At 40.5% G+C, this 230,969-nt stretch overlaps 4 protein-coding genes across 6 annotated transcripts; 2 read left to right on the top strand and 2 right to left on the bottom strand.

Moving 5' to 3' along the window:
- Positions 1-7,623: 7,623 nt before the first annotated feature.
- LMOD2 (leiomodin 2) lies at positions 7,624-16,222 on the bottom strand. The gene is made up of 3 exons (XM_036425657.2): positions 15,832-16,222; positions 8,752-10,179; positions 7,624-7,973 (listed from the first exon to the last, which is right to left on the bottom strand). Exons 1-3 carry the CDS (start codon positions 16,102-16,104, stop codon positions 7,947-7,949), a joined length of 1,728 nt encoding a protein of 575 aa, XP_036281550.1. The 5' UTR covers positions 16,105-16,222; the 3' UTR covers positions 7,624-7,946.
- A 17,214-nt stretch (positions 16,223-33,436) lies between these two features.
- On the bottom strand, positions 33,437-69,708 carry ASB15 (ankyrin repeat and SOCS box containing 15). Its single transcript, XM_036425667.2, has 11 exons — positions 69,596-69,708; positions 62,608-62,675; positions 57,391-57,499; positions 55,773-55,825; positions 55,556-55,687; positions 53,622-53,780; positions 45,926-46,171; positions 43,368-43,539; positions 40,698-41,268; positions 39,078-39,231; positions 33,437-33,772 (listed from the first exon to the last, which is right to left on the bottom strand). Exons 3-11 carry the CDS (start codon positions 57,495-57,497, stop codon positions 33,600-33,602), a joined length of 1,767 nt encoding a protein of 588 aa, XP_036281560.1. The 5' UTR covers positions 57,498-57,499; positions 62,608-62,675; positions 69,596-69,708; the 3' UTR covers positions 33,437-33,599.
- A 10,774-nt stretch (positions 69,709-80,482) lies between these two features.
- On the top strand, positions 80,483-88,291 carry NDUFA5 (NADH:ubiquinone oxidoreductase subunit A5). Of its 3 annotated transcripts, none has more exons than XM_036425796.2 (5): positions 80,483-80,597; positions 80,850-80,894; positions 81,432-81,548; positions 83,749-83,814; positions 87,964-88,291. In XM_036425796.2, the coding sequence occupies exons 1-5, from the start codon at positions 80,577-80,579 to the stop codon at positions 88,063-88,065; spliced, it is 351 nt and encodes a 116-aa protein (XP_036281689.1). In that variant the 5' UTR covers positions 80,483-80,576; the 3' UTR covers positions 88,066-88,291. The 3 variants fall into 3 exon arrangements, with proteins under 3 accessions (XP_036281689.1, XP_045432406.1, XP_036281695.1); XM_045576450.1 differs by having other exon boundaries at positions 80,562-80,654; XM_036425802.2 differs by lacking the exon at positions 80,850-80,894 and having other exon boundaries at positions 80,562-80,597.
- An 8,721-nt stretch (positions 88,292-97,012) lies between these two features.
- On the top strand, positions 97,013-150,959 carry IQUB (IQ motif and ubiquitin domain containing). The gene is made up of 13 exons (XM_045576449.1): positions 97,013-97,224; positions 106,097-106,497; positions 108,685-108,819; positions 116,741-116,899; positions 116,987-117,159; positions 117,367-117,522; positions 121,241-121,451; positions 125,242-125,417; positions 131,419-131,589; positions 135,192-135,368; positions 139,984-140,232; positions 141,404-141,589; positions 150,635-150,959. The coding sequence occupies exons 2-13, from the start codon at positions 106,101-106,103 to the stop codon at positions 150,818-150,820; spliced, it is 2,376 nt and encodes a 791-aa protein (XP_045432405.1). The 5' UTR covers positions 97,013-97,224; positions 106,097-106,100; the 3' UTR covers positions 150,821-150,959.
- The last annotated feature ends 80,010 nt before the right edge of the window (positions 150,960-230,969 follow it).

Below are 230,969 nucleotides of genomic sequence, written 5' to 3'. Positions count from 1 at the left end.
GGTTAGAAGGAGCTAATACTAGAAGCCAGATCTGACTACTACTTCAGTTGCTCTTTATTATGTACCATAATACTGGTTTTTCTTTGTTTTTTCTACTTTTCCTGAGGTATGGATAAATTGCAGATTTACTCTTTCTGAAAGACTTGTGGCTATAAATTTCTCTCTCACATGTCATCTGGGTGCGATAGAAGCCTATCCCTGTGTTTCCCTGGGAAACCTGGCTTGCTTTGAGGAGCCAGCCTCTGACTGAAGCATGTGATCATATTTTGGCTCAGTGATGGCAGTCACCCTACATTGTCCAAGCATTTAGTCATCACCAGACACTCCTGTCAGTTAGTGCTCAGTTGAAAGGATTGAACTTTATATTCAACATCCAACTGATGTGTTAGTTTCTTATAAATGTAAATGGCCATTGCCTTTATTTAAACAAGTATTTTGTAAACCCTTACAATAAATTTGCCAAACAAAATTAGTTTGAGACTGTATTAATCTTTCTGTATAATTTCCAGCCAACAGCTGCACTGCCAATTTACTGACTGGAAGTTCTTCCAAGGAGCATGAGGACAAACAGAACACTTTAACTCGCCCCGCCCAGCCCCGCATGTGCTGCCAGTGCTTTCCCTCCAGCAGCTGCAGCTGCCTTGCTTTCCACTTTCCCTCCCTCTTCCTTCTATGCTGTCTTCAGTCTTCACTCCTCCCTCCCTCCTTGTATGCAAATTAGCCTCCATCTTTGTTGGGTTAATTTGCATACTTGCCCTGTTTGGCTTGTGGGTATAGTGGAGTGATGGTTAATTTGCATATTACTCTTAGGTAGGATTGCTTTTTCTGATGGAGTCAGTTCTCAATTCTTATTTTTCTTTATGCTTAGGTCTCTTTTTCTGTGTCACTTCTAGATTCCTATTTTCAATATCACTAATTCTTTCCTCCATCTGGTTGTCTCTATTTTCTATGCTCAGTAGTTTACTCTTAATCTCTTTAATTGTATGCTTCATTTCCAGGATTTCTGATTGGTTGTTTTTTAAAAATTCAATCTCTACTCATTTTGTTCATTGATTTGTTTTCTGAATGCATTGAATGGTCTGTCTGTATTTTGTCACATCTTGATAAGTACTTTCAGAACTGCAGTCTTGAAATCTCTATCATTTATGTCACATATTTCCATGTGTTCTAGCTTTCTGGAGATTTTTCATTTTCTTTCTGCTCATCCTCGTTACTGTGATTATTCATCGCATTTGCTGTTGTCCTTTGCCTAGGCATGTATATGTGTCTTATTAATGGCTTGCTACAACAGCTTTCTCTGAAGAGGTCTTTCTACTCTTTTCTAGTATATGGTGCTGAATCACAAGATTTTTTATGTCTATGAGCTCTCAGTCTTGACCACAGCTTCTGTAAGAGTACAGCCGTGCTGCTTTTGTTTTGCTCTCACCATAATGGTGACCCCTGACCTCTGTGGGGGTCCTGCCCCACCTGGGGATCAGTCACAGAGGGAAACAACAGTTCTACACACAGATAATATGCTCCTCCATCCAACTCCACGGGCAATGAATGGGAGGCAAGTTTTGGGAGTCGAACTGGTGGCAGGGCTTTGTGGTTCCATTTCTTTGAAACACTACCACCCAGCCTGACAGTGGAGAGCTGCATGGCAGAACCCTTGCTCTGTCAGGTGTCTGCTGGCTCAGTCACTGTTCACTCCATTTGCTCTGCGGAACTGCCCCCCACGGCTCTCTGATTCTCCTGTAGAAGGAAGCACCTGCTACCACTGCTTCCTCCCCTCTTCAGGCTGAGCCGTGAGGTCCCACCTTCAGGGCTGTGTCTGTGGGCCATTTTCATCTCACTGTTTATTCCTGGTGGCCCACCTTTAGATGTTTCAATTCCTGGGTCTCTCAGGCATGCCTCTGTATTGAGTAAGTAATTCTTTGTTGAATTATGGTTGGTTAACTTGTTGAAATTTCAGGGGGAGAGGCCAAGGGGATCTCAGCTACTGGTTAGAGGAAGGGGGAAGGAGGTCACAAAAGCGAGGAATCTAAGGCGACACTTAGCTCCTGGCTGGGCCTTTTGGGTGAATAGTGGTGACAGAAAATGGGCTAGGGAATATAGCAGGAGCAGCTTTGGGATGAAACATGCGTTTAGTCTATGAGCAGGTGCTTTCTTAGTCTCTGATCTGTTCTGACCTGTGTGCCCTACGCAGCGGTTACAGTTCAGGTCTGCATCACTTCCTTCTTAGATGGTGACAATGGCCTCGTAACTTCTTCCCGCCAGCAGCATGGGCCTCCCCAACTCCATCCTTTTTCAGTCACACGTGTCCTATACTTACCTTATGACCCTCCTCCTCCGGCAGGCCTTTGATGCTGCCCATGACTTTCACAACCGAGTGCACATTCCTTAGTTTTCACTACTTTGTTCAGGCCAGGCTCCTGGGATTTCCAATCCATCCCAGCCTTTCTATCCAGAAACAGAAAATTGAATGGACTTTCTGAGATGCATCTTAGCAATGCACGCCTTTGAGGTCCAGATCAGCACGTAATTTGGCTGAGGGTAAGTTGCTAAACATGACAATTGGGTTGAAACCTAATTTCCAGTTTTGGTGTACCACAGTAATGCCTCAACTCTTGTCATTTTGTTGTAGTGTAACCCCCATCTTACAAAGGACGCCTCAAAAAAGTCAACTATGGAGTAATTTATTAAAGGCCGGCAGCATACGAGGGGCTAAAGTTCCAAATCTCGCAGCTCTGAACAGCTTGCCACATCTGTCTTATATTGGCAGAATATCACAAAAGAATCGATTACATCTTTGGGTCTAAATGAGTAACTTGTTTCTGGATTTTACAGAAGTGAAACTGAGCAAGTTATCTAAAGTATCTACAAATCACTAAATCAACAGAAGCACATTATCTGCGACGGACCACCTGGACAATTTAGAATAATTGTGCCATCCAGATTCTGGGATCACTGAGTCAACAGGAATGCACTATCTGTAGCTACTAAGGCAATTTAGGATAATTAATCTGTCCTGGGTCCCAGAAGAATGTGCTTCGATGACCAGTGAGATCACAATCAATGGGATATTCTAATCTTCATCAATGGAGTGTTGGAATAGCATACATCGGTTCAGAAAATCAAAATAACTTTTAAATGAGTACAGAACCCAAAACAGCAAGGTTAAAATATTAAACAGCAATTTTTTACCCAAGTATGGTTGCTACCAGACTTCAATTTCTTCTAAGAGTTTTTGGGGAAAGTTAAAATTTAGAATGACTCAAATGATGAACAAACAAAAAAATCCAACATCATAGGACTAATCAAAATAACTTAAATATCAAACAATTATTGAAATTGCTTAAAAGAAAATATGGTGGATTACATAAGGATATGCACTGTACACTATCTTCCCCTTATTGTAGAAAATATATGTGAGTTTAAATATGCATTGGAAAGGACCTAAAAGGATATATGCTAATGAGTTATCAGTAGTTCTATGTGGGTGGGAGTTTAGAAATTCTTCCTTTTGCTTATCCGACCACTCTGCTTTTTCTTAGTGATCATGTACTATTGTAAATAGAAAAAGTCAAAATAATACTAGAAAAAAAGATAAATATCAATTCTTTACCAAATGTTTTCCCAGAAATACCTAAATTCTATGGTTTTTTAATACTATTTTCTATAACACCCTGGTTCCTCAAACTTAAATGTCCTTCCTCATTCCCCACCCCCCAACTCCCAACCCATCATTCGACTTTTTTTTAGCCTGGCATTTTCCCTGTTCTTTAAAAGTCCAAATCACCTTCCCTGCTAAGCTTTTCTTGACCTCTAATCTGCCTTTGGCCAAGGGTCTATGCAGGCGTCTTCAAACTTTTTAAAGTGGGGGCCAGATCACTGTCCCTCAGAGAGCTGGAGGGCCGGACTATATGAACTACTAATTCCTACTGTAACGCCTTGGCTGCGCTCACTGCCCAAAAAACCTGGCGGGCCGGATCAGACTCCTCTGCAGGCCGCATGTGGCCCGCGGGCCGTAGTTTGAAGACGCCTGGCACTGGTCACAAGTTTGACTGGCTCACAGTCAAATCCATACAATACCTTTTTTGTTTGTTTGTTTGTTTAATATATTTTATTGATTTTTTACAGAGAGGAAGAGAGAGGGATAGAGAGTTAGAAACATCGATGAGAGAGAATCATAAAGCTGTAGCAGTACCAGGCAGGTTCATTCATTCATGTATTGTGTATGGCTGCTTTTGCCTCACAGTAGCAGGTTGACTAGTTGCAACAGAGACCAAATGGCCTCCATGTCTAAATTATTTATTCTCTAGCTCTTTGCAGAAAAGGTTTGCTGAGATGAGTTCTAGATGATGAGGCGTCCTCAGTGCCCACATAGGACACTATAGACCTGCCTCTAGCTCAGGGCTTACCTTGCATCCCAGAATGGATGATGTGCTTCAGGTTCCCATTACTTTCAAGTGGAGGATACTTCCTAATTCAGGTTGGTTGGTCTCACCACTGAGCAGAGTACCTTGTCCCCAGGAGGCGCTTGATAAATATATGCGTGATGTATGAAGTCACGGTGTAAGCTCCCTCCACCCAAGTGTAAGTTGCATGAGGCCAGGTGTTGTATCGCCTTTGTTGGCTGTGTACAGTAGCCTCGGTATCCAAAAGCATACCTAGTAGGCACTCAGGAAATATGTGTGGGAGTTGTTAAGTGCATCAGTGTTGATACTATATTTTTTAGTTTTGTAATTCTTTTTAAAAAATACATTTTACTGCCTAAACCGGTTTGGCTCAGTGGTAGAGTGTCGGTCTGCAGACTGAAAGGTCCCAGGTTTGATTCTGGTCAAGGGCATGTACATTGGTTGCGGGCACATCCCCGGTAGGGGGTGTGCAAGAGGCAGCTGGTCAATGTTTCTCTCTCATCGACGTTTCTAGCTCTCTATCCCTCTCTCCTCCTCTCTGAAAAAATCAATAAAATATATTTTAAAAAAATACATTTTACTGACTTTAGAGAGGAAGGGAGAGGGAGAGAGAGATAAAAACATCCATGCTGAGAGAGAATCATCGATCGGCTGCCTCCTGCATGCCCCCATCCTTTCCCTCCCCCCAGTGGGAATCAAGCCTACAACCCAGGCATGTACCTTTGGCCGGAATTGAACCTGGGACCCTCCAGTGGATATGCTCTATCCATTGAGCCAAATCAGCGAGGGCTAGTGTTATAATTCTTAAGTCAAACAAAAACCAAAGAAAAAGACAATGTTAACTTTGTCAAAAAAAGAAGTAATTAAGAGATCTTTTTAAGAATGTATCGATTTATCCCCCCTTCAGCATTTCCATACAGGCATAGCAGCCGGTATTTCCTCCTCCTTTCACTCACTCTTCCACTCACTCCTTTCACTTACTTGTAGCCACTACAACTGGGCAGGTATTAAATCAAGATCCTGCTGACACCGAGTTATTAAATACCTGTGGCAGCAGGCTCCCAGAGCCAGCGAGACTCAGTACCTGGCCCCACTTCAAGTGGGGATGAGGTGTTCTTTAAGAGATTGATGTGCAGATATAAATCACGGCCTAAACACTGCCTCTGCTCTTGGACAGCCTCTCTCCCTGTGAGCTGAAAGCTCTTTATAGCGGATGAACGAATTTGTTTCCATATTCGCTCTATGCATTTGCAGGAGGGATGAGCTCAGACTCTCCGCCTTGTGCTGAGTAACACCTTGCATGCTTACAGGATTGTCTTGTGCAATCACATTCTAGAAGTGTGTTTCTGAATGACCAGTGTACTCACTTGGTGTCTGATCATATCACACATGTCATATTGTCTTTATGGGCTTTATAACATTTCATTTTTTGTTTTTAGGAGAGTGTGAGGGTCCAAATCTTGATTTCATTTTGTGGTGCCCCTTGTAAGTGCAGGCTGCTCTTTCCTCAGCCCCAGAAGTTCCAGCAAGGCCGCCTTTTGAGATGCAAAGGAAATAATGTGTCTCCTGATAGCTCCTGGTGAGGCCTGGCAGCTCCTCTCTCCCCTCACTCTGGGGGGTTGTCGCACACCCACTTCCTGGGGTCCATGCATGGTTTTATGAACAACCTAGTTCATGAGCAACCATCTGCTCCTCTGCCTCATCGTGAAGGAATTGGAAGTGGTTCCCCTTTAGAAGGGCTTCGTCTTCATGTACACAAAAGGGTCAGGGAAAAAGGAAGGTCTGCCTTGGTTTCCGGTTCTAAACTCTCTCTCTCTCTCTCTCTCTCTCCTCTCTTACACACACACACACACACACACATACACACACACACACACACACACACACACACACACACCTTTTAAAAACCTACCTGTTAGCTTTCATTTCTTTGACCAGCAATAGTGGGCATGATTGTGAATACCAATGAAAAGAGGTAAAAAAAAAAAAAAAAAAAAAAAAAAAAAAGTGAAGTCTCTACCAAGGAAAACTGAATGGGGAGCCTTAGGGAGGTTTGAACAGCGAGGTGTAGGGGAGTGTGGGCCGAGCCGTGTCAGACAGCCAGTTTCTCATGCAGCCTCCCCCTCTTCGAGCCTGGGCTCCCTCATCTGAAAGACGGGATAGCATCTGTCAGTGTTGCTGTGAAAAGCTCATGAGACAATTTAGATAGTTCAGAAAATGCCAGTCACTCCGCACACCATGTCCCGGCTCTGAGCTACCCCCTTGAGAAAAATGATCAGCTGTTCTTTCTGAGTAAGAGAATGGCAGAACAAGAGACATAGTCTAAAAGATGCAGACCCAAGCAAGAACTAGTGGAGAGTTTTCTAATGAAAATTTAAGGTAATTTTGATTGAAGGTAACCCAAAGCTTTATATGTAGAGCAAATGATCATTGGACAGATGACCCAAGATCATTGTTCTACTCTGAAGGATACAAAGGAAACATTACTCATCATAGTTATGACAAGGGACATTAGAAGAGATTTATAGCTTTCGTAGATTGGAGTGGAGAAGTCTTTCTTACTTGAGTTGAGATCTGTCTTGAGTGAGAGAGGATAGGGTGGTGACACTCTGTGATTACAGATACACGTGACCTTGTCCCTGGATGTTTGTCATGGGTGCTGAAAACCGTCACTTTTGTGTGGAGGGTATGAAAGGCTGAGGCCCACTGGACTAGGGCTCATCCAAGGAGCGTCTGAAATAGGAATCTTCAACATCAGCCACCAGAGAGTTCCACATTCCTGCAGCCTGTCTTCCCTGCATTGCCCTGCCACCTGCGTTCTGTTTACCAAGAAACTTTCTAACTTTCCATTTTCTTCTTCTAGAAAAAGGTGATTTTAATGATAAATGATTAAATTGACCGATAAGTCTTATGAGAATGTGGGGGTGTTCAGTAGACATCCTGGATCTCATATCAGTGCCTCCAGGATGATAATGTCCACTTTGGGGATCTTTTCCTGAGTTTTTATCTCACTACCAAGGTGACTTTAAAGAGAGTTTTTGATCCCGGACCTTTAGGAAGAACCCTGATCACGTTTTTCTTGGAGAAGACAAAGAAAAGCCAATGCTAAGGACCAAAACCCTTTTTGGGTGATAATGTAATATTTTTAATATTTAACAATGTTACATACACACCTGAAAATGTATCAACTCACAAAAAAATATTAGTTTGTTTTTTTTAAATAAAAAAATCTTCAATCCAAAATTTATTGGGATTACAAAAATAATGGCACATTTTGTTAACTCAACAGCTCAAAGCTACGAAGCGTCTTTAAACAAACTGCTTCCTGCCCATACAAATCTCATGACATTAAAAAAGAAGTTTATTTTCATATTTACAGTAGAAACCTGTGGACTGTTTCTTAAGATTCTCTTTGGACTTCATGGCTGAGGCTCCGTTTGAAAGTCAGAGGACATTCCCAATTGAAGAAGGTATTTCAGAAACATCTCCCAATGCGTTTCGCTTCGTGCCAATGCAAGATTCCGCATCCTCTTCTCAAGGTTGTTTTTATCGCAGAGCGTCTGGAACTTCCACCTACAAACACATGGGATTTTTTTTCAACAAAAACAACATGAATGAGGAAGGGGAAAAATATCTCTAAGGCATGTCTCCAGCAGGATTCTCTGAGAGGAACGCAGCGATGGACTGGTTTTTGCTACCTGGTATTAAAATTGTATATTACAAATTAGGCTTGAAACCACTTGCAACCCTGCGGAACATTTTGGACAAGTGGATCTTTTTTGCTTTTTTGGAATGCAGATTATACTCCCTGATTTAAAAAAAAAAAAAAAAAAAAATATATATATATATATATATATATATATATATATACATATATACATATATATATATAAAATTGATTTTTTACAGAGAGGAAGGGAGAAGGATAGAGAGCTAGAAACATCCATCAGCTGCCTCTTGCACACCCCCTACTGGGTATGTGCCTGCAACCCAGGTACATGCCCTTGACTGGAATCAAACCGCGGACCTTTCAGTCCGCAGGGCGACGCTCTATCCACTGAGCCAAACCGGTTTCAGCCCTAATTCTTTTTTTTTTTTTTTTAATTAAGGGAATCAGCATTTTTACACGTTGGGGCATCTTTACATGGGGCTGGCCCTTAAAAAAACCTCAAAGGACCAGGCACATCTCGCAGATGGAAACCCGCTCACCAGGGACCTGCTCTTGACGTTCCCAAACTTGCTAGGCTTGCTCTCGCTTATTAAAACAGCAATCAGTATTTTGGGAAGCGATTTAGGTGCCCTTGTGCCGTGGGGCCTGCGCCCCAGACTATCCTCTCGTCGGGGTACTCACCCGCCTCAGCTGCCGCAGGCTGCTCCCCCGGATGGCCTCCATGAGGCTGTCGTGGGCGGACCGCTGTGGGGTGGAAGGCCGGTAGCTGTCTTCTGCTCTCTTCTCCTGCACCGGCCTCAGGGAGTTCTTGATCTCCTTGAGCACGTTCTTGGGCTGCTTCTTCACCTTTTTCCCTTTCTTCTTTTTCTGTCCGTTTTGCAGAGCCAGCTGGGCGCTCTCCTGCTGCTTGATGACCTCGGCGATGTTCCTGGTGATGAGCTTCTTCTCGGGGAGCGGAGGCGGCGGGGGCGGGGGCGGGGGCGGCAGGCGGTGCGGGGCCTGGGGAGGGGGCGGAGGGGGCGGAGGCGGAGGCGGCGGGGCCGGGGGAGACGGGGGGCGGCTCCTCACGGCCTGGACTTTCTTGGGGAGCTTGGGGGATGACCAGGGAGACTGCCTGGGCGATGCATAAGGCGACGAGCCGGGCGTGCCTCTGTGCCAGGCGGCGGCGGCGGTCCTGAGCTGGGCCGGGCCCCCGTCCGCGCCCTCGTGCAGCAGCTTCTGCTCCTGCAGCTTCTGCTCCTGCAGGCGCCTCTGCCGCTGCCGGTCCATGTTGCGCGTCAGGAGGCTGGTCATGCTCATGCGCGGGCCCGGGAGCTCGAAGTGGTAGCCCAGGCGCAGCAGCGTGGTGTTGTCGCGGAGCAGCCGCACGATCTCCATCTCCACCTGGCTGCCCATGATGTGGCGCTGGTTGTGGAAGCGCAGCTCGGTGAGCACGGCGTTGTGCTGCAGCGCGCGCATCAGGGCCAGCACGCCCTTGCCCGTGACGAAGTTGGACTCGATGTTGACGCTGGTGAGGTGCTGGTTGACGCGGAGCATGTCGGCCAGGGCGGCGGCCGCGGCGTCGTCGGCGTGCGTGTTGGCCAGGCTGAGGCTGCGCACCGCCGTGTTGGCCTTCAGCGCCTCGGCCAGGCGCGCCAGCGTCTGCGGCGTGAGGTTCTCGATGTTGTTGAGGTTCACCTCGCGCGTGTCCGGGTCGTTGCTCTCTACCTTGGCCAGCACCTCCTCGATCACCGTGGGGTTGCCGCTGGCGTGGGGGGCCGAAGGGGGCTGCGAGGGCTCCGGGTGCCTCCCGCCGTGGCCGTTGGTCAGGTTGATGGTGTCCAGCTGAGTTTTGAATGTCTTGGGCCTGGCGTCGTCGGGATGGACGGCGTCGTGGTTCACAGTGCCGTTGATGGCTTTCTCGTCTTCCACGGCGCTGTCCTCCTCATGGCTGTCGTCCTCCTCCTCCTCTTCTTCCTCCTCCGCCTCTTCCTCGGCCTCCTCCTCTGCCTCCTCCTCCGCCTCCTCCTCGGGCTCCTCCTCCTCGGTGTACACCTCCTCGGACACCTCACTGTTACACTCAGTGAAAACCAGCTCTTCCTCACTGTCCTCCTTGTCTTCCTCTGCGACCTAAAGAGCATGACACCGTCAGTAAGTGGGTCATCACTGAGCACACTCTGAGAACTTACCAAAGCAACACGGCTTTGCAATGCCCTCCATTGCGCAGACCTTGTGGGGCTTGGGTTCAGCAGGCAACATTTCCCGTCTGCCTGTCTATGTGAAGGTGAACACCTTTAAGTTTAAAATGCTTACGTATAACCAAGATTTGCTGATCAGTAAGCCACTGTCATTTTAAACACATTTTAGAGAATAGGCCATATGTTGGGGGGAAAAACACTGTCATGATTTCCCCAACTGCTGCCCATGTCCCTCCCCTGTGCCCAAATAACTATTACATGTCTGCAACCATAGTCTACATATTTAAATCCAAGAGTCACTGTTCGTAGACAATGTGTACCAAGTGATTAGCACGTGATCACACCGCACCATGCACTGTCATTGGTTCCGTTGTCGTGTGGCCTGACTTTCTGCAGCAGTTTAACCCGTTGCAGGCCCATGTTCCACCTGTGCTGAGCCACCCCCAGCCGTGTGCTCTGGTTCACTCGTGGTGACTGGTGAACTCAGGCATTTACCAAACCTACTCAGTATACACTTAACGTGACAGTAATGCATATAGAAAACTTTTCTGTGAAAGTAAACTTCTCATACACACTTGATTGTCTATATAAGTAAAAACAGGTTAATTTGTCATTGTTTAAAGATATGTATTCGGAAAACCTACTTTACCAAATTAGTCCACAATATCAAGATTTTAGTGTTATGTTGTGCAAATAAAACAAGTACATTGTTATATGTCAATTATATCTCAATAAATAAAGAAAAAAGAAAAAGCAACACATGGCAAGTACCACAAGAACATATAAGAAGAAAATTTAATCTCCTTGGTGACGAAGGTTAACATGTAATTGCATACTTTTCAACAGCATTTTCTACAAACATTTCTTGTGCTTTCTGCAGAATAAGCATTCAGAACGCAATTTGTTGAATTAAAGTTTACTATCATGTTGCCACTTTGAGAAATACGTTGGCACTTCGGCACTTCGGCTTTGGAAAACCCGTGATGAATTTTGTATCCTCTTAACTACCTACTCTGAAGTACTTGACACCTAGCCTGTGTACAAGTTTTAGAAAATTCACCCCTCCCTCCTGGAATCAGCCCTCACCCCTTTGTCCACGCGTGTTTCTCCATCTCAAAGAAACACATGGCAACACCAAGACACAACGTGTTAATGGATTTCTTCTCTTAATGTTCCAGACTTTTCGTAAACTTGGTCTCCTGCAAGCAGAGGTGACGGGCGCCATGTGCTGTTGGCCCGGCCTGTCTCGGTGGAGACAGAGGCGTCCTGTGCTTCTCCAGCTTTTATCTTCCTCGGGGGCAGAGCCTGGCACAGGTGCCCAGAGACCCCACACCCGTGAGCTGCTGCCGGCCCTGCCCCTGCCCCTGCTCTGAGGCAGGAAACCCCGGGAGCAGGGCTGCTGTCAGGGCAGCAGGGCAGCTCTTGGCTCTGTGAATAAAAACACTGAGGTCACCCTTTTCAGCAAATTAACTTGAAATCTCACGCGAGGGCAGGGTGAAATGAGACGGGCCATGGAAACTAGACTCTACGTGTAACGAGGAACAGCAGAGAACAGTAGAAAATCTTGAAGCAAGCCATTGCCTCAGCCCATGGTCCTCAATTATTTACTACGTTTCAATTAATGAAAGACCTTCAGGCAAACACAATTTCACCTTGTCTTTCCTGTTTATAAGACTACTAAAAAGTCCAACTGCCTTCTTTCTTTTTCTTGCTACGTTTTCTGATTAAAAAAAAAGAAAAAAAAAAAGGAAAAAAAAAGAAATTGCTGACAGAGTTCAATTTTTCCATGTCCCTCCCCTCTCCCCAAAGCCTTGGTCCTTCCCTCTACACTGGCCACTTTTTTTTCTCATCCTGAGGGCTCCTGCTGCCTGAGGCCTGTGGAATGAGCCTTGGACAACATTGTGTTTGTCTCCAAGTTTGTTTGCCCAGTTGCTATCACAAAATAGCCTCCACTTATCCACTTGTTTGGAGTGGCAGGCACCAAGTGATGGCCTGGGGAAGGGGTCAGCCTCCGGGGATGGCTTGTCCCGTCTTAATTTACTCTCTCCTGCAAGATCAGGAGGGAGAGGTGTGTGTGTGTGTGTGTGTGTGTGTGTGTGTGTGTGTGTTTAGCTGCTTCCATATTTGCAGGAAAGGGGCCTTTCTCAAAATTCAAGGTACCGTGCCTTGAATGCCACCCTTACATTTTGATCCACTTGGTTTTTTAGAGAACTTTAGGCTTTATCTGTAAGAGATGTTGTCCCTTCAAAAAATGTACTGTCTTCCAGAAAGCCTTCTTTGACACCCCCTGAAATCACTTTAGTAACGCATTCCCAGGACATTGTACTTCCCCCTAAAAAGTGCCTATTTTAATGAGTTGTTTGTCATTTCCCCCCAAAGGCTGTTAGCAGGGTGAGGACAGCGATCACGTCTGTTTTGCTCACCTGACTCAGCATGTAGCAGGGGCTCAATCAATATTTGCTTGCTAAGTGGATGTGCATGACATGGGCTAATGGCCTGAGTCAGGACTATGCCTAGGAGAAAAGTACTGATAAGGCTGGATGGGGATAAGGTGACCAACTGGCATGGCTTTTTGGGGGTTGAAAACTATCAGAGGAAGCTGGGTTTTGGCTTCTAAAATCTAGCTAGTCCCAGGCATGCAGAGGTGGTTGGTCACCCCAGATGGGGCAGGAAAGGGGGGCTTAGGGGGCACCTAGAAGAATAGCAAAAGGGAGAAAGGTGTCAAGAGAGGAGAGGTAGGAGAATGCAAAAAGCAACCTGCCTACTTTCTAAATGAGTCCAGATCTCCTCTCCGCCACTGCTCTGGAGTTGCCCCTGCTCCTGTGAGGATGGGGTGGCAGGATGGGGATGCAGTGAGGCAGAGATGGGTACCGTTTCTCCCAATCCCCTTCCTGGCATTGTGACAGGAACAAGGAGGTTTTCAGTTCTGGTTCTGGGTCGACCTGAAAAGAGCCGGTTGACTCTAGACAAGTTGCCTCTGCAGGGGGGAGCGGGGGGTGGGTGTCTCAAAGCAACTCCAGCGGAGTTCAATGGTCTCCAACCACTGTGTGTCATAGGCACCCACAGGGCTTGTGAAAGCACGGACTGCTGGGCCCACCCCAGAGCCCCTTGGTCAGCAGGTCAGAGGGAACGTAGAATTAGCGGCTCTGAGAAGTTCTCAGATGATGCTGCAGGTCGGGGCATCCACATTTTTTTTTTTAAATATATTTTTGTTAATTTCAGAGAGGACAGGAGAGTAAGAGAGAGATAGGAGCATCAATGATGAGAGGGAATCATTGATTGGCTACCTCCTGCACACCCCCTGCTGTGGACCAAACCTGCAACCCGGGCATGTGCCCTTGACTGGAATCGAACCCGGGACCCTTGAGTCCGAAGGCTGACTGCTCTGTACACTGAGCCAAACGGGCCAGGGCTGGGCACCCACATTTTGAAAATCATGGTCTTTGTGTCAATAAAACTTGGTTTGAATGTCAGCTTGCTTTGAAAGTGTTGCTCTCAAATGCATTTCCTAACCTCTCTTAGTCTGAGTTCTCGTGTGGGGGAGGTGAGAACTCAATGAAATGATGAGAATGTACTCAAGCTAGGGGAGTTAGAGCCTTGGTCTCCAGGGCCCATGGAGCTATTTAGTGTTGCATAGTTTTGTGTGGACCTGGGGGTGGGGGGAGGAAGGGGAGAAGAGGCTGCCGTTCAACCGATTTTCATGAGCTTTGATAGAGCCAGTAGCTACAGAAACCCCCATCTCCTCCTCATGGTCTGTGCTGTGTGCTCCTCACTCATGCTGTGGCTCCTGACCCGCCTGCCCACCCCCACCCACTGCCTGCTTTGAGCTTCTCCCCGTGGCTGGAATGGATTTACACCCTCCATCAGCCATCTCCTGCCCATCTCCTCCCTGTGACTGCAGAGACAGCTGGCCGGCGAGGAAAGCGCAGTGAGAGAGAAGTTAGCCAGAAAGGAGTCAGAGTTCATCAACACGCAGCCTCTCTAATTGACTCGATAAGCCTCGGGCAGGGATCAGCCAAACCTTCGGCGGGATCCGGTGGGCTCCAGCTGCCACTGACAGCAGGCTTTGCCCTCTGTTTCCCACCAGTCTAAAGACGTGATGGCATTAGCATGCCTTTGCCGGGGTACTGCTGCAATGGCTGTCTGTCCTGCATCTTCTGGGTCACCTTTAGTCTTTTTATGAAGGAGTTGCTTTCATAATAGTCATAAACTTGTCCTATTTTATATACTTGCACATTCCCACATCAGGAGAAAAAAGAAAGAGCTCTAAATAGCATGGCTGAGGAGGAATTGACCTTAAGTCCTGGCCTGTCATGTGTGTCCTTCCTTATCACGTCCCCCTCCAGCCCTTCCGTGCAGGCGGCCAGCGTGGCCTTGGCAGACACCGGCCCGATCCCAGTGACCCTTCCTGCGATGATTGACACGGGCAGAGCTCACACCGTATCTTGCTACAAATGTGGCCACACACCCCAGCACCCAGATCATTTAACGGCGCCTGGATTAGTCCTGGGGAAGGCTTCCCATGGGCTCCAGGCCACTGGCGTTTCAGATGATCGGAGTGAAGTACAGAGCTTTTAAACCATCACTCCTGACCTGTCTTCTTCCAGACATTCAGAAACTGGCTGCATCAACGTTCTTCTTGCTGTAGCCATTTTCCCACAGTCTTCTGAGCTCCTTTTCATGATTCATTGGGCCAATTTAAAGCAACGTTTACAGGGCAGAGGACAAGAGCACTAGCAGAAGTCCATTTTCTGGCCCCAGCATCACGGCTGTAAAGTAGGAAGGGATCTGAGAGCCATCTGGCCTACCCAGGCATGCTTACCCTGGGCTGTCAGGTGGGCTTTGGGTGTGTGTCACCACTGGAGAAATCCTGTGTAAAATGGTGTGTGTGTGTGTGTGTGTGTGTGTGTGTGTGTGTGTACAAGCACACGTGTGTTTTCTTAAGGAGAAAGTCCACAACGGCCCCACATGTCAAAGGGGTTTTGGTTCACACGCAGACAATAATACCAGTGGACAGTCGGGAAAGAGGAGCCAGCCTAAGTGACTGTCTGCTAACAACTTAGACACAGAAGGGACTAGAAAGAAGGCCCCCTGACTCTCGGTTCCACATAATTTCCTGCCACCCCACACTTCTTGGTGTTGGAGAAAAAGAAACTTTCTACTGTAGCCACATCATAGTCAAAGCAATAAGAGTACCCATTTTTGTCTTTAAAAGAGAAAATAAATTTACTTAACTAACTTCAGACACAGATACTATGCCACATCCTCAACTTATAACTCAAATTACACTTACGTTTGGCAAACTATGTAAACCTATGCCTTACTTGCGAATTATTTTCTTCTTGAAGATTCCATCTTTAGCCAATTATTAGAACCCCAGCCAATCACTGTACATATTCCCATCCTTGGTGGAGGCGGGGGGCATAGAAGCCACAGGACTCTTCAGCCTGGGACAGTGTTTAGTAGCAGGCTATAAGGACAGAAACGTGAGGAGGACCGCAGAGGGAGAGACAGCAGGTGCCTAGGGCAGGGGCGGGGGCGGAAGGGGCCGGGGAGCAGCCGAGGAAAGATCCGGAAAGCCTACCTTCCCACACTCCCCCAGCCGCTCCTTCTCCAGCAGCTTCTGGGACTCCTTTTCCCAATAGGCCATGAGCGCCTCCCGGCTGAAGTTCCCCGTGGGCGTCTTCTCCGTCAGGCTCTTCTGCCGGAGCCCCACCGGGAGGCTGCGGTCAGGTTCAATGTCTTCCAGCTCCCTCTCCAGCTCCTTCAGCTCCTCGGCCGTCAGGGAAGCCAGGAGCTCGTCCTCGTCGATGGATTCATATTTGCTGAGTCCTCTCCTGTAGCCGAAGGTAGACATGGTCCTTGTTTGGTCAGACCCACCAGGAGCGAGAGGACCCAGGCACGCAGGGCGGCCAGGGGCGGGAGGCGGCCGGGGCAGGCTGGCCAGCAACTGGTGCCGGAGTGGCTGCGATAGCCTTTTAAGAGGGTGATGCAGGCCCTGACAATGTGGCGGGGGTGAAGGCATGGGCTGTTTTAAGCATCAGACGTCAGCCAGACATTTGAACACAAAGAATGTCACATCGGTGGTGGATGGAGGTCTCAGAACCAGTGGGGATTATGCACACGCCGGCCAGGGACAGATTTAGCTGCGCCTGATAGCTCCCGAGGACAGGCAGAGAGGCTTCTTCCGATAGGGAGAGACACGGCTTTTTACTCTGTGTGCGAACAACAGGAGAATGCAAGCTCAGGTTGAAGCGACTGGCTACCCCCACCCTGGCCATGAAAAGGGTCCTTTCCATCTGCGGGGAGAAGAAGATAGTTATTCAGCTTCTCCTAAAAACACAGGGATGGGAACAGACAGCTCTGCTCACAGATCACTCTAGATGTTTTATTTTATGGTATTCTGTAGTTTACAAAGCACTTTAATTCGGTTTTCCTGATCACAACAAGTCCTGAGAGACGGGGGACAGTGTCCTCCTTTACAGGTTGTGGCAGCCAAGCCTCTGAGAGACGAAGCGACGGATTGGAAGTCAGCCAGCCAGACTGATGGCTCCCCTCTCCTCAGCCCTGAGTGTCAGGAAACACCTAGGTTTGCAAATAAACTCTGAAAAGACAGACAATAATACTGGGGAGGGTTTGTCAAGAACTGACACTGTGCCAGCCAAGTGCTAAGGGTTGGATATAGTTCATGTCATTGAATTCTGCAGTTCTGTGAGGTAAATATTATTCCCACATTTTACTAATATGGACTCAGAGAAGTCAAGTAACTATCCCAGGGCCCACAGAGGTAGAATTTGCACTCATATTTGTGTCTGGGCTGAAAACGGAAGAGAAGTTAATTTGAATATAAGCTAATGCTCATATTCTTTGTAAATGTATAATTTTAGCATAGAGATAGATAAAAATCGGTTAAAATGTAAATGCATTGAAATATACATTTATCAACACATGTATAATATATAACAACTTGTTTATGTATTTAGCAGGTGGTGAATGTATAAACTATTTGGGTTGTTTCCAGGTTTGGGTTATTATAAATAATGCTGCTGTAAGAACATTTATATGCAAATGTTTATGTGGCCATGTGTTTTCATTTATCTTGGATAGATAGGAATTGCTGAGTTGTGTGGTAAATTTACATTCAACTTTTCCAGAAACTGACAGACTATTTCCCCAAATGGCTGCACCAGTTTACATTTTCATCAGCAATTGAAGAGAGTTCAAGTTTCCCCACATCCTAATTTGCTATTGCTTTTTCCCCCCCTGATTATAGTCATTTCAAGAGTATGAAATGGTATCTCATTATAGTTTTAACTTTCATTCCTATAATAATTAATGATGTTGAGAATAATTTCATGTGTCCATTGTCTCTCTTGTGGTTTTTTTTGTTTTGTTTTGATAAAATAATTATTCAGATTTTATGCTCATTTTAAAAATAGGTTGTGTCTTATTGGGACATATATTTTCCATATATTCTGGACTTTATCAGAGATATGATTTGCAGATCATTTCTCCCATTCTTTGGCTTGTCTGTTTGTGTCTTTTGAAGAGCAAATGTTTTTAATTTTGATGAAGTTTGATTTATCATATTTTTCTTGTATTGCTTGAGTTTTTGTTGTCATAAAAATCACTTCCTACCTCAAAATCAGAGAGAATTACTCCTGTTTGTTTTTTTCTAAAAGTTTTATAGTGTTAGGTTATTATATTTAGGTTTGTTACCCATTTTGACTTAATATTTGCATATGTGTAAGATAAGAGTCTAAATTCATCTTCTTTCATGCAAATACCCAATTGTCTTAGCACTTTAAAAAAACAAAAAGACTATTAAATTGCATTGGTGCCTTTGTGGAAAATTACTTGTCCACAAATGTAAGGGTTTCTTTCTGGACTTTCAAATCTGATTTATGAATCTGCGTATATTTTCTATGCCAATACCACATGTCTAGCTCTGTTATTCGTAGTGAACTAGCAAGTGTAAGTACTCCAACTGTTTTCTTTTGCAAAAATATTTTAACTATTATTATCTTAACTCATTGTGATATACTGCCTCCAAAAATAGCTACAACTCTTTTCAATGATTCTAATGAGAGAGATGATTATGAAATTAGAAATGATGAATTCATTGGATTTTTTTTTTATGGCCTGAGAATATGCTTTTGTGTAGCTCCAGTGGTAACACATCTTTTCTTGTGTGAAAATGATTTGGTTTTTGGAAAGGACAGCAAATCATTATAGCCAAGTGAGGGGAAGAAGATTAGTTATTCACCTGTATAATAACATTTTAGGTAAAATAATGAATTATGATTAAAGTTATAGTAAAACCTTTGAGGGTTTTTGTGTTTTTTTTTCAAAAACGTAAGAAGTAGCCGGGACCGGTTTGGCTCAGTGGATAGAGCGTTGGCCTGCGGACTGAAAGGTCCTGGGTTCGATTCCAGTCAAGGGCATGTACCTTGGTTGTGGGCGCATCCCCAGTAGGGGGTGTGCAAGAGGCAGCTGATGGATGATTCTCTCTCATCAATGTTTCTAACTCTCTATCCCTCTCTCTTCCTCTCTGTGGAAAATCAATAAAACATATTTTTAAAAAAATAATAAATAAAAACGTAAGAAGTAAATACATGAAAATGATAACACAAGTTTATTTCTTCAACAATTATGTATTGGCCCATATGATATGTGCAAACTTAAGGCTATGTAATTTATGTACAAGAAGTAGTGAATTGCATTTTACTTTCCTTTCTGTCTCTCTTGTTTTTAGTTTTTCGGCAACACTTTAATGTTTTTTTATATTTGACAATGTATTAAACACACATGACATGTTGGATTCTATTTTAGGTGCTGGAATTAATGGGGTGAAGAAAACCAAAACATCCCTTCCTTCACAGAGCTTGCATTCTAGTTGGGGGAGACAGACAGCATGCAAATGACCCAGGAACTACAGAACATGTCAGACAGAAGCTCCATGGACGGAAACGGAGCAGGGCAAGAGGGAAGAAAGGAGATTGTGGGAATAATATTCCAAGTAGGAAAGATCTTTGTAATTAGGTGACAGTTGAGCATAGACCTCGAGAAGTAAGGGCGTGTTGTGTGCAGATTATAATGCTACGCACTCAATGTGATTATAAAATAATTACTCAGATACTCTTGGAATCACAGATGATCAGAACTCAAAGGGACTTTCAAATACATGGATCCTCTCTTTATCACTTCTGTTCAGTGGTCACCTAGCCTTTGCTTAAACACTTTGGAAATTTTACATTACCAAAAATTTTACCAATATTCCATTGTTGGATAGCTCAGTCATTACAAAATTCTTTTTTGTTTGTTTGTTTGTTTTTTGTTTTTTGTTTCTTTTTTTTTTTTAAAAGACTGGAGATTTTTTTAAAAATATATTTTATTGATTTTATACAGAGAGGAAGGGAGAGAGATAGTTAGAAACATCGATGAGAGAGTCATCGATCAGCTGCCTCTTGCACACCCCCTACTGGGGATATGCCCGCAGCCAAGGTACATGCCCTTGACCGGAATCGAACCCGGGACCCTTCAGTCCCCAAGCCGATGCTCTATCCATTGAGCCAAACCGGTCCTGGCTATAAAATTCTTATTTCTATTGTGTTGTAAACTGATTTCTTGAAAAACCAGTCTAAAATTTTTAGTTTTCTCACTGGAACAATCCAGAATAAATAGTTTCATGTGAGCTTCTTCTCACAAATCTTGGGTGGCTCATGAATGACTGTGAAAATAATTCCAAAAGAGGAGATATTAAAGTGTTTGCTCTGTGGCAGCATCACAGGAAAAAAAAAAAAAAAAAGTAGTAGTGTCTCAGGGACACCACTACTTTAAGACAATATCCATTTAGATACCCTAATATATATGTTAAAATCACTCTGATTATGATAATAATTGCAACCCATTGGGATCTTAATTCTGGATCCCCCTTTAAATATTATCCACAAACTTTAAGTCCATTGAATATAATTCTACTGAGTGACAAAACACCACCACCTAGCCCTGGCTAGAGTTATGTATAATGAATAATTTAGATTTTCTCACAATCTTGTCTATATTAAGAGAGGGAAATAATCAAATCATATTTCTACCACCACCAGCATTTTCCATTTTGGAATTTTCATTTGAGCACATTATGATGTGTTTATTTAAGATATATTTTTATTGATTTCAGAGAGGAGGGGACAAGGAGAGAGATAGGAACATCAATGATGAGAGAGAATCATTGATTGGCTGCATCCTACATGCCCCCTACTGGGGATTTAGCCCTCAACCAGAGCATGTACCCTGACCAGGAATCAAACAGTGATCTCCTGGTTCATAGGTCAATGCCCAACTACTGAGCAATACTGGCCTGGCAAGTACATTGTGTTTTTGAGCACACTTGCTTTTAGAGTCAATGATACTATAAGCCTTTTCAAGATTAGCATCGTTTGTTAATAAAAAACAAAAACTTTTTTGTGAGGAGAATTATTTTTGTGGTTCCTGACTGGCAATCAGATACACACTGCTTCCCAGCATATCGTCCAGTTCCTTTTTGAGTGAAAACAGTTTCTTCTTTCGCCCTTTATTTTTTTGGTTTCTTTTTGAAAATGCTATTATTTGTTTATTAAGCACACGTTTGCCAAGTATCTGCTGTGTGGGCAGGTACTGTGCTAGGAGCTAGGGTTACACACAGAAAATAGAAATGGATCTGGCCCTTCTCTCAGGAGTTCATCCTCCAGGGAGAAAGGCAGACACTGAGGGCAGCAGAGTGCAGAGGGCTCCGCCAAGGTGCCAGCAGGAGGAGAGGGGTGGAGGGCAGATGTAGAAGCAACGTGCCCGCCTGGGAGTGGGAGTCGGCTCAGAGGTTGATAAAGAGCTTTCCACACAGACAGAGAGGCCTCTGAGCAAACCACAGGAGGATGGCAGTATTATTCGGGGTAGGGATGGGAATATGTGGAGATGGCCAGAATAGTACAGCTGTTTCTTGTGCTATATCACTCAGAGTGCTTTGGTAACCTGACCCCTTTCTCCCCCCATCATTTCTCCCTCTCTCCCTTGTTGTTATTGTTGTTGTTGTTGTTGTTGTTGTTGTTGTTGTTCTTCTTCTTCTTCTTCTTCTTGTTCTTCTTCTTCTTCTTCTTGTTCTTGTTCTTCTCCTTCTCCTTCTCCTTCTCCTTCTCCTTCTCCTTCTCCTTCTCCTTCTCCTCCGTCGCCGTCCTCCTAATCCAATCCCATCCCTCCTACTCCGCCTATACTTCCTCCTACCTCCTCCTCCTCCTTCCTACGCCTCTTCGTCTTCTTCTGTCTTCTTCTTCTTCTTATTCGTCTTCTTTTCTTCTCTTCTCTCGCTCTTCTCCTCTCTCTCTCTCTCTCTCTCTCTCTCTCTCTCTCTCTCTCTCTCTCTCTCTCCAACCCATATCATGCCTGCACATGGTAGAGGCATATAGATGTTCAACATTTTTTATTTGAAGGGCCATGTCAAGGAGTTTGGACTTTATTATCATCGACTGTTAAGTGGAAATCTCCAATATCCCATCGCCAGCATTCATAGTCATAGTTTGCCTTCTTTAATGTAGGCAACTGTTGATCCTGGCAAGTGTTGGGAGAATGCCTGAAATTCAACAAGAATAAAACTCATCAGCATCTCCAAAAATCAGCAGAGCCAGCCCTGCCAGTGGATCTGGTATTTCAATAAGTAGCATTGATAGGCAGTGATTGGAGACTTTCTAATGCCACGTGTGCTGGCTGCAGCCTAGCTCTCTGTATGCAGGAGACTCCCACTGCCTAAAGGTGAGTTGCTAGCGTGCTGCTTATATCCTTTTGGTTATTAATGTTAGAAGCATTGGGAGGCCCTACCAATTGTTTCTTTCTTTTCTTTAATAATCGTCACATTTCAAGAAGAGTTTGGTAATTTCTGGAATTGTTCATATTGCAAAATGTTTATATCAGCATTCCTATTTATAACACAGAACAGTTAGATGAATGTATTCTATGCATACATTTAATAAAAGTCTCACTTCCCCTGATCCTCTGCTTTATTCTGAATTATACCCCTGTCACTCGCAGATTCAATGCGTGTCATTTCAATAATTGAAAGGACCCCAGAAGTCCAAGATTTCCAATTGCATGTCATTTTACTGAGCTAAGGTTTGTATCCTTGATCTTAAGAATGTTTCATGAAAACACTTAGGAAATCTCCACCTGGCTGTCTCCCTGGCACCACAACTCAACCTGCTTCAAACCAGTAAAACCATTCCCTCTTTCTGCTCCCCCCAACCCCAACCTTGGCTGCTGTGTTTCTGAGAATAGTACCCCTCCTCCACCATCGTGTGGGAGCCTGTGTGGTACCTTTGGCACCTGCTCTCATCTACGTTGTCATGTTGTCATCGACACTCGTAGGCTCTTGAATCCGATTTCACATCTCAGCTGGAGCCTAAGCTGTGGTCCTTTTCTCCAATGACCGCAACACGGCCTCTGATGCAGTGTGGCCGGGCGCACTCCATCTCCCACAACACAGCCAGAGGACTCCCAGCAAACATGCCTCTCAGCGGGTGCTTCTCTGCCTACAACCCTTCACTGGCTCCCGTTTGCTTCAGGCAGAATCTTTAACCGGACTTCCCAGGATCTGGTTCTGCTCACCTCTCCAGACTCACTTTGGGTCACTTCCTTCAAGTTTCACACTAGGTTGCTGATCTCCACACTCGCTCCATCCCCAAGCCATTGCCCGTGCTCCCCGCTTTGCCTCCCACCCTCAGGTCTTCTGCAGCAGGCTCATGGGGACACTTTTCCTGATTCTACAGACCAGCTCCATTCTCCCAGCTCCCACAGAGCTCCATTCCCTGGCAGCATCCCACTGGGGGAAAGGGCCGTGTCTGCCACTCACTGTCCCCAGGGCCTGGGGTATTTATTAGATGGCCAGGAATTAGGTTTTTTAAAAAAAGTCCAAATCAGATCAATGGCAGTGTAGACAGGGGTAGATCCAGTTCTTATAGAGTCTGAAGTTTCTATGGTGTTGAGGGGCTCTCTAATAATAATAATAATAATAATAATAATAATAATAAGGTAATATGCAAATTGACCCTAAAGGCAGAACGACCAGAAAGACTGCTCAACCAGTCACTATGAGGCACACCGACCACCTCTTGGTCTCTTTCCCCAGCCAGCAAGTGCCAATCACCTAATGGCAAATGGGGAACCAGGGATGGGTGGTGGCTGGGGGCGGGGCCAGCTGCAGGCAGCCAGGGAAGATGGCCCTGATTTCAGGCCAGGTCTAAGGACTTTACCTGTGCATGAATTTCATGCACCTGGCCTCTAGTTTATAAATAAAAAGTTAAGAGAGAAGGTTAAGACATGATACAATCAGGACAAATGACAAAGTTTGAGCTCTTCTAAAATCTTAGGTAGGTTCCAGAAATGCTTATAGAGAAATGCTACTCATTATGACATTGAAGCCCCCCTTCCCCCACATACACGCCACTATTCCTGGGAGCCCCGACACTCACAGGGACCTGGCCACTATAGGCTCAGATCTCAGAATGCTGTTTTTGCTCATTTCATGAATGCCTTCCTTGTTTAAACTGTCCTCAACTTGCTGATGAAGAAACATGGAAAGCATGTGTTATAGTTTCATTTGCAAAGGAAATTCTCTTATGCTCACAAATAAAAAAATAAAAAATAAAAAACTAGAAATGGGACACACCAAGTCACAAAAAGCAAAACAAACCTGGGAATTCTCTTATTCTCACAAATGTCAAGGCTGTCCCTGATTTTCACCTTCCGTGTACCTCTGCTTTTTTTTTTTTTTTTTTTTTTTTTAAGGTTTATATAATCTCTCTCACTACACAGATGTGAGATTGCTTCCTGGACTAGACCTAACATGTTTCCCGCTTACACAGGAGGGCTGGGTTTTCAGCATTTCCTACCACCGTCTGTCCTAAGGCTGCTGAACCGAGGTGATGAATGACCCCTAAGAAAGTTAAGCTCCCGACTTCCCTCAGTCTGTCCCCTGGAGCAGCTCAGCTCGCTGCAGAGAGGCTCCCGGGGGAATGTCAGGCTAAGGTCAGGCTCTGGACGCACAGCAACCAAACAGGCCGCAGGGATCAGCTGAGAACTGGCAACACCCTTATCAAGTCTTCCCTCCCAGGCGTGGCAGCCAAGCCAATCTCCCAGCGATGCCAGCTTGTGGTGGAGTGAGCATGAGTCAAATTTAAAATTATTAGAGCTATTTATAACGATATCTTGCAATTGTATAATATTTACAGTTTACAAAATGCCTTTACATACAACGTGCCAAGCAGCCTAGCATAGTAACCTGGTCTCCATGTAATCATTGTGGAGCCCTGGCCGGGTGGCTCAGTTGGTTGGGTGTCGTCTTGTACACCGAAAGGTTCTGGGTTCAAGTCCCAGTCGGAACACCTACCCAGGTGGCAGGTTTCATCCCCAGGGCGAGTTCGGATTGATGTTTCTCACATTGGTGTTTCTCTCTCTCTCCATCCCTGTTTTTTTCTCTCTCCCTCTCTCCCTCTCTCCCTTCTTCTAAAACCAGTAAAAACATATCCCCGGGTGAGGATTATAAAACTACATACAACCAGCACTTACAGTTTGTGAGGCAGCACGTGGTGTAATCAACACTATTATTTCCATTTTTCAAAGGGCAAAGATGGGTTTTGAGGTTCTGAGAGGTTAAAAAAAATCTCTAAGTATTCCCGGCTAGTAAGTGGCAGAGTCGTGTCATAGGTCAAATCACATCTCATGCTGAGCATTGCTGCTTTGCCATTTCATTTCAAAACGTGCCACAGTGAAAGACACAGAAAAATCAGACATTGCTAACCCAGCATCCAATGCTTTCCCTTCTGTAGAGTAGATTCGAATATCCTTTGTTGAACTAATTCAAAAACATAAAAATAAGTCCCATGCAAGCAAAGAGAAAGATAAACTATGTTAAAACTGTAAAGACCAAAAAACAAAAACAAAACAGGGGGAGGAGGGGATTTCCAGAAAAAGCAACAACAACAGAAACGAAGAGAGAACAGCTGACTTTCATCCATCAGGCCTTTCATCCCGGGCTGCAGACCATCAATACGGAGTTCCACTCATGCCGAGGGCAGACTTGAGACATATCTTACGAACTTCTAATAAAGAAACTGTTACTTGGGATGTGTGGAAGGTCTCTTTGTTCATTTCTGCAATGAGCTTCCTGTAACCCTGTGTTGATAGCATGGCTTTGTAGCGGTTTGTTCAGTGTGCTATTAGATGGATGTTTTCCCTGGGAGGGCTTCTCCCTCCCCAACCCCCCCATCCCCCTGTTCAGGACAACCTCCCCTTTAGAAAACTCCTGGTCCTGCGGGGAAGTGCTCCCTTAAAGGGCAGCAAAGCTGAGCGCCTGCTGAGAGGAGGGGCTGGAAGGGTAACTTCAGTAGCAAAGTACAAGAATATGGGGACTCGGTGCATCCAATAGTGGGACAGTTAGTGCCTGAGAGCTGGTATCTTGTTACCGAGCCTTTTCATTGGCAGTTTTATCCTGAAAATCTAAGACACTGTCTTTTCACAGAGACGCCCAGTGCCTCACTGACCTTTCCGTCCATAGTTCCCCGGTGCCCTTGAGATCTGTGGCCTTGTGACCATTTGCCTTCTCTGGTTTCCCTGGGCTCTCGCTTCTGAATGCTGTGCCCCCACTCTCCTGGTGTCCTTTCTACTGCGCCCCAGGGAATCCGAGCTGGAAGTGTCCCTGAAGACCGTCCCACTGGGAGCACGATGCCTTGCCGATTCATACCCTGACGGGGATAGGAAACAGCCACTTCTAGCTCTCACTCTGAATGTTTTTGTGTGTTTATAAATAACAATAACACAAATAACAAGGTGGGAAAGTCCTGTCGCCCCCATATGAAAATGTTCGTCCAGCAGAGCAGATGGCATTGTCTGGGTTGAAAGCCAGGAAGACTGGGGGAAGCAGCAAGCATTGTGCTGCCCTTGAACATGTCTCATCATCTGCTTTTCACCTTCTTATCAGCAGAGCAAAACGACTAATCATGTGCTGCCAGCACAGGAACAAGCGCTTTCCTCTGAGCCAGATGATTTCACTGTTCAGTTGGGCCACCTCGGCCAGGGTGTAACCATGGCATCCCCTGTCCGGGAGAGACACATCCCTTCTATTCTCTCTCTTTTTTTCTTTTCAATATATATTTTATTGATTTTTTATAGAGAGGAAGAGAGAAGGATAGAGAGTTAGAAACATCGATGAGAGAGAATCATCCATCAGCTGCCTCCTGCACGCCCCCTACTGGGGATGTGCCCGCAACCAAGGTACATGCCCTTGACTGGAATCGAACCTGGGACCTTTCAGTCCGCAGGCCAATGCTCTATCCACTGAGCCAAACCAATTTCAGCCCTTCTATTCTCTTTCAAGTGACTTATTCAGATGCTACTTAACTCCCTAAAACTCGCCCACTTTAAATGTAACGTCCAATGATTTTTTTTTTTCAGTAAAATTTCCAAGGTGTGCAACCATCATTCCAACCCAATGTTACCACATTTGCAGTCAACCTTTGCTTCAATCCCCCAGCCCCAGGGGGCCACGAATCTAGAATCGTACACTACTCGGCGTGTGGCTTCTTTCCCTTCACCTAATGTTTTCGAGGCCCATCCATGTCGTAGTGTGTTACTGCGTGTGGTATAGTTATGTCATATTGTGTTTCTGTAATTGCCAGTTGATGGACATTGGGATTGTTCCCACCTTTTTGGCTTTTATGAACAAGGCCCTCCTGATCTGAACTAAAAGTGTTGGGATGGAAAGAGGCCAGGACTTATAGTCAGGAGACAAGGTTGAGTCCTAGCTTAGTTAACTGTACGAGTGGTTTCTTACCCACAGAGTGCAGGTAACTAACCTCTCCCCTGCCCTGCTCCCAAAGTAGTTGTAAGAATCCAATGAGAGGATGTGTGTGGAATGCCTGTGAACTAGCAAACACAGGACAAATGAAAGGCATTGTTATTGAGGTGGCTTTTCCAGAATGTATTCAAGTGAGCTAGATGTTTCTCAAGACTCTTCCCACAGTCATAGATCAAATAGTCAAGCTTTTGATTGATAGGAAATCTCTACTCATTTTCTCCTATAGGGTTGGGGTTCTCACCATCTTTACCTAGCTAAAGCTTGTTATTTAGAAAGGCTTTCATATGATTCTACCTCTCTTAAACTTATTTGCATTCTAAACCTTACTTTTGAGTGTCAAATAAAAGGCTTTGTTTGGAAGAGAGCGTCTTCAGAAGTCCTAGAATCACTGTGTAGGATGTCAGACGCAGTAAAGTTCAGGTTTAATCAGGGCATCCTCCAACCCACGGATTCAGTTTAGTCTCTTGGGTTCCTCAGGTGATTGTGAAGGGCGGGCCCCAGTGAGGGGTCTGGAGTCCGAGTTAAGACCGCGCCAAGGGGCTTCCAGTGAATCAAGCCTAAGCAAACGTTACTGTTGTCCAGTGAGAGGTGATTAAAGTTGTCACTTCATTGAAACCGCATTAAGCTAGATCTTCAGGAAATATTCAGACATTCATCCATACACATCGTTGACCACTGACTGTCTTGCCTAGCTCTTTGACTTGCACAAAGCATAAGCAATGGCTTCCTTGGACAGCCAGCGCAGACTTGGCCTCACATAGAAAGCAGCTGGTACTGGTATCTCACACCCACTCACTCCCAAGTAAGTATCACATTGAGTTCCTTCCACACCTTCTACCTTATCCAGCACTGTGGGCTGCTTCCAAGAAGTTTTCTCTTAAATCTCACTGGGAGATCTGGGATGCAAGAATTCCAAAGCAAGAGAAATGGCCATTCCCAGTTTACTGGAATCTGAAGCACAGAATGTTAGTAGCAGTCAAATGCCTCTGGTGGCATCACTGGCCAGCCCAACATTAGAGCTCAGGCACTCCCAGTGCCCAGATTCAAATTACGAGGCTGCCTCTTTCCAAAAACAGCAAATCCCCAGACATGTCTAGCACTCCCTGAAGTTACAAAACAGAGGCCACCAAGGTCAAATAAGTCTATTCCTTCCACACATCTTCTCCCTCGAGAAGCCTTTTGGTCCCTTTTCAACAACTGATGATCAAGGCTTTACTGAGTAAAAGCAAACGCGAGGGATTACATGCTAGGGACAATTCCCCGCTGTCTTTATTCTGTGCCTTTTCTCAATGTAAGGTATTGTAAGATGCCATGAACGTCTTTACCATTATTTTTCATATTTTCACATCTAAACATGACAACCTGCAGCCTTGTTCAATAAGGCCAAGGTCCTTAACTTTGGCAACTCTGCCACTATCACTGTCACCATGTAAGAATGACGAGAGTTCAAGTGTCACATGTACTTACTTTATGTTAGATAGTGTGTTTATACATTTATATCATGTCTTGTTCAACTTCAAGCAGCTAATAATTGGTGGAGCCCTAGCCAGTTTGAGTGTCGACCTGTGGACTGAAGGGTCCCGGATTAGATTTTGATTAAGGGCACATGCCAGGGTTGCAGACTCGTTCCCTGGTAGGGGGTGTGCAGAGGCAGCTGATCAATGATTCCCTCTCATCATTGATGTTCCTATCTCTCTCTCCCTCTCCCTTCCTCTCTGAAATCAATAAAAAAATATATTTAAAAAAAAAACAATAATTGGTGGAGCCTGGTTCAAACTCAAGTCTGTTTGGCTACAAAGTATATGTTCTTACCTACTCATTATACTGAACAGCTAATATGCCATACTATGATGCATGTATCTGTATATATTATATGTATATGTGAGAGGCCTGGTCCATGAATTCATGCACAGGTAGAGTCCCTAGGCCTGGCCACAATTGGGGGCTGATCAGAGTGTCATGCTCAGTCCCCATGGGGGCCAGCCAGCCAAAGGGGGATAGGGCTGTGGGAGGTTGGCCAGCTACAAAAGTTGGCCATGGGAGTGCATCGGCTACCAGGGGCAGCTCCTTCATTGAGTGTCTGCCCCTAGTGATCAGTGAGCATCATAGCGACTGGTCGACAAGTCGTTCAGGTCATTCTGGCCGTTCAGTCATAAGGGTGGCTTAGGGTTTTAGCTATATAAATATCATATATATATATATATATATATATATATATATATATATATAGTGTATACAAATACGGATATATACATGTAGTGTTTCATTTTCTTCCTTAAATTACTTGAAGTAGTTTAGAGTATTTATAAGTCCTAAATGATTTCTGATTTGGAAGGTGACAATATATATAAGAGTGATGTGTCTTGAAACCAAAATTTGGATAGGGATGTCTGGTGAAAGGCCAGGACAAAGCTTAAGTGTGGTTCTCTGTGATGTAAAACACTTCCATAACGAATTGATTTTTCAATAGTACGCATCAAAAGGGAGTGTTACCTATGAATATTTGCTGGGTACAATCATGTTCAGATTTTCTGCACTGTCATCCTATTGCCTGGAAACATGCACTGTGACTAACGAAACAAATGAACCATACTCTTCAGGAGTTGCTTGATTTCATTGGACTAATGGAATTATTTTAGGTTGGAAATGGAAATACTATTTAAAGATCACCTCCTGAAAAACTAAACAAAACACACTCGCTGGAGAGGTCAAACCTGCTTCTTCCTCCCCAGGATTTCGTTGGAATACAAAATAGAATCCTCAGTGACCAAACTGGCCATGACAGCATGGCAGCATGGAAGGATGTCCTCAGAACACAACCCCATCGATTTCACGGTGGCTACACAGGCCCCACCATAGCATGTTTGGCTTCTCCGAAGGCTCACAGGGATGAGCAGCTGTTGCCCTCTCCCACGTGGTGACATATTCCGGGAGAAACAGAGTTCTAATTAGACAGAAATTCATTCTGCTTACCACCCAGCCCACTCAAGAACAAAAAACACTGCTAGGAAAGTTCAAGATGTGATAAGAAAAAGATCAAATCCATCTGGGACACAGTGATTGCCTCAGTTTCATAGAATATGTTTTCCTCCTACTTTACAGACACACACAAAGAAACATTTTTAAAACCTGTGCAGTGAATTTATATATTTATGTTCAAGTATTTCTTGAATATATTTACATAAACTACATTAAAGAAAATGTCAAAGCTTTAGAATTTATTTCATATTTGGAGTGTCTTGAACACGTTTGTGCAAAAATACATTAAAGAAAATGTCAAAGCTTTCATTTATTTAATATCTGAAGTCATATAGCAAACTTGTACGCTTGTGATTATTTTTTATTTATTTAGTGCACTATTTACAGGTAACAATGCATTTTAGCCTCAAGTAGAAGAGTAACAGAGGAACTGTGAAATCCTACACATAAAACATTATAGTTCTAAATAAATACATTACAGTTTAAGTTATTTAAAAATATATTCTCTAGGGAATACAACTGTAGCTCTAATTGTGCAGGTAACTTTTATACTTATTTATATCCCAAAGATAACTAAAGCTAAAGACAATTTGAAAAATTCACAACCAGTGAGGCATTATAATTGAAAGAGTTCAGTAACTCTAAAGATAAAAATAAATCTAAGAAAAACATTGAAATTTAAGAAAAATAAATCTAAATAATTACATTATTAATATTATGTAACCAATCTGGAGAGTCAAAACTATCATTTACCACAAGGTCACTGGTTATTTTTGTCTGGATCTCATACAACACTCACTCATTCAATATATTCAACAAAAGATTTTTGAACCCTCTCTGTGCTCTAGGGAATGTGTGCAGCCCTAGGAAAACACTGGGAGACAAAGCAGACATAGACGCTGCCCTCACAGAGCTTATCTAGTGGAGCAGACAGAGGAGCACATAGGCACCTACAGTACAGCATGGCAATTGCTGTGCTGGAGCCTCCCACCCTAGAGGAGGCAACACGGATGCTGAGACCTCTAGGATCAGGGTGAAACACTCGAGTCCGTTGTAAAGCAAGATTTCATGAGCTAAAAGCAGATGTATTTCTGCCAGCAGATACAATTTCTTCAGCACAGGGAAAAACAAGCCTTAAAGAGCTTCCAAACAACACAGTCAAGCCTTATAAAGAAAAGAATGATTAAACCTAATAAAGAAGTTCCTCCAAATAGGGACCTGAGCTCTTGTGGTATCTGTGAAAACAGACTTGCAAACCAATCTTCAGTTCACTCAAAGTGGTGTGATGGTCTAACATCTGCTGGAGCCAGGTAGCTTTCCATCTGCCTGTCACTCCTGATCCATGTTGGTTGGTGTCAGACACCTCCTTTTTCTGCCATCATGCTAAGACACTTGTTGGGCCAGAATGAATTTTTTACCCATCAACAGGAAAATGAGGGCAGTGTGGTAAGTCTTTCCTAAGCTAAAGTCACTCAATTTTAATAATTGAGTTTAAGGCTGCCTTATTTTCTGGCATTAAAATGGCTGCTGTTTTATGAAATGACAGTGGTAGCAGATGATATACAAATCTATTTACATTTCCTTCTCCCGTTGCCTGAGCACCTCTATGTATATTTAGATAAATGGCCCCATTTTTAAAACGAGCAAAACAAAAACTACTGATGTGTAGATTTCACATAGGTCTGGGAATCACTGTTAGAAGAACACTTTTTTAAAAATGGTTTAAGCCCTGACTAATTTGGCTCAGTAGATGGAGTGTCGGCCTGCAGACTGAAGGGTCCCGGGTTCAATTTCAGTCAAGAGCATGTACCTTGGTTGCAGGCACAGCCCCATTAGGGGGTGTGCAGGAGGCAGCTGATAGATGTCTCTCTCTCATTGATGTTTCAAACTCTCTATCCCTCCCCCTTCCTCTCAGTAAAAAAAATCAATAACTTTTTTTTTAAAGTGGTTTAATATGGTTGAAGGGGAGGGGTGAAGGAGACATTGAGAAATAAGGCTAAGGAGGAAGGCAGGAAAGTAGATCATGGAGGAACTTTAAACTTTATCCTAAGAGCAATGGGAATGATTTTAAGCATTTGTAAAAGATCATTCTGGGATGTTGTGTGTAGAATGCATGTTAAATGGGACCCAAACAATGGACGAAAGAGCTGGAATTAGGGCCAAATCAGGGAGACTGAGAAGAAGATGATTTCAAGAGATAAACATACCAGGATCTGGTGATCTGTTACATTGGGTAAGGAAGATGGGATGGTCAAGGCTAATATCCAGGCTTTTGACCTGGGAAACAGAAGTGATCATTGCACTAACATTGAGCTAGACAATATAGGAAAAGGAGCCTTTTGGTGGAGGAAGGTAGTGACTTCGTTTGTGACATGTTGAACTTGAGGTGTCTTTGTGTTCATGTGCATCAGGGCAATTGTCTACACAGGTCTCAAGCACACGAGAGAAAGAGCTAAACTTCAGATGTGCATTTTGTAGTCAATACAGGCAGTAATCGAAACAGTGAACATGGATGAAATGTCCCAGAGACTGTAGCCTAAGAAGAGACGCAGGCTTAAGACATCCTACAAAAGGGCTGGCAGGACAGGAGCGACGCAGAAAGAAGCCAGAAACATATGGGTGGGGAGGAGTGCCAAAACACGGAGGCAGAGGCGCTGTGGAAGCCGTGGGAAGGCCTTTTCCAGGAGCGGCCGGCCAGGGCAGGTGCTGCAGGAACCAGCTGAAGGGACTGAAGAATGAGCATTGACAGAAGCAGCAGGAACTTGCTAAGGACCCTGGGAAAGGCAGTGGGGGGAGCAGAAGCCAGAGAGAGGGTGTGAGGCTGCAGGCAGGAAGGCACTTGTTCATACAGCGTGGCCACAAGAGAAAGGGGAGGGAGGGCAGCAAGAGGCTGAAGCTGTGGCTTGAAAAGTGAGTCCTTTGTTGGTTTATAAACATGGAAGGGACTTGCTGATGGACATCATAGGAGCCACTTGATAGGGAGAGTTTGAAGACTTGTTGCAAATGAAGAAAATCAATAGGGAATCAGACAAAATATTGACTTGCTTTAAAAAAAAATCACAATGTTTAATGGGAAACTTAGGTAATATTTTCAGCAACAAAGATCACAATGTAACCAAAACGATGGCTGTCAGAGGGAAGGGATGGGGGAATGGGTGAAATGGTGAAGGGGAATATAGCAATGATATTGTGTTGTTTGCACAGTGACAGATGATTACTAGAATTAATAGGATGATCACATTATAAGGTATAAAAATGTCAAATCACTATATTGTATATCTGAAACTAATACAACCGATATCATATTGTATATCAACTAGACTTAAATTAAAAAAAATATCACAATGTTAAGGTCTTTAAAGATGTAAAACGTGGTGTTCTCATAAGAACACAGGATCCTGTTATGAAACTGTCAGGGGACTTAAACACAATGATGGAGGTAAAATGATTCCAGGAGATATTTTTTTAAAATCACATTCTAAAATGTTACTTTTAAATCATGGCAGCTTTAGCTCTTGTCCATAGAGGTCATACTCCTTAAATAATAGGTATCTCTGAATGGTTGGCGGTAGAGGAAGCTTCTCCATGGAGGCGGGCTGGCAGATCCGCTGCAGTCCCATAATTCTTCGGATTTTTAACCGACACAAATGCTTTAATGAGCAAGGATTCTCTGAAACGAATGGGAAAAACAAGTAAAAAGTAAAACCCAGTATTAGTGGGTGGGTCTGGAAGATACAGACTGTTTTAGAATAACACCAAGAGGTATGCTCACGTTAACAGCTGTGGCTTTAAGGGGAAGTCACCTTGTAACTAGGCCTTCCAGAACATTCCTCTGGGATGTAGGCTCCAGGAAGGCCGGCCTGCAGTCTGTCCGTGTCAGGAAGACAGCCTCGCTCATAGCGGGTGTTCCACCAGCGGATGGATGTTAAATAAATGAATGGATTCCATTTAAGCGAACAAGTGCTCATACCTCCTCCTACTTATTCTTTAGAATTGGGTATTACAGAGATCCATTTCTTTACTTTCTCTCTCTTCTATCAATCTTTCTGATGAATAACTATCTAGGAAATATCTGATGCAAATAATTCCGTATGTCCATAATTCTTAGGTTTGTTTCAGCATCTGACACCTAACCATTTTATATTTAAATATCTACTGAGGTTAAATATCAGAGTTAGTCTTTATTTTATTTATTTAGACTCTTAACTTTATCTTGATGGCAACGACAGTACTGACACCTTATCCCGGCAATGGGAGCTGGTGAGAGGGCAGCATCGCACAGGACTCAGCCGCAGGTCCTGGGCTCAGTCAGGATTAGATGCTGGGGCTCTGCCACTTTGTATTGGTGTGACCTTGACTTCCATGAACTCAGTGTTCCCATCTGTGAAATGTGGATAAGAATGGGACCTACCACTTAGGGTTGTTTGAAGATAAAGCAAATTAATTCGTGTAAAGTATTAGGAAAGTACTTGGTATCTTGTAGCCATTTAATAATGTGAACTATCACTCAATTCAAAAATGAAAGACATCACATTTCTATTACACTTGAGATGGTAAACATGCAAATTATTTCTTTTCTTTTTTTTAAATGAAAGTAATGTTTTTCAAAAATTATTGAGGCAAAATAATTACCCAAGTAGGCAGAATAAACCCATCTTCCTTCCTTCCCTTTTTCCTTCCTTCCTTCCTATTTTCTTCCCTAACAATACTACACTGCCCTCTGTATACCTGGAGAAATGCTGACATCCAGTGGTTACCCATATTCACAACTGACTTACATTCTGGTTGCAATAATATATGACTGAAACAACCAACAACATTCTTCCTATTTATTTTGGGATTACCTTTCTAAAGTCATAAGAATCGGTCCTTCTTTTTCAGTATAAACACATGGAAAATTAATTACCAATTAGAAGTAAAATGTTCTATGACATGAAATACATTGGTGATGGAGAAAGTGCCTAAATTTTGAAATGAGACAGGCATGGGTTCAAATCCTTGCTTTGTTATTGTCTATGTCTACAATTTTGGAAAATGAATTTGTCTAAACTTTAGGGTTTTTGCCCTTATGATCTCCAAAATTTTTTAACCTTTTTATTGTAAAATAAAATACAGAAAGAGCAACTAAACAAATGTATAGCTTCTTAAATTATTATAAGTGACTAGAGGCCCAGTGCACAAAATTCTTGCACTGGCAGGGGGAGAGGGGCCCCTCAGTCTGGCCTGTGCCCTCTCACAGTCCAGGAGCCTTCAGGGGATGTCTGAATGCCAGCTTATTAGGCCTAAGGCATCAGTCGGACATTCTTAGCGCTGCTATGGATGAGGAAGAGGCTCCCGCCATTGTCACTGCACTCCCTAGCCATAAGCCCAACTTCTGGCTGAGTGGTGCTCTCCCTGTGAGAGCGGACTAATCACTAGGAGGTAGCTCCTGTATTATGTCTCTGCCCCCTGGTGTTCAGTGCACATCATAGTGACTGGTCTTTCTGCTGTTTGGTCTATTTGCATATTAGCCTTTTATTATATAGGATTATTAGGTCAACATCTTTATCTCCCAGGTTATAATAGAATAACTTCTCTAGGCACCCCACAATTCTTTCCAAAGTCCACCCCAAGCTTCATTTATTCCTCCTCTCTAAGAAACTACTATTCTGACCTGTACAGGAATCACGTCATCATCTCATTGTGTTTACCCTACACCAAGCATGTCAAACTCATAGACTAACAAGGCCAAATAAACAAGATTTAAGTTTATGTGGGCAGCAAAAAAACAAAAGCTTCAATTTTCATAAAAATGTAGGTTTCTTTCTTTCTTTTTCTTTTTTTTAATATATTTTATTGATTTTTCACAGAGTGGAAGAGAGACGGATAGAGAGTTAGAAACATGGATGAAAGAGAATCATCGATCAGCTGCCTCTTGCACATCCCCTACTGGGGATGTGCCTGCAACCAAAGTACATGCCCTTGCCCGGAATCGAACCCGGGACCTTTCAGTCCACAGGCCGACGCTCTATCCACTGAGCCAAACCGGTCCTGGCAAAATGTAGGTTTATTTCAATAGAGACATGCTGAATACAAAGGGCTGAAATAAATGAGTCATTGTTAACATAAAATAATAGAACATATTAATAGAAATTAATATTTTTTTCTTGAACACTAGCTTACCAGACACCGAATAACTGCAAATTAATAAGCGTAACACAAATAAACCTATTTTTCTTGTTCTCTGAAAGCAAAATATTTTCTGTTTTGCACACCAAACAAGCCAGTAGTAGACTAATGACATGGCAATTGGCCGCTAAAATATTTGCTGCTAGTTGTAGTGGAGAGAAATGGTGTGTCTGTGTGTAAGGCACATAAGGGAAATGAATGCAATGCGATTATAGTAATTAGTCATTAGCGAATGTTGTAGTTTGTTACTAATAATTATGTATAACAGGATATTATAAAAATTAAGTTATGAAATTTTTATTAAAACATTTCTTACATACCGTTATATTGGCTGGGCCACAAAAATATTCACTGTGGGCTGCATGTGGCCCGTGGGCCATGAGTTTGACATGTTTTCACTATAGTATTGACAATTGACAATATTTAAAAATTTTTGACATGTCTATATTTTTCTTATAATAAATTTATATGAGGTTTGACTGCGATACTTTTCTGTTGCTCATTTTTATGGGAATTTAGTTTTTCTGAATTTCTGGGAGGAAGCTAGGTTTAAGATAGCTCTTTAAGTTAACAGAGCTTCCTATTCTGTCACCTTCTTGCAAGGATCCTCACCACGGCCGGTGTCTTGCTCTCTGAGGTTTCCTCGCTTTGTTTGCACCCACTCACGTGGACCTCTCTTACCTCCGTCCTGCTTGAGTTTGTTGTTATCCCAATGTGGGCCCCGCTCAGAAAGGGAGGCCTGTCAGCCCAATTTCCTGAGTTCATAGGGTCCCGACCAATATGTTTTATAATTCCCTTGGCCTCAGCTTTTTATTCATAAAAATTAGCATGACAGCACACAACTTGTGAGGATTTCATAACATACTTTTACATGTGCATTTCATACTTCACATAGACTTACGTGTAATAAAAATAGTATAAAAACACTAATATTGTAGTTCATAAAATAGCTAAATTTGTTAAGTGCTTTAATGTTCTACATAGTATGCTAAGCACCTTACATGCATCATCTCTTTATTTAATTTTAAAAACATATTTTTATTGATTTCAAAGAAGAAGGGAGAGGGAGAGATAGAAACGAGAATGATGAGAGAGAATCATCGGTCAACTGCTTCCTGCACACCCCATACTGGGGATGGAGTCTGCAACCCGGGCATACCAGCTGGGCCATGTGTCATCTTCTTTAAGTTCCCACAACAACTTTATGAGGTAACTGCTATCCTAGCCTCATTTTGCAGTGGGAAAACCTTGGCATAAAAAAGGGTAACTTTCTCAAAAATCACCCGGCTAGTATGCTATCTTGATCTTTTTTCAGAAAATAAAGAAATTTCACTCTCTTTCAGTGAAACAGGAATGAAATTGTTGTTTGTTTCCATGAAAATATCAGCCCTGAATGGCATATACAACTCAGCAATACTACTCCTAGATAACGTCAGAATTTTATGCCAGCCTCGGTCTATCTAACCCCCAGAGGTCAATTTCTAGGCTCACAATATTGCATTACTCAGCAGATTCTCTAAGATTCCAATGTTAGTTCCCACAAAGTCTCTTCTATTGTAGAACTCATTCAAGGGGAAGTCATCTGAGAAAATCCAAGCTTACCTCCAAATCTGCATTTGAACTATAAGTCTTTCTAGCCAAAGTCTTCATCCTTCCCACAAAAAAAACTCAGGTGAATTTTCCAATCTATTATTTTTTTTTCTAGTTTCTATATGTATTTGAAGTAATTTTAAACACCATTTTATTGAAACATTTGTAATATAATTCAAATTTATAATTATAACTAAACTTTAACCTCGAGCACACAAAGTAGCTTGTCTATAATAAAATCATTTGATCGTAGGAATGTGTGAGATTGATTGAAACTAAATGTTTACATGAAAACTACTTTATCACTCATATTTCTTTTTATAGAACTTTATATCTAACAAATTTGATATGTAAATCAGCTCAACATTTAAGTTTTATCTTTTTGACTGAAAAATATAATCTACCTAAAATTTGCCTGGTCCTAAAGAATTAGTTGTGGAGGGTTTGTTAATCCGTTCATGGATGATTTGGGTTTATTAAGAGTGCCAGGTTATATGCATGTGACCCAAAGTTCTATGATTGCATCCATGCAATTGATGTCCAAGTAGGTTTGGGTGTTCATTTTTCCAAACTCATATTTTTTAAGAGAAAACCTCTCCAATCTATTATTTTTTTTCTAGTTTCTATATGTATTTGAAGTAATTTTAAACACCATTTTATTAAAACGTTTGTAATATAATTCAAATTTATAATTATAACTAAACTTTAACCTCGAGCACACAAAGTAGCTTGTCTATATTAAAATCATTTGATGGTAGGAATTTGTTAATAAAGACCAGAGAGAGGGAGCATATCAAAAAGGGCAATTCTAATACATACCATTCATTCATTTACTCAGTATTTATTGACTATTTAACACTTACTAGGAATTATGCTAAGCCTTGAGAATATAAAAATAAACAAAACAGATTCCTGCCCATATGGAGATTACAATCTTCATACTTCATGATATTCTAGAAGTTAACTTTAAAAAACGAATTCTATTTAGTATGTTAATATAGTTATAATATTACCTATTATGCAACCAAAGAGTTAGAAAGTATTAAGAAAAGCAAAACAACGTTAGCATCTTAAATCAGAGGAGATAGTAAGGGTGTCTTTCAAAAACAGTGAAAATAAAGCAGCGCTAAAAAAAAAAAAAGTATCAAAGATAACATTGAGAAATTTCCCCATAGACACTTTTCATTAAAAAATTTGTAGGCAAAACTTGTTTTTACCTAGTATTTGACGGATTTCTGGCCATTCTCTCTGTACTTCCAGTGCAGTCTTCAGTTTATCACACAGAGGGATATAATCCATGTAATCTATTAACACACGAATAACGCTGCCTACCAAGTGTTTCATCCAAGGAACTGTAATGAACTCACAGAACTGAGAGAATTGGTAAAATTTAATTTAGTAGTACTTTTACTATATCATATACATAAGCACTTAACTTGGTTATGAAAATTATTATCTCTGTCTTTTTTACAGGAAATAAAAAGTACCTCCTTGTAATGAACGAAAAAGAAAAAGAAACGGGTTGCTTGTTTCTGTGAAACAATGGGTCCTGGAGTTACATGCTCGGCTCTGATGTGAGGTAGCCGGCATAACATGAAAAAATCATGCTTCTCTCCAGGATTCTTTTTCCCCTGCTTTTAGCCCCAATATCCCACCGAATAAGCATAAGTTATTAACTGAAAACATTTTCACATTCTTCTACATTCAGTTTCCGATTCAAGAAAAATCAACACCTTCTTTGGTGCCTAGTTTTACTCCTATATCCCCATATTATTGCTAACAAAAGTACAAGCGTGAGAAAACTATCAAAGTTAGAGTTGATTTTTCTTTTCTTTTTTTTCTTTTTTTAAAAATCTACTTTATTGATTTTTTACAGAGAGGAAGGAAAAGGGATAGAGAGCTAGAAACATCGATGAGAGAGAAACATCAATCAGCTGCCTCCTGCACACCTCCTACTGGGGATGTGCCCGCAACCAACATACATGCCCTTGACCGGAATCGAACCTGGGACCCTTCAGTCTGCAGGCCGACGTTCTATCCACTGAGCCAAACCAGTTTCGGTGATTTTTCTTTTCTTGTTACATCTCCCAATGAGCCTACTTCTGGCTCATTGGGAGCTATAACAAGAAATGAGCCCAGTTGGCATGGCTCAGTGGTTGAGCATCAACCTATGAACCAGGAGGTCACAGTTCAATTTCCGGTCAGGGCACATGCCTGAGTTGCAAGCTTGATCCCGCAGTGTGAGATGTGCAGGAGGCGGCCGATCCATGATTCTCATCACTGAGGTTTCTATCTCTCTCTCTCCCTCTCCCTTGCTCTCTGAAGTCAATAAAAATCTATTTTTTTAAAAATGAAATGAGCCGAAACTGGTTTGGCTCAGTGGACAGAGCATCGGCCTTGGACTGAAGGGTTCGATTCCGGTCAAGGGCATGTACGTTGGTTGCGGGCACATCCCCCGTGGGGGGTGTGCAGGAGGCAGCTGATCAATGATTCTCTCTCATCAATGTTTCTAACTCTCTATCCCTCTCCCTTCCTCTCTGTAAAAAATCAATGAAAAATATTTTTAAAAAAATGAAATGAGCCGAAGCCGGTTTGGCTCAGTGGAAGAGCGTCGGCCTGGGGACTGAAGGGTCACGGGTTCGATTCCGGTCAAGGGCATGTACGTTGGTTGCAGGCACATCCCCATTGAGGGGTGTGCATGAGGCAGCTGGTCGATGTTTCTCTCTCATCGACGTTTCTAACTCTCTATCCCTCTCAATTCCTCTCTGTGTAAAATCAATGAAATATATTTTTAAAAAATGAAATGACAAGATGCAGAAGGAAAGGCTGTCACTCACCGGGTTGTCCTTTATCACACAGGACGTCCAGCCCGGCAGCACCTCCTCCTCTATCTCGGCCCACACGAAGGAGTTGCCGAAGATGTCGCCGTGCCGGCACTGGAAGCAGAGCTCGGCGCGGTAGCCGTGGTTGAGCAGCAGGCGCAGCATGGCCTCGTCGCCCAGGGCGTACTGGATGGCGCTGGGGAAGCGCGTGTCGTTCACCTGCATGAAGTAGCAGTTGACGTCGGCCCCGTGGGCCAGGAGCAGCCGCACGATTTCGTGGCTGTGGGCCCGCACCGCCACCAGCAGGCAGTTGAGGGGGTCCAGGTTGGGGTCTGCGCCCGCCTGCAGCAGCAGCTCCGTGCAGCGCACGTCGTTGTTGGAAACCGCGAAGTACAGCGCCGTCCTGCGCCCGTCGCCGTAGCTCTGGGAGATGTGGTCGGCCAGCCGGGCGTTGACGTCGAAGCCGTGCTCCAGGAGCAGCTCCAGGCACTGCACGTTCTGCCCGTCCGCTGCGGAGTGGATCGGAGTCAGCCCGCTCTTCCGGATTGCATGTCTGGATGTGACTGGGATGAGAAATTTCAGCGCGCTGGAAAGAAAAATAAATCAAATATCCCCCTGGCATGAAGACGATCGAGAAATGAATTAAGCCAGCTTCCTCATGAAGACACATGAGTGCGGTTTGTTTCAGTTTTCTTTACGTTTGCTGGATAACCTTATACAAAGATATATAATTGTCCATTGTCTTACTACTATTTGAGTTAGTGTAATGTAGTTTAGGTTTGTTTTTTTTAAAATATATTTTATTGATTTTTTACAGAGGAAGGGAGAGAGAGTTGGAAACATCGATGAGAGAGAAACATCGATTAGCTGCCTCTTATACACCCCCTCCTGGGGATGTGCCCGCAACCAAGGTTCATGCCCTTGACTGGAATCGAACCTGGGACCTTTCAGTCTGCAGACTGACACTCTATCCACTGAGCCAAACCCGTTAGGGCTGTAGTTTAGTTTTTATTTATTATAGCTTCCTGTTCTAAACGTTCCTGGGGATTACGATGGATCATATGTTTGGCCCTAGAATTGTGGCTCCTCCCATCTTCCAGTTCTTCTCTGAACAACATACAATTTACCAGCAACCAATGCTGTTTCATGAAAACTACAAGAGAAAAGGAAGCCCATCTGATGCCATAGAGAAATGCTTCCCCATCGTAACCATTAGAATCACGGAGTCACGGGGGAAAAAAACTGGAAGTGGCCCTGAACATCACTCAGAGCAACGCCTTCATTTAACAGGAGAGCAAAGTGCAGCCTGGAGAAGTAGAACATCTTGTCCAAAGGTCACACAGACGTGGAGCAAGGGTTAGATTGTAGGCCTCTTAGGATTCTCATTCATTACTCCTCTTTCACTGCTATCTGAGTCTTACCATTGGCCGTGGACATCCTGTCTACTTCAATATAACTCAAAATTGAATTATTAGAAGCTTCTTTCTTATTTCATCAACCTTCTAATAGTCCAACTGAGGTAATGAACACTGCTTATGTTTCTAAGAACTTGTGATAGCTACGAATTCCACACTTGACTGACCAACTAAACATGCACGAGAGCCATCAGCAAGGATAACCTGATCTCTTGTGCCTACCCCAGAGCTACCATGTGTGAATTTATGAACTCTGGGAACAAATCCAGGTAAACTTTAACAACGTGTCACTTAGCGTTAATTATGTCATTGGCCACTTAGCCGATGTGGCCACTGGAGATGATAAAGGCTAAGCATTTCAAAGTTTTGGAACTTATTAAGTATATTTCATTCCCTTAAACCAACCTCTCACTGCAGGTAGTTTAATATAATGATTCTAGACTTCTATTGTTATGCCAATTGTGGCACTTTTGTGATTTAAAAATCTATCCAGCCTTTTTTTTTTTTTTTGGAATAAAGAGCTCTATACTTATAATGAGACTTTTCTACTCAATAATATATTTGACATTATACTAGAATATCCATTCATGTTGCTAAATAACTAAAGTAATACTGATAGTATTTTCACAAGTTTTAATTTTTTTCAAAGGGCAAAATTTTTTAGAAACTATAGTCTTTTAAAAACACAGTTAAAAAACAGGAGGGCATATTTGGATGGCTTGTGAAGAATTCTCATGTGTAACTTCCCTTTAAAAGAGAAACTCTTCATTATAAAAGGAGTATACATTCAACGTGGAAATTTTATAAAGTGCAAAGATATATTATGATGTGTATTATGATGTGTCTTTGGAGATGGGTGAAAAGGTAAAGGGATTAAAAAGTACAAAGGGCAGTTGTAAAATAGTCATGGGATGTACAGTACAGCACAAAGAATACAGTCAATAACATTGTAATAATTATGTAATGTCAGGTAGTTACTAGACTTGGTGGGTGAGCCCCTCATAAGGTATACAGATGTCTGAACACTCCGATGTACATCTCAAACTCATAGACTGTTGTATATCAACTGTAACTGAAAAAAGTTTTAAATTGTTAAAACATTAAAATATAAAAAGGGCAACAGTCAACATATTTAGAAGAACAAAAAATTTTGAACATTTTGCCTATTTCTTTTTGGATTTGGGGGGTTATTACTTAGAGAGAATTGTGATTCTACATGCACTTTTTTATTTTTTAACTTGAAATGACCATCCTAAGATCGGTCACTCACAGGTAATGTCCCTCGTAGGCAGCTCGGTGTATGGGAAGATGCCCTGCTCTGTTGGGCACGTTGCCGCTTCCTCCGTATTCCAGAAGGAGAGAGATGCAGTCCGGGTTGCCGCCTCCTGCGGCCTCAAACATCACGGACTCCCCATCGTCCGCCAAGGCAAACACGTCGCCCCCTGGCGGCATGAACAATGCATAGCGGTCAGAAAGAGGGGCTCCTTCCAATGAGACAATTGTCTTCCTTGTTAGGACTTACAATCGAAAGCATAGAGTGAAGAACATCTACATTCTCAGTATTTTTAATAAATAATTACACAGCCTGTTTCTTTTTATTAGCAAACCTTTGCATCGCCGGAAGATCTGAGAAGTGAGTCAATCTCTGTATCAGACAAATGCTCCTGGGGAAAGACATCAGTTAACACTCTCTTTCAACTAATGTTTACCAGCTGTGCCGCATGTGAAAACACTGGGTGAGACTCAACAGAAGGTCCTCAGATAGCAACTATTTTAAGAAACTCCGAGGGGAAATGAAACAAACAAAAAATCATCAAAGAACACAGAGTGTGGCATTCACCTGGCATCGGGACTAGCAGGTTCCGTGTGGGGGGAAAGGTCTGTGTTTGAAGTGTGGCTCTGCAGCTGAGCGTGGTAGCTGGGGACAAGCTAGGTACCTGCATGAACCACATCTCCTCCTCTAAACTAGGTGCACAGCTTATGTCAACAGACTTACTTAACAATTAAATGAGGTGCACTTTGAGGTTCCCGAAAATGTTGGTCTTTTCCCCATAGGTGATCCTTGCGGACCCTGTGGTCCTAGCCTTTACTGACAGATGAGGGAAGTCAGAACCAGATGTTTAAGTAACCAAGCTAGGGGCAGACAATGAGTAGGTAGCAGAAAACAGTTTCAGAATTTGGTTTCTTAATTCTGTAAAAAAAAAAATAAATTAAAAATATATATATATTTCAGAGAGGAAGAGAGAGGGAGAAATATAACATGAATGATAACAGAGAATCATTGATCGGCTGCCTCCTGTAACCCCCACACAGGGGACTGAGTCCACAACCCGAGCATGTGTCCTGACCGGGAATCAAACCGTGACCTCCTGGTTCATAGGTCCACACTCAACCCCTGAGCCACGCTGGCCAGACTGGTTTCTTAATTCTTTTTTTTTTAAAACAATTTTTTTTATTTTTTTATATATATCTTTAAATATATTTTATTGATTTTTTTACAGAGAGGAAGGGAGAGAGAGAGACATAGAAACATCGATGAGAGAGGAACATCGACCAGCTGCCTCTTGCACACCCCCTACCGGGGATGTGCCCACAACCAATATACATGCCCTTGATGGGAATCGAACCTGGGACCTTTCAGTCCGCAGACCGTCGCTCTACCACTGAGCCAAACCAGTTTCGGCTGGTTTCTTAATTCTTAATAAAGCACTTGGAGGTTTCAAAGGAGGGGCAACGTCACAGTCTGTTGGGCAGAATTAGGGAAGGCTTCAGGGAAGAGGTGTCTCGAGAAGGTGATTTTGAGTTATGTTGGACAGAATTCCAGACAGAGGCAAACATCTGACTCTGACCCAGACAGTGGAATGGGAGGCATGCTGGGAAGCAGCCATCTAATGTGGCGGGAGTGCAGGATGCACGCTGGAAGTAGTGAGGGATACACCTGGTAAACAATTCGAGAGGATGCAGAGGGGCCTGTGTATGATGCAGCGGGCAGCGGGAGCCACGGAGGACTTCTTACTGATTTACACTGTTGCAGCTGTCCTTCTGGCAGAGGGACTGAGTTCTGTATTCACTAAATATTCTCTGACAGGGAGACTGGGAACCTGAAGAACAATCAAATGACTGCCTCGGTCCAGAGAAGATGTAAGGGGCCTGACCAGGATGCAAACCAGAGGGACTGCCAAGGAGAACAGATGAATGGGACCCAGCGGCATTCAGCACCCGAATGGATTTGGGAAAGGAGGTGATGGAAGAAGTAGAGATAAATCTACTTTGTCTCGGATGACAGAAATCTTTAAATCAGAAGTGTGAACGAAGAGGAATTCCATTTAGAAGGTGTGAGACTCGGTGAGCCATCTCTAAGAAAACGGGGCTGTTTTTATTGAGAGCACACTGAGCTGGGCGTGCAGACCTGCAGGTAAGTGTGCATACGGTTTAGTTGAGCACTCATCGGTTTGGTTCAGTGGATAGAGTGTTGGCCTGTGGACCGAAGGGTCTCAGGTTTGATTCCCATCAAGGGCACATGCCTGGGTTGCCTGCTTGATCCCCAGTAGGGGCATTCAAGAAGCAGCTGGTCAATGATTCTGATCCTTAATGTTTCTATCTCCCTTCCTTTCTGAAATCAATTTTTTAAAGTATTTTTTTTAAAATATATATATATTTTTAAAAAGATGTTTTAAAAAATTGAGTTGTGGCATAGGGGACCACTCGGGAGGCTGTCGAGAGCTGGGCACCAAGGCCGGATGCACAGTTCTTCCAGAAGAGGAAGAAAAGCCAGCGAGGGTGGAGGAAAGGAGACAAGCCAGGGACGGGCAGCTCCTGGCCACATACCTTTGTGGATGAGGTGCTCCAGCACCTCGCAGTGGCCGAACTCCGCAGCGACCCCTAGCGGCGTGACGCCGAAGCCGTCCCGCAGGTGCACGCTGCCTCCGTGCTGCAGCAGCAGGGCCACCAGGTCCTTGCGGCCCTGCTTGGCCGCCTCGTGCAGGGCCGACCAGCGCTTGACACAGGGCTGGTCCAGGCTGGCGTCGTGCTTGAGCAGAGCAGACACCATGTCATAGGAGCCCCTTCTGACAGCTTGAAGAGATTTTTAAAACAACAATCGACAGTAAGCATGTTAACGTGAATATTAGATGGTGTTACATGACCAATGTTACAATCAAAAGAGAATATTGCATTTTTCACCCCCATTTCATTTCTTATATCCAAATTTTCGATTGCATGCCCTAGCCGGTTTGGCTCAGTGGATAGAGTGTCAGAATGTGGACCAAAGGGTCCTGGTCCACTGAGATACATTCCCATCAAGGGCATGTATCTCAGTTGCAGGCTCCTCCCTGGCCTGTGCCCTGGTAGGGACAAGTGCAGGAGGCAACCAATCGATGTGTTTCTCTCACACCGATATTTCTCTCTGTCTCTCCGTCTCCCACTCTCTCTAAAATAATAATAATAATAATAATAATAATAATAATAATAATAAAATAATAAACCCCACATATTTCTATCGTGAAATGTAAGCAAGCATGATGACACTGATGTTTCTTTAAGACTCTGACCTGAGAAGGTTCAAGAGTTCCATGAAAAGCAGTGCATATTGCTAAGATAAGATGCGGTATATAATCTTTCTAAATTTTTATTTCTTCATTAACAAAATTAAAATAACATCTGCTGTTTGGTTGTATAAATTAAATAATGCATGTAACATTTTTAGCATATGATAGGAGCTCAGTAAATGATAACTATTATTATTAATAATATCATCTCATCACTTTTAGGATTCCAAAGCCATATATATAAATAGGGTTTATCAAATTTTCCTTCCTCTAGAAAGTTCCCCCAATGATAGCAATATGAAATGAACATCTCTTTGCCATGCTCTTAATGGGAGTTTAGCAATAGGAATGTTTAGAATCTAGGTAGGTTCTCAATAGATGACAGCCAATGAACTAGTTTCAGAGGTTTACTAAATCAGCTCTCCCCTCTTCTTTGCTTGTCTCTAGTAGCTAAAATTACACTGTTGACAAACGAAAGAAATGGAGGACAAAAAGCGTCTGGATATAGAGTTCAAATCTACGCTTATAAGGTTTTCCAAGAATTTCCTAGAAAAGATGGATAAGGCCTATGAGGATATGAAAAGAGATCAACTAGAATTAATAAGGAGTCAACAAGAAATGATAAGGGATCAACAAGAAATAAAGAATACATTGTCTGAAATAAAAAATATTTTACAGAGTCCTAAAAACAGAAGGGAAGATCGCAAGAATCAAGTCAAAGATTTGGAACATAAAGAGCCAGAAGACACTCCTCCACAGAAGCTAGAAGGCAAGAAAATCCAGAAAATTGAAGATAATGTAAGAAACCTCTGGGACAACTTCAAGCGAACCAACATCAGAATTATGGGGGTCCCAGAAGATGAGAGAGAGCAAGATATCAAAAACATACTGAAAGAAATAGTGACAGAAAACTTCCCCAACCTGGTGAAAGAATTAGACTTACAAGTCCAGGAAGCGCACAGAACTCCAAACAAAAGGAATCCAAAGAGGACCACACCGAGACACATCATTATTAAAATTCCAAGAGCAAAAGACAAAGAGAGAATATTAAAAGAAGCAAGAGCAAAGAAGGTAGTAACCTATAAAGGAGCACCTATACGATTGTCAGCTGACTTCTCAACAGAAACCATGCAGGCCAGAAGGGAATGGCAAGAAATATTCAAAGTGATGAATAGCAAGAACCTACAGCCAAAAATAATCTACCCAGCAAAGCTATCACTCAGAATCGAAGGCCAGATAAAGAGCTTCACTAATAAAAAAAAGCTAAAGGAGTTCATCACCGCCAAACCAGAATTATATGAATTGCTGAAGGGAGTTCTTTCAGAAGAGAAAGTAAACAAAGATAAAAATTATGAACAACAAATACGTAACTATCAACAAGTGAATCTAAAAACCAAGGAAATTAAAAAAATCTGATGAACAATATTAACTGTTGAATATAATAGAATCAGAGGTATGGAAGGGGAGTGAACTGACGATTCTTGGGGAAAAGGGGAGAGGGGGGCATGGGAAGAGACTGAACATAAACTGTGCACCTATGGATGAGGACAATGGGGAGAGGGGAAAGGGCAGAGGGTGGGGTGGGAACCTGGTGGAGGAGAGCAATGGTGGTGGTGGGGGGAAAGGAACATTTGTAATAATATGAACAATAAAAACTAAAAAAATAAATAAATAATAAAAAATAATTAAAAAAAATAAAGTTACACTGTTAAAAGTGGTTCCCCCTTTAGATTAATGATATATTTCTCCAGCTTAGATATAAATGTTTCTTTTTTAAAATATATCTTTATTGATTTCAGAGAGGAAGGGAGAGGGAGAGAGAGAGAGAAACACCAATGGCGAGAGAGCATCATTGATTGGTTCCCTCCTGCATGTCCTCTACTGGGGATCCAGCCAGCAACCCAGCCTTGTGCCCTTGACTGGGAATTGAACTGTGACCACCTGGTTCATAAATTGACACTCAATCACTGATCCACACTGGTGGGCTAGATATAAATATTCCTAAAAGATGTAATGCATTTTCTCTTATCAATAAATAAAATCTTATTAAGAAACAGCAGGATGAATGCTGCTCCCTGCATATGGAGATAAATACAGATTCATTCATTCATTCATTCATTCATTCATTCATTACCTGCTGTGATATGAAAGGCACTGTTAGGCACTGTGGACAACAGAAAAAGACAGATGTTTCTCACTTGTGGAGTTTACAGTTAGGGAAGAAAGCTATGCTGTCTGGTGTTTGGAGAAGAAGTCAGTCTGGGCCTTGGCTGGGAAAGGCAGGAGGAGATGTGGGCCCACATAGCACATCCTGGGCACCCAGGAGGCAGCATGCACAAAGGCTATAAGGCCACGCCAGGTGAGAGGGCCCCGGAAGGCCTAAACTCAGGCTGAAGACAAGCTTTGGAGGCAGGCAAGCATCACTGCAGTGAGATTCAGGTTTTGCCCTACTCACTGTCTAAATTAGAGTCTGTTGACAAATGCATTTCTCTGAAATCACCCACCTGCCACTGGCAGCTCTAATTACAGGGAATGACCTCATCCTAGCTGGTGTTTTTGCAGAGCAAACATTAATAAGTCAAACCAGCTAAGAGGCGTGTCCTCGTTTATCTTCTTGCTCCTATTGCATTTTTTCCCCTTTAGCCTGATTCAGAGAATGTATGGATTAAAGATATTATTCTTTCTTCACAAGAACAACAGCATATCTAGGCCGTATTCAACTTAAAATACTCTGAAAAATAAAACTTTGCTTGTAATTTACTCTTTCGGAAAGAATATGTTTTCTTTCCCATAAACATAATAATGCAAATTGTGGGGAGCCCTTCCCAAGTTTACCCACAAAGATATACCTAATCAATAAATGGTTAAATAATGAAAATTAACAAGACACTATATTTGTGTAAAATAACCAAGTACAAATAATTTATAAAGTAAAGCGCGCACACACACACACACACACACACCCATATATATATATATATATTTAGCTTCAATAATAATATTTAAGAAAACCAAGTTTCAGTTTAGGAGTTAGAGAATTTCCATTAGAGAATTTTGCATAGTTTATATGCAATTTGTACATTTATTGTCTGGCACTTTTCCTGATTATTTAAATTCCTGTCACTTTCTCTGTGGGTATATGTGTCTTGCTCACATAATTTACTTGTCAGCAGTGAATTATTTTCTGACTCATATGACATACAAAGAGAGCAGGTTTTTATGAGACATCTTGACAGGCAATGGAAGATCGAAAGAGGATGGAGTTAAGAGAACCTATGTTGATTTGTGAGAAAGGAAATGTCCACAGCAAAATTAACTGGCTTCTACTGGACCTTGGACCCCAGTGGCCAGGACAACCTCATGGCTATCCAACTAGAGAAAGGTGACACCACTTCGGAGACAAGGCAGAGAGGGAGTTTTGAGTGCAAAACCCTTCAGTGTCAGGTCATCACAAATCAGGTGTCTACCACTCAGCAATTAACTGTGTAACATGACTGCAATACATCAAAGTAAGGCCCAATGGCTGAGGGTCGGACCAAAAGTGACTTCGGCGGCCATTTAGGAATATCAGTAAATAAGTATGAGGATAATGGGATTGACATTGCACAGAAAAAAAAAAAAGAACAGCAGTTTTTGTTTTTCTTTTCTCTCCTTCGTGAGTTAATGGACTGTGAGTAGCAAATTTTAAAGCATCTCACTGATTCGAGAAGAACATTGAGAAAGTACCATGAATTATCCACTTCCCTATGAACCTAAAAAGACATTGTGGTTTCCACAATGAAGGTCCTGAGGAATTTAACCCAAGAAAAATTCTTATTCTCCAGGATGATGGGGACATAAATGAAACCTCTGGAGTATTTCCTTCATGAGACGCTGCCTTCTCTTTGAAATTACCATTTGGTTTTAAATGTATCTTATTTCTAACTGTTAAGTCTATTTTGACTGATAACTCAATGGTCAAGTTCCTTTCCCACACTTCAGACACTGACAGAGTAGAGAAACCAACAAATGAAACTTTGAAATGCAAAGAAATGCTTAATGCTCTGTTGTGGGCATTAAGCATTTAACAATTTACATGAAGCAAAAAGAAAAGAAATGAGTGACAATTATGACTTATTTGCTCTTTATGAAATAAGTGGGTTTGGAACAGCAAGTAGAGACTAATTCTATATTTGCAAAAGTGTGACAGAAGAAGAAAGAGGAGGAGGAGGAGAAAGAAGAAAAGGAGAAGGAGAAAGGAGGAAGAGTTGGAGGAATAAGAGGTGGAGGGGGGAAGGAGAAGAAATCAAAGATTATAGAAACAACAACAGCCGAGACTGGTTTGGCTCAATGGATAGAGCGTCAGCTTGGGGACTGAAGGGACCCGGGTTCAATTCCGGTCAAGGGCATGTACCTTGGTTGCGGGCATATCCCCAGTAGAGGGTGTGCAAGAGGCAGCTGATCGATGATTCTCTCTCATCGATGTTTCTAACTCACTAACTCTCTCCCTTCCTCTCTGTACAAAATAAATAAAATATATTAAAAAAAAAAAAAAAAGAAAAGAAACAACAACAAATACATGGATGTCAGTGCAGGTACTCCATCGCATATGCCTTTACAAAAACAACGCAGATCACATTAATCGTGGTGCAGCAACCGTAGCTGAGTATCCTATTAGTGCCTGTAGTGCCAGCTCAGGAAAAAAGCTCTGGTCTGTTTATGAGAAGCACCATGTTACGGTGATAAAAAGGCTGGTTAACACGCATACAGAGACAGCTATCGGTTCCTCTATTCTCGTGTTTACCCTTTTGTTGTAGCAACAGAAGCCCCAAGTTTTAGCTGGTCACAGTCTATCCAGGTAGACGCTACATAACCAGGCCTGCCTTGTCCCTGAGTGTGGCCACGTGACAAAACCTGAACTAATGGCATAAGAATGGAAACGCTTTATCGATGTCCAGGCCATCTTCTTAAAGGGGAAGATGCTTTCCCAAGGCTGCCTTTTCCCTCCTTCCTGCGCGCTGGGAAATGGCACCTGGAAGCTCCGGGTGCCCGTGGTGCAGCCACCCTGCCGCCCAGGACCACACACTCCGGAATGCTGTCTGAGAGAGACACGATCTTCTTTCTTCCTCAGTCAGTGCTGTTTGTTTGCTTCGGGTCTCTGTGTTTGTTTTTTATTACATAAGCTTTGCCTTTACCCTAACTATAACATTAGCTTGGCCAATCAGAACTAAATTTAGGAAGGCTGGAAGCTCTGACATGGGCCAAGAGTAAGCAAGAAGGAATCGGATCAGAGTGACCCCAGGCTCTCGTGGCCCCATTTATTTAACATTATGTCCATGGGCAGAACCCCTGCCCCGATTTCCCTCCACTATCTGTGGATGACCCTCTATGCCCCCCCAAATCACAACAAAGAGCAACTATATCTGTGACAGTTTCACAGATTCAGTACTTCCTCATTTCCCTAGTTTACTTCGAACATATGCCTTTATTATAGTATTTGTAACATTCATTTTCTACTTATATCGTATCTAGCTCTCCTACGAGACTCTCTGAGAAGAACAAGATCATTCCACTTCTCTTTATATCCATGTTGCCCAGCACACCACCTACACCACCTGGCTTAAGGTAACATCTCAATAGATGTTGTTTGCATTAATGTTGTTGAATTAATGTGGAATGTAAATATTTTATGAATGTTTATGACTTGTCTGAGTTTTCTGTTAATATTTAGGTTGTTTTTTAAAAATTCTAGTGATTTCCCTGTAAACAGGAGCGGTGGTAGTGTTATCTATCAATAGTTATGACCAGAGCTCATGATGCTTTATTCTCTTTCCCTGTGATTGCTGATAAATAATCTTAGGTCTCCTCCGGACACACACACACACACACACACACACACACACACACACACACAGACACACACACACACACATACACTTTCATAATGGCTTTCCTCTCCTGAGTATCTATCATGTGGCAGGGGTTTAATATATTTATATTTTCTCTAATTTTTATAACAAGTCTGTGGCAGGTGGTATATTTTCATTTTACACATGAGGAAACTGAGGCCCATAATTGCAATCTCAGAGCTAAGATCTAAGTCCATATAATAATACTCTACTGTGTATTTGAAAGTTGCTAAGAAAGTAGATCTTAAAAGCTCTCATCATTAGAAAAAAATTATAACTATGTGAACTGATGTAAGTTAACTAAACTTATTATAGTAATCATTTTGTAATATATAAAAATCATGTCATATATCTTAAACCAATACATTGTTTTATATTAATTGTATCTTAATAAAACTAGGAGAAAATAAAATCACAGATCTGATATCAAAGCCCAAATTCTTACTCTACAACCCCAGTCCCTAAGAGAAAGGTGATGTTATCCCTGGTCATTTGTAGTTAACATCACCTCTCTCTCTGCCTCTGCAAACAGACCCTCCAATTCCTTCTGGTCTACAAATAGCAGGATACACAAGGCTGAGAATATGCTGATAATGACACCTTCAGGTTTCCATTATTCCTTTCCTTTGTGTCGTGGTGGTTAAGTCCTTGTAGAGACCCAGGGCTGCATGTGAGAACTCCTCATCTGCTGGCTCCTCTTCATTCTAGTTTGGCTTCACTGCTGATGTGGACCTGGAGTCTCCTGTTGGGAGTCTCCTTCTGTCTCTTGCCTCTGACTATAGACCAAACATGCAACCGCCCTTACAGCTGGCCCCTTCCTAGACAATGTTCTTTTAGAACTGGTACTTCTTGTTTCATAAAACTAGCTTGGATCCTGGTTAGTTGGTGCTGAAGACTCTTTTACATTTGACCTCTTTGTGGGATAGAAAAACAAAATCTTAGGACAGGTAAGATGGGAGATAGGGAAGAACCCAGGGAAAGAAAGGAGACAAGGTCACATGATTTTAGCCAATACATAGTGGTTTCCAATAAATACATATTAATTATTATTTATTGCGAACAAAAAGTTATAGGGAAAAAGTAATTTACCAATGAGAAGAGGTGTCTCTCCTTTGTCGTTTTTGGTGTTTGGCCATACTCCTTTTTCTAGTAAAGTTCTTACATTTTCCACCAGATCAGCTTTGACTGCCAAAGTCAATGGTGTTTCTCCATCAGAGGTCTTGAACTCCCAGAGCGTCTTATAGGATGCTGAGATGTGAAAGCATTGCATAAAGTTAAAAGTCTTTGTTTAAAGGATATCACATAGGTCAGAATAATACAACATTATACATATTAGTCTGAACAAAGTCAATTGATGAAGCAGCAAAGACTAAAGGAGATGTGAGTAAAGTTTCTCAAACTATAGTATATATAAGTAGACGAGCATGGATGTGCTAATCAAACTGACAGCTAAAAAACTAACATGTATGTTTCAAGGTGCTCTTTTTTAAAAAAAAATGGGTTGTAAATCTTCATCCTGATAAATTATAAACCAACTTCCCAACCCGTAGCATTGTTATTTAAATTGCATCTGAAATTGGTTTTTGTAAAATGAAGCCTGTGAATGTGGGACTGAGAATATATTTGAATGAATGTATCCTGTGAGAATATGTTAGCTACACTCTGCTTAACATCATCTTCTATATCTGACCATATGTCTAGCTATCTATTTTCTTTACCTGGCTAGCTGGCTGGAGAGTTAATCATGAAACATCATTATCTTCTACAATAGGGGTGTCGAACTCAATCAGAGAAGGGGCCAAAATCTAAAATCCAGCCTAAATCGCAGGCCGAATGGTTTACTGAACAGTCATAAACTGTCATTGTGATGGAAACGCAGCGGAGTGCAGTGATGACAGCGCGGTGCGGGCTACATTGCAAGGCCTGGCGGGACAGATTTGGCCCGAGGGCCTTGTGTTTGACACATGTGTTCTACAACATACAACTAGGGAGCAACATTGAAGGTTGAAAGATGGGAGCACTCTCTAAGTGTTTTATGAGACATTGAGGTATGAAAAATACTATATTAGAATGTGGAAATTATTATTAATACTTGAATAAGGCCAAGTTACTGTAATATTTATTAATATTTATATTATGAAGAAATAATTCAAGTTAAAAATTAAAAACTGACTTCCAAAAGCAAAATATTTATATTCAGCCCTGGCCAGGTGGCTCAGTTGTTGAAGCATAATCTCATAGATCAAAAAGGTAGCAGGTTCAATTCCCTTTCAGGGCTCATACCTAAGTTGAGGGTTCAATCTCCAGTTGGGGCATATATGGGAGGTAACCAATTGATGTTTCACTCTTCTCTCTCTCTCTCTCTCTCTCTCTCTCTCTCTCTCTCTCTCTCTCTCTTTTTCTTTCTCTCTCTCTGTCTCTCTCTTTCTCCCTCTCTTCCTCCCCCCTCTTTTCCTCTAATGCTTCCTCTCTCTCTCCAAGTAATAAACAGTCTGGCCCTGTGTGGCTCAATGATTAAAAATCAACCTATGAACCAAGAGGTCATATGCCTGGGTTGTATGTTTGATCCCCAGTAGGGGGTGTGCATGAGACAGCCCATCAATGATTCCCTCTCATCACTGATGTTTCTATCTCTCCCTTTCCCTTCCTCTCTGAAATCAATAAAAATATTTTAAAAATAAAATAATAAAATCAATAAACATTATCCTTGGGCAAGGGTTAAAAAGATTTATATTCAAATCAATTAATTCATGATGTATACAAACTTCTATCACTTTTAGGTGATAACCACATTTTCCAGCCAACCTGTGTCACATTCTTAGAAGGATGCAAAGGTGAACCCAGAGACTCACAAAATGTGCTCATTTTTGTGCCCTACTGTTTAAAACATGGCTATTGCCTTTTCTCAGTTTCAAATAATATTTTATTCTGCTTCTTCTTTTTGCTTGTTACATTCATTGACATCACTCCCAACTCCTACATTCCTGCTTCAGTTTGGTCCAAGAGGCTTTGTGTTCACTTACCATCCAGGACAATTTCAAGTATCTGTTGAATGGGCTGAACAACAGCTTCATGCAGGGGAAACCATCCTTTTTCATCCGCTTCATCTAATGCATATTTATATTTCACATACTCCTGGAGCTCAAGAATGTGGCCTGCAGGAAACACAGGGGCTGGTAAATCTGTCCCAGCGAGATGGAATCTCCGACTCCTCCCTGTTTAGGCAATGCGCTCACTTACCGTGCTTTATGGCCTCCACAAGTTTTCTGTTTTGATCACTTAGTGGCACAAATCTCCCAGAGAAAGAAACAGAAGCCATCATTATAAAAGTGAAATACCCTGAGGGACCAACATTTTAATCTATATTGAGTTTTGAAGATAATTTTAATAATCAATAGTTCAAGGAAATGCACACAAATGATTTAATCCACTTAAAAATGCAATGACTCAGAGTCAGATATAGAGTATATTTATGATACACTACACGCAGGAACATTAGTGGAGATGACAAAATATAAGCTCATAACACCCTCTCGCAAATGAGGGCCGAGCATGAAGGAGTAAACAACCTGAGGTGGAGCCATAGGAACCGGGCTCGGGTTTTGTGATTTGTGACTCTGGAAAGGCCGTGAGCCTTTCTGAGTGCTGGTTCTTCACCTGTAAAGCGCTGGGAGTAAACAGAAATGTCCCTAACACTTCTTTCCATTGAAAAAATCCTATGCTCGATACATGTTTGATGCTTTAAATGTAAAATTGCTAATTAATGATGGCTCATTTGGGGGCTTATGATCCACCCCGAATATTAATCTTAATCAACTCATCCACAAATGAAAACAGGCTGAGCATGCACAGAGCGAACGTCCAGTTACCAGCCCAGGAGGTCATCACTTCAAGCCTCCTGGAAGTCTCTGGGGTGAATTTATTCAAAGGAAACAAAGCCTTTCATAACAAATTGATTTAACACTATCAGGCAGAAACCTGTGCTGCCATCCCAGGGCTGTGAATGTTTTCCTCAGAACTCTAAAGTTCTAAAACCTGTTGAAGATATGGAGAAAAACTAAAGAGGCCAGAAATTTAAATGTAATACGTCCATTTAAAAAAAAAAAAAAAGCTGAGGAACAATAATTTATAGCACCAAATCTATCCCAAAGCACTCGTAAGCTTCAGAATATTATAATAGAATGTAAAGGTAAACTGAAGTTCAGTTTAGTCAGAAGGATAATGTGTGTTGTTCAAGACAGAAATCTATATTTGCAGTTTTAGACCCTATAACCCCTGCTAACATAAAACACCAATTTTGTGTGTAATTTGTTAACTTCTGTCATTTGAAGAGTAGATAATGAAATAGGCTTTGGTTTGTATATTACTTCTCCAGGTATTATAGAAGCCCATTCATTGAATATATGGGCTAGATGGGCTAGCATTACTCTTCATATTTTAAAGATGCAAATTTAGAATACATTACTTATACTCGTAAAGGTTGCCTGAGTCTGTAGCAGAATGGGGTCTAGAATATACAGAACAGATCTCTGTATACCTATCTACATTACTTATATAAACTGTACTTGTAAATTTATTTAAGTTTATTGTCCTTTTCATGCCATTAATTTAGAAAATAGGCAATCATGCACAACTGAATTCAACTAGAATTTCCATCTTCTGCCTGAGTAGGGATTTGTGGAGGGTCAGCTGCTGAATCTATCACAGTGGCCCTTGTAAAGCTGCTCGATTCTCTGCCAGAAAAGAAGGGAGGCATTTTCCTGGAAAGAGTCAGGAAACAGGATTTTTTTTTTTTCATCTTACAACCAAATGATTGTCATAAAGGAATTTTGTTGAGGACAGTCAAGTCGATTGTTACCTTTCAGGATAAAATTCAGTCTTGCTGGCTTCAATGGATTCTTGAATACTGAGCTGAATATCATAACTTGTAAGATTGTCTTCATCAGGGTCATCATTACTATCCATGACTAAATATAATTTTGAGAAGAGCAATTTCTTATTATCAGCAAATGAACAGAACACTCATATAAAGTTAATTTGAAAGATGCAAAGTGAAAAACTAAAATGTGTTTACCTTTCTCCATTTAACAAATACAAATGCATTTGTTAACATTTTAATCCAAATTGTATATGAAGCCCCATCCTAATTTTTGAACCTTTAATTACCTGTCTTTTGGGTATCTGTGTTTTCTAATTTTGATTTTCTTTTCAGTAATGACTATAGTTGAGGTTATAAGAATTCATTTTTTCCACATTTCTGACTTATAAGAATGTTGGCCTATCCATTTCCTCAAGACACAGCACATTAGAAGTTTAAAACTCTAATCCAGAAGTAAGAAAATGGCAGGAATAGACAACAGTGAACTTTCCCATTCTTTACTCGTTGTTTTGTGTCTGCTGTCCTTGCTTAATTGTTGATTAATTCCTTTGCTCACACCAGCAGTGGTTTGAGTTGGCTGCTTTGAGTTGCAATTGTTTTTGTATTTGTGTTCAACTTCTAATGGACTCTATGCTTTTTGAGGTGAAGGGTTCTCTCTCACTCATGTCTGCTTCCCCTACTGTTCTAAAATATGCTGGGCACAGGAAAGATTCTCAATGACTATTTGTTGATTAAAGTAGAAAAAACAGAACATCACAAATGCAGTGCCCTCGTCTTACCTTCAGAAATTTTGAAGCATTGAGATAACTCCATTCCCAGACCAGAGGGCAGCCCTCTGTTGATTAGAAATCCCTTCACCTGCATAGTTATCCATTAGAAGCCACTGCTCTTGACTAGTCCCTCTCCTCTGAAGATAAATATAAAAATATAGCTTATTTATCATTGCCTTATTTCTTCCAAATATCAAATTAGAAGAGTGAGTGTCTCTCATTGCTATCGGATCTATTGTTTTATCTTAGAAATGTAGTAAGTGTAGAAATCCAAATAGTACTACAGCTAGGCTGATCGATCAATATGAAATTATTTTTGACTAGTGATACTTTTCAAGACAAAATGTATTTACATGTAATATGTGTTTTCAAGGTGAAAACAAAACAAAACAAAACAAAAACAACTCAAAATAGTATTCTGTGGGCAATTTCCAAACACAAGAATTGTTTATCTCTTCTCATGGCTCAAAGTTAGATAAGCTCAAACATTAAGAAAAGTTCTGTTCATGCTGACAGCTAAGGACCCTGCCTGACCTGTGCGCAGACTGCACACAAGTAAATTGCATCTTGATGATTTTATTGTTCGTTGTTCTGTATACAGTGGCTTTACTATCAGCTGGAAACAGAGAGGAGAGAATAGTGATAGTGTGCACTCCACTGAACATATTTTCTCACACCATGATATCTCAGTCTACTCAAAAGGCTAACATGTGCCCTAGGGATTCTATTCAACAAATAGATTCAAGTGATATTTTTATTTTATTTGTTATTATTTACTTAATCATTGTCTTTCTGTTCCCCCTAGAATGCAATCCAATAAGAGGAGATAATTAGTCTGTATTGCCAGTGCGTAGAGAAGCACCAGCTCATGACTTATGGTCTCTAAATCCATATTATTAATAAATGAATGAATGAATGAATGAATGAGTGAATGCATTAATAACTGAACACTAACATAATTTAAGCTCTGATTTATTCTTAGAATTAACTATTTTCCTCAGGCATGGAATCTTTCTTCCAACTAAACAAATTTGCCCACTCTGCACTTGGCTTCATTTTTTGCATTTTCGTGCTTTCATACCTTATTCCTATGCACTCACAAGCCACCCAGCTGTTCCAGGCCCGTGGCCTTCATTGCCTCAAGCCTGGCTGGAGACGTTCTTCGTATGGAAGCCCTTGTTGAAATTTTCTAATTCCTCTCCGGCCTTCTTTATCTGTGTGTATCTCCTCTTATATAATATTTTCCCAACATCTGGATTTGCACTCATTTTGTATTTGCTTTGCAAGTTCCTCACATATCTGTGTTTTGTATTCTCACTTGGACAATTAGTTTTATGAGTAAAAACAAACTTTCTTTTTCCTTCATGTCTTCTCTCTCTACTCCACTCCTAGTCAACCATAGCGAATGGCTATGCGCAGTGGTCACCGGAGAAAATGTGGTGACTCACGAGCAGTGGTAAGCACTGAGCCCTTCAGACAGCACAATGAGACGATAAAGTTCAGCCTGTGGCATTGCCTGTTGCCTTTCTCACTAACATCGCGGTGGTGATAGGGGATTGCATGGCTCTGGGATTAGTAATGAGATACAGGGCCTTTCACCTATTTAAATCACTGGCTTAACTCTAAACCTGTTGGAAATTTGGGCTTGCAGGACATGAGATACTACAGACTCCTTAGAGAACTGAGCTGATGTGTGGAAAGTTTTGTGTGTTTTTTTAAATGTCCTTTCAATTACCACCAGAAGGAAGCTATCTAAGACTTTCCACTGCTTTGTGTCCCTAATAACAGCAGGGTAGAAACGATGAGGAAACCACTACTACATAAAACAACCCCCACCAAACACGAGCTGTCTCCATCCTTTTCCTGAAAGCTTCGGAGGAAGGGACGGTCTGTGTGCAGGTGCCCTAATGTGTCAGAGAGACAAGGGCGCATCATTGGAATGGGTCTAGAGACATTAAGACACAATGATAACGGAATACTACAAGGAGGTAAAAAGGAAGGAGCTCGTTATATGCAACAGCATGAATGGACCTGGAGAGTTTTTATGCTGAGCAAAGTAAGCCAGTCAGGGCAAGATAACTATCACAGGACCTCACTCACATGCGGAATCTAAGGAACAAAATAAACTAATTAACAAAATAGATCCAGAGACATAGAAGCATGGAACAGATGGATGAATTTCAGAGGGAAGGTGAGGGTTGGGGTCGGTGGGGAGAGATTAAGCAGGGAATTTACATGCATGTATGCATAGTCCATGGACAGAGTCAATAGTGTGGTGAAGGCCTGGGAGGGTGGGTGCAGGGTGGAGGGTATCAATGGGGAAAAAAAACTAAAAGGGACATCTGTAATAGTTTCAACAATAAAGATAATTTTTTTTAAAAGACACAGGAAGAGAGTTATTTATCTGTACCTCAAAATTAAAATGACTGAACACAATCCGAAATGAAGGCTAAAACAATTTTTTAAATTAATATTTTAATTGATTTCAGACAAGAACAGAGAAGGAAAGAGAGCTAGAAACATCAAGATGAAAGAGAATCATTGATCACTGCCTCCTGCAGGCCCCATACTGGGGATAGAGCCCGCAATCTGGGCATGTGCCCTGACTGGAAATGGAACGGTGACCTCCTGGTTCCTAGGTCAATGCTCCACCACTGAGCCACGCCTGCCAGGCTGGAAACAATCTTTAAGTAAAATACCTGCCAGGTACCTGAGGAAAGGCCAAATACTCGTTTGGCATCCTTGAAGACCTATTTACAGGTGCCCCACTGCTCAGACTGCAACATTCATTGACCCTTTCTAAATGAATAGTTTGCCAATCCTGTTCTGAAGAAACCCACTATTTATTCTCCATAAGTAGCTGGTTTACAACATAATTGGGACAATCCGATTGGACAGTTAGCCATTTCGTTTAAAGCACTGGTCAGCCTTGCTTTCACGAAAGCAATGCAGTCTCTCCACACACGTGTTTTCTGAGGTCTCATGTATGCCAGGTAAAGAGCCATTAAATTAAGGATTCTCAGACGCTAAATGTGCTATTCAGATGTCAACAATTATTACTTTACAGGTGGGCTGAGTAAAATCCTAGATTTAGATGGTGGGAAAGAGAGTGGGTGGTCATGTAAGTTTTAGATGCTCTTGGATAATAATAAAAATGGTGATTTATAACGATCGCCACAAATCATTGAGTGATCATGTCGTTTCCAGCACCATGCCCTTAAAAAGAAAACACTCTGATCTTGCTCTTAACAGCCGGTCTCGATGACAATGACCTTCCAAAAATAAAAAATAGCTTCCAGGACACACAAACCTTTCTCTTTGGGTCCACGTGATAAGGCTTTGCGCTTAGGGCGGCCCGAGGTGTCCCAGATTTGCCTTCATTCTGTACCTCTGTTTTGGAGTCTACACGTTACAGTCTGAGAAACAGGATCAGCATGCCAGTTGGTGCCTGACCCAAGTGGTCAGGAGGTTGGATGATGTTGCAAGGTATGATGCAGGAGGCAACCTCTCTGCCCTGGACTCTAAACCACCTCTAATCTGTGATAATAGCAAACTGTTGATAAGTTTGTGAGGCCCCTCAGAGCTTCCCTGGAAACCTGGGAAGCTGACCAAGGTCCTCCTTTGCCCTCGAGCAGGGCAAATATGTCTTTGCTCCCTATAGATTGTTTATTTCCAAGGGCATCCCAATCTGTTTCGCCCATTCTCCCTCACACTCTGTCTTGGGCAAAACAAAAACGAAATCATTTCTGTGAATCCTAAACAGGACTGGCCTTAAGAGTTCCTGGAGTGGGCCTTGCCAGTTTGACTCAGTGGATAGAGTGTCAGTCTGCAGATGCACTGAAGGGTCCCAGGTTCAATTCCAGTCAAGGGCGCACGCCTGGGTTGGAGTTCGATCCCCAGGAGGGAGTGTGCAGGAAGCAGCCGATCAATGATCCTCTCTCATCAGTTATGTTTCTATCCATCTCTCCCTCTCTCCCTCTCCCTTCCTCTCTGAAATTAATAAAGAAAAAGAAAAATTTTAAAGAGTTCCTGGAGTGGACACCATTACTTCCAAGTTGCAGGGAAGAGCTTTGTGTCCATAATGTAACACTGCCCCCAACACCAACCACATCAGTGCTATTCTGTTACATCAGTCAGAGGTCCTCTCTGGGAGAGCTTATGGTCCCTTTTAAAATGCCAACAGCCCAGGGCAGAATTAGAATCCGTTGCAATAGTTAAATGGGAGGGGATGATGGCAGAGGGTCTAAGACTGAGGCCAGTGGGAGGTGATAAGAGAGGAGAAGAAAAGAGCAAAACAGTAACATTTGGCTCTGCTCACAGTTTTCTACAAAGGCCAGCCCCTGGCTGAACCCTGCCATTCTGCAGGGGGTGCAGGCCCTGCTGTGTGGAAGGGGAGACCCTGATACCCTGAGGAATTGTCCTTTACCTGAATCCTCTCTGGCCTGTGAGTGAGGAGTTCTGCTGGAGGTGCTGAGGGTTTCATCAGGATCTGTCCTGCGAGAGGAGCAGCAACAATTACAGGCATTTCCCTTTTTAGGTTTTGTTAGACAATAGAGCTATATACAAACAATGGGCATTCTCCTTGTCTGCATTTTGACCATCCATCTGTATAATGTTAAAGATATATTGAAGTCCATACAAATAAAATGTTGTAATAACTTTGGTTTTTACTTGGTGGCTACACACCTTGTTTTTTCAGCAAATTCTCTGTGGCCATCTTGTATCCACATGGGGGCAAGTCAAATAAAGGGCTTCTTTCGGCATCAGAGCTAACTAGTCCCCAAGAGATGCCAAAGAGAGGCGACACTGTCAGAACCAGGACCCACCCCACAGGCACAAACGACTTTTACTTACAAGCCATGGGGTACAGCAATTCCCTCTTCGTGGTATTTGCCTTTTCTTTTCTTTTTCTCCTCCAGGTGAAATTTTTCAGTTACAGTTTACATTCAATATTATTTTTTTGTTATTTTCAGGTGTGCAGCATAATGGTTAGACAATTCCATATGTTACAAAGTGCCCCCCACCTCCCCAGGCCCCTGATATTTCAATTACCTGCCTGGCCCCATACATAGAGATTGCAATAAATATTACTGATTGTATTCCCTATGCTGTACTTTACATTGCTGTGACTGATTTGTAACTCCCAATTTGTACTTCTTAATCTCTTCCCCTTTTTCACCCAGTCCCCCAACTCCCCTCCCCTCTGGCAGCCCATCAGCCTAAAGAACAAAATAAACCAGCAAGCAAAATTGAAACAGACTCATAGACGCAGAGAACAGACTGATGGTATTTGCCTTTTCTATCAGAGAGAAATCCTGTGGATAACAGAGAGAATTAGACCAGTTCAAACAGCATCTTGAACAGCACTACTTGCTCTGCTAAAACTCTCTCCCCCCCCCCTCTTTCTCTGTCTCTCTCTGTCTCTCTCTCCCTACCCCCCTGCCCTAGGAAACAAATGCTACTTTTATGTTGCCTCAAAGAGAGAGAACTGAACATTTTAGAAAAGGTATAAGAAGGCAAAATGGGTATATTGGTCTCCAGACACCAAGTAAGATCTGGCATGTGATAGGAATTCACGAAATATTTTCAGAATGAATGAAAAACTGGGTGATCAAATATATACCTACTAGAGGCCCAGTGCACAAAATTTGTGCATGGGGGGAGGGAGTGATAGTGTCCCTCAGCCCACCCTGCACCCTCTCCAATCTGGGATCCCTCTCACAATCCAGGACTGCTGGCTCCCAACTGCGTGCCTGCTTGCCTTCCTTATTGCTCCTAACCACTTCTGCCTGCAAGCCTGCTCACCCCCATGCTAGCCTGATTGATGTCTAACTGCTCCCCTGCCAGCCTATTGGCTCCCAACTTCCTTCCTCTGCCGGCCTGGTCACCCCTAACTGCTCTCCCCTGCAGGCTTGATCACCCCCAACTGCTCTCCTTTGCAGACTTGGTTCCTCCCAACAATCCTCCCCTGCTGGCCATCTTGTGGTGGCCATCTTGTATCCACATGGGGGCAGGATCTTTGACCACAGGGGGGCAGCCATCTTGTGTGTTGGAGTGATGGTCAATCTGCATATTACTCTTTTATTAGATAGGATAGAGGCCTGGTGCACGGGTGGGAGCCAGCTGGTTTGCCCTGAAGGAGTCCCTGATCATGGTGGGGGTTCCCTTAGGGTGTGGGGTGGCTTGGGTGAGGAGCCTATGGTGTTTGCAGGCCAGCCACGACCCCTAGTGACCCAAGTGAAGGCCCTGGTATCTGAAATTTATTTACCTTCTCCAACTGAAACTTTGTAGCCTGGAGCAGAGCCAAGCCTTCTGCTCACTCCATGGCTGGCAGCCATTACTGTTTAGATTTGTTTACCTTCTATAATTGAAACTTTGTAGCCTTGAGTGGAGGCTTAGGGTGCCTAGGGCAGGTGGAAAGCTTGGCTTCTTCCATTGCCTGGGAAACCCAAGCCTCCTTCCTATTCTCTGTGGCCACAGCCATCTTGGTTGGGGTTAATTTGCATGCTCGCTCTGATTGGCTGGTGGGCATGGCTTGTGGGTGTAGCAGAGGTGTGGTCAATTTGCATATTACTCTTTTATCAGATAAGATGTGAAAATCAGCAAAAGAATAGGTTAACCTTGTGTTTTCTTTCTCTGTCATACATATGTTTTTGCCAAGTTCACGTCTAATTTTGGGACTGCATTAACTGAGGCTTAATTTCTAAGTAAATACACTAGTGATACAAACTGTCATACTAGTTTAACTTCTATGCAGTTTCATATTACAAAATTAGACATTTTTAGTCTCCACTATTGATTTCCAAGTCATTTTCACCCATGACAGAGATTTAGGAAGATGCATGCTAGCTTTTGGAAATGACACATATGTAGAACAGAAAGGGGCTTTAGATTCAGAAGGATGTGATTTCTTAGGGAATGGAAATGTAGACTAGAAAAGAATAGACAAAAAATGAATAAATGTGCCCAATCACTTCTAGTATGATAATATGATTCTTAAAAAGCTCTATCCTTTGTCTTTCATTTTTAATCTAGGAATCTTATGAAATAATCAGAGTTATGAAAAAAGATTTGTATGTGAAAATGTTCATCTGAGCTACATTTACCAGTAAACTGACAACACATTAGAAACAATATAATCCCTAGCTGGTTTGGCTCAGTGGCTAGAGCCAACCTGTGGACTGAAGGGTCCTGAGTTGGATTCCAGTCGAGGGCACATGCCAAGGTTGTGGGTTTGATCCCCAGTAGGGGGCATGCAGGAGACAGTAGATCAATGATTCTCTCTCATCACTGATGTTTCTACTTTTCTCTCCCTCTCCCTTCCTCTCTAAAATAAATAAAAATATATTTTTTATAAAAGAAACAATAGCCAAAACCAGTTTGGCTCAGTGGATAGAGCATTGGCCTGCGGACTGAAAGATCCCTGGTTTGATTCCAGGCAAGGACATGTACCTTGGTTGTGGGCACATCCCCAGTGGGGGGTGTGCAGGAGGCAGCTGATCAATATTTCTCTCTCATCAATGTTTCTAGTTTTCATCTCTCTCCCTTCCTCTCTGTAAAAAATCAATAAAATATATTTTTTTAAAAAGAAAAGAAGCAATATAGGGGGCTATGGTAATATATGTACATAAATAATACCTCAATAAAAAATGAAAAAAAGAAACAATATAAAATGTCCAACAAGAGGGAATTTGTAGAAGACATTATTGTATACCAAAACAATGGAAAACTATATAGTTATTAAGATTCATATCCTTGAAGATTTATCAATGCCAGGGAGAAAACTTGGTGTGTGAGAATGATGCTCATTTAATCAGACATGACCAGCCACTTTGATTGACTTTATGGAACCAAAGCTTCCAGAGCCTTCCAGAAGCTGGCCTGGCATCTGGCTCACAGGCTGAGCCTTAGGGGTGGTGGACAGGTCACTTACAGCCACCCAGGAGCCTTGTGACATAGGGGAGAGTGGAAATTGATCAAATTTGTAGTCAGAGATGAAACCTGGTGGAGGGAGAGTCTTGGATTGAGGAAAAGCAGAAATCTGAAAGACGGATTCACCTGAGTCATCCAAGCCTTTTCATTATCTAAGTTATTGTGTCTGTCTGCATGGCCCCAAAAGTATTTCCCACCAACTAGTGTGTAGCAGCTCTGTAGCAAAGTGGGGCCAATACAAACAATAAAACAGCTATATTTGGTTTATAAAACAAGCGTTGTAGAGTAAAAAATGTTCTGACTGCATCCAATAGCTACAATAACAATATGAATTAAATATCTCTAGATCTTCATAAAAACTATTATATATGTATACATGTATATGTATTTGAAAAAATATATATATATATATACTCTTACTAAAAATATTTGTTCCTGGGCATGATATATTTTGTTTGACCTGCCAGAAGTTCCTGTCTGGAGCTCAAATCAAATCATTTTCTGCTTGAAACTCACTTTAAAAAAATGAGCTTTGCATTTCTTCATATTTATTTTGAATTCATGTTCAGTCTGTTGATTTCTGCTGGAGATGGGTGATTTTGGTAGTTGAACCTTCATTCAAATCCTGCCCTCCAAGGGTAGCTGCCTCATTAGCTGTGTCTGGCATGTTGCAAGTAATCAATAAACATTACATGTTAATAAACATGATAATATCCTGTGACTGCACTCCTCTGGAGTGGGAAAGTAGAATTTTAAAGCTTGTTTGGCAGTTCTAGCTCTATTCCTCACCTTTGAACACGTACTCTGACACATTCATCACTCCCCTCTCCTTCCTTTTCTCTTAAATCACTTCACTTTAGAGTTAAAGACCATTGGGTAGCTCCACTTGTAAACTCCACTTACAACAGACCCAACAAGTAATTTCCCAGACTCAGCTTGAACACCAAAGTGGCAAGAAGCTTACTGTACCTCACACTGTCCTTCATCTCTGGCAAGCTTTAACAATTAGGAAAAACACTGAAGTTGAACCCATCTCCTCAAATCCTTGTTCTATGGCCCAGGTATTTTTCAAAGCCATCCTGAGAAATTGTTGTTCCTCTGCCACATGAGAGCCTTTAAATATTTCCCATGCCGAAACTGGTTTGGCTCAGTGGTAGAGCGTCGGCTTGCAGACTGAAAGGTCCCAGGTTAGATTCTGGTCAAGGGCATGTGCCTTGGTTGTGGGCACATCCCCAGTGGGAGGTGTGCAAGGGGCAGCTGATTGATGATTCTCTCTCATCGATGTTTCTAACTCTCTATCTTTCTCCCTTCCTCTCTGTAAAAAAAAAAATCAATAAAATATATTTAAATAAATAAATAAATAAATAAAATATTTCCCACGAAGGCCGTCAGGTCTCCACTGAGCCTTCTCCTCCCAAGGCTGGACATGCGTCCTTCCTATGATGTGGGTTCACCTCCCTCTACAATCTTGGTCGCTTTCCTGTAAACACACTTCTTTAATATACATCACTTTCTAAAGAGGCTCTGGGCCATGAGCTTTGATGGCAGCTACAGTCAAATAAATGCAACATTAAGCAGGGGTGACCATCTCCTTTTCCCCAGACACCTCGAATCTGTTAATGCAGCCCAAGCTCAGATTAATTGGGGTACTATCATGCTACACACTTGATTCAAATTCTACAAGTCATATCCCCCCCCCCCCACACACACACACATTATAGCAGTGCAATTCTAGAATAGAATTTATTTAATTCTATTACATTTTCTTTCTTTCTTTTTTTAGATTTGACTTTTAATGCAATCTGCTAGGATTTAATGCATTTTCTATCCCTCTAAGTATTGTTCTACTTGCAAATCTATGTGCATGTTTTCTCTTTGTCTATTGCTCCATTAATGATGATAAGTGTTGAACAGAAATTGGCATAGGGCAGAGGCCTTCAGGTTGATCTATTGTTTGAGAAAATATTTTTATCCAGGTACAAATCCTCCCAAAGACATCAACATCTGGTATTAATGTTTCCTTTTCAATAACGAGACTGTCATTAAGAGATACTTCCAAATACCTTGTGGAAATACAGATGCACATTATCTACATTCCCCTTCTCTACTAAATAAAAATTACAAAGGAGAAGAGTTGACCCATCAGTTCTCAGTGATTATAACTTTTTTCCTAAAGATTTTCTGAACATCCTATCTGCTCACTCAAAAACAGGCATTCAATGTCTGCTATGCTCTAGTCACAGTGCTAGACACAAGGAATCATGCCTGTGAGTTTGCTACCCTTAAATAATGCATTCTAGCTTTTACCCACTTACAACATTAATCTCTCCCCTCCTCTCCCTTCCAAAGTTTTTGCAGAGAGTCAAGCTTACAGTAGGTGCTCAATAAATATTTGTTATTGAATTTGATAATTATTAGAATATCTATTGAGTGCTTACCTGTGACATGCATTATGCTGAACACATTAAATAGACTGTTATTTAATTTCTACAATACCCTTTCCCCTTATTTCACAGATGAGAAAACTAAGTGAGGCAGGGAGTGGTTAGGTAATTTACCACACAGTCACTTGATACTAGAGCGCCCAGATTTAACCACTTCAGCATATGACTCAGCTACTCTCATGGGATTAATGAAAAGAGGGTCTCATTTTGTAATCCTAATATTCATAAGCCTCAGAAAAAGTTTCTTAAAGGGTTTAAGCAAACAACCAGGAAACCTACCAGACAACTACAGTAGAAAATATAAATATAGTAGGTAAATTTCCATTGGAAGTATTCCCATAAAAACAGCAGAAGTCTGAAATTATATTTTATGACAATAATGTCCTTATCACAAAGCAGTGTTAGAACCTCTGTTCCATATCACTGCTATTGCATAGAACTAATTTTATTTTAGATGTAGATGCTTTCTTGGAAGTTATCTGTTCATTTAAGTGATGGCATCAGATAAATTCTAAGGACTTGCCAACCTCAAGATTGTATGATTTAATTTGTAGAAGCAATTTTTTAATTCTATTGAGTTCCTTTTCTTCTGATTTAAAAGAATTTAAATAATTTTTATATGAATAAAAAGCATCCATCTTTTACTATAGGTGATTAAAAAAAAAAAGGCCTAGATAGAAATTTATTTTAATTATTGACAATAATCATTCAACTTTTTTTTCAGAAACCAGGGTCAGCTAAGAGCCTTCCATAGTGTGTATAAACATATATATTTTTTATCTGTTTTTCTCATGATGCTATTGTTTATTGTGATTAACAACTATGTAATTGAGTTAATACTCTATAAACAAACAATACAACCCTGGCTTTATTCTGTAATTAAAAAGGCCCTAGACTCCAAACCCATGGTGATCAACTGGAAAGAAAGTGATGAGAAACTACCGTAACATGTATTTCTATCTGTTTCAAATATTCTTAATCCTAAACTACGTAATAAGCTATCTGGTGAGGTACAGATTAAATATTTCATAATCTCACCTTTTGGAATGATGGTCTTGTCATTCTTACCCAGGGCCTTGCCTTTCTAAACCAGAGGAAGTGCCTTGGAGCCAATGTGTTCCTCTGTGTATCTAAAATTAAGCACCCAGTTGGTGGTTAAATTAAGATCTGACCTTGTACAACCGAAACATAAGTGGTTCTTGGCACACATGAAGTCATTACCCATGACTTCTCTAGACTCTTCATCAAAAGAAACACAAACCCACAAAGGTGTAATAAGATTATCGGTGTCCTGATTGGTTCAAAGAGCTCTCCTGAAAACAAATGATCCCCTAACCCAGCTGCAATGTGGGTTCCTTTGGGAGGAGCCAAGCAGGACCCCGTGCACAGAATTAAACCATATTTTTAAGTCATTTGTTCTAGAGACACAACATCTATGAGGCTGCAGACCCAAATCCACGCTTCCTCAATTTTAACACACACTATTTCTCATTCTTTATATTTAAGACTTGTGAAATCTCACTAAGTACAATCTTATTGTCATACAAATTTACTGTCTTTCCTTTGGCTTGTATTTAATAGCTGTCAAAGTGATGTACCTATGGCGTATGACAGTCAGTGGCATCTAATCTGATCAGGAATCTTTAGGCCAGATTATACTATAGAACATGTATATTCTATCATATAAAGAGAGCAGCCGATCCAAAGCAAGCAGCAAATCAGCATTTAAATTGAGGAGAGTTGCCAAAACCGGTTTGGCTCAGTGGATAGAGCATTGGCCTGCAGACTAAAAGGTCCCAGGTTAGATTCCAGTCAAGGGCATGTACCTTGGTTGCGGGCACATCCCCAGAAGGGGGTGTGCTAGAGGCAGCTGATCGATGTTTCTCTCTCATCGATGTTTCTAACTCTCTATCCCTCTCTCTTCCTCTCTGTAAAAAAATCAATAAAATATATATTTTATAAATAAATAAATTGGGGAGAGTTGTTTGTTCTCTGTTTAAAAAAAACCAATAAATTCAGTGTCTTCATTGATTTTCTAATGAAAATAATCAGCCTTCGATGTGTTTTGACATGGTCATGCTTGGATTAACTCGGGCCACAGTCAGCATTCACAGGGCCACCTGGCTTCTGTCCCCACCACTCCACTTATACAATTCTTCTAAGGGTCTCAGCCACCTCCCAGTGTCTAGGTTGATCACCACTTCTTGTTTCTAACTTTGCAGGCCGTCTTTTAGGTTTGCTGCCCTTGGTCCCTTTCTTTACTCTCCAGGCTTAAAGGGGCACCGTATTCTTTTGTTTTCCTTCTTATCTCTCTGACCCATTGTTTTTACTTGGTGTTAATGAATAAACACAGGCATTATCATGAGCTTAGCAGTTTTATTTCAAAATTTGGGAAACCGTAATCAGAGGACCTAACTCTTCTTTGCGATAGAAGAAATTGTATTTGTTGGAGCAAACCTCAAGAAATATTTGGTATTTATGCTGCTACTGACTGTGTCTTGAAAAAGTCAAGGTTGAAGTTTATAATTATTTTATAATTACTAATCTAATTTGGGACTTTTCAATAAAGAACTCTTCTAAAAGCAACCAGCATTGTGAAGTTCTCTGTTTGTTTTACAATACATTAAAAAGCTTACAATATTAAAAATTCATATAAAGAATTAGAGTATAATGCAATTTTCGGGGAAATGTATACCCAGCATTTTAAAAGGTGGTTCAGCACATTTCAGGAACATTTCTGCTCTTATACCAATCAACTTGTGCCTGCTTTATCCATTTATAGAACAGTTACTATACAAATCCTTATATCATAAAATATTTAAAATAATGCTTGTCCTAGCTGGTTTGGCTCAGTGAATAAAGCATCAGCCTGTGGATTGAGGGGTACCGGTCTGGTCTGATTCTGATCAAGGGCACATGCCCAGGTTGCAGGCTCGATCCCCAGTAGGGGGTGTGCAGGAGGCAGCTGATTAATTATTTTCTTTCATATTGATGTGTCTATTCCTCTCTCCCTCTCCCTTCCTCTCTGAAATAAATTTTTTTTTAATTTATAAATAATGCTTAAAATAAGACAAAAAAGGAAAGGCTGGATGATAAATAACTGAAAATATGTTACTGATGACATAGCCCTATGAACAAGCTTTGTTTTACCACCTACTGTCTCTGTCATGCTAGATTTGTTATTTAAATTTTCTGTCTCAATTTATTCATCTGTAAATTGGAAGTGATAGCAACAATGATAATAATAACCATAATAATGAAAATAACAGTAATACAATGAACATGGTACCCACTATTTTTATGAAGTCTATTCCTCAAGTAGTTCATCACCTATTAAATACACAAGAAAGCATGCTTTGAGTAATTCAAAAGTTTCAAAGAATATCTGTTCATAATGCTAATAAGCACTTCCACACTTGCTTATTTTGGAAGCTGGCTTTTCCTGCTGGTTTTCTCAAAGTGCAAACAAAGTATATCAGGTTTTTTAACGTTGCCTCTAGTGTCTTTGGGACCCTTGGTGAGGGCGTGTCAGGGCGAGTGTGACCAAGCAGTGAAGGACTATTGAATAAGACCGTTATTCTGAGGAAGGTACAATAATGACAGTGACATCCAAATATATGTCGCTGCTATCTATATATAGCAAGAAATGCATGTCCTGTTTCAAGGTGATAATTATAGCAACTGACATGAGTCTTAGGTTGAAATGGTTGGGCCACAGTGTTAGAGGCACTGTCCCTGGAACCACCCATTTTTTAATTTTTTATTTTTTGAACAAGCCATTTGGGTAGCAGGGAGCAATGATGTGTCCGGTCTTCATGTTTGAAGGTACATGCTGCTGCTATACATCTCACTTGCCCACGGGTACTCTGTGTTCCTGAAAACATGTATGGGACATGCAGGCCTTTGTGAATTAAAAATACAGCTCCTGCTGTGGTTAGCTATAGAATCACATCCAACCCCACACAAAAAATTTTATCATATTCCTTTCTGATCCAGCCCATTTTTAAAATTATCATCATTATATTATTATTAATTATTATTATCATTTTAATCTTCACCTGAGTATATTTTTTCCATTGATTTTTAGAGTGTGTAGAAGGGAGGCAGAGAAGAAGGAGAGAGAGAAAAATTGGTGTGAGAGAGACACATCAATTGGTTGCCTCCCACACATGCCCAGTCTGGGTAGGGGTTAGAACCTGCAGCTTAGATAAGTGCCCTTGACCAGAATTGAACCTGGGACCCTTCAATCTGAAGACTAATGCTCTACCCACTGAGCCAAACCAGCTAGGGCCCTTTCTTTCTTCTATTCTTTCCATGCTGTGATCCATTCTCCCTACACCATCACTGCTAGCAGCTGTATCTCAGATGACTCCCCATGAGTCTCGTGCCAGGTTGGGGCCTCCCTTCCAGCGGTCCCCAAAGTAGGATTTAGGGAAGAGGGAGAAGTTCCCTTTCTGTCACCATTGAACACGTCTAGACCGTTTCTTTTTCAGAACGTCTAGCCTGTAAAGTGAATCTCAAAGAGGGGGAATTAGTACATAACTCAAATGCAAGATTATGTGAGTTCATTGTTCAGATAATTAAATCCCACACTTAAAAACTGCAGCCAGGGAAGTGCTCACACATTCATATACCCATCTATTCCTTCACTGATACCATGCTATTTTCATTATGACAGCTTCGTAGAATGATATGGTATTTGGGAAGGCAAGCCCTCCCTCATAACTTTTCTTTTAAAAATAGTTTTATTTCACACATTATCTCTTTCAGATATGGAATTGGGACTAAGACTAGACTCATTTAGGAAGAGCTGACATGTCTAAATATTTAATACCCCCACCCAGGAATATGGTATGTCTCAATTTATTAAAAACTTCTCTCGGAACTTATATACAGTATCATAATTTGTATTTGTCTTGTCTATCTATTTATTCCTCCGTATCTTGTAATTTTGATTTCTTTGGGAATAAAAATTTTTTTCCTTGGTATATTTCAATTGGTTATTTCTGGCACACTGAAAGCTAGCTCTCTTTGTATATTTCTTTTGTTTCAGTTGCCTTTTCAGACCTCTTATTTGTTCTACTAATTTTAGGTTGACTTTCTTGCATTCTTGACTTTCTGTACACAGTGCTGAGTGGCTGGAAATCTTACGAGGAACATTACACTAGCTCAGTGGTTGGCAAACTCATTAGTCAACAGAGCCAAATATCAATAGTACAATGACTGAAATTTCTTTTGAGAGCCAATTTTTTAAAAACTTAAACTATATAGGTAGGCACATTGTTATTAACTTAATTAGGGTTCTCCCTAAGCTGGTCTTTGCTAAAATCTCAAGTGGCCAAAGAGCTATAGGTGGTTCTCGAGCCGCAGTTTGCCGACCACTGCACTAGCTTGTTAGGGAGGAAACAGATTCTACTATGAAACATTTAGATCCAATCATTAGTATGCAAACACTAATGTTAGGTATAATTTCTAAGGAGTGTGATTCTCAGGCATGGCTCTCGTGGAAATCACCAGGGAGCTGCAGAAAATGCTGTGGCCTGAGCCCCTCCCCAGATGCTCTAATTCGTGGCCAGGAGGACATTGAAAGCTCTTCAGGTGATCCTAGCCTGTACTGCCAAGCTTAGGAACCACATCTGTGTATAGAGTGATCGAATATAAATGTTTCTGTCATACAAAAACCAATTTCTCTCATTGCCAATTGTTAGCTTTGCTCTTTGGTTATTCTAACTCCTGATTTGAATGAAAAACATATTTTAATGTATTCATTCTTACTTGTGTTAAAATCGTTCCTTCCCTTATTCAACAGCGTTATGTGCCAGATGAATGGTCTGGCTACTCAGGACGCAGAAATGAATACAACATATTCCCACTGAACCTGCAGGGGTTTTTCTCTGTTTGTGAGAGGGGAGGCCAGGATGGAGCCTAAGCATTCTGAACAATGGGCTTGCCATTAACTATGATGAAAAAGGTGTCAGGGGAGCAGCTTTGAGAGGAGGAATAGGAGCTCAGCCGGGATCATGCAAAGCTTGACACACCTATGAAAGTCCAAGAGGAGTTTTGTGAGTCCAGGTTTAGGGGACAAGTCTGACAGGGAGAAATAGGTTAGCGATAGTTAAAGCCATGAGGCCAGATAAGTTTATCAAACTAGCCTGTGGAGACAAAAATAAAGACATTCAAGGCATGCACCCTGGGATTGACCACAAGCAACCAAAGGGAAGAAAACAATTTGCAGTAGAAAGGAGGGATCAGTTGTATCAAATTCAGCTGCTAGCTCAAGTACCATGAGGACTAAGAACTAACCAGTGAATTTAGCAACACGTAGGTTTGTTTTCTATTCCAGAATCATCCCGTCAGGCTTCCTCTCAGTGCTTTGCCATCTTGCTCCCCATCTGCCCTGCTTTTCAGTATGAGGAAGAAGTACTGTGTTTAGGCAGTTGTTAGAAATGTTACTTTCTATTTCTAGGCCTTTTCTCTTTGAAGTCTCCCTTAACTCATTTTATTTCCCTTATTTTTTATGAATAACAGCCAATGATTTGTAAAAGTCAGTTATTTTCACATTTATACTAATAACTGTATTAGAATAAAAAGAATCTTCTACCTATATATATAAAAACCTAATATGTTAAGTGTCCAACCATTCCAACAGTTGCTATGACATGCACTGACCAGAAGGGGGCAGATGGTCCGACCAGTAGGTTAGTTTGCTGCGGAGGTCCAGCCAATTGGGACTGGGGAGATGGGCGAGACATGCCCTGGAGTCCTCCCATAGTCCTTCCCCAGCCCTGGTAGGGTCCCAGATTGTGAGAGGGCACAGGCCAGGTCGAGGGACCCCACTGGTGTATGAATCCATGCACGGGGCCTCTAGGATATATAAAAAGCCTAAGCAACCATCCAGCTGTTTGACTGCTCCTCCGTTCAACCAGTAGCATTGGGGAACCTGCAGTAAATGAGCAGGAGAGTCATGCGGAAGTCAGAATATTGAGGACATTGTACAGTGAGCTAAGGGATTCAGGGTTTTATTTCTTCCTTTAGGGCAGTGGAGGTGAGAAATCGCTTAACCCTGGGGTAATCTAGGGGTGGTGGTGTCTCTACCTCCAGAATCTCTAGAGGCCGTGCGTATAGTCTGAATATTTTGAATACATGCTCCCTTTGGGTATCCTAATGTAACCTCACCTCTCATACTCACACATCCTTCTTTTCATGAAGACATAATCTTCAAAGACGGTGGAATGAGTCTTGTCCTTCAAGTGCTCGTCATCTGAGAACCATTGCAGGAAGCAAGAGGAAGCCATGGGAGCATTTCAGGCAAAAGCATCATGACCCTATTTTAACAATTTCTCCTCTCTCTTCTCATTTGCAGATCTTTTACCACTAAAACCGAGATGTAGTTTTTGTTCCAAATTAATAGAAGGTGTTCTATCTATAAGTGGTGCAGAGCAGCAGCACAGTTTTTGCCCCAGCACTACCCAGAATGCATGGCTGGGGCAGTTAAACACACACACACACACACACACACACACACACACACTCTTTACACTGTGTTAATCATTTACTTAAACAATTCATTTATGTTGTTTTAAATGGTTTGCATAAGTCTTTTTAAACATTATCCTTGAGATCTCATGTTTTCTCCTCCAAGAGTGACAGAAAGGGAGAAATTTTGCAAACATATATGGTATATTCACAACTGGACTTCAATAGCAAAAAACATAACATTGTCATTTTATGAGGAAATTTATTTAACCTGTTGCAGAAACCAGAGCCTCAGCCCTTTGAAGACCCTAGCCCTCTATTAACCTGTGAAGCGCCCATTTGGCATACTCTTTGGCTACTCCTCCATCTAATCTACCCAATAGAAGCAGCTGGCCGCTGATGGGGTGCTGAGCAGATTTTTGTGGGTGACCTGCTTGCTGCTCTCCCATACTGCCGGCACTATTGGAATAAATACTCATATATGATTCAACCCTGTCTCTGCTTAATTGGCTCAAGTAGTGACAGGCAACATGGACCCACTGATTGTGCGGTTACAATGATTGTCCGGTATACAAGTTTAATTAAAAGACTTCTCAGAAAGGCATCCTTTGTGTAGCAAAGCTCACAAGTTCTTTAGAACCAGGTAAGTTTAAGAAAATAGAAATCATGAAAATACAGCCTTAACACTTCAGTTGGGCTGAATCCTCTTCCTTTGACATGCAGATGAGGAGTCTGGGAAATAACCTTTTAGAACTGCAGAGCTGAACTATCACGTCCTGCCTCCACTCTCAGACAGTCACAACGCCCAAAGTGGTCAAACTGTAAAATGATACTGTTAGTTGGTAATTTAATTACTGAGGATATTCTCTTTTTTTTTTTTTTAATTCAATGTGTTAGGAAGTTCCTGGAGCATTTCTTGGAGCAGCGTTTCAGTATACTGTGCAACCCCAGTGCTCTGAGCAGGAAGTAACACCTACCTCCTCGCCCACGAAGAACTGAGAAAGCCCCGGGGCTACAGGCACCACCTGGCTATTGCCTGAGTTATCAGTAAGTAGAAGCCATTTCTAAATGGAGGGAGATTCTACCCAAACAAGCTGAAGTCTGTGCCTACATGAAAGACAGCGCCACCTAGTGGGAGGAGAGTCACACAGGAATAGACGCCCAGTGGGTTGCTTTCCAATTCTCTATTTTGAACTGTGTTCTAAGTCTTAGGTGTGCATTGTGAATCCATCCTTCTCTCTTCATAACAAATTTAACCGTATGTCTCCGACTAACCCTCAACACTGTATTTTGGAGTGGTTTGTCACCTAATAATTACAATAATGGCCAATATTTATTGAGTTCTTGTTATAACCACACATTATGCTAAGCTCTTCTCTCCTTCCTCTTCCCCACGTCTGTGCACAGTTGTGCAGGTTGCACCCTGAATGAGGATGCTTGGGTGAAGGGGCCAGGGGACAGAAATTCAGCTTCATCTCAGCTCACTGCCAAAAGTGCCCTGGTGAAGGGTTGTATAACCTGGAGAGGGCTAACATTTCCTAAATTGCATAATGTTCTGTAATACAGTCCTGGTCATGTATATATGCCTTAATTCACATTTAATCCTCACTGCATTCCTGCAAAGTAGATGTGATGTTATCATGGCCTTTTTTTTTTTCCAGGAGGAAAGCTTCTTTATAAGGTTAAATAAATTGCCCAAGGTCACAAAGTTAGTAAGAAGCAGAGCTATAATTTTAACTCAGCCAGGCTTGACTAAATGTTAGAAGCCTCTCAGGTGTGTGTGTGTGTGTGTGTGTGTGTGTGTGTGTGTGTGTGTGTTTACATGTAGAGCCACTGCCCTCCCCATTTCCATGCCGAGGTGAGATATGCTTGCAATGTCTTCCCACTACAGAGAAGCCCCTTTTCAAATGGCCCAAAGTAGAAGCAAGCTCAGAGCTGCCCCTGTGCCTGGTAAGCTTCATTGTGATATCTGCTCTGCTCAGTGAGTCAAGCAACTCGACTAATAGCCAAATCAAAAACATATCAAGCACTGCATTAGAGAATTGGGGATTACCATGCACCTCATCACTTCAGCAGCTACTGTAACATGATTTAACATTGATTTAATATTACCAATCTAGTCATCAACATTATGTATTCTGTGTTATCGCAAAGTATATAATCAACCTTATGTTTTCTTAAGGTCTGTAAGCCAATCCTGTGCTTTCATCTCTGGCCAAGTTCTCATTGCATTTGAGCAGCCTACTTTGGGAGTAAGGAGAACACCGACACTGGCAGTGAAACCACAATGGCTGTTTGAATCAGGACAAAGGGAGCAAGCCTGAGTGGGAGCTGGGGTGACTCCTTTTTAGCCCTCTCCCTTTATTCCTATTTGCTTTTCTCAAGAGACACTGCATGTCTATACTCCCTCTGGGAATTTCCCTCCTCCAAAATTCCTACCATCTCCCTATAAGAATCATTGGCTTGACCAGAAATGTTAGATGGGTTTTTGAAGACAGGAGTCACCCATCTTTTTGAGTTGCTGGCACTTGAATAAATCACTTTCCTTCTCACCAGCACCTGTCTTATGAGTTTGGCTTTCATTGTGGCAGGCAGTCAAACTTGTGGTTCAGTTTTGCTACCTTAACTTGTTTGCTTTCTCAACAGGCAGTGCACATTCTTCCCTTTGTGTCTTGTTCAGTGGTCTCCTGTCTAAAACGCCTTCCTTGTCACTCCCATTTCTACCTGCCAAAGTCCTTCTGATCCTTTAACAAGCTGCTTAAACCTTCCTTCTCCATCTTTGTAATATTTTTTTAAAAGAGCCCTCTCTTTTTCTCCTCTATTTTCCAAATATATATTTTCTGTTTGCCTTGTATTGTAGTTATTCATGTACATTTCTTACATCAAATTTCTAATTGTCACCTCTGAGGACACAGGGTGCAACCCATGGGATTTTCATAATGCAAGCATTCAATAAAAGTGAATCAAATGGAAGACTTGGGGTCCTGAACAGAGAAACTTGCTGCTTCACCTTATGTTTAATGTTCTCACTTAAAGTAACTAACTAGCAATTTCATAATACACAGGAAAGCAGGCTAGGAGTCTGAAGGCAAGTTCCAGCTGCATTCTATAACATAATAGATTTGTTTTTAATAAAGGCCTACTGAATAATTTAATTAGTGTGATTTATCATAATGAGCTCCCACGAGCTGAATGATCAAATTACAGCTTTATAAATCCCTTGGTTTCAAGCAGGTTGCAAACTAGTTCTGAGTTAATTTTTGACTTTCCTTTTGGCTATAATTATCCATTAAGCCCACAGGCTAAAGTCAGGCAGAGATTAAATAGAAGGAAAAATTATAGAGTTTTAGTTTGCATGGAAGTGAATTGGTAATAAAAAAGAACTCAGAGAACAAATGTAACTAATATGACATCTGTCATAAGTATATAACAATATAGTAGAAATTTAACAATATTTATTTAAAATATAAATGTATGAACCTTATTCTTCAATCCTAAAACGATATATGTACTTGCTCAAATTATTGCAGTGGCTTCCAAAATTTCTTTTTTCAATTCTTTCCCTGCTCCAATCCATTCTCCCAATACCAATTGGAGTCATCTTTTAAAGTCAGAAATTTTAAAAGTGTGTATCAGATAGTATTTGCCGGTTCGATTCCTGGTCAGGGCTGAAAGTCATAAAGAAGGGATTTACTAAAAAGTTAATGAGAGAAAAGCACACTAGAGAATATATATCTTTATATTCTTTAACTCGAGTCACCCACAATTTTTGGTTATTTCCTCTTCTACCTGCTACCATTACACTTAGTACAAAACTCTTTTGGAACACTCACATTGCCTAGAATTGAGTGTCTTCATCATTATTTTGTGAATTCCAGGCTGTGAGACCCCGTCTTACAAATGATGTCCCAGGAACTAGCATGTGCTCAGTAAGTGTTTGCAGAGGTAAGTGGGGGAGGGATCTGGAATCGCTTCCCCTGGGGAAATGATAAAATGATGATGTGCTTCAAGGAGTGAAAGGGAGAAGAAGGGGTTGCAATGGGAAACGCAACTGCACACCGCATAGTGATGAGGCTCAAAGTGCTGAGAAAGCTGGGATACTTGCAGAAATTGACCTCTGCAGCTCAGCGGCCACTGGGACAGCTCCACCACCACCCTCATTGCTCGGACCCCACTGTGCAGGGACGGGAAGGAATTCGCCAAAGGCTAGCAGAGTGCAGGATCCTAGAATGCCTACTCTCGTTATTAGCTGCTTGGAGTATTTCCCTCAACCATTGGGCCATCGTCAGCGGTGGAAGGGACAAGAACCGTAGACAAGGCACCCTAGCACAAGCCCCTGTCCTGGTCTGCCCGGAGCAGACGCCGGTATACTCACTGCGCATGCGTCAATTTCCCCTTTTGGCGCAGGCGGGGCATTGGTGGGATCCTGAGGGGGCGGAGCCACGCCGTTTCCCAGGTGACGGAACGGCGGCGTCGGCGGTGGATTGAGCGGGTCTGAACGAGCTTCCCAGAGGGCTGCGCGCGCTCGGCGCTCGGCGCTGTCATGGCGAGCCTGCTGAAGAAGGTGAGGGGCCGAGGTCACTGGACCCGCGCGGCGGGGTGGTCCGCCCGGCAGCCCCCGGTTCGGCGGGTGGCGGGCCGGGGCGCGGCGGGGGCGCTCGCTGTGCTCTGCCCGCGGGGGCAGAAGGAAGCTCGGAGCTGGCGGCATCGGGAGGCCGTGGCTGGGGGAGGCCAGGGGATCGGCGGATTTGCTTTTTCTCGACGTGGTGGGCGCACGGAGGTTTAAAAACATGCATCGCGTTTTGTTTTTGAACAGACCACCGGCCTTGTGGGACTGGCTGTCTGCGAGACTCCGCACGAGGTGGGTGCCTCTGTTCTCTCTCTCTCCTGGGTTCCCAAGGACGACTGCCACCCTGCGACCTTGTTTCCCGGAAGGTTAATGAATGGGGGCAATCCAGCCCCGAATGACAACTCCTCCTGAGCTCTTTATGTATTTACTTAATTATTTTACATCGATGAGAGAGAAACATCGACCAGCTGCCTCCTGCACCCCCCCCGACTGGGGATGTGCTCGCAACCAAGGTACATGCCCTTGATAGGAATCGAACCTGGGACCTTTCAGTCCGCAGACTGATGCTCCATCCACTGGGCCAAACCGGTTTCGGCAATCCTTACTTTGTTGATCCGGTGCGACAACAATTTTCTTTAAATTGTAAAAGAGATAGACAGTGTATAGACATGAAGAAATTACAGCTAGAGTTAAATGTTTGTTGTTTTTTAAAAAAAAGAGTTGTGAGGTTTTTGTTTTTTGTTTTTAAGCTGTGAAACTTTTTAAAGTGTTCCATTTTAATTTTTGGTGGTATTGTAAAATAGAAATTTGTCTGATTTGTCTTTTCAGAGGTTAAAACTATTGTACACAAAGATTCTTGATGTTCTTGAGCAAATCCCTAAAAATGCAGCATATAGAAAATATACAGAAGAGATTACAAATGAAAGGTTGGACATGGTTAAAGCGGTAAGTAGCTGACTTAATTTTTTTAAATTTTTTTATTAAATTATTATCTGTGTACATATTTTAGCTGACTTAAATTTTCGTGCTTGGATTTATGTCTCCAATGCAACATTTAACAAAAATGCAGTTGTTTATTTTTTACATATTTTACTCACTTTCCTCTTATTTCTATTCTTTTTTCACCCTTTCATTCATCAAACACCTGTTTACTGAGAGCTGTCTATATGCAAGGCCCTATAAATGGTGGAGTAAAGTTATAAGATCAAGTCTTTTTCTAAGTTAACACTGTACCTATTTCTTTTACCTCTCCTTTCTATCCAGTCCTTTGTTGATCTTTTATTTTTAACCTATAGATACAGTTAGTCTTCTTCCTTTTTTTTTCTAGTTTCAGCGTAGAGAATGAAAATGAAACAAAAAAGGGGTGTTGTCAGAAGTAACTCTTAAAAAGTGCTTTGTTGCAAAAAGGAGAGGACCAAATTAGTCACTTAACTACAAAAGTTTTATTGAGCATTTTAAGGAGTGAATGTTTGTGTTCCTTAGAATTTATATGTTGAAGCCCTGTGAGGTTCCTGTAGCTGGGACCTCTATGAAAGTCATAAGATTAATGAGTTGATACAGCTGGTACTCTGATCCAGAAGAATTAGAGTCCTTAGAAGAAGACACCAGAGTGCCACCTGAGCACACAGTGAGAAGGTGGCTATCTGCAGGTTAGGAAGATAGCTTTCACAAGAAACCTACCCTGCCCGACTTTGATCTTGGACTTGCAGTCTCCAGAACTGTGAGAAAGTAGATTTCTGTTGCTTTTAAGCCTCCCAATCGGTGGTATTTTGTAGGGAGCCCGAGCAGACTAACATAAGCATGTAACAGCTTCCAAATTGAAGGCTTTAGTCTAGACAGTAGACCGCTATTGATACTTTTATATCAAACAATATTACACTATTATCATATTTCCACACTAGTACTTAATTCAAGAACTTTTGCAGTTATCCAGAATTGTGTTCATAGATTCCAGAAGTCATTGACATATATGCAATAAGTAGTCTAATGTAAAGAACTTTTATCATTTCCTTAGGTATACAACAAAACAATACAATTTGATTTGGAACTTTTAGCTTGGTAATTGTGGAATTGATTTAATTGTGTAGAGTAAGGTCTGTAAAGGGGAAATTAACATTGTTTTTGGGTCAAGGCAGGAGCAGGAGTCAGTGCTTCTGAAGTGTGAAGGCCACCTGAGCCAGGCAGGTTAGCACTGGGAAGTTCTCTGACTCACATCCATCAGTCCAGTACCCTGCAGTGTGGCACCTCTCCACTAGGTGGCACCACCACTCAAACCCCCCCTCCCAGCCTCCGCCTCAGGGGTGAGGGTCCTTGCTCCTCTGCCCGGGAGTCCTTCCATGACCCTTGATCTCTGGCTGGGCCCACCCGCGTCTTAGAGCCACTGCATTTCCAGAACCCCAAATCCTCTCTTGTTCCTCTAAGTTACTATCCTCCTAAAGATAACTATTCTTCTGACCTCTGACCTCACATACTCCTTTTGCTTTGGTTTTGAATGGAACCATCAGCGCATGTACTCATTTGTGTCTGGTTAATTTTGAGAGAATCATTGTTTATAATTATAGTTTGTTCATTCTCATGGCTGAATAGTATTCTATTATATTCAAACATTGTAGTTCATTCTATGATATGTGGTCATTTGGATTATTTGTAATATGAAATTGTGATTTGTGCTTCTTTGAATCTTCTTGAGCATGTCATTTGGTTACCATATTATGAATTTCTGTTTAGTTTACACTTTGGAGTGGAATTCTGGGTCATAGATTAGCTACTATTTTTTAATGCTAATGGTGTGAAAGGAAATATAGGAAATAATAAGAAAATAAAGTGGTATTTTACAATCTGTATTTTAGAAAAACTGAATTAGGCATCATTTTTTTGTTGTTGTTTTTATTCTTGATAAAACATCTCAGTACATGTTTAATAATATTAAGATAGAAAAATATTAAAATAGAAAGATGAAATTAGTTTCCACCAACTATTTGATAAAAATTAGTAAGGGTATGATGAGAGAAAAATTAATTACATTTGTTATAGCAAGTGCATTTTTTGTTATATGAGTTTTTAAAATATATGATATTGAAACATTCAGATATTGTGTTTACATATTTTTTTGTGTCCCCCCCCCCCCCCCCCCCTTAAATTATAGGAACCAGATGTGAAAAAATTAGAAGACAGGCTTCAGGGTGGCCAAATAGAAGAGGTGATTTCTCAGGTAAAGAAAAAGTTGAATATTTAGATGTTTGGCTTCAAAAGTTCAGAGATATAATGTATTGAGGCACAAAACTGACATTCCAGAAAGAAAAGAAAACTAAATTTCTTTTATCAACTCATCATCTTTAATCAACTTTTTATATATATATATATATATATATATATATATATATATATATCAGTTAAATATCATTGATTATAACTTTAATTTATGAGGCTTCTATTGGAAATTTGTAGTTTTATATTCTTTAAATATAATGGGCATGTTCTTATTAGCCTTACCTTAGCTCAGCTTAGTTACACAATATTACTGTTTCTGGAATAATTTTATCTTTTTAGATACAAATACTTTAAATTTTTAATGGATTGGTCAGAATACTACAATTTATAATTAAATTGGGGGAAGTGATGCCCCCCTTTTTTTAGTTGTGCATTTCCCCACTAATTAATAGCAAGATTAAATGTTAAAAATTATCTATACTAATAAAAGGGTAATATGCTAATTAGACCAGGAGACCTTCCAGACAAAGCCATGGTGGTGGGGCCAAGGCAGAGGTGGTTAGGGAAGATCAGGCCAGGAGGGGAGGGCAGTTGGAGGCGAGCAGCCCGGCAGGGGGGCAGTTGGAGGCGATCAGGCCAGCAAAGGGGGACATTTGGGGGTGAGAATGCCAGGGGGAGGCAGTTGGGGGCGAGCAGGCTGGCAGGCAGAGTGGTTGGGGTGGCCAGGCAGGCAGGCAGGTGAGTGGTTAGGCGTCAGTGATCCCCATGGGATCAGGCCTAAACCAGCAGTCGGACATCTCCCGAGGGTTCCTAGATTGGAGAGGATACAGGCCAGGTTGAGGGACAACCTCCACCCCTGCACGAATTTCGTGCACTGGGCCACTAGTGTTCTTATAATTCATGTTCTATAAATTATTGGTACTTAAGGAATTTTTTAATTGCTTTTTTAGAGAGAGACACACACACTGATTTGTTGTTACACTTATTTATTCATTCATTGGTGATTCTTGTATGTGCCCTGATTAGGGATCGAACCCACAACCCTGGTTTATCCAGATGACACTTCAACCAACTGAGCTACCCAATTAGGCCAATTATAAATATTTTGATGTTGTTGTTGTTGTTGTTGTTGTTAATCCTCACCTGAGGATATTTTTTCCATTGATTTTTAGAGAGAGTGAAAAGGAGGGAAGAAATAGGTAAACATTGATGTGAGAGAGATACATCGATTGGTTGCCTCTCATATGAGCCCTGACCAGAACCAGGGAATGAGCCTGTAACTGAGGTATGTGCCCTTGACCAGAATCTGACCTAGGACTCTTCAGTCCATGGGCCCACACTCTATCCACTGAGCCAAACCAGCTAAGGCGATATATATTTTTTTAAATTAAATTATTATCTGTGTACATATAAGGCGATATTTTTAATCTATAATTTGTTTTTGGTGTTTTTCTTATATATTTCTTTGAGAGTTTTTTTTAAATAAAAGAGATACTAACCTTAATATTTTGCCATATTGCCTAAACATTTTTTTAGCCTCTTGTTTTGTCTTTTGACTTCAATTGGAATTATCTCCCATATGTAGAGGTTTTAAAAAGTTTTATTTGAAGAAATAATCCTCCCTCTGTATACTCCCATGTTTTTCTCTGATGTGAGTCTTATAAATATTCAATTCTGTTTCATTTATTTTTATTGTTTACATTTTTTTGTATTTTTCAAAAATGTAATCATTTTTTCTTAAATTTTCTTGCTGTTTATTAAAGGAAAAATAAAAGGAAATATTTGAAATGGTTATAGATTAGGGAAGTATTTTACCAATAGACATATTTAAAAGCATTGTTAAGCTCTGTTAAGAGAAGAATGGGGCATTCATACAGCTTTAATGAAGGTACTGTTTCAGTCATTAAGAGGCCTATTTTCTTGGCCTTTCTGTTCATTAGCATATATGGTACTAGATGTGGAGTATGGGATTGTCCTCTTCCTAGTCTTTTCTACCTGATTTATCTTTGATCATGACTTTTGTTGATAAATTAATTTATCAAGCAGTTGTAGTCTCATGATACATTAAGTATTTTTAAGTCAGTTCTACCCATTTTCATGGTCAATATAAGTTCCTATATAATAAAAGGGTAATATGCAAACTGACCATAACAGTGGAATGACCAGCCACTATGACGCTCACTGACCACTGGGGGGCTGATGCACAGTGCAGGAGCTGCCCCCTAGTGGTCAGTGCGCTCCCACAGGGGGATCTCTGCTCAGCCACAAGCCAGGCTAAGGGCTTCAAACGCAGCAAGGATGGCGGGAGCCTCCCGCCTCCTTGGCAGTGCTAAGGATGTCTGACTGACGGCTTGGGCCCACACCCCATGGACCTTAGCCATCAGTCAGACATCCCCCGATGGCTCCTGGGCTCCCTGGGGAACGAGCCTAAGCCAGCAGGTGGACATCCCCGAGGGGTCCCAGACTGCCAGAGGGCACAGGCCAGGCCGAGGGATCCCCTCCACCCCCCCGAGTGAATGAGTTTTTATGCACTAGGCCTCTAGTGTTTTATATAACCCAATATACCTAAAATTTATTGAAACGTAAGTGTAAAAAATTGAGATATTTTACATTCTTTTTTTATACTAAAATCTTCAACATTTTATGTATATTTTATACTGGCAGCACATCTGAATTTTAACTAAGCTACATTGCAGGTGCTCACTCAGTAGTCACATGTAGATAGTGGTTACCATATTGGACAGCCCATTCTAGAGCAACAGTAAGAGAGGGATGAGGAAAGGGTAGTGTGTTATAAGCTAGAGATGAGGGAAGGAGTGGGCTACAAGGGCCGTATGCAACTGGATCCAGCTCTCTGAAATAAGGCTGGCTTCACTGATGGTTAGGGCTGGACAGCCTCCCCACACTACAGTGCTTTGGGGGCATAGAGAAAGCATGAGTATTCCAGAGACCCAGATCAGGGAAACGGTCATTCTAAGGGATATTTTAAATCAGTATTTATACTGTTTTCTCATTTCGGCCTTGGTAAATACTTCTACCTCCAGATTTCCTTTAGTATACTGTTTAACTCATTGTTTTTGTATACATTTTAGACTATTGCTGTTAAACATAGATTTGCTGTTTTGAACCACTTTAGAATTACAGCTTCTGTTAGGATGAATCTAAGCACTCTGTTTTCAATTCCTTCCATGACATCCTGACAAGTGTCCAACAGTGTTGTTCTAAGTTGGCCAGAGTTGTCATAGGTTTCTCTGTTCTAGGAAAAATGTGAAATAATAAGATACATAAAATATATTTGTTAGATGTGTTATGAATTGTGTTTGAAAGGAAAAAGTGAATGTGACACTCTGATTAAGGAAAATTAGTTCAATCAGAAATATTTTTGGGTGCCTATTGTATTCTACATTCCACGAATCACTGTTTTACAATCTGGGCTCAAGTGATTATGGGTCAGACGGGTGGGTTGTGTCTAGTACTTAAAAAAATACTATAGAGCCTGGCCTGCATGGCTCAATGGTTGAGCCTTGACCTATGAACCAAGGGCACATGCTGGGTTACAGGCTCAGGGCCATGTATAAGGCAGCTGATCAATGATTCTTTCTTATCATTGATGTTTCTCTTTCTCTCTCTTTCCCATACTCTCTGTAGTCAATAAAAATATCTGTTAAAAAATACAATAGAATATAGTGTATCACAGCTAATAAAGGTAATATTTTTTTTTTGAGTTATATGTATGTATTATAGGTCCTTTAGTAAAATTTTGTTTGTTTCTTTTGTTTTTACTCTGGACCATGGTAAAATAAAATTTGAAAGCCATTGACATCAATGAAGAGACATGCTTTGCTTCTTAAAGAATTTGTAGTCTAATGGTGAAATAGACAAGATTAAAAAAAAAACCTCATCAATTAAACTTTTGAACAATCTAATAGCAAATTTTAATCAAATAGGAGAAATCAAAATCTATTCTTTCTTACTCTTGGCGGTTACATAACTGTGATACTTAAGGCAATTCATATTCAATATTTGGTAGAATAGCTTATTAGATACTACTATGACAATAGTAGCTCTAGTAGTTATATTTTAGTTATTAGCTATGATAAATGTCTATTAAACTATAATCAAATGATTTTTTTTTTAATGTCATTAACAGGCTGAAAATGAACTAAGTCTGGCGAGAAAAATGATCCAGTGGAAGCCATGGGAGCCTTTAGTGGAAGAACCTCCTGCCAACCAATGGAAATGGCCAATATAATCATCATCAAATAACTTGTGTGTTGAAGGGAAAATGATTTAATTAAATGTTCTGTTATATCAAAAATGTTTCCATATTATTGACATCTTAGAATAAAAAAAACTGATAATGCAGAACGTTTTTAGGAGACTTGTAAAAACTGATTATAGTATTAGGGACTTGTGAATCAGTTTTTGTTAATGCATTCCAATTGTCATATATAATAAAACCCTAATATGCAAATCAACCAAACGGTGGAACGACTGGTCACTATGACATGCATTGACCACCAGGGGGCAGATGCTCAATGCAGGAGCTGCTCCGTGGTGGTCAGTGTGCTCCCACAGGGGGAGCTCTGAGAGCTGCGAGTGCAGCAGTGGTGGTGGGAGCCTCACCTGCCTCCTCAGCAGGTCTAAGAATGTCCAACTGTGGCTTAGGCCCACTCTTTGTGGGGAGCAGGCCTAAGCTGGGCTGCCAGAGAGATGTCTGACTGCCAGCTTAGGGCCAATTCCCCAGGGAGCAGGCCTAAGCTGGCAGATATCCCTTGAGGGGTCCTGGTCTGTGAGAGGGTGCAGGCCAGGCTGAAGAAACCACCTCCTCGCCCCCTGTGCATGAAATTTCGGGCACCGGGCCTTTAGTTTGAAAGATAATATATTTTTAAATAGAGGTTCTAGGAAGAATTGAAAGTTAATTGGAAAAATTCTTTTATTTTTGAAACCAGAAAGGAAGTTATTGCTTAAACAAATGTGTAGGTCAATGAAGTGAAGTAGCAAGAAAAGTAAATCCATTAAGTTAGAATTCATTGTACAGTGGAGGAAATTAATTTGTATTTGAAAGATTTATTTATTAGGTCTAGTAATAATGTTGTTTTCTAATACTTTTAAAAATTGAATTTATTTAAACAATACAAGAAAATTTAATCAACAATATAGTTGCCGTTGTTTTCTACTACTTGTGCCCAATGCTCAGGAAGCATTGTAATCCCTCTGTTGTAAAATTCTTGTGATTTTGATGCAAAAAATTCGGTCAATGCATTTTTGAGGCATTCTTCATTATTAAATTTTTTTCCAAGAAGAAAGTTTTGCAAAGAACGAAACAAATGGTAATCGGAAGGGGCAATATCAGGAGAATATGCAGGTTGAGGGAGAACTTCCCATTCCAACTGGCGCAGTTTTTCAGCAGTGATTCTTGCAGTATGCAGTCGTGCGTTATCGTGGTGAAGAATTACGCCCTTCCGATTAATCAGCGCGGGTTCTTTTTCTCTTAAAGCTTGGGCTAACCTTTCCAATTGGGCACTATACACTGCACTTGTAATGGTTTGGTTAGATGGTGAAAGTTCATAATGAAGAATTCCTTTAAAATTCCACCAAACACACAACATCACTTTTTTCGCATGCAAGTCAGGTTTTGGCGTGGGCTGCGGAGCCTCATTTTTGTCCAACCATTGAGGCCGCCTTTTCAAATTAACATACAGCACCCATTTTTCATCTCCGGTAACAATTTGCTCTAAAAACGGCAAACGGTTTTGACGAGAGAGGAGGGAACTGCAAATTGTGACTCTTTGATTACGGTTGTTGTCGGTCAACTCATGAGGAACCCATTTTCCAAACTTTTGGACTTTGCCAAGTGCACGCAATTGATTGGAAATTGTTTTTTGTGAACAATTTAAAGTTGTCACAAGCTCTTGGGTAATTTGAGGATTTTGCACCAAAAGAGCTTGAAGAGCTTCTTGATCAAAATTGGACACATGGCCTCGACCACTCTTGTCATCTAACGAAAAATTTCCCTCGCGAAATTTCTCAAACCAACGCTGGCATTTTCTGGCGCTAACTGCATCTTGACCAAGAGCACTACAGATGTTTTTTGCAGCCTCACTTGCTTTTCTTCCTAATTGGAACTCGTAAAGCATGCAGTGCCGAATATGCTCTTCATCCGCCATCTTCTTAGCCCTAGTTTTGCAACAAAAACCAAACCAAACACAAACTTTTTCAAGCAAAACTTGTTAATTGCACTTCACACGTTCTGTAGATACCACGTGTTTTGAAGGTTATGTCAATACAAGTCAACGCCAAGCAAGATTTTAAACGAATGTTAAAAAACGACATTAATTATTACTAGACCCGATACAATGGTAATTGGAAAACTTTTTTTGGGGTCTCATTTAAGGGAGTTAGGTTTCTGGTCCTTAACCAAAGTGCATCAGAATAGAAAGAATTTCTGTAAAAGAAGAGATATTAAGAGAGGTCAGTGGGAAGAAAAAAAAAAAGAGAGAGAGAGACATATGTACTACTATTTGTAATACCTTAAACCAGTATTTCTCAAAGTGTGGTTTGCGTATCCCCAGGGGTATGGGAAGAGTTTGGTTGGGGTACGCGTTGCACCGGAGTTTGGTGGGAATATGCACTGTGCTTAGCTGCACCTAATTCTACGTTCTCATGAGTACGAGGGGTACTCAGCGTTACGAAAAGTTATAGAAAGGGTGGTACACATATGTCAAAAGTTTGGGAAACACTGCCTTAAACAAACAAATAAATAAATGAAAAGTTTCTGAACTTTATCTGGCATATGGATAGGCTTATTTTAAAAACATCTTAGTTGTATGGTTATAGTTTCCAAATGAAATCACTAAAGAGTTTTTACTAAGTTTCCAATATGAGTATAGTTGGTTGTCTAACAGAAGATAAAGTTGTTCAAGGAAAGAAGTGATTGGTATGTTTAAGGGTAAACAATAAAATTATTTACAGTTATCCTCCCCTTTTTAGCCCTATATCATTTCTAAAAATTTAGTTAAATTTGGTATTTCTTGCCTTCAAAGGTAGTACTTTGGGTGTCTGTGTGTATGTATATGTGCGTTTTGCTATCTCTCTGGCAAAGCAGAATATTTCAGAATGAGAAAAAAAATTATATTTTTATTTTCCCCGTTATATTCCCTTATAGAGCTGTATACTGAATGCTTAATAAAGATTAAGTGAAGTGGTTTGAGCTACTTTTCAGCAGCCAGACTAAAGGGAAAGCTTCTGTGGAGGAAGTGGGGAAAAGCATTAGGAAGAGGGTGAAGTCCAGGGCTTCTCATTCCTATGATTCTAGTGCCATTGTGAACTCTAAAAGGAGGCAACTTGTCAACCTCTCAGAATGTCCTATTTCCTTCTCTGTAAAAGAAGTAGAATTTGTGATTTATAATTTCCTTTTCAATTCTGAACATTTGCTTTAATATGTAATACATTGTATTTATTGATATCAAAATATGTGATTGATCCTAAGGCATGTTTGCATAGATGCTTTCAGGATAATTTTTAACCAACCATAAAAAGGTGTCCTGATGTGCCTTTGTCATATTTTCAGACCCAGTTCTCCCGTGATTCTTGGGTATCTTATATATTTCACCAACAAAGCTCCAGTAGCTATTGGTAAAAGGGGGCCTATTGATGTTTGAAATGTTCGTTGTAGTATAGTAGTAGTTGTAGTAATTATTATTAGAATTAGAGGCCCGGTGCACAGATTCATGCACCAGTGGGGTTCCTCAGCCTGGCCTGCACCCTCTTGCAGTCCAACATCCCTGGAGGGATGTAGTAGTGTGTGAAGAGACCCAAGCCCAAGCCAGCACTGGGCTGCTCCCTCTCATCCTGGCCCCTCCGTGTCTGCCACTGCTGCCACTTGGTAACGCTGCTGCAGCTGAGCTCGCCAGCCATAAGCCCAGCATCTGGCACCTGTTGGTGAGCTGAGTGGTGCTCCTACTGTGGGAGTGCACTGACCACCAGGGGGCAGCTCCTGCATAGAGAGTCTGCCCCCCTGGTGGTCAGTGTGCATCATAGCGACTGGTCGTTCTGGTCATTTGGTCGCTTAGGCTTTTATATCTTGTATAATAAAAGCCTAATACGCAAATTGACCAAATAGCAGAATGACTGGTCACTATGACACACACTAACGACCAGGGGGCAGATGCTCAACGCAGGAGCTGCCCCCAGCTCTCAGGTCCTAGGCCAGAAAAGTGGATGCCAGAAGGGCCTTCCAATCACCCCAACGGTTACTCCACAGATCGGCCCTGATCATCAGCCAGGCCTAGGGACCCTATCCATGACGAATTTTGTGCACCGGCCTCTAGTATATAGTTAACAGCTAATGTTTGTTAGTGTTTGCCAGGCACTAAAAGTACTTGACTGATTTCACTTATTAAATCTATGTGACAACTAAGAGTGAGACCCTGAAAATTATCTCCATTTTCCAGATAAGGAAACCAGAATCCAAGGTGAATAGTGCTCCCCTGCAATTGTGCAACATGGGGATCCTGAGAAATTGAGACAGAGAGATGGTGTAGTAACATACCCAGGGTTGCATAGCCAGTAACATATGGAGCTACATTTTGAACTCAAGACAGTCTTGCTCCAGGACTCATGCCCCTAAGCATTGTGTTACTCCTTATGAATGCTTGAGACGTCACCCTGCCTGTGCTAGATGGGCTGTGTCAAAAGAACCTAGATCCTGCTCTCTTCACTTTTTCTCTCCAAGTACATTTAAAGAATAAATACGAACCAAGTAGTAAAGTGGATTTTACTTAGTGCCAAAACCTGCGCTTGGATCCCAGGCTGATAATTGGCAGGTATCTAAAAGGCATTGTGTGTGGTCCAGCATTCTCTCACATTTCTTAATTGCCATCCCAACTGCCCATACAGCCTTATACTGCATCGCTTTTAGTCTTTCACATGTTTTCAGTTACTTCCTATAAACTTCCAGATTAAGCTTTCCTGACCAATTTGGAATATGTGTTATATTTAAAGATATTCAATGTTGCTTAGTGTCATCTAGATTATTGTAATTTTCAGAATGGCCCATTTCAATTTTCCATTAAGTTCCTCATGTTTTATTCAATTACCATAATCCAGGCAATCCAAAAGAGAGAAGCTAATCAACTTGAGCTTTGTAAACAAGAAAACAGCAGCAAAATCAATACCCTCTTTCTGTGGATAGAATGCTGAATATCCAAATTTATGGGCATGCTTCACTTTGGGGTGAAAATGGCTTAATCTGTATAACCGTATGATTTTTCATTGAATCTGTAATGATTTTGAGAGTGAAAGAAGTTGTTAGTTTTATAAGGATAATAGGTATAAGTCATGACTGCCCTGGGCAAACAGGATATGTGGCATCCACTTGGAGTAAGAATCAACTCAGGGTCGCCATCTATACCATGAGAAGTTGGTGTAGTTTGTCATCTGAATAGAAAAATTATGCCATTAATGGCAGCCATCATATGCCACCAGGCTTCACTCTTCATTATTCTCCTCCTCTCCTACCTTTCTTTCCACTTTGGAAATGGAAGGAGTTTATTTTGATTGTAATATTTCCTTTTTTTTTTTTTTTTTAGTTACATTTTTAATTGATTTTTAGAGAGAGAGGAATGGAGAGATAGAAACATTGATGAGAGACTCATCAGCTGCTTCTTGCACTCTGTTACTGTATATCGATCCCACAACCTGGACATGGGCTCTTGGTTCATGGGTCGTTCAACCACTGAGCCACACTGACCTAAAATGTAGTTAGAGAGGTGAAGCTGAGTTTTTGTTGTTATAATGCAAAGCAGGTTTATTTGCATGGATAACAATGAGGGTTAAAATACTAGATTAAAATGAAACAAAGCAGTCTGTCAAATGGAAATCAAGATTCTTAAGTAGCTGACATTGGGACTTATTACAATGGGAAGACTTGCTGTATTGCCTTTAGGATTTCACTGATATGCAGAATCTAATGAACAAAATAAAATAGAAACACATACAGAAAACAGACTAACAGCTGTCAAAGACTAGCAGCTGTGGAGTTATGCAAAGAAGTTGAGGGGATTAAACAAAACACCTCTTAAGCAATAGTATGGTGCATACCAGAGGGAGAGCATGGTGGGGACAGCTAGTAAGTAAAACGGGGATAAATGGTGATGGAAAGGGACTTGACTTTGGATGGTGAACACAAAAAAACAATATACAGATGATGTATTATATAACTGTACACCTGAAACCTAAATAATTTTATTAACCAATGTCCACTCCTCACCCCCACCCCCCACCAAAAAAAAGTTGTCTTTTCCCCTGATGTTCAGCAGGCTTTTCAAACAGGCCTCTCTGCGGACTAGTTCTAGTTCCTTCTGACAGCCACAGTGATATTCCAGAAGGCTAAACTCCAAAAACGTTGGAAAACTTTTTCACAACTCACTGGAAGCAGAATCTGACGAGTTGACATAGGCTACTAGTATTGTAGTCTTGACCCCACTTTAATGTGAATATGAATGTATCTTGCCACAGAAGTATCCATGTATTTGATTCTGCTTCTGTGATTCTATTTCTCCAGGCCCACTGAACGTGTCACAGTAAATTCCCATATTAGCTTTCAAAAATGGGGAAAGCCCTGAATTTCACGCACATCTGTTCCTCATGGGTACGGAAAAGGGACTACGGAATTACTACCTGTATTTCTAGTCTCTTCACTAGCTCACAGATGTAATCCAGATAGAGATTCCCAAAGCATAACTTTAGGTCCTTGGTTTTCTAAATTTTCCTAATGTGTTTTTTAATTCATTCATTTATATAAAAAACACATGTTAGCCTGAAGTAAAAGTGTGAAATCTTTTGAAATGTTTGATTTAATAAAGTCCCTAGGTGACATCTTTGTAAGAATAAAATACTGGGGCTGAGAGGAGGTAGTTAAACGGGGAGAAAATTTGGGAACATCTGCCATACTATCAACAAAATGAAATAATAAATAAAAGCCAAAGAGTAAAGCATTTATTGTATAATAAATGCTGAGATAAACAAAGGCGGGTGTTGCCTGAGAAACAAAGATAAGTAATTTTGGGCAATAAAACCCAAGAAAATATACAGGTTTATTGTGAACAGTAAATGTACAATGATATAAAATTACTTTTCCACTTTTAGAATGGAATCTTTCCCATTGGTTGTTTTCATCTTGCTTTTACATTTATTTTATACAACCAAATGTGTGTGTGTGTGTGTGTGTGTAAATCTGATGTGCTAATAACCTTTCCCATCGGCATAGAATGGAGTGCCTGGAAGCCTAGCAATTAAATTAGGCAAATTAGCAATTGTATAAGATCATCTCCACAGTAAACTGTAAATAAAATGTGAACATGTAGTGGGTATCCGGCCACATTTCACCCTGTGAAGTACTTGCTTGACACTCTCTGCCACCAGGTTTTCTCCCCCCACCCCCCTTCCCCACCTTTATGCCTAACCCTAGTTTTTTCATACATGGAGGACAGTGGATGACAAATTTGAAAGAGGAGATCTAGAAAGGTGAAGATATACTATGATTTTGGAGATGGGAGTGGTTTACCAATCACACCTGGTTTACCCATAAAAGATGGTCATCTGAATGTTCTTCCCCCTTTTCTCTGCTATTCATGAATATGTGGACTTATGCAGTGGTTTAAATGAATTTGCTTTCATATAAATCCATTATTAAAGCCAGTTTTATCTGACAATTTAACACATATTTTATATTGTAGTAGTAATAAATATATATTTTAAATAGGGTGAAGACTGAAAAATGACACTGAGTAGTAAGAAGTTATTGGTAGATCAGAATATAATTTTAGCAGAATGACATAAGGGAATGAAAACATTGAACATTATGAAGGAGGAATGAACCTGTACTATATATAAAAAATTTAATTTTATTACTTAATCTCATCTTTTAAATAATAAAGGGTGTTAAGTCAAACATGATAGCATAGATTAGTAGTTTAAACTAGAGGCTCTGGAGTCATACTACTGGGTTTAATCTGGTTTTCTCACTAAACCTCTACCTTTAGTTTCCTCATTAGTAAAATGGGACTAACTAATCACAGTTCTTCCTTAATAAAATCATTGTAAGAATTAAATTAGAAATATATCCCTTCCTCCCCTCCACACTGCCCTCCCCTCCCCAAGCCTGCACCCCACTTTTGTCTGTGTTCATGTGCTATGCACATAGTACGTATATAAGTTCACTGGTTGATCTCTTCCCTCCCTCCCCTTCCCTCTGAGGCTCCTCAGTCTGTTGCATGCTTCCATATCTCTGGACCTATTTTACTTATCGGTTTATTTTGTTCATTAGATTCCACATATGAGTGACTAGATTAATTAAAAATATATATTAAAATATATAAAGTGCTTAGTAAGAAATACTTAATAAGTGTTAGCTGTTACTTTAAGGCAGCCACATTAAGTCTGTTATTACATTACATAAATGATCCTTTCCCCCAATTCTTTATAAACCTCAATTTAAAGAACATATGATGATAGAAAAAAAAAACACACAAAACCAACCCTTTATACAAACCGTTGCTTCTCCTGAGTTAAAAGGGGGAATTATTTTAATAGCTCCTGACTCCCTTTTCTTTTTGGTTGCCAGGAAGCCAAGAGCCAAGTTCTACATTTAACAAAAGCAAGCAGGCACCTACTGTTGTACATCTGAGTTCTCCTTTGTCAAGATCTTCATTCTCATTTCATATTTAAGTTTTCTATGATCCCGATTTCTTATACGTTACATGTAAATTGCTTTCAGTGTTTGGCTCGGAGAGCTGTGCTCTTTCGCTAGTGTACAGGGGAGCTGGGAGCGTGGTCCCAGTCCCTTTCCCTCTCAAATCTCACCCACAGGTGACAGGGGTCCTCGCCCCTAGCCCCGCCCAGCGCCCTCAGCTCGTCCCGCCCCCCCTCCCCTCATTCTCCAATCCCCACTCGCTCCGCCCCGACTCAGCCTCATCCAGCCCCGCCCCCCGACAACGCCCCTGCCCCTCCTCCCCTCATTCTCCAATCCCCACTCGCCCCGCCCCTCCTCCTCTCTCCAATTCTCTTCCCCTCCCCTCTCCACTCCCCAATCCCTACTCGCCCCTCCACATCCCCTGACTCCGCCCCGCCCCCGACTCCACCTCGTCCCGCCCCGCCCCGGCCTCCGCCCCGCCCCTCCGCTGCCGTCTTTTCCCGCGCGAGAACCCTCTCTTCTCGGGAGCCACGTTGCTAGGATACCGCCGGTAACAGAGACTCCGGCCGGTGCGGACCTTTTGGAGGCGGAGAAACCACCGGGACCGAGTGGCCGAGTTCCCGGTCGGGTAGGAGGACAGGTTCTGGCTGCTGGCTCCTGACCCAGCCCCTGGACCGGCCTTGCCTCAGGGACCTCCCCGCGCAGAGCTCCGAGGTCTCTGCCGCCTGGGCTCTGGGGACTGGCTGGCCAGGCGGGAATGTGCCCCGTTTTGGCTTAAAAAACCGTGGGTAGCATCCTTTCCTTCTCGGCTCCTTTTCTGGCTCCGCCTCCCTGGTTTGGGATTCGGAAGGAGCAGCGTCTAGCTAGGAGCCGTGCCTCCCCTCCCACCCCCAGTGCCTTTCACGGTGACAGCATAGGAGCAGGATGTGTGTGTCACCCGGCGAAACGCCATGGTCCATTTTCAGTCTTTAGTCAATAGAGGGCGTCCTGACTTTCCTCACTGGCACAGTCACTCCTCCCTTCCTCCCAGGGTGTTACTGTGCCTTCAAAAATTTTTTTAAAACTCAAGTCTGTTTGGTAGAAAGCAAAACTGGACCCCTGCCTTACTGCTTACACTTAACATTCTAGATCTATCATGCCTTGCAGGTGGTTTTTTTTTTTTTTTTTTTTTTTTTTGTATGTAAGCATAATGGAGACTGTTTTTATTTTATAACAATTTTCTTTTAAAACAAATTTCAAGATTAAAACATTTACTTTGACTAGGTAATAGAAATGCATGATGAAACATTAAAATAGTAAAAATAACGAACAGAATATATGCCTTCCACCCATTCGTGTCCTCCAGTTCACCTTCTAGAGGTGCTCTCCATATACAAATATGAAAATGCACAGGCTGGTCTGGGCTTCAGTTGAAGGTCATCAAGAGGACCTGACTGTGGGTAGACCCTTGAACTAGACAGAGAAATGGGAGGTTTCTCACCCCTCCACTGTCCTTGGGGAGTCTGCCCACTGGCCCCTTCCTGTACTAGGAGGAGCTACTTCAAGGAGGAATCTTTTAGGGAGTAATGTGTTGTTGAGACCATCTGGTCTGTATACGTGACCCGGCAGGATTAAGGTCTGTATCTATATGAAATCATAAATTCTGGTAGGTGATTGCAGAGATCTACTCTTTGCAGCTGCCCAAGACAAGCCTCCTTATGTAAGTTCCCTTTACTTACTAAAATTGCCACTTATCGCTCTGGCCGGGTAGCTGACATTATGCAGATACACCAAGGTTGTGGGTTTGATCCCCAGTCAGGGCACATACTGAAGTATGGCAGCAATCATCTCAGGTAGAAACTGCAGTTTTAACTTTAACTTTAACCCTGCTGTTTTGGGTTCTGTACTTATTTGCTCGCTAAAACAATAGAAACGTTATTTTGATTTTCTGAACTTATGTATTGCTACCCCAATTGATTGAATACTCCATGGATGGTGGTTTGAATACCCCATTGATTGTGATATTACTGGTTATCGAAGCACATTCCTCTGTACCTGGGAACCAGGACAGCACAATTACCCTAAATTGTCTCAGTGGCTCCAGATAATGTGCTTCTGTGGATTCAGTGATCCATAGACCCAAAACAATTCTTAATCTTTAGAGATAACTAACTTGCTCAATTTCGCTTCTGTAACTGCTTTGTGCAAACCAGGTTCCTCATTCCAAACCCAAAGATGAAATGGATACCTTTGTGATATTCTGCTTATATAAGCCAGATGTGGCGAGCATTTTGGGGCTGCGAGATTTAGAGCAATGTTACCCCTCGTAGCAACCGGCCTTTGAATAAATGACTCCATAATTCGACTTTTTTTCAAAAATATATTTTATTGATTTTTTCACAGAGAGGAAGGGAGAGAGATAGAGAGCTAGAAACATCGATGAGAGAGAATCATCGACCAGCTGCCTCCTGCACACCCCCCTCCGGGGAAGTGCCTGCAACCAATGTACATGCCCTTGACCGGAATCGAATCTGGGACCTTTTGGTCTGCAGGCCCACGCTCTACCACTGAGCCAAACCGGTTTCGGCCATAATTCGACTTTTTGAGGCATCCTTTGTGAGATTCAGGGTACACTACAACAATAATTTGCATAAATAAATGAAACAACAGATCAATGTTTTTCTCTTCTCTTTCTCTCTCTCTCTCTCTCTCTCTCTCTGTCTCTCAAACAAAACAAAACAAACTGCTCTGTTGCAGTTTTGCATTTTACCTGGGAAGCTCTTGAGTTTGTGAACCAATAGCTTTGCTTTATCACTTCATTGAATCAGGCAGTATGCAGCTGCTCTAATTGGCTTCTTGTTTAGCATAATTCGAGGATCTTCCATGTTGTGTGTATCAGTAGTTTACTCCTTTTTATTGATGAGTAATATTCCATTTATGAATGTATCACAGTATATGAATCCTTTCATCAGCTAAGGAACATTTGTATTGTTTCCACCCAGCCTTTGGTGACTAAGAGTAAGTAAGGCCTTCTAAACCTTTGTGCTCAGGTTTTGTGTGAATGTAGCTTTACATTCCACTTGAGTAAAGGACACAGAATGCTGGGTCAGATAATAAGTATGTACTTAGTTTTATAAGAAAATGAACAGAATTACCCCAATGCTGCACCAGTGTTCATTTTCACCATCGAGGTATAAAAGCCTCGATGTCTTCATACTCACTATCCCTTGATAATTGTTAAGCTAAAAAAATCCTGCAACATACATTAACTATTGTAACAGTGTGTGGTGGATTCTCATTGCGATGTGAAGTTGCATTTCTCCGGTGACTAATGACACTGAGCATCTTTCCATGTGCTTGTTCTCAGGACCAGAACTAGAATGAGGTAACTGAGGCGACCGGGTCCAGAACTTTAGGAGGCCTTTATTCTCAGGCTCAGGTGCAAGTGTCCAGCAGTGCAGGCACCACACTTGCTCAGACCAGTCCCAGGCCTTGCTGATTTTCCTTCTGTATATATTCTTTGTTGATGTGTCTATTGAATTTTTTACACTTTTTTTTTTTTCCTGTTGATTTTTAAATTGCATTTTGAGAATTCTCTGACTGTTTTGGATACAAGCTCTTTATCAGGTGTGAGTTTAAAAAAAAAATTACCTCCCAGTCTGTGGTTTGTTCTTTTATTTTTTTAGTTGTGTTTTTTGAAGAGCAGAAGTTCCTGATTTTGTTGCTGTTGCTGATTTAGAAGAGCCAGCTTGGCCATTTCAGGGGGAGAATGACCCTCCAGATAGAAACAAGAGCTTTACCCCAGACTCTCCAAAAAGGGCAGATGAGTATGTTGCAGAGTTAGGGTTTGTTTAGATACTCTCCTTCTAATCAGGCCACTGAGCTCTGTTATGGTAGAAAATAACCCAAAGGAAGTTTTGTTTTAGTGGGTGAGAGCCTAAAGAAGTTTCTTGAATTTTTTTTTAAAAAATCGAGGTTTTGTTCAGTTTTATCTCATTTCACTTTTCCCCTGTCATTTTTTTTTTTTTAATATATTTTATTGATTTTGTACAGAGAGGAAGGGAGAGAGAGAGCTAGAAACATCAATGAGAGAGAGTCATCGATCAGCCGCCTCCTGCACACCCCCCACTGGGGATATGCCCGCAGCCAAGGTACATGCCCTTGACCGGAATCGAACCCGGGTTCCTCAGTCCCCAAGCCGACGCTCTATCCATTGAGCCAAACCGGTCTTGGCTCCCCTGTCATTTGTTTTAGAATTTTAAAACTTTAGTTATTTTATTTGTTGTGCTTGAAATTTTGTACTGTATTTTTAAACAGTACAAAGATTCAAAACAGTTTATTTTCACCTTTCCAATTACATATCTACACTAATAAAAGAGAAAGATATAAATTGACCATACCTCCGTGACACCCACCAGCCAATCAGGAGTGAGTATGCAAATTAACCCAATAAATATAGTGGGTTAATTTGCATACACAGGCCACGCCTGCAGGCTCCTGAGGGAGTGGGGGTTGGGTAGAGGCTGGTGATGGTCTGCTGGGGCCAGAGGAGCAGAGACACAAGCCTGCAGGGGGGTCTGGCACCCAGAAGCCCAAGCACTATGGCTGTGGCAGCGCTGGTGCTGCTGGGCTGCAGCGGAGACACAAACCTGCAGGAAACCTGTGGAAGGGAGATGAACTATCTTAACTTTATCTCCTTTTCCACAAGATGAAAAAACTGATTTTTAGGGATATGGCTCACACCTTTCTACAAGCACAGGGTATGTTATGACCACTCTCAGGAAGGTCTGGTCAGAATACCATCTCCAGGGAATAATGCTACTATGGCAAATCATCTCAGAGAGGAAACAAGCTTTTGTTGGGTTTATTCTGAGGTCAGACAACATGCCACCCCAACATATGCCGTGCTGTTATATTGATGATCTTCAGCTGCAGATGCATGAAAAACAGCAAATGCATGCAGAGGATTTCACTGAAGACTCCTGATCTGCCTAAAATTGGACCCCCAAAAGGAGCTTAAATGTCATAGGTCTCCTGGATGGGAAAAGTGTCATCAGCCAGCGAAGACTGACTCCTGTCACAGGACAGGAAACTAGAAGTTGACATCATACCCAAACTTTGTTACAAACTATTTCCCCCCACCCCCATTCATTTTTTTCTAAAAATCGTTTACTCTCCTCTAAGAGGCCTACATCTCCCATCCCCTTTCCCTAGGAAGAAGGTATTTAGATCTGGATTCTAAGCCACCTTGGGGAGTTATTCATTTTTTCCTGAGTTCTCCCACATATACACAAGGTATACATGTTAATGAACTTTTGTTTTTCTCTTGGTAATCTGTCTTTTGTTACAAGAGTCTCGGCTAAGAACTCTGAAAAGTAGAGGAAAACTATTTTTCCTCCTCCATAATTCTCTCAGGAAATCAAATCCCGGGCTGAACAGTGAGGTTGACTCAAGTATCAAGCAGTCCAGGCTGAAGGGAGGGAAGCTTCTAGGGGGAAATCAATGATATTGGCATCAAAGTAGGACAGAGGGCACATGCATGGTTGCTGGTGGGAGTTTAAAGTAGTTCAATATTTTTGGAGGATGATTTGGAAAAATTGATAGAAATGTTCAAGGAACATCCAAGAGTCTTCTAAGAATCACATCTGCTGAGTTATAGCACGAGTTAATAAGCCCTGCTCATAACCAAGGATGCTACCGTGGGCTCCCCTTCCATGATAGGAAAACCTGCTCACAACCTTCATTTTTAAAACGAGGTGGCATCTATACTAATAAAAGGGTAATATGCTAATTAGACTGAACATCTTTCAGACGACCTTCCGGACGTCCTTCTGGACCAAGCCATGGTGGTGGGGCTGAGGCAGAGGTGATTAGAGGCAATCAGGCAGGCAGGGGAGAGCATTAAGAGGATTAGGTAGGCAGGGGAGAGCAGTTAGGGGGATTAGGCCAGCAGGGGAGAGCAGTTAGGAGGATCAGGTTGGCAGGGGAGAGCAGTTAGGGGGATCAGGCCAGCAGGCAGGTGAATGGTTAGAAGCTAGCAGTCATGAGGGGTCCTGGATTGGAGAAGGTGCAGGCTGGGCTGAGGTACTCCCCTGCCCACATGCACGAATTTCGTGCACCGGGTCTCTAGTTTTATTATATAATATTTCAATTTTGTACTGTTATTTTGTGTTGACAATATATGTTTATTTGCTCATTTTTTCTTCTTGAACTTCAGACTTTCATTGGACTCATTTCATCCTTCTCCAAGTATATCCTTTAGAAGTTCCTTTAGAGCAGATATCTTGAAGGTAATTTATTTATAAATGTATCTATTTTCTTTTTTGAAAGATTATTTTGCTCGGTGCACAATTCTAGGTTGATAGCTATCCTATTTTATTAGTAGATTGTTGCCTTGGCTTATATTTTTTCTAATGAGCAATCTACAGTGATTTTCTTTCTTTTTCTATTAATGTCAGAAAGTGAATATGATTCAAAACAGTAGATGATATGTCCTTTTCACTGTTTGCTTTCCAGACCTGCTATTTGTTATTATGTAATTTAACTACAATGTATATGGTTATGAATTAGATATATGTTATGCTTTTTGGATCTGTGGATCTATATATTTCATCAGTTTTGAAAAATTCTCAGCCATTATTTTTAAAGATATTTCCTTTTTCTCATCTTTTTGTTTTCTTCTGGAACTCCAGTTTGAAATATGCTAGAAGACGGCCTGGCAAACTTTCTGAAAAGAGCTTCACAAGCCACATGCAGTTTCTGTATATTTAAAAAAAAATTTTTTTTAAATTTTTTTTTTATTTCAGAAATACAATTCTATTCTTAGCTCACAACAAAATATATGCTTAGCAGAAAAATATACTGGTGGGGAAAATGAGACATTTTGGAGGGGCTAGCAATTTGAATCTGTGCCAATAACCTAGTGCTCTTTCTTTTTTGCCTATAATCTAGTCACTGCCCCTTCTTTAATTATATGGTCCTGAAAGACCTGTTTACCTAAGTACTACTTTCATTTTAGAGAGGCTGTAAACCATGAACATACACAACCCCCAGACAGAATTGTCAGCACTGGCGCCAAGCCAGGCCTTTAGATGTGGTCTCACGGCCTCCACCCCAACACATGGGGCTTTCTGCAAAGCCCATAAAAGGTCCAGAAATCCCATCCCATATTTGAGGGACAAAGAAACCTAAGGGTAATAAAGGGAAAGCTTCCTCCATATTGGCTTGCTCAGGATTTGGAGAGAAACAGTCTCCGATGAGCCCTGTACTGACATGTAAAATATCTGAAAATAAATGTTTTTTTTCCTGTGCCTCCAGTACCCTTGCATATTTTTCGGTTGCCTGGTAAATTCTATAACATAAAAATGGTTCCCTAGTGGTCTAGTGGTTAGGATTCGGCGCTCTCATCGCCGTGGCCCAGGTTCAGTTCCTGGGCATCTCCTTTCCCTGATTGCTGGGTCACCTCCTGCCCTTGAGGGCTCCCAGACTGTAAGAGGGGGCAGGCTGGGCTGAGGGACCCCCCTCCAGTGCATGAATTTTCATGCACCAGGCCTCTAATACATATCTTATCTAATAAAAGAGTAGTATGCAAATTGACCATACCTCCACTACACCCATCAGCCACACCCACCAGCCAAGCAGAGCAAGTATGCAAATTAACTCCAACCAAGATGGCTGCAGCCACAGAGAACAGGAAGGAGGGTTGGGTTTCCCAAGCAATAGAGGAAGCCAAGTTTACTGCCTGCCCTTGCTAGCCTAAGCCTCCACTCAAGGCTACAAAGTTTCAATTATAGAAGGTAAACAAATCCAAACAGAAATGGTGGGAGCCACAGAGCCAGCAGAAGGCTTGGCTCTGCTCCAGGCTACAAAGTTTCAATTATAAAAGGTAAATAAATTTTAGATACCAGGGCCTTCACTTGGGTTGCCAGGGGGCATGGCTGGCCTGCAAACCACCACAGGCTACTTACCCAGGCTACCCCACACCCCAAGGGAACCCCCACCCTGATCTGGGACACCCTTCAGGGCAAACCAGCTGGCCCCCACCCATGCACCAGGCCTCTATCCTATCTAATAAAAGAGTAATATGCATCACTCCAACACACAAGATCAAGATAGCTGACCCCCTGTGGTCAAAGATCCTGCCCCCATGTGGATACAAGATGGCCAGCAGGGGAGGGCAGTTGGGAGGAACCAGGCCTGCAAGGGAGGGCAGTTGGGGATGATCAACCCTGCAGGGGAGAGCAGTTAGGGGTGACCAGGCCAGCAGAGGAGGGAAGTTGGGGGCAAACAGGCTGGCAGAGGAGCAGTTAGACATTAAGCAGGCTGGCATGGGAGTGGTTAGGGAGTGATCAGGATGGCAGGCAGGTGAGCAGTTGGAAGCCAGCAGTCCTGTATTGTGAGAGGGATGTCCAACTGCACGTTTAGGCCTGATTCCAATGTACAATTATGAATGGGCAGTCGAACATCCCTCGAGGGGTCCCAGATTGGAGACGGTGCAGGCTGGGCTGAGGGACACCACCACCCCTCCTTCCCCCCCAACCTCCATGAATTTCGTGCACTGGGCCTCTAGTATTAAATAAATACTAGAGGCCCAGTGCACAGATTCATGCATTGGTGGGGTCCCTCGGGCTAGCCTACAGGGATAAGGCGAAAATAAGCTTTCTAATATCCTCTGAAGGGTCCCAGATTGCAAGAGGGCAGTTCTCGGGTGACACACCCTGGAATCAGGCTCCCTCCTCTCTAGTTCAGGTTGTGTCACCCAAGAACCACAGCTGCCAAGTGACTGCAGCTCAGCAGCTTCTGTGTTGAGCATCTGCCCCCTGATGGTCAGTGCGTGTCATAACTACTGGCCGGTCGACTGGTTGTTCATGGGTAGGGCCCCTAGGCCTGTCTAGCGATCAGGTCTGATCGGGGCCTTCCAGCTGCTGGCTGGGGCCTCCCTTCCCCAGCTGCCAGCTGCTGGCCAGGGTCTTCCTTCATCTCATGCCATGCCCTGATGGTCAGCACATATCGTAATATATCATAGCAAGCAAATGGTCTCTCTGTCAAACTCCTGTGGGGACAATTTGCATATTAGGCTTTTACATATACAATATATGTATTTAAATATATTTCTTTATTGATTTCAGAGAGGAAGGGAGAGTGAGAGAGAGATAGAAACATCAATGATGGGAGAGAATCATTGATCAGCTGCCCCCTTCACTCCCCATACTGGGGTTTGAGCCTGCAACCCAGGCATGTGCCCTTGCTGGAATTGAACCTGGGACCCTTCAGTCCACAGGCTGATGCTCTATCCACTGAGCTAAACCAGGTAGGGGAAGATGACAATATATTTTAAAATATTTTTCAATATGTTCTTTAAAGAAGATTTAGTTTAAATTAATTATGCTTGGAGGCTCCTTTTGGTATACATTTTTACTTTCTGTAGTGTTTTTATTGAAAGTCCACTGGCGTTTTACCTTATGCCATTCCTAAGGTAATCATTATATTTTAAAAGTAATGAGCACCACTGTAGTATATTATGAACATAACTGTATACCAGCAATGAATTTGATATTTGGTATATATGTATCTATGTATAGTAAATGTATTAATTTTCTCAATTCAGGAAAATGTCTGAACTGGAGGAAAAAATTAATGCTCTGGATGCTGCTGATGCAACAGAAGAAGGTGAAGAACTTGATGACACTATCAAGATCCCAGGTGTCTCAGAAGAGCTTCCAGAGTCAGACCAAACGGAAGACAATGATTCTGAACAAAAATTACCTGGTGATGGCCGTGAACCGCGTGCTAAGGAGCAGAGTGACCAGGGCTCTTCAGGCCTGGCATCAGACGAAGAAGAAGTAGGCTTGGGAGAGGTTACACCATCTGAACAATTTTCAGATCCCACCCTAGCTGGATTTGATCCAGCCAAACAGTATTCCAGTGATTATTATCAGGCATTCATGGAGAAAATAAGGTCTGTCAGAGAATCTGTGAGATCATCAGTGATAGATTCTACAGCAACAGGTATTACCCAGGGAAGATAGGATAATTCTTATCCTCATTTGGAGAATGCTTGCTTGTTCTTGTTTGTTTTTGCTTGAAGATTTGTTTTATATTTGATTTCACTTTCCCCTTTCCTATACACCAAACCTCTCCAGCCATGCCACTTGTGTCTCTTAATTACGTGTGCAGTATCTACAGTATCTACTCTCCCTAAATAAATGAATATCTTTAATTTTAAATGGATATTTATCTGTGTTTTTTTTTTTCCTATAAAGTGTATTTTTAAAAATGTGTAGGGATCTTAGGAAGTGGCAGATAAATTCTCGAGTATAAATGAAGGTTTTTTTGGCATGCCAATTTGGAATTAATTGTAAAGAGCTAGCAAGCAGTGCCATGGGAACTTGACTCCTGATTTCCCAGTTTCAGAGCCAGTGCTCACCTATCATGTTGCTTTTACAGATGTCCTAATGTCTGCATAGTGTTAACCTTATTTTTAACTTCAGAAAAATCATTGTCTTTCATTACAGTTTAATTTTAAAGATACAAGGTTGGTGGCAGGTAAGGAGTTATTACTACATTGTTGATAACAAAGCAGAGGGGGGCGGGAAGAAAGTGATTACACAGAGAGCCTTTCCACTTGTCTGGTTAACTGACTACCGCTTTTCCCCTTTCTCCATAAGTCTGAGAGGGTTTTCATCCATAGGGTGAGAACCTGAGCCATCACTCAACAATTGCGGCAGCTTAGTTTGGCTGGTAAAATGTATCTTTTTAATTCAGTGGAGTAGTTTATTTTGTAAGGTGTGACCACATAAGTTAAGAATGAAAAGGAAGAGGAAGAAATTAATCAAGCCCATTTACACCTAACTGAAGGTGTTATTCTTTTATTTCATTATTCAGTGTAAACTGGGATTTGTTCCTTCATATTTCTGTGATTCCCTGATATTGTAGCTTATAACAAACATGTCGGTGATTTTTTTAAAAGTTGTCTTGGTCCTGAGGCTGACAGATTCTTCAACAGTCCTCCCTTCCCAAATGTAAAATATATTCGCAATCAAATTTTGAATCCATAAAACAATTAAAATAGCCTTCTGAGAATTTAACATCCGTGGAAGTGTTCTTTGTTGACAGAGAACTGTGAAAACAAATTTTAGCAAGTCTGAAGACCCGTGGCATCAGCAATGCCTAGCTGAATTTTATCTTGGGATTACTGATGTCTCATGTAGTCTATGAAAATTGTCATATCAGGCATAAGAAATATATGAGACATTTTTTGGCTTATAGTGTGCACTCTTTTCCTTCTTAATTTTTCCATCTTCTTCATTAAAAGTTAAAGTCTATAGGTGAAAAGAAAAGGTTTACCCATAATAGTTTTTAAATACTGTATTTCCTTCCTATAATTTGTGAACAAATAATAATTTTATAATGACAGTTTTTTAAAAATTTCAATGTGTCTTGATTTCCTATTTATAAAGTGGGGAGTGAACCACAGAATGTCCATTTTTGTGAAAAGTGGGTTTGTGTAGTTATTCCAGATTTTTTGTGTGTGGGTATTTCTGATATTTAAAACTGATTCTGTGTTTTCCATTTTGGCAACTATAGACATAAATTATGAGAAGAAGAATGGATTTAGTATGAGATATCTTTCGTATTTGTAGGGTCAAAGAAAAATTTCTTTGAAAACTTATTTTTCTTAATTTCATAAAAACACACTGATTTAGTGATGTATGATATCATTGGGACACCCTCTAGGCCTCGGGGTTCCTTTCCAGTACGACACAAAAATGCTTAATTTTCTGAGATGGTTTTTATGTCTAAATCTGAGTAATATTTAGCACATAGTGGGAATTTTTCAAAGCAGTTAGTTTTATTTTTTATTTCTCCCACTATTCTGAGTCAGGAGGTGAGTATGCACTAATCCTCATGCCAGGGAAGAGGAGAGAGATCTGAAGTTTGAGCTTTGGCATTGGGGAGCAGGTGTTCATCATCAGTGCTAATTTTTAGATTCTACTGATGTTTGTCACTTTCTCATAAAAAATGAAAAATAACTTATGGAGGTGCAGGTGGTGGGGGAATATGGCAGAAGCACCTGCATTCTATATAATTAAAAATTGTTCCATGATTTTTCATCTGTTTATTGATTGTAGTTTGCTCACCATTGCTTTTGACCAGGATTCTTTCTTTCTTTTTTTTTTTTTTTATAATCTACAGTAAAAGTTGTACTTCTTCCTGTGAGCCAGGAAATTATAATTCCTTTTAAAATTGAAAACTTTTTAAAACAACTCAAGGATCATTTTTCATACTTATTGAATGTGCCATCGGATGTACTGCAGTTAAGGTGTGCAGGTAAGCTTGGAAGCTAATAAAATATATCAAGACTTCTTTAGTGTTAATGATTTCATTATTTACATGTAAATAATCAGGATCTTTGATTTGTTAACTAAGTATTTTGATGTTTACTAATTGAATTTTAAGTTGTGGTTATGTATTCAGTCATTCAACATGTTTTTATTGAGGACTTATTTTGTTCTTAATACTTTGCTCAGAATTGAAGATGTAAAGAAACGTGAAACAAAATCCCAGTTCTCAAGTTGTTTATGGACTAGCAAGGAAGGAGATTCATACAATAGCTCCCACATAATGTATATGCACAAAAAGCTGTGACTACAGGGAGGAAAGATTCTAAAAAGCTTTTTTTAATGAAAATTATAATACTTGTGCTAAATTCCAAAGAGGTGCGGAAAATTGGGACTTTTGGGAAGTATGGCTGGAAGAAGACTATATATGGGAGTGGGAGGATATGAGGTTAAAAAAAAAAATAGGGGATGAATGAGCATGTATAGAGTAAGAAGAGGGATAAAAATAATTTATCTGATAGCCTTCTATACATTAAGGTCAATTCACATTCCCACAATGTGCAGGTTTATTTATATTTTGTGGGCAATGTTGAGCAGCCCACTTTATAGTAGCTTTGTGTCATGAGAGGAAGTAATCTTTGTAGCTGTGATGGAGTTAACCAGACTAATATCTATATCTATCTATCTATCTATCTATATCTATATCTATATCTATATCTATATCTATATCTATATCTATATCTATATCTATAGCTATCTATCTTTATCTATATCTATCTTTATATATCTATCTATCTATCTTTATATCTATCTATCTATCTTTATATCTATCTATCTTTATATCTATCTATCTTTATATCTATATCTATATCTATCTATCTATCTATCTATCTATCTATCTATCTATCTATCTATCTATCTATATAGGTGTCCCTCAGCCTAACCTGCACCCTCTCCAATCTGGGACCCCCTGGGGGATGTCCGACTGCCTGTTTAGGCCCCATCCCCAGGATCGGGACATCCCTTTCACAATCTAGGGCTGCTGGCTCCCAACTACTTGCCTGCCTGCCTTCTTGATTGTCCCTAACTGCTTCTGCCTGCCAGCCTGATCATCCCCTAACCTGCAAGCCTGATCAATGCCTAACTGCTCCCCTGCCAGCCCAATTGTCCCCAACTGCCCTCCCCTGAAATCCCGGTCACCCCCAAATGCCCTCCCTTGCATATTCCCTCTTTATTAGATAGGGTTTTTTCTTTAGCATATTGGACAGTCCTAACTGGTTTGACTCAGTGGATGGAGCATTGGCCTGAAAATTCAAGGGTACCAGGTTCGATTCCTGTCAAGGGCATATACCTTGATTGGGAGCACATATCCAGTGGGGAGTGTGCAGGAGGTAGCTGATTGATGTTTCTCTCTCATAGATGTTTCTAGCTCTCTATCCCTTTCCCTTCCTCTCTGTAAAAAAAAAAAAAAAAAAAATCAATAAAATATATATTTTTAAAAAGAAACATTTAAAATTCCTCCATATCTGCCTGGCTGGTGTGACTCAATGGTTGAGACACCAGGCTGCCACCACTGGAAGGGGACCACACCCTGCCAGGCTGAGAACCCAGCTCAGGCTGCCTCCAGGGCCAGGGGATCATGCAGCTTGGGTGCGAGGCCCTGCTGGCCTGAGACCTCAGCCCTGGCTGTCACTGTGGCCAGGGTATCCTGCAGCTTGGATGCTAGGCCCTGCCAGCCTGAGATCCCAGCCCATGCTGCGGCTGCTGGCCGGGATTGCACCTGGCACTGGCGCCTCCCAGCCAGATACCTTGGGCTCCTGCCACTGCACAGGGATTGCTGTGTGGGGGCAGGTGCCTCCCAGCTAGACAACCTGGACTGCCACTGCTGGGCAGACTTGGGACTTCAGCAGGGCTAAGGGACTGGGCCCTGCCATCTTGTAGCTATGGGTGCCGCCATTTTGTTGCAGAGTGATGGTTAATTTGCATATTACTCTTTTATTTGATAGGATAAAAAGCCTAAGTGACAGTTACAACCGGTCAACCAAACCACTGGTGACTATGTCGCACACTGACCAGCACAGGGAAGATGCTCAACACAGGAGCTGCCAAGCTGTGGTGACTTGGCAGCTGTGGTTCTCTGGTGACGCACCAGGAACCAGAGAGGAGGGAACCCAGTTCTAGGGTGTGTCAACTAAGAGCTGCCCTTGAGGGATGTTTTGGTCCAGTTTCTGCAGGCCAGGCCGAGGGACCCCACCTGTGCACGAATCCGTGCATGGGCCTCTAGTAGCTAAATAAATATTTCTATAGACTATGTCTATGTCTGCACAAATTTTAATATTTTATTTTTTAATCCTTATTGTTGGAAGTATTATATATGTCCCCCTTTTTCCTCCATTGCCCCCCCTTTAGCCTACCCTCACTCCCTGCCCCAGACCTTTGCCACCCTATTGTCTGTGCCCAATAAATTATAAATGCATATAATTTATTTGGTTGATCTTTTCTCACTTACCCACCCACCCTCTCCTGTTTTCCCTCTGAGATTCTGCATTCTGTTGTTCCATGCTTCCATGTCTCTGGATCCACTCCATTCATCAGTTTTTCAACATCCTGTAGTTTTCTGGCACTGGTCTTTTACCTCCTTGGTTAAGTTTATTCCTAAGTATCTTAATGTTTTTTTTTTTTTGTTGCAATGGTAAATGGGATTGCTGGTTTAGTTTCTCTTCCTGAGAGCTCATTATTGGTACATAAAAAACACATCTCAATTTGGGATGTTGATTTTGTATCCTGCTACCTTGCCAAATTCATTTATTAAATCTAGTAATTTTTTGGTGAAGTCTTTAGGGTTTTCTATGTACAATATCATGTCACCTATGAGTAATGAGAGTTTTACTTCCTACTTTCTAATTTGGATGCCTTCTCCTTTTCAATTTGGATGCCTTTTATTTCTTCTTGTCTGATCTCTATGGCAAGGACATCCAGTACTATCCTATCTAATAAAAGAGTAATATTCAAATTAACCATCATCCACCAGCCACACCCACCAACCAATCAGAGCAAGTATACAAATTAATCCCAACCAAGATGGCTGTGGCCATAGAGTGTGCAGGAGGGAGGCTTGAGTTTCCCTGGCAATGGAGGAAGCCAAGCTTTCCACATACCCTGGAGGGTCCAGGCCTCCACTCAAGGATACAAAGTTTCAATTGTAGAAGATAAATAAATTCCAGATACCAGGTCACCAGGGGGTGTGGCCAGCTTGCAAACCACCACAGGCCCCTCATCCAGGCCGCTTCTCACTCCAAAAGAACCCCCACCCTGATCCGGGATACCCTTCAGGGCAAACCAGCTGGCCCCCACCCATGCACCAGGCCTCTATCCTATCTAATAAAAAAGTAATATGCAGATTGACCATCACTCCAACACACAAGATGGCTGCCCCCATGTGGCCAAAGATCCTGCCCCCATGTGGACACAAGATGGCCAGCAGGGGATGGCAGTTGGGAAGGACCAGGCCTGCAAGGGAGGGCAGTTGGGGGTGATCTAGCCTGCAGGGGAGGGCAGTTAGGGGTAACCAGGCTGGCGAGGAGGGAAGTTGATGGTGACCGGGCCTTCAGGGAAGGGCAGTTGGGGGGACCCAGGCCTGCAGAGGAGAGAAGTTGGAGGTACCTGGCCTGCAGGGGAGGGTAGTTAGGGGTGACTAGGTCTGAAGGAGATGGCAGTTAGGGTGACCAGGTTTACAGGGGAACAGTTAGGCATCAATCAGGCTGGCAGGCAAAAGTGGTTAGGGGCAATCAGGAAGGCAGGCAGCCGAGTAGTTGGGAGTCAGCTGTCCTGGATTGTGAGAGGGATGTCCAACTGCAGGCTTAAACGGGCAGTTGGACATCCCCCAAGGGTTTTGGAATTAGGATAATGATGGCGTCATAAAAAAGAGCTTGGAAATATTCCTTCCTCTTGGATTTTTTGTAATAGTTTGAGGAAGTTGGTGTTACTTCTTTGAATGTTTGGTAAAACTCCCCTGTAAAGCCTTCTGGATCCGGGCTTTTGTTTGCTGGAAGTTATTTGATTACCGTTTCTATTTAATCAGTTGTTATTGGCCTATTCAAGTTTTCTAATTCTTCCTGATTCAATTTTGGGAGATTGTAGTTTTCTAGGAATTTGTTCATTTCATCCACATTGTTCAGCTTGTTGTCATATAGTTGTTCATGGTATTTTCTTACAATCCTTTGTATTTCTGTGGTGTCTGGTGTTACTTCTCTTCTTTCATTTCTGATTTTATTTATTTGGGTCCTCTCTCTTTGTTTCTTCATGAGTCTGGCTAAAGGTTCATCAATCTTGTTTATCCTCTTAAACAGGCGTCTTCAAACTACGGCCTGCAGGCCACATGCGACCCGCAGAGGAGTCTGATCCGGCCCGCCAGGTTTTTTGGGCAGTGAGCGCAGCCGAGGTGTTACAGTAGGAATTAGTAGTTCATATAGTCCGGCCCTCCGGCTCTCTGAGGGACCGTGATCTGGCCCCCCACTTTAAAAAGTTTGAAGATGCCTGCTCTTAAAGAACCAGCTCTTGGTTTCATTAAATTTTTGCATTTTTATATATTTTTAAATCTTTATGTCATTTTTTTTTTCTCCAACCTTTATTATTTCCTTCCTTTTATTTAACTCTGGGATTTTCTTGTTGTTCTCTTTATAATTGTTTACCGTATTTTCCGGCGTATAAAACGACTTTTGAAACAAAAAAAAGCCTGCTCAGATTGGCCAGAGTCAGAGAGGCGGTCTATTAAAAAAAGAACTGGTGTTGTCTCGGAAGTGGGGGGTAGTCTTATACAGCGAATATAGGCCTAAACCTATGTTTTAACTATAAAATTAGGGGGGTTGTCTTATACGCCGGAAAAATACGGTAACTTTTAGGGTTAAATAATTTCTTATTTTTTGAGTTAGGCCTATGGTGCTATGAACTTTCCTCTAAAGACTCCTTTTTCTGTGTCCCATAGCAAATCATAATATTTTAGCTTAAAAACGTCTTATCTTTACTTACAAAGGTGCCACCATAACTTTTTTTTGTGTAAAATCCTAAGCACTATAAAGTAATAAGCTATACATATCAAGTTTCTCCTTGCCAAATCAGAAAAAAACAGTTCAATTTCAAAATTGTTTTCTAAAACTATTATAATCAATATACTTGAATAGTATAGTGCTTGTGTACTCAAGCAACTGATTATTAAAGCTTGGTTGGGGAAACAAAGCTAAAATTTATACAGTAATAATAATAATAGTGATGACGATCATGATCATGTTGATGATGATGGTTGATTTGAGCATTTACTATGTGATAGCCCTACAAAATATGCTGCCTACATTATCACAATATCATCCCATCCACACAACAATCCTTTATTATGAATTTTTTCTTTATTTTTTTATTTTTTAAATATATTTTAATGATTTTGTATAGAGAGGAAGGGAGAGAGATAGAGAGTTATTGTAGAAACATCAATGAGAGAGTCATCAATCAGCTGCCTCTTGCACACCCCCTACTGGGGATATGCCTGCAAGCAAGGTACATGCCCTTGACCGGAATCGAACCCGGGACCTTTCAGTCCCCAAGCCGATGCTCTATCCATTGAGCCAAACCGGTTTTGGCTGAATTTTTTCTTTAAAAGTATAAAACTAAAGCTCAGGTTTCTCTTCATATCACATAAATTCACATAGCTAATAAGTGGCAGAGTCTGAACTTAAATATAGGTCTAACTCCAAAAAGGGAACTTAAAACTGTGTGGCATTAATTATAAGGTGAAATTTAAAACTGAAAGAGAGAGCACTGGAGAAGTTGGCTACTGGTACCATAGAATCTCTTTCTTTGCACTTCATGGCCTTTTTCTTTATGTGTAAGCACTCTGCATCACTACCGGGCTTATGTCAATAGCAATAGTAACGAAAAAGCTGGATTTGTGTCAACTAACCACCTTCTAAGATAGGTGCTTTTTTCTGGTACCTGAACTGGAATTCAAGTTTGGTATGGGACTAAGCCTACTACAGAAACAAGGAGAGGAATGAAGAGGCTCTGGGCATCTGTATTAGGTTCCCATGACTGTTATAACAACCCCTGATTTAGTAGCTCAACGCAACACATTATTTCTCTTACAGCTCCAGAGGCCAGAAGTCCTCGCTCCCTTTCACTCAGACAAACGTGTCAGCAGGGCTCTTCTCCTAAATGTTCTGGAAAGATTCTGCTTCCTTGCCTTTTCTAACTTCTAGAGTTGCATTCCTTGCATTCATTGGCTCCTGGCCCATTCCTCCATCATCGAAGCCAGCAGCATAGCCTCCTCACATCTTTCTGCTCTGTCCTGTTGTCTTCACCCTGCCATCACACCTCCCTCTTGCTTCCTCTCATAAGAGCACTTGTGGTGCCAAAACCGGTTTGGCTCAGTGGATAGAGTGTTGGCCTGTGGACTGTAAGGTCCCAAATTTGATTCCGGTCAAGGGCATGTACCTTGGTTGTGGGCACATCCCCAGTAGGAGGTGTGCAAGAGGCAGCTGATCGATGTTTCTCTCTCATCGGTGTTTCTAACTCTCTATCCCTCTCTCTTCCTCTCTGTAAAAAAAAAAAAAAAAAAAAAAAAAAAAAAAAAATATATATATATATATATATATATATATATATATATATATGGAGCACTTGTGGTTATACTTAGGGCCTACCTGGACAATCCAGGATAATCTCTCCATCTCAAAAACCTTAACAGTCACTTTTCCCATATATGGTAGCAGTCATAGGTTCTGGGGATTAGGACCATTATCTCAACCTATCACAAAAACCCATTGCATTCATGTTAATTTTAAAATTATGAGTTGAGGGTGAATATAGAAACCCAGTGATTTTTGTGCTTTCTTGAACTATGTATGGTGCCGGGGGGAAGGGAGGTGTACTAAAAATATCAGGGGAACACTTTGTAAAGTATATAGTTATCTAATCACTATTCTGTACACATGCAACTAGTATACAATAATATTGAATGTAAACTGTAGTTGAAAAAAATTAAAAATATTGATAATTATCATTTTTAAAAGGCTAGTGATGATATGTGATATATTTCTAAGAATGAGTATATCAAAACCTTTGCTATGCTTAACTTATTAATTGTAATTAGGAAGATTATATGTTGGAAAATTGGTATGAGTATTAATCAATAAACTTTCCATGATACAAAACTGCAGCCAGTAACATTATACAAATTTTTATATGCCTTAAAATAGAGAAATAAAATTAGAATCAATTTATAGAATAAACCAATGGGGAGAAGGAAGATGTAGTAGCAATACAACGTAAAAATAAAGTGCACTATACTTTTCCAAGCACAAAACTGAGACTTAGCTCCTTCTTGGCATTAATTAATTTGTATGAGTTTCTGATTATAGAAACAGGGACAGGAAGGGATTCTTTAGAATTCTGATTGTATACTTTTCTGCTGGAGAGAGAGGTGAGTATTAGGTTTTCTCAGATATGCTAGGTCTGGAGCTTACATATAATGCACTATCATTTTTTTTTTACAGAATTATTATTTAGAGTATGATTTTGCTTATTTATAAAATAGGTTTTTAAAAATTTCAGATGTTTACAGAGTTGCATGGTTATTATGTATTTGCATTTCTGAAGAGTTAAGACTTGTAGCTTTACTTAGAATGCTGAATTCTTGTTTGGGATACCACCCTGACTTTTCCCACTGCAGGGAGCTCTGTATTCACTTTATAGCAAGAGATGGACACCATTAATACTTGGCACTTGATACTAATCAATATTTTGGTAATTAAACAACATGTGTTTATAGATATTTTATAGCCCCTTCAAATGAGTATATATTTCTTTTCTTTTCTTTTTTTGTCATAACACTTCTTATATATAATTTTATCTCATTTTAGGAAATATTCTTAAAAATAATGAGACTCTACTACAATATGGAGTTAAGCCGCAGGACACTGTACAAGTGGATATTTATTCCACACTTCCAGACCTATATCCAATCAAAAGAATAAAGAGATTACCTGCCCCCGAAACCATAGTTGTCAGAGTACAAACTGGTTAGTTATTTTGTATCTTTTAGATAAAAGTATTTTAGAGTCATTTTGTAGTTGAACTTCCATTCAGTCTTTGTTTTATCTCTTCAGGCATTAATCAGTACCAGTGTATAGCTGTTGAGATGATAAAATCTGACTTTCACAAACCATTTCTTGGTGGATTCAGACATAAACTAACTGGAATAGAATATCACAATGCTGGAACACAAACTGTACCTAAAAGGATTCCTGGAAAAGGCAATTTATTTTGTAGGGATACCCAGGTAGTATTTTTCTTTTTCTTTATAGGCTTTTAAAGCTATAGAATAAATACATGTTATGCTGTATTCCTCTCTAAAATAAAAGTCTTTTAAGGCATTATATGGCAATTAAAATAATGAATAAATAACAAATATGTAGGAGAATATGCTCTTACTCATTTATATGTGTATAGAGTAGATATTTATTTAAATCTTTTTTTTTAATTTTAGACAGTTTTTCAGAGAAAAAAGCTCCAACAAACTACAAATGCAACATCCACACAGATGACTAAAATTGGTGTATATGTTTCAAATATGACTGATAAACTGCTAAAACCAGGAAAATATTTTACAGCAAGAGAATATCATGCTCGAAGATTAAATGCGGTAAGATAACTTTTATTTTGGGTGGTTACTAAAAATTTAATATGTGAGTGAATTGCTCTGTGCATATCTATGTCTTTGCTTAAGCCACACTAGCTTGCATGGGAAGAACCCATGTGAATGTTGTTAAAGACTAATTACAATATTTGTTAAAGATGATAGGGCAGATTTGATTCAAAAGGGGCTACTACAATGGAGGGAAGAGATTAGGCTTAATTTTGAATACGGCAGGAAAAGTGGGACTTTATAGCTAAAGAAGGGGTCAGTGGATGGAAAATTACTATGAGAAAACATCAGGGGTAAAGGGGATTCTGGCTGAACCAATCTGGCCAGAGTGAGTAGGCATCATCTGGGGCTGGTGGAAGATGAGGAGCCGGATCAAATATGGAGAGTGATCAGATATTGAGGGTGGGGATTCTGATTAAACTGAGTTAGCAGGATTTTTTTTTTAAATCAGGATTCTTAATAAAATTGAAAAAATGCAAAGCTGCACACAGAAGCCCAAACGTCAAAGCGTAGTTGAAAAGGAGCCTTAGAGGAGTTTGATTATAATTTGGTCAAGGAGAGTCTTTGTCAGTAAGAGCCATGTTTTATTGGTAGTAAAAGCAGTCCTTGGCGTTAATCTGCCCCCAGTATAAGGAGCCAGAATCCTTCTCTGTCCCTGAGGGAATTCCCAGGACTTTGTGAGTTGCCTTTGGCCATTTATGAGCTTGGTCCTCTCTATACCTTGGTCTTAATCCTCATGACAGTAGGATCAGCTAGGAAGGGTTCCAGACTAATTGAGAGCTTGTTTGGAGGTTCTAGCAGGGGAGCGCAGCTACTCGTATACCCTTGACCGAAGACCGGTCCTCTCCTCTTGGGGGAAAGTCGTCCTCTTCGACCGAGCGCGCAGCTTCGGGAGGGACGCACATGGATCGGTGAGGGAGGAGGGGGACACCCGCCTAGCCAGCCAGATCAGCCGAATCAACCCTGGCGATCAATGGGGTGACAGATGTCGCAGCCAGATCGCCCTCACATCCGGGTTCCAGACTAATTGAAAACAAAAGGATATTAAAATCTGTTTTCCCTGATATTAGTATAGCCACTCCAACTCTTTTATGTTATGTTTGCATACTCTTATCTCTCTTCATCCTTTTACTTCTAACCTAATTGAGACTTTGTATCTGGAGTATATATCTAGTAAATAGCATATAATTGGATCTTTTCCTTTTATCCAATCTAGTAATTTCTGCCTTTTGACTAGAATACTTAGTATTCATATACTTAATATAATTATTGCAAAGGATGAATTATATCATGATTTTGCTATTGTCTATAGTCCTGTATCTCTCTGGTACATCTGTTCCTCCTTTACCACTTTCTTTTATGTTAAATATTTTTCTAGTTTGCCATTTTTATTATTTTCTAGTTTTTTACTGACATAATTAATATCTCTCTATATAAAAGCCTACGTGATTGGTACAACTGAATAACCACAACTGAACAACCAGTTGCTGTGACATGCAATGACCACCAGTGGGCAGATGTTCCACACAGTAGCTCCCCCCTAGTGGTCAGTGTGCTCCCACAGCCAACCTCTCACAGACAGGCAACCTCCCCCAGTCCCTCTCCCCATCTGGCAGGCCCGGTCTGGCAGACCCTGTCCAGCAACCGGCAGTCTGTCTGATGTCCCAGCAGGCCCCCAGACCCTAAAAGGCCCCCAGGCCCTGGCCAGCAGCTGGCAGTCTCAGGCCCTGGCCAGCAGCTGGCAGGCCCCGGCCAGCCCAGCCCTGATTGAGACTGGGAGAGATGGCCTGCATAGGCCCTGATTACTTGTCGGGCCTAGGAACCCCACTGTGCACAATTTTTTGCACTGGGCCTCTAGTCTTTAAGTATAAAAATTTCAGTGGATCTTTTCAAAAAAACATACAGTTAAAAGATTTTTCTATGTAAACAGAATTATTCAACCATTATCACAATCAATTTTAGAACATTCCCTCTCTCTGTTTTTCATCTTTGCCATTTTAAAAATGTAAATTATTCTTTGTTGAACGAGGCACTTTTTATTTTGTTGGCTTTTCTTAAATGTTTTGTTTTTCTTGGGTGTGTCCTCAGAATATGTGAGGTTTCTGATGTCCACTGTGTTACAACATATTTCTGTACTACAGCCTTACTCAGTGGCTTTAGGGGATGGGCAAGGCTTGATTCTGGGAGAGAGCTGGTTTTGTGAGAGGGCACTTCTATTCACCCTGGTGCCATGAGCCTTCTGGGACACTAACTCCTCCAGCCCAGAGGCAAATACCTCTGTTGCTTTTAAAAATATATTTTTATTGATTTCGGAGTAGAAGGGAGAGGGAAAGAGAGATAGAAACATCAATGATGAGAGAGAATTGTCCATCGGTTGCCTCCTGCAAGCCCCCTACTGGGGTCGAGCCTATAACCAGGGCACATTCCCTGGACCAGAATTGAAACTGGGACCCTTCAGTTCGCTGGCTGACACTCTATCCACAGAACCAAACCAGCTAGGGCTCTGATGCTCTTTAACTAATTAATTGTCTTAGAGGATCCTGTCTCTCTTGCATTTTTCAAGAAATCACCTAGTTAGTTTCCCTGGGATTCTTCTGCTCACGTGGGGCTTGAAGCAGTCTTAGAATAATTTCTGTATTTTGTGACTTGCCGGTCCAGTGTATGATTAGACTCCTTCTTCAGTGATTCCACCCACTTCCTTTCTTGAGGAGATTCTTTAAAGTTTCTCTTCCTTTCGAGGACTCCTTCAACATGATCCAGTATCTTTTCTTATTTCTGCTTATATAATTATCTCTAATTATCTGGGACTAGAAGGAGGGAAAGGCATGTATCAACATATTTGTCTTCAATCTTGATCCTGCCTCTTTATATTTTATTTTTATTTATGAGTCTAGTAAATAAAAATGGAAACTCTCTCAACTATATTTCAAGTATTTTGTGGATCCAGTACTATAGTGGACCTTCAGACATATTTATATTTCTCATAATTTAATAAATACCTGCTTGCTTAAATCTCCCTTTTATCTAACCTGCCTTTGGTGATTTTCGCCACGTAACCTACCTGCCATATGTTTAGGAAATACAAATTTTCTTCCTTATGGGAATTCTTGTGAACAAAATTTCTGGATCTTATCTTTTTAAAAAAATGAGATTTAAGGGCCTTATCTTAGAGTGATATATTTCATGAGAAAAAGTTATGGTCTTCAATTTTGTTTTAAATATGAGCTAATGTTAAGGACAAAATGATAAACTAGAGATAATTGATATTCAATAATAATATAGATAATTAAAATATGACAATAATATTTATTGACAACTTGAGATATGCCAGGTGTAAGCTAACTAAGCACTTTAGATGCATATTGTTATTATCACTGTTTTATAAATAAGGGTGCCAAAGCACAGAGAGGGCAAGCAGCTTATCCAAAACCAAACAGCTAGTGAGCAGCAGAGGGAAGATTTAAACTGAGTTTTTCTGTAGAGCCTGTGCTCTTAAGTATTGTACTATCTGTCTCCCATGAAGATGTATTTGCTAGATTTCAAAGTCAAATAGCTGATGTGCATTATCCATATTATAACATACGTGAGAATACCTGTCACAGAACTAAAACTAGACACAGAGTGTTTTAGTATTTATTGAATTGGAATAAAAATAATCATTGTTATTGACTCATAAAGTTGATGGTAGATACTTTTTATTTCCTTTTAACTACAGGTAATAGTGTTACAGACTTACTATAGAAAATGGCATGCTAAAGTCTTTGTAGATAATCTAAGAAGACAAAAAATGTTGAAGTTGAAGTGGCTAGAAGAAGAAGAACTAAAAAAGATAAGAGAAAAAGAAGAATGGTTGAAAATGGACTATCAGCGGAGGCATAATCCTAAAACAAAAGAAGATTTTGAACTTCTTTATAATGCACTAGAACGTAAGTTTAAAATAGGCTTTGCATAAAATACCAATTTTTCATTAGTAAGAAAAACAGGTCTACTAAAGACAAAAGGAAGACTTTATTATCTTAGGGGAAATATCTTGGGTATCTAGATTAGACAATTTAAAATGATGAATAGTGTTTTATATTTGGTATAGGTATTAAGGGGAAATGAAGTTGGAAATGCTTTTCTATTAACAATGGGTAAATTGTGCAGTTTTAGTATATTATCTAATTTGATCCTCAACCCTGTGTTATAAAGAAAGTATTGTCCAGTATGGTTCTTTGATGGTCTTGGGAATATTTGAACTCAGAGTTGAACTTCTTTGATTTTTTAAAATACATATTTGTATTGATTCCAGAGCAGAAGCGGGGTCAGGGGGAGGAGAGAGGGTTAGGAGCATCAGTAATGAGAGAGAATCATTGATTGGCTGCCTCCTGCACACCCCCTACTGGGGATTGAGCCCACAAGTCAGGCATGTGCCCTTGTCTGGAACCCTTCAATCTGCAGGCTGACGCTCTAGCCACTGAGCCAAACCAGCTAGGGTCTTCTCAAATTTCTTAGTCCAGCATCCTGTCTCTGATTTGTCCCTTTAGATGAGGGGCGTGGCAATATATTTTAATTCCCTCCCATCAATGATAATATATAAGTATGTATTGTCTACACATTTGACTTTCTTGCTTCATTTCTTTCATTCAATGTATGCTAGTCACTGGCACAATTAGAAGCTTTGGTTACTCGAATAAGCAGTAGATGCACTGTTTTTCTTGAAACCTGTCTCATCTCTCAGCTTAAATGTCATCTACTCCAAGTCTTTTGGACTGAGATCCTATTGCATCTCATGGTCTCATGGCATTCAAAACTTTTCACTCACATCATCATAATTTGTGGTAATATATCTTTTATTTAACATTAATTTTCATTACTGAGTTGTAAAATTCAGGAGAGAATAACTGCTTTTTAAAAAAAACCACCTCTGTTTTTCTGTGTTTAGCTCATATCCCAACAAATATGGGTAGAATGAATGCATACATGAATGAAAGGGAAACAGGCGTATAGTAAATGCCACTCTTTCCAGCTTCTGCTTTCCTGGAAATACCTGCTGAAGTGGAAGTAACTGGAACAGAAGTTTTTCTATTGCCTTAGGTGCCAGAAAGTGGGGAAGTTGCGCGCTTGTGATAACAGAAGAATTTTAGAAGTTAAAAATGACTTCAATTATTATTATTTTTTTGGTTGAACAGGTTTTTTTAAAATCCAAATAAATAAAAGTATGATTCCTATGATGATTCATAACATTAACTTTTAGCAAGTGTTTTTTACTCTAACTTTATTTGCTATTTGTGGATGTTATTATGTGTTCTATCATTCAAGTCACCGTTTCCGCTCTAACTGAATATAATTTAAGTGTCTACTTACATAGCTGTGCAACACCACTTCCTCAAGACAATACAATTCAACACTGGGTCCAACCAGCAACATTAATGAGTGTGCCTCACACGCCCCCCTGAGCGGCTCTCGATGTGGCTGATGGAACCGAAAGCTTGCTCCCTAGATCCCTACATCTGCGCTCCCTGTCTCCTCAGCGTTTACCTGTGCAAATTCTTTCTTCCTTCCTTCCTTCCTTCCTTCCTTCCTTCCTTCCTTCCTTCCTTCCTTCCTTCCTTCCTTCCTTCCTTCCTTCCTTTCTTTCTTTCTTTCTTTCTTTCTCTCTCTCTCTTTCCTTCCTTTCTTCCTTCCTTCTTTCTTTTTTTTCTTCCGTCGTTCCTTGCTTTCTTCCTTCCTTCCTTCCTTGCTTCTTTTCTGCCTTTTAATATGTTTTATTGATTTTACACAGAGAGGAATTGAGAGGGAGAGAGAGTTAGAAACGTCGATGAGAGAAAAACATCGACCAGCTGCCTCTTGCACACCCCCCCACTGGGGATGTGCCCGCAACCAAGGTACATGCCCTTGACCGGAATCGAACCCGGGACCTTTCAGTCCTCAGGCTGACGCTCTATTCACTGAGCCAAATCGGTCCCGGCAATACTTTCTTTTTTACTTTAAATTTTGCTTCTACTTCCATTTGCTCTGTCAGATGAAAACAAAGGTTATTTCTAAGTGTTAGTAGTTAAACAGCAATCTGTGAGAGGTCTTACTGATAACTGTAAAACTAAAGTTCTGTTAGAGCAGAACTCTATTCAAATAACATGCCAAATTCATAGGTGAATAAGCCAAACAATACCATTATTATTTTGTTTGGTTTACAGGTAACTGCAAAATAATAGAAAATATGCTAAATGAGGTTCTACCTTTTCTGCTTACTAGTGGGATTAACTTGCACAAGTTACTTTTTCTAAGCCTCAGCTTCTTCATTGGTAAAATAACAATAATTTCAGACTCATCTGCTTCACTTTATAAAGTAGAAAATACAAAATATTATATTTATGGAACTACTTTATAAAAGTAAAAAGACCTATGTATGTCTAAGTTACTATTATGTGGTAAATAATTTTATACAGATTTTCTATGTTAGAGCAGAACAAATATATTTTATGTTTACACATGTTTTATATAGAAGCAAATGGAATTTGCATGAAAGAGACATCCCCCAGTTTTTTTTTTCTATCCCTAAAATTCTAAATTTAAGCTCTTAGAAAGTCCTTTTTGTTGAAATTAAAATTTCTGGTTCACAAACTCAATAATTTATACCGCTCTCCTACTTAATAATATATTTTCAATCCATATTCTGAATTCCTGTACATATTTGGAACTGCTGCCCTCTTGTGGCTCAGTAGCAATAACATAGTTTGAATTAGAACTGCTAATACAAAGTTTTAACTTTTCCTCCAGATAATCTGTCTCTCAGTAATAAAAGTGAATACTTCTTTATTTACTTAATTTTCCATTGATCTCAATGGCTACTCTTACCTCAGACTCAGCATAGGGGCCAGCATCTTTAGAAGCCTCTCCCGACAGCATGGCTAGAGCTCACAGCCTCTTTTCCTGCTTCGTCATTCTCTGAGCACACCACTCTTTTTACTGTTCACCGTTGTACCTATGGCATCTGATAGGACCTTGCTCAGTATGTCTAGTAAATATGTATTGAATTGGATCTTCTAACCCTTTGCTTTGCTTTGTCTTGTGTTAATTGAGTCTTTCGACTCTAATTATTACCTTTTGGTCAAGGTACCATTTCTGGCTTTTAGAGACTCTGCGGGCCCAATCCCTTTAACATACTGGCCCTGGGCTTTTAGTCTGAAAACAGGAAATGAAGTAAATGGGAAAGTTACAAAAATTATTATTTTTTTTAGTGCAGCCAGTAGAATAGAAAGGATGTGAAGGCAAGATCTAGCTATACCTTGAAGCCACTTCCACTGTGGGTTAGAAGAGAAGAGACTGAGATTTGTATAAGAAAAGGCTGGAGCATTTGGCATATCTGATGTGTTCAGGGGGGCGGGGGCGGGTATCTTGAGCCAAGCTGAGGTTAGGTAAACGTGCATGGATGAGGACAGACCTGCTGCCCGCTGCAGGAACCCGCGAGCTAGCTTACCTCCAGGCTCACGCTGACATTCTCGGTACTGATTTCCTCTGGCTTCTGTGTGACCACTTCTGTTGCTTTAAGCCTCTCAGCTTTTTTTTTTTTTTTTGTCCCATTTTTTTCCTATGTCAGATGTACATTATGAATGATTCCATTCACGTATAATTTTATTGAAATTGACACAGAAATAAAAGACTGCTTGTCAGGATGTGGTGGTAAGAAGCTGTGGGATTTTAAAACCTCAGGAGTCTCTCATGTTGTTCCCACAGTCTGGCGACAAGAAGAACTGGAATACATTAACCAGTCTCTCTGTGGCGCTGACAGGAAAGCTGCTTTGTGCGAACTTCTGGAAAAAGAGACCCAAATCATTGCTTCCATTGGGAGGCACAGACACATCGCTTTCATGGCAAACCAGGACGCCATCATACAGGCTTTTTTGAATAAGGTCAGTACAGCGGCTCTTGTCTAAACATCAGTGTGTCCTTAGTGTAAAACAACTAACATTTACATTTTAAGAGTTTGTGTGAATTTTATTTAGCATTTTGGTGTAATATTTCTTTAAATTCTATTTTTACTTTTGATGCATCTTTACATTTCAAGTGTAGCCTAGAACAGTGGTCGGCAAACTCATTAGTCAACAGAATCAAATATCAACAGTACAACAATTGAGATTTCTTTTGAGAACCAAATTGTTTAAACTTCTAATACCACTTCTTCAATGGAAGAGCCACACTCAAGGGGCCAAAGAGCCTCAGTTTGCTGACCACAGGCCTAGAATAGAGATGGACAGGTAACATGAAATTAATGTGTTTTCAACAAAAGGGATTCAGCCAGGAATGAAAAAATAGAGGCACTTTCCTTGTGACTGTTCCTTTAGTTTTTGGCTGGCTATAGGAACTGGATGAATCGCACCCCCTGATAAAATGGAGTATGAAATTCACAAACTATCTTTTCTGGTGTGCCCATAGGGTAAGCAACCTAAGGAAATAGCTATAGACTAGTGTTTTTCCTCTTGCTCACCAGGTCATTAACTGATTGAACATTTCTGACCAAAAAGATACATGGTTATTGAAAACCATGAAAACATACAATTAATGGAAAAACTAAAGTAATTACCCTTTCTTGGTGACACTGTCTGATCCTGAAGAGCCTGTTTCCATAGAGACCAATTTTCTTTTATAAACCTGATCTTTGTAAACAATTAAAAGCCAACCAGCTACAAGGAAATGAATATGCTCTTCAAGATATTCGCCTGTAGGGAGTCTAGTGACTTTAGTGTATTTTTGATACTATAAATGCCTTCTTCTAATCTTACCTGCACATTCTCCTGTTTGATCTCAGTTTTTTTCTTCTGGCTTTAACTGCTACCTGAATCCTGGATTTCCCTATATGTGATGGTAAAAAAATGGCCAGACCTCTCTTTGGAGCTCCCAAAATAACATATCCAATTGCCTACTGTCATTGCTCTTTGGATGTCCCAAGAGTCCACCTCACATCAATCTTTAAGTCATGTCATCTCACCATTCCTTCACCCCAACCTCCAAACTTATCCTGTTCTGTAGCGCTCACACCGTTTATCTCTGTGAATATTACACAATCTACTCAGTTGCTTCAGGAAGCATTATTCTTGACATCCATTTAGCCACTAACCTGTTTGTTCTATTATTTTAATAGTCTCCTCTGTTCTTTACTGCTTTGTTTCTAAACTCACTACCACTGCCTGTAAGGAAATGGCTACCTCATGGCACTCTGATGACTTCCCATGTGTCCAAATAGGCAAAGACTAGAACTGCAGCTACTCTGAGTCTTGTGGAATGCCTCGTGGTCCTGCTGGAACACAGAGGGATGGGAGGCTTCAGAGAGTATACTGTGGCAGCTCCTCTCTCTGCTGCCCTTTCGCCCCCAGGAGGCTGTCATGAGACGCATGTCCTGTGTGTGTGAACTTGCCACTGGTTGAAATAATTCTGATGTTCTCCTCCTCTGGATTACTCTTATGTCCCCAAATTAGGCTCGCGGTGTCCAGTCTCACTTTGTAGTTCCCTCCACCGTTATCCATACTGTTGCCACTACCATAGTGACCTCATTAACTACCTCTCTGCCATGCCCCTCCTCACTGCCTCAGGGAACAAAAGTTTTAATTTTAATTTTAATTTTTATTGATTTCAGAGAGGAAGGGAGAGGGAGACAGAGATAGAAACATCAATGATGAGGGAGAATCATTGATTGGCTGCCTCCAGCACACCCCATACTGGGGATGGAGCCTGCAACCTGGGCATGTGCCCTTGATTAGAATCGAACCTGGGACTCTTCAGTCCACTGGCTGACGCTTTGTCCACTGAGCCAAACCAGCCAGGTCTCAAAGATTTTATAAAGAATTAATTAAATATTTTGTACTTTTAACACATCAAACATTGACCGCCACAGGTTATCAAATGTTAAAAACTCACAAGTTAACAGAGATGAAGGAATTCAGGTCAAGAAATTTGAAAGAAAAATCATCAGCTGTTTTCTAATATATCTTGTGTGCTTTTTATCCAAACTGTACTGAGACAGTTTGCACCTTGTAAGAGGCCATTTATTCTTTATTCTCTTGATTTCACACCAGTTCTCGTCATCACAAGCTAAAAAACTGCCACCTGTGTCAGCTGTGTCATTTACATGGCTTTTCTCATTACTCAGGTGGCCAACAGCTAATGGGACAGGAAAACGTAACTGAGTCCCGCCTCTCTCTGAGCTCCACAGTGTGAGGGGTGTCCTCTGAGGACCAGCACAACCCCCTCGCTGTGAAAGGAAAGCTGACCACTCCCCAGCAGCCATTGGCGGGTTGGGGCTGTTCCTAATTTGTGTCCTTAGGGACCCCAGTATTAATTGAGGAGGAAGAAAAGACCTCTTCACAGCGCAGTCATTTCTCCTCCTCTGGGGAAGCCTGCTGTGCTCAGGGTTCTCTCCACCTTCCCTTCCCTGAAAGGCGTCTTCCTGCTGTTCTTCTCTTTCTCTCCAACAGCGTCGTGCTGTCTCTTTTGTTGGCCGCTGAGTGGAATTTATTACGCTCCTGTTTTCAGAGCCAATTTAAGAACAGCGTCGTTGTGCACCTCCTAGTACAGCCAAAGCTTTCAAAGGAAGAAAGGAAACAGGAAAAAGAAATCAGCAGAGTTGACATTTTCCTACATCAGAGTAAAAAAACAACAACAAAACATCTTAAGACCTGAAATCAAAGAAGCGTAGGTTTGAAGACCAAATTGTCAGTGTTGGCAGAAATAAATCCTGTATAAAAAAGCTTTGCCAAACAGATTTTTAATATCTTCGCAGTGCCAACACCAGGGAACTTGAACTTCAAATCTAGGATTCTTTGTATCTATCACTCATTATTCCTTTTACTCTGGCTACCTCCTAGTTTTTCTTTGGGTTTCCTCTCAGATTCTATTTTTTTTCATCAGTTAATTACTTATTTACCTGCAACCATCAAGCATAATTCTTTTTTGTTACTTATTTTCTTATTTTTATATCTCATTAGATTTGAGAGTCCTTGAAATCAAGACAGTATTTTATCTACTAGATACTTAGTGTGCTGACGGATGTACAGTAAACACAATAAATATTAGTGCGTTGAATTAATGAGTACTGTTAACCCTGTGACATATACACAACTGAAACATTTATTCTTATAATCTTTGGGGAGATATAGAATTAACAAACATAAAATAATTATAGAACAATTTGGACACAAATTTTATTGTCCCAAGCAATTGAAATAAAAATACTGCGTGTGTGTGTGTGTGTGTGTGTGTGTGTGTGTGTGAAAGTAAAATAAGATTTCAGGTACTAGTAATTTTATTGGTTCAGACCATAGTAGTTAGGAATAGAGTTTGAGCTGAAAATTAAATGATGGGAAGGTTCAGAATGTTGAATATATATTTGGAAAAATTCAAGATATTACTGTATCATCCTATTTAGATGGGGCTAAAAACTTGGAGGTAAGGTAGAGTTAAATCAACCCACCAGCTGGATAAAATACAATGTAGTAGATAAAATAGGTGTGAGAAATGGTTCACCTGTCCGAATTTCGAATGACGGACTGGGAAACAGAAACAGGCGAAAATGAGACTTTTAATAATACTCTGGACAATGGGTGCCCATTGTACAGGAACACACATGGGGGAGGGAACAGGGCCTATTTATCTAGTCCCTCCTCCGGTTCCTCATTGGCTGAGTACTATTTGGTCACCTGTTTCTTAATATGCCTCCTAGGTCTTGCTGTCTCCCATTTGGGCCATTTAAAACATTGGGCTGAGATCTTTCTAGCTGTCTCCACCTCCCTTTGTTTAGGGGAATCTTGCAGGAAAATGTGCTGTCAGCCCCGTGCACAGCTCTCATACCTTCTCCCCACACCCCACCCCCTGTTTGCTCTGGGGAAATTCAGTCACCGCCTGGCCACATGCTGTTTCTTTTCTATGAAGATGAATCAGAGGCATGTTTCTTACACTAGGTATTTCATTAAAAGGTTAATATACATGGATTATTACAAATGAAATAAATTATCACCTGCAGAGCAAAAGGTATCATCCACATTACTTGAAGATTACATTTAACAGAACCACCCTGAGGAAAATTGCATATTAAATTAGTTAGACTTTAGAATGTTGCAATAGAAAACTTATCTTAAGATTGCTTATTCCTTAAAACTTTTAAAAAGAGCTTTGAAACAAGCATTAAACTTTAATAACATTCTGAAGCCTATCCCATTCAAGGCTATATCCAATTTAAAACAATATTTTTATTTCAATTAATAATAATTAAGTGATAAAACACTTTATTATTGAGCTATATATGTTTTGTAATTCTTAATAAATTTGCTTAATTCTATCAGCCCACTAATGAATAATACATTATTTAATACTACAGTTATGCTTTAAAATATGATGAATTATAGGGCTGATGCTTCACATTTGCTGAATTAAAACTAGAATTGAGAATCTAAAAGTTCTGATTCATTTTGGCTTTAACTAGAAAATGATGTCATTATCATGTCAAATATAGTTGATTTATTTTTATAAATATGTTTTTATTTTCCTTATAGAGAGCGGAAGTGAGAGGGAGAGAGAGAGTGAAATGTCAGTGAGAGAGAGAGAAACATCTATCAGCTGTCTCCTGTATGCCCTCTGCATTGAGCCAAACGAACTACACCAGCCAGGGATCAAATATTTTTTCAAAGGTTACTTTGTAGTTCTCAATGTAACTTATCTAATATGAAATGTAAAATAATAAAAGGTAAATTGATGCTATAACTATAAATTTCTCATAATACTGTCATACCAAGTGCATCTTAATATTATTTCTTCATTTGGCTAGACTACATTCCTGATAATTTGTTCCAACACCTGGGATTTTATTTAAACTCTAAATTATATCAAACCTAAGATTTGAATGGTTGCAAGTATGGCAATTGGACTACAGGTCTCCAAAGCGATTACCAATCAAAATCTGAACAACTAATAGTCATGGTAAGAGAGAGAGCCTTTTTCCTGATAGAGTACAATCAGGGAGAGAAACAGCAGCTTTATACCTTAAAGTGGAAGAGCAAATAGACTATGAGTTTTCACAGGGAAATTTCCAGGTGAATGCATCTTAAAGGCGGGAATAGGAGCATTGGCAAACCCAAACTTAATACTAGTCATTAAGACTGTGCTGGTGGTCCGAGTTGCGGAGGACTTTCTCCACTTCCTGTCTCTGGTCTCTGAATTCTTAGCCTGGAAGTAGTCAGGAACTTCAGGGCAGGTGAACTCTAGTTTTCACCCTCGGTTATGGAGGTGGGCTCAGTTGGGAGGTACCACGCCAGATTTGGAAATAAAAACTGAGACTCTTAGCCATTATCAGGGAGCAAGGACCATAGCAACTGCTAAGATAGCCGAGTAAAGCCGCTTCATTATGGACATCTGCTTTGTGAAGAATTGTAAACTTTTGGTAGATTTATTTATCTAGGAAACAAAACTAAAACTCACAGAGTTCTTTTGGCTTAACCCACTGAGGACTGTAACAATAGCTCCACCAACAAAGGTGGTCTTTAGTTGGCAAGGCACGACCAAGACATTTACACAACTCAGTATAATTGAACTGAGCAGATAACTTTTAAAAACATTCTAAATGTTGGTAATGAGTTTTTTCATGCACTCTTCAAGCCATTCAAAGTACCAGCCAGTACAAATTAGTAGCAAAATCTGAATCCTGTAGAAGCATTTATACTTTATATGCTGAACAGCTCTCTCATATTTTTTCCTCAAAATGTCTTACTGTCCCATGGTCTCCAAATTCTTCAATTAATTTTCTGATATTTTAGTGATACTCTTATTTATAAAGCACATGATAATTAAGGTAAACTTTTAATAGAAAAAAACAAGGTTATATTTTAGCCTTTAACTAACTGATAATTATAATATTTATTTTTTAAGTGTTCAGCTCCGAAAACATGGAGAAGAGTTGATGGCAAAATAATTGAGATGGATACACAGTACACTATCAGAGCCAGAGAGCTTCAAAACATCTATAAGTGCATTATGCTGAAAAATCTCTCGCAAGATGAGAGACTGGACGTACTCTTAACACTTAAACATACTGTGAAGGTACATTAACTCTCTCTTAGTTTTGGGGTATTCTTAGCACTATCAATAAAAAAAATTGTAGAGTGAAATAAATAAGATATTTGCATTCAGTAACTATAAAAATGATTGATAAATGTTTACATAAATTTGTCAACAACTATATTGTTTTGGTATAATTTGGAGAGGATATAGGCTATGCATGGATATTTGTCTAAAAGTTCTCAAACTATGTATTATGGCACATAATAAATGTAAAAATAGCACAATAGACATTCTAAATGTAAATGTATTTTTATATATATGCAGTGAAGCAAATATATGCAAATACATTGCATGGGATTAATATTCAACTCAGTTCAGTAAAACAGCAGCTATTGTCTATATATTTGTTTGTTTTTTAACATATTTTTTTATTGATTTCAGAGAGGAAGGGACAGGGAAAGAGAGAGAGAGAGAGAGAGAGAGAGAGAGAGAGAGAGAGAGAGAGAGAGAGAGGAGAGAGAAACATCAATGATGAGAGAGAATCATTGATCAACTGCCTCCTGCATACTCTGTACTGGGGATCAAGCCTGCAGCCTGGTTATATGCCTTGACTGGAATCGAGGAATCGAACCTGGGACTTTTTAGTCCACAGGCTGACTGACACTCTATCCACTGAGCCAAACAAGCTTAGGTTGTCTATATGTTTTAACAGTCATTAATGAAAATTTTATTTTTAGCAGTTTTAAAGCAGCATTAGTGTAAGTATTTTTGTTTTTCTCCCTCATTTAATATTGATTTTGTGTGTTTTAGTCCTGCTTTTAATGAAAATGAAACAGATATCACAGGTCAAGTTCCCAAGAAATACTCAAATTGAAGGCAATATTGATCATATGTTTTTGTCAATATAGGTAAATTAAGTGGGCAATTCAGCTAAAATATTTGGCTTCTGAAAATGATTTTCTGTTCACTAAATTTATAAGGCATCTTCAATTTATATATCTTTATAAAGATATAAGTTGTTTCTAAATTACCATCTGTTTTAACTATTATAAAGGTTATAGATAGGCAATGGATTGGATAACTGAATTGCGTGTCTATTTTGGTCATCAATATGAGCCAAATTCTCAAAGCATATAGATATAGATATCCAAATTATAACCAGGGGTTCATTATAAATAATAACTGAAAATTGTCAGCTATATTAAAATCTATCTAGGAGAATCATATGATTGCAATCTAAGAATTTCATCAGTAAAATGCTTAGATACCTTGTGTAGGTTCTTTGTTTCCTAACTGCAAAGAACAGGTTATTCTGTTGAGAAAAAAACAAGACCAAAATACACCAAGTTCTTATGACATATTAAGTAGTTGAGTAAATGGTTCTTATTGGGAGATAAATCTACACAGGTCTCGGATTCCTTCCCATTTTGAGGGCAGAGGCACTGAGTGCCTTTGTCCTGAACTACTCTTTCAAAGATGTTCCTGTAGTGAGTGGCCTTAAAATACCATTGTACTTAGGAAGAGAGGGTGAAGCAATAGATCCAGAGGTAGGAAATAAGCATATCTAAATTGTTAAAAAGGGAGTGCAGGTGGGGAATCTAGTAGAAATCCTCTTATCTAACATAATTAGAACCAATATCTGGCTAATTAAAAAACAAAGGGTGGTTTATAAAAGATAAATTATTCATCTCTTCAACAACATGTTTAAGCTATTATACCCACATGTGCCTTTATTTAAGAACCAGAGGCCTGGTGCACAAAATTCATGAACTGTGGTGGGGGGCTCCCTCAGCCCAGCCTGCGCCCTCTCGCAGTCCGGACCCCCTGGAGGATGTCCGCCTGGCAGCTTAGGCCCTATACCCCCGGGGATTGGGTCTAAGCCAGCAGGAGGACATCCCTCTCGCAGTTTGAGGCTCTTGCAGTCTGGGACCCCTTGCTCCTTACTGCCCACCTGCAGGGGAGATGGGAGAGGCTCCAGCCAGGGTCACTGCACTCACCAGCCATGAGCCTAGCTTCTGGCTGAATGGCGTTCTCACAGGAGGAACACACTGACCACCCGAGGACAGCTTCTGTGTTGAGCGTCTGTCCCCTGGTGGTCAGTGTGCATCATAGTAATTGGTTGTTCCATTGGTCATTCCACCATTTGGTTGATTTGCACATTAGGGTTTTATTATGTAGGATATTATGATGGACGATTGAGGCCTTCAAGAACAATTCAAATTCTGGCTTTTATTCATTTATGGCTGTGCAACCTTAGATAAGTTACTTAATATTTCTGAAAATCAGTTTCAATTAATTTGTAAAATTAGTTAAGGATATAAATATATCTATGTTTGTGCATATATATATATATATATGTATGTATATATAAAATAAAAATATAATCTGTATGTCTCAGTACTTACAAATAAAAATCCCTCAATAAATAATAGGTATTATTTTGATGACAATTGCTAATATAGACCAGTGAATCTTGAACCTGAGTACACATTAGAATCATCTAGAGAGCTTGAAAAGGAGAAAGTGGCGGACAGACAGACACAGACACATAGACCTTCTGCCTCCCCATACACATAGAAAGAAAGAGGATATGAGAATGATTAGAAATAATATTTAGGCTCCATTTCAAGGTAGTTAAATTAGATCTCAAGTGTGAAATCAATGTTTAACATCTTTAACCCTCCCCCAGGTCCTTCTAATGTGCCTTCAGGCTCAAGGACCACTGATGTAGACTCACATATTAGCTATGCCAAGAATTTATTAAAAAGTACAGAAGAGAATTGGTAACTGGCTCACTCATTTCTCATGATCCTCTGTGAGGCAGTTGGAGCAACTTGTATTTGACTACTTATCAATCTTTCTACCTGATCACTTAACTCTTACCTAGGGCTTTCTTATTTAGCCACACTCATTTCTATTACTTTATTAAAAATTATTGTGAATTATATTAGCATGCAGACAATATGTGAAGACATGTATGTGCAGTCTAACGAACATAAAGCCATCAACCATGTAACCTCCTTCTGGATCCAAAACAGGATAGAACCAACATTGCTGGTGTCCACTTTCTATTTATAATGGCAGTTCACCCTCTTTTCAGCTAGCAGTACATCACACTGGCTTTCATGGTGGTAATTTCTTTTCTTTATCACTTCTGTGTACATTTCTAAAAAAATATAAATATGGTTATGTTGCTTATTTTTGTATTTTATTTAAATGGGATGATACTATATGTACTATTTTGTGCCTTGATTCTTTTGTTCAACATTAATATGTAAGACTGAAAGTTGTTATTGTATATAGCTGTAGTTTAATTATTTCCTTACATCAGATAATATTCTGGTATATAACTATCACTTATTTACGTAATTAACTTATTTATGGCTCTGGTTATTTTCTACTTTGGAGTCACTGTGCGCAATGACTCCATATGCACATTTCTCTAAAGCACTTACGGAATTGCTGGGTTGTAGATTGTGCATGTCTTAAACCCTACTAGATAATAATTAATCGTGCCAGTTTATATTGTTATCAGTGATGTTTCATTTCTTCTGGAGTCTCATTTTAGTTTCTTTGGTGGTAATTAAAAAAACTGATTCTTAAAGTTCTATAGTGAATATTTTTGTGTGTGTCTTAAATAGGAACATGAATGTAAATTGACTCAGGAAATTCTAGAATTGATTGACAGAGAGGTTGACCTTATGATGAGAGGAGTCAAAGATGATAACCTTGAAGGGCTCAGAAAGAGAATTGCGACATTGTTTTTTCATTACATCAAAACACCTTTGTTTAATGCAGAAGTTGCAAGACACCTTAAGGTACTCAATTTTTTCCTGTATCGCTTTCTCAAAATTCTAGGATGTGATATAGTAAATGAAAGACTATTCAAAGTTTGCTTTAACACTTTACTTGGGGTCCATGTGCAAGACCATCTTATTGTGAAATCTCTTTTGAATGATTATTTTTTGTGTTGATGAATTAAACATTTACCTTCTGTGTATTTCCAATCTTGACTTCTTCCCTAATATCTGAATCAAATTTCTAGTTAAATATTGCACTATGTTGACTGTATCGTCACCTCTCACACCTTCATGCTTTTGCACGTACTGTTACTTCCATCTGGAGTGCTGTCTGCCTCCTTCACCCAGCCAAGTCCTAATTCATTTCCTAAGACTCAGTTCACATGTCCCTCCTTCATGAGGCCTTAGAGATCCTGCATCTCTGAGATTCTACATGCACCTGGTTTGTATTCCCTTAGAATACTAATCCATGTAGCTATCCTGTAACGTGTGTCTGAATTAAACTGTCTTCTCCAACTCCAGCATGTTTAGGTTTCAGTAGGGCTTTTGCTTTCTGAAGCTAAGATAAATGCCTGATTGCCTTCTTACTGTACAAAACTGTTTAAAATATTTTTAGGGGTAGTTTACTAAAGAATTCTAAATAGCGTTTTATTCCAATGATTATTTGTAGAGTTGTAATTTACTTAAGAAGCTGACTGAATATCTGTTTTGCTTTTTGACACACAAATATCTTAATAGTTAATCAAAATGTTTATAAAAATGAAAATTATCTAATTTTTATATTTTTATTTTTAAATGAATGTTTAAAATGTAATTGTATTGGAAAAGAATATTGAGATATAACAAAAATTCAAGAGAAAAGTTTCCCATTTTATTATTTTAAATTTAAATCAATGTTTCATTTGTCTGTAGGCTAACCTCTAGCTTTTTCTATAGACTTATTTAGTTTTTATATGTTTGTAGTAACGTAATAGAATTTTATATTCTATACATAACATTATATAGTTTTATTCACTTTGTTAGTTACCTTTGGTAAAATTCACTTTTTTTGGTGAGTTTTGACCAACTCAGAGAGTCATATAACCAATAGCACAATCAAGATTAAAGAAGTCTTATTACCTTCCCAAATTCCCTCACGCTGCTGTTACCTCGTAGTCAACCTTTTCCTTGGCCCCTAACCTTTGGTAACCTTTGGTACTGATCTGCATTTTGTTTTTATGGTTTTACCAAACCCAGAATGTCATAGAAGTGAAACAACATGTAATCTTTTGAGATTGGCTTCCTTTATTTAGCATATTGCATTTGAAATTCACCTATGGTTTTCAGTATATCAGTGGTTTGTATCTTTATTGTCAGGATGTACCAAAGTTTATCTACTCACAGTTGTAGAGCATTGAGTTGTTTAGAGTTTTGTGGTTTTGTGAATAAAATAACTACAAACACTTGATAATGAATTTTTGTGTAAATTAATTGGGGTTAAATGCCTAGAAAGTGGGATATTTTGAATCATATGGTATATGCATATGTACTTTTATAAGACACTAACAAGCATTTTTTCTAAACTGGCTGTACAATATTGTATTCACATCTCAATGTATGAGAGTTGTTTTGTCTGTTTGTCACCACTCAAGTTTTATTTTAATTTTATTCTAATAGATGTGAAGTAGTATCCCATTATTTTTTAAATCTCCATTTTCCTAGTGACTAATAAACATCTTTTTATTCTTTTATTTTTTTTTTTGCCATACATATATCTCTTTGGTGAACTGTTTGCATATATCTTTTCTTTTTTTTTTAGTTGGACTATTTGTTTTCTTATTCATTGAATTATGAAAATTCTTTGAATATTTTACATACAAGCCATTTGTAAGATAAATGATTTGTAAATACCTCATTTTAGTTTGTGGGGTGGCTTTCTATTCTCTACACAACATCTTTAACAGAGCATAAGTATTTGATTTTGATGAAATTGAATTTATCCATTTTTAAAATGGATCATGCCGCTGAAACCAGTTTGGCTCAATGGTTAGAGCGTCTGCTTGGGGACTGAAAGGTCCCAAGTTCGATTCTGGTCAAGGGCATGTACCTTGGTTGCAGGCATATCCCCAATAGGGCATGTGCAAGAGGCAGCTGATCGATGACTCTCTCTCATCGATGTTTCTAACTTTCTATCTCTATCCCTTCCTCTCTGTACAAAATCAATAAAATACATTTTTTTTAAAAAATGGATCATGCTTTGGTGTTTGTTTTGTATTGCTAAATCTTTTTGGAAGAATTAATATTGTTAAAATGTCTGTACTACCCAAACTGACCTACAAGTTTAGTGCAATCACTTTCAAAATTCCAATGGCATTTTTCACAGAAAAGATTCTTAGTAACCAAAACAATCTTGAGAAAGAAGAACAAAATTGGAGACATGATGCTTTCTGATTTAAAACTATATTTAAAAGCTATAATAATATAATTAAAACAGTATGGTATTGCCTTAAAAAGAGACATATAGATCAATGATACAGACTAGCCAGAAAAAACCTACACATTTAAGGTCAACTAATATTTGACATAGAAGCCAAGAGCATAATGGAGAAAAACATAGTCTCTTCAATAAATAAGATTGAGAAAACTAGATAACCACATACAAAAAAAAAAAAAAATAGATTCTTATATTTCTCCACATAAAAAAAAATCAACTCAAAATGGATTAATGACTTAAATGTAGGACCTGAAACTAAATCTACTGGGAGGAAACAGGGAAAATGATTTTTGATGTTGGTTTGACAATGACTTTTTAGTCATGACACCAAAAGCAAAGGCAATGAAAGCAAAATCAGACAAATGAGATTGCATGAAACTAAAAAGCAGAGTAAAAGAAACAGTCAACAAAGTGAAAGACAACCTATGAAATAGGAGAAAATATTGCCAACCATTTATCTGGAGCTTTTACAACTCAGTAGCAAAACAATTTTAATCCACTTTGAAATGAGCAAAGGACCTTAAGAGACATTTTCCAAAGAATAGAGAAATGACCACCATGCACATGAAAAGTGCTCAGTCATCAGGGGAATGCAAATCAAAACTGCAAAGTGATAAAGACAAAAGATAAGTTTTGACAAGGATATAGAGAAAAGGGAATTCTTGTGCACTATCACTGGATGTGTAAACTGGTATCAACATTGTGGAAAAACAGTATGGAATTTTCTCAAAAAGATAAAAATAGAACTACCATGTGATACAGAGTTTCAAATTTTGAAAATTGATCATTGAGCCTATCCAAATTTATTGTTAAGCTGAATGAATAAGAACAATTGGTTTAGTGGGCTTTTACTTATATGTTAATCTAGTTGCCTGTAGGATTAATTAGTGTAGCATAACACCAAAATTCTAAATTCTTCTTAAAAATAAGCGCCAAAGCACTTGGAAGGTTTTCTTACTGTTTTGCAACCCAAAGTCTTCACTTACTAATTTTCTTTCAGTCAATTAATTTTCTATGTGATTTCACTACATCTATCCAAAGATTGATGAATACTACAGGTTTTTAATATTTTGGCAGTATAAATATTGATAAATACTGCTTCAAGTTTAAATTTTGTATATAATAAGAAGTTAAAGGGAAAGTGTGACTTTAAAAATTAACCAACTTTTGCTCAGATAGTGTGGCTCAGTTTGTTGAGCTTTGGCCTAAGCACCAGAAGGTCGCTGGTTCAACTCCTGGTCAGGTCAGGGCCCGTCCCTGGACTGTGGGGTCCATCCCCAGTAGGGAGTGTGCAGGAGGCTGCTGATCATGTTTCCCTCTCTCTTGAGAAGCAATATAGGGGGAGCCAGCAGTCTGCATCTGTGCTACTGACTGAAGTCCTAGTGCATTCTTGTCAGCCTAAAGAACTTCTTTAGGCAATGATCTGTTTTTCTAGATTAGGGGTGTCGAACTCAATCAGAGAAGGGGCCAAAATCTAAAATCCAGCCTAAATCGCGGGCCGAATGGTTTACTGAACAGTCATAAACTGTCATTGTGATGGAAACGCAGCGGAGAGCAGTGATGACAGCGCGGTGCGGGCCACATTGCAAGGCCTGGTGGGATGGATTTGGCCCGCGGGCCTTGTGTTTGACACATGTGTTCTAGATACTCCCAGTTTACAAGGGCCACCAACCAAGAAGTTAACAGCTTAGCTAGAGGGGAGGTCACTAGCACCACCCAGGCCAGGCCTTTAGCTGTAATCTTACTTTCCCATTCCTACGAACTCAGGAGGGGCTGTGAAGCCTGGAAGTAAGGAAACAAAGAATTTAGAAATATATGTAAGGAGTAATCTCATTGTTTAAGTTGTTCTGGTTTTGGATCTTCGAATCCTTGAGCCAGCAGCGCTGCTTCAAATAAAGGGTTTTTTCCTGAATCTCCAATACTCCTCCTGCATTTTCTGGTCACCTGGTAAATTCTGCAACACTCTCTCCTTCTTCCTTTCTTTCTCTGAAATCAATAAAAACATATTTTAAAAATAATTAACCAACTTTTTATCTCGTTCTAAGATGTTAGCCTACCGTGCTTCTTTTGGGTGGTATTTGACCTGGTTTTTATTTACATCTTTCTCTCACTCTCTTTATATAATTAATATAAATATATGTATTTATTTTTACTATTTAGGTCCCTCAAGATCCACTGAAATATTATAAGAAGATTTACTTTTGCCACAGTTGCCAGCTCTACTTACCGTCCACAGAGTTTGCTATATCATCCACCGCACACCGTGTATATCGGTGTCGTAACTGTATTAGCCTTGATAATGAGACTCGACAACGGGAATCATTTTTGAAGTACAAATATTTACTTAAGCGGCTCTACTATTCAGAAGTTAATTATGAAGATGATTCTACAATTGCTTTCCTGATACAGGTATGATCAGTGAGAGTTGCCAATCATAGATGAAAATTTACAGACAAGATTCCTGCTTTTCCACCTAAACTTTTAAAAATAATGGATTTTACCTCCTCTGCTTATACTTTCTGAAGCTTGTTCTTCTGGAAATTCTACATTTATATATGTAGACTTCTTGAGAAAAAGTTGCTTCAAGAGTCTTAGCTAATATGGTTTAAATTAAAAAATGTTTTTAAAGTTATTTTATTTCCCCCTTCTTTCTTTCTTCGTTAAAACAAAAAAAATATATTTTTAACACTAAGAAAATTGCTTTTTTAATTTTGAAAATATATTTTATTTATTTTCTATAGAAAGCAAGGGAGAGGGAAAGAGAGTTAGAAACATCGATTAGCTGCCTCCTACACACTCCCTACTGGGGATGTGCCCAGCCAAGGTACATGCCCTTGACTGGAATCGAACGTGGGACCCTTCAGTTCGCAGGCCGATGCTCTATTCACTGAGCCACACTGGCTAGGGCAAATTGCTTTTTAAAATTTTAATTTCCTCATTTGTAAAATGGGAATAAAATGACAGACAGTAACCCCGAGGACAAGATGATAGCTACTCATACATTTTGAAAAATACCATATACACTGAGTGGCCAGATTATTATGATCTCTGAATGCATAGTAATCTGGCCACTCAGTGTGTGTGTGTTTGTGCGTGTATTATAGGCCCGGTGCATTAATTTGTGCATGGGTGGGTCTGGCCAGCCTGGTCAGGGGGAAGGGAATGGGTGGTTGGTTGGACTGCCTGCTGGTTGAACTCCTGGTCGAGGGGACAATTTGCATATTAGCCTTTTATTATATAGGATATACACTGAGTGGCCAGATTATTATGCATTCGGAGATCATGATAATCTGGCCACTCAGTGTAAATGTAAGGTAAAATTAGCATACTGGAAGGAATATAGATAGCTTGGTCTAGGTCAAAAGTACAGTCATGAGTGTGAGACTGATAGCCTAATTTTGTCAGAATAAACAAATATTTAGTGAAAAATGAGCAATATGCCACTGAAAACCTCACTAATAGTATTTCTCTTTAAAAAATATACTCAATATAATTTAATTATTTCCTTAAGTAATATAGTAATCATAAGTAATTTTTATGTTTATAAGAAAACATTTTTCAAACTTATGTTGATATACAGCTGCAAGATATTCAGTACCTAGTAGAGAACATCTGGGCGTCCCAGTCAGCACTCAGTGCCTGTAATGACCTCAATGACCTGGTCCTGGTCAGGTGGGACAAGGCCGTGGAGTGGTCCCCTTGGAACTGCATTCTCCTCTCCAAAGATGAAGCTGTTGCTCACCTCAAGCTAGCAAGTATTGAAGAGGTAAGAAAGTTGCATTGTACTGGGGAAAGTTAATTTAATTTTTGGAATTATTAGTGATAACTTGACTGTATTACCACATTCTATGCATGCCCTGCCTGGTTTAGTTCAGTGATTAGAGAATAGGCCTCAGACTGAAGAGTCTAGGATCTTTGATTCCCCATTAAGGGTGTGTACCTCAGTTTGAGGTTCCATCTCCAGCTCTGGTCTGGGTGAGAGTGGGAGGCAACCAGTCAGTATGTCTCTCTCACTTCGATGTTTCTCTTCCCTCCCCCTTTCCTTCCACTCTCCCTAAAAAAATAAAATAAAAATAATGGAAAAAATATCCTCAGGTGAGGATTTAAAAAACCCATATTTCATGCATAATTTAAATACTTCCATTGAACTAAGAAACAGGAAACTCATTAGATAACAAAACATGTGGGTGGATGGTATGTGTGATAGAGATTAAAATTAAAAGAAAGCTAAGGCGAGAATAAAAGAAAATGAAAGGTGAGAATAAAACACCCAAAGTTTTGTACAAGTACCCAAATATGATACTACTTCCATCTAATAATAGCAAGTTCAAACAAAATCTCTCCACAAGGGCAGATATTTTGTTTAGCTTTTTTGTGTCTGTAGCTCTAATGCTTACTGCATTACCTATCACAGATTAGGGGTTTAATAAATATTTGTTGAGTGAATAGATGAATATTACCACTAGATAGATATTATAGAACTCAAAATATGCCCTTTGATTAATCATCACAAGTCTACTTAAAAGCACACTAGATTGTTAAATAAATGTTGTTCATAGGAGAATCCAAGATGGCTGCACAGGTAAATACCTAGCCGCAGCCACACACAACAATTTCAATAAAATACAACTAAACTATAAAATGGACATTACCCAGAACTACAGGAAAGTCGACTGACTGGAAATTCTACAATGAGAAGCAAGGAAAAAAACAGAAGGAAGCGCGGAGGAGCTGTAAAAGCCTAAGGTACGGAGACACGTGGCACGCGCGGAGAGGACGGAGCCGGAGAGGAGGGGCGGCTGAGTGCCTGGCTGGCGTTCCCTAGTGGGAAGGAGATAAAAACTCCGACTGTGCTGAACTCCAGACCCGACAGTGCTGAACTCCAGTTCTAGGCCAGACCCTGGGGACCCAGGCTCAAACAGAGGGAGCCTGGGCTGTGAGGTGGAATCCCAGGGTAGCAGCAAAGGGCAGAGCCCCCGGAGGCATGCACATTGAGCGCAGAGGACAGACTGTTGATTCTGCTGCCAGATTGCCCTGGCGGGAAGGAGACAAAGGCTCCGGACTGTGCTGGGCCCCAGTTCTGACTGCTCTGAACCCCAGTTCTAGGCCAGACCCCGGGGACCCAGGCTCATCCAGAGGGAGCTGGGCTGCAAGGCGGAACCCCAGGGGAACGGCGAAAGGAGGTCCCGGAGGCGCTTACATTGTGCACAGAGAAGGGACAGTTGGCTGTGCCACGGGATTGCCCTGGCGGGAAGAAGACAAAAGCTCCAGACTGCTCTGAACGCCACCTCCAACCCCACTTCCAACTGAACTGAACCCCAGTTCCGGGCTCATTGGGGGAGAGCCTAGACTGTTTGGTAGCAGGCGAAAATTGAGGGCACCTTTCTCTCAGAGGTGCTTGCAGCGAGTACTGAAGGACCCTGAGAAATACTGAGACTCAGGAGCCGCATAGGGCGTGGCTGACGGAAGCCAAGCCTGTAGGCTCCACCCTGAAACCCCGCCCCATCAGAGAAGCTGCGAAAATGTCGAGACAACAAAATAGATCACAAACGAAAGAAATGGAGGACAAAAAGTGACTGGATATAGAGTTCAAAAACCACACTTATAAGGTTCAAGAATCTCCTAGAAAAGGCTGATAAAATAAACGAGACCTATGAGGATATGAAAAGGGATCAACTAGAATTAATAAGGAATCAAAAAGAAATAATAAGGGATCAACAAGAAATAAAGAATACATTGTCTGAAATAAAAAATATACAGAGTCCTAAAAACAGAATGGAAGATCGCAAGAATCAAGTCAAAGATTTGGAACATAAAGAGCCAGAAGACACTCCTCCACAGAAGCAAGAAGGAAAGAGAATCCAGAAAATTGAAGGTAATGTAAGAAACCTCTGGGACAACTTCAAGCAAACCAACATCAGAATTATGGGGGTCCCAGAAGATGAGAGACAGCAAGATATCGAAAACATACTGAAAGAAATAGTGACAGAAAACTTCCACCACCTGGTGAAAGAATTAGACTTACAAATCCAGGAAGCGCGCAGAACTCCAAACAAAAGGAATCCAAAGAGGACCACATCAAGACAAATCATAATTAAAATTCCAAGAGCAAAAGACAAAGAGAGAATATTAAAAGCAGCAAGAGCAAAGCAGGTAGTTACCTATAAAGGAGCACCTATACGATTGTCAGCTGATTTCTCAACAGAAACCATGCAGGCCAGAAGGGAATGGCAATAAATATTCAAGGTAATGAATAGCAAGAACCTACAGTCAAAAATAATCTACCCAGCAAAGCTATCACTCAGAATCAAAGGGCAGATAAAGAGCTTCACTAATAAAAAAAAGCTAAAGGAGTTCATCACCACCAAACCAGAATTATATGAATTGCTGAAGGGGGTTCTTTTGGAAGAGAAAGTAAATAAAGATAAAAACTATGAACAACAAATACGTAACTATCAACATGTGAATCTAAAAACCAAGGAAATTAAAAAAAAAGAACTGATGAACAATATTAACTGTTGAATATAATAGAATCAGAGGTATGGAAGGGGAGTGAACTGATGATTCTTGGGGAAAAGGGGAGAGGGGTATGAGGGAAGAGACTGAACATAAACTGTGCACCTATGGATGAGGACAATAGCGGGTGGGGAAAGGGCAGAGGGTGGGGTGGGAACCTGGTGGAGGAGAGCAGTGGAGGGCGGGGGAAAGAGGAACATTTGTAATAATCTGAACAATAAAGATTTATTTAAAAAAATAAAATAAAATACTGTTTGAAAGTTGAAAGAAAAAAAAATAAATGTTCATAATTTTGCGCTCAAAATAGAAATCATCATACTGATGGAGTATAGTTTCAAGGCTACATTTTTTATTTGCTTTCAACTAACTGGGAGTGGAGAAAGCACTTTAAAAATTAAATTCCACTTAGGTTCAGTAACTTACAAGATATAATTTCTAAAGTTTTTTGATGAATGGTTTTGAGGAGTCCCTAATGAATTCCCAGAGAGCTTCATTACACTAAGCAAGCCTGGGACTCCTACTGCTGCTCCTGACTTCTGTTGATTAAATTGAGGTATTGAATTCCATGTAAGATGTCAGCTAAGAGAAACTAAAGAAATGACTTCAAATATAAGTCATGTTGGATAGTGCTGTTCCCTGCCGGTGTTTTTTTGGGGGAGAGGGAAGATGTAAAGGGAAGAAACTAATTAAAATTTTAGGGTTTTTTTTTTTGAATAATTTTACAGGAGAAGCCAGGCTAAAATAAATTTTACTTCAGCTATTGAAAAAAAAAGCAAGAAGAAATTTTGAAGGTGTGTTATGTGTTGTATTTAGTAAACTAAGCTGCCTCCTAAATACTTAATCACTGGAAGCATAGCCAATACTAACAAAATCATTTCATTTAGCAGCGTAGTGGTATTAGAGTGCATTCCCAAAGCTGATATTCCACCACTTCTTCAATTAATCCATACAGCTCCCCCTGTGTATTTAATCAAATTACTGCAGAATCAAATTAAGTTCTATCTCCATTCATGATGCCAAGCTTACTGAATTTTTGTAAATAGAGCTAAGGTTTATAACCAAACTCAAGAAATAAATTACCTTCTTGATAGTTTTGGGCTGATGTAATCTTTTTTTTATTTTTTATATAATATATTTTATTGATTTTTTACAGAGAAGAAGGGAGAGAGATAGAGAGCTAGAAACGTCGATGAGAGAGAAACATTGACCAGCTGCCTCTTGCACACCCCCTACTGGGGATGTGCCCGCAACCAATGTACATGCCCTTGTTCGGAATCGAACCTGGGACCTTTCAGTCTGCAGACCAACACTCTATCACTGAGCCAAACTAGCTTTGGCTGATGTAATCTTTTAAGGTATTAATATTCAGCCTCATGTAATCATCTGAGTATAAATATTCAACCTAGTTAAAGAATCATTTGTTGCTCTGGTGATTTATTCAGTGGTTAGAGCAGGCGTCCTCAAACTTTTTAAAGTGGGGGCCAGATCACGGTCCCTCAGAGAGCTGGAGGGCCAGACTATATGAACTACTAATTCCTACTGTAACACCTCGGCTGCGCTCACTGCCCAAAAAACCTGGCGGGCCGGATCAGACTCCTCTGCGGGCCGCATGTGGCCCGCGGGCCGTAGTTTGAAGACCCCTGGGTTAGAGCATTGGTCCACCAACTGAAGGGACATGTGTTTGATGCCTGGTCAAAGGCATGTACCCATGTAGCAGTTTTGATCCCTGGCCTTCAGTCAGGCCCCATACAGGAGGCAATCAAATGATGTGTCTCACATTAATGTTTTTTCCTCTCTCTCCTCTCTCTGTCCCTCATGCCCCATTTCGCTCTTTCTAAAAATCAATGAAAAAAATATTCCAAAGGAGAAACCAAGATGGCGGCATAGGGTAGATACCCGAATGCAGCCTACCACAACAAATTTGAATTTAGAACTGAAAAATAGGGGAGGCATTGCCCTGAAGCGCCAGACAGCTGGCTGAGAGGAGGCTCTGCCATCTGGGAAGGAGAGAGAAGGCATGCTGAACCTCAGGAACTGTGAAGGACTTTTCTAAGATGAGACTGACAGGGAACAAAAGATTGTCTGCGCCACCCCGAGACCCCGCCCTATTCAAGCAGAGTACGGAAACCCTCCTAGCTGAGACACTGCTGATCCTCACAGCCAATTGGCTTGGAGATCAATGCTTCCCAGTGATACCAACAATAAGCAAGGCTTAACAACAAGACTGCACACACAGCCCACAAAGGGCTACACCAAGACTGTCCACCGCAGGTAACTGGGAAGGCTGTGCTACTGGGCTCTACCAGAACACCTAGCACACAAAGCTATTCCATCAAATCAGGGAAACAACTAAAATGCAGACAAGAAGAAGGACACAAAGGAAGGAGATGGAGGAAAAGAAAAGATTGGACATTGAGTTCAAAACTACAGTTATAAGGTTATTCAACAATATCCTAAAAAAGGCCAATAAAATAAATGAGACCTATGAGGATATGAAAAGGGAGCAACTAGAAATAATAAGGGATCAACAAGAAATGAAGAAAACATTGTCTGAAATAAAAAATATTATACAAAGTCCTAAAAACAGACTGGAAGATCGCAAGAATCAAGACAAAGATTTAGAACGTAAAGAGCCAGAGGACACTCCTCTGCAGAAGGGAGAAGATAAGAGAATCCAGAAAGTTGAAGATAGTGTAAGAAACCTCTGGGACAACTTCAAGCGAACCAACATCAGAATTATGGGGATTCCAGAAGAGAGAGAGCAAGATACCGAAAGAGTACTAGAAGAAATAGTGACAGAAAACTTCCCCCACCTGGGGAAAGAAATAGACTTACAAGTCCAGGAAGCCCGCAGAACCCCAAACAAAAGGAATCCAAGGAGGATCACACCAAGACATATCATAATTAAAATTCCAAGAGCAAAAGACAAAGAGAGAATATTAAAAGAAGCAAGAGAAAGGCAGGTAGTGACCTATAAAGGAGCACCCATAAGATTGTCAGCTGATTTCTCAACAGAAACCATGCAGGCCAGACGGGAATGGCAAGAAATATTCAAGGTGATGAATAACAAGAACCTACAGCCAAAAATAATCTACCCAGCAAAGCTATCACTCAGAATCAAAGGACAGATAAAGAGCTTCACAAATAAAAAAAAGCTAAAAGAGTTCATCACCACCAAACCAGAATTATATGAATTGCTGAAGGAGGTTATTTAGGAAGGGGAAGAAGATAAAGATAAAAATTATGATCAACAAATACGTAGCTATCAACAAGTGAATCTAAAAACCAAGGGAATTTAAAAATCTGATGAACAATATTAACTGTTGAATATAATAGAATCAGAGGTATGGAAGGGGAGTGGACTGACGATTCTCAGGGAAAAGGGGAGTGGGGGTGCGGGAAGAGACTGAACAAAAACTGTGCACCTATGGATGAGGACAATGGGGGATGGGGAAAGGACAGAGGGTGGGGTGGGAACCTGGTGAAGGGGAGCAATTGAGGGGGGGAAGAGGATCACATTTGTAATAATCTGAACAATAAAGATTTATTAAAAAAAAAGAAAAAAATATTCCCAGGTAAGGATTAACCAAAACAAATAAAAAAAGAATAATTTGTCTTGCAGCAAGTTAAAATATTTCCAGATTTTCCGTAATGCACTGATAGTTGCTTTCTCAGTAAATTAAAATAATTTTGACTTCCTATAATCATAACACAAGTTATAGGAAAAGAATGGAAAAAAGCTTCTCTAAACTAAAAAATGAGGCAGATCAATTTCTCATGGTGTGCACATTGGCCAAAGTAGGACAACAGTGGATTTAGAGTCAGCAGACCTGACCCATTCCTGTCAGTAACCATATGAATGTCAGTAAGGCCTGCCCCCTTTGCTTCATACGTTTTTATAAAAGTTACCTAAAATCATGGGTTTGGTACAGAGGACCTGAGCTGCCTGACTTTGAATTCAGGCTCTATCACTCCGGAGCTGAGAGAAGTTGGGCAAGGTTGTTAATGTCTTGTTGTTCTGGTTTTCTCAGAGCTGTTTATTATTTCTTTAATTGTATCCTATATAATAAAGAGGTAATATGCAAATTGACCCTTACACCCTCACACAAAATGGCCGCCCCCATGTGGTCAAAGATGGCCACCACAAGATGGCTGGCAGGGGAGGGCAGTTGGGGGTTACAGGGTCAGCAGGGAAGGGCAGTTGGGGCCAATTGGACTGGCAGGGGAGCAATTAGGCATCAATCAGGCTGGCAGGGGAGTGGTTAGGGGTGATTAGGCTGGCAGGCAGAAGTGGTTAGGAGCAATAAGGCAGGCAGGCAGGCAAGCGGTTGGGAACCAGCAGTCCTGGATTGTGAGAAGGATATCTGACTGCTGGTTGGACATCCCCTGAGGGGTCCCAGATTGGAGAGGGTACAGGCTGGGCTGAGGGGCACCCCCTACCCAGCGTATGAATTTTGTGCACCGGGCCTCTAGTGTACTATAAATGCTTATCTCATTTTTAAGGACTACATTTTGGATCTATAAAAGTACTTTGAAAACCTAGAAAGTCTTAGGTATGGATAATTTCATGCTGCATAACAGAAATGTATTAATTTTTCTTTAATAAACATGAGCTATGAAGTGATGGAACAAAGTTAGATTAGTGCGAAGGATTTCTATTTTGACCTATTAAATTCGTCTGTGGAGAGTAAACTTAAAAATAAGCCCACTAGTTCTCCCTGCAAGAAGATCATATTCTTTGGCTCCCATCGGGCTTTCTTTACTTTTGATTAACACTACAGAGGGATCTTTACTGAGGGGCTGTTTTACTCTCAAAAAACAGGTGGTGAGAGAAGGTACAGGTAGTTGCCATCACTTGGTTGAAAAGACTGGTCAATTAATATTAATAAAGAAAATATGTGGTATTTATTACTCCAATCAGAATTTAGTTTTGAATGTTCCAGATACTGTGCTTAGTGCTTGAAGAAAAGCCTAATTCTGCCGGGACCGGTTTAGCTCAGTGGATAGAGCGTTGGCTTGGGGACTGAAGGGACCCGGGTTCGATTCCGGTCAAGGGCATGTACCTTGGTTGCGGGCATATCCCCAGTGGGAGGTGTGCAAGAGGCAACTGATCGATGACTCTCTCTCATCGATGTTTCTAACTCTCTATCTCTCTCCCTTCCTCTCTGTACAAAATCAATAAAATATATTTAAAAAAAAAAAAAAAAAAAAAAAAAAAAAGCCTAATTCTTCCATGCTCTTTCTTGTTTAGAAGCTACAAGAGAATGACTGCAGGGATTCATAAGGTGGAATCTGAGGCAATAAAAGGGATGACCAACACCAACACCAATGTGAACTTTAGTTTGAACTATAGAGATGTGGGAAGGATCAAGCTTGGGAAAAAAATTTAAGTTGGTAATTTTATCAATGTGAAAGAGACTTAAAGAGAGAACCAAGCCTGGCTGGCTGGCATGGCTCAGTGGTTGAGCATCAACTTATGAACCAGGAGAACATAGTGCGATTCCCAGCCAGGGCACATGCCCTGGTTGCTGGTTCAATCCCAAGTGTGGGATGGGCAGGATTCTCTCTCATCATTGATGTTTCTACCTCTCTCTCCCTTCCTCTCTGAAATCAATAAAAATATATTTTGAAAAAAGAGATAGAGAGCACAAAGGTGGCACAAGTGCATTCATTCAAAAATATCGATTAAGTATTTACCTTAGGGACACGGCTATGAGAGAGACCCAGTGTAAACCCTTGAGTTCTCTTTATCATGGGAGAGATTTTCAAGAATATAGTGAAGTTCAGGCAGAGTGACCTAAAATTATAATGAAAATACATGAAAGTGTTTGCAAGTACGAAGGCAGGAAGGATCAGTTTGGACTCAGAGGTTAGCTCCTATCCTCAAGGGCTCTTTACTTTTGATTGACACCATGGAGGGATCTTTACTGAGGGGATGTTTTACTCTCAAAAAACAGGTGGTTGGAGAAGGTACAGGTAGCCTGTTTCTCCGAAAATAAGACAGTGTCTTATATTAATTTTTTCTCCCAAAGTTGCGCTAGGTCTTATTTTCAGGGGATGTCTTATTTTCGGGGAAACATGGTAGTAGCCATCACTTGGTTGAAAAGAAGGGAGAGTCAGGAGAGGCTGACAGGTTAAAGCTCATAGGAGCTGATCCCTGAAAGACGATGATCAAAGTGGGGAAAAATGTATACTGGGCTCTGAGAAATGATAAGCAAAGGCAGTGAGGCATGAAAGTGTTTTTACTTGGCTAAATATAACTGTGACATTTAATAGAATTTTTTTTTTTTTTTAGGGATATGAACAGTTGTTCATTCACAAGATCAAACACAAACATATCCTGGCTAAGAACTACTTTGCGCAGATTCCTGTCCTGGCTTCTTTTTTACTTGATGATAAGGAAATAGCTGGAATCAGAGAGAGATATCATGAAGACACATCACCTAAGATTATAGAGCCCCAGGTGTCTGCCAGTCCTTAGAAGACCCAGGAGTATGTGTTTGATAATCAGCATTTTGTCCACTGCAAATAGAATAATACAGAGGTCACACCATATGGAAATAGAATGTGTTAAATTGATTTTAATTGTTTTTCAAATAAAAGTATATTGAAATGGAAAACATGTGGCTTTTACTGGATACCCTTCCTTTGCCTGTGTAGCTCTGCCTTCCACTGTTCCTCTCTTTCTGCTTTGTGCCCTCAGAGGCTGATCATTGTGTACCACATCCACGAGTACGTCATGCCCTTTAGTTGTGTTGGTCAGTGGGAACCCTGAGCAGGAGACCTGAGGTCTTCAAGAAAGGCAAAGATTGTGGTATTCATTCCCCTGGCTTCTCTCACCTGATTCTTAGTCTGTTGTCGGTGACTGCATTCAGCTGCACACTCTACAACTCTGAATTCTGGGACTCATTCTTTCTCCAGCTTATGGGTGCAATGCCTTCCTTTTGTAGCTAGGTTTAAGATGATTTACTTTTTAATTTTGCTTTCTTTAAGAATAACAAGCTACGGGAGCGACTGGATTTTGTTTGTGTTTTTATTCTGCCTTCACCCCCCTGCTTCTGCTTATCCTAGGTATTTTTTAGTGTCAACCTAACTATATCTCATTCATTCATTTACTAATTTATTTAACACGTATTTTTTAGTTTAATATGGACTGACTACTATGCCTTGGGGCCACAATGTTCAGTAAACTACTATTTATTCTCTCAGGAACTTATGAAAACAGACAGACAAAGGGTTAAAATCTTTCTGTGTCTCCTTATCGATAGTGATGTTGGGAATGTGTCAGCTGTAGGATTGCTGAAAATTAGAATGTATAGGTAAAATATATGGGACACAGGCAGCATTAAACATTTGTTAAGTGAAGATTAATGTTTGCTTGCCTTAAGTGTTACAACAGCATAATTTTCTTTATTATTTCATATGCAATATGTTGATGGAAACACACAGAATTGGTTTGCCCTCCAATGACTGATCATTTTCTTAGTGGCCTACACGATTGTTAACTGTAGAATGGCACTGTGGGAATTTGTCCAAAAGTCATTCTATTCCCATTTGACCTGGATCATCTCTTGTCCTTACTGTTTCCTTTTATTCAGAAGAGACGGACTTCTGCTCTCCCGGGGTGAAGGTCCCAGGTATATAAAGTGCGTACAGCTACTGCTGATACTTTCGGCTCCGAAATTTACAGGTGTTCCAGAGGTTATTATAGACTTTCAGTGGGACTTCCTTAGAAAAAAATCTTCCGGATTTCACAAGAGCTTTCTCTGCAAATGGATTGCCCTGTCTCTCCTCCCACTCAGCTTGGCTTCTGGCTAATGCTTGCGTTTGGTAGCTTCCAATGGTCTTCCTACTTGCATTTATCTTTTCCAAATTAGAGGCAGCTGGGCAATTTTAGGAAGAAAACAACTCACCAATTCCCTCTTTTCTAATTTATTATCTCAGTAATTCTCTCAAACTTCAGGAGATTGATTTGGCTTTGAAACAGAGAACTATGCTAGTTATGTGGTCTTAAACTTTTTAGGCTTTCTTATTTTATAAATATTCTGTAACAATGTGAAGTTTTGAAAATACCAGTTATTATAATAAAAAATATTGTGTGTTGTGATAGCTCTATTCTTTTCATCTATTTTTAAATTGATGTGCACAAAGCCAACTGGACTTGGTCTCCCATTGTAAGTAAGAAACTATTTAATTTCTATTATACACAGCAGCGAGCAGCCAGGAAAAGACCCTGGAGTTGAAAAAAATTAGTTGCTTTTGAATAAAGAATAAAGAATTCTTATTTGCTAAACAAAACCCCCATTTGTTTTATGTTAACAATGTTTTTTTTTTTTTTATTATCTTGTAGTTTTAGCTTTACATTTGGCCCTTGGTCCACCTTGAGTTCATTTCTGTATATTATGTGAGACTAGAGGCCTGGTGCAGTGCACGGCATTTGTGCTCTGGAGGAGGGAGGTCTCTCAGTCTGGCCTGTGCCCTCTCACAGTGCAGGACTCCTTGGGGGATGTCCAACTGCTAGCTTAGGCCCAGTCTCTGTGGGGATGGGGCTTAAACTGGCAGTCGGATATCTCCGGAAGGGTCATTAGCGTTGCCACAGGTAGGAGAGACTCCTGCAGAGACAGGAGAGGCTCCTGCACCACTGTGCTTGCCAGCCATGAGCCCAGCTTCTGGCTGAGTGGCGTTTCCCCTGTGGGAGCACACTGACCACTGGGGGGCAGCTCCTGCTTTGAGCAGCTGCTCCCTGGTGATCACTGCATGTCATAGCAATTGGTCACTCAGCCATTCAGTCAATTTGTATTATATATTAGGCTTTTATTATATAGGATAGGCATTGATTACAGTTTCTTTTATCAATAGGATATCTAGGGGTTTTTTTTTAGTTTTTTTTTTTTAGCACCATTTGTTTTTGGTTTCTATCAATGACATTTTATATTCAATAGTAGAGGCTCAGTGGGGTCCCTCAGCCTGGCCTGCAGAGATTGAACCAAAACTGGCTCTCCAACATCCCTAAGACATCCCAGATGCTGAGAGGGTGGTTCTTGGGTGACACACCCTAAAATTGGGCTCGCTCCTCTCTGGGTCCAGGGTGCGGGTGAAGCAGATTCAGGGCTGACAGTGCCCAGCAGCAACCTAACCCATGGCCGATTCCACAAGGAATTAGGCTCTGTCCTCTACTGGTTAGAGCATCTTCCCCCTGGTGGTCATTGCACATCATAGCTACCAGGCGAACGGTTGGTCAGACGGTCACTTAGGTGCATGAAATTGTGCATGTGTAGGGTCCCTACGCCTAACCTGTGATCAGAACCATGTCTGCTGCTCTGCAGTGCTGCTCGCTGCTGCCCCAGGATGCTCTGCGACACTGCCACCAGCCCGCGATACTCCATGATGCTTCTTGCTGCCACTGCCCTGCGATGCCTTGTGATGTTGCTTATCACCACCCTGGGATGCTCCATGAAGCTGCTCTCCACTGCCCCAGGGTGCTCCGCGATGCTGCCACTGCCTGCAGCCCTCTGTGATGCTGCTGCCACCCTGAGATGCTCTGTGATTCTACTCACTGCTGCTGCCCATGTATCCAGTCCCCAGTCCTGCTCTGCTGCCATCCAGCCCAATTCCTGTGGTTGCTCATTGGCCATCCAGTGATGGGAGCCTGTGGGCTGTGGGGAGGGACCAAGAGGTGGTCAATGCATCTCATAACAACTGGTCAATTGGTTGTTCTGGTCATGACACCTGGCTTTTTGTTATTATAGACTAGAGGCCCAGTGCACAAAATTCATGCATGGAGGGGGTGTTCCCTCAGCACAGCCTGTGCCCACTTTAATTGGGAACTCCTCAGGGGATGTCTGATCCCTGTGGGATTGGGCCTAAACTGGTGGTCAGACACCCCTCTCACAATCTGGGACCCCTCTCACCTGCCTGCCTGACTTATTGCCCTTAACCCCTCTGCCTGCCTGCCTGATCCCTTTTAACCTCTCTGCCCGCCTGCTTGATCTCCCCTAACTGTCCTCCCTTGCCAGCCTGATTGAGCCCCCAACTGCTTTCCCCTACTGACCTAATCTCATCCCCAACTTCCTCTGCCTGCCTGATCACCCCCAATTGCCTTCCTCTGCCAGCCAATTTGGTTCTGATTGGTCAGTTCCTATGCTAGTCAGCATCAAAAGCTCTGCCTCCTAGGCAGCCATTGGCTACTTACATTCACCCAGATTTGGTTCTGATTGGTCAGTTTCTATGCCAGTCAGCATCTCTGGGCCTATCAATGGGGCCTGATCAGAAAGGCAGGACTGTTCAGCAGCCCAGTGGAGGCCTGGAGAGAAATGGAGGCCAGCAGTTGGCCAGGCTGGAAGAGCAAGAAAGGCAAGTTCTGATAAATGGCTGCCACAGAGGCTACAGATTAGACCCTGACTCTCTCTCTGTAGGCCTCTCTCTGGGCCTGATCCGCAGTCCCCTAGGCAGTAAGTGCTGGGTTGGGTCACTGGCAGCCCAGTCAGCGCTGGGTCACCATGGCAACGTAGCACTGACTTCTGGTCTGGTTGAGCCTTCGGTTGTAATGGTTGTTACAACTCTGGCTCTCTATTATATAGACTATTTTGTATTATTTTCAGGAGTTTAGTAACATTTGTTGAAAATAATTTTCTCCCTTCATTATTGGTGACTTCCAAGTAGAAATTTAGATAATTTTTTGAATGATTTTATCTTTTCTCAATACAATAACATCTTATTGAAAGCTAGAATTTTCATTAACTTTTTCAGCTGATGTTTACTCCTCATTTCCACAGGTATTATCAAAATTTTGAAATTTCGTTCAAAGGGACACACTACAGGAATCTAGTTCCATTCCAGTCCCTTTAACTCCAGCTCTACTGTATGGAAGGTGCTACTCATTCCAGGTGGCAGAACATAGTACCTGCTGTAGCTATGTTGACACATGCCTCCGATTTCTTCTTGAGTCCAGGTCGATGATTGGTTTCTCTGTGAATCCTCCCCTCTGAAACAAAATGCCCAGAAAGACTATGTAAACTGATGTGAGGCTGTTTTTTCAGCACAAGTTACATACCACACCTCTGTTCCTCTGTTCTTCATTCCATCCATTACAGTTCATAGCAGCAGTCTCACTGGATCTACTAGTATGTGGGCTAGAGGTGAATCTAGGCCTTCGTGGAGGATGTCACTCACAAGGCAAGATAATTTAAGGATGGTTTCTTTGCATTTGAATTTTAAAGCACTACAGGAAGAAAAAAGGCATGCTGCCAGTGAAAATTTATGTATGGATATGGCTTTTGAAAAGTATCTTTAGAACCAACATATGAATCACAGAGATCCTATAATAAACTTGGATAATTGAAAGCTTGCTTATTTTTACTTCAGTTTATTTTTAAAAATGAATTTATTCACCTTAATATCCATAAGAGCCCAAACTATATTTCCCAGGAGAAAGGTCAGTATGGTAATCCAAATATTCGGACTGTGCATTTCCTCTCTCTTTAGTTGTATATACACATCCTGTTGGTTCTGTTTCTCTGGGGAGCCCTGACTAATCCATAACCCAAAGAATTAAATAAATATCCATGAGACCATATTGATGTAAATAACAGAATAAATAAATGAGAAAGAAGAGGTAAGTATTCCTTACAAAAGAATTTCAGCCAAAACTGGTTTGGCTCAGTGGATAGAGCTTCGGCCTGCGGACTGAACGGTCCCAGGTTTGATTCTGCTCAAGGGCATGTACCTTGGTTGTGGGCACATCCCCAGTGGGAGGTAGTGCAGGAGGCAGCTGATCAATGTTTCTCTCTCATTGATGTTTCTAACTCTCTATCCCTTTCCTATCTGTAAAAAAATCAATAAAATATATATATATTTTAAAGAAAAAAAATTCAATTACTAAATGAAGAAGGGTTAAAGGAAACAGAAAATCATTAGAACACTAGAGTAATAGTTGCGTGGGCAAAATCTCTCCATAGATATTAACTAAATGGGTAAAACAGGATATTTGTATCATCTCAAAGCTTTCCCTCAAAGCATGTATTTATTTATTATAAAGTTGGACTAGTAACTTAAGAATGGAGAAAACTGGCAAGTACCACCTTAATGAAGCAATGAAGATTAACATCACCAATAATAAGATATATTGATATCATAGAGCCCCTGAGATGAGAAGGCCACATCATCTCTGTGGAATTCTTCCACAAAGTCTATGACCCCTGTATTTCCATGAGAAAACAGCAGACCAACCCTAATCAAGGGACATTCTAGAAAATACTGGATCAGTACTCCAATAGAGTGTGAAAATACTGAAAGATAGGGAAAGACCAAGGAACTGCCAGGTTGGAGGAGACTAAACAAGACATAACAACTAAATGCAATGTAGTTCCCAAGGACAGAATCCTAGAATTGAATTCTAGGGATATTAGTGGAAAAACTGGGGTAATTCAGATAAGTCTATTATTATTGGTATTAGTTAATAGTATTGTAGTAATGTTAATTTTTTAGTTTTGATAATTACTCCACAGTTATGTAAAATATTAACATTAGGAGAAATTGGGAAAAGGATGTAGGGAACTCTATACTATCTTTTTTCTGAAAGTCTAAAATTATTTCAATATAAAATGCTAAAATTTACTATCATGTTTATAATCAATCAGGTGGCTTTACTAGAGTGATATGAGTTTCATTTTAAAATTTAGTGCTCCCATTATGCTAGAAATTATGCCATTTAAACCATTTAAACCAATGATAACACATTTTAGATTTCAACATAAAAATGTGCAAGGTGAACAAGGTTTTCAAAATTCCTTTAGAAGATTTCCAAGAAGAAACAACTGAAGCCTTTTGGTCTAGATGACTTGTTTTAAGCTGTTTTTGCTCACCAAACCCACTGTTTCTTTAATTAGTTGATAAATATATTTGGGTAATTTAGGTTGCTTTTTAAGATTATTTTGATGAGTTAATGCAATTGTCAAACACACCTGAGCCTCATGGCTGGGCCAGGCAGTGAAATGAATGAGTGAAGCTGACCAGGTATCAGAATAACGACGGTACAAGTAAACTGAGTGATGATGGTCAACAGTAGGCTTCAGTGTCTGGTGGGCGGTAGGGGCTGAACTGAAATGCATGTGCTCCATCAAGGGCAACTGCTACTCAGGCTTGGAGGGGCCCACAGTCCTGATTTTTCAAGAAGAGCCAGAATTATGTACACTTATGTGAACTCCCCCAGTCTATAAGTGTTGGAACAGATTTAAACATTTTAAAATAGGGTGCAGGCCAAACCAAGCCCATCTACTTGTCTTTATCTTTCTTCTATCTAATTTGTATCTTCCACCCCCTTCCTTTCCCTTTCCCATACCGCCCTAGGTTGTAGTCCCAGATTGTGAGAGGGATGTTTGACTGCCGGTTTAGGCCCGATCCCACAGGGATCGCCCAAGGGGTCCCATATTGAAGAGGGTGCAGGCCAAGGCTGAGGGACACCCCCATACATGAATTTTGTTCACTGGGCCTCTAGTGATAATAATAATAGTAATAATAATAATAGTAATTGAGTATTTTCATGTGTGAAACAACATTCATTGATGTATGGCTCCATATGGTCTGAATTGTTTAATTCTCAGAACAATTCTCTGAGGCAGATTCTATTATGAATTTATTCTACAGGTGAGGAAACAGAGGCTTAATTATTTACCAGGATTATAGAGCTGCCTGTCTCCAGAGCCAGCCTCTTAACCATGACATTGAATCAGGCAAGAGCCCCATAGGGCAGAGTTGCCAGATAAAATACAGAATATCCAGTTAAATTTGAATATGTATTATGTCTGCTAAACCTACTAGATGGGCAATTCTTTGACATTATATGACCCCATTTATTTGGAAAAAAAGTTGAGAACTGAAGAGAACTTTGACTGCAGGTAGAAATTTACTTATATTATATAGTATATCTCTTTTAATAAATTTCCTTTGTCTTCCTCCCCATGCCTTTTCATTCCCCAGAACTTTAAAGTGCAGCAAAACTGGCCTGACTGGCATGGCTCAGAGATTGAGCATTGACCTATGAACCATGAGGTCACAGTGCATTTCCTGGTCGGGGTTCATCCTCGGGGTTGGCGTGCAGGAGGTAGCCCATCAATGATTCTCTCTCATCATTGATGTTTCTGTCTCTCCCTCTCCCAGAAATCAACAAAAACACAAAAATTAATAAACAAAGTGAAGCAAAACCAAACCAAACAGAAATTCATTAATGGTGTTTACATTTCATTTTATGTGTGCTTATCTACAATATATAAATAATTTACATCATTACAATGGTTGTGGCGTGACAAGCTGTTCGCATTATGTTCCAACCAACTTACTGAGCCTGACTAACGCAGCAGCAGGCACTCTGCTTCCCAACCTACATTCGCAGGCGTCCTCTGTTAAGTGTCTTCCATTTTTAAATAAACTTAGAAAATCGACGTGCTCCTGTTAACTAAGTAGCCAGGAAGCCAATGTGTTAGGCCAGCAGGGACTTTGGGGTCCTCCTTCACATTTATGGTGAATTTACATCTTGCTCCGGGCAAGGCACCAAGACAAACCCATCTAGGTCCCACGTCTGGAGGAGACAAGCCTGGGTTCCCAGGGGCTGAAGGGAAGAGTGTGCTGGGAGAGGGATGGGGAGGGCCCGGGAAAGCGTGGGCATTTGGGAGAGATGCTTTGGGAAGGAGACAGGCCGAGGCGCTCTGACCCCTCGTGCACGCCAGGGAGAGCGGTTTGGGAGATGTTGTTTCTTGTGCTTGCCAGGTTGACGTGGATTCAAAACTCTTTTCTCTTTCTCTCTCTCTTTTTTTATTGTTGGTAAGCCTCACCCGAGGATATTTTTCCTTTAATCTTTTAGGGAGAGTGGAAGAGACAGGGAAAGACAGAGAGAAACATCGATGTGAGAGAAACACATTTATTGGTTGCCTCCTGCGGGGACCCTGACCAAGGCCCAGGCTGTGGAGGTATGTGCCCTTTACTGGAATTGAACCTGGGACCCTTTAGTCCACAGACCGATGCTCTACCCACTGAGCCACACCAGCTAGGGCTCTTTTCTCTTTTTGATGTTAATTTTACTTGCCCCATCATCATTCTATTTTTTATCCACCCCACATTTTTTTTTTTCCCTTGGAACCAATCACTTGTTCACTTCATATATTTCCAAATTTCCCTTCAGTTATTGAGGGAAACACTCATTGGGAAGGGAGGATGGGCAGGGAAGTTCACAAGTTATTCAACCAGAGTTCTATGATATTTCTACCTTTAGCATAATTTATTTTGGCTACAGTATTTGGAAGCAAGCGTCTCCATTTTAAATTGCACTTTTAGGCCCAAGTCTGAAGTGAGGCTCCATGCAAGTCTCATGAGAACACCCAAAGCATTTCATGTTGGATTGAAAAACCAAAATGATTTGTCAAAGGGCCAATGCCAGGCAACATTCAGAACCCGGAGAGGTGACTCGTTCTCCCTCTCACCCTCCCATGTATTCACCTGCGCAGCTGCCACGTTTTTTATCTCAAGAACCAGAGTCTGAATCTCTCGTGCTACCGTCTTGCCTTCTCATTTCCCCACCGGGTACTCTATCCAGGTTTTTACCTTTTTTTCCTGTCAATTCATTTGTTCACTCTGTTACTTATTCATTTTGTGAGTAATGATAACCTACCATGTACTTGGTTGCTTTATTTATTTCCTTTAAATATATTTTTATTGATTTCAGAGAAGAAGGGAGAGGGAGACGGAGAGGGACAGGGAGACAGAAACATCAATGATGAGAAAGAATCATTGCTGTGGTGCCCTCAGCTGCCCCCTGCACGCCTCCTACTGGGAATTGAACCTGCAACCTGGCCATGTGCCCTTGACCAAAATAGAACCTGGGACCCTTCAGTCTGCAGGCCCATGCTCTATCCACTGAGCCAAACCGGCTAGGGATGTACCTGCTTGTTTTAGGTGCCGAGGTGCAGCAGGGAATAACGAAATGTTCTTACTCTGGGTGTGTGGTTACGGGAGACAATGTATAAGTAACATGTCACTGTGTAAGCATAGAATGCATTATGTGTATAGTGCATAGAAGTCATTGAATATAAGAGTATAAAATGCTAGCTAGAGATAATAAATGCCATCAGCAAAAGAGAAGCTGCTAGGAACAGTGGTCGGAAAGGTCGTCTTTGATGAGGAGTTTGAGCAGCAACCTCACTGAAGCAAAGGAGTAAGCCCGGCCTTCACTGCTCTCAGGAGGCTCTGGCCCACAGCTTCACAGCTCCAGGGAGGCTTGCCACCTGCCGAAGCTCAAAGGGAGGAACCAGGAGAGCCTGGGGCAGCACCTGCTCCCTCAGGTGGTCCCCTCTACTCAGCCTCTCCACCACGGGGTCCTGAGGGTCCCCACCTGCCTTCCCCAGGCCCCAGCGGTGCCCACACCGGCCTCTACCACCAGGCAGCGTGCTGCAGGGCTGGCTACTGTCCTGGTTTGGACTGTCCCAGTGGAGACCTGGATGCCCTCTGGCCCCTGGGTGACCCGGGGCCTGAGTGGTTGAAGGAGGACAGACAGCAGGAGCCCTGACTGCAAACTGTGGCCTTCTGGCTGCAGCACCTTCCAGGGGTTCCCTCCCTGGACTCCCCGTCCTGGCCCAGGGGACCAGGGAGGTTGCAAAGGGCATTCCTGCGTGTGAGAGTCCGCCCCCACCAGGCCCATGTTCCCCAGACCCTCCCGTGATGGGACCCATTACATAGACACCTGGAGGCAGGCAGGAGGCTCTGCTTAATATAAATTTATTTATTTGTGAATAAACTGCTGGTTTAAAAAATAAAGATTCAAAGTAAGGACAAAATCGGTTTTATGAAGTTCAGAAAGGCATAATAAGGAGGATTTACTTCAAGAGAGTAGAGAAGTCTGCCAAGAAGCAGAGAGATTTTCTCCTGGAGTGTGAATCATCTATGACCTCTCACTTTAAGGGTTAGCACTCCGAATATTAACAAATCAGAGTTCTAAGTAGGGAGTCAACAGCAGGCTTTATTAGAGTGGTGAATTTGGTTTCAAGATGAAAGCATTACTAGTAATGACAAAGTGATCATTGGAATATTTAAACAGGAATCTTTTTAATTTGGTTTGGAACGCATTTCAAAATCCCAACAAATAAACAGTGTTTTGCTATGCGTTTTCGTTGACATAGATCTCATTTGGTTAGCATCATGGCAAGAGTCTATCTGAATTTCTTCTTGAAAACTTTGGAACACTCTGGCCAATCATGAACATAGTTTTGGATTGAGTTGAGGCCTTAAGTCATATTAAAGTGATTATTAAAACCTATGATTTATTTTGAGCAATAGTAGGTTTTATAAAATGTAGGTAATTGGGATTGACTTTCTCAGGAAAGGAAGGGAAAGAAAAGGAGAAGTTTGTTCTGCAATTACAAAAGCCTGATTATAGAATATTTTAAAAGAAATATGGCTTTCCCCACATGTAATGATATCTGCATCTGAATATTTAAAAGAGCTCATTTGGGAATCTCACTAATTAGTAGTCAGCAATGATTTGCAATTTTGATTTTTTATTATTACTTGTGCGTTTATTGCTTGTCAGGGGTATCTTTTATATGTAAGTCATCACTTCTTTGTGCTTGGAAGTGTCTGATCTTTCAGATGAAGGGCTAATTGTTGTGCCTTTAATATAAGTATTTCCAGCATCCTATTATATGATCAGCTTTTGACAAGTTTTCATCATTCTCCTCATCTCATTACTTGGTTTTTGAGGGTTCATTGTTTACAATTGTCAATTAGTAATATGTTATGCATTGTTTTATATAATCAAACTACCACAAAAGTGGTGGTGAATTTTTTTTTATAGAAAATATCCAATAACTAATTGCACCTCTGCCCTCCCCAGGCACTCATCCCCCCACATACACATACACATACACATACACATACACATACACATACACATACACATACACATACACATACACATACACACACACACATACACATACACATGCAATGAACTGAACAGGGGGCAGAATCTGTCTCCAAGATAGCACAGTCCACTCCAAAGACAAGGGATGAAAGAGTCTAACATACCCTTTTCTGAAATTTGCATAACACTGCCCTACTCATGAAGAGTTAACATTATTTCATCTAACCCCCACGTGGAAACCAAACTTCAAAGAGGCCAGTTCTGGCAGAAAGAACAGTCTTGGGTGCCGCGGGTCTGGAGCACAGCCTCGCGGCAGGAGCCTGGGATGCGGCTGAGGAAGCACCGCCAAAACGCACCTGTGATGCTGGCCTGGCAGCAGGACCGCATCCGGGGGGATGCTCTTTGTGCAGGTGAGACAAGGGGGGCCTCCTGAGCAATGTCTATGGCACTGGAGAAAGGGCTGGACACCACGTGGAATAAAGATGCCGTTTGTTTGGATATTCTGTTCGCTTTCAAGTGCAAAATTCAGCAAGGCCTTCCTGCCAGGGGCTGTCCTGTCCTGGAGGAATTTGGACTTGGTGCCTTTGGGTCCTGGGCAGATTCTGCTGTGTCTGTAGGCATCGGGGCTTTTTCTCTGGCCAGGCATCATCGTGCTGGCAGTGATGAATCAAGGTGAATGTCAGATTGGAAGACAGCTGCTGAGGAGAGAAAATCACCTCTCAGATGACAGAATTACAGCGCCGAGAGCCTGGATGGTGGGCACTGACCACAACGAGTTGTGGTGTTATCTTGGGGCTGCTTGGCTGTCATAAGCAAACCGAGGAACAAGAGATGTTAAATCACACCAGATTTCTTGTTCTGGAACATTTTTCAAAGACAAAAGCCCCAGTGGAATTCAAATAGAAACATTCCCCTGACACGTGTGACGATAACCAAAGACATACAAATAGTGCGTGGTACTTGGGCTGGACCTGCTAACTTGTGCACATCGATGAGCAAGTTTGCTGCATATGTTATTATCTTCAAACAAGGCAGCAGTCGAACAGTTTGCTTCAAGAGATGGATAAGGACAATGAATATATCTTGTGTTTTGCAAATATTCTTGCTCCTAGAATTCCATTCTAACATATCTTATGTTTTGCAAATTTTCTTGCTCCTAGAATTGTGGGTGAACTCCGGGGGTAGCATTAAGAACCAGCCTTGGCTCTGTGTTTTTTCCTTCTCTCCACTTTTTCAAGTGCTATCCTGCTCCTCACTCTTCTTCCCATCTGTCTCAGCACATGCTGTCCTGGGGCTGATGGGCGATGTAGGTGTGATGTCTTGCCTAAAATAAAAGTCTAAAACACGGTCTGGAAAAAGCAGCAGCCACCACACGTTGGGCACAGCAAAGGTGACAGCTGCTGCTTGAGGAGGCCTGTGGTTTTCACGGCTACAGAGCACCCAGCTCGAGGTCCCACATTCTGTTCCTTCCCAACATGCCATGTGTCAGTGATCCACGTGCTCCTTCTGTGGCGGCAGCACTGATCCTCGAGGCTGCAGCCACTCTCGCTGTAGCTGCTCTTGCTAAGGCACTTGCAGTAGCATCTACAGTGTTCACTTCCTGACGGGAAAGAGTCTCTATGGCCATGCAGAGGCTCTGCTCGGTGCTGCTTCCTAACCTCCCACTGCGAGATCACTGGGCCGAACTGGGAAGGGACAGGGAGACCTATGTCGGTCCTGACTTGGCCCTGACACAGTTTTTCAATTGGATCAATGTCCATTGTTGCTGTCTTTTTCTAAGGAGGAGAGGGTTTTTATGATTAATTCAGAATCACATATCTAGCCGTGGTGATTTAAAAAATATATATATTTTATTGATTTTTTTACAGAGAGGAAGAGAGAGGGATAGAGAGTTAGAAACATCGATGAGAGAGAATCATCGATCGGCTGCCTCTTGCACATCCTCTACTGGGGATGTGCCCACAACCAAGGTGCATGCCTTTGACCGGAATCGCACCTGGGACCTTTCAGTTCACAGGACAACACTCTCTCCACTGAGCCAAATTGGTTTTGGCGTTGATGATTTTCTTGAAAAGGTTTAAATTTCCTTCCATTTCCCCCCCTCCCCCTGTGATTTCCCATATATTTTTTATTTTTAAGAGAAAAGCTCCTCTATACTGTATTTCAGATTCCATCCTCCTGGCCACACTCACCAGGGGTCCCTTTCTTACGCACCCTGCAAAAATCTACCAGACTGGATAAGGCTTGCTGCCCTGAAGACCTGCTCTCACCTTCCCTCCAAGCCATCAGACCAGTAGTGAGGTCCACCAGGTGAAGGATCATCCTTTGGCCTTTCAAGAAACACACTCCATTGTGAGTTTTGGGGACTTGCACAATAGTTCTCTGCTAGAGAGCCCAACCCCCTGAGTCTTTCATCCCCCGCCCCCCCCCCCCCCCACCGCCCTCCACACACACACACACAGTTCGCTGCCAGGGCAGTTCTGGTATTGCTCTTCGTTTAATGGCAGCGAACACTTTCCCAGTCTCTTTCCCAAGAGACTTCCCAGCAATGCTCCAGGCCTTGGGCTCTCACCAGGACATTCAATTCTGTCCCCCAGGAGCATGCTTCCCTGTGCATAAACTCTGCTTTATCCAGGCTTCTGCTTTGCCATCAGCATCCCTCCTAGGCATACTTTCCTGGTTCCAGCTGGTAGAGCCAGAGCCTGCAGCTTGTTCAGAGTAACATGTGAGGGAGGGACGCAGTAGAAAGAAGAGGAAGGAGCTATGGGAGAATCCAATCAGTGGTAGCTTTAGGGAGAGTCTAGTGTCATCCCCATACAGCGGGGATTTGGGAGTGTAAATTGTACCACAAACACTGTTCCACCTGGAGATCAGGGAGCAGGCGTTTATACTCCCATCTAGTCAATCATTGGCCATTGGCAAGGGGCAAATGGCATCGAGGTAGCTTCGGTCACCCATGGGAACTCTTCCAGATAGAATGCGAGGTGTGATGCCTAGAGAAAAACCAAATGTATCTAGAGAATTTTCCTCTCTAGTTTGGTAGAAGAGAAATGTCTGCTGCCCAAACAATAGCAGTGGAGTAGAAAACAAAGCTTTGGCAACAAACCATCAGAAGTGGGAAGAAGCCTTTCAACTGTTAAAGGACAGTTGGGATAACATGAATTAAACCAATTCCTTCGTAACCTGTCTTTAAGGCATGAGATGAACGCTTGGGCTATAGGTTTTTTTTGTGTGTGTTTTTTTCAGAGTTGGTTGCTTTTTCAAATTAGTTAAAATTATTCTCTGAACCAAGTTTTTCTGATGCTAAATCTATCCGACTTTAAGAACAAGGTACCTAGGTAGAGTTAGTAGGTAACTTACCAAAACAAGCCGAAAAGCAAAACTATTACGAGGGCCCAAATCTCTAATGGAGAGTTCGCTCTTCATTTGCTGGAACTCAGTAACTTGCCACAGTTCGCCAGTCAGTGTTCAAATTTTGAACAGGTTGGTTTGTGATTAGATCTTCCAGTCGGCATCAAGGAGAAACCAAAGAAAGGCCGTGTGCTGTGTTGCTTGAGCCACAGCAATGCCCTTATTCAGCGTGCCATCAGTATTTATTGAATAAATAAGTATTCATCTTGTTTTTGTGATAACATTAATTTTACAGGTTAGCACATTGATTAACATTTTATCTCAGTATGTTATTGAAATTTAAAATATTTACAATAGAGAAATAGGATATGTGGATTATCTAAAGTTGGGGTAGATCTACTTTGATCTAGCTGGGTATGTTGAAAAGACCTTTGTGGGCTCATGGATATTTTTTTTTCAGTGAAGATTAAGTTAGGGGTATCTGTTAATAAGGATTCAGAAAAGAAAACTGAAATGTTTAGAGAGTGTTCACATTTTGTCAAATTTAGATTTTTAAACTAATGCCGGGAACATTGTCATGTCTGCTTTAACCTGAGAGCTTTCCGGTCAGCTCCTCGATGCTGATCTATTAAGGTCTATGAACACCAGCTTCCCTTGTCAGGAGGCCCCGCTTCCCTCAGAGGCTCACATGAAGCAAAGAATAAACTCCCTAATGTTGTGAATGATTGGAGGAATCACACTATATACAGATGATGCATATGTCTCTTTCCCATATTTCTCTTGGCGTAGATTCCAGTCATAACATAATCATGCTCAGTCCTTCCTTATCACTTCTGTTTTTAAGGAGGTGTCTCCTTCCAGCTTCCATTTATTTATGACTGCCTTGTCAACACGAGGCGCTGCAATGCATGTACACACACATTCCTAAACTTCATACCATCCTGCCATGTTAGTGCCCATTTATAGATGATAACAGAAGGCTTAAAGAAGCTTATAAACAAGTGGCAAAAGTAGAACTGGGATCTTTGTTTTACTGTAAAACCATGTTCTTTCCAGTATTCCCTGTAGGTATACCAGACCCCAAATGATGAGTTTATGATTGTTGGGACAGGACATCTTTTACCTTTCAGCTTCAGCACAATCTTGTTTATCTCTTTAGATTAGTCCTTAGGAGAAGGTGGTTCTTATATGGGTTCTGGGTTCACTCATTCTTGACTCTTATGCTTATTATCCCTAGTTAAAAATATTCTTAGCTACTGATTCATCACCCCACAGAGGTATATGTTCTAGAATAGCTTTGGCTTTCAAATCTCTGCAGCAATTCCCTCCTCCAACTTCCAAGGGAATTTTAAGTTCCCAAGCCATGTGAAATTCCTATTTTGAACCCCCAAATTAGGCAGCAGCTTGTCCCTGGCAGCACTGGCGGGGAGTAGGCCTCTCTTCTTCCCCTTCCTCCCACCTATGCAGCTGCGGCAAGAGCTGTCTTCTATCCAGAGCATATTACCTCTTAAGTGGAGCTCTCGCTGGTTAATACAAGTGTGAGGACAAAATAGATGAGCATGTCAGAAAGTGAGGTGGGGAACAAATGTATGAACACACGCGTGGAGAAGAGGCCCAGAAGGAAACCTCTCCTCACTTTCCATACCCTAAGCTGTGAAGTCCTACGTCCCGCTTGGTTCAGGGTTCAGGATCTGGAAAAGGGCCGCACACAAATGAGAGACGAGACAAGAAATAATATTTTGGAAATCGGGGGACCAGGTGGGAGCCCAACTCAAGGGGAAGGAACCCACTGGTGCTTAGGCCTCAACAACCTTTTATTCAATTTTTGGTTACACATCTAGCCCTTAGTCAGGCAGGTAATTGAGGTAACAGACAGTCTATCCTAAAGGTCAGTAAATACCACAAAGATTTACTGGTAAACTATTTGGAAATTGCTCGAGTCTTCATTGTATGGACTAAACAATAGGTGCATAGCTCTGGCCCTTGCCAGGGGCTCAAGGGTCACCAGAATTCTGGGATCCTTGTTTACACTTCTCAATAGGTGTCCTTACTAACTAAGCTTATCTATGCAAACAGTACACATGTGATTTATTGAGTTTCTTCTAGAAATACCAGGCACTTTCATTATTTTATGTTGGCTCTACAACCTATGAAAGAAGGGGTATTATTTCACTGTTCAATAGGTGAGAAATCTAAAGCTCAGGAGGTTAAGTAAGTTGCCAAGGTGACAGGCCTAGAAAGTAATGAGGCCGTATTGGCTCCCACCATCAGCTCTGAATCATTCTGCTGAGAAACTGCAGACACAGATTATGTGGTGGGCGGGGCACCCTGGGATTGGGAGCATGGCAGCCCTTCCAGTCTGCTCTACTGCCCTGGGCAAAGGGAAGGCTCATTTCCTTCTCTATGATGTGATGTGAACTGTAAGTAGTGTCTATTATTGATGTTTGAAGGCCTTTGAAGGAAAGGCAGAACTGGGCAAGGGAAAAGCATTTCACACCTTTGCTGCTCCTGTTTCTTGCAAGTCTGGGTTTTACAGGGCAGTGCCAAGTTGATCATTATTCTTTCCTGCAATGAAAAAGAGGGAGATATTTTTTACTTAAAAGGGAAATATTCTTAAAGTCCGAGGAAATGAAAAGGATTAAAAAAAAGGTTAAATTTCTCTTTTGACATTTTCTGTTACATTGACATTTTCTGTGGTATTTGGTTGGGGGTGAGACTTTTTCTGTTTTGCTTTGTTTATGTTTGTCTTCACACAAATCAAGCTCTTTATTTTAAACTATTTCTATTGTTTGTTTGTTTTTTCCCCTTTCTGTTTTATAGGGGCATGTCTTTCCAAGAAAATACAAAATCACTTTTATTTGGTTCAAGGTTAAAATAAAGTTTAAAGAAAGACGTATGCTGTTTTCCTTTGTTTAAAAAATTTATACTTGAAATATATGTACCCCAGAAGAGAAATAAGTGAAGGTTTCCCTGTTTGAAGGGATTTTAAGTATTTAGCTTCCTTCCACAGAAAAATATAATTATATGAACACAAAACCATATTTCCACAATACACACAATTTTGTTTAACTCAATATTGAAAGGCAGGATGAATAATTTAGGTCTAAACTCTTCTTTGGTGTAAAGAAATATCAATGTTATGCTAAGTGAAATAAGCCAGTCAGTGAAAGATAAATACCACATGATCTCACTCATTTTTGGAATATAAAGAACATTATAAACTGTTATTACAAAAATAGATACAGAGTCAAAGAAGCATGAAACAGACTGTCAAATTACAGTCTGTGGGAAAGCAGGGGAGGGTTGGGGGGCAGGGGTAAATGATCAACCGAAGGACTTGTATGCATGCATATAAGCATAACTAATGGATGCAAGACACTGGGGGAGGATGGAGGTCAATGGGTGGGGTGAGGGAGGGGAGGAGACATATGTACTACTATTTGTAATACCTTAAACAATAAAATAAAATAAATTCTAAAAAAGAGAGAAAGAAATATCAATGTAACACTTCTCCAAGTAGCAGGAGTGAATGCCTCCTGACTCAGATGGTGAGGCTAGCAAGCTGCTTTTCAATAGGTTCCTGCATTAGCAAGTCAGTTCTCATGAGGACTAACTGTGTGAATAATTGCTTAATACACAATTTTTCTGGTTTAAGAGTTAGAGAATTATAGCATTTCAAGAATTGATGGGACTGTTAATGGTTTTAGCCTTTCCATGAAGTACACCTGTTTTACTGATGTTTTCTCTCTTTTAAAAAAATTACATCTATGTATCACAATAGAGAAAGTATCTTGTACTGTCTTCCCTTGTATGAAGCCATTTTAGTTTCTGAGGCTTACCACAACAATACCACAAAGAGAGTGGCTTCAAACAACAAAATTGTATTTGTTCACAGTTCAGGAAGCCCGAAGTCCAAAATCAGAGTGTCAGCCTCTCCCAGCCACAGTGGCTCAGTGGTTGAGCATCGATCTATGAACCAGGAGGTCATGGTTCAATTCCCAGTCAGGGCACATGCCCGGGTTTTGGGCTCGGGCTCAATCCCCAATGTGGGGCATGCAGGAGGCAGCCAATCAATGATTTGCTCTCATCATTGATGTTTCTCTCTCTCTCTCTCTCTCCCACTCCCTTCCTCTGTGCAATAAAGGAAAGATTCTATCTAATAAAAGGGTAATATGCAGCTTGACCATCACTTCCAATACACAATATGGCTGCCCCCATGTGGTCAAAGATCCTGGCCCCATGTGGACACAAGATGGCCACCACAAGATGGCCAGCAGGGGAGAGCAGTTGGGAGGGACCAGGCCTGCAAATGAGGGCAGTAGAGAGGGACCAGGCCTGCAAGGGAGGGCGATCAACCCTGCAGGGGAGGCCAATTAGGGGTGACCAGGCCAGCAGAGGAGGGCAGTTGGGGGGAAAACAGCCTGACAGGGGAGCAGTTAGGCATCAATCAGGCTGGCAGCAGAGTGGTTAGGGGATGATCAGGCTGGCAAGCAGAAGCAGTTAGGAGCAATCAGGAAGGCAGGCTGGTGAGCAGATGGGAGCTAGCAGTCCTGGATTGTGAAAGGGATGTCCGACTGTCTGTTTAGGCCCAGTGAGATCAGGCCTAAACAAGCAGTCGGACATCCCTTCAGGGATCCCAGATTGGAGAGGGTACAGGCTGGGCTAAAGGGACACCCCCAAATTTCATGCACAGGGCCTCTAGTATATTTTTTTAAAATTAAAAATAATTACCCAATTAGGACCCTAACTGCTATGTGAGAATACTCAGTCACTGTGAAGTTATTGAAAATCATAACTCTCTTGGTGAAGGGAAACATCTATGACTTTTATGCGTTGACAGTTAAACCTTTCTTTTGTTATGTATTGGCTTATGTAGCTATATGTTCAGGAACTGAGGGCACATTGCTGGGCTCTTCAGTGGGAGAAATGTGTCCCATATTTCTGGGGGAAGATTTGTGCCCAAAAAAGTGTTTCACTCAAATCAAGTAGAATGGGTCTTTTGTATCAAGGACAAATCAAGTATGAATGCTACTCTTTGAAAACCCTGAAATTGTATGTAAAATTTCACATAAAATTTTCATATGTACTTTTTGGGAGTGAAATTTCTTAACTTCTAACTAATATTCAAAGGGCATCATGATGTAGGCAAATTAAAGAGCAGCTAATTTATGAGAATAGCAATCAACCTCTGACCACTCCTATTTGTCTGATCTTATCTCTTTTCAATCTCCTTTGAGTTGATGGAACACAATGAACTTCATTTTATTCAGGACTTTTGTTCTACAAGAAATACTTTTCCTTCTCTCCCTGCCACCTCTACCACTTTCTCTCCCCTTGGATTTCTCCCCAGACTTCAAGTCTTAGCTTAGATTTCAACTCTTAGACTTTTCCATTTAATGCAGATTCTCTGCTTCCCATTTATTTCATTTAAAACACATTAAAATGTGTATGTAATTTATTTACTTTTAATCTACATCCCCAAATAGACAAGTATCTTGTCTATTTTGTTTCCTTTCAAATTTCAAGTGCCCACCTCAGTGCCCACAAATAGTAGGTGTTCAGAAAATATTTGTTGAATATATTGTGAACACACTTTGACATTAGGTAAGAACCTAAAAGGGCACTAAATTGATGGAATTACTAGAGGCCCAGTGCATGAAATTCGTGCATGGGGGGGGGGGGAGTGTTCACCTCAGCCCAGCCTGCACCCACTTCAATCCGGGACCCCTTGGGGGACATCCCTCTTAAAATCCTAGACCGCTGGCTTCTAATTGCTCACCTGCCTGCCTGCCTGGTCGTCCCTAACTGTTTCCCACCCCGCCCCCCCCTTGCTGGCCTGATTACCCCTCAATGTCTCTGTGTGCCAGCTTGATCTCCCCTAACTGCTTCCCTGCTGCTGGCTGAGTGACCCCTGATTGCCCCCTTCCTACCAGCCTGGTCACCCCTTATTGGCCCTCGCCAGTCTGGTCACCCCCAAATGTGAAAGCTGTATCTATAAATATTAGCCCTTCTTTCAATATTTATTCTAGTCCACTTTTAAATTTCTGCAGAGAGTCACATAGGATATGGGAATCTGATCTTTGTATTTACCAGCCTTTTTTTTTTTTTTTTTTAAATTGTTAGCAGCCTCTTTCAGGACAGTCTTAGCCATGAAGGATTTGACTACGTATTTATTCAAAGCAATTCTTCAACTCAGGGCAGTTGTCACTAGTGTAAGTGCATTTCCATTTAAGCAACAGAAAGCTTGCTTCCTACAGTTTAATGTTTCACATAAAAACATATTGTGATGCACATCAGAAAGGACTTGGTCATCCAAGAAATATTTCACAAAAAGGCTTTTCTTCAGTCCTTTGCTTAGACAATGTCCTAATTTTTCAGCTAAAGAGGCACAATCTGCTTAGGTTATAGTTATATTTGTAGATTTCTAGGTTCAATAAAATATTTTAAACAATTTTATATTTATTTATTTATTTATGACCTAATTTTTCTATGATAACATAAGGGACTGCATTTAAAAATTTCTGACAAAAGCAGCACACAATCATATTAAAGAAAAATTTAAATAAGTAAACAAAATTTAAAAATAAAGCATATGAAATAAAACTGTGTTAAATGTCCTTTTGGTGAGATGCTTTTATCTATTTTATCTATACTTGATTGTTATAAATTTGTTATAAATAAATCAAATGTCATTTTTAATAAGCAGTCTACATGATTAAGATAAGGAATAAAGCCAAACCAACTGAAGAGAATGAATATGGCAGATTATTCCTAAAATTATTATCCAGGAAAAAAATAAAATAAGCCAACTCAGTCCTTTTGGTCATGTCGATTTAATTATACTCCAGGAGGGCAGAAGTTTTTGTTAGTTTGTTCACTGCTTAATTTCTGTGCCCAGAAAAATACCTGCCATATATTAATACTAAGAGAATCATTTGTTGAATGAGTTAACTAGGAAAATATAATAAAACTGTGACTTCTATGCGTTTTATAGGCCCCTTTGACTGAATAAATCTAAATAATCAAAATGCATTTTTCACTGTCTTTCGTGTTTGGAACTACAGAATCTGCCTCTACTTTACATGTGCGGAGACCTGGGCTGGTATGTTTCGGTCTCTTTGGTTTTTCTTGCTTTACTAGTCCAGCAAAATCAAGAACTGGACTGATCCACACAAATGAGAATCAGTCGAAGGTCTACTTTAGTTATCTTATTAGCTAAAGATAGCTAAAATTGAGACCTATGTGATTTTTGAAACTAGTTTAAAGAAACTCATTGAAGCTGTTTATGGGTAATATCACACTTGGACCTAATTGTTGTGCACTCTGGGTTATTTTTCCAATGTAACTTCATTTTCATTTAGTTTCTCTATCTAGTAGCTTCTGTGCTTGCTTATATTTTCTGATTAGGTTGGCTGAAGATAATCTATAATAATAAAAGTGTAATATGCTAATTAGATCAGACAGCTGAATGACCTTCCAGACATCCTTTCTTTCAAAAATGGGGCTGCAAGGGCTGAGGCAGCTGCCGTGGGCAGCTATGAGGCCGAGCCCATTGCACGAATTTCATGCATTGAGCCTCTAGTTTTTAATAATATCTCCCCTGTCTCAACTAGAAAGGAATGTTGACCCCTTAGAAAGTGCCTTTCGAAATTTGTTGAGCTATGTTCTCAGCCCTACAGAAGACAATCTCTGCTAAGTCTCCCGAAGTCTCATCTCATGTGTATTTGACCAAGCACAACAACCCATGTTCAGTTTCTCTGCAGACTTCTGCTTGTCCTCCATCAATATAGCTCTGGTAACTTCCCCTTATGATTTCTGTCACTCCTCTCAGAGCGAACCCACCTCTTTGAGCCAAAGTAGCAAAGAAACCTGCAGGCAGAAACTCAGGGCTCTCTGAGGTCACCTTGCATGTTTTTCTTCCCTGGAGAATCCCAGGCCTGCACTGCCCATTGTTCAGTACCTGAAACAGTTAGTTTACATGTATTGCCCAGTTTTATTGCTATTTTACAGCATGAGAGACAAGTGTACGTGGATCAGTTGCTCTACCAAATCCAGAAGCAGAAGTTCTATTTACTTTTTATTATGCTTTCTTCACCATATTCTTATTTTTTTCTGTCCTGACTTTTGTGTAACTGAACAAATTAATTTTTTGTGTGTGACTTTGTAACGTACATTCGATTTCTATTAGACTAGTGGTTATTTTTACAAAACAATTTTTGACTAATAGTTGAATCTTTTTTTCCCCCTAACAACTTCAATAATTAAAAAGTATCTGTAAGATTACTCTCTCTGAGGATTTGGTCATAAAATTGGGGCATAAATATTAGATAAGAAGAACCTCAGTTATCATAATTACTGTGTAATTATTTATACCTAGAGAGTGTAAAAGAATGAACTGAAATTTATTGCATCTACTAAGATGCCACAAAATCAAGAGTCTTCTGTATACCATTAGCTCCTGGCAGAGGAGCCACAGCAGCCTGGGGCACAGTTCCCTGGCTCCCCTCAACTCCAGCTAACTCAGGAGGGATAATGAAGTTCTCCAACAGGAGTTGAAACTGCACCAGGATGAATATACTGAAGTTAGGATTGTAGCCCGTATCTCTCAAAGAGATGAACAAAAGGGAACTTATCTGTGCAGAATCATATAACAGGCTACCATCTCTGTGGGATGTTGACTACACTTTTATTTTTTCCTTAGGAACATCCTTTCTCCAGTACTATACAGCCTCTGAATCCCACCCCTTCTTTTGGTGTGTGTGTGTGTGTGTGTGTGTGTGTGTGTGTGTGTGTGTGTGTAAAGAATTAGTTCCCTGTTGGTAGTGAAATCTGGGAAGTTGCCAAGCCTTGGAGATGTGAAGCTCACCCTAGACTATTCCACTGTTACACCAGCTTTCCTTCAAGGTGTAATTCCAAAGTGATGAACTAAGTCTTTGGGGAAGTGTCATAGTAAACGATGTCCTATGGATCATATTATAAAAAAAAAGGGGGGGGGGATGGATCCTTATTAAAAACACCTTCTGTGGACAAGAAAGGTGATGTTTTTCTAAAGAATCATGACAACTAGCTTGGTGAGAGCATAAAAGAAGAGACACTTTGAAGAGAAGGAAAAAAGAGTCAGAACTACAAAGAAATGATCTGTGAGAAAAAAAAATTAAAAAAACAACTTTCTTTTTTCCATGGACTATAGGAGTGCTTTACCACATGATTTTATTTTTTCTCCAATGTTCTAGTTACTTTAATTTACCCTCCTCCTTCCTGGCATACTTCTGTAGTTGTGTGTTGGCACTGTGGACACATAATGGAGAGTTAAGGAAAGTGCAGTATTGCCCTGGTTGTGAAGCAGGGGAAGCTCAGAAGAGCAAGGAGTCCTCAGATGATGACTTGGGAGAGGACATAAGATGACCCCCATTTGCCAAATGCACCACACAGGCTGTCCCTGGAGCTTGAAAATTGGCTTACATAACAGTTAAATAAATTCAAGAGCCTTGGCTGGTGCAGCTCAGTTGACTGGGTGTTGTCTGTGCACTTAAAGGTTGCTGATTCCCAGGAAGGGCAGATGCCCAGGTTGTGGTTCAGTCCTGGTTCAGCTATGTGCTAGAGACAACCAATCAATGTTTCTCTCTCATACTGATGTTTCTCTCTCTCTCTTTCTCCCTTCTACTCTTTCTGAAGTCAATAAATAAATAAATTCATGTATCTCTTCTTTAATTTTAATATCTGAATGCTATGATATGCATATGAAACAATATAAACAAAAATAACAATAGGTACTAGTTATTGAGTACCTGCTCTTCCTATACTTTATGCTATGCCTGAGTTATATCATTTAATCCTCAAAATTGGCCTATAAGGAATATACCACTATTTCCTTCATTTTACAGTAAAGGAAATAGAGTTTTGGAGACATTAACTAACTTGGTTATGTTCACAAATCTAGTAAGTGAAGTATCTGGTAGTGTTAAAATTCAGCCATCTGATTTTATCATCCTACATTCTTAAATGCTCTAAACAAGCCAAATATATTGAGCACCCATATGTAGCATAAACAATACAGCCTATAGGGCAGCTGCAGTGTAGACATTATTACTTCCAGAAGTGACCAAGCATACTGGAATCTTACATCCTCAGGAAGTAAGTAGATGGATGTTTTCTGGAAACAAAGTGAACTGGGCATTCTGCTTCCTGTCTCTAAAACAATAGGCGTTTCTTCCTTCCAGTTAAGATTATTAAGCAAGTCAAGGCCATCGCTGAGCATAACATACCAGGCATGGGAGGACTAGAAAATAAATACCACTTGTACCAGGATCAAGACCATCTAATATTTTTTTGGTCCTAAGCAACTCAAGGAAAGATATCTCCTAAAAGATGTTTTCAAAGTACGTACTGTTTTATTTAAAAAATTAAGATATGTTGCACATTAAAATGTTTGTGACAGGTGACTTTAAAGTCTTCTTCCACCTCTTGCCCCTAAATATGTTCACATGACAACTTTCTTCGCCAAATACTTAGCCTGAAGTCTCCAGGCTAAGTGTTTATTCAAGGAAGTTGTCATGTGAACATTCTTGGGGCAGGAGGTGGAGGAAGAAAGCAGGGGTCCCTGATACACTTGGTAACTATAGTTACACTTGTCTCATTTTTTCATTGAATGTAAAATAATATATCATCATCCGGCAGTCATTTTGAAAGCCTTAATGAGATAAACACTCATTTTTTTTCAGGCAATGTTCCTGTTGTTGAGTGTTAGCCATCATTTCCTTCTCTTAATGACAAAAGTGATGTCTAGCTGCAAAGCCCAGGCAAGATGTGAATGCTAATGCCCTATAACTTAGAGAACAAATCTATGAATAATCATTAACAGAAGTATTTTCTAGGGAAATGTTTTTCTTCTCTTCACTAAAATAAAATAAGTCATTTATTTAATTAATGATTATTCCCAAAGCTACTTCCAGATAATGATGACATTACATTTTAATTGACTAATCCATACACACTTGTCAAAATATTAGTATAAAAACGATTTGAAAAATATTCACCTAAAATTATAACATTCCTCCCAGCTCGGAGGGATGATTGTAACAAATACAAGAGCCGGGAAACTAATTTGTGGCTTGGCTATGTGACTCAGATCCTCACTATCCGGATGGCTCTTGTGGGAAGGGACACTGCTCAATCTGTGGAGAAAGAAAGAGGTGAACAATACTTGTCCCCCCAGTTCTTATTGATGAGAAAGCATCTGTGAGGAGATTACAAAATTTACTCCCCTAGTTATACTAAAAAGCATATGTTTAGTAAAACAGAAACACTTTCATAAATATCCTCTAAAACAGGTTTTCTAGTCTTTGCTATTATGTTCAAGATGTGGTATTTCCCCCAAGGAACTAGAGTACTATGATATGCCACATAGAACTCTTTCCCAAAGTATTTCTACACCATTGTTGGGGGTGTGTGACTCCAGTTCACCTTGGGCTGGGAAGTAGATTTGTGTAAGTCCGGGAAGCCATCCTCTTTTTCGATTGTGGTGAACCCAAGGGATACGGAAAAAACACACTGACAAAAACACTGGGATTATTTGCCCCGACTCTCGGGGCAACAATGGGGGTATGCAGGAACCACCTAAGAGAATGAAACAAACAAGGAACTCGAAAGAACAGAGACAAGACAAGGTTCTGATCAAGCCTCGAACTTTATTTTTTGAAATGGCAGTATATATGCAGCAGGAACAAAGGGGGACAGGGTTGCCTATGCAGAGGGGTCTTTGGCAGTGTATACAGTAATTGGTTTAGGCACTGAGTGACAAGGTGGTAAGGTATCTGGCAACACAGGATTGGCTAACTGCCAGGGCAGGGTAACATTCCAAGGTGTAACATGGCAAGGCTGGGCTAGCTATGGGGGAGGATGAGGAAGGGGAAGTTGCAGAGATGCTAAGCAGCAGGTTAATCTTTAGCCTCTGGCCAAACCCTCAGGGCACTGCATAACTTCTGCTAGAAGGAACTTAATTCTATTTCCTTAAGACAGAGTTGCTTGTCTCAACTCTGATGGCTCCCAACAATTATTTGAGAGCACATTTTTACTACTTAAGCAAAATTTTGTTATTCTGTCACAGTCAAAACTGACTTCCTAATGAATTCTGAGCCTAACTACTCTTTTAGTAGTGTCCTCCCCCCTCCACATACTATAAACACTAGAGAAACTGCTTGAGTTTAGCAACATCATTGGAAAAAAATTAGTTTTGATGAGTTGATCAATCATTCCTTCAGATTTCTTTCCCTATATAGAAAAGATTCTCTTCTATATTGGGCTTGATTATATTTAAATAAATGTATTTGTCTTTATTTCCTTGGTAGAGGAACTGGTAATAGAGAGGTAAGAAAGTGGAACTACCTTTGGAACTTTAAAATGGAACCAAATCAATGGTTCTCAATTATGCTAGGCTCCATGCCATTTTTAGAAAAAAATATTTTGCAACATCATTTTTACTATCCTTACATGCTATTATATAATTAAAACCAATAACTACCCTTTGAGAAGCATGGAGGGACCTGGTTAATATTACGCTAAGCAAAATATGCCAACCAGAGAAAGAAAAGTATCACATGATCTCAGTTATATGTGGAATCTGATGAACATTGAAGCATAGAACAGACTGACAAATTTAAGAGGGAAAGAGGTGGGGGCGGGAGAGATTAACCAAAGAACTTATATCCACACTAGAGGCCTGGTGTCCAGCTCCTGAATTGAGCCCCTGGTGGTCAGTGTGTATCATAGCAACTGGTCATTCTGCTATTTGATCGATTTGCATATTAGCCTTTTATTATATAGGATATGCATAAGCCATGTACAGAAAATAATCAGTGAAGGCCTGAGAAGGGGGCAGGAGTGGGGTGGAGGGTAAATGGGGGAAAATAGGGATATCTGTAATATCCTCAACAATAAAGATAAAATTTAAAAAGTAATAGTCAATGAAATATTTTAACTAAACCATGAGTGAAAAATAAAATTTTTTAACTAAACCATGAGTGAAAAATAAAATTATTATAAATCATAAAAATATGATTTATAATAATATCTATTTCAATAAGTAAACAGTCATGGATGGCTATATCTAAAGATATAACAAATAATTAATTTGATTTTATTTATGTAGCATTGCTACAGATACAGATTGATGTACATCATATTAATGACTCAACCAGCACAAACAACATTGCTGTCTATGATGTCATGTGAAATGAACAACAACTCTGGTGAAATTTCTGAACAAACCAAACAAAACAGTCCCTTAATTTGCATGGTAGCAGCATTCCTGAAAAATTTGATATGTTTAAAATGGTGTAAAAAATATTTCATATATTTTGTCATGAGGAGATGAGGTCTAAACTTTGGAAATTATAAATAAGTTTTTCACCCATGTGAGGGATGTCAGACAATTCTTTATGTCTGATTGTCCATTGAATTACAGCCTTGGCTCACTCCTGCCCACTAAACTCAATAGCACTTTACAATCATTAACAATCTCCCCCCCCCCCCTCCACACACAGCATTTCAAACTGGCCCTGGGGCCAGAGGACAGTACCTATCTGTTGAGAGCGACTGGTCCCAGTGAAGACCAGGGGGGTCTGTAACTATGATGGATCATCAGGCCCCCATATGCGTCATTTTACTTGAGTTGCCATCAGTACGCTTCATTATTTTACTTTAACCCTTACCTTGCCAGTTTCCTATGAGCTTTTTTAGATTATTAAAAATAATAATTAGGAAACTAGAAATAACCTTTAGCTTCTGTCAGTTTCACTGGGTCAAGATCTTCAAGGGTATAAAATGAGCACATTTATGGAGTTTAAATAGTATTTTTCCATGGGTGCTAATTAGGCTGAGAAGGTTACCTCTAGATTAGGGGTGTCGAACTCAATCAGAGAAGGGGCCAAAATCTAAAATCCAGCCTAAATCGCGGGCCAAATGGTTTACTGAACAGTCATAAACTGTCATTGTGATGGAAACGCAGCAGAGTGCAGTGATGACAGCGCGGTGCGGGCCACATTGCAAGGCCTGGAGGGACGGATTTGGCCCGCGGGCCTTGTGTTTGACACATGTGCTCTAGATAAATAACTGGAGTTGGGGGGTCAAGCCCACAGGGACCCATTCTGGTTGGTATTCCACCAGGCCCAATGACCAGAGAGAATTGGCTGGAAAATCCAAGTCATAGCCGTAAGCCAGGAGCCAAAGAGATCATATATAAACTAGAGTTCTGATGCAAGAAGATTTGTGCAAGAAGGGGCCTTCCTTCCCTTGGCTGCTGGCACCGCCTTAGCTCTGACGGAGCAGCCTTTCTGCTCTGGCTCAGAGCCACCTCTCCGCCTTCCCATACTGCCCAGAGGCCTGGAGCGGCTGGAGTGGTGTGGAATGTCTGCTTGTCACCATGGTGACAATGCAAGCATCCGCCCTGCCTTGGGCCGCTCTGCACCTGCTTATGCAAATTAACCTTTCGGTTTTTTTTGTTGGGTTAATTTGCATACTCACTCCTGATTGGCTGGTGTGCGTTGTGAAGGTACCGTCAATTAGCATGTTACTCTTTTATTAGGTATTTGTCATATCCAAAGTCACAAGAATAAGTTTAAAAAGATGAGACCAAGACCACGAATCAGGATAAAATGACCTGGATTAGAACAAGAGACCAGAAACAAGTGAGGAGGGCTGTAAACACTTTCGGTATTTGCAGCTTGTCTTCATAGGCCAGAAGATACGTAGCTGTCTTGGGTCAGGCTATTAAGAAACAGAGTTGAAATAGCCATTAGCATATATGTGATTTCTAAAGATGCAGCCTATCAGAGCAGGTCTGTTGACTATATATTTAAACAAATTGCTAAATAATAACTTATACAGGTGACCTTTCAGTATTTTATTTGAAAATACTTATATTGACTTATTCTGCTAGATGGTGTACTGCTTAAAGGCAGTGTTGGTTCATATTCATCTCTCTCTCTCTCTCTCTCTCTCTCTCTCTCTCTCTCTCTCTCTCTCTCTCTCTCTTGTGCATGCACACACAGCTGGAGAGCTCTCTTCATCTTGATCTTTGTATACGTATACGCCCAGTCTCTCTATCCATCTGGTGAATCTCACCAAGACTGAAGAGAGGAAAGAGAAGTCAAGATTAGAAAATGAGACCTGTTGGAAAAGATGAAAGGATCTTTCAGGAAAACTGAGAACCATTTCCCCCCCTGATAATCCTCATTTTTCTGGTAAAATAAAGAGAATGTTGTTGTTTTGTAATTATTTGCAAATAATAGAAGGAAGAGTGAATAAAAACTTATTGTAGCACTGAATAAGTCATAAATTCTAGCCAGTTAGAAAATATTAAGGATTGATTTGGAAAAGAAAGAAATTTGGAGTTTTCTTTCTGGATTAAGACAAGATGATGTCCTCATTTGTTTGCTGCAGTCTGGGATAGGTTAGCTGAGGCACCCAACGTTGAGAGCTTTAATAAAGTGGAGTCAACTGTTAAATGTTGGAAACCCTTTGTCATTCTTAGAATGGCCTCCGGAGGTCAGGATTGAGGCACAGTGTAGAGCTAAGCTTCCTCCTTCACTATCTGGTTAAAATGATGCTGAATACTTTTGGTTCTCCATCTGGTGTCATTTATAAGCTCTAGGTTTGTTTACTCACAAAATATAATTTAACTAATAAGATAAAATGCAATGTACTCTGTTTTGGATATTTGAATATGTATTTAATTTATATACTTAAATATTAGTCTGTATTGATTTCTGTTAAAAATAAAAAAATTAAGACTCTAAAAACATTTAAAAATCTGTGAATTCTTGAAATGTATAGGGATTTGTAAAATAATATCTATTAAGAATGACAGTTCCTAAACTCTAAAATAATGGAATCATTTTAAGTTTTCTCACATACTTAAAATTTTTGGATTGCAATCATTTTCTTAATTCAAAAACTCTCCAAAGAATTTTAAAAATCATTTGAAACAAGACAGAATAATTTACCATTATTATTGTGCTTCTGTGTTTTATCAAAAGTTCAAAGGATGGCAGGCAGCCAAAAAATATACTCTTTCCCTCCCTCCCCCCTCCCAGCTCCTCCTGAGCATTCTCCATGCAGAACTCTAAGGCTGTGAAGGCCAGCATCCAGGAAAGGGAAAATCAGAGGAAATTTCCAGCTAAAAAGCTCTTCTCCAAATTTTGAAGCTCCTATCTTTCCTATTTTCTAGTTATTCACTGCTTTACCTTTTTATTTATTTATTTTCAAACACTCTCAGATACCCTTGAATATTTTGGGAAAATATGAAGGGTAGTCTTATCTATTTAACATCTTGTTAATGTAAAAAAAAAAAAAAAAAAAAAAAAAATCCGCCGAGACAGGTTTGGCTCAATGGATAGAGCGTCGGCTTAGGGACTGAAGGGTCCCGGGTTTGATTCCGGTCAAGGGCATGTACCTTGGTTGTGGGCATATCCCCGGTAGGGGGTGTGCAAGAGGCAGCTGATCGATGACTCTCTCTCATTGATGTTTCTAACTCTCTATCTCTCTCCCTTCCTCTCTGTACAAAATCAATAAAATATATTTTAAAAAAAATCCAAACCTGTAAATAATTTTTGTGAGTTTATTTGAGCCAAACTGTGGACAATTGCTAGGAAACAGAATCTCAAAGGATTGGGATAATGCTCTGGAGAATGGAAGTTTTTCACCTTATTTTATATATTTCAATTAAAGGGGGGTATCAAACAGACTATCCAATCTCAGAGAGAGGCAGGTGTAGGGGTCTAGGTGTGGAGGTGTGGGGGGAGAGGGGTGAAGGGGTGAAAGATCAACCAAAGGACTTGTATACATGCATATAAGTATAACCCATGGACACAGACAGTAGGAGGGTAAGGACATGTGCTGTGAGGGGGGTGGGGAGATACGATCTGGGAGAGGTCAATGGGGGGAAAAGGAGACATATGTAATACTTTAAACAATAAGGGATTAAATAAGTAAATTTAATAAAAGGAGAGGGCATAAGTGGGTCACATGAAATCCATTGGTGATAGATTAGGGAGGCAAGAGAAAGCAAAGCAGAGGTTGGAGGGACAGGAGAACCTCTGGGGTTGAATAAAAAGTAAAATGATAGACACATTCTTCTTTTATTTAGGTGGGTACAGAAACAATCAATAATTAGCAGGATAACGATAACAATGAAGGAATTTATGGTCTCTGTCCTGGAGCTCAGGCACATTTGGTTGTGCCCTGAGGGGTCCAGTAAAAGGGAAGTTACAAGTTACCCTGACATTTCACAGTTTGTTATCTTAAATGCAAAAAGTCAATAGGCTCAGTAAAGATCAAAGTTGATCTTTGCCAAGGAAGATATTGACCTAAGACATGACTACCCACTATAAACTGCTTTTTAATGAAAGGTTTTTAATTTCAGACCATCCTTTGTGGTTATATTGAGGTCTCTTGAGTTTGCAAGGCTGCCACACAGGCCTTCCCTGAGTTAGTCAGATCAGCATGTTGCCCTTTTTTCATTCACAATCTAAATGCAATTTCTATATTAATTATAATATACTAAAGGCCCAGTGCACAAAATTCGTGCACTGGAGGGAGGGGTTCCTCAGCCTGGCCTGCACCCTCTCACAGTCTGGGAGTCCTTGGGGAACGGGCTTAAGCTCTCAGTCAGACATTCTTAGCATTGCTGTGGAGACAGGAGAGGCTCCCTACACAGCTGCTTTCCTCACCAGCCGTGAGCCCGGCTCAGAGCTTCTAGCTGAGTGCTCCCCCTGTAGGAGAACACTGACCACCAGGGGGCAGCTCCTTCATTGAGGGTCTGCCCCCGGTGGTAAGTGAGTATCATAGCAACCAGTTGTTCGCTGTTTGGTCGATTTGCATATTAGCCTTTTATTATATAGGATCTTTTATTTCTAGACGTTCCACTTTACTCTTTTTTTATTTATATATATATATATATATAATTTATTTCAGAGAGTAAGGGAGAGGAAGAGATAGAAGCATCAATGATGAGAGAGAATCATTGATTGTATGCCTCCTGAATGCCCCCTGCTAAGGATCAAGCTAGCAATTCAGGCATATGCCTTTGATGGAATTGAACCCAGGACCCTTTAGTCCACAGGCCAACGCTCTATCCACTGAGCCACACCAGATAGGGCACACTTTGCTCTTTTCTATATCTTCTATTTATCTCCTTATTATGTTCATGTACTCCTTAAAGTTCCTCAACATATTTATAATAGCTGTCTAAAATTCTTGTCTGCTTTTGATCATTATTGTTTTTTTTTAGTCATTTATATTTCCTGACTTTGATTCCCACTTCCCTGCTTCTTCCCGGTAATTGCTAAGTGTCTAAATTCTTTTGTTCTTCTTTTAAAGAACAACTTTACTTGGAAGACAGTTAAATTGCCTGCAGATCAGCTTTTAAGACTTGAATTTAAGCTCTGTTGGTGTGGACTTATGGTGGCCTTTAATAGAGCTCTATTTAGCCTTAATATCAAGGCATGGCCCTTCTGTGGTCTCTATTAATTGTTCCAGTTGTTAAAAAAGGATCAGAACTCCACCATCTCTCAATTCTTTGTTAGTCCTGGGACTTGTTTAGCCTATAGCTTCCTAATAGTTTGTTCTGTTCTCAGTAATTGTTCTTTGACCAACCACTTGAAATCTAATTTCAAGTAAGCTGGGCACAGTATTCAGCCAGAGACTTAATGAAACCCCATGCAGATGTTTGGGGCTCTTTACCTGGGCAATGCCCTTCTCTCTGATACACTGGCCCACAAAGTCCAGCCACTGCAGCCTCCCTGATCTCTGACCTGTTTCCCCAACTCAGTGAGACCACCATGCTTTTTTAGAATCCCCTTCCACATTCTATGTATGATCCAGAGAGTTTCTCAAAACAGAAAATCTCTTCTCTTAGTGATCAGAATTCTGCATTGCTAATTGTCCAATGTTTGCAAACAGATGTTCCATAGACTTTGTCCAGTTCTTTCTTTCTTTACTATGAAGAAAGGCACCTGGAACCTGGGCTTCTCTCCTCTGACCACCAGCAGCCCCAGCTTTGTCAGAAAGGACGTCTGGTCTAATTAGTATATTATGCTTTTATTATTATAGATTATTATAGATTATTATAGATACTAGAAGTTCAGTGCATAAAATTCTAGCATGGTAGGGTCCCTAGGCCTGTCTGGCAATCAGGGCCCATCTGTGAGGCAACTGGCAGGGCGATTGGAGGGCCCCTTCTGGCACCCACCTTAGCTGACCTGGGGCCTGCAGGCTGGGGGCAGCTCCTGCATTGAGTGCCTGCCCCCTGGTGGTCAGTGTGCATCATAGTGACAGGTCATTCTGCCTGTTGTTCTGCTGTTTGGTCAGTTTGCATATTAGGCTTTTATTGTATAGGGTTGTGTGGTAGTAGCATTTGAGTTTCTTCTAAATATTATTCAGTAAGAAAGAGTATGCCCTGACAATTCTGATAATGCCCAGATTTTCCAATCCCTTCAAATTCCTTCCCCCATTCCTGTCCCTACTCCCAACTTTCGTTCTTGAAAACTCCAATATTGTGTTCTCTGTGAAGTCTTCTCAAATACCATCATGTGAATTTCACCACTCCTTGCTGGGTTTTCCCACTGAACCTTGTAAGCACCTCTATTAAAACATTCAGTGGTGTCCTGGCTGGAATGACTCAGTGGTTAAACATCGACCAGCTGCCTCTTGCACACCCCCTACTGGGGATGTGCCCACAACCAATGTACATGCCCTTGACCGGGATTGAACCCAGGACCTTTCAGTCTGCAGACCGACGCTCTATCACTGAGCCAAACCGGCTTCTGCTGACTTCATATTTTTAGCACCTTGCCGAGTTCTTGGCATGTAATTGATCAGTAAACATGTTATGAGTGAATAAATGAGACAGCAAGAAAAGTTATGTATTAATTCCAAGGTGAGTTCTGAAATCTTAGTATGACTTCAGGATTGCCTAGTACCAATTAAAACTTAGACATTAGTTTAACTTGAGGAAAATGTGTTGTCCTTCATATTAGATGATGCTCATGACACACTCCACAAGACCTACGCTTTGCATTGCATTGTCCCCACAGGCAAATTGTCCTGAGCCACCTGCTCTCTCTACACTTCTCTGCTATGTATTTGATGAACTAAATGGGTTAATTAAATTGGATTTGTGGAATAATAGTAGACAAACCTGTTTTCCAAAGAAAACAAAGTCTATGATGCCATTAAAAGATAACTATTTCTTCTTAAAAAAAAAAAAGAAAGACAAAAAAACAAAAACAAAGAAAAAAAGATAACTAGTAGTTAATTACTTAAAATATATTAAAAGTAATTTTGAAAACTGTTATTTCTCATGTTATTTTTACATATGGTGGGATACATTCTAGATGAGAGTCGTTTTTCACTTAATATTTATCTATTGTGGAAAAAGACTATTTATATTTACAATTTGGGACTATTTAAAATGAAGAAATCTATATTCACTTTGCCTCAGGATACTAATTCTTTAGAGACTTTTTTTTTTTTTTTAAATCTAAGAGTAAAGAAAGAGTACATGTCAACCTGGTTTCTGACTATCTTTGCTGTGGGCTGTTCCTTTATCTTGTTAGCTGGAATGGTTTAGTTCCTTTCTACTTTTTTTGTAGTTGTGAGTAAGTACAATAAGTTATGAATTGAGCCCCAGACTGGGCTTTGTCACATCTAATGCCCTAAATGTTTGTACTGTGGCAACTGATATATCTCTTCATCCCACACACAATTCTTACCGTTCCAGAAATGGGAGCCCCATCATGGTTTTTTTTTTTTTTAGTTATTCCCTTTTATTTACCGACTAGAGGCCTGGTGCATGAAATTTGTGCACTCAGGGTTTGTGTGTGTCCCTCAGTCCAGCCTGCACCCTCTTGTAGTCCAGAAGCCCTCAGGGGGGATACCTAAGCTGCAGTTGGAAATCCTTAGCATTGCCACAGAGACAGAAGAGATTCCTACCACCACCGCTGTGCTTGGCAGCTATGAGCCCAGCTCCTGGTTGAGTGGTGCTCCACTTGTGGGAGTGCACCAACCACCAGGGGGCAGCTTCTGAGTTGAGTGTCTGCCCCATGGTCAGTGAGTGTCATAGTGACCAGTTGCTCTGCCGTCAAGTCAAAAGCAGCTCTCCAATATCCCCCTGAAAGGTCTAAATTGTGAGAAGGTGCAGACCAGGCCGAGGGCCCCCTCTAGTGCATGATTGGGGCTGGGGAGGAATGTAGGAGGTTGGCCAGCTGGGAAGGGATAGCAGGAGGGCTCCAGGGTGTGTCCGGTCTGTCTTGTTCAGTCCCAATCGGCTGGACCCCATCAGCAAGCTTATCTACTGGTCAGAACGTCTGCCCCTGGTGATCAGTGCATGTCATAGCAACTGGTTGGCTGTCTACCCCATGGTGGTCATAGGGAGCAGTTGAGCGGCCTTAGCATATCATTAGCATATTACGCTTTAATTGGTTGAATGGCCAAGTGGATGACTGGACACTTAGCATATTAGGCTTTTATTATCTTACATTCATTTCAGGGCATTGTTCCCTTTTGAAACTGCTTGACACATATTATTCAAATTAACTAGACTACAACTGTGCTTCCTAACACATCCATATAAATATATGAGTGATTTATGCTTCCCAAAGTGAGACCAGGTCAGTAGAAATTAGTCCTAAGCATGCATGTGAAAAGGATGAAAGTAATGACGCTTCATCTTAAAAATAAACACTAACTGTGGTAATAGGAAAGTGCCATGCAAAAGGGAGAGCTGCTGTTCAGAGCCTGAGTCTGAGTGTCTCCATCTTTTTTCTTTTGTTAATCCTCACCCAAGGATATTTTTTTCCACTGATTTTTAGCCAGAGAGAGGGGAAGGGGGGCAAGACACACAGAGAGAAACATGGATGTGAGAGAGACACATTGACTGATTGCCTCATGCATGCACTCAGACTTGGGGTGGAGATGGACCCTGCAACTGAGGTAGGTGTCCTTGACTAGAATCCAATCCTTGGGTGACACTAACCACTGAAACCACTGAACAAAACTGGCTAAGGCAAGGTGTCTCTGTCTTGTTGGGGGTATTGCATATCCTTCAGTTTGCAAATACTGAAGCCAAATTTCCTTATTCTAGTCAGGGTAAATAAGTTATAAAATATTGAATCACCCTGAAAGAATTTATTTATAGATAATAATACCAATTTGTTAATTTATAACAAAAATAACTAAGACGTAGACTAGTATCCCATGGAGCTGGTCAGTAAATTGTGTTTCCTACTGGAGTTTATTTTCAAAATCAAATCAATATTACAAGGCTATTTGGTAATTCTAATGTTATAGAGTGGGAAATCATGCAATCTTCTGAGTGTAATAAAATCATAGTGAAAATTATAGGACTTTATTTCTAAATGAGAATTAACCAGTCCCTTAGACAGTGACCAAGACACATTGGGGAATTTTTACTATTAAATCTCAATATTTAGAATGACTTAGTTGCCATAAACTTTAGTCTTTATGGTATGTACTTTCTCATAGGAGATGCTTTATTTCCCTAGATTATAGTTCTCTCAACTTAATTATATTTCAAAATACTTTATTTTATACAGCAAAAGGAGTCACTTGTTGAGAGTTAGGAAATAGAGTTGCAGGAGCAATCTTTTCCTTAGAGAGTTACTTCTTTAGGGAATGTCAAAGCCAAAGATGCTTATGATGTTATAGTTAGCTTTTGTTTCTTACCAATGCTCATAAGTAAGCCTTATTTTGAATCTGAAACCCTTGCAAGTTCGTAGAAATGAACTGAGGTTGGTTTCAACAGGCAAATAGCTTAACAACTACATAGTGGGTCTCAAGGATTTGTTAAAATTTTGTAATATGTACTTAAATGGCAACTCTAGCTTAGTCTTTTATTTTTTTTCCACATTTTATCCAAGATATGATTTGAATAAAATTGGACAAAGGTCAAGTTATTTCTGGTTTAAAATATTGATTGTATTTATTTTATAAGTTAAAATAAAATTAATTTAAAAACTTCCCAAGATAACTTGGTCTAGGAGCCATTGTTCTGAGATAAGGTCTGAACAAGGATACATGATTGGAAGTGATTTTTTGTGATCTTTCTAAAAATATATATATAGCTTAACTTGATGCTTAATGTTGCCAACAACAATACTTCACCAAACCACTGAAGCATAATTAAAAAATATATATATATATTAATATTATTGATTTCAGAGAGGAAGGGAGAGGGAGAAAGAGAAAGAAACATCAATGATGAGAGAGACTCATCAATTGACTGCCTCCTGCATACCCCACACTGGGGACCGAGCCCACAACCTGGGCATATGCCTGACCATGAATCGAAATGTGACTTCCTGGTTCATAGGTTGACACCCAACCACTGATCTATGTCAGCCAGGATGAAGAATAATTTTTATCTGGGAGAGTAGATACTTAAGTGTGAATCTTCTAGGAGAGAGCAGAGTACTAAAAAGGGGGAAATAGGACTGGTAGATTTTGAAGGTTAAAAAAAAAAAAAAAAGATGTTGAGTATAAAATTGTTCTGCATAGTTTAGGTAGGGCTTAGGTAGTTAGAGACTCCAGGTGGGCTATATGGGGTGTGAAAGTACTAAAAACAAGAAAGGAGTTTAGCAAAAGGAATCTACATTAATAAAAGAGTAATATGCAAATTGACCATACCTTCACAATGCCCACCAGCCAATCATGAGTGAATATGCAAATCAGCCCAACAAAGATGACAGGTTAATTTGCATATGCAGATACTGAGTGGCTGGGGGCGGGGTGGGATGCTTGCGTTGTCGCCATGGTGATGACGCAGGCTTTCCACACCGTCCCAGCCACTCTGGGCCTCTGGGCAGCGTGGGAAGGTGGAAAGGTGGCTCCAGGTGGGAGCGAAGGTGGTGCCAGCAGCCAGGGTAAGGAAGGCCCATTCTTGCACAAATCTTCGTGCATCAGGCTTCTAGTAAAGTAATATTTTCACATCTACACAGATCCATATATCCTTATTACCCATGAGTTACTTCCTACCAATGTAGTTTAGTTATATAGGAGACATCTGAAAGTCCTCTTCACCAAAAGTATCTTTTAACCTCCCAAAATTCTAATTATATTTGTATTTGAGGGGTAAAATCAAGATGATTTAGACTTGTCTTCTGATCAGCCTATAAGCATCTTGTTGACCAGGATTGTTTCTATTTCTCTGAACCCCCACGTAGTACATAACAGTGACGTGTGTATACACAGACGATCTTCACATGTGAGGGAAGCTGGGTATTTTCGTTTCCGTCTGCCCTTTGAAAACACACAGCCTCAGTAGTGGCACCGGTGCATAGGGGCCGGGAACATTGAGCCACCTGGCCTGCTCTCATTTTTCTCCGAGGAGCGTTAACCACAGAGGTGCTTTGTTGAGCAGGTATTCTATAAAGATTTTGCATTCTTTCTGAAGATGGCTTCATAGGAAAAATGTGGGCTTTAGAGGTAAAAATTAGAATTATTAGAATTCTAGAATCAATTCCTTGAATTGGTTCCCAGCTGTAGGATTTTGCACAGGCAACTTCTCAGTTTCAGTTTCTATTTGTAAAATGGAATCAAATAGTCACCCTGGCCACATGGAACCCAATTTCCTTTCTAGCTGCCTGGTGATTATGTCTGGTCAAGTGTACACAAGTGTTCACCTCCCCTACCCTCCCCACCTTGTCTATTCATTTGGGCCAGGGATCAATATAATAAAGGTTAGTGCTTAAAACTGGAAAATTGTCTATTTCTTTCAATAAAAGAAAAATCTTTGCTACATTCTGATTTTTCTTGTAAATAATATGAAAGTAAACATACACTCAGTCTATAGACAAATTCCAAATTAATGTAGTCTGATTTTAAAAATCTCAGTCTGGGGGGGATTGTAGGGAAATAATAGGGGGATAAAGATACATATGTAATACCTTAATCAATAAAGAAAAAAAAAAAGAAAGCTTATTCTGGGTCATTAGACTACATTTGGGGATGCCAATTATAAAAAGGCATCCATTGGTACTCATTTCAGTACAAATTTTAAGGTTACAATTTGTAGAATTATAATAGGGCAGAAAGATTTCACTGCTGTTTCTCCTTAGATTTCATGATTATACAGGAGCTAGATTTTCTTGCTTGTAGAATGAGGAGTGAAGCAATCTTCCCCCCCCCCCATATTATCTAATCTCTACATATTAGATAATATAGGGAAAAAAGTATTGCTTTTGTAGCATTTGTTTTTGTTTGTTTCTGATATTTTAAACTATGTTTTAACATTTCAATTGCTGTTATATATTGAACAGATGTCTTAAATTATTTGAGTATGGTGTTCAGAGAAACCTAAAAAGAATTAGTTTTAAAAATCATTATTTTTTTGCTTTTCCCAAACCTGGTAAAGTGCTTTCTTTACCTGTTTTTTTTTTCCCCCTCCCAGAGTAATGATCTTGATTTCATTTTTTGAGGTCGATATGTTGCCTCATATCTATATTAAATTCACTGGAGCAAGGCCCTGAGTGCATTTGTCAACTGTCTAATTTGTTGATAACCAAGTTAACAAGTAACATTTGTTATTAATTATATCAATAAAAACATCCTAATCTTATAACTCAGGTTTGAGCTTGATAGAGTAAGAAGTTTGAGGGATGAATATTCACAAGCAATTAATGGACTGCTCTTTAGAAAAAAAAAATACTAGAAATCATTTTTAATAGCCTCTTTGCATCTTAACCAGACTTCAGTCAAATCAAACCATCTCAGGCTAGAAAAATGTAATCAGTTCCTCAAAATTAAATTTAATGACCTTGTCTCTGCAGAAAGTCAAGTAGTATACTCTCATGAAAGAAAACATCCACATACAATGCATGTTATTAAAAAGGTGTCCTATTTTCTTGTTTGGGTTCTGCCTGTGTTTTTATTACTGCATATCAAAGTAACTGTCTTGCCAACATGGAAATGATATCCTATCTGAACACGGCTTGGATGAAAATGATGAGGAAAGGACGAGAGAGACCTATCAGCGACATTATTATGCCTAAGTAATAGAAAAGCACCGAGCTACCAGAATCTTTATTTTAATGTTTACATGACTCATAAAAAACAAGTAAAAATTAAAATAGGATAGATTACTTATTCTTCTTTTAAAAATAAGGCATACAAAAAATCATATAGCATCTTAGATTTTTGTTATCTCCTCTTGGTACAAGAGTCAGGCACCCCAGATTTTGAAAGAAATGTAAAGGAGAGAAAAAGAGAGGGAGGCAGGGAAGATGGGCAGGGAAGTCAAGAGGTTATACCCTCCTTTGCCATAACAAGAAATGGTGTCAATGTTCATTGAAAACACCTTGCCAAAGGCTACTAGACACTTTGCATGTTTTATGGTGTTTAGTCCTTTGATTATTAGGTATTACCTTCAACATGGTGTTAAAGAAAGAGGCTTACAGTGTTACAAGATACTTGTGCAAGACCACAACCTACCAGTGGTGAACCTCATATGTTAAGCCCATGACTTTTTCATTGTGTCACGTTAGCCCAACACACATGGTATCTAACTTTTGGTAAGGAAAACATTCCAATTTTGCTAAAATGAAATGTAAGTGTATCATCATTAGTTTTTAAACTAATAAAAAGTTTATTAGGTTTGAAACATAATGAAGATGAAGGAGATGGAGATTACAGTTCCTTAGTAGATACATGTTTGGTGTGTTTTTGTGTAGAATTATTTTTTTGAGGGAGCAAGTCTTAGTATTATTTAGAAAATGGTTATCAGTTAGAAGCTGTAGACACTTTCCATCCGACCTGGTTGAAATGATTATCTTCTCTATCTTTTTTTTCTCTTTTGGGCCATGGATCAGAGAAACTGTAGGTTACAAGCAGTGTCATAAAGGCCGCTGTTTTAAGCAAAGCCTCTACTGCCCAAAGCAAAAGGTCTCCAGTGTGACAGACTGAGCCCAGCTCAGAAATGATGCTGTGGTCCAGAGGTCCTAAGAAAAGGAGATGCCCTGCATGGTCTGTTTGGTGCCACATGGGCCCTGAGTGTTGGCCATATTTTTTTTTTTTTTTTAATTGAGATTTAACGCATATACCACAAATTTACTTTTTAAAAATTTTTGAATGTTGTTTAGTGTATTCACAAATTTGTGCAACTGTCATCATTATTGAATTCTAGAACATTTTCATCATTCCAAAAAGAAACTCCATTTCTCATTAGCAATCACACCTCAATCCCCCATCCTTTTAGTCCCTTTCAACCAGGATTCTATTTTCTGTCTCTATAAATTTGCCTATTCAGCTATATTTTATGAATAATTAAGAAGCCACACACTTGCTATTTCCTGTTACTGTTATTTGTATTCCCACTAGGCCCTGAGCAGTCAGACCAGTAGGTTGTTTCTCAGGATGTTCAGTGCGGAACCCAGTAATTTCCTTGAATCCTATCCTATGTATCCAGCCTCAGTACCAACACAAGCACCACATTTTTCCTTGGGGTTTGTAAGCTTTCCCTGGACTCCCTGCACTGTAGACATATTTGTACAGCTAAGAAAGCCATCAACAAAATGAAAAGACAAGTCAGTGAATGGGAAAACATATTCGCCAATACATCAGATAAGGGGTTAATATCCAAAGTTTATAAAGAACTTACACAATTCAACACCTAAAACATAAATAATCCAATTAAACAATGGACAAAGGATATGAATAAAAACTTCTCAAAGAGAACATGCAAATGGTAAATAGACATATGAGAAGATGCTCAACATCACTAATCACCAGAGAGATGCAAATCAAAACCACAATGAGATATCACCTCCCACCTGTCAGAATGACTATCATCAATAAGTCAACAACAAGTGTTGGTGAGGATGGAGAACAGAGAACACTTGTGCACTGTTGGTAGAAATGCAGATTGATGCAAACACCATGAAAGGGAGTATGGAATTACCTGAAAAAAATTAAAAATGGAACTGTATTATGACCCAGCAAATCCACTTCTGGTAATTTATCTGAATAAACCTGAAACACTAATGTGAAATAGTATATGCACCCCTGTATTCATTGCAGCATTACTTACAATAGCCAAGATTTAGAAGCAGCCCAAGTGTTCATCAGTAGACGAGTGGATGAAGTTATGGTACATTTACACAATAAAATACTACTTGGTTATGAAAAAAGAAGGAAATCTTTTTGTAACAGCATGGATGGACCTGGAGAACATTATGCTAAGTGAAGTAAGCTACTCAGAGAAAGATAAATACCATATGATTTCACTCATATGTGGAATTTAATGAACAGAACTCAAATAACAAGAAAAACATAGACAGACTCATAGATAGGGAGCAGGTAAATAACTTGGGTAGGGGATTTTGGGGCGAAGGGGTAGAGGGATTGAGCAAAAAAGTAAAGAAAAGAGAAAGACCTCATGGATATGGAAAATGTTGTGGTGAATGCAGAGGGGGGAAGGGGCCATGGCTGGAGGTGGAAGAGGGTTTAGGGAAGATATAGGGTGATGGAAAAATAAAATAAAGAAAAAATAATTAAAAACAAGAAAAACATTGGGAACTCAATTAAATTTGAATTTTAACTAGAAACATCTAGCCTCTGTACCCTCACAAATACTATTTATTAGGCTCATTACTTCAACCTGGTTTTTCCTTTTTTTTTTTCTTGAATCCCATCTCTCCAAGCATCATTGTGTGCATTTAATATCTCTAAAAGACCTTTGAATCCCTTTAAATCAGTTTCCCAAGCCAGAAACCCAAAATCATTTTAGATCATCTTTCTTCTGCCTCCTCTTCTATCGATACACCAATAATTCATTACCAAATTCTATCGATTTTGACCACCCACTGCAATCTCTTCCCTCTTCTCTTCTTCATCTGCAGATCCCATGCCACTGTTAGAGTTCTGTCAAGATGGAGTCATTATGATAACTGGACTGCAGCCACTTCTTTTCAGATCGCCCTGCTGCCTATCTTGTCCCCTTTACAATTTTCCCAAGTGGTCTTCTAATAATCAAAATCTATTTTATATTAAAATTCTTGAACATCTCTCCACAGTTTTGAGGATGAAGTTTGGAATACACTAGTCCCTCCACGGTCTGCTCTTGCCCAATTTCCCACTGCATCCACATTGAATGGCATTGTGTGGTGTGCCAGCACAACCAAGGGTTTGGTGAGCCTGAGGGAGGGCAGCGAAGGATGAAGAAAAGACAGACATAGAGAATAACGTGGGTCTAGGTGAATCTTCTGTGCCTGGCCGAGACCACAGAACATATCCAGAGCCTTTATTTTATAGCCAGAGGTAAACAAGGTAGTGGTCACCATAGTTACAATGTTCTTGTGAGTTTCACTTGTTTTGGCAGCACTTGCTGCACCTCCCACAGCCCATTAGCTACTCAGGAAGGATCTAGGAAGTGTCATAAGGTCAAGCTTAATTATGACCCAGCAAAGTGAAGTAAGCTACTCAGAGACTTTAGAGGACTGTGCCCTCTAAACTGGGATTATTTTGCTGCTTTGCCAACAGGTCAGTCCAAGGTTTTAACCCTATAACCACTACCTACAGCACTGAATGGCTTGTCTGCTCCTCAATGTGTTGTTCAGTTTCAGGTTCACTGTTCCTGCACAAACATTTTAATTGTCTAGAAGGTTCTACTTTATTCTTCTATTAATCCCTGTGTTCTATCTTCCCTTTATAGGCAGGGACTATCTAATTTGTACGTCTCTTCACCGAATGCTCTGTTAATTACTCTGCTGAAACACTTCACCCAATTTCCTCACTTTCCCATGATATCAATGCAGTTCTCAGTGTCTCCAGCTATATTGTAAATGTATTGAAAGCACAGATTAATAATCTGTAGCACCTAATTAATGTTTGTTGAATAGGAGAAAGTAAAAGAAAGAAAAAAAGCAGCAGAACCTAAATGCTGCTTGTCTCCATCTGCAGCATTAACTCATAAAGGGTCAGCACTGTTCCCTTAAAGCCTACCCATGCCAGAAAGCATCAGTGAATGAAACAAGTCTTAGACTGTTGTTTGGAAGATTTGGGAAGGACAAGAAGGAAAGGTTTTAGAACACAAGACACTTAGTGAATGTTATAAATGTTCTTATTTGATCTTTCCCCCCACCCTCTGTTCCAAGAAGAGATAGCAATTCTTAATGTATATACATATAACAACACAGTATCAAACAGCATGAGGCAAATACCGACAGAACAGCAAAGATAAATAGGTTAACCCACTATCATAGTGCAACCAAACAATGAAATGGAGGTTTGGCTGCCTGCTGCCCTGAAAACCAAACTTGTGAAGCAGGTGATGTGTAAAAAGACAAAATCTCATCTCCCTTCCTCTCAAAGATCATCTCTCTTCCTGCTCAAGCCTGAACTTCTTAAAGGGATAGGGAGGGGAGGGAATTTTTTCTATCCAATTACCTTACTAGCTCTTGGTGCCCCCAGGCCCCCATCCATTCATCTTTCTAGATTTTGGCATGCCAGGGTCCTGTCCACTCATCTTTCTATCTTTTGGTGCCCTCGGGGCCCTATCTATTCATCTTCCCAGCTTTTGGCATGCTGGGGTCCTTGCTATTCATCTTTCTATTTTTTTGTGTACTCAGGCCCTATCCATTCATCTTTCTAACACTTGGCAACACACTCAGTGTAAAAGCCTCCACAGCTGCCATCTTATTTTTTAACTATTTAATATATTTTTATTGAGTTCACTGAGGAAGGAAGAGGGAGAGACAGAAACATCAGTGATGAGAGAGAATTATTGATAGGGCTGCCTCCTGCACACTCCACACTGGGGATGGAGCCTGGGCATGTGCCCTGACCAGGAATTGAACTGTGACCTCCTGATTCATAGGTTGAATAAATCTCAAGAACACCAGGGAAAGAGCAGGGAGAAAGGACTGCCTCAATAAAACAATGAAAATGTGTGTTAAATATTATATATGGAAACTTGAACCCCCATCTCAATGCTCCTTGCTTTATGAGCATCAAAAGCCAGGCGTATGCCTTCCCCTTTGTCCAGATAAATATTACAGAATTCTTCTCTGGAGAAACTGAAGGTTCCAAAGAAAAGACTTGTGGTTCTGTCCTGGCAGGAAAGCATATTCACTCTAGATGATTCCAATGAAGAGAAATTAATGAAGAAAATGCAGTCTGTAAGTGAACAAATAAAGGATGATGAGTCACATGGCAACTAGCAATCGCAGGAAGCCATTATGCTAGTGTGTGTAGCTAGACATTAATAAAAGAAGGGAGCAAAGGGAAACAGACATCAAGCACAATAAACTGGGAAGCTGAGCTGGACAACAAGCCTGCTTCATTAGAAAGCTACAGCTTCACACACTCCCCAGGGGCCTGCTGCAGCTCTGCCCTTGGGCCTCGTCTCCTAAGTGGGCAGGAAGGGTCATTGCTGGTCATTACTGAGGGAAGAATAAAAACAGCAGAAGAAATTATCTACTGGACACAAGTCCAATGGAAGTCAGGAAAGCACAGGGGGAAGTTCTACTTTGAGGCATGGCTATGCAGTAGGAGCCAGAATGTCAACTATAAAGACCTGTCTGTCCAACCAGTTTGGGGGGGGGTGGTGGTAAACTGGATTGGATAAGGCACCCAGAACCAGGAAGATCTAAAACATGGATTGGTTAGGGGAAGGGCCCAACACCAGACAGTGAAACATTGTGAAATTGATTGGTTAGTTTGAAAGGTCCTTCCCAAGATGTAGATAATATAATCCAAGTTTAACAAAGCGCCCTCTCTCTCTCTCTCTCTGTAACACATGCCTGCCCTGTGTGCTTGCATGTTCTCTCCATAGCAGCCATGCCACCAGGACAGCCATGTGGCCAGCAGCTGTGCAGACTCTAAGCATGAGCCGGGGTAGGGCAATGCAGTGTCAGTTGGATCTCCACTGAGAATACAAACTGAGCTAGCCGGATGGGGCCTGAACTGGACTGATCCAATGGCACAGAACTTTTGAAGACTGGCTTACTGAAGAGCTTCTACAATAAATCTCACCACTGCAACTTATCCTCCCACACGTGGGTCCCTGGAATGCTTTCTTTGTGACTCATGGAAGGCCCCATTTCCACTTGCAACAATGACATCCCCAGGACAATGAAGGAAAATAGAGGTTAATGAGAATTCCAATTGCTCCAAATTCTCATCAGCACTCTATATGGTGAGTGAGAAGTATGACAGTGGAACAAACACTCACAGCAGAAACTGAAGAGTAGAAAGCTATAGGTACTACTATAGAGTCCATGCTGAAGTAGGGGTTGAATTGCGGTGTGGGGGGCAATTCCTTGACCTTTGTCCCCTTCTGTTCATCAATATCCTCATAGTGCCTGCTCGCTTGAGTTCAGCTATTTAGGGATCCCATGTGTGTAGTTACCAGGGTCAGCCTCCTCGAACACAGAGTAGAACAGAGAAGAATGAAGAAGAGACATGATGGGGGGTAGTGCATAAACAGAATATCTAACAAAAATACTGACATTCAGAAGTTCTCTAATGAAACCTGTGTGTGCTAATTTTCACATCCTAGAAGTCTGCTAGTGTGTACCACAAAGTATTTCCTAGTGCCATATCTTTTTTAAAAATATATATTTTATTGATTTTAGAGAAGAAGGAAGAGGGAGAGAGTTAGAAACATCAATGGTGGGAGAGAATCATTGATTGGCTTCTTCCTGCACATCCCCACCTACTGGGGACCAGCCCCTCAACCCAGGCATGTGCCCTTGGCCAGAATCGAACCCAGGACCCTTCAGTCTGCAGGCTGATGCTCTATCCACTGAACCAAATCAGCTAGGGCCCTTGTGTCACATCATAAGTATGGATAGACAGTGGCAGATTACCCATTTGAAAAAGTTTCCAACTTAAAAGGCTGTTAAAATACAAACCAACCAAATAATCAAAAACTAAGAATTCCAAAGTACAAAAAAGACAAAAGACAGGGGAAGTTTCACATAATATGTTTAATCAATGAAAGGATTATAAAGTCAAGGAAATCTTTGAAGAAGTAAAGCAAAAAGGTAAGTTAAAAAAAATTAGTGATAAATCCATGAGACCCAACATCCCACTCGTGAGTTCCCCAAAGAGAGATCAGAGAAAAATTCAAATAGTTGATAAAATAACATCTGCACTGCTTCAGAACATGTGATTTCAGAGTAAAAGGGGTCACTGGAGGTTCAGTACAATGAATACAATTTCAAATCACCAGGAATTTTAAAAAAGCCATTAGAAACAAAATGAATTTATATTCAAGCAATTGAGGACAAAGTATCATTATTCTTCCCAACAGCAGCAGAAGATAGTGGAAATATATCTTCAAAATTATGAGGCAAAAATGGTCTTTAACTTAGAATTCTATTCCCATCCTAATGATTTGTCAAGAGTGGAACTGGAAAATACATTTTCAAACACCTGAATTCCCAAAAATTTATTTTGTGTGCCATATTTTGGATGTTGATAAAGAATACATGCTACGCAGGGGTCCTCAAACTTTTTAAAGTGGGGGCCAGATCACGGTCCCTCAGAGAGCTGGAGGGCCGGACTATATGAACTACTAATTCCTACTGTAACACCTCGGCTGTGCTCACTGCCCAAAAAACCTGGCGGGCCGGATCAGACTCCTCTGAAGGCTGCATGTGGCCCGAGGGCCGTAGTTTGAAGACGCCTGCTACTGTATCGATGTATTCTACTAAATGAGTATCTCAGTTAGGGAAGAGGGGGAAAGGGACCCCCTAGAAAGCAACTAGTTTGGATTGAAGGAGAAGAGAGAGTTCCAAGATGGATGTGTCTAGGAAAAAAAGAAGGATCTGATTATTTGATGTGCTAGGTGCTTAGATGGAGTGCCTAAAATGGCTTTAGCATCCCTTCCAGCTTAACTAACTTCAGTTAGACTTCTTCCTGGCCTCCCTTTTCTTGTGGCATAGACTTTGGAAAACAAAAAGGCACTCTTTCTCTGCCCTTTTGAGATGTAAATTTTCTCCCAACCTCTTTCCAGTCTTACTACCCAGGACCGTCTTTCTCTAGGATCTGGGAGCCAACTCTTTGAAATATCATCATTATGGAAGAGAGGGCCTAGTCTCTTCAGAAGGATAGGAGACTAACTTTCAGTAAATGCCATTTAGCAAACACATGTTGCTTCATCATGTTGATCAGCAGTCCTTTCCCAATAACTCACCATGATGCTAATAATTCCACCACTATTTGTTGCAGAGAAAGTGAGTTCAACCTATCTTTTTATTGCAATAGTCATTTTTGTTGTTGTTGTTGTTAATGTTCACCTGAAGATTTTTTTCCACTGATCTTTTTCTAAACAATATATTTTTATTTATTTCAGAGAGGAAGTGAGAGGTTGTGAGGGATAGAAACATCAATGATGAAAGAGGATCATTGATTGGCTGCCTCCTGCATGCCCCCTACAACCCAGGCATGTGCCATTGACTGAAATTGAACCAGAAACCCTTCAATCCACTGAGCCAAATCAGCTAGGGCTCCACTGATCTTTAGAGACAGAGAGAAACATCCATGTGACAGAGACACATTGATTGGTTGTTGCCCGCATGCAGCTGCAACCAGTATGTGCCCTTGATCAGAATCAAACCCAGGACCCTTAAGTCCATGGATGGACACTCTAACTATATACTGAACCAAATTGGCTAGGGGCCTATTACAATAGTCTTGAATTAAGTCATCTTTTGCTACTTAACCTGTCCAGGGCAATTTTTCTTTGCCAGGTCAGAAAATAACATTAAGAAGCATTTATTCAGTCTATTGGATAGTCTTTGAAGAATTCATGATAATGACTTAGAAAATTAAAGAAAGAAGAAATAAATGATTATTAAATTTAATATGTTCTTTCTCTACCTTTCTCTATTCCTGAGCTCTCTTGCCTGAAGGGGCCCTCTCTCTTACCTGAGACACGAAGTGTATTTTGCTAACACTTACTTCTTTTTTTCTTTTTAAATATATTTTATTGATTTTCCACAGAGAGGAAAGGAGAGGGATAGAGAGCTAGAAACATCGATGAGAGAGAAACATCGACCAGCTGCCTCCTGCACACCCCCTACTGGGGATGTGCCCACAACCAATGTATATGTCCTTTGACTGGAATCAAACCTTTCAGTCCGCAGGCCAACGCTCTATCCACTGAGCCAAACCGATTTCGGCTACACTTATTTCTTATACAATATTTTGTTCCTTCTGGAATACTGAATCCTTATTCACCATAATAGGAAGTCCATAGGTTTAATTTATGCCCTCTAATTTTCTCTCTCCCCAGTTTAATATAGAATGTAAACCTTCTAGCTTCTTTAATTTGAAAATATTGTTAGGATAATGCCTTACATTTTCACAGTGTTTCATAACATAGAGTGCCCTTACACACATCACCTATAACAACCTTGTAGGGTGAGGTTTGGTACTAGATTCAGAAGAATGTATGTTGATATCCTAGATCTAGTCAGGTCTTTTATTCTCTCTATGCCCCAACCTTATTTTAATCTGAGATAGATTGCATACCTCATGGGCACGTGTGAAAATCAATGTGACAGTGTATGTACATACTTTGCATAATAGCTAGCATAGTAAACACTGAGTAAGTCTCTGAAGTTATTATTGTTTTACAATGGAAGACTGTAAAGTTCAGACCCAACAGAAGAAAAGTTATATATGAAATAAAAGTCTAAGCCACCATTAAGGTGGAACAACCGGAATAACCAGTCACTGTGATGTGCACTGACCACCAGGGGGCAGACGCTCAATGCAGGAGCTGCCCCCTGGTGGTCAGTGTGCTCCCACAAGAGGAGCGCTACTCAGTCAGAAGCTGGGCTCATGGCTGCCAGGTGCAGTGGCCGTGGCAGGAGCCTCTCCTGCCTCCACGGCAATGCTAAGGAGCAGCCAGCCAAGCAGTAAGGAGCAGCAAACAGGCAGGTAGTAAGGGGCAATGGGTCCCAGACTGTGAGAGGATGCAGGCTAAGGAACCCCTGCCTTCCAATGCATGAATTTTGTGCATTGGGCCTCTAGTTATATTAAAAAATGCCAGCTTAAATATATATATATTTCAGATTCTAAGCACAATTCATATTCACTATCTTATGCTATCACTCTAAATATATGTTTTCTAGCCAATATTGTTATTAGGACCCATTAACTCACTGTTATAGGTTAGATGTTAGAACATACTAGTAAATAGATATGTTTAAAAACTGTGTGTGGTTGTGACAGGGACAGAGATTGGACTAGCAGCCTTAGAAAGGAGGGAGCAGAAGTAGAGGAGACCTCATCAGGGAGTCTTGAACAGCTGGGAGGCAGGGTAGGGGAAGGGGAATTAGAGGGCTGAGATCGGGGCCACTAGATGAGGAAGAACAGAGGCATCAGAAATGTGAGACATGATGTACCTGAGACAAACTTCTAATGTCTATGATTCATTTCTGGTGTGCCCTGGCCATCTATTGTTTTCAACCATATGGGAATACAGGCAAAATAATATTCTTTTTTTTAAATTACAGTTTTATTGATTTTAGAGAAGGAAGGGAGAGGGAGAGAGAGATAGAAACATCAATGATGAGAGAGAATCATTGATTAGCTGCCTCTTTGTATGCCCCACACTGGGGATTGAGCCCACAACCTGGGCATGTGTCCTTGACCAGAATTGAACCTGGAACCCTTCAGTCCACAGGCCAATGCTCTATCCACTGAGTCAAACCAGCTAGAGCAGACAAAGTAATATTCTTGAAAGGAAGAACCACTGGAACAGGGAGGGTCAAATTTTTAACCTGGTGTGAGAAGCATGCATTTAATTCTTCCTGAGGAGAAATGGAAAGTGGAGTTCCGTAGACAGGTTCTTAAAGCAGAAGAGCCGGGGCCTGGACAGACAGAGTGGATGTTGCTACGAAAACAGCCCAGACGTAGAAACGGAGCTATCTCTGTGGCCACTCTGCCTGAGACCTGCTGCTGTTTCCACTTTTTGGTTGTCTTCGTTCAAACAAAATGGTGTAAGCACAGTGCGTATTTGTAAATAAACAGACTGTGATTCTAGATTCCTTCTGTGTGTGACCTGCTTTCATCTCAGATTTATCACTCTCTTAGAAGAGAACATGGACTTGAATTTAGAAAAATGTGGGCCCTTAGAGAACCTATAAGATAAGTTTTCACTGTGTTTGTTGCATATTCAACCCGATACTAAACCTCAGCATGACAGAATACTGTACAATTGAGAACTATTTTTGGATTTTGTAATGTTTTGCTTTTAATAGTTAAAGGAGTTTCTAAAATGAGAGTAAGCACATCCTTTTTAATGCCTCCTTTGAGAAGATTTTCAGTGATTTTGAATATAATCATGTTTTTTGAGTACTTAAGATACTTGGTTTTGGGTAGCTTTTGAAGATATTAAAACAGGCAATTCATAGTTAGCGGTTAGGGAGAGACAAGAAGAGTATTGAATAGGGGGAGGGCTGGGCTAGACCTTCAGACTTCCCAGACAAAGATGTTCTTTCTCCTCCTCCTCCTCCTCCTCCTCCTCCTCCTCCTCCTCCTCCTCTTCCCCCTCCCTCCTCCTCCTCCTCCTTCTCCTCCTCCCCCTCCTCCTCCCCCTCCTCCTCCCCCTCCTCCTCCCCCTCCCCCTCCTCCTCCTCCTCTTCCCCCTCCTCCTCCTCTTCCCCCTCCCTCCTCCTCCTCCTCCTCCTCCTCCTCCTCCTCCTCCTCCTCCTCCTCCTTCTTCTTCTTCCTTCTCTCTCTCTCTCTCTCTCTCTCTCTCATTGCTGAGTGATTCAAGTAGATTTTGGACCTGATGACCTTATACCTGTGGTAGGCTCTCCAGCATGTTAGAACTGCAAGGGACCATAGAAACCAATTAGTCCAATTCCCTCCTACAGATGAGAAAACAAAGACCCAAAGAAACATAGCTACTTGTTCAATACTATACAATCTGTAGAAATGTCAGGCCTTCCTATACTTGGTGAACTATTTTATCCACTCTGAACATTACCCAAAAGATCTTCGTTTGTACTTAGAAGTACAAACAGTGGCCAGGTGTCCCTTCTGGTTCCCCATCAACAGAGGCCGGCTCAGCCCTATAATGCCACCTCCTACCACCTGGCTCACTGATGTCTGAAAGTCATTGTTCTTGTGCTGTTTACACTCCTTCCTCCACTCACCCACCGAAGCCTCCACAATCAGTACATCATTTCACAGGTACCAACTGACTAATCTGATAAACTAATAATTCATCTGCTAATAGGAGAAGATGAAAGACCCAAATAGGAAAAGGTCCCCTGACACATTACCACTTGGTGAAACTTCTGAGCTGGCTGCTCATGTCTTCTTCCCCCGATATTCTCTTTGAAGTGCTGCCACATTAGGTCTGACCCTAAGAAAACCCTTCTTTACTTCTGGAAGTTTCAGGCTTTACCCAGAGAGTTCAGGTTTCCTTCTTTTGGTTTCAATCCTAGTTTGGGCACCACCCCTACTTTTCCTTTCTTAGGGGATTTTAGTTATGAAATAGTTGAGTGAATGAATGTCTTTGTTTCTGGGCATGCAGAACACAAACACGATCACTTTCCATACCTCTATGCTTCCTCTCAAGTCTGCCACTATGGTGTTCCTTACCCCTGAGGTGAGGATTTTGTTTTGACATACTTATTCAACTATAAACAGGTCTCAGTATGTTTACTGTGTCTGAGTCAAAGGTGAGTGGCCCTCAGACCCTGAAAAATAGTGCAAGAGGTCACAGTATACTAAGGGAAGAGACAGCTGCAGGAAAACCTTCTCTTACTGACTTTTATGAGGCACAATGGTCACCCATTGGTTAAGAATGTGGACTCTGGGACAAGAGAATCCTGGGTTTAAATCCCAGCTGAGTTTATTACTAACTATGCAACTTTGAGGAAATCACTTAAACTCTTCAGAGCCTCTGTTTCCTCATCTATAAAATGGGGACTAAAAATAGGGCACATTTCAGGGTTGCAGAAAATAACCATATGCATATGACATTATAAGAATTGTGTGTATGCGATATCAGGCAACCATAAACACAATTTCAAGTTTAAGCATTTACTATGTTCATCTCATTGCTTCTCCCTTTGCATCAGTTTCACAAATATAAATTGACCAACTAACTACTGAGTTCTGTGGTGGACTCTGGCAATGTTAAGATAAATAAGGCAAGGTCTGTGGTATTAAGGGGTTCATGTTCTTACCGAGGAAAACAGCACTTTTGTGCCTCATTTAATTGACTTTAACTCTCTAGATTAGGGGTGTCGAACTCAATCAGAGAAGGGGCCAAAATCTAAAATCCAGCCTAAATCGCGGGCTGAATGGTTTACTGAACAGTCATAAACTGTCATTGTGATGGAAACGCAGCGGAGTGCAGTGATGACAGCGCGGTGCGGGCCACATTGCAAGGCCTGGCAGGACGGATTTGGCCCGCGGGCCTTGTGTTTGACACATGTGCTCTAGATCCTCATCAACTCTCTGAGCCTTGTAGACAAGGAGAATGAAGAGTCAAATGGATCATGGAAACTTCCTTCCATGAAAGTGATCCGCACATCCATATGAGCAGAAGGGCCCTGTTTCTATTTATACAACTTCACCTCTAAATAATTTCTATGCATGTTCCTGCTCCTTGCTGTAATCTCTGAGACAGACAGTTTAAAAAATTGATTTCTCTAAGCCCTAATGTTCAGTGTGTCTAGAAGCACATTCTCCCAGACAGAGATAATTAACTTGATTTTTATTTTCACATGACTGCCCTGTGACCAGTCACATTTCTAGAGTACAGATAATTGCCATTTTCCTTTCAAAGGGCAAGGTAGTAGGCACTCAGCTATGCTTTACCTTCAACAGCACTTCCCTTATCACCAGAATCAACACCCTGATGGCTAAGAAAAAGTCTCTTAGTTTTGCCTGCCCCTTGGATTAAACGGAACACGAGTTGGCAAAGAATTTTTGGCAGAACCTGCTACTAAGGTGACAGGTTGGCTTTCCCTGAATTTTGCAGAGAGAGACTCTTAAGCAGCACAGAGGGAAAAGGAGTGTAGATTTTAGTCTTATGATTCAAGGATCTCAAACCCAGAGCCACTTGCTGGTAAGACTTACCAGAGTGAAATTATAGTAAGAGTCTATGAAACTTCTTGGGCACTGAGTGTGCTCTTTCCTGTAACAGAGACAGGAATAACTGCCAGAAAGCTATTCAGGTGCTTCTAATGAATCCAGTCTCTGACACACAGTAGACACTCAAAAAATGGCTTTTACTATTACTTTGTTTTCTTACCTTACAGTGGGTTCTTACTCTAATGGACTGCATCATGTGTTTTTTTAAATTTAATATAAAGGGGATCCATATATTAAATTCCAGCCAGGAACCTCTTTTCCCAATCAATGGTGAAATATGTATCAGAAGTCACAAAAGGATAAAAACAACCCTTCAGCTCAAAATTTTTAGGTTATATAATTGTTAGTCAAATATTTTTTCAGTTTGTTTGGATAAAAATTTCAAGGTGCCTTGAAGCAAAAAGCGTAGAAATCTAAGCCAATTTGTAGAAAGCATAGCAGTCATGGTTCTCATTCTAAACGATTAATACAAGTTCTGTGAACAGAATGGGAAGGTGGAGGACACGTCTGTGATTCTCGCCATTGTCACCTGGAAAGGCTTGGAGGAAAGTGGCGTTAAAACAAGTGACAGAAGAAAAACAAGGAGGGGGAAAACCGAGGCCACAAGGTTGGCCAAAGCAAACCTTCCAATCTCAGGACAAGGAAGATATTTTTTTGAGAAGTACCAGAGGAAAGAGTCTGTGAAGATGGAAAGATTCTAAAAGACCAATCAGAGCTGAGAGTAAAGGGACAGAATGCTCATTGTCTGTGGCTGGAGGGTAGGACTTTGTGCAATGCAGTGAACGCATTCACAGCAGTTGTCCTACTGTTGCTGCCCGTGAAGTATGACTTGATGTGAACCGCAGTGTGGGACTAGTCAGATTTCTTTGATGATTTATTCCCAGCTTTGCTACATCCCTTGGCACGCGAGAAACCGCTCTTTCAGCACCATACATTTTCTAAAAGTTTCATTTCATTTTAGGGAGAAAATTAAGCATCCATTCCAATAGCAATAAGAGAGAATAAATCCCATTTGAAGCACATATTTCTTGCTGTGAGCTTATAAATACAATTTTTATTAGCTTGCTTCTCTTTTTCTGGTGAATTAATTTTGAGTTGCAGCTTTAAGATATTCAGAGTAGGCTCAGATCTGTAAAAAGAGAAGCAAAACAGATTATGCTCCAGAGATAGTTTATTTTTCTTAAGATTGTTCATATTTGTAATGTCATGGCTAATGCCCATCAATGTTTAGCAGGTTAGTGTGGCGGCACTGACAATTCTGTGCTTAGGCTAATTGTTTAGAGGGCCTGCTAGCATTGTCCTTAGGCCCCTGGCAGCCCAGAGGAAACTTTTATTTCCAAGCATCTGCTCGCCACTTAATTCATAATTATTCCGGATACAGCCAGTGTTGGTGGCAGTAGTTCTAAATTACCACCTTGGACAAGCATCTAAATGATGAAACCTCATTTATGACTGACATCTCTGCTGAAAAGATGATTTCTGGTGTTGTTTACATCTCTCATCTGTGATGGGGAAGACATAAACCAGAATAATTTTGGTAAAACAACTAAGAGAATACATTTTTCTATTGTATTTTCTTTTTGTTTGTTTTCTTCTCTATTTGGGGTGAATTTTAGTCTGGATGCCTGGAGGCTATTTTTCTCTTTTCTTCTTGTCAGTGGCATGGGTAGTTGCACAAAATGCACTATGTATGATTGGATTATTCTGCATTTTATCAGGGATTACAATATTGCATAAATGTTTTTCCCATAAGCAGATACTTAAACTCCTGAGAATTGTGTAGTGCTAGCAATACAACTTCCATCGCATTTTGAAGTTTAAAACTTCAATCTTTCTATCTCCTGTTGGCACTAAAAGCTCAATGCTCTGATTGAACCTGTGAATTAGGCAACTGTTTTTACTTGAAGGGTTTAGAGGGTTTGGATAATGAACACCAAATGCAATTATTCTGACTGATGGAAAGTCACCTTGGACACTGACGGGAAGGCCAGTCTTACAAAGTGGTTCTCATGGTGATCACTGCTGGCAAGGTCATGGTCTCTAATGATGCTGTCACGGCAGGGCATTTGCTGGAGCCAGGATCCAGGCCAAGGTCAGTCTCTCCCAACAGCATGCAACTGTGTCGGGCACAGGAAGATGGAGGCAGAGATTGGAGTGATGCGTACACAAGCTAAGGAAATAGGAATTTCATCTAGTGTGATATAATATTGGCTACTCTTTTATGTAACACCTCTTTCTGGTTAAGATTTTGGTTCTGAGAACCATTTTCCTCTCCATTCTGCGTGAGAAATATACACAGGTATTGTTGGGATGCTTGTAACTTGGACTCAGGACTGTCAGTTTTCTACAGGGCTGTCCTATTTCTTGAGCTTGGAGGTGGGGCATGCTAGGACTAGATATTAAACTCTAGAATGAAGGGTTATTTTCCCCTCCAGGTGTTTTTAGACATAATGTACGTACACTTATATACTCACTAATAAGAATGTTATCCAATAATTTGTAGTTTTCCTTCTATTTAGTAAAAAGAACTTTAGGTACATTTTTCATTAAAATTCATTACCCCTCTCATCCTTTTTTTCCTACTGGGTTTTAAGTCAAAAAGCCAACCAGTTTCCTGTTTTTATAGGTTTGTATTGGAAGAAAGTATACAGTGCTCCTATTTCAGCTCTATTTTGAGGTGTTGTTTTTGTTTGTTTGTTTGTTTGTTTGTTTTCTAAAAAAAAGCATTTTTAAATGAAAAATGTTACTCTCTAGGGTAAATAATTTACTAGCAAGGCAAAAGAGCAAGACAATTGCTCATATTAAATATCAGAACATTCGAAGTTCTAGTGTGCCTCTGAAGTTTAGCTCTTAGAACTTTCGATAGTAGCATTTTCTATTCAAATACCTGAAGCCTGAAAGAAGCAATCCTGTGTAAGCTCATGCATTTCTATTGCTAGGATTTAGAGAGTAAGGTGCTTTAGAAGCCATGTTAGAAATGCATGTGTAAATGCTGTAGATAAGTATTCAAATTTTTGAGGTGTGCTCATTAAAAATTCTTATTTTTACAATAGTTACATGACTAAGTACCCCTATACATATGTCAGTTTACATACACATTCCCACACACAACAATTTTTCAGAGGTTTCCTCCCCATCATTACACATGACACACATAAAACATTTTAAATAAAATTTACCAAATAGCGAGATTAACTTCTGTCTAACCAGATAACAAACCAACAGCTCTCACATAGAGGAAGACTACAACTACAGCAGAAACTCATCTAAATCTAGACTGAGATACAGATTATGAATTTATTGCCAAGATACTCTTATAAAGGTCATCATTACTAACCATGTTAAGTTTTCCCACTTCCTCACCAGAAGTCATAAAAGCTTTCATCCAGGGTTGATCAAATTTGAAAAGAGCCATTATTGGAATAATCAGATCAATTTTCAGTAGAATATTATACTACATAATGGCAATATTTACAGGGACAATCATACTTCTTAGTATGGCTTTTGGTTGTGTTTGGGAATAAATGTCTTCAAAGTTTAAGAAGAGAAAGGGACATGCGTTAACATTCTCAAATATAAAAGTATGAAAAGGTTCAAGGAAGTCACAATGTAAGTTAGAGAAAGTTATTCCTTGAGAGAGCATGAAAAAATAGGAGGTCAGCTAACGTACTTGGCATTGCGAGAAACCAATGAAGTCTGAAGTATATCTTTATGTTCTTGACTCCTGGCCATGAATTCTTAAGCTTCCTTCATCAGATGTCCACAGCCCCTTTCTGCCAATCTTTTTACAGTCCTTTTCTAACTGGAAAGTACCTACTTTGTTCTGTCATCCCCTCAGATATTCTTCAATGCATAACTTGCTAGTTTCTCTATGCTAACAATAAAAGCAATGCGTAAGCACCAAACACTTGCAGGCTACTAAGTGCATAAAAACTACAACAACACTTGGGCTTTCTTCCAAGCATTATGTTTAATGGTAACAGCATTCCCATTGGTTCCTCCAAGAGAGGGTCTTTCTGGACAGTTTAAGAGCCTGAAATTTTGGGAGTTTGTTTGGACTATGAGAACACAAAGAAATAAGACGGCTTTATAGGTCCCCCAGACACCAGCTTTTGTTTCTAGATTAGACTGGGTTATAAAAAAACAGGATCCGTAGGCAGGTCAAAGAGGTCACAGATTAAAGGAGATTTTTCCATCCTTCAAATTGATCCTTAATTTCTTATTTGATGTTTTCACAGTGAAATACTATTTCTTCATTCTCTCTGAGAACATACTGATCTAAAATACACAGCCTATTCAATTTGACTTCTAAGAGTAATGCCATACACACCCACATCCAAATGAAGACAATTTAAGGGCTAATAAGAGAGAAGCTTTGAAAATTCAGGATGGCCAAACAAACTTACTCTCTTTTTCAATTTGGCTGGAAGAAAGCCAGCTGAGAGAGTTGAAAATATATGTAAAAAATCATTAAAATTTGCCAAATTGTATTTAAAATTTGGAATCTAATAATTTTAGAGATTATGTGCTTGATTCATGCTTTTACTCCAATTCAATAATGATATTATCACGATAGCTCTTCTATTAAAGAACATTAATTCTTTTCATTAAATGTATTAATGAGTATATGCAGTCACTGCCAAAGTTAACTAAAAAAAATCTCTTTTTTGGCTATACAGGGACTGTTCTTATTAAATAACCATTTATTCAGCTCTAAAGATGCTGATATGGCCCTAATCGATTTGGCTCAGGAGATAAGAGTGTCAGCCTGGGACTCAAGGGTCACAGGTTTGATTCTGGTCAAGGGCATGTATCTTGGTTGTGGGCACATTCCCCAGTAGGGGGTGTGCAGAAGGCAGCTGATCTATGATTCTCTCTCATCGATGTTTCTAACTATCTCTCCCTCTTCTTTCCTCTCTGTAAAAAAATCAATAAAATATATAAAAAAAATAATGATGGTGATATGAATAACTGGAGGATAATGTCTTCTTCTTAGTTTCTTTGACTATGCCTCTCAGTAAAACTTGCCCAAGAAACATGAATACAATACAGGTCCTCTTTGAGAAAGCAATTACCTCAATTCTGATAGTCTTCTGCTGGGCAGATGAGTGTGAAATTTGCACGTGGATTCTGGCAACAGAGAGGAATTAACAGGACTACTCCAACCATGAAGACAGATGAGAAGCAATCCAGAGATGGAAGTCATTGACAACGCCTTGCCATAAAGCAGTCAGCAGCTGGGTATCACTGCAAGTTGCCCAGGACCAAACCAGAGAGGGTTGGACCTGCATTACTACCATTTTCCCACCATCCAGAACTGAAATATCATTGCTGACATGTACACATAAGGAACTGTTTGACATTGAAATTGGGTCTCAAAAGAACTGGTGGCCCAGAAAGAAACTCACTACAGACTGATTCATATGCCTTTCAGCATAATGATTATTGCTTGTCTCATTTTTGATTCTTATAAGTATATTTCCAGTAGGACATGATCGCACTCATCTAGGGGAAATGGTGAAAAACATAGACTGATGAACAAGAACAGACCCAGAGATAAGGAGCCATGGGTCAGACTGTTGGACCTCAAAGGGAGGGTGGGGATAAAAGGGAGAGATCAACCAAAGGACTTATGTGCATACATATGAGCCTAACCAGTAATCAAGGACAATATGGGGGTGAGGGCATGAGTGGGGGTGGGTGGAGGATTGGAATGAGGGGTTGAGAACAAATATGTGATACCTTAATCAATAAAGAAATTAAAATAAATTTTTGCACGTCTCTTTAAAACTTTTTCTTTGACCAGTGAAAAATGTTTGTGAATAAAACCTTTAATTTATTTTATTTCCAGACTGAGACAAATAAAGACCCATTTTTGTTTGTTTGGATTCCATTTTTAGTTAGTTCCTTTTAATTTTTCTTGTTATAGATTTTGGTTTAACTAAGAATCTGTGGTGGATGTTCTAGTGTGCTGTCCAGGTTCCCCTTCCAGGAGTGAGGCTTTAGAGATGTATCATTGGTGACTCAATTGAGCCATTTGCCAAAGAAAGCCACTCCATTCAAGATCATACCCTTCTCCTGAGGTCAGTCTGCATCAAATGAGTGGTTGACTTATCCAGGTAGAGGCATAATGATTTGAACCCCTTGCCTAAAGGCAAAACAACTCTGAGGACACCATCCCTGCTCCAGAATAGTACTCATGTATGGGGAAGCATGGGACATGGTTGGAAAGTATGTAAGGAGAATTCTCCAAAAGGTCAGGGCCTCTAGGGGGACCTTGACAAAGGCAGCAGCTCCTGCCTTAACTTTTCCAAACAAGTCTGAGTCCCCAGGTGTTTTACTGGAATCTATATTTGGTCTTTAGACATGACCTTGTAGAAGCATGTGCTTTCTCAAGGACACTTACCCTGCTGACAGTATCTAGAGGTTAATTTTAGTTCAAGCTGTTGCTTCAATAAAAGCCTAGGGAAGTAGGCAAATGGGGGTGTTTGGTTCCTATAGCCTAGCAGTCCCTTAGCTCTCTCTTTCACAGAAACATGTGTCAGAGTAATTCATTCATCCATTGTTCAGGGTCTGATGGTCAGTCCTGGCACTCATGTGATCAGGTGAGTCTTTGTTGTGACCTCATCCAGTTTAAATCTACCTTTTGCCCAATCCTTCTTCTTATACTCACCTAAAAACTTTCCAAGTAACCTTCCTGCATGCAAATGTCTGTTTCATGGAGAACTGATTGAAAACAACACCTTCATATAGTACACAATAACATGAAGTTTGATAATCTCCATTATCTTTGACACCCTACTCCAGTATCTAAAAGAGAAAGTTTTGGGTGTGGAATAGAGAGGGGTATTTTATAATAGGCAACAATCATAAAAGTCTTTTTTTTTCCAAGGAGGACATTATAGCTTCAGAAGTCAAGAATTATCAGTGAACACAAATCTTCCCATGAAATAAACTATCTCTTGCAAGCAACAAAGTATTATCAAGAGTCCTACACAAGAAGACACTTACTGTTCCTTTCTCCAAATGTTAGATAGGACAAGGGTCTAAGGTCTAAGCAGATCTAAATGTTATTTATTGCTAAATATTAAAATGGAGCATAGTATTTTATAAACTAATGTAAGCAGGATAAGCTGATAGGAACTCAACCAGAAGAAAGTAGCCAGCTGCAAAGAAGAAATCAACATGCAACTGATCAAACAGAGTATATAAGCAATCTGTGGCTTCCTTCGAGGAGACAGAGCTTTGGATAGAAATCCCCTGTTCAAGCTAAGCAGGAGAGAAGAAGGTTGGTAAAGTGGCAATGTGTGAGGGCAATATTTGGGGGAAAGAAAGGCAATTTGGGGATCCTTTAGTGACGTTATATAGGCAGCTACTCAGCTTGACTCTGTGGATAATAAATTGTTAGCAAGCATAATTAATCACTGCCCAAAGAATTTTGTTTCTGTCTGATCTGCATACCATAGCTGCTCTATTCTTTGAGACCCTCTACTGTATTTTTATCCAATTCTGTTGTTTTAAAATGCTGATGAGGACTGATGTACTTTCAGTGATGCTACTGTAAATCTATGAATATCAATCCACCAGGCCATGATTGTTGATATGGGTAAGGAATGTTACCTGTGTACCTGTGCTTGGATGAAGACAGGCCTTGCTTAAGGAAGCTAGGAATCTGAAAGAAAGAAGTGCAAAGGATTCTTGGTGTTATTTTTTTAAGAAAAAGGAGATATGACATAAAATAATACTTCTAGGCCTAGTGAAGGAAAATAAGAAAGTTTTTTTGTGTTTTTTTTTTTTTTTTTTTTTTTTTTTTTTGTAAGTTATAGTATTGAAACACATAATAAAATAAGAGGGAAAACAAGAAATTCAGTTTGAGAATTGAATAGTTGGACCCAACAGAGCTATTGTTCTGTCAGTGTTGACTTTACAAATTCCTTTTTTTGGGTGCTTATAAAATTCAGTTAGACCTGAAATAAAATAAACTAGATTCTAGCCAGCAAGCAATTTCAGAAAAATTGAATAATATACCTCCAATCATTTTTAACTTTAGGCTTTGCAAATTGCTCTGCTGCCAAACAACCCTGAATGTGTCCAACCTCATTTGACCTGGGATTGAAGTTGATTTCTTTCAGACACATTTTGGGGATCTATAAGTGTGATAAAATGCTCTTCACAGGTCCATCAATTTGGATAACTGTACCCAGTAAGCTTTATCAGGAGGTATTAGTTTTAAGATAGATTTACTCCTCTTTTTTGTTTGTTTAAATTAAGTGGTTTTAGTGAATACTTTTAATTCCTGAACTTCATTTGTGTAATGCTAAGCTTTTTAAAGATATGAAATTAAGATCTCAGTAGATAGTATTAACTCAGTACCATGTTTTTCATGTTGGCATAGAGTCCAGTACAATGTATTATAGATGCTCAAGGACTATTTATTGGGTCAAGCAACCCTGCCTCTATCCAGCATTGCTACGTAAATGCTGCAGTGTTTTATTGTCTGAGAGACAGAACAGAGACAACGGACAAAGTCAATAGAATGGATATTGAAGAGATAACAAAAGAAAGAATCTGAGAGATAAAGAGTGGGAACAGAGGAGATAAGAAAGCATAGGTCACCCAGAAGCAGGCTTATGTCAAGATTTATAGTTTATTCAGTGGACATTATGCTTCTATAAGTACAATCAAGACCACACACTTAACTGTTAACCATTCATTTACTTAAGAGATAATCACTGAAAACCTAATCTAAGTCAGGAACATTTTTAAGTACTAGGGATAGGACAGTGAACAAAAGAGAAAAATATTCCTGTCCATGAACCCACGTGTGCATTGGTGAGTGAATGGATAAGCAAGCTGTGGCATATACATTCAGTGGAGTATCATTCAGCCTTAAAAAGAAAGGGCATTCTGACATATGGTACACGTAAATGAAACATGAGAACGTTATGTTGTATGAAAGAAATCAGTCACAAAAAGACAAGCACTGTATGATTCCACAGATTAGGTGGCATAAGCAACAGAAATGTATTTCTTCACACATCTGGAGAGAAGTCCAAGGCCAAGATGTCAGCAGGGTTGGTTTCATTTTGAGACATGTCTCCTTGGGTTTGTAGATTTCTGCCTTTCCCCATTGTCTTTAGAAGGTCTTCCCTTTGTACCTGTGTGTGTTCTGTTCATCTCTTCTAATGAGGACATTAGTCATATTAGATTAGGGCCCACTAATGAGCGCATTTTACCTTAACTACCTCTTTAAAGGCCCTTTCCCCCAAACTGTCACATTCTGGGATGTTGGTAAAGGTAATGGTCTCCTTGTTTGATGACTCTAACACGTGGTAGGCATAACTGCATATCCTATTCTATTCACCACAGTCCCTTTGTATGCCTGTTATTGTCATAAATATTAACAGACAGACTTTCCTCTCCCAGAGGTGTCCTTTTTGGTTAACAGATTTATGGTCACTTTATTTAAAGAAACCCAAAGAATATTTTATAAAAGACTTACTAGCCATTCTTTGGCAGATTATATTCTACTATTTAGAAAAATTAATAATTACTGAAGATGGTAAGAATGCATGCTGCTTTTTTTTGTCTTTGATCATATTTTTATTCAAAATTAGCTGTCAAAAGTGATTTGATCTTTATGGAATAAACAACATAATTGAATGAACAAAAATAGATCCAGAGACAAATAGTAGGAAAGGTGGGGACGGGGGTGGGGATGGAGTTAGAGAATAACCAAAGGACTTGTATGCATGCATATTAGAAAAACCAATGGACACAGACACTGGGGTGGTGGGGGCTTGCCTGGAGTGGGAATGGTTTGGCAGGGGGTTGGGGAGTTAGATATTTTGCCATTTAAAAATAAAGTATCTTAAAAAAAAAATAAACTATCTTTTTTCCTTTCTGTAAGAATTTATATAAGCCAAAATGAAAATAGCGAGTTGAGAGAGCTGAGAATGATGGCACAGAAGAAATGATAAGACTGAGAACAGGGAAGAATTATTTTAGTTCATTGTTAGACCAAAAGCTGGGCTTAATTCAACTTTCTCCTCCACCCCACTAAAACATATCCTCAGATCAGACCAAGGAAGCAGGTTCCAAGGAAGCAAGGAGGGAAAGCCACACATGGGGACTGCTTCTCCCTCATTAAAGGGTTTAAAGTTGTCGAGTTTGTAAGACAAAATCAACAGTTAGCTTGAAATAGCTATCATAGGTGATTATTTTGATTTTTAAAATGTTTTCAAAAATAGCATAATAAAAGTTTTAAAGTTACAAACTTAAAAAAGTCTACATAAAAATATGCAATCTGAGACAATAGAGCCCCCCCCCCCCAAAAAAAAGGTGTAACTTTAAAATAAAGTAAATGAAGAATGACATCTGCTAAGACTGGCAAAGGAATTATTTCTGTGAATGATGATGTCTAAATCACTCACCAAAAATAGTATATTGCATATAAAATACAGTAATTTGTATTATTCTGACATAACACTAAAGCAAAAAAAAAAAAAAAAAAAAAGAATAAAAGCTTAAGTAGGGAAACCAAAAAAAGTGAATGTAAATTTCAAGTGGAATTTAAAGCACATAGTGGGCCTTAAGATTTGAACCTGTGCTGATTTTAGTCATGAGTATTTGTGATAATTCAAAATAAAACAAAACAGAAAAAAATGAATAGTCAATGATTGAAAAGGACTGATATTTATCAAAATTTATAGACTATAAGCAAGGATTATTCATTTAAAAAATACACATTGTTTATATTCCAAAATTGCCTGTATAACAGAAAATCTATATAAATTCAAAATAAAAATTTGAAGAACATATTTTCAGATCATTATTTAATAAAACTAGAAAGAAGTATATTTAGTTAAAAAAAGCTGACATGTTTGCAATTTAAAAACAACAACCACATCATCTGAAGCAATAACTGCATCAAGAAATCAAGAAAGATTAAAATAAAACTAAGCCAAGAAAACAGTAACAGATTGTTTTTTAATGATAATAACTTAACCTATGTATAAATTGGAACTTCATGGAAGCAGGCCAAATAAGTAATCAAAGTGAATTTAACAGTTTTAAAAACATAATATTAAGTACTTATCTTATTACTTTAGGAAAATAACGTTAAAAAATATTTTATTGATTTTTTTACAGAGAGGAAGGGAGAGAGATAGAAAGTTAGAAACATCAATGAGAGAGAAACATCGATCAGCTGCCTCCTGCACACCTTCTCCTGGGTATGTGCCCACAACCAAGGTACATGCCCTTGACCGAAATCAAACCTGGGACCCATCAGTCTGCAGGCTGATGCTCTATCCACTGAGTCAAACCAGCCAAGGCAGGAAAATAACTTTTAATGGTCTGAAAGGAAATTTTAGAAAAAATTATCATAATAAAAACAAAATAAAATTACATATCAGATAAAATTTTATTGGGAAGAAATATGCCTTTAGCTATGTTCCTAAATTTATAAGATTCTGCATGGGTTTTATATAAGTTGAGATGATTGGTGAACATTTTTTTTCTGAAAGTATACATTCTTTTAAAATTCCTTATCATAATCTTGCCAAAACCGGTTGGCTCAGTGGTAGAGCGTCGGTCTGCAGACTGAAAGGTCCCAGGTTTGATTCTGGTCAGGGGCATGTACGTTGGTTGCGGGTACATCCCCAGTAAGGGGTGTGCAAGAGGCAGCTGGTCGGTGTTCCTCTCTTATTGATGTTTCTAGCTCTCTATCTCTCTCCCTTCCTCTCTGTAAAATATCAATAAAAATATATTAAAAAAATAAAATTCCTTATCATAATCTTATTAATAGCTTAGATATTTTGAGGGAACTGGATAGGAATTCCCCAAATCTATACTTCAATATTTAAATGTATTTCTTTTTCTACTTTATTATTATTATTTTCATATTTTAATATGTTGATTTGAGAGAAAGAAAAAGGGTTGGAGGGAGGGAGAAAATGTGGGATGGAGGGAAGAAAAGGAGGAGCGAGGTAGAGAGAGAGATTTGCTGGGCCCACATATTTATGCATGCATACGTTGGTTGATTCTTGTATGTGCCTTGACCTGGGATCAAACCCAGAGCCTTAGCATATAAGAGGATGCTCTAATCAACTGAGCTACCCAGCCAGGATTCCTTTTCTGCTTTACAATTATTTTCCAAATATGTCAAATTCTTACATTTGCCATTTGAGAAAAAACAACACAACTTAATCAAAACTGACAAGTTCCCTTTGAAGTACTAAGAAATAAAAATAGATTACTTAATCATAAACAGTAAGAACTTACAAGCAAGTACTTGCTAAGAGAAGATTGTTAATTTATAGTGTGAAGCAAGGCAGATCACCCTTATAAAATAACTAGAGGCCTGGTGCATGAAAATTCATGCACTGGAGGGGGTGGTCCCTCAGCCCAGCCTGCCCCCTCTCACAGTCTGGGAGCCCTCAGGGGTGGGCGGCTACCTGATGATCAGGGAAAGGCAATGCTCCATCACACCTCTGCTGCTGCCAACCCTGGTTATCTGAGCCTCGGGCAGCCCTAAGCAGCTGGGCAGCCCCCATTCCAGGCTTGCCTGTGCCTCAGGCTGGCCCTGGGTGGCTGGGCACCCACCATCTGAGACTTGCCTGTGTCTCAGGCCGGGCCTGGGTGGCTGGGGGGCTAAGGGGACTGGGGGACTCCAAAGGCAGGCACACAGAGCAGCTGGACCACGCACCTGCCACCAGGCAGGGCTGAGGGGACTGGGCACCGCCATCTTTGAGGGTGTGACAGCCAATTAGCATATTCCCTCCTTATTGCCTGTGGGTTCTGCCATCTTTGTGAGGGTGTGATGGTACATTAGCATATTCCCTCTTTATTAGATAGGATAAGGTTAACACAACCAGCAGTGGGACAAAGCAGACTCACATGTCTGCTGATCTGATGCACTAGGAACACCATTCATTCTGTGCCACTGCTGCCAAAGGTAATACCTGAATCCAACCATGGGAAACCACCAGACAAACCCAAACTGAGGATAAGTCTATAAATAACTGTGCTGTCCTGTTCAGAAATGGTAAACTCATGAAAGAAAGAAAAAAGTCAGGAGTGATTCCAGCTTAAAGGAGACCAGGGGCATGTAATAAACACTACTGCCATAAATGACCAAGTTTGAGTACGATAAGATATACAGATTAGATAGTGGTCTTATATGCATGTTAATTTTCTGATGTTGAGAGCTGTACAGGAGAGAATCACTAGTATGTAAGAGAAATGCCTCAAGCGGTCCTTACTAAAGGAATTTTAAAGGTACACTTCAGACAGCAGGAGAGTGATCTCAGGAATGATCTGACACGAACAAAGAAATAAGGAGCAAAGAACTTGCTGATCAAACATTGACTGGAAGACAGTAAGAACAATGCTATGTTGTGGGATAAAAGGAAAACCGCAAAGAACTCAGATGCCCGACAACATCAAATAGGTCGGACCTGTTTGGAGTTCTAAGGTCTTTGCATTGTTTGGGAGGTTGATGAAGATATTTAGAGATTTCAGACTCTTAAAAAGCTAAGTGCTTATGCTAGTTAAAGGTGACTAATAAAAGAATAGGAATGTGGTATTCTCAAAATGTATAGTAAGATGTACAATAAAAATATAAAAAATCAATTAAAAAAAGCAAGAAGGGAGGAAAACAACATTGAAAGCAAAAACAAAGTCACAGAAATAAGTTAAAAATGCCAATAATTATCTATAATAATAAAAGAATAATATGCTAATTAGACTGAACACCCTTCCAGGTGTCATTCTGGATGTCCTTCCAGACAAAGCCGGGGCCGGACGCAGCCAGGGTCCCAGGTGCCTGGCGGTGGCAGATGGAGGGAAGCAGCCCGGGTCCCGGGTGCCTGAGGGAAGCCAGTGCTGGCAGCTTGGGAAGGAAGGCCTGCTCTTACATGAATTTTTGTTCATCGAGCCTCTAGTTATAGATATAAATGGAGTTAATACTCCAGTTTACTAATTGGCAGATTGGGTCAATTAAATTTTTTCTCAGACTGGATTTAAAAACACACACATGCAAATCAGCTATATCTTATTAATAAAAGGCACAGCTAAACACAATGATCCAGAAATTCTGAAAAACCAAAGAGTAGGAAAAGATTTTTCTAACAAACAAAAGCTCTTGATATTATAGTAATACTAAAGGCCTGGTGCATGAAATTTGTGCACTCTGAAGGGTAGGTTTCTTAGCTCAGCCTGTGTCCTCTCTCAGTCTGGGAGCCCTCAGGGGATGTCCAACTGATGGCTTAGGGGTCTGAATAAAATCTTTTAACTGCATGGATGTGAGCCTAGCTCCTTTGGTTCCAGGATGATGGGGGTGGAGAGTTTAAAATACCAGGCATTCCTAGGCAACTAAGAAACTTTGTGGATGGGGCAGTGAAGGCTGAGACACACGGGAAGGTTTGAGATGACTTGTAACTCAACCCATAAGCAGTGTGCTTTCATCCATGTGGATGAGAAGTTACCACGTTTTGAACCAAAGGAGCTAGGCTCACACTAGCTCAGGGAAGGCCTGTGTGGCGGCCCTGTAAACTCAGACACCTAAAGTAACCACAAAGGATGGTTTGAATTTAATTATTTTTTTTCCTAACTAAAAGCAGTTTATGGTGGGTAGTCATGTCCGAGGCTGGTATCTTCCCTGACAAAGATCAATTTGATGTTAACTGAGCCTTCAGGCATCTGCTCTTCATTCCCTCAGTGTCCCTGCCTTGGGTCATAGTCTGGGAGACTTAGATATCAAGCTCGCCAGCCAGGGGATCTACTAGCATATTATGCTTTTCTTTTTATAGCCAGTGCTGTTGCAATTGCATTGTTTTTTGCTCACTTGATACCAGATCATTATTATCATCGTCACTGCAACTGATGACAATAATAAAACAATCTCTCAGGCTTGTGTAGGTGATGTCAATTCTCCTCAGGCTGTTTGGCTGTTTCCGCTCTGTTTTCTCAGCCTGATCTAAAACAGATCCCCGAGCTGTCTCTTAGCTGCTAATACCTTCCCTAACTCGTTTGGTTTCACTCATTTTCGCCCTTCATATTTTAAACGATGAGCAAGTTCTGTACAGACTCTTCTGAGAACTGATTTAGTTTAGATTCAGTAGCAGTCGTGGAGGATCATGGAGAGACTGCTAAGTTTAATGCCATAATCATCTCAGCTCCTACAGCGTATTCATTTCATTGTCAGCTGGTGGGAACAGGCAATTGCTGTGGTATGAGGCTGATTCCCTTCAGTAATGAAGCAAGGCACTGGGACATTTTCATTTCTAAATTCCAAGTGAGTACATATTGTCATTTCAGATGCTATTCCAAGAGCTATCATTTGCTGGAGTGCATCTGGTACCACATTTATTTACAGCATCCTAATTTTTCTTTAAAACTTAGGGAATGAGGGAAGAAACTGAGGGTATTGATTTTAGATATCTACAGCTCACTAGCAAGATAGGCCAACATAAATTCTCCAAGGGAAAAATGCTCAATTTCTCATCATTCCTGATACAAAAAGGACAAAAGGAAGGAAGGAAGGAAGGAAGGAAGGAAGGAAGGAAGGAAGGAAGGAAGGAAGGAAGGAAAAAAGGAAGGAAGGAAGAAAAAAAGGAAGGAAGGAGTATTAGAAAGAATAATTGAAAATATGTAATAAATGACCAGCAAGTGGGTTTGCAAAGAGACATCTGAGTCCTAGGGAGAGAAAATCAAGTTGAAAGAGAGCTGAAGGGCAACCATGTGCAGAAATGATGGGAAATTATACAACTCTTTACATTGACATTGAAACATCTCTTATCTTGCTCTAAATGAGAGGGTGAGCACTACTTTCTTGTTTAAAAAAGTAAAGGAAAAGAAAATAAAAGAATTGTGTAAGAGAATGACAATTGCCTTGACCGGAGAAAAAGCCTAAAGCAAAGGAGAGTTGTAACACAGTACTCAAAAATGAATTGCATATACAGGTAATTAAACAAGTAATAAACAATATAAAAGACAATCACAAATCAGAAATTTAAAAAATCAGACTGAAAATTGTCAACAATAGTTTTACAAGGTTAAATAAAAAGAGAGTAACATTTTCAAGAAGCTCAAGGAAGAAAATATAAGCCGAGGTTTTACATGCCACCTTTCAGCTATAGAAAACTCATTTTAACCATTAAGAACTCAGGGACTATTGCACTCACAAGTTCTTCCTGAAGAATTTGTTAGAGCAGCAATTTTCAACAAGTGTGCCACAAGAATTTTTAAAACATGCAATACCTGACTATTTAGTCTGGGGCTCTGACTTTTTTTCTTTTAGATTGTTAGATAAAAAATGATAACAACCAACACAATAATAGCCATCTAGTATGAATGAATAAAAATTATACCTATCTTTTGGTCAGATTGGCAAAAAATATATATATTTTTTGGTGTCTTGTGAAATTTTAGTAATTAGTTTATGTGTGCCATGAGATAAAAAAGGTTGAAAATCACTGTGCTAGAGAATAGCCTTCTTCTACTGAAGAGATAATTTTAGCACAAGGACTTCTAGTAAGTATTGTTGCATACATTTAATTGTACACCTATGAGTAAAGTAAAGATGAGAATGAAAGTTGAAGATTAGAATGTAAATGTTAAATGCTCTGAATATATAGAAATACAACAAAAAAATAGAAGGGGAAAGTGTAAAATTAACACATGTGCAAAAAGCATAAGGGAACCCTTAAAATAATTCTGATACATGCAACATTATATTTAAACAAATGGAATTTTTTTTTCATATTCTTAGAAAGAATAAACTTCTGTGAAAGATAATATAAAACTCCAATGAAAATACCAAGTCTTTTGAAAAACAGAGTTAGATAAATTGAATCTAAAGTTTATGTGAGAAAAAAATTAATGAAGCTTAAATAATTATGGATGGGAAAAGGCAAATGGAAATACGGAGGTTAGCCCTAATAGATATTAAAACATACTGTGTGACTCATACATTAAAAGCTTGGACTTGTACATGAATGGAGTGACTGACAGTTTAAGAGCACAATAAAAAATCTCAAGTAGACCCATTGTGTAAGTAATTTATGCATCATTGTTATTGAATTTATTGGGGTGATGTTGGTTAATAAAATTAGATAGGCTTCAAGTATAAAATTCTACATCATCTGTAAATTGTGTTGTGTGTTTACCACGCCAAGTCAAATCTCCTTTCATCACCATTCATCACCACCCTATCTCTCTCTAGCTATCACCACACTGTTGTCTGTGTCCATGAGTCTCTCTTTTAATGTGTAATGGGGAAAAGATAAGTGTCAACCAATTGTGGTAGGAGAAATATTGGTAAAAATATTAAAATTTTATTTTTATTCAAATTATACACAACAATAAACTACTCTGGCCCTAACTGATTTGGTTCAGTGGATAGAGCGTCAGCCTGCGGACTGAAGGGTCACGGGTTCGAGGCATGTACCTTGGTTGTGGGCACATCCCCAGTAGGAGGTGTGCAGGAGGCAGCTGATCAATGTTTCTCTCTCATTGATGTTTCTAGCTCTCTAACCGTTTCCCTTCCTCTCTGTAAAAAAACCAATAAAATATATTTTAAAAAAAGAATAAACTACTCTGATCAGAAATCTGAATTTTTAAAAAATGAAGATGAAAAAGTCACTTCATGTACTAGAAAAAAAAGTGAATTCCTCTATAAACTAGAAATGAAAAAAAAAAAAATAACAAAAAACACCTTTCCCAATGATGACAAAACCTCTGGAAGCTATTAAGGGGAAAAAACTGGTAAATTTGGCACATACCTGACAGGCTTGGATAATCTTCTGAATGGTGTTTTGTAAATCAGGGCCCTTCAGATGCTGTCTAATGAGCTCCATTAAAGCATCTCTTCCATTATGGGTCCCTTCATGTAGGTGTTTGAGGATGGGAAATACTGGCGCTTCAGGGAGTAAGATCATATCATGAGTACTGCTCTTCCATATGGAAGGGTCAGTGTAGATGTTAAGATTCTTTACCTGAAACAATCCTGAGGTTCTGGGGAGGGCTGTCAGTTCAGCCTTTTGTGGTGAGGTTTCAATGGCAAGGACATGGGCTCCTATTCCTTTGTCTGTGATGACCACGTACCCAGATCATTGACCATTCTCATGAAGTTGCTCCCATCTGATTACAACTCCCAGTCAGGTGCTGCCAGAGGCTAGTCTACTAGATCTGGTCGGCTGGAATACACTTTGTCAGTGATTTCTAAGCAATCATGTTGAGGTCTGAACTTCCCCCTGAGTCTGAGAGTAGGGTAGCTGGGTTTAAGGTAGTGATGGTTAGTAAGGTAACATTTGGGTTGTCTACTAAAATGGCCTGATATTCCATGCTCCTTGCTTTCAGCCAACACCCCTCTTTCTGTTCCAATAGGCTTAGGATTTGGTGTGGAACAAATATCATAGTAGGTTTCCCCAGAGTGAATTTCTTTGCTTCCTGTAAGATGTCTCAGGTAGCTGCTATTGCCCGGAGACATAGTGGCCATCCTTTTGTTGTGTGATCTAGTTTCTTTGAGAAATAGATTGTGAATTGAGGGGTATTTCCCAGAGTCTGGGTTAGTATCCCAAGTCCAATTCTTTGCCTTTCATGAACGCATGCTTTGAAAACTTGCTGTAAATTGGGCAATCCTATTACAGGAACCCAAACTAGTTTTTTCTTCAAGTTGTAAAATGTTGCCTGATAGTCCCTTGTCCATTAAAGAGGTTCAGAGTCTAATCCTTTCAAAGAGTTATGCAATGGTTTTGCTATAAGGCCAAAGTTTGGAATGCAAATTGGGCCATCCCCTGTAATCCCTAAGAATCCATGAAGCTGCCTCCGATACTTTAGAATTTTTGTTGTAGTGATGGCTTGTTTTCTACCAGCCACCAAGCTCCTAGTGCCTGTTTCAATTGGAATCCCAGGTACACTCCTGGCAATTCTGGGCCTTGTGAGGCGATACTTTATATTCTCTTTTGCCTAATGATTCAGGATTGTGATAGTGTTGAGCGAACAGTCTTTTAAGTACTCTTTTGCTAGTATTTCCACAGATATAGTTGGGGAATTCTTTAGTCCTTATGGCAACGCCGTCCACCAGTATTGGAGCATAGCTTTAGTTACTGCCATTCAAAGGCAAATAATAGTTGAGCCTGTTTAACTTTTGGGATGCAGAAAAAAAGTATCCTTCAAGTTCAGGACTGAAAAACATTTTCTATCCATGGGCATTTGGTCAATAAAGTATAAAAGTTGGCAAATTAAGATGAATGTCCTAGATAAGACTATTTGTGGCCTTAAGGTCCTACATAAATTAATATTAATCAGAATAAGCTTTTTGACTAGCAAAATGTGAGTAGTATAGGGAGACTGGCATGGCTGAATTAATCCTGATTTTAAGAACTTCTGCAATATTTCTGCAATAATGAAGATTGAATTCCCTCTAACACTTCCTTTTTAAGGGGGTATTGTTTTTTTGGGGAGGGATCTGTGCCCCTTCTTTTGGGTTAGTTTTTACAGGTTGGATGTTAACTGCCCTGCCTGGGGTTCCATAGGCCCAAAAGGCTCCATCAACCTGCTCATAGATCTCAGGTGGGAAGAGTTCATCTGTGGGTCCTTCCAGGCAAGGCAGGAGCAGCTGGAGTTAGAAAGCATGTTTCAGCAGGACTTCTAAACGTAACTGCTGCTTCTCAGGGGAACAAGTTACAGTATTGTCTAGGCAATTTACAAAGCAAATCTTCACCCCAACAATGGAATGGGGCAATCTGGCATACAGAGAAAACTATGCTCATGTTTTTTTGTTTTGTTTTGCTTTGTTTTTTAAATATATTTTATTGATTTTTTTTACAGAGAGGAAGAGAGAGGGATAGAGAGTTAGAAACATCGATGAGAGAGAATCATTGATCAGCTGCCTCTTGCACACTCCTCACTGGGGATGTGCCTGCAACCAAGGTACATGCCCTTGACCGGAATCAAACCTGGGACCTTTCAGTCTGCAGGTTGACGCTCTCTCCACTGAGCCAAACCGGTTTTGGCACGCTCATGTTTTTGATACCCAAACTAGAAGTTGAAGAAATGCCTGCTTTTGTAATTGTCTGGTCATTCTAGTAACCAACACCACAGCTGAACTTTCCTTGGTTAGTTGTGTATTTAGCACTGAGTATGTAGCTCCCAGATCTATAAGAAAGTCAAGTCGCTTGTTTCCCACTGTCAATTGTACCTGGGGAAACAGTAATAGGTCGTTAGCCTGGGGCTCCTCATGTGTCATCAGACTTGTCATTTCTTTCTAACATTTCTTGGCAAGCGTTTCCATCCTTTCAATTTTTCTTCTTGAGTTCCAGGCTGTCTTTTCTCCAGTGGCCTTCCTCTTTGCAATAGGTGCATTGATTGACGCCTCCTGGGTCTTTCCCTTATCCTTTCAAGTCTCATCTCTTTTTCTGGTTTTCCTGCACTTTATCTAAAAAAACAGTGGCCTTCATTGATTTATTTGTTTTCGGGGTATGGTAAATGTTAAAGGCTATGTCCACCAATGGGAGGGATTCATTCCCAAAGTCTGGTCTAAATGTTGGAACTTCTGAAAACTGGGCACTTTGCCCAATAAAAGTCATGTTTACCATCCAGGCATTTTCTGGTGCCTGAGGGTCAGCATCAGTGTGCTTTCCTTAGGAAAAGCCTGGTAGATACTTTCTAAAAATTCAGAAGAATCTTCATTTGGTTTCCATTGAATGGCCTGTATCATATTCAGGCCCTTTTGTGTAGGCACCCCTTTCTTAAGCCCTCCCAATATGCACCTTTTGTAATGTCCTAGGAAGGCTAGGTCCCCACTACTTGGATCCCAGTTGGGCTCTGTCGAGGGAATTGCCCAGGATGGGTTGGGGGTCATTTGGGATTCTCCTGATGGAGATGATGAGCCTCTTCATTCACCTTATTTATAACCAGCTGCCTTTATCTGCTACCAGCAGGCTGTTCAGGAGAGCCTGCACATCTGCCCAGTTTGGCTGGTGAGTAGCAAAATGGAGGTGAGAAGATCTGCCATTTTCTGAGGATCCTCCCTATATGAGGGGTTGGAATTTTCCAACACAGTCAATCTGAAGTGGAAAATGGACTATGGGCCCAATAGTAGCCAGTATGGGCTGTCTTTCTCCATTTATTCCACCGACAGGGAAATTTAGGGGAAGAAGCAGCAGCTAGTAACTTAGTTTTTTACTCTCTTCATTCTTTCCCCTGATTTTGTTTTCTTTTAAGCAAACATGTAGGTACCCATGTCATCTACACAGAAGTGGATGTGGGTGGAAAGTTTTGATAGGTATCAGAGAAGTCTCTCAGTTAGCAAGGAAGAAGGAAGACTACTATCTAGGAGTTGGAAGAGGTAAAAAGGCAAGTTTAAATCCGGAAAGCTGCAGTAGGAGAAGTCAGATCTTTGTGTGTGGGTGTGTATGTATTATCCTTTTATAAAGGAAGGAACAAATAAATAAAAACTTAGATATATCTTATGCTCTGTGTTGTTGTTTTTTTGTTATAAAGCAAAGATGTCACCATTTTGCATATTTTGATGACAAATTAATAATTTACATAATGATTCTATCAAATATCACATTTACTTTTAACATTTGTTATACCTTTTTCATATATCTTATCTAATTTGGTCAATCAGTCTATTATCCAAATAATTCTCATGAAAATATTTACCTTTTTACTGTATGGATAGTTATCTTATTACATGATGGCACTATATGTCACAAACTGAGAGTTTAATTATCTACACACCAGTCAATTATCTCTCAGACAATATTATGCTAAAGTTGACATATTTCAGGGAAGATATATGAACTTTAATCTAGGAACCTATAAAAATACTGACTAGATCAAACTTATCACAATGTCTCTGAATCATTTTACTTATATTTTAGCCTTGGCTCCACCTATCAAACCACATTGTTTTATGGCTATCAAATGACTTGCATTTTGGAACAAAGCTAATAATAATTATTTAAAGAAGAATTATGAAGATTTGTGTATTTTAAAATATTTTAGCCATTGATAGGAAGCTTTGATTGATGATTTCAAAGTATAGTTAATTAGTGAAAGTAATTTCAATCCTAAGCATATTTGGTAAGATATTTGTGATATCTGTTATTGAATGCTTCACAGCTAAAATATGGACTGAGGTGGAGTTGAAACCAGGTGGAGGGGGGAAAAGAGGGAAGATGGAGGATATTTGTAGTACTCTCAATTACAAAGAATATATATATATATATATATAGTAGAGGCCTAGTACACAAAATTTGTGTACTGGTGGCGGGCTGGGGAAGAAGGGAGGTATCCTTCAGCCCAACCTGCACCTCTCCAATATGGGACATCCCTCTCATAATCCGGGACTGCTGGCTCCCAACTGCTTGACTGCCTGCCTGCCAGCCTGATCACCCTGCTAGCCTAATCGATGTCTAACTGCTCCTCTGCTGGCCTGGTTGCCCCCAACTGCCCTCCTTGCTGATCTGTTCACCCCTAACTGCCCTACTCTGCTGGCCTGATTGTCCACAAGTACCCTCCCCTGCTGGCCATCTTGTGGTGGCCATCTTGTGCAAGGGTGTGAGGGTTAATTTGCATATTATTTCTTTCTTATATAGGATGGACTTTGGGAGTTTTCTGTGTAGTAGGCAATAAGAAAACATTAATAAGTGCATCTATAAAGATAATATTAATTCTTTAATATGGATTCTTGCAAAAGTTTCCAATTTAAATTAATTTCTCTCATTTTTTTTTTTTTTTTTTTCCTCTTGTAACAACTCAGGGAAATAAGTGAGAACAGCAAAGCCTGGAATAGGTAACAAATAGAAACCAGCACTAAGACATTAAATGAAGTGACTGCCAACTTATAGAGTATCTTGTTTTGTTCTCTGACTTTTCTAAGTTTACATATCTCATTAATGTTCCAGGGCTTTAGAGCTAGGGTGAAGACCAAAGGATCAAGTTCACAAGTGATCTCCTTATCTGTTAGCATTGCGATAGCTGAATATAAAAATCTACATATCAAGATACATAAGCCCTTCTTACCATGATAGACCTTGGTTATGCTATTAATCCCAAGGATACCATCTGAGAAGACCTCTGATTTTGCTTTATACCAACACTGTATCCTCTCTGATCACTCAGGTAGATCTAAAGGAGGTCAGTACTACATGTACTTGGTACATGATATTATCTTATGAAATAGTAACAGATGATGTACATAGTTTTAACTTTATTTCCCTTCAACTTCCATTTTCCTCCTAGAGATTCATATAGACTTAGCAAGTAAAGTTGGATATAAGATTCTCTGGTAATTTGTGAGTAAAAAATGGTTGAATAATCACAATTACATATGCTTCAACTTATTAGTAGAATAAGTAGGGGGTTTTTTTTTGCTCTGATATTATTATTTTTTAAATGTTAATTAAATCTTTATTGTTGAGAGTATTACAAATGTCCCCCTTTATTACCCCCCCCCACATTGCCCCTTCCACCAGGTTCCCCACCTGCCCCATGTCTTTACTACTCTATGATCTGTGTCCATAGGTAAGATCTTTTGTTTATCTCTTCCTGCCCCCACCCCCTTCCTCTGAGATTCATCAGCCTGTTCCATGCTTTCATACTTCTGATCCTATTTTATTCACCAGTTTATCTTACTCATTAGATTTCTTGTTGGTTTATTTTGATGTTTAGATTCAATTGTTGACAGATATATATTTGTTGCCATTTTATTGTTCATATTTTTTTATTTCTTCTTCTTTTCTTATTTGAAGACACTTCAACATTTCATCTAATACTAGTTGGTGATGATGAACTCCTTTAACTTTTTATTGTTTGTGAAGCTCTTTTTCTGACCTTTAATTCTGAATGAGAGCTTTGCTGTTGATCACTTTGCATATTTCTTGCCACTCCTTTCTGGACTGAAAAGTTCCTGTTGAGAAATAAGCTGACAGTAGTATGGGCTCTCCCTTGTAGGTAACTAACTGCTTTTCTCTTGCTGCCTTTAAGATTCTTTAACTTTTGACATTTTGATTATGATGTGTCTTGGTGTGGGCCTCTCTGGGTTCTTCTTGTGTGGTACTTTGTGCTTCCTGGACATGTTAATCTATTTCTTTCACCAGGTAGTTAAAAATTTCTGTCATTATTTCTTTAAATAGGTTTTCAATATCTTGCTCTCTCTCTCTCTTCTCCTTCTGGAACCTCCGTAATGCAAATGTTGGTATACTTGAAGATGTCCCAGAGGTTCCTTATACTATCTTCATGTTTTTTGGTTCTCTTTTCTTTTTGCTCTTCTGATTAGGTGTTTTTTGCTTCCTCATATTCCACATTATTGGTTTGATTCTCAGATTCCTCTACTCCTCTGAACCCCTGTAATTATTCTTTATTACAGTTAGGTATGCTTAATTTCTGACTGGTACTTTTCATGTCTTTGACTTTTTCACTAAGATCCTTGAAAGTCTTATGAAGATCCGTGTGTAACCTTGCAACTATGGTTTCAACTCTGTATCCAAAAGTTTTCTGGCTTCCATTTCTTTCATTTGTGACATGTTTCTTTGTCTCCCTCTTTTGGCTGCTTCCTTATATTTGTTTCTATGTATTTGGTAGAGCTTCTACATCTCTGGAATTGGTAGAGGGACCTTGTATAGTAGGTGTCCTATAGGGCACAGTGGCTCAGCCTCCCCTGTCACCTGAGCTGGGAACTTCAGTTTCTCCCCTTTCTGGGCTGTGTGCACAGTCTTGTAGTTTAGCCTTGATTGCTATTGGTGTCATGGGAGGAATTGATTTCTAGACCAATAGGCTGTGAGGACCAGTTGCAGCTAAAGTGGGAGAGCTAATGTGCAGGAAACATCCCTATGGGGCAGGACTTGCTTCAGTGGGGCCTTGGTGCTCACTGAGACTGCCCCTTGAATGTGTCTCTTATAGATGTGAGGAGTTGTAATCTAGTATGGTCTTAAGCTGTCCACCGGGAGCATTGGCTCTAGGACCTCCATGGAGGTATAAATTTAGCACTGCCTGGGGCCACCGTGCAGTAGCTATTTGTATTGGATCTGGAAGTACCTAGATGAGGCCCAGCTGTGGAGCTAGGCAGGATCTTGTTTTCTTTTATTGATAGATTTGGGGTACACAGACCCAGCTGCAGCATGTTTGAGAGATTTTAGCAAAGTCTGAAGCCTGAGCAAGAACAGGCCATTCATATACAAAAGTCACTGCAAACAGATTGGGTGAGGCTACAAATTGG

The sequence above is a fragment of the Pipistrellus kuhlii genome, unplaced genomic scaffold (genome assembly GCF_014108245.1).
Source record: "Pipistrellus kuhlii isolate mPipKuh1 unplaced genomic scaffold, mPipKuh1.p scaffold_m20_p_10, whole genome shotgun sequence".
Lineage (NCBI taxonomy): Eukaryota > Metazoa > Chordata > Mammalia > Chiroptera > Vespertilionidae > Pipistrellus > Pipistrellus kuhlii.
Note: the sequence above shows the minus strand (reverse complement) of the source record. Positions and strands in the feature narration are given on the sequence as shown.

Bases quoted from the DNA above. Each gene is read 5' to 3' on its own strand.
- IQUB (XM_045576449.1), top strand. From the start codon at position 106,101: ATGTCTGAACTGGAGGAAAAAATTAATGCTCTGGATGCTGCTGATGCA. The intron at 108,820-116,740 runs GTAAGCTTGGAA...ATCTCATTTTAG, and splicing joins ACTGCAGTTAAGGTGTGCAG to GAAATATTCTTAAAAATAAT. The intron at 135,369-139,983 runs GTACTCAATTTT...TTTACTATTTAG, and splicing joins AAGTTGCAAGACACCTTAAG to GTCCCTCAAGATCCACTGAA.
- NDUFA5 (XM_045576450.1), top strand. From the start codon at position 80,577: ATGGCGAGCCTGCTGAAGAAGGTGAGGGGCCGAGGTCACTGGACCCGC. The intron at 80,655-80,849 runs GTTCGGCGGGTG...GTTTTTGAACAG, and splicing joins GGTCCGCCCGGCAGCCCCCG to ACCACCGGCCTTGTGGGACT. The intron at 81,549-83,748 runs GTAAGTAGCTGA...CTTAAATTATAG, and splicing joins GGTTGGACATGGTTAAAGCG to GAACCAGATGTGAAAAAATT.
- LMOD2 (XM_036425657.2), bottom strand. From the start codon at position 16,104: ATGTCTACCTTCGGCTACAGGAGAGGACTCAGCAAATATGAATCCATC. The intron at 10,180-15,831 runs GTAGGCTTTCCG...CATGCTCTTTAG, and splicing joins GGCTGGGGGAGTGTGGGAAG to GTCGCAGAGGAAGACAAGGA. The intron at 7,974-8,751 runs GTGAGTACCCCG...ATGTGTTTGTAG, and splicing joins GCCTGCGGCAGCTGAGGCGG to GTGGAAGTTCCAGACGCTCT.
- ASB15 (XM_036425667.2), bottom strand. From the start codon at position 57,497: ATGGATAGTAATGATGACCCTGATGAAGACAATCTTACAAGTTATGAT. The intron at 53,781-55,555 runs GTAAGTGAACAC...TTCACATCTCAG, and splicing joins ACTTGAAATTGTCCTGGATG to CATCCTATAAGACGCTCTGG. The intron at 39,232-40,697 runs GTGAGTGACAGC...CAATTCTCTCAG, and splicing joins GTGTGATAAAGGACAACCCG to TTCTGTGAGTTCATTACAGT.